This window comes from Chanodichthys erythropterus, chromosome 8 (assembly GCF_024489055.1).
Source record: "Chanodichthys erythropterus isolate Z2021 chromosome 8, ASM2448905v1, whole genome shotgun sequence".
Taxonomy (NCBI): Eukaryota; Metazoa; Chordata; class Actinopteri; order Cypriniformes; family Xenocyprididae; genus Chanodichthys; species Chanodichthys erythropterus.
In genome coordinates this window covers 22,224,844-22,473,268 of record NC_090228.1, presented here as the reverse complement: position 1 = coordinate 22,473,268, position 248,425 = coordinate 22,224,844, and the positions used below count along the sequence as shown (strand labels likewise).

At 37.2% G+C, this 248,425-nt stretch overlaps 2 protein-coding genes across 2 annotated transcripts; one reads left to right on the top strand and one right to left on the bottom strand.

Annotated features, from left to right (window-relative positions):
- Positions 1-8,855: 8,855 nt before the first annotated feature.
- Positions 8,856-34,181, top strand: slc6a1l (solute carrier family 6 member 1, like). The gene is made up of 14 exons (XM_067392347.1): positions 8,856-9,093; positions 10,909-11,040; positions 12,720-12,820; positions 14,686-14,795; positions 15,301-15,433; positions 16,311-16,445; positions 20,547-20,650; positions 20,773-20,897; positions 27,964-28,076; positions 30,299-30,430; positions 30,544-30,646; positions 31,320-31,420; positions 31,816-31,983; positions 34,077-34,181. The coding sequence occupies exons 1-14, from the start codon at positions 8,856-8,858 to the stop codon at positions 34,179-34,181; spliced, it is 1,800 nt and encodes a 599-aa protein (XP_067248448.1).
- Positions 34,182-43,372: 9,191 nt separating this feature from the next.
- On the bottom strand, positions 43,373-225,929 carry iqsec3a (IQ motif and Sec7 domain ArfGEF 3a). The gene is made up of 14 exons (XM_067392344.1): positions 225,427-225,929; positions 186,954-187,031; positions 128,333-128,792; positions 114,845-116,064; positions 97,401-97,562; positions 78,954-79,076; positions 75,951-76,117; positions 68,095-68,234; positions 62,106-62,231; positions 60,566-60,665; positions 57,334-57,495; positions 52,629-52,721; positions 50,216-50,262; positions 43,373-44,430 (listed from the first exon to the last, which is right to left on the bottom strand). The coding sequence occupies exons 1-14, from the start codon at positions 225,927-225,929 to the stop codon at positions 43,963-43,965; spliced, it is 3,849 nt and encodes a 1,282-aa protein (XP_067248445.1). The 3' UTR covers positions 43,373-43,962.
- Between the last annotated feature and the right edge of the window lie 22,496 nt (positions 225,930-248,425).

Below are 248,425 nucleotides of genomic sequence, written 5' to 3'. Positions count from 1 at the left end.
CCCAACATACATACATACATCCCAGTACTGAAGTTGATCCCATGTGACTCTAAATAAGATAAGAATTTTTTTTTTGTTTGAAAAATTAACTTAATTCAAAATACAGTATGGTGTAAATATCTTGTACAGTTTTATTTCTCTAGTAAAATGAGTCTTGTTTTAAAGATGTTCAGATGCTTTTACAACAAAATCCAACAAGGGGGTTTCTATGCTGTGTTCTCCTAGTGATCTGTGTTCTTGGGTATATAATTAAAACTAGAGTATTCCTTGTTCATGCATGTTGCTTTCCACATAGATATAGATATACATAGATGCCTTATTAGTGGCTGTTTCTATGATCAAACGTAAACGGTCTGCCATATTGGAATGGCCAAAGCTGGTCTGTGAACATTTGAGAACTAGTTGACTGAGCGTCTGCAACCATATTGTGAGATGCATGTATGAATATCTATATCTGCAATATGCTTTTGTAAACTAACACAATACAACAAGACAAAGGCATCAGCAAACATGATATTAAAAAGTTACCATAGTAAATGAAAAAATGTTAAAAAGTACCATAGTAAAAACCTGTAATAATACTTACTTACTTACTTACTTTAATACTTATAAAAACACAAACCAACACATTCTTACCTGTGAAAGGTTATCCCATTTCTTTAGGAATTTAAATCTCTGCAGTTTCACAACCAGAAGTGGTGCAATGTTGTGGCATCTTTGATTCTTACTGTGAGTGACGACCGCTGATCGTTTTAAGATGGCGGGTGCTCTGACATGTCCGGAGCAGTTGGATGTGGATTCTACATATACATATCTATGGCTTTCCACACTGCAATGTAACACATGAGTTCTGTGTGGGGGGGAAAAAAAGTTCATCTTTGTACTTCTCAAACCTTTCTTACCAAATAAGTACTTGAACCAAGAGGTCAAGCTGTGATGTTTAGATCCCCTATTTGTCAGAAGTCTTTCTGTACCACAAATCAGAGTCAGAGATCAGCGTTTCTCTCTTTATTCTCACGGTGAACAGAACACAACGAGTTTAAAGTGTGAATGCAATTTAAATATCACAATTGTAACACATAAAGAAGCAAATAGAATAGGCAGTTTCATGCATTACAAGAAATAAACAAGCAAACTGAATGGGTAGTGTACCATATTTGTTAGTAAAGTTTCGTGTTTTGTCGTCACCATGAGCCACACCGGTTCATTGTGGGGTGTAATTAGCCTTTATTGATTTGAGGGCAGCATACAACAAAGTGATGAAAACCAACTCTGACAACTCCAATTCTGTGCCTGTCGCTTAACGATTGCCGGCAATGACAAACCTAATGTGAGTAACCTCTGATTTACTGTTGACATTGTGGTTGCATTTGGATATAAGTCTTTTCATTCCCAAGAAAACTGACAAACAGTGCGTCATCCAAAATATCTATTGCCACTCGCATTTGCTTTATTAAACCGTCTACTGGCAATGAAATTTCCTAAGTCATGCTTGTCTTGGCAGCCATTATAGAAACTACTAAAATATGCCCTTGAAGTAACTCAGTGTCTTGGCTAGCTCTATGATATATGAATATTCAATTACAAATACATTGATGTAACAGTCTTGATAGCTTTTCCCTGTCCTCACATAATGCATAATGCTCCCATTTTTTAAGCCAACCAGAAGAACCTCTTTAACCTGTAAAGATTTTATGTTCATATGTTCAGGCAGTTTGACATAAAATCGTATGGTTAGCAATATTATATATATATATATATATATATATATATATATATATATATATATATATATATATATATATATATATATATATATATATATATATATATATATATATATATATATATATATATATATATATATATATATATATATATATATATATATATTATATAATTTAAACTAATATACTAATAATGCAATAATGGGCTAATAGAAAAAAAATCCACACCAAAAGATTTCAGATTGAGTCATGCAGTTCTTTTAAAGTTCAAAACACACATTACCTTCTCATTTTAATGGTTAATTTGACGAAAAGCACTTGGCCTTTAATCCATCAACGGTATGTGCCTTTTTTTTACTGTCATGACCTAAAAAAATGGAACACATTTTTGCACATTCCAAAATGCCATTTGCCCAGTGAGTGATTGTAGAGGGTTGTGCTTCACACAACATAGACACAAACGAAGTGGCTGGGGTTCATAGCAGTGTTCTTGGTTAGTTTCCCAGTTATTACTCATAGAAGAGGTGCTTTTGTGAAGCTAACTTCTTTTATGAGAGCTGTCCAATTCTGTTAACAGGACACATGGAATTCCGAGGTTACTCACTCAGCATTAGATTGAGACTGGAAAGAGAACAGATTAAATGTTAATGTTAATGTTGCTGTGTCAGGTTATTTGCTCAAACAAACAAATCAATGTTTTGTTGCAAATTGAAATTGCAATTAAAAAATTGCATGTAAAATGAAATATTTGTGAATAAATCACCGTTTTCATCCCATGTGTTCAAGAGAGAGAGAAAAAAGTTGCTTCCTGGGAAACTACCGCAAAGTATCGATAATAAAAATGGAGGTTGCTGCAACCAGGGAAACCACTGTGGCTCTTTATTCCTACATAATAAATTACTTGCGCTTCAGAGCACACAGTTGAAATGCAATATGACAGTGTTTGGAGGCAGATGCCTGATGTTTGGGAATGCAATCGTGTGAAACAGATCTGGGAATAATTATACCAAATGATTTTGATTACAAACTTTGGTTGAGGCATTTCATAATGACTAAAACAACATTTGAGATGGTGTGCAAAAAGATTGATCTGCTGGTTAGTCCAGTTATGCCGTTCCACCATCCCCCAGATCTGGCAGAAAAATGCATTGCACTGTATAAGTTAGCCACATGAGCCAAATGAGTTGTGGGGGAAACATTTGGCGCCAGCAAAACCAGTTTTCTGAGCAGTTTTTCTAAAACAATTATCCAATCACATGATCTGTTGAGGCAGTCACATCCAAATGTTTGTTTCAAACGTAGTTTATGGTCATGTCTGCTTATCAGATAACATAAATTCCCATCAATTGAGTGGATAGGTTTTATATACCAACATTTGCATAAAAATATATGGATGGGAACACAGCTAGTGACTTTTTGGGAGAATATTCACTGTAAAAAATAATTGTTGTTTTAACATAAAAAAGTAAGGTACCTGGTTGCCTTAAAATTTTGAGTTCAATGGATTTCAAAATTTGATTTAATACAAAGGCGATTGGTTTAATCAACAAAAACTCAAAAATATTATGTTATCTGAACCACATTAATTATCTAAGTTGATTTGACAAAAGACAAAATGTTCTGATAACAAATAATGAAAATATTTTTTTTTTACAGTGTATAAATGACATTCCCCGTGTCTCAATCAGCTCCCTAACTTCCTAGGTCGTGAATCAGTATATTGTGTAAATGAATATGGCTGACTCCCTGATCACTGCCCTGACTACTGAACTAAGGAGCTGATTGAGATACACGCAATGTCTGTAGAGATTAAGGCTAAGAATAGTGTCAAGAGTATCAGAACATATTTTAAAATTGTTGAAAATTCTCTGCTGTAAGTTTTGATTAAAAAATTACATAATTCTCTTATACAAAATTCACTAATAGAAAGCAATATTCCCAAAGCATAAAGCTATCATTGCCATACATTACCCCAATGTTCCCATTGAGAGATGCTTTAAGGATGCTTAGCAATTCTTGTTCATCAGACAACACAACAGAATCCACCAGACACGATTGTTAGGTGTCTAACATGGCTTCAGGCAAACTCCAACTAGGATGCAGGATGTTTCTTCTTTCCACCCAGCCAGATTTATGAGGTGTGCATCTCACACACTGTTATATTTCATCTTGGCAGAGTTGCTATATAGGGTATTATGACCTTTCTTGCTAGATATGGATCAGATATGGACTGACAGTTCTGGACAGAGTCACAGCTTCCCCAGATTTTCCCACATTTCAAATAAGACTATTGCTCAACAAAACTTTAATCCTAGACTTAAGCTTTGGTGGTAACTCATCTCACCCCCTTTGTGCCATCATGTCTGTGCGATTTATTTATTTATTTTTTTGCCCATCACCCAACATTAGTGCATGACCTCACTGATGCGCTTGTGTCTGAATGGGATCAAATCCCTGCAGCCATGTTCCACCAACTACTGTAGTGGAAAGTCTTCCCAGAAGAGCGTTGGAAGCTGTTGTGGCAGCATAGGGAGGACAACCTTTATATTAATGTCCATGATTTTATAATTAAATGTGCAACAAGCAAATAAAAGTGTGGTGTCTGGGTATCCGCATATTCTTGGCTGTGATTGGGCACTCCTCCTCTGAAACAATCAAATGAAACAATGCCACAACAGGGATTGTGCATCACAAGGATGTGGAGGAAAACTCAGGGCACAATAAGTGCCACTCATTGTCATTCGACCAAGAGCAAAGCACTCTGACTTGGGCATCTGTTGATCAATGAGAATTTCAGACATGGTGGCAGTTATCATTTAGAAAATCCAATTTCTCCTTGATTTCAAACTGACATGGCACTTTCCAAACCCTCGAAATGCATTGTACATATTTCTTATAACACTCTTTCAGACTATTCTCTACTGTTTAAGTGTCCTATAAAAAGAGACTAATTGGGACAGATGTGTTGCTACTGCAAATTATACTTTTACACCTTACTCAAAAGATTTATCATCTTACTTTAAAATAAAAGAGTTAATTATCAGTATTATTGTTTGATAATGTGAGACCTAGTAGATGTAGATGCATATTACTTACTTATTACTTAATGTATTGCTATGTAATTACTATGTTATTACTACAACAGTACATATCTTGGCAACAGAATTTTACATTATTGTCTTTATTTAAAATATTTAAGCAAATGTATCCTCATCTAATAAGTGTTTGTAAACCACACATGATATGGTCATGCAGTTTAACTGTTGCATTACAAACATTTATTGATTTTCAAATCTATTTTATTCACCTTAATATCTTTTACAAGACAACTATAAATGTATCAGTCATATATCAGCCTTAACTGATAAAGTCATGCCTTTGAGGTCATTTTTTTGTGAGACATCATGCTGTCTGTATTTTAGGCACTATGCCTGCTTCATTTTCAAATCCTTACAAGCTCTTTCAATGTTAGAACGGAGCACTTTTCTAAGAGGATATCCCATGGCAACCAAACTGGCACAAGAATCGTTGCACACAAAAAAGCACACACTGACACACAACTAATACACACACACACATGCACAAAATACTGGAACACGGCAATCAACTCTTATTTGGAAGCCTCGGGCTCTCAGGGTGGTAAAGCGATAATCCTATCAAACAACAGGTCGAAGTTTATTATCTGCAGTTCAATACCAGCCACAGGAACACCAGGGCATAGAAGGCCCCTCCAGATACATAGAGAGAGAGAGAGAGAAAGGGAAACTTTTTGCCCTAGCCGGGACATTGGGTCAGTTTCTTTTGGTTCTGTTGTCAATGAAGGCACTGGATAGTTGGCATAGTCTAACAGTTAAGACTTGTGGATACGTTTGAGTTTACCTCTAGCTGGTGGCATCTCCACTCACCTGACGGCAGAATAAAGACGTCTCAGAGGTACAGTTTTTTCCCTTCTGTTATAGTGTGGTACAAATTTAATGAGCTGGGAACTCTGTTGTCTATTGATGCAAACCTTGTGCAATAAGTCTGTGTTCAATTTCCTATGTAGCTTGTAGCCACTTAAAAGCTGCTGAAGGATGCAGAGGAAATGTTGGAGATATTTCAAATACTCTGAGAGCCTGAAGCAAACTTGACTCACATTGAATTGCTTACTGTGAATTACCACGGTTTAATGATACTGTTTCCAAATGCATGATGACTTTTCTTTAAACGAAAACAATGAGGCATCTGAGGGTGGTTTTGTTATGCATTGGCATGCAGGTTGGAGACTTTCAAGGCAGTTAATCACAAATAAAGTTGATGAATTCAACACATTAGTAGGACATGGATAAGAATTAGTATCTCCATTAAGTCAATCTGATAATCAGCACGTCTGTCAGGAAAGTTAATGATTCTCTTGAACTGCCCTTTCTCTGTAGAAGGAATGTGGTTTAATTGGCTTTAAAGTGAAATTACAAGGCTGACTAGAACAAGGGCATTTTATACAGTGGCTATATATGCAAAAAAACATGTAGTTTTTAATTCTATATCTTGTATTGATCACAAAGAAGTTGTGTTGCCAGTATATGAAATTGTAAATATAAACCTAATCAACCTATTCACTCCTATGTAATCCTTGTACAAAACTATGAGCCTTTATTTTACTTTGTACATGAAAACATACATAGACTATTATTCTGCACTATAAAAATTGTGAATTTACAATATATTTGTAAGTAATATTTCTTATACTTTTACAATTGTAATTTTTGATAACTGTCATCACAGTGAAGAATAGCAAGACATGATTGATGTAGCATCACTGTGCTGTGGAATCACAATGATTATCCATGTCTTCATCGCAATTATCTAATATATTTACACATTATCTTTAATAGTGTGATAGCATAATTATGTTATAACCCCATTTTTTATATATAGAAAACATATAATATTTCTGAACTATAATGTACTACAACATTACCACTTGCATTTCTGATCAATGGTTTACTGCAGGAAAAAAAATATCTATTCTGCTTTGATTTCACAGTAAAATTCTGAATGCAGTACACCGTGTGCAGAATTATTAGGCAAGTTGATTTTCTGATCATATTTTATTTCCAAGCACAATTTACCAATTCCAAACCACATCAATCTTAATAACTTATATTAATTTTGTATTTAATCATTTATAAGTGATATATAATTTTACATGCAGGCTGTAAATGAAAAACGCCTTATATTCAGGTGTGCAGAATTATTAGGCAGTTTTTGTATTACAGGCAAAATGAGAATGATTCTATTACTAATGCAATACTAGAAATTGCAAAGTTAAGGCATGACCAATGGACAGCAAAATGCTCATTGGGTCAACAAGGTCAGACAAAAACAGGTGGAGAGGAAAAGATACATGTTAACTGTGAAAGAATTAAGAATTAAGGCGAAGAATTAAACGTGAAACCATCAGGAACCCTTTATTCTCCAGTGCCACCATTTTTCAGAACAGCAACCTGGAGTCTCCAGAAGTACAAGGTATCAGGATCTCAGAGACTTAAGTTGGGTAAAGAATCCTAAAAAATGACCCCACAAGCTGAAGAATCGAGCCTGGTCTCATTAGAAAAACATACCTGTGGGAACATTTTCACGACTTGCAAAATACGTACATATCACAGCAGTTTCAATGTGAAATGTCCACTGAGTGGCGCTATATGGTACGTTTTTATGACGTTGGTTTTATACGTATCACCACAGTTCTGATTTGAAATTTGTCTGGTGAGTGATGTTAAAAGTGTAACGCTCCAATACGTTTTAAAATAACGTACCACCAACACTACACCTGAACCTACTCGATAGTGTTAACAAAAGCAAATGTGACATAAAAAGCATCCGTAATCATGTCGTTTTAGCTCATTTTTCACCGGATTTGTACCCAAGGCTTCCTCGTTCTAAGTTAAACTCCGTACCAGCTGAGCTACCGAGCATGCTTATTATGTCAGAAAAGCGAAACATATGGAGCTGGTTAAGCAATGCAAAGTCAAAAATATATACGTTTACAAATCATGCAAAAAGCGTTTTGAAGTCATAACATAATATTGTATATAAGTTTTTATTAATCCATAATCTGACCTGTAATCATAACTGTAGCCTATATGGAAACGATTAAAAGTGCTTGCTGTTTTACTGCCTCTAGTGTTCATTTCTGTTGGAAACTGCAGTGATATGTACACATTGGTACGGATTTTTGTGACTCATGAAAACGTTCCCACATGTATGTCTTTCCATGAGACCAGGTTTGAGGCGGTTGGAAGAATCACAAGCTGAAGTTGTAAAATACATGAATACTTGTTTCTTATAGGCTTTATAGGCAGACAGATTGAGAGTGACTCTTGAAGGACCAGCACCACATCTTCTTGTACCACTGTTAGAAGAATTTATCTTCCAGAATCTGGCAGTAAGGTGTGGGAGTTCATTTTTAGTCCATCTCCTACCCTGAAAAGTCTGTCTTGCAGATATAGAATAAAAATTATCTTCCGAAACTTACTGCCACACTTAATTCTTCACCTTAATTCTTAATTCTTTTGGAGTTAACATGTGTTTTTGTCTGACCTGGCTGACTCAATGAGAGTTTTGCTGTCCATTGGTCATACCTTAACTTTGCAATTCCTAGTATTGATTAGTATTGCATTCTTCTCATTGGCATTTAATAATTTTTGACTTTTCAGTCTGAGTCAAATCTCTTTTTTGGCTCATTTTGCCTGTAAAAAAAAAACCTGCCTAATAATTATGCACACCTGAATACAAGGCGTTTTCCATTTCCAGTGTTCATGAACAATTATATATCACTTGAATGATAAATGATTAAATAAAAAATTAATAGTAATTATTAAGATTGATGTGGTTTAGAATTGGCAAAATGTGCTTAGAAAAAAAATATGATCAGAAAATCAACTTGCCTAATAATTATGCACACTTTGTATTTACTACACAATATTACAGTTAAATATTTTAAAATCTTGACTTTTTTTTTTTTTTTTTACAGTGTAACAATTTTTCCCAGAAATCCCATTTGAAGTGTTGTGTCTGGACAAGCAAACGTTCAGAGTCAATAGCCCTGCACTCAACAATTGATTGTGGTGTGACGGTGTTCCTGTGATGGGGAAGACTGGCCAGAGCACGGTGGACCTCAACTCACCCTCAGATGTGAAGCAGGCAGTCCCATTTGAGGACCTTCCTCACAACAGTGTTCCCGTAGAAGAGGAAAAGGAGAATAAAGTACCAGACAGAGGAACGTGGAAGGGAAAATTTGACTTTCTGCTGTCCTGTGTTGGATACGCCATTGGGCTGGGAAATGTGTGGAGGTTCCCATATCTTTGCGGAAAGAATGGTGGAGGTAAGAGAAGACTGACAAAGATATTACTGTTAGGCTGCTGAGAAGATATGCCTGGTTAGATCAATACGCTTTCCACATTTTTGCCATGAAGGAAATAATCCTGGCAACATTCCTTTCAATCAATCAAATTTTAGGAGTAGGTTTAGGACTGGGGTTGGTTTGAACAACATTCTTGCCAATTAATCAATCATTTGCCTCTGATGTACATAATGGTTAGTTTAAGTGTAGGATAGGAATAAGACTAAGTTTGACAAGAATATTGTGCCAGGACCAAGATATGTTGTTCATAGAGAAACATGTCCTACTTGGTAAATAAAAGCTCAAGATGCCATGACCCAGAAGCAGTTTGAGTGAGAGTTGCAGAAACTAGATGGTGAGAATTTACATTGTAGAATATCCACTCAGTCATCACTACTGAAAAGACCATGCAGTGTGTTTCCCAAAAGCAAGAAATGTTGTTCATAGAGAAAATGTTGTTCATAATGTTGTTCAATATGGCTGCAAGTTTCATTGTTAGTTCCTATGTGTTTACTGAAATCATAGTTCCAACAAACAAATTGGTTATAAACATAGTTTCTTGTTGACGAGGAGATTATGCTCTTGAGCAAAGTAAGCAAGCTAATATGCAGTTCAAATTGTACCTTTCATTCCGTATATACAATTTTTTCATTCTACATATTTTATTTGTCAAATGAAGGTAGTGTTTTTGAAGAGTACACATTCGCTTTAGTACCCTAGGGGAAATCTGCAGTAAGAATAAGCCCACAATTGAATCAAACATCTGGAAATTAAACAAAACAACTGAGAACAAAAATAGAAAAATTTTATTGTAGGAACAGTCCCCAGATGCCAAGTTTGATATTTACAGCAATAATTTAACATTAACTCGATTTCAAAAAGATAAAGTTGTAGAAGTTATTACTTCACCGCTTGTGTGACATTGTCATTAATGCCAATTCTATATTGTTAAACCAGTGTGGTTTGAAAAATGGCTTGTTGTGTCACAGTTGTGACAGGCTAGTTATTTTCTCAATGGATCATGATAGCTAACAGTGTTATTTTGTTGTATGGGAAAAGCATCTCTGCAGAGATGATCACTAGCATATGTTACATTTATGTCCTTACATTGGAATGTTAGTGTGCCTTGGTTCTCACCAGATTTGTTACTAGCTTGGCCAGCAAGTCAACTAGCTTTAAGGTCCTGACATTCTAGTACATATAATTAAGAGAACTGATTTCAAACTGTAGAGGATTATGACTACTGTACCAACACCAAAATACATTTCAGTATACAAAAGATGATTGGCACATAGAATTGTCCTCCAGAATTTGTTATTTTCTTCTAGATGCTAATCTAGAAACTCTATTGAGGATATATTTGATGCGATTAAGAGATTTGCAGCATTAGGATTCTAGGCGCTATGTTTTAAAAGGGAAATATAGATCAATCCAAAATGAATGTTTAATGGCAAATATGTTGAAGATTATACAGACAGACAGTCGATTCAGTAAGTGATATGCTGTTTCCTCTCAAAAGCAGTTTATACAGCATACAGAAACCTCTCCTCTGTTCTTTTCCATTAAAAAATGTGCTTTGCCTTGGAGGCTCTGATGAGACTGTTCATATGTCTAATGTGAGCAATCTCAGAATTCAGTAGAAGAGGTGGTGGGAGACCATATCAAATTTTGCTTAGATCTTAATGCAGATGTTTTGCAATTTCAAGACTACAGAGAAGTCAAGTCTGAGAAAAAAAAAAAAAAAAAAAAAAAAAAAAAGTGAATTTGAAAGTGAATTTTGTATTACTTTGTCTTTAGGAGCTTTTCTCATCCCCTACTTTACTACTCTGGTGTTTGCTGGTATCCCGCTGTTTCTGCTAGAGACGGCATTAGGACAATACACATCAGTAGGGGGGCTGGGAGTATGGAAATTAATACCCATGATGAAAGGTGAGAAATATTTACATACACACTAGCTATTTGGGGAGTTGTTACTGAGTAATATTGCCTCACTGTAAGTTTTGTACTGTCATCAAATTACAATCTGTTTGAGCAGCCTAACTGTGTTTTAAATAATAACATTAAACTAATGACCAGTGAGTTTAAGGTGGAACCACCTGTTTGTTCAACCAATGGCAGATGGGGTGTGTTTGAAACTTTTTTTAGTCACTAAATTTGTAGTTCTATTTGGTGTCTCTAAAAACACAGAGGGGACCTATTATGAACTTTTTCAAAGTCTTGATTTAGTTTTTTGGGGCTGCTAGAATAGGTTTTCATGCTTTAATATTCAAAAAACATTATTTTTAACATATTTTACATCATTGCAGCACCTCTCTTTCCAGTCTGTCTGTAATGCTCTGTTTAGTTCTGGTCTCTAGGAAGCCCCTCCTTCCAAAAAAGTTGTCTATTGTTGCCAAAACTGTTATCAATTCTAGGAATGCATGAACTTGTAGGATTTACAAGAACGCATATTGAGGAATTGCATACTAATTGCATACTAATCTTACTATTTCTGCAAACAGCAGTGTTATTTAATTTAAAAGCCACGTTTCCACTGCAGGAACTTTCCCCGGGAACTAGGAATTTGGTGTGTTTCGACCGCAGGAACCAAGGTCTAAATGAAGTTCTGGGTAAAAAATTCCCCCTCTGAAAGTACTTGCTTGCTAGGTAGTTCTTTTTTTTAAAGTTCCGGAACTTTCGGGGGTGGGACTAGGACGCTGAACATACTGATTGGTTGAGTTCACGAAGCATTTTTAATGGTTAACTTCATGCAGTATTTCATTCCAACCATTGTTTTTTTAAAGTCTGTTGTGGTACATGCAGAGTTGTTTGCTATTCGAATCAACAATGGAGTTTAAAACATACAACCGATGGACTGGGAAAAAAGTTCCTGGGACAAATTGTTCCAGGTAATTTCGGTGGAAACGCGACTAAAGATAGTGGCTGCTGTTGTTGGTTGTGTCTAGATGACGTGTCTATGTTTCTCCGAAAGTCACACGCAACATTCATAGGCCTATTACAGAAGAGGATTAGGGCCAAGCAATAATAAAAAAAATAAAACCATGTAGAGATTAAAGTTGTTAAATTTCGAGAAAAAACTCGTTAAATTTCGAGAAAAAAGTTGAGATAAAATGTTGAGAATAAACTTGTTAAATTACGAGAAAAAACGTGTTAAATTTCGAGAATAATTCAAGATAAAATATTGAGAATAAAGTCATTAAATTACGAGAAAAAAGTCGTTAAATTACGAGAACAAATTCGTTAAATTATGAGAAAAATGTCGTTAAATTTCGAGAAAAAAGTTGAGATAAAATGTTGAGAATAAAGGCATTAAATTATGAGAAAAAAAGTCGTTAAATTACGAGAACAAATTAGTTAAATTACGAATCCTATCCTTCAAATGCTTATGCAAAAAGGTCAGCCGCAAAAATAACCCTGTCCACACCTTTTCAGCACTATTTTTTTACTGTGTGGCTTTAGTAAATCTTCACAGTAATTTTGCAATGCCAAAAGAGGGTTTGTGCTGGTGTAAACTGTAAGTAAATCTGACCCAATGTGTCATGAATTTTTTTTTTTGGTATTTGTGATTTATTATCTGAGGTTTCACTAATAAGCTCATCTTGTGTCAGGTGTGGGTCTGGCTGCTGTGGTTTTGTCTTTTTGGCTCAACATCTATTACATCATCATCATTGCCTGGGCTCTCTACTACCTCTTCAGCTCTTTCAAAGCAGTGAGTGACTATCAAAAAGCACAAATACACCAATATGCATTCTCATACGCTCTCTCTCTCTCTCTGTTCTTTAAAAACCATTCAAAATGCTCCAACAACATGTTCAGTAAGTTCATACATTGCATCGGAACGTATTAAAAAAAAAAAAGAATAATAAAAAGTTAGTAATAACATTTTGTCAAATTATTTCATTAGTGATTCATATTATGAATATGTGCCATGCTTAATATTGTGTGGTGTTTACAGAATGACTGACTGTAATTTGTATTGTCCTACAATAACTCAGCCTTAAAAATGGTTCATCAACAATTTGTATCATCACAAGAATCATATTTGTTTTATGATTTCCTTTGATCTCTAAATTATAACTTCATCACTTAATGAAATAGGCTATCACAAAGATTTATTCATTGCATTCATTGGATTAAAAGGTTTTGTGGTGTTAATTTTCACCATCTGTTTCTTTATCTGCCCCTGTGAATTCAGCTACACTTGTCTTGAATTTTCACAGACTTCTCAGAATTGTTCCTTCTTTCAAGTTCTCTCTTCCTCCCTTTTCTCTGTATCTCTCTCCGCCTCCTTGACCCCCTTAAGCTCTCAGTAGCTCTGTCTTTGCTCTAGAGAGTGTTTTAAAGGCTCCACAGAAATAATAACTGCCTGTGTTTTGTGGAAATCGAAGTGCAGTTTCTGCCATGGGAATAAGAGCTTGTCTCTAAAGCAGTGCGAATGGGGAAAAAACAGGCCTTTGTTTTCTGAATGCATTGTGCTATTTTTTTCATTTGTCATTTATTGCTTTACTCGTTTTGCTTTATTCTTTAAGTGGTATAGTAATGTTTGCCAAAGCTACTACTGCTCATACTTGGATACTTGAAAAAACCTCAAATACAAATAGTAATAATAATAATAATAATGTCTGGTGGACTGAAATGGGTGGAAAAAATCCAGTAGATTTACATAGGAGGAGTGACCCATAACCACATTGAAATTCACCTAGCAACAACCAAGAACACATAAGAGACCAAAATGGCATGTGGCGTTAATAAACTACTCTGGAGTGCGTTTCCCGATAGCATCGTTAGTCAACTATGGTTGCTAGTCCCATTAAACTCTACTGGTAACGATGGAACTTGCGACCATAGTTTGCTTTGGGAAACACACCCCTGAGCAATAGCATAACAACGCCCTGGTAACCACCTTAAACCCTAGCAACCCCATAGTAACCAAATGAAAAACAACTTATTAGCAAATACATAACAACATATACCATTCAGATTACCATAGCAACATACTATAGCAATGGTTTGGTAACCACCAAGAAAACCTTAGTATTGTGAAAGAGTTTTGCACAGGCAAAGACCAGTCACATTTTCTTACGAAACTGTAAAATTCTATTTTCTATTACCACTGTGAAAAAGAAGAACGCTTACTTAGCATACTTTTAAAAAGAGTACTATCTTATTGGAACTTATTCTTATCTTATTAAATAATATAGGCTACTTTAAAAGATTATACTTAAGTGCAAACTCAATGTAATGTTTTCAGACATTTATTTTCATGTTAACTGCAACTAAATAAAAATTTATTATTGTTTATTTATCGTTTCATATTAAATACAGTTAGCTGAACCACTTAAGTTAACTAAGTACATTTTTAAATGTAATTTCTTAATTCTATTGTCTTTGAAATACAGTAATATCAAATGTACTGACAAGCATTTATGGTATACTTTTAGTATGACATTATTAGTGTACATTTTAAAAATTAAGTATGTTTAAGTGGTCATTTATTTAATTAATATTATATTTTTAATACTCTCTTAATACCCATGGGTTCTTAATAACCATTTTAATACTCTCTCTCTTTAGGAGTTACCATGGCAAACTTGTGATAACCCTTGGAACACTGATCGCTGCTTTTCCAACTACAGTCTGTTGGACACCACAAACCTGACCAGTGCCGTCACTGAGTTCTGGGAGTGAGTCAACACAGTAGTGATATTAACACGTTTGTAAAAAGTTTAATGAAGTTGTATTGTAAGTTAACTGATCAAATAATTATTTTCCTGTCGAGCTGTACTTAGTGGTTAGCACATGTGCTTGGGTGTGCGGAGAGTTTGTATCAGACTTTTTCTGATCGAGAATAATTTACTTGTTTTGGTATCATTTACTTGACCTAAACCTATATGACTTTCATCTGTGGAACACAATAAGTAGATTAATATTCACTGATCTTTTCTTGATCTCCTCCACAGTACTTATAATCTCATGTTTGGTCTTGTACAAGTAGGCCTATACACAAATTTGATTGGTTACTATATGTCAAGAATGAGTTGAAGTTTGGAATCATTGACATTAAACCCTGACGTGTATGTTTGAATGTGCACAAATTTTAAACTGTTTCTTTAACTACTTATTTATTTTCTGCTCAAGACATTGACCAACAAAAGCATAATCAAACTAACTAACAGATATTTGTTATAGGAGGAACATGCACCAGTTAACAAATGGTTTGGAGGAACCAGGGGAATTGCGCTGGCCGTTGGTTGGAACTTTGGCGTTGTCTTGGATTCTTGTCTATTTCTCAATCTGGAAAGGCGTGGAGTGGACGGGGAAGGTGTGATATACTTTCTATTCCTCATACAACAACCCAGAATGTTGTATTTCTTGCCTCTTACCTATCCCCTAACCCCCTCTGCGCATACTTGCCTTTTCTTTCATCCCATTTATTCACATGTTTGCCTTTGGTTTCTTCTTTTTCTTCTATTTCAGGGCAATCTCATATGAAAGCTTAATTGATCAAAGGTTTTTTCTCAAAGCCCAGTAGACTTCATGGAGTTTTACATTTGTTTTATGTCATTTTGTTATTTACTTCTACAGATCTATAGGAGAACTAAAAAAAAAAGTCTTGGAAGCATTTGATGAGAAATCTTTGAGTTCAGATCTCTGACTATTAATTGCAGGCTTTCCTCAGGAAAAAGAAGCAGGAATCTCCAATGAGGAAGCTTAGATTGATCTCATTACTTTCTAGATATAAAATATGTCTTTATTTTGCATATTATACATTCTTGTTGCAAGTCCATTTTGTAACATAAGTGTAGCAGAAATTGCACAATTTAAGCACTATGATGAGTAGCCAACGGACATGTCTTGACATCAAATTGTAAGCAATTTTAATTATTATTATTTATTTTTTCCTGGAGAGAAGGGAAAATTGCTTTCTTTATCTCCCCTTTTCTGAGGATAATTGAATTTTAATGTGATCTCTGCTCTGGGGAAGAAGAAATACATTTTCCGGCATGCTGTAACCTTGATGGACATCACTAATTAAGGACAATCATTATCCTACACAGCAAAAACTTGTTCTTTACCAATCATCAAACAGAAGCCAGCGAAAGCATTACACTAATAAGTTAATAATGTTGTCCTCTACACCTACTTTAAATTATTCACTCTACAACACTCTCTCTCTCTCTATCTCTCGTCCTCCTTAGGTGGTGTATTTCTCAGCCACATATCCCTACTTCATGCTCTTTATTCTGTTTTTCCGTGGAGTCACTCTCCCTGGGGCGATAGATGGTGTTCGCTTTTATGTCACCCCGGACTTCAACAAGCTTTTAAAATCTGAGGTAAAATCCTGAAATGTATTTTATATTTGAAATGATATTTGATATATTAAATGATGAAATCTTGAATTTGAGTACTTAAAACATATGTACATCATTTCAGAACATTCATGTTTAAAAGTGCTGGGGAATAATGTTTTTTTCAGCAGCTTGACAGTAGCTGATTTCACAAGACCATGTTCATATTCATATATTCACATTTTTCAATAATGATAGATACTAAATTGAACAATACTGACAAATTATGGTGATCTAAGACATAAACCCCTTTATGTTATAACACCCTTGTGAAAGAGACTTGGGGTTATTACTATAATAAAATGAATTGTTATGGAAATTATATGAAATAACAGAGAAGAGAATTACATTTAAAAGAACTGAAAGTAGTGTTTTCGGGTACACTTCACTTAATTATATGTTCATTGTAATTTAATGAAAATATATTGTATTTTAATTTTATATTAAATGCAATTAGGTGAACTTTAGAGTGCATTTTGACCCAATTAAATAGGGCTTAATAAGTAGGACTTATTATATGGAATTTCATAGTTATGTCCATAGTCTTTGAAATATAGTTAAACAGTGTTCTGCCAAATGTACTGACAAGCATTTATGGAATTATAAATTAAAAAGTATAATGTTATTACTGTTGAACTTCTGTATAACTTGTCCCAATAAGAGGTGTACGTTGCAGGCTGACAAACAGATGGAGATTTAGATGGATAAAAATCCAATACAAAATTTAATCCAAGCAGGCAATAATCCAAAACAGGGCAGAGAAACACGTGAACTTGACAGAGAATGTATGTGAAAGTACAACTTAAAGGGTTAGTTCACCCAAAAATCATGTAAGTAATAACTCACCCTTATGCCGTTCCACATCCGTAAGACCTTTGTTCATCTTCGGAACGCAAATTAAGATATTTTTGTTGAAATCCGATGGCTCAGTGAGGCCTGCATAGTCAGCAATGACATTTCCTCTCTCAAGATCCATAAAGGTACTAAAAACATATTTAAATCAGTTCATGTGAGTATAGTGGTTCAATATTAATATTATAAAGTGACAAGAATATTTTTGGTGTGCCAAAAAAACAAAATAACAACTTATATAGTGATGGCTGATTTCAAAACACTGCTTCAGGAAGCTTTGGAGCGTTATGAATCAGCGGTTTGGAGCGCCAAAGTCATGTGATTTCAGCAGTTTGGCGGTTTGACACGTGATCCGAATCATGATTCGACATGCTGATTCATAAAGCTCCGAAGCACAGTCTCAAGAGCATGGAAGAGATTCCAGTGTCATGAGCCAGGTTTGATTACTCGTGTTTTTTGTTGTTCTCTTCCCTTCTATCGTTCATGTCTTATTGATTTCAGCTGTCCTCTGTTACCTCTGGCGTTCTTGCTCTCATGCACGCACCTGTTCTGTGTCTTTGCGCTGATTTCGCTGCCTACTTCTCCCTGCTCTTTGTTTTAGTCTGTGTCTGGGAATTGTCGCCACTGGTTCCTTGTGCTTTTCACAGATGAGAGCAGGTTCACCCTGAGCAAGTGACAGACATGAAAGGGTCTGGAGAAGCCGTGAAGAATGTTATGCTGCCTGTAACATCATTCAGCATGACCGGTTTGGTGGTGGGTCAGTGGGCATATCCATGGAGGGATGCACAGACCTCTACAGGCTAGACAATGGCACCCTGACTGCCATTAGGTATCGGGATGAAACCCATTGTCAGACCTACGCTGGTGCAGTGGGTCCTGGGATCCTCCTGGTGCATGGCAATGCTCGGCTTCATGTGGTGAGAGTATGCAGGCAGTTCCTGGAGGATTAAGGAATTGATACCATTAAATGGCCCAACTCTCGCCTGACCTAAATCCAAAAGAGCACCACTGGGACATTATGTTTCGGTCCATCCGACGCCACCAGGTTGCACCTTAGATTGTCCAGGAGCTCAGTGATGCCCTGGTCCAGATCTGAAATACCCCAGAAATACCCCAGGACACCATCCGTCATCTCATTAGGAGCATGCCCCGACGTTGTCAGGCATGCATACAAGCACGTGGGGGCCATACAAACTACTGAGTACCATTTTGAGTTGCTGCAGTGAAATTTCAGCAAAATGGACTAGTCTGCTGCATATTTTTTTCACTTTGATTTTCAGGGTGTCTTTGAATTCAGTCCTCTTTGTAGATTAATCATTTTAATTTCCATCAAACGATGTGGAATCCTTTCGTTCCAAACACATTACCCAGTCCATATGAGTATAGCATGATCATGATATCCAGCATATTTTTCCCCATTGAGATCTGATGTGTTTTCAAAGTGTTCCTTTAATTTTTTTGAGCAGTGTATATAGTTTCCTCATGGATGGAGCTTTAGAATTGAGAATGGTCTCTACCACCTCGGTGGAGATTTGCTGCATTTTGGAACTGATCCCCTTCAGAGGCCAGCTTCCACATCTCTGTCCAGGGGTGAAATATTGTGCCCCCGGCCTGTGTTAGAAGGTCCCTACTGACTGGAATTTCCCAAGGGAGACCATCTAATAGGCCTGACAAGTCTGAATACCATAGCTGGCCAGAACAGGGCTACCAAAAGAAGTTACACTCATCCTGGTGCGCTCTTTCTAGAACTCCCAGGAGCAGAGCGATTGGGGGAAAAGCGTACAGATGTAGCCTCGGCCATGTCAGTACCATAGCATCCAGCCCCAGAGGAGCAGGATAAGTAAGGGAGAACCACAACAGACAGTCGTCTCTCGAGATGCGAACAGATCCACTTCGCTTCTCCGAACCTCCTCCAAATTAACTCCACCATCTGGGGGTGGAGTCTCCATTCACACAGTACGTCTGCTCCCAAATTCAGGTGCCCAGGAATGTACAGTGCTCTGAAAGACAACAGTTTTTCCTGATGCGCCAGCTTGCATAGAGGGTGAGACCTCAGACCCCCTTGATGGTTGATATAAGAGATCACCGACGTAAGGTCAGCCTGGAATGCTTGTAAAATGCATTGGTGTGTAAACAACCATGACCTGCTGCCATGTACGCCTTGCTAACCAGTGAAGAAGTCATGCGACAAGGCTTGATGGGCAATGTTGTGTCTTCATGGGCCGATGCAGCATCAGGGGAGAGGTAAGCAGCAAGTGACTCTTCAACCATTGGCATTGTCCCATAGCCATTCTCCTTAAGCCCATTGATCAAAGAATAATGATGGACCGTGGGACCGTGGGCAGGAGGAGAATGGCTTCTTCCATGATCTCCACACCTCAGTGTGGAGATCAGGAAAAAATGGTAAACGCTGACATGGAGGTTGTGGCTGTGACTGCAGGAAGTGCTCATACAGCTTACTTTTCCTAAACATTTCCTGCTTCTCGGCTTGCCATTCAATATTTAATTTGGACACAGCATGAGAAACAACCTCCATGAGCTCCGCATACCACAGGGATATTGCTGGCGAATCACCAATATCACTCACATCAATGCTTAGAACGTCTAGTTCCTCAGAACTAGACAATCCCAACATAATGCTCCCACTTGGGGCAGAAGAAGCTGAGGGCTGAGAAGGGGCTGCAGCCATTTCAAACCCCTCCACTAGATCCATCTGCAAACCCATCGAAGGAAGCTGCCGCTCTGCCTCGGCAGAAGCGGGATCGATCCACGGGGAATGCAAGCCTGGCTACTCTCTTCAAACACAGCCAGGCGAGAGTGGAGCATTCTGAGAGGGACAGACAACATCAAATAAGATAGGCATTCACAAAGAGGGCTTCACTGAAGACAGAAATCTGAGGCTGTTGTGTTGCTGTCTGTAAATTTCACAGACAAACTTTTGCTTTTTTCTATGCCCAAGGAGTATGCAATTTTAGAGAAAGTTTATTGAAAGCTAGTAGTATTTTACAGAAATGATTCAAAAATATATCCTCAATTATTCCTGTTCTCTCATATCTTGTTACTTGACAAGCTACACTTTAACTGTATTTGCAGAAATAAGTGTATTTAAGTGCAGTTTACAGAAATCTGCTGTTTTGCTAAATCATTAGAAAATGCATGTTACTAACAAAAATAGTAATATGCATTAACAGTACTGATACTATTAATATTTTCTCAATTTTCATTTCTTCACAGGTGTGGTTAGATGCTGCCACTCAGATCTTCTTCTCTTATGGTCTGGGTTTAGGTTCTCTCATTGCTCTGGGCAGTTACAACTCCTTCAACAATAATGTCTACAAGTAAGAACTATTAGTCTCTGTCCAAATGTACAGAAATTATGTACATACTGAATGGTGTGCACTCACAATCTGATGTGCAGAATTGCCTTTTCTTTTTTACCTGATTTTTGTTCCTTCTATAGAGATTCTATCATTGTGTGCTGTATAAACTCCTGCACCAGTATGTTTGCGGGGATCGTCATATTTTCCATTGTGGGCTTTATGTCACACATCACAAAGAGACCCATTGAAGAACTGGCTGCTTCAGGTCATTATGTCTCTTATACATTTTCAATTAAATTATTGCAAACCTCTGTGAAAAAGACGTACACTTTAGCATATTTTTAAAAAGAGTTATTACAGAAAAAATCATTAAAATGAAAGTGAAACTGTAAAAAAATACACTTAAGTGGGAATTGAATGTAATTTTTTCAGGTAACATAATTATATGTTGATTGCAATTAAATTAAAAGTATGTAGTTAAAATGTATAATTAATGCAATTAGCTAAACTTTACAGTGATTTATTTTTTTATTTTTATCATTTAAGTACATATTTACAGTATATGTAATTTCCAAATTCCAAATTCTATTGTATTTAAAATAGGATGACAAACATTTCTGGTACATTAAAATATACTTGTCATTTCTGTCAACACTTGTATGTCATGCATTTACATATATTTGTAATTACACATTTGTAATTATGAAGCTGCAAGTTGAAGTTAGGGTTAGGATTATATTTAAAATATATTAACTTTAAATGTAATGTCAAAATAAAACTGCAGTTAAAATTATAATCAAGTAAACATTTACATGTAGTTTAGTATGTTAGTCAAATCAATTTAAGTATTGTTACGACCGCTAGGGGTCAGCCGTAACAGAAAGAAGAAAGCGAGTCTCAATACCAGATTGACCTCCAGGGTTTAGCATCAGGGGCAGACCAGGCCAAAACAACAAACAAAACAATCTTTTATAAACTAAATTATCTCAACAAAAATAAAGAAAACAAAATACAGCTTAACTTACTTAACTCCCTTAACCATAATGTCACAATGAAGAAAGGACCCAGAAGCGAAAGCTGGTTCTTGTTATTTATTAAACAGCAGTAAAAGGACAAAATAGGCTGTCTGCCGGTCACCGGCCGTCTAGGCGGACGCAGATCAGGAGAAGGAAACTTAAAGGAACCAGACATCAAACAGGCGGGATGCCTGGTACAGGAAGCTGCTGTCAGAGGATGCACACTGGAAACGCCAAACACACAGTCCACTTGGCAGACACGGCGGTGCTGGAGAGCAGACTTGAAGGCAGAAGCTAACAGGGTGAAATCCTCGTCCGCCACACACACACTGCGATACAGGACTAGATGAGCAAACAATGACAAGGCGTAAGTTGCTGACATGAATGAACAAACAATAACCCGACAAAGACGAGAGAAGAGCATGAGAACTAAATAGCAAGGTAATCAGGGCAAAGGAGGAACAGGTGAGAGACTGTGCAGAGCGCAACCGCTGATTAAGATAGCGAACAGCTGTGAGAGAGTAAATGCAGTTAGGAGAGAAAGGAAAAGAGGAATCAAACCAAACTCCTGACAGTACCCCCTCCCTGATGGGCGCCCCCTGGCGCCCCCCAGGAAGACTGACGGGAGCGGAGGAAGTCCTCGATAAGCGAGCGGTCCAGCACATCCCTTCCTGGTACCCAGCTTCTCTCCTCCGGACCGTATCCCTCCCAATCGACAAGGTACTGATGGCCCCGACCCCGGGGTCGGACATCAAGCAGCCTCTTAACCCTAAAGACGGGGGAGTTAGCGAGAACAGCAGGGGGAGGAGAAGGAGGAGAACGAGAGCGAACCGCAGGCTTAATGCATGAGACATGGAAAACGGGGTGGACGCGCTTAAGGGAATGGGGCAACCTGAGCCGTACTGCCACAGGACTGATAACTTTAGTGACGGCATAGGGACCAATGAAACGGGGAGCCAATTTCCGAGCGGGCGTCTGAAGGGGTAAGTTACGTGTGGAGAGCCAAACCCTCTGACCACACACATACCTAGGTGCTTTAGACCGACGACGGTTAGCGGCACGACGGGTGCGTTCCCCTGTCCGGCAAAGAACCGATCTCACTCTTCTCCAAGTGCGACGACAGCGCTGTATGAAAGCCTGGACCGAGGGAACAGCGGCCTCGGTCTCCTGAGAAGGAAACAGAGGCGGCTGGTAACCCAAGCAGCACGGAAATGGGGACAGGCCAGTGGACGACGACGGCAACGAATTATGAGCGTATTCCGCCCAAGTCAATTGCTCGCACCAGGAGGAGGGGTTATGAGCTGCCAAACAACGAATCATCCGACTAAGGTCCTGATTAGCGCGCTCGGCCTGGCCATTGGTCTGAGGGTGGAACCCTGACGACAGACTGGCAGTAGCCCCAATCTGTCGGCAGAATTCCCTCCAAAAATTAGAGACAAACTGGGGTCCCCTGTCCGAAACCACATTAGTAGGAAGCCCGTGAATCCTAAAGACATGGTCTACGACCGCACGTGCAGTTTCTTTAGCGGACGGAAGCTTAGGGAGAGGGACGAAATGAACTGCCTTAGAAAAGCGGTCAACGACAGTAAGAATCACCGTATTGCCACTGGAGGGAGGGAGCCCCGAGACAAAGTCCAGGGCAATATGGGACCAAGGACGGGACGGAATAGAGAGGGGACGAAGCAGACCATCGGGAGGCGAATTACCGGACTTTTGCTGAGCACAGACCGAACATGACGCAACAAAGCGACGTATCTCACGTTCCATGGCAGGCCACCAAAATCGCTGGCGGACGACTGCCAGTGTGCGTCCCACCCCCGGATGCGCTACAAATTTAGAGGCGTGACTCCAACGAAGAACAGCTGGACGAACCGACTTGACGACAAAAAGCCTACCCTCAGGACACCCCTGGGGGACGACAGTGTGAGCTAGCGCCCTTCTCACCAACCGTTCCACACCCCATGTGACGGACCCCACCACGCATCCTTCTGGTAGGATGGTCTCTGTGGAGGAATCGCCCTCAGAGGAAGAGAACTGGCGAGAAAGAGCGTCAGGCTTAACGTTTTTGGACCCAGGTCTAAAAGAGATTGAGAAATTGAAACGCCCGAAAAAGAGAGCCCAACGAGCCTGTCTAGAGTTAAGTCTCTTAGCAGAGCGGATGTACTCTAGATTACGATGATCAGTCCAGACAATAAATGGAGTGGAGGCTCCCTCCAGCCAATGGCGCCATTCCTCCAGGGCTAGCCGAATGGCTAGGAGTTCCCGATTACCCACGTCATAGTTGCGTTCAGCAGGTGAGAGCCGGCGTGAAAAAAAAAGCGCACGGGTGAACCTTTTGATCAAGAGCGGAGCGCTGCGAAAGCACAGCTCCCACCCCGACATCCGACGCGTCAACCTCAATAATAAACTGTCTCTCCGGATCAGGCGAAATCAGAATGGGAGCGGATGTAAACAATCCTTTAAGATGTTCAAAAGCGCATTGAGCCTCCTCAGACCAGACAAAAATGGGACTTAGCAGACGTAAGAGCAGTCAGGGGAGCGGCAACCTGACTGAAATTACGTATGAAGCGGCGATAAAAGTTCGCGAACCCCAAAAACCGCTGAAGTGCCGAGCGAGACTCAGGAACGGGCCAATCAGTGACTGCCTGAACCTTGGAGGGGTCCATGCTAATGCCCTTTGCAGACACGACCGAACCAAGGAAGGTAACCGACTGGACATGGAACGCGCATTTCTCCGCTTTGACATAGAGACGATTCTCTAATAATCGCTGTAATACGCGACGTACGTGTTGGGTGTGTACCTGGAGAGATGGGGAGAAAATGAGGATGTCATCCAGATACACAAAGACAAATATGTTGAGCAAATCTCTCAACACATCGTTTACGAGCGCTTGAAAAACGGCTGGGGCGTTTACCAGCCCGAACGGTAGAACCCGGTATTCAAAATGTCCTAATGGGGTATTAAACGCCGTCTTCCACTCGTCCCCCTCTTTAATGCGCACCAAGTGGTATGCGTTACGGAGATCTAACTTCGTGAAAATTCTTGCCCCCTGCAGGATCTCGAAGGCTGATGACATCAGAGGTAAAGGATACCGGTTCTTAATGGTGATGTCATTCAGCCCACGATAATCAATGCAGGGGCGCAAGGAGCCGTCCTTCTTTTTAACGAAGAAAAATCCCGCACCAGCGGGGGAGGAGGAAGGGACAATGGTACCAGCCGTGAGTGATTCGTCTAGATATCTCTCAAGCGCCTTGCGTTCGGGAGCGGACAAGGAATACAAACGCCCACGGGGAGGAGAGGTACCAGGAAGAAGATCGATACTACAATCATACGGACGATGTGGGGGGAGAGAAGCAGCCCGGGAACGACTAAACACCGCTCGCAGATCGTGGTACTCCTCCGGGACTCCAGATAAATCAATAGACTCCTCTTGAAAAATAGAAAAAGATGAAACAGAGGGAACAGCAGAGACAAGACAATCAGTGTGACAAGACAAGCTCCATGATACAATAGAACTATCAGACCAGTTGATTTGGGGATTGTGCTGTATTAACCATGGATGTCCTAGGACAATAGGGGCCATAGGTGAATGAAACACTAGAAAAGAAATTGTCTCTTGGTGGTTGCCCGATGTGGTGAGACTCACCGGGGCAGTGGCCAACCGAATGTTAGAAAGAACACGACCGTCCAGGGCAAAAGCTGTGGGAGTCTCCTTTAATTCATGAAGGGGAAGACCGTGTTCAACAGCCCAGGTTTCATCAAGAAAATTTCCCTCCGCCCCAGAGTCAATCAGGGCAGAGCAGATGACTGAAGAGGTGCCCCAGCGAAGAATGGTCGAAATCATGGTGCGAGACTTGAAGGATGGGGATAGAGGAGTTGCGCTCGCCAATACTCCCCGATCTACTGGCGAGCTCTCTCTTTTGCTGGACATGTGGCAGCAAAATGTCCAGTGCCACCACAGTAAAGACACAACCTCTCCCGGATGCGGCGTTGACGTTCAGCGGACGAAAGGTGTATTCTACCCAGCTGCATGGGCTCAGGCTCTGGGTGAGCCTCAGATGGTGCCGATGATGTGAAAGGGGATTCCCGGAATCCCGTGACGTCAGCACGAGCGCGTCGGCGCAGATCAAAACGTTTGTCTAAACGAATGGCTAATTCCACCAACTCATCCAGGTGTGAGGGAAACTCGCGGGCAAAAATTTCATCCTTCAGCTCATCATTTAATCCCTCCAAAAAGCGAGCCGTGAGTGCAGCCTCATTCCATTCACAGGTGGCGGATAAAGTTTTAAAGTCAATCGCATAATCAGCTGCGGAACGCCTTCCTTGACGAAGAGCCGCCAGCTGGCGAGAAGCCTCGCGACCAAAAACAGAACAATCAAATACTTTCAACATCTCTTCCTTAAATGAAATGTACCGATTACAGCAATCAGCCTTAGCCTCCCAGACAGCCGCACCCCAATCCCGAGCCCGGCTCGTGAGAAGGGACACGACATACGCAACCTTGGCGCGGTCTGCTGCATACGTGACGGGCTGAAGGGAAAACACCACCTCACACTGGGTGAGAAATGCCCGGCACTCGGTCGGCTCACCGGAATAACAGGGAGGATTGTTAATACGAGGCTCGGCCGCTTGTCACGTCCCCGGAGATGAGGACTGGTCTTGACGTAAGTGATGTAGCTGGCTGGTCAAATCTGTCACCTGGGCCGTAAGTGCATCCACGGCGTGTTTGGCGGCTGACAACTCCTAGGCATGTCTTCCCAGCATAGCTCCCTGGAGCTCGACCGCTGAGCGGATGGCCGTCTCATTCGCTGGGTCCATAATGGTCGGGTTATTCTGTCACAATGAAGAAAGGACCCAGAATCGAAAGCTGGTTCTTGTTATTTATTAAACAGCAGTAAAAGGACAAAATAGGCTGTCTGCCGGTCACCGGCCGTCTAGGCGGACGCAGATCAGGAGAAGGAAACTTAAAGGAACCAGATATCAAACAGGCGGGATGCCTGGTACAGGAAGCTGCTGTCAGAGGGTGCACACTGGAAACGCCGAACACACAGTCCACTTGGCAGACACGGCGGTGCTGGAGAGCAGACTTGAAGGCAGAAGCTAACAGGGTGAAATCCTCGTCCGCCACACACACACTGCGATACAGGACTAGATGAGCAAACAATGACAAGGCGTAAGTTGCTGACATGAATGAACAAACAATAACCCGACAAAGACGAGAGAAGAGCATGAGAACTAAATAGCAAGGTAATCAGGGCAAAGGAGGAACAGGTGAGAGACTGTGCAGAGCGCAACCGCTGATTAAGATAGCGAACAGCTGTGAGAGAGTAAATGCAGTTAGGAGAGAAAGGAAAAGAGGAATCAAACCAAACTCCTGACACATAAACAAAGTGAAAACAAGATACAAATAAATTGGCGTCAAAAACCCTACATCCCTTATTTTGGCAAGAAATATTTAGAGGAATATTTACAGATGTATTTACAGAGTCTAACGGCAAATCGTTCCTCTGTATATTTAAGCTTTCAGTCTTCTTCAGTTTATGTTCTTGTGTTAACGTTTATGAATTGTGTTTTATTAGAGTTCTCTTCATGTTTATTAAAAGTAGTATATCTTTGTTCATTCTGCATCGTGCAACTTCTTTTGTATCTTTATACAAGCAAACCCTGACAATTATACAATATTTCATTAATATATTATCTACAAGTACATTTTTGTAAAATATGAATTTTTTATTTTTACTTTTTTAATTTTTTTTACAAAATGAGCAACTGCAGTAACATGACTTCTGTCAGGACCACTATCATCTAAATATGATTGATAATTGCATAGAGTTTGTATTGGCGGTTCTGTTCTGGGCAAGAACTGTGCACCCATGCAGCCTAGCATGGCTAAGAGCAGCAATAACCCCCCTAGGGTAAATAGAACAGAAACAACATATGCAGATGTAATTGTTATCAGTAATTTAACACATATTTCAAGAATTAGTTTGATTCAGGGGAATCATAAGGCCAATCCTGACTGAAGAGAGGAGGAGCTGGTGATGGAGGAGGGTATTTAGCTCCTGAGAATGCAATAGTTGCTGATAATACTGAGGAGCTTATTATGTGGATGCTGTGATATAAGCGTCGTATACCTATAGGTAGACATGAGTCACCTGGGAGTCAGCTGATGTGAGCTTGACTGAAGTGACCTGCCAGAACTGATGCTAATGCTTGATTTTTGGATTTTTTGTTTTTGTTAAGTTTGAAATGGTGAAATTGGGCTCATCTTTACACTTATGCTGTTTGATGCATGGTTTGTGGTTCAACATCAGGTCCTGGTTTGGCATTTCTGGCCTATCCACAAGCCGTCACACAGCTTCCCATGTCTTCACTCTGGGCTATTCTCTTCTTCTCAATGCTCATGATGCTGGGATTGGACAGTCAGGTACCACACACACACACACACACACACACACACACACACACACACACACACACACACACACACACACACACACACACACACACACACACACACACACACACACACACACACACACACACACACACACACACACACACACACACAGATATACAGTACAGTCCAAAAGTTTGGAACCACTAAGATTTTTTATGTTTTTAAAAGAAGTTTCGTCTGCTCACCAAGGCTACATTTATTTAATTAAAAATACAGTAAAAAACAGTACTATTGTGAAATATTATTACAATTTAAAATAACTGTGTACTATTTAAATATATTTGACAAAGTAATTTATTCCTGTGATGCAAAGCTGTATTTTCAGCATCGTTACTCCAGTCTTCAGTGTCACATTGATCCTTCAGAAATTATTCTAATATGCTGATTTGCTGCTCAATAAACATTTATGATTATTTTCAATGTTGAAAACAGTTGTGTACTTTTTTTTTCAGGATTCCTTGATGAATAGAAAATTCAAAAGAACAGCATTTATCTGAAATACAAAGCTTCTGTAGCATTATACACTACCGTTCAAAAGTTTGGGGTCAGTAAGAATTTTTATTTTTATTTTTTTGAAAAGAAATTAAAGAAATGAATACTTTTATTCAGCAAGGATGCATTAAATCAATCAAAAGTGGCAGTAAAGATATTTATAATGTTACAAAAGATTAGATTTCAGATAAACACTGTTCTTTTGAACTTTCTATTCATCAAATAATCCTGAAAAAAAATATTGTACACAAATATTTTGTACAATTGTACACATTAAATGTTTCTTGAGCAGCAGATCAGCATATTAGAATGATTTCTGAAGGATCATGTGACACTGAAGACTGGAGTAATGATGCTGAAAATTCAGCTTTGCCATCACAGGAATAAATTACTTTGTGAAATATATTCAAATAGAAAACAGTTATTTTAAATTGTAATAATATTTCACAAACTTTTGGACTGTACTGTAGGTGATTCTTATTTGAGAAATGCGATTTGAGTTATTATTATTTTACAATCTATTTGATGAATTTAAATAATTTATTATTTGTAGTAGTTGACATTATGCCACAGACACTGTCGCTGGAGCTTAAGGTGTATTAAACCCACAATACTACATTTAGCAGCATTGCACCATTATTCTTCCATAGATTTCAGAGCTTAAAGGATTAGTTCACTTTCAAATTAAATTTTCCTGATAATTTACTCACCCCCATGTCATCCAAGATGTTCATGTCTTTCTTTCTTCAGTCGAAAAGAAATTAAGGTTTTTAATGAAAACATTACAGGATTATTCTCCTTATAGTAGACTTCGATGGCCTCCAAATGGCTGAAGGTCAAAATTACAGTTTCAGTGCAGCTTCAAAGGGCTTTAAACCATACCAGATGAGGAATAAGGGTCTTATCTAGTGAAATGATCGGTCAAAAAATATACATGATAACAAATGATTGCCTTCCAAGTGGTTCCGCCAAAACCACACTTTCGTATTCTTCAAAAAGCTTACGCCTTCCCTATTCTACTTATGGAACGAACGCAGCGCCAGTTCCATTTTTTCCTTAATTTAAAAAAATGATAAAAAATAAAATAAAACCATAATTTCTTTTCGACTGAAGAACGAAGGACATGGACATCTTTGATGACATGGGGGTGCGTAAATTATCAGGAAAATTTTATTCGAAAGTAAACTAATCCTTTAATGATTTTTTTAATGATCAAAACTAAACAATTTATAAATTATTCATGTGGTGTTACTTTAGTTTTGTTGTGTTAGGTGTGTGAAAGTGATGCCAAAGAAGATCACAAGAGAATTCAGCACATGAAAATGAGTCTCTTCACATAGCCATTTTTGCTACATTGTTAGATAACATAAAGAAACATAAAATATAGCAACAATGTTTACTTTCTATTAAGTAAATAAAGTTATAAGTGAGTTTAAAGTTACTCTAAAAGCTTTGCTGCAGAAATTCAGTCCATAAGATATACATGTTTTTATTTCCAAGTTCTGAAATAACTTTTTACTAAAAAATACTAATAATTTAATTTATAATGTTGATGTATAATATGTAATTTATGAAGTGAAACTGCTCAAACATGGTTTTCAATACTTCTTATAATCAGCTGTCAACCATCATTAAAGCACTGTTTCAGTGCATGACGTGAGTGAAATAATGTGTACATGCACACTTGTCTGTGATAGTTTTGTACAGTGGAAGGCTTCATAACAGCTCTAATGGATGAATATCCCACAGTCCTGAGGAAGAGAAAGAAACTCTTCATCCTCATTGTCTGCATTGTATCCTTCATCATCGGCTTCTCCAACATCACCCAGGTATAGATGAACGCCTGAAAACTTCTGTTTTATTACTGTTTTATAACTGACTGTTCTCTTCAGCACCCAACTGTAAGTTTGGCTCTTATAGTAATGAGTGTGTTCTTTTTTAGGGTGGCTTATACGTGTTCAAATTGTTTGACTACTATTCGGCCAGTGGAATGTGTCTTCTGTTCTTGGTCTTCTTTGAGACAATCTCCATTTCTTGGTTTTACGGTACATCTCCTATAAACAGGCTACACAGGATTGAGACAGTTTTAGACAAATATAAGTGATGGAAAGTTTCTTAAAAATGCATAGTTCAAGCTAACCTCTGTACAAAGGGATATTCTGGGTTAAATAGAGTCTAAGCTCAAGGTGCGGTCACATTTATCATTGTTTGGTGAATTTTCATGGGCATTTCAATTGCGATTGGGAATTTCACATGAGGGCGAGAGATTTCCCAAAGTAGATTTTGCAATGGATTCAAGTTGATCATGCAGATTTGCCACACTGACTACCAGAAAGCTGCTTGATTTGAAAGTGGCTTCTGTGTAAGCAGTGCTTCATATATCATAGCACTATTGATTGACCCTTTTTGCTCATAAATTTTCACCAAAATTCTGCTAATACTACACCTTCAGTTTGGAATAAAAAGGTATGAGCAGTCTTTACAGATATGTGGTCAATAATTGTTAAAATTTTCTGTATGAAGTTATATCTTTTGATTTCCATTGCAAAAGCATTATTGCAAATACTGTTTAAATTTATAAACTTAAGATACAAGCCAAAATGACTTGAGAATCCTTGACAGTACCTGGGAACAGGAGGGAGTCATATATGAAAGTTTATAGGCTATAGGTCCCTGAACCCTTATACATACATATATGCATCTCTTCTCTCTCTTTAGGTGCAGAGAAATTTTATAAAAATATTGAAGAAATGATTGGTTATCGGCCTTGCGGCTTTTGGAAACAATGCTGGATTTATTTTACTCCAATAATTTGTTTGGTAAGTACTTCACTTGCAACATGTCTGATATGATTTCAAAGTTGAACTACTTTAAACTAGACAGGGTTGCAACTGAAAGATGGGTGTGTTCACACTTGTTATTCAGTTCTCTTGGTTCTTTTGGTCTGGACCAAAAAAAAAAAAAAAGAATTTAGTCCTGGTTTGCTTAGCGTTCACACTGTTATTTTTAACACCAAGCTTAAAGATACCAAAAAAACAAACAAAAAAACGTTTTTATGTTTTCGAACCAAACATGCCAAGAGTGAACACACCCTATGATTTAAATGACTTTTATCTTTTCATTAAACTTTATGAGGAATTGAGTAACTTTATTATCAAGTTAAATGCCTTAATTAACTGAGGAGTAATTTGACTTCTGTGTTTCGTGATTGTAGGGTGTTTTCACATTTAGTGCCATAGAAATGACTCCTTTGACATTAGGGAAGTATGTGTACCCGGCCTGGGGACAGGGCATCGGCTGGCTAATGTCCCTTTCCTCCATGATTCTGGTACCTGGATATATCATCTATATGTTCTTCACAACCAAAGGCAGCATCCGACAGGCAAGAACTCTGATGGATTTAGTGCACTCTCAGATAAAAATTTACAAAACTTGTATGTTTTGGAGTACACCAGCCTGTCACTGGGGCAGTACAGTTTAGTAGGGAAAACTTTGTACATTATTTGTACCTTATTTAGCCATAAAAGTTCATTGTAGTGCCTCTTAGCATTTCCGTAAAATTTGCCCAAAGTAAGTTGCATGCTGTCCTTGAACCATTTTGCCTATGCGTACTGTAGTTGGTACAGTGGAAAGCTAACAAGTTAAGGCTACATACAGTATTACTACTTAGAGGTACTAAATCACCTTTTAGGGGTTGATAAGGTACAAAGTTGTCACCCAGTGAGAATATGTTGTACCCTAAAGGTACATTATTTATTTATTTATTAGTGTTCAATTTGTAGTGGCCTTCTTTGCCAACAGCTTCCAAATGTACTTCCTTCCTCTTCCTTTCCTGCTTCCTTCTGAATTCAAAACTTCCTTCCAAACAGGCAAACAACTTCTGAACTTCCAAATGTATTTTCTTTCTTATCGACCCCCTTCCCTACTTCCTTCAAAACGTCCTTACTTCCAAGCAAACAAACTTCAGCATAATTAAAAAGACATCCTTCTTCCTAAACTTCCTTCCTTCTGTTCCTCCTTCCTTCAGAATAAACTTGCAGTCAAACCTTTCCTTTCAAACTCGTAGAGTTCCTGTCTTTTTTCCTTCTGATCTTCCAAACAAACTTCAGAACTTCCAAATATACTCCCAAATGAACTTCCTTTCAACTAATCTTCTTTCCTCCGTTCTTTCCTGTGTTCCCAAACAAACTTGCGGTCACACTTAAAGTTTAAGGTGAAATTCTCACCATTAACTACAACTTTTGCCTAAATAAACTCCTAATTACTGCTTATTAATAGTTAGTAAGGTAGTTGTTAAGTTTAGGCATTAGGTAGGATTAAGGAATGTAGAATATGGTCATGCAGAATAAGACATTAATTATATGTGCATTATAAGTATTAATAAAGAGCCAATATCCTAGTAATATGCATGCTAATAAGCAACTACTTAATAGTGAGAACTGGGACCGGTTGCACCAGCTGTGCGCAAGTTACAACGTAGACTAGTTTTGACATAAATGGGCACTAAGTTACAACTTACGCACTACTAAATATTTTTGTGTTGCACCATAAAACTTAGTTGAAGCGTAACTCTACGTATACACTAAATATTTACAGAAGCCTCCTATCAGGAGTAATGGTTGGAATAAAATAGCAGACTGACTGAACTGCATCAATAAGCTCATGCTTTACCTGACAGACTTCATTCTTTACACATATATGATGCTGCTGACATTTACACTCTCTTACATTGTAAGAGAGAGAACATCATGTGAAAAGATTACTTTGTTAGCCACTCTTCAACACGAACCCGCTAAACAGCGCGCCGCTGTGTGCATCGGTCCTATCACTCCGTGTTGTGCATGTCAAATAAAATCAGTCATAATCAATAAATGTCATTTCTTATATTTTTGTTGTTGTTGTTGTTTCAGTATTTATTTATTTATCATTATTAATTTAGTTTCAAATACAGTTTCTGAATGTTATTTACATATAAAAACATTTATGATTAAGTAGTAGGCTATTATATTTAATGGGAACTTATTTTTACTGTTAGCTACGTGAGGCAAAATAAGTCAGAATGAAGGATAAACTGAAATTCACAGAATTTCAACAACTTCTGCTCCTGTATTTGAAGGATCACTGACGGTAAACGTCATATTTTGCGACTACGCATTACTTTACGGAGACCTTATGAGCTACTAGCTACGTTCTGCCTAAAGAACAAATGGTGTAACTAGTTATCCACTAGTGTGGACTTTACGTTCCAATTTAAGAAAGAGCTTACCAACGGCTGGTGCAACCCTTAACTGGACCCTAACTTGCTAACTAACTTACTTCACTCTGAACTTTCATATCTTTTTTCTGAACCTCAAAAAAAAAAAAAAAAAAAAAAAAAAAAAAAAAAAAAAAAAAAATCCTTCCTTTCTACAAATTCAACTATTTTTTTTTCTTTAGCAATGCACAATAATAATTATTACTATTTTTCCTTCTCAGCGCTGGCACAAGATGACTAAACCAACAGAGCTTACAATCTCGGACACAAATGATCTCACACAACAATCCTCACAGACAGGAAGTATGGATGAAGCTTCAGTCTGACATCATTTCGTCTTTCCTGTACAATGGTCATTAAACCTATGGCAAAATAACTATTCCTCCATTCCATTCCATTTTTTTTTTTTTTTTTTTTTTTTCTGTTGGAGAAACTACAACAAATTGAAACGGACTACACACATGTTCATCTGTTTTTCTTCTATTTTTTTCTCTACATCCCTCTTTTGTATCAAGTAATATGAGGAGGCTGCAGTCTGTCTTCAGTGGAGAAAGCAATTTCAGTGACTATCAGTATAAAGCTAGAAATAATCCAGGCAGTTGATAGGCCATTGAAAAGGCCTACTGTACATAACCATTGCATTCTTGTTATTTACAGTTCAATTTCTCACAGTATTTACCTCAAGTTGATGAGTGAATGCAAGTGTTTAGTGTTCTGTTTCTCTTGGTTTCAGCATATATTGTAATATTACACTCATTTTGAAGGCTATGTATGATTATTCTTGTCACAATGTATTGAACTATATTAACTACAGGAAATCCATTTGTATTTTTGAAAGAACTGGAATAACAATGAAAATGATACAAGGTAGTTGAAACGTAACAAATATACACTAACTTTTTATCAACATTAAGATTTTAGGTTCAAATTTATATGAATGTATAAGGGAGAGTGTATATCTCAGGCCCCGTATTTTTTCACCATTTTGATAACCTCTTACCTTTACAAGCTCATTTTAAACGGTGTTGCTATGTGGCAAATTTTGCAGTAAACCTAGTCCCTCAGTTAATATCAGGTGATAAAGGCTGCATGCATAATAATTAGAAAAGTATTAGCTTCTGTTTAAAATGGATTCAGATGGAGAGTTGTATGTCATACTGCAAGATATGTCAACTTTACAAAACTATTTAAGGTTAAGGTCTAATGAAACTTATTTGAGATATAAAATAGACTGAAAATGTATTAATTGACAGCTAATTAAATTAGTTTGAAAAACTTAACTCAAAAATAAGTTGTGTAAATTAGTTTTGTTCGCAACATTATGATTTGTTCGTGTAAAAGGTAATTTTCTCATCTGATTCATTATTAAAACCGCTCCTTCAACAGGTTTTACATTATACAATGTCTTTTGTGAGAACCTTGAAGATTTTCTGGGTTTTGTGCATCAGTTGTGAGATGGCATTATTGCTTTAATCAAATGGCATGGCTTGCACAATCTTTTTGTTACATTAAAGGGATAGTTCACCCAAAAATGAAAATTCAATGTTTATCTGCTTACCCCCAGTGCATCCAAGATGTAGGTGACTTTTTTTCTTCAGTCGAACGCAAATTATGATTTTTAACTGCAACCGCTGCCGTCTGTCAGTCAAATAATAGCAGTAGATGGGAGCTTCAACTATAACAGTAAATAAAACTTGCTTAGACAAATCAAAATTAAAACCTGCGGCTCGTGACGACACATTAATGTTCTAAGACACGAAACGATCGGTTTGTGCGGGAAACCGAACATTATTTATATAATTTTTACCTCTAATACACCACTATGTCCAACTTCGTTCAGCTTCCTGTTAGTGAGGTCAAAAAACGCGTTGTGATGACGGAAGTGATGTCTCGCCCATATACTTCAATGAGCGCGAGACATCACTTCCGTTGTCAGAGTGCGATCAGACCTCACTAACCGGAAGCTGAACGGAGTTGGACATAGTGGTGTATTAGAGGTAAAAAATTATGTAAATACTGTTCGGTTTCTCGCACAAACCGATCGTTTCGTGTCTTAGGACATCAATGTGCCGTCACGAGCCGCAGGGTTTAATTTGGATTTGTCTATGGAAGTTTTTTCGACTCTTATTGTTCAAGTTCCCAATCACTGCTATTATTTGACTGACAGACAGCAGCGGTTGCAGTTAAAAATCATAATTTGAGTTCGACTGAAGAAAAAAAGTACTCTACATCTTAGATGCACTGGGGGTAAGCAGATAAACATCAAATTTTCATTTTTGGGTGAACTATCCCTTTAAAGCTAAGTTCACCATTTCCATTACAGCATTCATGTTACAGTGTAGAAAGTACTAAGTGATGCTAATGAACATACTTAATATAACATTTTTTGAGCATGCTTGTAAATACATGTTGTTAGTATTATTACTACCGTAATTAATTGTATTTACATATAATATGTGTAGCATACACTGTAATAGACAATATGTTGGAGTAGAAAACATATTTAATTTGAAAAAATGAAAACAAGGCTATGAGAAATAGAACAATCTGTACAATCCATTCAACTGTCAATCATTTAGGGTACGTTTACACGACAGCGATGTACTAAAAACAGAAATGTTTTTCCTTTGCATTTTTCATGTACAGGGAACAATGTCAAAATGATCCCCGTTAACACAGATCCATGAAAACAAGTAAAATCGTTGTATAATGCATGTGTAACAGAAGTAAGCTAGTAATAGCTGTGTGGGTAAACCTCACTCCCCTGGCCACATGAGGCACACTAGCAAATGACACTAAAGACTGCAGTCTTTAACATCCTTGTTAGCGCACCCGGCTCCCATGTTGGAGACACCGGCTCAAATCCTGCTCAGAGTGGGTGGAGTTGGACCGGTTCCTTTGGTGCCGTGACCCGGACTGGAGTGAGGTTTTAGGGGGGTGAGTGTAACAGAAGCATGACCTTAAAGCATCCATGAAATGGCTTGATGTTTTTCCTGTTGAAACACGGGCGGGACATATCGAAGGGCTCATAGCTTTCATAGACATGAATAAAACACTGATTTCATTAAGTCTTTAACACTGTACAGGATATTGAATTTATTCAATACTGTCTCTTTTCATTTTTTGTCAAATTAAATATACCATCTGCTCTGATCAAGGTCTATGTGAAGTGTTACCAAAGGTACAAAGAAAACTTTTATTGTGATGATTGTATTTGTTTTTATCGTCATTTGCTGATTAATTTCAAATTCAATAAAGGCAAAAACAGAACTGAAGTTAGTGATTAAAAAAAAAAAGCACACACACAAAAAAAAAACAATGTCAGTAATTAAACAATAAGAATTTCTTGAGAGGGAACTATTGTCTTACTTTATTCTCGCATACATATATTAACAATCCAGTAGAGCACAGCAGCAGTATAAATGCCAAAAGCAATATGCACAGTGATATTTTATTACTGCATTCCATTTTAGCAGCAGCTCTGACAGAAAACATAAACATTATTAGTTAGCTGACCTCTGTTAGTAACCTTTGACCTGTGTTGATCCATGGCTCTGCAATACAGTTGCAAAAAGGCGCCATCATTTGCTTATACGACAAACCACTCATGTCAGTCTGAAAAGGACAGTAAAGAAATAACCAGACCAGACATGTAGGCCTGGAATAGACAGAAAGCATATTTAATAGAATGTAAATCTATCATATGGACAGAGTAAAACACACAATTGTATAATGGGACACCTTTCAAACACACTCTTAAATAATTTGCTAACACACAATAACTTGCTGTCAAAATTAGTGCTAATAAACATTTATGCTATGCTGCCTTCAAGTTCCCCTGGGATGTTTTAATGAGTTGTAAAATCATCAGTACAACATGATGCGCGTTCAAGTGATTTTGTTTGGAATAAAATGTGTGCTTTAAGCAATTTTTTCTTCCTGTCTTCACTTCCGAACAAAGACAGTAAGCTTTTGAGCTCTACCGCTACAAAACAAAGGAGAAAGGATGCACATTAGTGTATAATTAATATAAAGTCTATGTATTTTATAATTCTTGTGCTGACACCAAGAATGATGAGAAACATGGTTTTATCACACAAGAGTGTCATCTCAAAAAAACAGCTAAATGAGAGGAATTTCATCTAGCAATATGCTAAATAGTTTAACATACAAGCTAATGATGATTACGACATTATGGTGTTGCTCATGTGCATTCATCTCATAAATACTCTCATTCTGATATGACTTGAAGGCTGCATAGCACACCAGTGCAATAGCCCTTCTGCAGGCAAAACCAAGGTTAGCATTAGCATCATAGCCTTTGGTTGTGTGAAGGATTTAATTCAACACTCATCTGTTGGGTTAGATCACATCTTATTTGCTAGCCAGGGCACATTCACTCAAGCATAATAAACTCCTCAAAACCAGGGTCATGCACAATTCATTTGGCTCCCCATTTCCATCACCTCCACGCCAACTCCCTCAGGGGCCAAATGCAAGGCTACGAAAAGAGAAAGACAAAAAGTGAACTCCTGTCACTCAGTATTTCTTAGAAATTAAACTAGGACTGACACTTTCTCCATTTTTCAAGCAGGTTGTGCAATTCTCCTATAAACTTATTTTCCAGACTAAGCTGCTGTTGAAATGTTTGATCAACTCTTGGAGAATGCTGTCTGTTACTCTAAGGCTGGGATGTAAAGTATTCTGTCATTATTTACATACCCTCATGTTTTTCCAAACTTGTATGTGATTATTTTGTATGCAGTGAATATTTTGAAGAATATTCACACTGCTTTTTTTTTTTTTTTTTTTTTTTTTTTGATACAATAGTGACATCTATGAATCCAACACTCTAAAAAATGCTGAGTTAACACCAACCCAAGTTGGGTTGAAAATGGACAAACCCAGCTATTTGGGTTGTTTTGACCCAGTGCTTGAGTTAAATGTTTGTTTTATTTAACCCAACTATTGTTTACAAATTACTATATGGTTTGCTTAAAATAACCCCAATATAGGTTGTAAATTAAAAATCAGACACATGATTACAAGAGGCAACAATAATAATCAAAAGGTGAACCATTTATTAATAAGCAATTTAATAAATATTTGTTTAATTATTCATTAAATATGAATAAATGTTAATTTATTAAACATATTAATAAAAGTCCATTTCCAACATACTTTGGGTTAATTTTAAGCAAGCAATACAGTAATTTTAAACAATAGTGCTGAGTTAAAACAACCCAATTTTCAACCCAAATTGGGTTGTTTTTAACCCAGCATTTTTTTAGCGTGAACAAAGGCTCATTGGAAAAATATGCATCTACCTACAATTTAACAAAACTCCAAAAACATAACTAAACATAAAATGCACTGCAGTTTCTAGCTGAAATTACCACTAGCGGCAATAAAACACCAATAACTTTTATTCCTTTTCTCAAAAACTTGCTTGGTTGCTCAGCAGGTACAGAATTGCACTTGCGATGTGTGAAACACAAGTCATGACACTCAATAAAAGAGCTCAAGGAATTGTAGGAGCAAGATAAAATGGCAATGGATTCTTTCAGGGAATGCATTTTTATCTCACTTTTGCTTCTATTAACACAATCGGTTAGGTTTAGGGTATGATTTAATGTAGGTGGTACATTATTTTCAAATTCAATAGAGCATTAACATTTTATTGACACTCACATTTCATTTCCAAACTGCAGAAATATGTGCAACAACCAACGTAATAAAATTTTGCCACATTCATGTACATTGATTTCAGAAAAAAATGGTAATGAGCTTTTAGTGCCACCCACTGAACATTTCATTTTCATAGTGCCTCAATGTGCAAGAAGCAACATGATATAATTTTGCAGAAATGTCACCCCATGCATGTTTTTCCAATGAGTCTGAGTTGATGAAAGCAGTGATAAAGTCACAATTATTGCAGTTGTGAGATAAGAAGTCATAATTCTGTGACATAAAGTCACAATTACCATTTTATTTTATTTATTTATCTTTTAAAACTCTGACACAACAACAGGCTTTGATATGAAGAAGATTAAATAATGACAGAATTTCTATTATTTAAATGTGTGAAAAACAAAGGATGCAGCGTTCATTAATGAAGGTTAAGAAGAGAGGGATAGACAATTTGCTGATGTCCAGGTTATACAAAAAAACTCATGTGTTGAGTTTCTCACCAATATATACTGTATGAAGCACCTGGTGTTCATCATCAAAAATCATCACTGTACATGGAAATAAAGACACAATGAGAAGAGGAAACAAAGATACTATTGGGAGCTCCAAACAGCAGCAATATAATTATGAAACAAATGCCCAATCATATAAGAAAACAGAGAAAAAAGGACACACAGCTACCTATGACACATCAATGGTGTTACGATTACGAATACTAAAGCTTAAAGTCAACATGAAATCAAATGAATACACATTCCTGGCTTTTATGCCTCTGATCTGAAACAACTTTTTTTCGTTGGTGATATTGCAAATAGCCAAATAGCTATTTAGGCAATATTTACAGTATATTAGGCCGTGTGTACACCAAAGCATTTTTTTTTTTCCCCAGCGGCTGGCATACTTTTCCAATTGTTTTCAACGGGAGTGCCACATTTTTTAAACGGCAGGAGCGTAACGAGGCACTGAGCGTCTTTTTCACACTCAAGTGCTGAGCGCTCAGTGTTTTTTACTGGTTGCCTCGAGTTGAAGAATGTTAAACTTTCATTTTTTACTGCGCTGGTTCATCAGTCACTTTTTAGCCAGCCGTCCAATCAGAGTGGAGGAGGGGCGAGAAAAATACAACACGGCCTACTGTCACAACTTTCTTGCTGTACAACGACATCAACAAGCAGAGAACAAAACAAAATGGATGAGAAATTAACATTGCAGGTCTCCGAACTCAAAGCTCTCAAGCACTCACAGCTAGGTGTTTTCAGCAGAGCATCTAACGTCAAATTTGAAAAAAAAAAAAAAAAAGATTCACCAACAGGAGCTATCGAGCATGAATTTCTCCTTTAAGGTCTTTTTGCACACTGAGTCCGAAATTTGCGTCTGAAATGTACGCACGTTAAACAATAAATACGACCTCACGTTGTGTCAATCACGTTTACACACTGCCCCCGAAACTTTCATCAGTCATAAAAAAAAATTCAGATCAGGTTCCATTTTCTGCGTTTTTCGCATCCGTGGCATGCATTTTGAGAGACGTTTGGACAATTCAGAGCCACCGTACAAGTGAACGCCAAAATCCTGAATGCCATCTGACAAGTTGATCCACGTCGTCTACAGCACAAAGCAGTAGCACTGTATGACAAAGTGCGGAATACAAAGAGACAGAATATAAAGACTGTGCCAGTATCGCTAGCAAAGCATCAAACTGAGCCACTGACATCCTGAAGTAAACTTTGAAATGCTCAGGATAATCATGCTGCTCCTTGATGAGGTGGAACTCTCCTTCCTCTCTACACAATCTCTGGATTGGATGGACCCAATATTTCCTCTTTCTTTTTCTCTTTTTAAGAAGAGAGAGGACAACTAAATCACGCTCACTGCTTGGAGACTCCATTTTGTATTGTTTTGCGAATTTTTTCGCAACAGATTCATTAATATGCATCTGGCTCAGCGTCCAAGGTCTCTGTGGATCATGAATACGAAAAAACGCATTCAAAAATTTCGTACTCAGTGTGCAAAGGCCTTTAGCCTCCACGTTCCTTAACATAAATTTATGTCTGGCTCTATTATGGAAACACCCACTTTTCATGGTCCAATCAAAATTTTATCTAAATATCACGTATCACTTCACACATCATTAACACATTAAACTGTGGAAGCAAAAAAGGTGGTGCATTCAGTTTCATGTTGACTTTATGTTATAATGACAGCTTTTATCAGAAATGGTTGGACTGTGGGTAGTTAACATTTATCATAGCTAATTCTTTGCTGCTTTATATGCTGATATATGATAGCTACATACAAGCAAAACAAAAATAAACCATTGGACTGTTTTCCATTTAGCTGATAAAATCAGATCAAACCAGACAAACATTTAGGTTAAAGTGTTCTGTGCCAACAATGTGCATCTCATTTGATGTTTCAAGTGTCACTTGGCTCTCGAAAATCTTCAAACAAGAGTTTTAGGAGTCAAACAGCAGATATAGATAGTGCTGATGGTGTGTCTCTTGGGCGTTTTATGTAGTTGTGAGTACTGATGAAGGAATATCACAATGAAACCACATTGTCTGAGTCATGTGACAACAGTGATGCAGAATTCTGTCATCTTTTCACAGAATGTTAGCCAAACATACAACGTGTCCAAAGATGGTTGCTGGGATTGAATGGCCTTTTCACAAGGGCCGTATACGTTCCAAGTTGCTACATAAAGTTCAAGTACAAGCATTAAAAGATCTCAGTCTTCTTTCAGGTACTCTCTGAAATTCCTGAGCGTGAGAACTATAGCCATTGCAAACAGGGTTCGCTGGCTGTGATTGGCTCTTTTTTTTTTTCCATCTTTGAGCCGGGATACATTGCCATACACCAAAAGCCCTTTCACATGACTCGGGCTTTAACACAGCCCTCTGCATGCTTTGACGTTCACAAAGGCAATTTTATGAAGTTGCTAGGTAGTAAACGGTGAACATAGTGAAAGCCAATGGAAGAGGTAACATGTATTTGAGCTTAAAACAGGAAAAAAGTCCAACACTAATATTTCAGCCTAAAAACCTGCATCTTATTCACTAACTATACACAATCCAGTTTAAATTTTAAATGAATTCAGTGTAGTTATTTTTGTCTCTATTTTTTTTTTTTTTTTATCCAAATACGACTGAAGTAACTAAAGGTTCATGCTATTTGCTTGCAATTGTACATATTTTTAGAGACCATGGTGGCTATAACTCATCAAATGATGATCAAACAATGGGAGACAAGTGTCATAAATGTCCATAAATACTTGTTCAGTCCACTGGAGCAATGCTGTACTGTCCTAGTAAAGCATATCAGATTGTGGTAGTTCGCTGGGTTTGTGACATGAAATTGTGTTTAATATTATTTTTGGCAATGTTTGTGCCAAGATTTGCATATCAGGTGCTAAAACAAGAACATGCAAATTAATGGTATACAACTTACTTAGCGTACAACTTCTCTGATCTCATCTTGTTTGTTCACATGATAATAAGTCATGGAAATTGTCTGGTAATTGTTGGTTATATTTCAAAAGATCAGAAGAAAATGAGATCAAAGTTGAAATTGTCTTCGTTTTGAGTCGTGTACGCCAACACATTGGGGAACAATGGTGCGAGTCATGTGAAAGAGCCTTAATACTTCCTACATTCTTAATTTACACACATATATCAGTTAAAAAGAGTGACATAAAATAAATTTCAAAGACAGGTGATAAGGAAGTAAATCACATTTTACAGGAATATAACACGGCCACATAACTGGGGAAAGAAACAGTTTGTGGTTACCACTTAAAAGTAAAAAAAAAAAAAAGAAGTGTACCTGGAGGGAATCTAAATGATCAATATAAGCACAAATGTTTACTCTAGCCCTAAGCGTTCAAGAGTGCAAAAAGTCCACGGTGGAGGGTGTCCTCATTTTGGCACGTTTATCATTTTCCATTCAAAAACATACACGCACAATAAATAGACACATCAGTAGGATAATAAAAGCCAAAAGGGTGATTTTACACGTAAAACCAGCTCCCACACAAAAGCAAGTGTCAGTGGAATTGAAACAAATATTGTTGGGTATCACATTTTTTCGTGAAATCATTTTGTCTATAACAAAATGCACCAGAGAAATCCTGTCAAGGACAAGTACTCAACAATATAATCTCAGAGAGTGTCCAGAAAGACGAAAACCGTTAAGAAATTTGTTAAAACTACATAACGTTTCAAAATACACAGCAATTAAGTAAATCATATTTTCTTATTAGTTGTTTCACATATCTGCAAAGTCAATAAAGTCTTCATATCATCATGTCTGTTACCTTAAATATATGTATATAGATAGCTTTTTTCATTATATTTCTTTCATGTATATACATATGTAGATAAATACTGTAAAAGTGTGCCTGCAGTTTTGTTGGTTTGAACTCTACATTAGACTATGAGAGCCACTTGGGGTCCTCTGCAGTGCAAGGCGGGGATCTGGGGGTATATATTGGTGAGGGTGGTTATATGGTGGTGGTGGTGGAGGCAATGGAGGTTGTGAGCCATCGTTCCCCCCCTGGTTGCCTCCGCTGTCGGGTGAACGCACTGGTGTGGAGACCACAGACTGGATGAGCTGGTGATGAGTGGGGCTCTGGCTGAGGAACGCCTCCATGCGGCCGTGTGCGCCTTTGTCCAAGACGATGACCTTGACGATTTGCTGGCACTGGATGAGCGTGTCGGGTCGTATCTCGGTCATGGCCACGGGCTGGTAGGAGTGCGAAGGTGTGGGGCTGGCGCGTTGCAATGGAGGCTGCTGGAAGAGCTCCCTCTGGTGGTTGAGAAGGGCAGCGCTCTCAGGGCTCGGCGGTGCCGCGTTGAGCTGGTACGTCTGAAGCCTGTTGTGAATTGACACCTAGTTTAGAAAACAGTCAGAGATAGCATCATATGTTATAAGACTGTTCTCCTACTGCCATCAGCCCTCCGGTGAACACACATCACAAAAGACATGCGTAAAGTGTTGCGGGCACAAGGGGTTTGCTCGGTGTCTTGCAACTCGGACAGAGGGTGGGAAGCTGGAATTGGGGATGCAGATGTGGAGGGTTTTGGGGGCCGTGTGTTTGTGTCTCTAAGGTGCATGGTGGTTATTAAGAGGACACTGAGGGCCCCGGTGTCTCCCTTGGAAACCACTTGAGCATTTTAGGAAAAGAGAATGAAGAACGATTCAGGGAAGAAGGGGGACACGAAAGAGTGGGACAGGTTAAACAATGGGAAGGGTGTAATTGGACAACTACAGACGACACACATCTGAACGCATGCCATCACTATTTCTTACACTTAAGGTTCAGGACTTAAACAAAAGTTTGCCCAGACTTGTAAGCAACTCTCTCTCTCTCACTCTTTCTAATGATCTCCTGTACTCTAATAATGACATGTCTCCACAATTGTCTGTGGGATACAGACATGCCTGTGGGATTGATGACTTTGAGGAGTTTAAAAAGTGAGTTTGTCTAGCTTGGTCTCATCTTGTGAATCAGTCTTCTTGACTGTTGGAGTTAAGGCACCAACTGGCTGACAGTGCACCACTTTGTCTGAGAACAGAGAGTGTGGGGGATTTCAGTTTAGGTAAAAACCGTGTCGGTGAACAGACGATTCTAGTATGATGATTAGTAGGTTTTAGCTAGTTTTAGGTATTTTAGAATTAGTATGTTAAGGCTGCCAAAGGTCTGCACTAAAATATTACAAATGTTTGATGGCATTTTAGTACTATTATTTTAGTTAAATGGATTTGAATTTTATTTCAAATCTGCATATTCCAAAATGACTTTGAAGTGCAAAAAGATGTCATGCTGCAAACTGCTGTTAAATTATGAAATATTAATGCAGTCTGTATAAATGTGACTTTGCTGAATCTCAGCAACCCTCCAACACACTTCAGCTTCCATTTTTGCCTCTCTTCTCAAATGTTTGTGTCCATCTTAGCACACTTTTCAGGTCATGTCCATCTTGGCCTTACATACCTGTCCAGCTATCATGTGTCAATCACTGCCATCCATAACAACTAGAGAATGTTTTAAAATGTATTATGGCAGTACTGCCATATCTAAATTGGCAGATGGCTCAACTAGTCTATAGTGGTTGGACACCTTGTTTCTCTCTTTTTCTTTTTCCCTCTCTCCTCCAGGACATGGCTGGCGTTTCCTCTGACCCCTCTGCTGCCTGCGATGTGTTCTGACAGCCGGTGCCCTTCAGAGGTTCGCGGGGTGCTGACATTTACATGTGGCATGATTAAGGCGAGGGTTTTCAGTGCCAGACAGGAAGTCGCTGCCACTCTGATCATGTTCAGGCTAATAGCAGCCCACTAATATGCTACATCTAATGGTAGCAGAAATGGAAACATGACTGCTAAACAAAACATGCAGAGTTTGTCTGCCACAGTGTCTTTAATAACCCTGCAGAGAGTTCAGGATGCTACATCAGATCAATGTTAGTGTTAACTGGGGCTTGTTTGTAAGGTTGCCACAGTGGAAATGTTGAACCTCTGCTACCTGGTTTGCATTGAGTACGAGTTTGCGATTAAAAACTGAATCTCTTTACTTAAAGGCCTTGACATACTAAGCCGATGGTCGACTGTTGATGAGTGTCAGCCAGCACAGTTTTGGTGGTGTGTTCCACACCATCGGCAGCAGTCGAACCCCGTTGGATGATTGAGCATGTTAAATCGTCGTCCACCGGCACCGTTGGTGTGAGCAAGAACTCTGATTGGCTGTTTAGCTTAGAGTGCATGACCATAAAAGCGAGCAAAGAAGCCAAGATGGCAGACAGAAGGTTGTTCTAATTTTATGTCATCTTATCTGAGCATTCCAATGCGTGAATATTTTTATAACAACTGGAGCTGCCTGGAATGAAGAAAGTACTTTATAGTGCATTTTAAATAATGTAAATCTGTTTCACTCTGAAATACTTCAGATTATGTCAGCAAAATGAGGTATGGATACTATATTTAAATAAATAAATCTAAAAATTAGTATGATTTTAGTAGTACCACTGTAGTGTTTTAGAATATTTGGTCCCACTTTATATTAGGTGGCCTTAACTACTAAGTACTTACATCAAAAAAATAAGTACAATGAGCTTTTTGTGTTCATATTGTATTGCATAACACATTTGCTGCTGTTGAGGTGGGATACGGGTAAAGTTAGAGACAGGTTTGGTAGTATGGGTAGGTTTAAGGGTGGGGTAAGGTGTAAGGGATGGGTCAACAGTGTAATTATAAATGTTATTACAGAAAATAATTGCAGATGTAATTACATGCAGGTATTTTTTTTTAAATATCAGTACAATGTAAAAACATGCATGTAAACAATGTGCATTGTATCAAACTAATTGAAATGTAAGAATATAGTAGTTAAGGCCACCTAATATAAAGTTGGACAGAATATTTTATTTTATATAATGCAGGTGTCAAAAAAATGAGGATGAAGGACTGAAGACAGGATCAAAATATCAATGTGGTTTATTTAAACAAAAGGTAGATAGGTGTAACAGTGTGCAGCAAAACACTAGAATACACAAACATCGACTGACAAACACTGAGTGAACAGGGAGGAACTATATACATGGTGGTGATGAACTAAATGATGAGCAGTGTCTATGATGATGATTAGTGTCTATGGTTACTGATAAGTGGCAGGAAAAAAACAAAGGAACATTCATGTGGTGAATGAAAACAAACTGAAAGTCTATGAAAACAAAACTAGCGAAAAAAATATTCGTGACAGAATGCCCCCTCCTGGAAGGTGCGACCTCGTGAGGTGAAGGAGGCTTAGGAGGAGGGCGTGGAGATGGCGACAGAAGATGGTGAAGGGATGATGACAGGAGCAGGCGGATGGTGATAGCGCACGGGCGGATGTGACAGACGGACGATGAGACCCCAGTGGAGATGATGGTGTATATCAGATGGCACAGAAATGACAGCCCATGGTGGAGACGAGAGAGGGAGGAGCTAAGGTGGCGTGGAGGCTGATGTCAACTGGGGGACGAGACAGACATAGAGCCGATGCAGATGACAGACATCGCTGGCACAGGAGGCCTGGATGATGCCGCAGTGATGAGCATCTGAGAAGAAGCCAGATTATCCGAGGACTGAGGCGATGCCAGTGTGATGGAGGACCGAGGCATAGCCGAGGTGAAGGAGGAGCCGGATGCTGCCATAAGAGTGGAGGAACAGAGCGTAGCGGAACATCCCCAAATCTGTGGCGGAGGTGGTGTGATGACTGACCAAAGGGGTGCCAATGGGTTGAAGGAACCCGGTAGAGTCGAAAGGAACTGAAGGTGGGAGGAGCCAAGGTGGAGCAGACAGGTCGACGGGCTGAGACATAGAGAGACGATCAGAGACTGAATGCGGAGCCACAAGATCCACTTTCTCAGGCGCTGATGGTTGTTGCTTGACCTGTGGCTCGACGTCACAGCATGTTATTGCAGGAGATGGTGAGGGGCTTCAAACTTCCAGCAGAGAAGGGGCTGGAGGACTGGCTGAGAAGGCCGGTGACAGAGGCAGATGGAGATTGAAAGGATTAAAAGTAATGGTACATAGTCCATGCAGGTCACGCAGAGGAAACAGGAAGAGAGTTCATACAGTTTATGGTGCTGTCTAGGAACAGCGAGGAAAAAGGACAGGGTGATCTGTCACAAGATGAATAGGATCAAAATATCAACGTGGTTTATTTCAACATAAGGTAGATAGGCGTAACAGTGTGCAGCAAAACACTATCATACACAAACATCGACCGACAAACACTGAGTGAACAGTGATGAACTGAATGATGAGCAGCTGTGATGATGATTAGTGTCCATGGTTACTGATGAGTGGCAGGAAAATCAAAAAAAGGAACACATGTGCTGAATGAAAAACTGAAAGTCCATGAAAACAACACTAGGGAAAAACAACTGAATATTCGTGACAGAGGGAGTTTCAAGACATTGTTTTTAGCTACTTTAAACTTAATATGGTGACTTAAAATCATGCCAGTCACAGCACAGCAAGCATACCCTACTGAAAAAAACAAAAACAAAAAAAAAAAACACATATACTAAAATGTATTTGAAATTCAACTAAAGATATACTTAAAGGGTTAGTTCACCCAAAAATGAAAATTCGGTCATTAATTACTCACCCTCATGTTGTTCTACACCCGTAAGACCTTTGTTCATCTTCGGAACACAAATTAAGATATTTTTGATAAAATCTGATGGCTCAGTGAGGCCTGCATTGCCAGCAATAACACTTCCTTTTTCAATGCCCAGAAAGCTACTAAAGACATATTTAAAACAGTTCATGTAACTATGGTTCAACTTTAATATTATAAAGCGACGAGAACTTTTTGTGTGCCAAAAATAACAAAAAATCTACTTTATTCCACAATATCTAATGATGGGTGATTTCAAAACACTGCTTCATGAAGCTTCGAAGCTTTATGAATCATTTGTTTAAAATCAGTGATTCAGAGCGGCAAAATCACATGATTTCACTAAACGAGGCTTTGTCATGTCGTAAGTGTTTTGAAGCTCATGTGACTTTGGCAGTTTGATACATGCTCCGAACCACTGATTCGAAGCAAAAGATTTTTAAATATGTTTTTAGTAGCTTTCTGGGCATTGAAAAGGAAAGTGTTATTGCTGGTGATGCAGGCCTTACTGAGTCATCGGATTTATCAAAAATAACTTACCGAAGATGAACGAAGGTCTTACGGGTGTAGAACGACATAAGGGTGAGTAATAAATGAAATAATGAAAAGTGGAACTTTTAGAAGTATACTTTAAGTACACTTTAAATATCTTGAATTTAAAGACTGATATTATACAAAGATCATATAATCCTTATATTAGTGATTTTAAAACACCTTTTAGGCATAATATTAAGAAATTTGCATTGTGCAAAAAAGAAACACACCAAATAAAGTTTAATTAAAATTTTATATCAGTAAGTCTTAAGTGATATGTCAATAAATATGTTAATGTTTTTAAGTATACATGCATTTTAAATAGATTTTTGTATAGTTTTATTTATTTTTTTACTATTGTATGTACATAGACTAACAGTTGTCACAAATTGATTTTATCAAACAATAACATTTTAACTTAAAGTAACTCATTTTTTACATTCATTCACACAGACATACAGTTATGTTTGAGTGAGAGTTTAGTTAGCTGTTTGCGTAGTTTTACTTCATTCAAATAACAGTCCCTTTCTAAGCACTACCACAATGATGGAAACTTGTATAACGTGCATTGAAACACTCTCTTCTATCCATTTTCTTCAGAACAGTTTGGTTCTGCTGAACTATTTTCTTCATACGTGTATAAAGCTGTGACTCTGTTGGAAATGCTCTTGAAATTCTCCTCCACACTGCAGTGTTAATTTAACAGGAGGGGGCAGCAGTGCACAGATGAGTTTTACCTCCAGGGGGCTGCTGTTGACTTTGGGTTTGGCGGCGATAACATTTAAAATGGCTTGAGGGGAAGTGGAAGGTCGTCTGGTTGAGGACACTGCATTTTCACTCCAGCAGGAACATATGGCTGTTGTAGCTTGTTAATTCCTGTCCACTAATGTGTTCTATGCACTGTAAGCTACTGACGTTGTTTGACGGATGCTTCTAGAGGTCTGTAGGGACTTACCTGCGAGAACACTGAGCTCTTACCTCTACTGCATTGTGTCCACTCTGTGATGTGTTCATTTCCTGTTTGCCTATAAGAAAAGGATCCAAATCAGACTAAATATTAAAGAATGGTTGAATATACACTGTACAGGATGATAATTTGTGTAAATATGCTTGAAATTAGGTTTAATCGCTATTTTACTTATTCTAAAATGTGATTCTAATCTGATTCCAATTACTGTAATACAATTGTAAAAATGGATAAAATTAATATTTAAAATACAATTATTTAAATCAGCAAAAATTAAACAAATAATTCTAGTATGTATAAGTATAAAAAATATAAAGTATAAATAGAAGTTTAAATCATAATACAGTATTTTGCATGACAGTAATTATATATATATATATATATATAAAATGATTCATAAAACATAAGTTGACCATATGTTTACTTTCAATTTCATTTTTCCATATTGATAAAAACAAAATCAATTAAAAAAGTTGTAATGTCTATTTGATGCTTTACACAATAATTACTTCAAATTCTTATCTGTTGGGGATACTTTATATTATATTATATTATATTATATTATATTATATTATATTATATTATATTATATTATATTATATTATATTATATTATATTATATTATATTATATTATATTATAGAATTTTAGCACTGTATTTTATGCCACTTAAGTACATATTACACCCCAAAATGTCTGGACATTTTACTTTACAAAAATACAATTAGTTAAACATAAATTAAACAAATGCTACTCGTCACATTTTCAGTTTGTTTATTGCTTGTTTAATCAGTTCCTGCGTTCCTTTGTTCAGTTTCCCGCCACTCATTTATTCCTATGATTATGGCTGCATTCCAGTTCGGTTCTTAAATGCCCTTCCCTTGTTAACTTCCCTCGGTCTCGTTGACTCGGATGTACGTCATTGCTTACGTTGCACGAGTGCCCACTTCTGGCGGAACCTTTGCAATGGGCTGAACTGGAACGTCCTAAGCCCTTGATCACTTGGAATCTGCAATGGAGCTGATTTATTATTTATTTTTTCCCCTTACAAATTTGTTTAATACAGCATTCTATATATATATATATATATATGTGTGTGTGTGTGTGTTTTAAATGTTAAAAAAAATAATTAATATATCATATAATTGTTTGTGGTAGGGTAAATTAAACGCAATATGCGGTGACGTCATAATCGTGTTGCATTGTGGGTTATGGAGCTGCCTGAAGTGTACATGTGAAGTAGACTGTCCATGTAGGGTCTGTCCATGTAAACTTCCCTCGTCCACTTCACGAAGTGGAACGCACTTCAAAATGGCGGCAGGGATTCCCCCGAGGGGAAGTGTGTAGGGAAGTTTACGAGTGCGTGTCTAAAACTGAAGTGGAACACAGCCTATGTCATTAGTTTCAGCTGTGTTTAATCTATTATATTGTTTCTGTTTCCTATTTAAGTTGCACCCTTGCTTGCACTCTTTTTCTAGTCACTGTTATGTTAAGATGTGTTTGTACGACCTGTTTGCCTCCTATTTAAGTTGGAATTGAACCTTTTTGAGTTTTTGTAACCTGATTTTTCTGTCTATCTATCTATCTATCTATCTATCTATCTATCTATCTATCTATCTATCTATCTATCTATCTATCTATCTATCTATCTATCTATCTATCTATCTATCTATCTATCTATCTATCTATCTATCTATCTATCTATCTATCTATCTATCTATCTATAAGTCAAGTCACCTTTATTAATGTAGAACTTTAAACAATACAGGTTGTTTTAAAGCAGCTTTACAGTGATAACAGAAATGATTCATTGATGCAAATGGTTCATTTCGGCTATACAGCAGCTCTAAAAGTGTCACTGTGTCATTGTGCTTCATAATTCTTGAGGGGTCATCGCGTACTGGGGAAATTGAAACTGAGGGGCCACAAATCAGATCTGAGGGGGCAATGCCCTTCATTTGGTCCCTTGTGGTGCCGGGCCTGTGTCTAGGTAATCTAGGTAAGCTAGCTAGTTATACTGCTAAAGCAGTATGCCAACCAATGGAACTTTTTAAGTGACTAATCTGAAACACTGTAGACAGACAGCAACTTTGTACAGCAAACAAATAGTGTGTGCACAAGAAAAGTTTGGTGTCAGCAAGTTGCTAGGCTAATGAAGCACAAAAATGTTTTGTAAAATATTCAACGTCTGAGCTATTTTATGTTCATGCTTTTTAGTTTGGGATGAAATGCAAGTATATTAATTTAATCCTTCATGCATATTTAATGATTTTATCGGCTATCTTATCACAGTGGTTTCTGGGATTGCTTTATCCACAGAGAATACATATGATTTTGTTCTCTTTGATTTTTGGGGGAATATGATTTCAAGCAACTTTACTCAAATTCTCTATTGTCAGGTACTGAACTTATTTTTTTTTAGTACCTGGAGGAGAACCTTGTCTACCCCTCAACTCAAGCTGAGTCCCGTTGTTCTTGATGGAGTGAGTTTTGGCTCCCTGTTGTTTCTCCAACTCCCCTAAAAAGACAGTAAATAAGAAAAAAGGAGAGATGTAGGTCTGTGCCACAAACACATAAATACACAGGCTCTCTATACGGACCAACAAATCTGCACAAAACAGCTACACACATACAACCTCATGCTCACATGCTCTAAACCTCATCCAGCCCTGAACAGCAGAGCTCCAATTCACCATACTTACACCCAGGGCTTCATGATAATTGGCTGTCATTTCTAATCAGGCAACAAAAGAGATTTTCCTTTCTCCGACAGAACTGTAAGAAAGCTCTGGCTCTACATTAGGACTTTTTTAGGGGAAATTTGCCTTCTGATTTAATGAAGCCATTAGAAAGGAATAAGCCTTGATAAAACCTGCACAAAGAATAGCTGACAACCAATCATCTGGATACTAAAACAGAGTATGCTACCTAATTAAACATATTTATTACAGTAAGTTGAAGGATAAAAGGAGAATAGAGAAATAACTGAGAATAGAGAAGGTATGCAGACAACAACTGAAAGAAAATACTGTATATGACATAATAATAATAATAATAATAATAATAAAATCTAAATCTAGTTTTAGTTGTGTTTTCATATTGGTTTATTTGTTTTTGAAAAAAGAGCATTAGACCATTTTCAGCTAAGTCAAATGTAATTATATCAGGTCTGTCAATTTAACTGTCAGGGGTTTTGTTCTCGTCTCATTCGGTGGCCTGTTGCACAAAGCCGGTTTCAGTTGCTACCCAGGTAAGTTCAAGATTAGTTCCAGAGCAAACTCTGTTTTTTCTGGCTCATGAAGGTGGATTGGTTTTTAGTGGGGTTCATTGCTATGGTGACTAACCTGGGGCCTGTACCATGATGGTAGTTGAACAAACTCAGGGTTATAGGATACGTTTTGAGTTGACAAAATCAAACCACTCCAATCCAGCTTTGTTGATTCCATGATGCTGATCATCAACTTTCTGTCAACTCAGGCTTTGATCCTGAGTTTGTGGAGCACGTGCACATTATTGAGTGACATCAGTGGCAAACAGCCAATCACATGCCTTGCAACAGAGATAAACAATGATTCACTTCTCACAGGAGAGCCAACATGATTCAAAACTCTTTTGCTGAACATTAAGAGATTGAAGAAAATGAAGAATTTAAAATAATTTACACTGAAGAAAATAAAATAACTTATCTTGCTCTATCAGTGCAAGTGAAACTTGTGAAGTCAGTTTATTTAGTCAATAATATATAGTGATAAAGACATGTAAGGTCACATGTAGTCATATTTAAAGTTTATATACAGCTGATTTATATTACATATTATTGCATATATTAATATTAATTTAAACTATATGCTTAATAATAATAACTGTTAAACTAAAATTGCTTGTGTGTAATGGATTAATAATAGTATAGATCATATACTAATTATATGAATCATAAAATAATTCTAATTATCATCAAAGCCAAACAATTTCATCTTTAAATATTTGTTTTTACTATATAGTGACCTTTAATTTGGAGGAAGTGAAACTGGGAGAGTGACTTTACTGCGTTGGATGTGTCATTATCACTTTGCTCTCATTTGATTGGTCTAATTTCGGTTTGAGATCTTATCCAGAACATAACCTGCAGGTTTTATCCTGAGTTAGAGATCACAAACCCAAACTCGACCAATCAGCTGTGAGTAAAGTGATATGTATCTAATGCAATAAAGCCACTCCCCCTGTATCTCTCACTCCAAATTAAATCAGTTATAGTGAAAACATTTTAGAGACAAAATTGCTCAACATTTCCTGCTAATTATTCATTACATTTATATTAAACAAATTAAAATTATGAATAATTCATGACATTAATATAATTAGGCCTATTATATTAATTGACAATATTAAACTTTGCTTTTAAATTAAAATAAATATAACAGAGAAAACAGTTGACAGAGAAAGTTTATACCACGTATTGTGCAACAGTTGATCTTGATCTAAACCAGGTTGGATTTATCTGGATTTGTCAACCCCAAACCTACTCTGAAACTCTATCATTAGAGTTATGTAATAGAGTTACATTACCTACTCTGAAACTCTAATGATAATGCAATCATTTTCAAAAACTTGCACTTTGAAAGCCGTTTTCAAGAGTTCCGAAAGTTTACGTTCTCAGGCCGCCAAAACACTGTTTTTGTGTGAAAAACGAACAGCCAAAACACATAAAATGTTTCCCATTTTTAGTTGAAAAAGAGTATCAAGTAAACCATGGTTTGTGTGGTTTATCTCCAAGTTATTTATTAAAAGCTATTTATTCCCTTACAATTCTTTGAAATATTCTCCTTGAAACCTCAGTCTATTTTTCTGTCATTTCATAATAGTAAGATTGAGAGAAGCTATTGTATAGCAAGAGCTCTAGGATGAAGCCCCTTTGAATAACAGGACAGTAGATTATCTGCCTCAATTCACCACAAATTAACTGCAAATAAAGGTTGTCTTTATTGCTATGCTAAAATAAACACAAAGACATGAAATGCAAGTAAAAGTATCAATTCACAAGTGCATTTATTCATGCTTAGGTTGTAAAGAGAAGTTTCTTTATGTAGAAAAGAAAAGATGTTTAGCTGTGTAGATGACAGCTTTCAGTTCAACTACAGCTATATTCCTGAAAGAGAGTAAAGGTGCTTATCTCTCTGTTCCCAGTGAAACTGCTGACACAGATACACAAACAGCACAAGACTTCCCATGGACCCTTGCTCTCACTGGCACAGGGATGTAATGAAAACCAACCGGCCTCAGCAGAATACATGCTTTGATGTCCACTAGCACTCAACCCTTTCTCTTTCTCACTCTCTTTTTGTCTCTTTCCCTCATGGAAACCAAAAGACATTTTCTCTGTTCCTGCTTCCCTATCTTTCCTTCTCAATTCCTTCTGAGGATAATTTGAAAGCCTGACTGCGCTATACAAATGAAACATTTCATTTATAATAGAACATCAAAACAGCTCGGTGAGAGTCCTAAAGGACAAATGCAAAGGGAAAGCACATTTACACACCATATTTACAAAAATGTAGTGTAAATAAACAGTAGAAGAGCTAAGACTGCAAAATGAAGAAAAAATATATACAAATAAACACACTTGCTGAAGATGATATCACACAGAAATTTAGTCCAATTAGCAGCCTTCACATTTGTACACAGAAATATTTATATAAATATTTATTAAATTAAATAATAAGTACACTACTGTTCAAGCGTACTTTTTTAAGTTTCTTATGCTCACCAAGACTGCATTTATTTGGTCAGAAATACAGTAAAATGGTAATATTGAGAAATATTATCAACATTTTAAATATTTTAAGTTTTTCATTTTGATATATGTTTAAATGTACTTTAGTCTTTAGTGTCACATGATCCTTCAGAAATCATTCTAATATGCTGATTTGGAGCTTAATAATTATTTTATTATTATCAATGTTGAAAACAGTTGTGCTACTCAGTATTTTTGTGGAAACTGAAAAACGTTTTTCAGGATTCTTTAATGAATTGAAAGTTCAAAAATAACTTTTTTAAATAGATTTTGTTTGGTAACGGTGTAAATGTCTTTACTACCACTTTTGATCAATTTAATGTATTCTTGTTGAATAAAAGTATTGATTTATTAAAAAAAATAATAAAATAAAATACTGACCTCAGACTTTGAATGGCAGTATGTAAATATTTATATTATGTAAAATGAATAAAGAATAGTATTTATAAAAGAAAATAATTAACACTAAAATAATTTTTTTGTGTTTTTCCTGTTGTGCTGTATAATTTTCTCTTAAAATTTAAACGAGTATATAAACATCATTTTGAAGTATATGTTTAAATGACTAAAGTTTGTAAGGTAAAAATAAGCTCCTTAATGTAATATTTAGTTCATTTCAAGTTTCAGTTTCATAAGTGCATAAATTGTGACTTAGTGTCCATTGATGTTGCACTCTTAGCAACTTTCCTGTAGCTAGCTAAAAGTAGTGCATGGCATTAGCATCATGAATGTCATGGGTTCGATTACAAAGGAATGCATGAACTGTATGCCTTAAATGCATTGCAAGTTGCTGTAGATAAAAGCGTATGTCAAATGTATAAAAATGAATGTAAATTCCATGCAAATGCACTGACATGTGGTGGTGAGATTTGTAAGAGCAACTCACATTTTCTTCAGGATATATGAAAATTTTGTTTTATTAATCATAAGTTTCTCAGCATCTATTTCAATGCTACTGCAAACAACTGGGTTACTTCTATAAACCCAGTAAATGGATAGCATTATCCAGTGTTACCATGGAAACACTGTCCAGCATTCAAGAGAAGACTGCTGATTCACATCACGAAGCAAGAAAAAATGAAAAAAGTATCCATTCACTTGACTGATTAATAGCCCAGTCAAAAGAACCCACCCGCAAGTTTATGATACTCTAGTCCCTATATGGCTCAGGTCCTTCCTTCAAGGTAAATCTTTCTATAAAGAAAAGGGTTTTGTCAGTCAGACGGAAACCATTTGCTTAGAAACTTTTCCTAAACAAGCACAAATGATGTGAAATGCGGTACACACTAAAAATCTCTCACACACATGCACTCGATATTTTGACACACAGCCCACTCACATTCAATACGTATCTGTTCCATTTCTAAGACCTCGGCGATGGACTCCTTCAGGTCCTCTACGAACTTGAGGAGCTCCTCTGCGCTCTGAGCACAGAAATTCAACACCTGCTTCTTATCAGAGCCCGAACATGGAGACACAATACTGATGGCGTGAGGATAATCTGAAACAAAGGAAAAAAGAAAAAAAATAGACAAAATAGAGGCATTATATTAGCAAAAATGTAGGTTGTTATTCATTGACAATTTTATTATCTGCTAATGGTAGAACACACTAACCTACTGTATATTACTTTTTAATGTGACATTTTTCCCCAAGTAAAACAGGATATTCAGTGAGAAAAATAATGTACATGATTGACCTTATTCAGGACTTGAGGATGTTCATGTTTACCCTTAACTCAACATATTCCAGGGGTAATGCTTCTCTTTAAAGTCAGTTGTTATTGGTTATTATAATAATTTCCATAACCTTCATCATAAAATTGACAAGATTTTAGAAAGAATTACCCACAACAGTAACCTAAAATTCAGTTATCTGGCTGTTAGATAATATTGACCAATCGCCCATACAGCCTAAGTGATGTTAACGTAACCATCAGTTAATTAAAGATGCCAGGATGATGTTTTATTAAACACCAACTATGTTCTGACTGGCTTGGAAACATCTTATATTATTATAGTTTAAGAAATACCTTTATAGTGCATTTATAATACCTTTATAACACATTTATAATACAATTTCTCATTTCTTGCACTATTACCATTTATAAACCTTAAACTCCATAACTACAGTGACTGGCCACTCAGCAATCATTCCGTGTCTTTTATTGTCTGGTTGTGGCTGGAAACATGTTTGTTTATTTGTTGATTTTCTAATTTGTGTCTCTCCTATCGTGTCCAGTCTGTTCAGTCAATCATTACAGATTCGAGAGGGGCGAAATATGAGCGTGAGCCTTAACACTCTCATCTCATTTAATTATAGGCCAGCTGCCATGAATGTTTGAGTGTGTGTGAAAGCGAAAGAGTGGGAGGAAGAGAGAAATGCTTGTGGCCACCTTAATTGGAAAATGAGAGGGTGCCTGTCATCCTCATTTATCATGTGGCATTCTTTTTGTTGGAAGTAAATCAGTGAAGTAGGCATTTGAAAGGCACATAATTGTCTGGATCTCGCATTAAGCTATTCTTCACTCCATAGTGACCAGGTTACTTACACTGGTAAAACACAGTACTACACAATTCTAAAACTGAGAAAAATTGCTTTTAAATATTTACAATTTTGATCTTATAACAATCACAGTCAATTTTCTCTGAATCTGAATATAGTTGAGTCAAACCTAAATGCAAGGAGACTACGAGTTACTGCAATTGCATGACAGTACGATGGGGTACAAAAGTCATTATCCTATTTTGCATGTTTTTCATTTATTTTGATTAACTTACTATATATTACATAATATAATACATTGTGTTATTAGTGTAACACTTTGAGTGACAGTTGAATTAAAATAATTTGACTGAATTACATTTTTAGAATTTCTTCTATATTGTAATATTTTTGTATTTTTCTTTCTTTCTTTTTTTCTTTAATGACAGCAGAACTTGAGTTTTTGAGATTTTTCACAAGTTTATGCTAAACCCAACAATCCATGTTATTCAGTATGATGAAAAAGAAACATTTACAATTCTGCAAGAATTCTAGGTCACTAATGAAAGACAAATTTGCAACAATTATTTTCTACAAAAGGTCATTTATCCTTACTGACGCACACAAGATGCTCTTTTAAACATTCTAAAATCATTCTGAATAACATGGATAATCAGGTTCACAAACATTTGCAACATCAGAAGTGTGTGGCAGTGTATCTATGAATCTTATAGAGAATACTGGCTCTCAGAACTTTGGACCCTACTTTACATGATATACAGGTGAGTTACTCTCTCTGTGATTTACCCAACCCAGGCTCATTGGAAAAACATGCAACATAGCAACATTTTCACAAAATAATTTTACTCTGCTTCTTTCAAGTTTCACAACATTTTGAAAAGGAAATGTCCAATGAGTGGCACTAAAGGCACCTTTAGCTTTATCCGAAACAGAAGAATGTTAATCTGGCAATGTGTTATTATGTTGGTTGCTATACATATCATGGCAGTTCGGAAATGAAATGTATAAGTGACACTAAAAGATTAATGCTCTATAGCATTTGAAATGAGCGTACCACGTACATTAAACCCTACCCTCAACCTAACCGTTAGTGTTACCAAGAGCAAATGTTGAACAAACCCATTTTCTGAAGCAACAATGGCTTTTTAGCATGTCTTTGAGCTGTTTTATTGTGAGCAATGCTGTACCAGGTAAGCTATCGAGTAAGTTTACTACATCAGAAAAGTCATACATACTGTGTGGAGCTGGTTATGTGATGCAAATGTCAGAATATATTCATTTACAAATCATGCAAAAGTGTAAAAGTGTTTAGAAGTCATAACATAGTATTGTGGGAACCACATGAAAATAAGTCTTAATTAATAAATAATCTGCCCTGTAATCACAATTTCAGTAAAAGGAATAAAAATTGGAGTTTTACTGTCACTAGTTTTCATTTCAGCTGGAAACTGTGGTGAATTGACCCTTCGCAAAGACCCGCCCCTCTTAGTTACCGTTGCTTTGTCTGACAAGACATGGCGCTGTGACGCCACACACAGTGAAAAATACATCGCGGAGCAAAGAGGACACTGACAACACGTTGACAGACAAGAGCAGGTTACTTATGATATTAAACAAAGTCCCAGCTGTCAAATTGTATAATTTTGTAAGAAATTCGAACAATAAAAACTGTTTTGTGGCTCTTTAATGTGTCGTGACAGATCGCTGTAGCGCCTCAGCTCAAGCGGCTCGTGAACCAATCATCTCTTCTTACTAGTTAATTAATAGCATCAAATAAACATGAACGAACATGAAAAGGAATGTTGTTTCAAACGCGGAAAGACATCAGTACACACCATTTTTCAAGTTCAAGTCCACCGAGGATAATCTTCTAACTCCTGATTGCTTTGTTGGAAAAAAATGGTGGATTCGGCGTTATGAGTGGTTAGATCGTTTGTCAATCAAACTCCCAGCGAAGGGTCAATTGTATGTATAGGCATGTTTTTGGAGTTTTGCAAAAGTGCAGGTAGAGGCACGTTTTACCAATGAGCCTGGCTGGATTTACCACATGAGTTGCAGGATCTTACATTCATTCTCAAACAGGTGGAACTGCATGCCCAGTAGCCCCATGGCCTTACAGAAGGTATAGGCAGCAGAACTCTTCTTCTTTGGACACAATTTCAAAATCTGTGAAGGAAAGAGGTAGAGATGTTAATTAGGTTAACTATCACAAACTACCAAAAGAGTAAGAATGGTAAATACAAGCTTTGTTCCAAAACCTAGTGAGCTGCCTTGCTACTATCGACATATATACCTTCTAAGGCAGTTTGTTAACTGAAATGTACCTCATAAGTGCTTTAGAATGAACTATATAGGCAAAATGCCACACAAATAGCGCTCCTCAAGTCAAACACATCTATCTGTCTAGTTAAAATTAGTTATATGAATTTTCAGCTCATTTTATTTCTACTTCATTACATTAAAATTGCAATTAATCTTAATTCAAATAAAATTCAAATCCAGGAATTAAATCCAATTAAATTCTAAATAGTCAATAACTCTGCTATCTATCTGTCTGTCAGTGTTAGATTGTAAGTGTTTGAGTGTACGTGAGAAATAAAAGGCCACACAGATTAGTGTTGAGAGTCTACTTACCAGACTCCCTACTGGTTTACTCACAATAACACAATATTGAACCTATATTTCATTCTGCCACAAATCTACGGGTGACAGGAGACCCTCTTGAATTAGAATAATAATCACTGAGCCAACTCACATCTCAACACAATTAATGCCAAAACTTCTGAGTGAAGTTAGAAAAGCAGTTATGAAAATCAATATTGCCACAAAAGCTTAATAATGTGTGATGGCCTGATATTGACTGGATATTTGGATTTTATAAATCTCCTTTTATATTTCTCAATTTTCCATTTCAAATACAATGTATAGAGCTCACAAGTGTCATCTGTATTTTAGAAAATTTCTGATTTCACCCAGTTTCACCTATGATTGTTATGGGAAAAATGTGTTTTGTGGTTTTCTCTTCCCTTTTTTTATGGCCAGATTAAAATGAGCTTTTGTAATTATGAGAACAGTTTAATACATTGCTGTGACATCCTTTCCGTCAGTCTAATGCCCTCCATTAATTATAACAGCCATTTAATCTTTGATTAATTTCAAGGGCTGTACTTTGTGGCTTTGACCAAATTATTTGAGCAGTTGTGAGAGAGAGGACTTTTTTTTTATTATTATTAGATTTGCTAATAATAATAATTATTATAATATCTATAATTATCTAAATAATTATTAGATTATTTGATTTTTACACAAATCTGTAGTGCAAAATTGAAAATGGAAGATCAAGTTGAGTGCATTGCATATAGCTGGATACAGAATTCCACTGTAATTGTGAATGCAAATGTAGTAGACTGTAAAGATATGGAAAATTCATATGGAAAATTAATAGTTTGTCAGTATGTTTTATTTGTCCATATATTTCTGTTTTTTGACTGAAATGCCTTGAACTTGTCATCTCTTTTTCCTTGTCATCATTAACAACAATCAATATCAGTAAAGAACAAGAAATGACAAAATGAAAAATTCTACATAATTAAATGTATCTTTTACCACAAGTAGGTCGTTGAAGAGGAAGACCTCTCTCTGGTGAGCAGCTTGCTTCTGGGCTTTGTTGATGTCAGTCACTTCAAACAGCCGACTGCAGCACACCAGCCTCCTGTGAGGCACTGACAGGACCTGAGGGTGGACACATGTAAAATGACTTCACTAAAAGAAAATATACACCTTGAGTGACATTTCTTTATTTGTTATATCAAATTACATCTGAAACTGTGGTTCTTAATCTCAGCCTTTTTTTATCAAAGACTATCTTTTTAAAATAATTAATAATAATGTATTAATTCAAATACTCCTAAATCATTCTAAAGCCCCCCTAGTGTTTCCCTCATTGACAATGATATTAAATAATGCTGAAATCTATTTCTTAGCAGACGATATTTTAATGATGTTTTATGAACAGTCATAGTACATTCTTTAGTTAATTGTATGACAACTCTCGAAGTGTTTGGCATGGTAATGGATATGACAATGTTGATATGTGTTGGTATTGGCTGAATAGATCTATTACGCTGCTGCTGTAGAGCAAATACGAGACTTGCTAATGCCAATACATACACAACACATTGCTGTGAGCAAGTAAGACATGCTGCTGCTGTACAATATAACTGGTGTGTGGTGAGCACACTGGCAACTTCTTCAGCAAATGCTGAACAAGTATTTGAAGGCTGAGCAGCAAGCTCATTGGCTACTGATACAGCAGGAACCAATCAGTTGTGCCCTATAGAGAAGGATGTGATTGCAAGCAGATCGAGTTAAGGACCTAGCCTGCACCATCTAGTGTTTCATGACAGAACTTTGTATTTTAGCAAACATGTATAGTAGCTGTTTTCCAATAACTCTGTTCCAATGAGTTGCCTTACTATCTTGCTACATGGCAGCACCCTCATTATTTTTAAGTGGGAGGCTCGGTTTTCAAGAGGAGTTTGCATGTTGCTAAGCTAATCAATGGAAAAGAGAAAAATGATTAGAACCAGTCTGCATTAAAAAAAAAAAAAAAATGTTGCATTAACAGCATGCAAAAATTTGCACTGATCTCAACAGATGCATTAAATATTATTGATTCAAATTTTTAAAACTTAAAAAAAATAAAAATAAAATAAAAATATATTGGTTTGTCATTATGCTCTGCTAATGATAGAATAGGCTGCTATAATAAACATAAAATGAAATATCAAATAGACACTGGGTAAAATAAATAATAATAATAATAATAATAATAATAAAAAAATAGAATATCTTAGAGAAAAAAAAAAAAAAACATAATTTAGTTTTTTGCAACTTTTTGGAATAGTGGGGAATGTGCCAGTGATGCTTTTGTAGGCAGGGTTTTTTGAACAGAGTTTGTTATTCTGTGGAAATGTGGACCACATTAATCATGAATATTATATAAATGTTATTAAGGACCTTCTGATGAAAACAGTCACATTGCATTTGATGCATTTTCACACCCTAACAAGCAAAAAAGTTCTGGGACAACATCAGAATCAGCAGGTATGCCTCACATTTGCCCTTCTGCAAACTTGGGACATGACCTGCAAAAACCCCAATGGCAGCAAAACCAAAAAAGCCCAACCATGGAGAAGTTGGGAAAAGAAGAGAGAGGTGATGAATACGATGTGAGGGGAGAAGAGACCCCAGAGAGTGTTAGCAACATCTTTATCAACTCAACGAGTTAGTATTTAGGGTATGATTACAGACAGAACTCGATTTCCACACTTAATTTGGTTCAGTTGAATCCTGCGCAAACCACGCAGAAATCAAATTAGCTATGACAATACAATAAAAAAATCTAGCGAAGTATAAAAAAATACGACATATTAGAAGTTTATGAAAAACTATTTGATACAGAAATCACACTTGTAAGAACATGATACTGCAAAGTTAATAGAAAGTGTGAGGAGACTTTTATTACATTTACCAAGGTGTGGGCCGCAAGTTTAATGAAAATGCAAAGTTTTCATATTCAAGACATTGAAATTTTATTAAGAATACATTTTCTTGTACTTTATATGAATACTTCATGGATACTGATACTTTCACTTCAGATCCCATATTATAAATTAAATAATAATAATAACAACAACATTATTTTGTTAAATGCTACAAATTATTACCTAGAGTTGATTATAAATAGTAATAAAAGCTGATGGTGGCAATTTAATTATTCCCAATTTCTTGGAGAGCTGCATGATTACTACCAAAAATGATACTACCAAATTTATTCTTTGAATACATTTATGTCTAGGAAATAAAAATGTCCTATTTAAATCAGTTTTGTTTTATGTTTGCTTTTCAGTGTAAGGTAAATAAATATGACTGCAAGATATGAGAGACTAAAACATTTTTTGTAAGCCAGGTAAGTTGTGTTGGAGGTGAATGTGAAAAGATTTCAATAAATCAAAGTCCTTGATTTCTATGATTGCTAAGTTGCTAAGCACTAGAAAAAAAGACTGCATTGCAGCAAATAGAGACCATCTTCAGCAGCAGAACCTTGAAGGAGACTGACTAAAAACAGCATTGACTTTTTTTATATACTACAGGAATATGTTTGCCAGAAAAAATAATGTATCTAGTAAAAAGGTTTCAAATGATCAGTTGCCGTACAATAACTACAATTATGAGCAGAGCATGATTTGCAATCGATTTCAATACAGTTTGTAAAACAGAGCATAGTTTAAAAGTATTTTATAGTCAACATTTCTCTCAAGCAGCCACCATGTTGATTTTTTTTTTTTGTCACAATGACACGCATGATGCCTAAAATAGACATTCAGGGTACGTTTACATGACAACGATATGCTTAAAACAAAAAAAGTTTTTCCTTTGAGTTTTCTGCTTACAGACGATACCACTGTCAAAACGATCCCCATTCATACGAATCTGTGAAAACGACTAAAAACGCTGTATTCTGCTACCAGGCCATTAGATGGCGATGAAACACTATAGACTGAGCATGTAATACACATGTGCATGACGTCATCGTTTCCACAGATTCGTGTTTTTGTTGTTTACACAGAGACCGTTTTTAAAACCTTGCACTTTGAAACCCTTTTTCAAAAGTTTGCATTTTCAGGCACCAAAAACGGTGTTGTCGTGAACGGTCAAAACACATTAAAAGTATTACGTTTTTTGTTGAAAACAGTGTTGTGTAAATGACCCCCTAGTAAGCTGCTCACTGCATTTTGGAAAACCAATGGTCCAGAACTTATGGTCTTTACAATGTACTTAGGCTTACAATGCTTTTGGGAACCACAGTATCAGCAGCAAACCCAGTAAATATTTAAACATCTTTAAAACACACATGTGGTTAAGGGCTGTACATGTAACTGAAATACATAACCTGATTCAAAACAAAGAGAAAGATCTACAGTTACAGCATTTTGAAGTTTTCTGAGAACAAAATCCTCATTTTAGTTGATCACTTAATCTTACTGCACACACGGGGACTCTCCATAGCCGTAATGGTTTTTATACTGTACAAACAGTATATTTTACCCCCTACACTAGCCCTACCCCTAAACCTAACCTACCCATCACAGAAAACATACTAAACACCATTTAGTATGTTTTTTTTTTTTTTTTTTAAGCCATTTGGTTTATGAGGACACAGGAAGTGTGTCCTCATAACACACCCACACATACACAAAATGCATTACTGCACCAATTTCTGGATTAAACCATTGTCCTCTACCAGACATTATGAGAACAAAACAATAAAGACATTAAAATGCTTTTTAATGACAGCGGCAGGTGTTCTCATAAATCTGTGAGAGAAAAAAAAAAAAGAAAAAGAAAAAAAAGAAAGATAAATCTGAACAGAGGCATAGAGTGATTTTTCGTGTCATGAATCAGGATTCAATGTATTGTCCCAGCCCTATTGTCCACAATGATGAAACCTGTCTCTGCGTGTTTTTCTGGACATGTTTGAATCCACAGACTAAAGCATGCCTGGGAGATGGCCCTCGAGGGACATTCATGGAGTAAGCAGACAGTGTGCTCCTGTTTCATTGCAGATCCTCCTTTACCATAGATGAGATAGAGGAGGATCACAAAGCTACAATCTACACTGCACCCATCGCGCCTTCAACCATGCCCCAGTGGAATTTAAGCCTGAGCCCACCACAGACACAGAGCCTGAGCTGGTCATGATGCCAGTGCCAGTGGCGATGCCAGTGCCAGTGGTGATGCCTGAGCCCGAAAACCTGTCTGACCAGGTGCGTGTGCCAGCATCAATATTCACTGCAGTGGGCATGTTGGCAGAATATGAGGGAATGTTGGTAAAATACAAGTGGAGCCCATCCCCTTCTTGCCTTGTCTGACACGAGTGTGCTGACTCAGAACCCTTTTAGTAAGAAGTTTGCAAGGATAAACATCATGCCTGTTTTGTCGCCAAGCATCATGCCTGTTTTATCACCTGTCTGTGATGTCCCCACCCTGCCTCCCACTCCCACCTCCTCTACCTGTTCCATGTCAGACAAGGAGGTCGTTTTGGAACACTCCGCCTGCTCTGTATTGGCCAAGGATGTTGTTTTATAAACCCCTGCCTGTGCTTCCCAATTCTTTAGCCCTGTCTTTGCTTGCTCCTTCCAGCACCTTTGGCTGCTCCTAAGCTGTCTGTACCTAATGTCCAGGATCCGCCTGGGGCTTCCAGCTTGGCCCTGGAGTGTCGACCCTCTGGCTCTGCTTAGAACCTCTGAACCTGTCAATCCACATTGTCTTGTTGACCACTTGGCTCCACCTTCGCTCATCGCCTCCTTGGATCTGCCTGAGACTGTCATCCCTGTGGCTCTGATGGGCTCATCCTTCGCTCTGGCTTCACCTCAGTCCTTGGTTATTCTGGCTCCACATCAGTCCTCCAGCACCCTGGCTCCACCTTGGCTGCTTGTTGCTACGGCTCTGCCCTGCTTTCCAGATTCTTCGATGTTGCCTGGTCTCTCCGGCTCCAACAACACCAGCTCCATCTCAGTCAGGTATCCCCCTGGTCCCGCCTGGTCCCACCATGGCTCCTCCCTCCCTAGACTCCGGGATACTCCCTGGCTCCTCCTGCCTTTGTCTCTGCCCTGGTTACTCCTGCCTATGTCTCCGTCCTGGCTACTCTAACCTTCGTCTCCACCCTGGCTCCTCCCTCCCCTGGGAGGTTCTGTCCTGTTTACCCTGTGATTATTATGTTGGGGGGAGGGGGGAGGGGGATTGCAATGAAAAAAAGCAATGATCTAAATCATCCTTAAACAACTTACATAAACTTGAGGGGCAACGTTCTATGAGGTATTAAGTGTTTTCTGAGAATAGTTAATTTTTAGTTCTTACCCCACTGGCAAATAATGTATTCTTATAAATTCATGTTTTTAAGCATGAATCTAACACGTTTTAGAAAAAAAGTAAAAACTGGCAAATTATATACTCTTAAATATAGAAATATGCTGTAAAATCTTAATAGGAAATTTCCATTCGCAAATAAACTTAGCATAAGATAATTTACTGGCAAAAAAAAAAAAAAAGAGAGAGATAAAATTAGTGTAGCATAGTTATGGTGTTGGGAAACAGTTTACAGCGAAGGGTAAATCTGAAGTAAGGTAATGAAAAAATCTGGGAGGTTATTCAATGCCACAGTTCTTCTGTTGCAGTAATGAGGAATGGCAGCAATGCTACAGGCATGAGCTGCAATGAATCACCAACTGCCCAATGAATTATTATATTATGCCACTCCATGCACGCAGCATTTAGAGATGGTAGAGGTGAAACGGCAGGACACCTATGGTATAAAGATAAATTTGTATTTTAAAATGGTCCTAGAGTGATATACTGTGTGCGTATTAAAATAATAGCTTGTAATATTCAGTTATGACAGAGGAATGATGAAAAATTTCCACAACTGTGACTGTTTAGCTAATTGTGAAAATTCAAGAGTCATGTAGAATATATTTGGATGCAGTCTGATATGGATATTACCTGCAAAGAAAATCCCAAACTGAAAACTTACCGTTTTCATTCCCACAATGCTTTGCTCAACTTTGGTGACATAAGTGACATGGTCTTCATTCGATCGTAATTCCCTCAGCTGAATACGCTCATATATTCCCACTACCATGTCCCGTGGAATATCTGCACCATCATCAACCCCTGGGTAAAAACACACAAATTATATAAAATAAGATTATAAAATGCAAAAAATATGGAATAGTATAAATTCGGAATAGTATAGATAGATTTTTTTTTTTTTACATTATATAATATATACTACCATTAGGCAACAACCTTTAACACTACAAAATGAACATATTTTAGGGATATTTCATTGTATTTCTATTTGATATACCATTTCCACAAACAAGCAAGAAGACAAACAAACAAACAAACAAATATAATTCCACAGTTCTTTGTCCACAACATTTCTGTGTTTTCAATTTGTCTGCATTATGTGCTGCATGTTCTGTCAATAAAGATTAAGTTCTATTAAACTTCAACAAGATATGCTTTTATAAATAAGTATTGATTTGTTTACACTGAGTCTAGAAGAATAGTCAAGGTTTTTATATACTGTGTAAAACTGTGTTGCTATTTTCCATTGTATGAATTTGTCTGAAGAGAAAGTGGTTTATCTAACTACTAGGCTATCTGCATTATGGACATGATATACAGCAAAACAGATTACGCCTAATGAAATAATAGGGAGACTCGAGCAGTCACGAAACCATCAGGGGATGTTATGCAAAATCAGATGATGAAGAAGTTGAATTTGAAATGTACATTTTTTCCCTTACCCTACGGGAGAAGGCAGCAGAGCAGAGCAAGTGGTAATAGTGTCAAAAATTTGAAACCTGCGTGACTTTATGCAAATGAAAGACAAAATATGCAGAGCTGCAGCCAGAAAATTAAGTTTAGAAGGTATCAAAATGTTGTAATATTGGTTGCACTTTTCAATAAGGTCCCTTTAGTTAACATTAGTTAATGCATTAACTACCATAAACTAACAATGAACAATGCATCTGTTAGAGTATAACATTAGTAAATAAAAATATAACTACTGTTAGCCATGTAAGCTCAGGTCCATTAAGAACAGATACACTTTGGAACAATGTATTAGTAAATGTTGAAATTAATATTAACTAAGATAAATAAGATAAGATAAATAGTTCAGAAGTACTTTTTCATTGTTAGTTCATGTTAAATAATGTAGCTAACCATTGTTAACAAACAGAACATTATTGTAAAGTGTTAGCATAATACTGTTTATTTTATGTTTTTGTATATAGCATGTTACTTTTCTCCTGTCGGTGCTCATTTTTACAGTAGAGGAAAAAAAGTGAGATCTGCTAATGTAGAGAGTTTTTGTGTCACAGAGTAATGGAAAATTAAAGTTTACGCTACAAGATTAACATACTGCTGATGTCACTGGGCTATTTTTATTAAATTAATGTGCCGTGGGGCACTTTCAATAGCATTATATTTTGATGCTTAATTAGGTTTCGCCCACTCATTTAGTCATGTGAAATGATCCGGACCCAACTTATCATCTGGAAGAGGAAGTGGAAGCATATGTGCTTTATACCAATTGGAAAACTATATTTGCATTTACTAAACATAATGAAAAAAATAAAGATTAGTGACTTTTTTTATTTAGTTTTTAGGTTTGCAATGCAAAGCATGAGAAAATGACACTTGTGAAAAATTACACTTTAGCATACTTTAAAAAAAAATAATTGTTGTGGAATTAATATAGGACTACTTTAAAAGAATATACTTAAGTGTCACTGTTATGGTGCAATCCAACAGGAACGACTCAGAATGACACTATATATAGTCTTTAATCCTCAAAACCAAAATAACTCCTTGGAGAAAACATATACATGCATCTAACACTGACGAGAACTGTCAAAAGACTGAACTAAACAGAGTATATGTGAAAACCTATGGTTATAGCACCACTTAGCAGTCAAAACCAGAAATGAATTTCCAGCCACAACACAGAACATAAATCTGACAGTATTCCCCATTCCCACAAGGCGTGTCCTCACAGTCTAAAAGTGGAGGGAGGGGGTTTAGGAGGATGGTGAGAGCGATGGACAGGGAACTGGAAGAGGTTTCAGAGGGGAACACCAGGGCAGAACCAATGGAGCAAGGAGCCAAGGCGGATCCCAGATGGACCTCCCAGATGGACCAGATGGACCTCCCAGATGCAGCCTGGGAGCCGACAGACTGAGGCAGAGCTGGACAGGAGAACCCAGTGAAACCATGAGGATGATGGCCACGGGCAACATCGCAGGCCAGGAAGTCCAAGGTGGAGCTGACAGCTGGAGGAAGGCGAAGACTGAGGTCTGGCAGAACAGGGCAAGTGAGGACATTGGAGGAGCTGGAGCAAAAGGGCTGACAGTCCAAGGTGGAGACATGGGCCTGAGTGACCAAGGTGTAGCCAAAAGATCAGCCTCATAGAGCATGCTAGTGGTGAAGGGGCCCAAGGCAGAGTTGGAGAGCTGGAGAGCTGGAGGGAGTCAGCAGAGGGAGCTGAGGAGCTGCAAGGCACCCACAGGGCAGGTGAGTCCAGATGAATGGAAGTAGCCAGCGAGGAGAATGGGAACAAAAGGGTGGAGAAGTTACAGGGTGGGACAAGGTCATGCACAAAATTATTAGGGGAAGGCTGAGGAATATCGAGTTTAGGAGTGGGGTTAGGGGTGGGAGCTGGCTCTGTCTCAAAGTCAATAACCACTGGCTCAGGTGTGGATTGTCCCAATGCCGCGGACTCTGGGCTGGACCTAACAGTGGCCTCCAGCCTCGGGAAGGATGTGGCCCTGGGCTCTGGGATGGATGCAGTGGCTGGCTCTGTGACTCAAGCTTGTGATCCATGGCGGATGCTGGCTCAGTCTCTGGTTCCATGGCAGGCTCAGGTGTTGCCACTGGATCCTTGGCGGAAGATCTTCCGTTTGTTTCAGGGCTCTCTGGGCTGGGAAGATGAGGCTTCTGGTCTGGACCAGGCAGGGAGATGGCTGCTGGCAATGCTAGACGGTCTTGGGGGTTGAAGTTGTTGAAGGTTGAAGGTGTCTTCCTCAACGACTCCCATTGAAGTTGACGGTGGTCCTCCTCCACAAGCAGCATCTGGCCTAAGATGTCGTCCATCCCACTCCAAAACCTGTACTTGAGAGCCTGGTCATCCCAGCAAGCCTCATGAAGTCTAGGATCTCCTCTGCATACTCCTGCAGAGTTCATCCTTTCTGAAATGGGCAATCCATTTTATAATACTCTTTGTGAGGGTGGGTTCTCCTATCACCATTATGGTGCAATCCAACACAGATGAATCAGAACAAGTTATGAAGTAAAATATCTAGCTTCCGCCAGACCACCTTCCATATTCTAAATATTCTAGAAAGTTTAAAACTCTCACAGTTCAAAACACTTCCACGTCCTATGCCTTCCCTATTCAACTTACGGAAAAAGCTTAACTGACGTGACGCCAGTTTACACTTTCTTAATAACCTGAATATGGAAAGTGGTCTGGCGGAAGCTAGATATTTTACTCCATAACTTGTTAAATATGGATATTTTTTTACACAAATGCATTGCTTCGCTTTGCTTGTTAACCCCCCTGAGCCATGTGAAGTATGTTTATGATAGATGGATGTGGATGGAGACACTTTCTTCAACTCATACTTGTTGATCCTCACTCACTGCTATTATAAAGCTCTGATGTGTCACGATATTTATACATATTTCTCTGATTGTGTTCATCAAAAAGAAGAAAGTCATATACACCTAGAATAGCTTTAGGGTGAGTAAAGCTTGGCGTAATTTTCATTTGAAAGTGAACTAATCCTTTAAGTGGCCTTTATTAAAGTGGTGGTTGATTATGATTTTACTTTTTTAACTTTAGTTAGAGTGTAATGTTGCTGTTACAGCATGAACAACATTTGCAAAGTTATGACGCTCAAAAGTTTAATGCAAAGGGAGATATTTTCTTTTAAAGAATTTGCTGACTATTGACTACAATAAACAGCTGATAAGGACTACAACAAGCTTCTTCCTAGGTTAGTGACATCACTAACCCTAAAATTTACATAAACCCTGCCCCAGAGAACAGGCAACAAACATGGTGAGGCCATGTTGGGCTACTTTAACACTCTAGAGTCTGAGATATCGCCGGCGATACCACCTCAGTTTTTTCTTACAAGTGTGAAAGAGACTCAAAATACTTTGTCAATGTTGCACATACAATTAAGAGTTATACACCATTTTAAGCTGTTGAATATCTTCTTTTATTTTTGTACACTCAGAGTAAAAACAAAATGTTGTGCTTTTAGCAAAATAATGAAAACTAACATGATGCGTGATCTCTCGTCTCCCTCTGAACGAACTCCAATCTGATAGTTCTCAGAAAATGAACTGTAACTTAGTGAATACTAATGAAAAAAAGAAAAAAGAGACTTATGTCTAAAAAAAAACATTGGAATGTCAGGTTTTAAATCGTGTAAAACAGATCGAAAACAAATATTCTCTGTTTATGTAATCTGTATGAAAAGAGAGCCATGTCAGAAGTCCGTGATTCAGCTCATTATCCACTAATACGGCCACGCCCACGGAGCCAGCGCTATTCAGACGTAAATTCTGAGGCAATACATGTATACATCCTCTCAATCATGTATTTATTGTCTTGAAAAGTGTTTTGCATAACCATAGTTAACAATCTCTGGAAGCCTCTGTTAGTTCGGTTTGTTCCTGGATTGTCACATGCCCTATTCTTCTTTAGGAGGCATTTGTGGACTAAATGTGTACAGAGCGCCCCCCGGCTGCAAGTATGAATTGAAAACACAGTATCCAGTGCTCACAGTAATGACAATAAATATTGAAAAAATATTACTCCTCTGTATAAAAAATTGACATAAACATATGAGAATCCATCGATATTTCTCCAAATGTGCATGTTTTTAAGCTAAAAGCCTGTATGAAATTCCATAGAGGTAACATAATTGTTCAGACACTTGGCATCACAGAAATACATTATATTTTAAAGTATATAATAAAATACCATTATTTTAAATTGTAATAATATTTCACAGTATTGGTGTTTTTTCTGTATGTTTGATATACACCATAATGAGCATGAGACATGATCACAGAGGTTTTTTTCACAGCCTACCTGACTGAAAGGCCTCATTAATATGCAGGTCATTACAGCTCATTATGCGATTCTTTTGTCTTCTCAAGTGTGAATTACAGGATTATTCACAATGATTCATGCCTCCACGCATACTGTTTCTTGACAAAAAGTGTGTCTTATAAAATTTAAATCTCTCTATTGTTTTATATGAATGAGTAGGCAGGATAATTTTTACATCATTTTGAAGCAAAAACTCTACTCTACAATCTCCAATACCCAGAAGTCTTGTGAACACATATATAAAATTATTTTTTTGGGCTTTATTTCAGTGACTTAAGTTTTTTGTTTTTTTTCAAAAACCATGCATAAACGTTATTCCTTCAGAAATACAAACATGTACATACATGTTCCTCACATATTATGGTAGCCTAGTTTATGCTGAATACAGTGTAATGACACTTTTTCCATTAATATGTTTATGTACAACTGAAAAAAGCACAAATGTCAGGGCATGTCAAAACTTCTCCAGGCCCCAAATCAGCCTCAGACTCCAGAGGGTTAATGAAGAGGAATAGTTGTCGTAGTAAAGTGTTGTTGCCATGCCATCATTTTACATCAGACTGCTTCACAAACGAGGGTCAATTCAAAGCTGGATTTGCACACAAGATTGCACATGCTAGTCAATGAGTTGAATCAACTCCACAGCAACTACAAAAATGTATCCACTATCCATTCAGAAACGTCCAGTTGCATTCTAAAAGTTGTAACTAATTTCTGAGTCTCTCAATCAGTGTCTGACTCCGGTTTGAACAATGTATGGCTAAACACTGTAACATCATTTTGGCTGCATGAGAATCTCTAGCTTTGCTGTTGTTGAGCAACCAAAGAGCAAGTTGTTAAAGCTCCGCCCTCTTTTGGAAAGCAGGCTGGAAGTGGCAGCTCATTTGCATTTAAAGGCACACACACAAAAATGGCGTGTTCTTGCTCACACCCATACAGGGGCAAATTTGACAAGCTATAATAAATGATCTGTGGTGCATTTCGATCTGAAACTTCACAGACACATTCTGGGGACACCAGAGACTTTTATTGCATCTAGTTTACATCAGTATTACATCAAAATTGCAAACATATTTGCCTTCCCTCACAAAACTTTCGCACTCTCTCGCAAATATATTTGCATTCCCTTGGAAAAAAATTTGCATTTTCTCGCAAAAAAAAAACAAAAAAAACAACAACAACAAAAATCTGTTATGTTCTCTCACTTAATAGGGCTATGTGTTCTTGGGATAGATTTTAGCTCCATGCATCGTGCTAGCATTTGCACAGTATTTGCTCTTTCATCGGAGTATTCATATCTTAAAGTTCATGTGGTCATACGTTTTGTGTACTTTTTTGATATATATGTATATGTATGTATGTATGTTTGTGTGTAAGACTATATATACCACAATAGTAAATTTCTCATATTTGTCATAATATCATGAAATTATATTCTATGGATTTAGTAGTGACTTGTAACTGTCACTGTTATAGAGGAGAGTGCCATTAAATATAGCTAATAAAAAGTGGGTTTTCATGAAAAAATAAAAAAAATAAATTACATAAAATCTGACTAAAATCAGAACTGGAAATGAATGCTGAATAAAAACACTCCCAATAAATGTCCAAATAACGAATAGTGCATCTTGTTCATATCAGTCAATAAGGCAGAAATCAGTATTGTTATTTCTGTTGCAAATATCAAATAGTAACAAAAGTGTGGGGATAAAGTTTATAGTTCGGATTAGGGCTGGGCGATATATCTAATGCTTTTGTCATGCGCATTTCGTCAGTAAAGCAGGTTCCCTGATTACCGCTAAATCGCCATCACCTGCTTTCAAATAAAGTGGCATTTAATAGACAGAGCCGTAGTTCACTGATAAGCCACGCAATATCGCGTTCAATATCGACGGCGATACATATCGATATTGAACGCGATATTGCATGGCTTATCAGTGATCTACGGCTCTGTCTATTAAATGCCGCTTCATTTGAAAGCAGGTGATGGCGATTTAGCGGCAATCAGGGAACTGGCTTTACTGACGAAATGCACGTGACAAAAGCATTCGATATAATCGCCCAGCCCTAGTTCGGATATAACCACTGATGTTGCGGCAGCCACAATCAAAATGAGTAAATAACATTTGAAACTAACGTTACGCTTCAAAAAAAAAATTGTATCTATTACATTATATTACACCAGTAGGTGGGACCAGAGGCTGTTAAAATGTATTTGATTAATTATTTTCAACAGTTAATTTCTTTAACATAATGAATTCATTTAAATGTATATACTTTTTAAAATATAGACGCATTTATAACCATTTAGATATTTTTAAAATGACATTTTGACAGAACCCTCAAGTAAATTATATGTTATTTTGTTTTATAATTTTTAGTTTTTCAGAAATGTGGAAGAACAGTGATCTCAATTTTAAAGCATTTCTTTATATTTGAGTCCAAGTTCAAAATAAAATGAACTGCTGCATTGTGAACGCAAGCTGTCTGAATGACTGCCAGCGGGGAATTAAACAGGAAGTGTTTGTCAGGTCTTACAACAGGTTTTGTGAGAGACCGGAAATAGCTTTACAAGAGAATGCAAAAGTTTCGCAAGGGAACACAATCTGTTTGGTCGACTTTTTTATCAATTTTTTATGAATTTGCTCTTGTTTTATGTCATCTTCCTTTTCTATATCGTCCTGTCTCACCTCGTAGATTGCGGATGAAGTCTTCCAGCATCATCTTACGGTCAGGTTTGATGTTGGGACTGTACATGTCCGTGTTCAGGAGGATGATGGCAAATGCAAGGATGAAGATCGTGTCAGGATTGTGGAACTGCTGCACCACGTCTGGGTTACACATACAGTAACGCTGACTGAGAACAACATAAAACAATAAAGAGACAAACAACAGCTAAGTTTATTGTAAACACTTTTGTAAATCGACCCTTCTGCTGCTTAGCTTTCATAGTCATGAATCATTTGTATCTGTGATTGTCCTTGTGTAACAACAGGTTATTAAAAGTGCTGTATTGTATGCTATTTTTATTTATTTATTTATTCATTTTTTGAATATCATATACACTGTAATTTTGTGCTTCAGTAAACAACTTAATTTACTGTGTTTATCCAAATGATTTGTTCAATGTATTTTAACATACAAAATTTAAAAAAGTAAAACTAAAAAAGTAACTAAAACTTGAAAAAGCCCATGCAAAAAAGAGACAAAATGTAATGAGTTGAGCTTTAAAAGATCCTACCACCTAAAAGATAATACTGAAATAGATGTTGTAAAGAAATCACACATGGCTCTGCAGCAAAAAAAAAAAAAAAAAGTGTAATTAAAAAAAAAATGTAATTAAAATGGTCAAATACACAGTCATTAAATGAATAGAAAGTTCAAAAGAATAGCATTTAATTTTAAATAGAAGGCTTTTTCTAACATTATACACTACTGTTCAAAAGTTTGGGGTCAGTATGTTTTTGTTCTTGTTATTTTTTAAGAAATTGAAGAAATCAATACTTTTATTTAGCAAGCATGCATTAAATTAATAAAAAGTGACAGTAAAGACATTTATAATGTTACTAAAGATTCTATTTTAAATAAATGCTGTTATTTTGAACATTCTATTCATTAATGAATCCTGAAAAAAAAAGTACACAGCTGTTTTCAACATTGATAATAATATTAAATGTTTCTTGAGAAGCAAATCAGTTTATTAGAATGATTTCTGAAGGATCTTGTGCCACTGAAGACAGTAGTAATGATGCTGAAAATTCAGCTTTTCCATCACAGGAATAAATTCCATTTTAAAATATATTCACACAAAACAGTTTAGGTACAGTGTAGGCACATTTGTTCAATGTTTCCAATAAGTGTTAGCAATAGTTATAGTGATACTTAAGTAGTACTTAATAGTGAACTATAGTAATGAGGGAATTCCTTTTTTATTCATTAAAAAGTGGTATTAATCTTTCTAAATAAATGTTATATTTCACATCCATTCACTCTCATTCTTCTTTTAGATTTGGGAAATATCAAAGGCAATGTAGGAGAGACAGCCGGGAACAGGCTGGATTGTGTTATGCAACCACAGTTATTTATAAACCAGTGTCTCGCAGACAGATGCAGACGTTTGCAACACTCTCGCACACACATAAGCATAAGGATCATCAGCAGACTTGTTATTTCCAGTGCTGAAAACAAAAGCATATTTGGCTATCACCCCTGAAGCGTTGATAGCTGCAACAGCAATATGATTCAAAATTGCAATAAGAGCCTCTGCTGCATATGAATGGAAAGTAATTGTTCTAGCAAGATGATTATTTGGATTATCAGATCATCATTGTGAAGGAAACTCGTGCTACCATCTGTGGTAAAGGAGAAACATTCTGCACTTGCACAAATCAGAGTGATATCACTTATTTATCACTTGTTATTGTTAACTACAACTAAAACTATTAAAAGTTGTTTTAATTGAAATAAAATATATTTATTAGATGAAAAATGAAAATTTAAAATGTTGCCATGGCAACTTGAAAACTAGTAAAAATGGCAAAAGCACATAATGCAAAATGACTAAAACTAAAGTAAAATTAAACTAAAATTAAAATGAAAGCTAATTTGAAATATGGGTTAAGGTGAATTATATTATATTCATATTAAGTGTTGTAACCTTAATACTTTTAGAATTAGCAAAATGTTATTTGTTAAACTGACTGCATATAAAAATTCCCAAATATGTTTAATATCAACTACTCAATCTTTTTCAAATCTAAACAGAAAGTAACTATTGCAGCAGTACAAAGTTTTTACTTTAAAGCAGCATTCTGTAACTTTTTTGGGTAAAAAATGTTTCAATTTTTGAGCAAGTACATAACCAGCCAATGTTCAAAACTATCTCCTTACCTTTGCCCGATTCACAACGGTAAGCTTGTAATAATGTGTTCTAATTCAAATGGTACTGGTGGGTTTCAACAGGAAATTTGAGCATGCAGCCATTCACCTTAACGTCATTACGTCACGTCTGTTTACATAAAAGAATGAGTCCCAGCTAGAAGGCTATATGGCATGTGGATGATGCTGTGACGGATCATTTATTGCCTTTTCTCACAGCAGCTGGAATAATGAAACTTATTATTTTGCTGGCGCATTGTAATCTAGAATGGCTCAAATGACAATCATCAGTGACAACTGGAGATTCATCCGTAGACAAAAACAAAAGTCTTCAGACTGCGGACTGGCTACAGAAATTTAAATCTACAGTTAACGCTAATACACACTAAATACACAGTCACGCAATGCTGATGTTGTTAACATTAAAAATTTAAGAACAAAGTATAACAAAAACTATAATTTGCATGGTTTGATGTGATCCGAGCTAAGTGATTGCTAGATAATCACCAATGTGTCGATGCACAGCCCACATAAAGTCAATAATTCCGCAAATAACTGCAATTGCAGGTTTCAAACAGAGATGCCGACAAAGAGGCAAAACTTACGGACTGCAGCTTGAATGTAACAGTGCCATATTCCTTGAGAATGCGACTGATTTATTGAGAGCATTCAGCTTGCATTTTTATTCTTCAGTACTACAGCGATTAAAAAAATTAATAAGCACAGGTATCCCATCACCCTCTGCTCTTATCTTCCCCTCACACATGAAGGTGGCTAGAGCGGTTATGTGTGTGTAACAGTGTCTGGAGACTCACCTGAATGCCTCTATCAGTCTCTCCACTTTCTGTGCTTCACCCTGGACACGGATATGAGCCTGAAACTTCCTCAGAGCCTCATCCAACTCCATCCCAGAGAAATCCATCTCATCCACCACACAACTATCAAAAATGAAAGAACAGGCAGAAATTGTGTGTGAGAGAGATAAGATAATAGAGTGTAAGTAAAAACAAGGTATTAAGCAGACATATGAAAGCTTACTTGGACCTTAGACAAGGGGCGACTCTACGGCCAGAGGCTTAGCCCAGACCTCTTAGTATGTCTATGGGGTGAATACATGACATACTAAAATTATTATTTTTTTAAAATTAGGGCTGTCAATCGATTAAAATTTTTTATCTAATTAATTACATACTCTGTGATTAATTAATCTAAATTAATCGCATACATCATTTTTGCTGTGAAAGTATTAAATATTTCAATTCAAATAAATCAATGCAGGGTTTTTCAAGAGTCAAAAATGGTCTTCGGTGGTGACAGACATGGTCATCCACACAAACTGTAAAAAGTGCCCTATTTTATAGCTTTGTAAGAGAAGTTTTTTTGCTAAACCTGAAAAGTATTAAAAAGTAGCATTTAGAAGTTATAATAACTAATAATATAATTTTCTACCATATACAATTGAATGCACCTAGCTAACAACAACTTGCTTTGTTCTGGTTTCACCTCACTCAGTCTAAACTAACTGATTTTGTAGGTAGGCCTAATTTACTACACATTGACATTTAAATAACCTGAAAATATTGTAGATTATTACGGCTAATTTTACTAACCACTCTTGCTAAATGGGGTAAGCACACTTATGTTCTCATTTCAGAGTTGTTCGAGTAAATGATTCATTATAGACTGTGTGGAAGAATCAGTTGTTGTCATGATTCATTCAAATGAATCTGTTCAAATGAGTCATTAGGTCGAGAATTGGACATTAGCGGACGTTGACGTGTTGCGTGCGAATCGCGACTGTTATTAGGATATCGCAAAAGATTTGTCAACACAGAAAACACTTCACCACTGGATAGGATTTTCTTTTTGTTTACTTAAAGTGTGGTTTATGTGACAGCTGCATGTGCAGGGCACCTATCAGAGAAGATGAGGTGACGTTCTTAAAAAACATTCTCCGAATGCGCCTCGTGAAACATGGATTCGGTCTTACAAACTTTTAGCATTGTGTCAGTTGATTTAGATGATTATGTGTGAGGTAGGGAGAGTGCAAAGACGGTGCTTACTTTGAGAGAGCTTGCGCGCACGAGGGATGAGCTCTCTGCTCGTTCTGTCTTTCAGCGCAGCAGTCGTCTCCCTCCTTCATTTTACAGTCGAATGGTGGCTAGAACTGCTCCAGGTTCAAAGGTCAATACGGAATGAATTAATTATGAATAATGAGTTATTTTTTCTCAGATTAATTAATCGAAATTAACGCGTTATTTTGACAGCCCTAAAAAATGTTTTAATTTTTTAAAATAATAATAATAATCGTTCTAATTTGTTTGGTGCTCAAGTAACATTTCTCACTATCAGTGTTTTCTATCGTTTTTTTTTGGCGGGGTTCCCCTGGCAAAATTCGGATTCCAGGGGCTAAATGTAAGGGATGTAAACTTATTTGGAGTCGCTTCAACCCACGGACAAGAAAAACAACCCACGGCAACAGTGTAAAATTAGCCCAAGTCTGCGGTTTTCATGATATACCAACACTGGTAAAAGTGCGCACTCATTTCAAATGTCAATATACTCAAACACAGTATGTCAGAATTTGTGACGAAGCAGGTGAGAGCCAATGAGCATTTGATATCATGCCATAAACCATGTCGTAATGCTTCTCGAAGGAAGAAATTTCAAATTTGTATCATAGCGAGCGCAGGCTTTGACCGTGACGGTCACTGTTGAGAATGAAGATCAAGATCGCCGGATTAAGGGCTTAATTTGGATAATTTCCTTGCAAACATATGGATTCTGAAGATTTGGAGTACAGCGAAGAAATAAAATTAATGTGATTTGTGAATTTATGTTGTGCTTTGTGCTTTGGCAATATCCTTGTATTGTCAGTCGCTGCCAACGAGAAAACACCTTTTTTATTATTTTTTTTTACAGCAAACAAATTAAAAATTATAAAATAGTTAAACTATTACAGAAATGTTATTCATTTTGAGGTTTTAAAGTGTAGTCTTGTTTAACATTATGCAATTCTCAGAAACGAGTGTGCAGCACAAGTTACGAACAGAAATGTTATTTCATATTATGTAGATGAGTAAACTGCATTAAATAAATGTGACTAAAAACATGACTAAATTATTAAATGGATGCTGCCTTTTGGGAAGAATAAAAACCCTCCCTACACCTTCCCCTAACCCTACCGATTATTTTCATTTTTATTGAAAATAAATGCGAGCTCGGCAAAAGGCAGATTTAAACCCACGTCAATCGCGTTAAAAGCCAGGTCTGCTTTTGGTATTGGTATTTCTGTTTCATACAGGTTTGCAATAACATTAAATGATAGTAAATTATGACAAAATAAACATTTATTTTGGCTTTTAACGCAATTGACGTGGGTTTAAACAGCCGTTTCTCTGTCATTCTGTACAGTACATAGAGCAGGTGCACAGGGGGAGAGAGAGAGAGAGAGAGACAGAGAGTATGACATTTCTACAGGGAAATAAATATCCAAAAACAGTGAGACAATCTGTTCCTCTCTCTCTTTTGGTAATGTTGCTGAAAAGCATCCTTTCCAAATGAGAAACAAAGCTGAATAATGGAATGGACAATAGTGTACAATTTACATACACAAAGATCACACAACATACAAGCATAAACATTTTACACAGGTACATGTCATTATTTGCCTACTTGTATTTCTACTATAGTCCATAATTTGTGCATGTAGTCAAAAGATCATTTGTGCATTTGTGGAAAAGTCACTTTTTATATATATATATATATATATATATATATATATATATATATATATATATATATATATATATATATATATATATATATATATATATATATATATATATATATACTTTAGTCCACTCTACTTTGTGAAAAAAAGAAAAAAAAAAAAAAAACACACTGGGGCAAATCCAAACCCAATACAAACCATGGGTTTGTATCACAGTTATACTATTATCAATAATTTTTTTTGTGAGAACACCTCCAGAGATAAAAAATGTAAAATTATGTCTCATGAAGAGCAAATACAATTCAAACATAAGAAAGCATAATGCTGTTTAACAAGAACATACACACACAGACACACACACACACAAAGAAAAAAAAAGCTTTTTAATTGTTTTCCACTCAAAGGCCAGGTGTTCCTTATATTTCCCCTCAGAGAGTGATGGAAAAACTAAGAACAGGAAAGAAAAGCTTAAAAGTGATGTCCTTCCCATCTGACCTGTTATCTTTCCACTGATGGGACTCAGATCATAAAAGAATCAGAAAATCTTCCCATGGACTACCTTAATTGATTTAAAAAAAAATAAATAAATAAAAAAAAATCACTGAAAAGTAGTTCTCCACTACAGCGAAATCTGCCAGTGAAAAACCTATTGGGAAAAATATATTGTTCCCATTCAGTCTAGTGATAGAGGCAGTCAGCTTCATTGGTTTGTTCAAGTGCTTGGCCTCACTTGAGCTGGTGTTGTTGCTCTAGCAGTCCCAAGAGTAGAAAAAAAATCATGAAAAATTACTAGCAGAAACACACTGGAAAATCTCTAAAAGCCTTTTTACAATGATGCTTTGAATAATAAAAACTGCACTGAACATTAATACTAATTTGATCTTCTCCCATGTGTCTGAGCATTGTAGAAATTGAAACCAGAATCTACTGTTTCTGCATCAAAAGCAGAACACTCCTTAAAGCGTATTTTCAGGAAGACAAGCTTACAGATACTTACTTTCAGGGCAAAGAGGAAAAAAAAATATATAGTGCATTTTTGCTAATCTCATTTTTTCCCCTTCTTTTCAGCATGCAGCTTTAGAATGGTCAAAATGTACTTGGATATCACACTGTAGAAGTATAAATATACAGACATATTATTATTATTGTACAGAGATCAGACATCCATCCATTTTCCAAACTGCTGTCCTATGTAGGGTTGTGGGGATAATGGAGCCTATCCCAGTGTCTTAGGAAACACCATGGATGGATGGCGAGTTCATTACAGGGCTAACACACAAATTCATCGTTTTTTTTTTTTTTTTTTCGTTTTTTCTAAAGCCATTGAACGATAAAACACTAGCAGTGTAACGTAGTTCGTATATACGGGAAGAAGGAGGCGGGAACCGGCGAACGTTCAACAAAACTTTAATTCAAAATAAACAAAGAACAAAACGAAAGTAATGCCGGCAGACCCTCGTGGACATCTGCCGGCCACACAAACATAATAAAACATAAAATAAAGTCCAGGCCTGGTCCTCTCTCGTCCTTCAGAGACTCAAGGCCGGTGCGCCTCCCAGGTGTAGCTCGTTAACTCTCACGCCACCGGCCTCGCGCCGTTCCCTCACGGCTCTCACCCGCCCTGGTCGCCACAGGCAGCCAATCAGAATCCAGTATAATTTAAGGGCTTGTGCATTTAAAATGGCAGACAACACTGCAGTGAAGTAATTCGCCAAGGTCCAGAAAAAGTCACCACTGTTTGACAAGTCAAACACCCTTTACAAGGATACTTTAAAGAAGATGGATATATGGAAAACAATCAGTCATACCCTCGGAATAAATGGTGAGACGTATTAATGATGAGATCCTTATGACAGACTAGCAAACAGTGTAATATAAAATTACCTCAGAAATCCAGCGCTAGTTTCGACAACATTGTCTAGCTTCCTTTGAAGTTGCAGTGAAAAAGATTAGGCGTTGTTTTTATTCCACTATATTGACTTCCGTCACCTATATTCACTGTTAGATTTAGATAGCTATTGCACTAGCTATTCACTCAAAACATATCATGCTAAGGACTGCTGGTTAAAGCTGTGTACATGCAACAAGAATAGCAAAAACATGCTGTACACATTTGAAACAGCAGCTCTTGAGCTTAAAATAAACAGACTGTTATCATTTGTTGGTTTGGATGCAAATATAGTTTTTGTTATAGTTATCATTATAGTTATCATTCTTGGTGTGAACAGGCCTTAACACAGTGTTTTCAAACACTGGTCCTAGAGCTCCCCAACACTGTGTATGGCTGTGCCCAAAATAGCCTCCTAAACCCTTATATAGTGCACTATTTGATGGGACTACCAGTTGTAGTGGTGTCCAAAACCATAGTGGACGACGATCAAATTTATGAGTTTACAACCAATGTACATTCAGCTAGAGAATATCCAAGCACTGTGAGGGTCACTCAAAATTAATTCCCATATCTTAGCAGAAGATGGAATCTGTCTGAAATTCTCTCATTAATTTTCAGACACTCATTCAAGTGGACTATATAAGTAGACTAATGCAGAGAATAGTGAATGACTAGAGTTCTTACTAGAACCAGAAAGTATGACCATATTAGCCCAGTTCTGTCAACATTACATTGGCTCCCTATTAAACATCGTATAGATTTTAAAATCTTGCTACTTGCTTTTAAGCTCTAAATGGTTTAGGTCCCCAGTACCAAAGTGAGCTCTTAATGCATTATAGTCCTCCACATTTATTGCGATCTCAGAATTCAGGCCAGTTGATAATACCCAGAATATCAAAATCAACTGAAGGCGGCAGATCCTTTTCCTATTTAGCACCTAAACTCTGGAACAATCTTCCTAGCATTGTTCGGGAAGCAGACACACTCTGTCAGTTTAAATCTCGACTAAAAACACATCTCTTTGCTCTTGCATACACATAACCCATTATCAATACATTAACATTTTTCAAATCCGTTAAAGGATTGTTACGCTGCAATAATTAGGTCGGCCGGAACCGAGAACATTTCCTATAACACTAGATATACCTGTACATCAGAATAAGAATGGCATCTACGCTAATATCTGTCTCTCTGCTTATCCTGAGGTTTGCCGGGTGCTGGATCCAGGCCGTATCCAGATCAGATGGAGAACCTGTGTCTGGACCTGACTACAACGTAGCCCAGGAGACAATGGGCCTACAGATCCAGTTCTGGCTGCATCTATAATTCAGATTTTTAATCCCCGTATCCGCTTACATATATTTATATATAATCTATTTTTAATCTCAATAATAAAAATGTATATATTTCAGATTTTGATCTCCATATCCATTTACATATATTATATATATCTTCCAAGGGGTTTTTTCCCTCCTAGGACTTTTTTCCCAGTGTTAGCACGCTGGGTTTTTCTCCTAGGGGGTTTTTTCCACCCCTGGGAGTCAGCCAACATTGGCTTAATGTAGCACCATCTTGTATATGTTACACATTACCACGCTGGCTTGTACAGCTTATTTTTAACCACTTCTCTTTTTTTCTGTGCTTCCAATATGTAAAGCTGCTTTGAAACAATTACCAATTGTAAAAAGCGCTATATAAATAAATTTGACTTGACTTGACTGATTCAACTCTTGAGCTAGTTAGTAGAGATTTCAATACCTGAAATGGGTATGTCTGATAAGGGAAACACTGCACTGTTGGGGGTACTCTAAGATCAAGGTTGGGAAACACTTGTCTAATTGATAAGGAACAACTTCCCAAAGGTCTTCATTAAGTGAGAAACTGTTTTATGGTCCTTACGGGTGCTGTGCTGCCCTTTCTTTGTTACAACAACTGCAACAGATTTAGCAGAGCTAATGGATCATCAGGCTTGGTGAGAGAGAGAAGAGGTGGTGAACATCCCCAAAGAGCTGGTTAGCACAATTTCTGAGCTCCCTATGGCCGCTTACAAAAGACTCTGGAGCCATGCCTGCAGCATGCACTTATTAGAGAGACAATACAATTGGAGCAACCTTGGGTTAAATGCCTTGTTCAAGGGTACTAAGGGAATACTGCAAATCATGGCTAGCTCCTTACAGACTCGTTCCTGAGTTTTAGCCCCTGTGCCACACCATTTAAAGTGGAAGCGGATTTGAGCAGCAAGAGAAATTCCTTTCCAGCACACTAAACCTTATGGTGATAGGGGAATATGTCACCTCATTATGCTTGTTTCCCTGTACCGCATTACTATAATGTGGTACTACCAATGCGCATCTCCTGCATGATATTCTGCTGAATTTTACATCACAGCATGTTACTTAGAATGCATTATGGCCTGGGCCAATGGGACCACTTCCTGAAGCTTACAGGCACTTTAGAAACTTTAGTATGCAGCATACATATCTTGGTATTTAGTGTTTTCTAGTGTTACATTATGATCACAGTATCAATATTAACCATCCACAAATTACATCTTAAGGCCAGCCACAACAGACTTCAGTCAACAATCATAAATTGTCTTGCTGCTCTTCTTTTTGGACAGGTATATGAAATCTGTCAACTGCTTCAGGTGTATATATATATATATATATATATATATATATATAACACTTATTTTTTAGATATACCCTTTCTTGCTTTTTCTGGACTTTGGAATAATTGTTTTGACAATGGACTGCAAGGCCTGCAGGAAAGGATTTCCCTCTAATTTGCTTACACACCCGCTAACTTATTGACCTTAAACTTATTGAGTATACAGGAAGGTGAACTGTAATTAAGTACAGTACAAATAGAAAGATACAGACCTACTTTAACATAACTGTTGGTAAGGTCAATAGCTTAATGTGTGTTTTAAGTAGGTTTTAAGTAGGTTTTAAGTAATATTGTGTACTTCCTAGAAAGATAGTTCCCAGAAATATTATATATATATATATATATATATATATATATATATATATATATATATATATATATATATATATATATATATATATATAAAAACACAACAATATACTTGTAAAAAAACAAAAAAACAAAAAAAAAAAACACTTGGGGAGCTTTTGCAGAAGGAAATCACATTGCTGCTAAGGCAAACTTATAATCAGTAGAGAATAATTTCTAACTCTTTTCCTTCTCTCAATTCCCAATTAGCTCTGACTTTTTTTTTTTTTGGTCTCTTTATCTTTTTTCTTGAATATTTAGTTCTATAGACTACTTTCGTGATACTTGGTACTTTTTGCCATTTTTGTAGATTCAGCCCCTGATCACCATACACTATACACTTTTTTGCAGAATGTGCAATTAAGTAATTACAGAATACTTTCACAGGAATGCATAATATAAGGAGGTACTTGGACAATATGTTTTAAGGTTAAGTTTAGGGTTAGGTTCAGGGTTAATACTGTGAGTCCTAGTTATTATAGTAAGTATATAGCACATAACATGTAGAACAGGACTACATACAAGAGCACTGTGAAAATCATGCCTGTTCCATTTTATTTTAAGTGTCTTTAACTATTATGTACTAAAATTTAAATTAATCATTTGATAATGATTGACTTATTGTGTACATCAGTGTGTCCAATTTTCATTTATTTATTTTTTCAAAAGGGGGCCAGATTTGATGTTGTGGATACATTTGGGGGCCAGATCCTTCTCCTGTATTATATAAATATTTATATATTATATATTTCATTACTCCTTTAATACATGTATACATTATAATATAATATAATTCTATATATTTATCGATCTGATTATCCCACATTTCTGCCACAATACCAACGTTACAGCTACAGTAAATCCATGGTAAATGTTGGTGATTTGTGGATTGAAAAGTAACAGGACTGTTGTCACACAAAGTTTCTCCTGTTTTCCAGTGGTGTTGTTACAGGGCTGTTTCATCTGACTTCAAACTAGTTTAAATCTCACACCTGGCATACACATGGTTTATATTGGAGACCTCTGCACAAACCTCTGCACAAAACTCAAATGCTTCTCAATTTTTCAAAGCTCAAAGTTTCAATTTTCAAAAGAAATCTTTTTTTTTTTTTTCTCCCTTGTCTTTTCATGAATGACTTACTGTAGTAATAAAAGGAATTTCATGCCTTGCTTTGGATGACCTTGTCAAGGAACTACAGCATCTACCCTTAATATTGTTTCTCTCCATCTGGAGAGAAGTTCATACAAGCATGGAGTGATTGCTCTGTTTCAATGTGGGGATATTGTGAATAATTGCTCTGCCTGTCCAAATAAAGGGAGAGCCACTGAAGAACAAAGCTTGTCTGATGAAAAACGGTAGGGGTTAAAGGACAGGTCAGTCAGGAGATCCCAAGAAGGAATCTAAATTGATGGTTTATTTCATGCTTTTTTCATGCTCAAGCATTAGGTGTTTTTCTTTCTTTCCCTTTTATATGTGTTCTGGAGCAATTTTAATAGCAATGGCATTTGTTTTAATATGCAACGGAAGCCTGCCTTCAACATAAACAAGCACCACAACAGCTTCTGTGCAGAACTTTCAATAAGCTCCCATGAAATCACATGAACTTTAGGGAAATGAAAATATGAAAGTCCATTCATTATATCAGCACAAAATATTCATCATATTCTGTTTGGCTACAGCAGAAGTCTTTAATTTGTTGTGCTGCATGTCATATCTCATATTTTAAAGCAGCATAGCAGGTCTGTAATTAAAATGAGCTAAACCATTACTTTTTAAGTGCCTAACTTAACATTAATGTTTGGTTGAAATGGCTTATTAAAGATACTAATGTTGTCCAGCCAAGGGCAGTGCATGTTTTATTAGTTTTATTGGTAGTATTGTTGTTAATACTTCCTAATTACCAATTTTACATGTATATATAAAGCTCTCTGGTGAGTGAGAATTAGTAAATATCAAATGCTCCCTTTTGTTTTACTCAATATTAGTTAGTAAAACAGCACAAGTTTGATTTTAGACTAAACTCCAGAAAAGTGGTTGTTGTGCATGAAAGTTATAATTAGCCTGCACTTTTGTCAATTTTTATTGCAGCCTACTGAAGGTGATAAATGCATTTTTAGATGAAACAAAGTGAAAGACTCCTGGAGAATTAGGGAGTTTGTATAAAACACACATAAGGAAAGCAGCCTGAAACTGCTGTCACAGCAAAAACATAGGTTAAAGAAATATATAACGGCAATTATATAAGGAACAAAAACTGTCAAGATAAAACACTAGACTGCAAGAGACAATTTAAAATAAGTGCTGACGTGGATCTGGCTTTTTCTCTGCTGTTTTGAAACCCCAAAACACTTTTTTTTTGAGATGTAAACAGATATGTATAGGCTGCACCTCATTGAAAACACTAAAGGTACTCATTAATGTTATTCATAAGTGAAAAATAGTTATTTTTGCATTTTTCAGAGCGATTTCTGTCTTCCGGTTTGAAAAGAGTCAGAGCAACATCACAAATTCTGACGTCAACGTGTACTTTCGGCCCAAGTATGGGCATGGTCAAACATGCTGATGTAGACCGTTTCGAGTGATATTCTCAACATATATTCATGACATAAAGCTCATTTAATCCAATCACTGCGCTGTAGTATGTATACGATTATGATTGCGGTATTATGCATGAGGAAGTATCACTTCTCTTGCCTCGGTCTGTTGTCATTCAGAGACATTTAGTTGGTGCTCGTTTCCTCAGTGCTACAACACAATGTGTTTTCCTGCGACGCGACCAGAGGTTTGTGTGCATGTGGATTGTTTTGCTGTAATCTACCAGCACAAATGGAAAATATGTTCACATGAGATCGCATTACAGCAGAGAATTCAAATGTCACAAAAGTGCTGTTCATTCACCTCTGCCTGCTCTAGCTGCATTCAAACACACGAGCTGTGTGTATGTTTCCCCCGGCAGCACATGAGTGGTGTTTGTATTTTGCTCGCGATGCGGTCAGAACTGGAGTTTGAATACGAACACATGAAAAATACAACTGTTGATACAACCATATGATTGGTTTCTGTGCGGAGCTCCGCGATGAGTTTAATAACGGTAGACACGTGGCACATAGCTCATACAGAATAAAGTATACGTGTTTAAAGTTTTTATTTCACATATTCTCCTGCACCAAACATTAACCAGCACGGTGTATTTATGCACACATATTTCATCAAGTCTTCTTCAAATGAATTATATGTGCAAACTGGACAATGATACAGCCGTGTAGCCTATCTGAACGCGATGACACGATTATTCTAATAGACAAAAGACTGATTTTGAGACTGCAGTGATTGTAAACGTAATCAAAGTAGCCTATTATTAGCCCTATTAAATACTGTTTCGCATTTCTCCCTTGTGCTTGGGAGTTTGTTGTCATTTTCTCCGTGCTCATATATTAATATTCATTATTGTGTATAATGAGTGTGTTTTATGTCTGTGCTTCATTGGTTGTTCTCTCCCCTCTTCCCCCCCTTTACACTCCCACTTTTCCAGAGCTTTACACGCCCATTTTCACATCGAGTTTTTCCAGCTCAGAGGTGAGAACGACCAGGGTAAAACAGGGGGGTTTCATGACCCTTTAACACCGGTTTATTTTTCTTACACCCTGTTTTTCTACGTATATGTCCTGGGGTACTTACAGTATGTCTAAATGGAGATTGAGTTGGAATGTATTACACGTAACCCCTTTACGTTCGCCAGCGGCCCCAAATTATTGTTGCTCAACATTCACTGCATGTTAAAACATCACACTCTTACTTGATCTGGACAAACTAAGTATCATTATAAAGATTAAAGACTCCAGCTTCAATATTTGACCACTGTTTATGATAAAACTAAGTTCCAGTGACATTTTTTTAATTTATGTCAGGAGTGCAAAGTAATCAATCTGTATTAATAATCAATCTGTATCAATTTTTGCTATTTTGAATAGAATAATTTAGTTCATTCATATTCTCTTACGTCTACTCTGGTTTATTTGTGTTTACATAGCTTCACTGAACAGTGTCTGTTAGGGCTCTTAGTCCAAAAGTGTGCATATTTAGAGAAATATTGATTAATTCTTACATGGTTGCAAAATATTTCATCATACAGAATACCATTTCTATTAATTTCTCACTGAATTATGCTATCTGAAGAGCTGAAAGAGCTAAAAGAGCATTCAAAGTGCACTTCGTGTCTCCTGTTTCTGGTTTGCATCAGCTATTATCTCTCTCATTCGGCGTACAGCTATCAATCATCTTATGTGAGTCAACGTGACCATAAGTCCTGCCTTTCTGGATGATGCTGTCCTGTACACTTCCTCATTCTGAGCACCGTGAAAATCAAAGCCAAAGAAACGTTTCTAAACATCAAAAATGAAGAGAATAAACACAAGATTATGATAGTGAATGGTTTGTCTGTGATTTTCATGCAATGTGGGGTATATTCATATGAATAAGCAATGTTTACAGTATACATGCTAAGCAGGTGTAGCGCTTTCAAAAACATATGACAAAAATCCATATTAGATCACAACAGGAGTTATTCTATGTGATAATTCCCAACACATAGAAACTCTTTCACCTAGATATTATCACATAGAGACTGTGTCTGAACCCCGAATTAGTAAAAACAAAAAACTTCCAAACCCATTTAAGGGTAAAAATTTAATTGATGTTCAACAAATAAAAAATAGATAAAATAGTTAAATATTAGATCCCTTTCTTCAAAAGCACTTATTGTAAATTATATTATCACAGACAATAATCTAGATTTGCTGTGTTTGACAGAAACTTGGCTAAAACCGGACGATTACATTACTTTAAATGAGTCTAGCCCTCAAGGTTATGATTAGACACAATCCTCGTCAGAAAGGCAAAAGGGGAGGTGTTGCTGTAATTTATAGTAATATTTACAGTATTAGTCAAAAGTATTTTAAATATAATTCCTTCAAAGTGATGGTACTTTATGTAACATTATGTAAGTTGACATTTGTGCTGGCTACTGTATACAGGCCACCAGGACACCATACAGACTTTATCAAAGAATTTGATGATTTTCTATTGGAGTAGGTACTAGCTGCAAATTAAGTCCTTGTTGTTGGTGATTTTAATATCCCTGTAGATAATGAAAAAGATGCATTGGGATTGGCATTTAAAGACATTCTAAACTCTACTGGAGTTAGACAACACGTGTCAGGACCTACTCATTGTCGTAATCATACTCTAGATCTAATATTGTCACAAGGAATCGATATTGATGCCATTGAAATTCTGCAGCAGAGTGACGACATCTCAGATCACTATCTAGTCTCGTGTATACAACATTTAGTCAAAGCTCCAAAACTGCCTCCCTGCCATAAATATGGTAGAACCATCATTTCTACCACTAAAGATTGCTTTATAAATAATCTTTCTGATTAGTTTCATCTCCTTCATCACAGCTTTGAAGACCTCGAAGTTGCAACAGAAACTATTGCTTCTGTCTTTTCCAGCACATTAGACTCAGTTGCTCCTTTGCGATTAAAAAAGATTACGAAAACTAATTAAATGCCGTGGTACAACGAGCGCACTCTGGCCCTAAAGGGAGCTGCCAGAAAAATGGAGCGCAGATGGAAGAAAACAAAACTAGAAGTTTTTCGCATTTCGTGGAGAGAGGGAATGATTGAGTACAGAAAGGCCTTAAAAACTGCTAGATCTGCCTATTTTTCAAATCTTTTAGAAGAAAATAAACACAACTCTTGGTATTTATTTGATACAGTGGCTAAATTAAAAAGAAATAAAGCTTCAAGTTCTGATGTTTCCAAACAGCACAGCAGTAATGACTTTATGAACTTCTTTACTTGCAAGATTGACAATATTAGAGAGAAAATTATAACCATGCAACCGTCTACTACAGTATCGCGTCAGATAGTGCATTGTAGTGTCCCTGAGGAAAAATTCAATTCATTCACTGCTTTAGGAGAGGAAGAATTGTCTAAACTTGTTAAATCATCAAAATCAACAACATGTTTGTTAGACCCTATACCTGTTACGTGTGCTAGCGTATGGATGAGGCAGTACACGGATATCCACAATCACGAGTCTTTAATATACACGTAAGAGAAATAACACGTACACACATCTAAGATTAACATTCAGGACAGACAAGGAGTGCAGGGAGTGAGTGCATTATAAAGGGTGTGCTAATGAGAGAGTCCAGGTGCAGGTGATCCGTGAAGATGGGGAGATGACGAGGAAGTGGGTGCAGGTGTGGAGAACAGGAGGATATTGGGAAATGGAGTCCAGGGGAACACTGGATCTGTAACAGTACCTCCCCCTCCCGGTAGGCGCGTCCTCGCGCCATAGATGTAACAACCGGGAGGGGGGCGGGCGCCCTGGAGACCTCAAACCGGAGCAGGGGGAGGAGTAGACTGGAGTGGAGGTCTCCAGGGCAGGCTCAAAAGCCATGGCGGGTCAGGAGCCGTGGGCAGCCATGGCGGGTCAGGAGCCGTGGGCAGCCATGGCGGGTCAGGAGCCGTGGGCAGCCATGGCGGGTCAGGAGCCGTGGGCAGCCATGGCGGGTCAGGAGCCGTGGGCAGCCATGGCGGGTCAGGAGCCGTGGGCAGCCATGGCGGGTCAGGAGCCGTGGGCAGCCATGGCGGGTCAGGAGCCGTGGGCAGCCATGGCGGGTCAGGGGCCGTGGGCAGCCATGGCGGGTCAGGGGCCGAGGGCAGCCATGGCGGGTCAGGGGCCGAGGGCAGCCATGGCGGGTCAGGGGCCGAGGGCAGCCATGGAGGGTCAGGGGCCGAGGGCAGCCATGGAGGGTCAGGGGCCGAGGGCAGCCATGGAGGGTCAGGGGCCGAGGGCAGCCATGGAGGGTCAGGGGCCGAAGGCAGCCATGGAGGGTCAGGGGCCGTAGACTTCGAGGCGTTGAGCCCAGGCGGCGGTGAGGGACCGGCGGGTGATGGCTGAACTGTAGGCTCCGCCGACCGAAGCGCAGCCGGGGCTCCAGAAGGCCGCAGTGGAAGCAGGAGGACAGCCAACAAAACGAACTGGCTCGGCGGCGGCGGCTGGAGCGGCTGGCTCGGCGGAGGCGGCTGGAGCTGAGGGCTCGTAGGCGGCGGCTGGAGCTGAGGGCTCGTAGGCGGCGGCTGGAGCTGAGGGCTCGTAGGCGGCGGCTGGCTCGGCGGCTGGAGCGGCTGGCTCGGCGGCGGCGGCTGGAGCGGATGGAGCGGCTGGCTCGTAGGCGGCGGCTGGAGCTGAGGGCTCGTAGGCGGCGGCTGGAGCTGAGGGCTCGTAGGCGGCGGCTGGCTCGGCGGCTGGAGCGGCTGGCTCGGCGGAGGCGGCTGGAGCTGAGGGCTCGTAGGCGGCGGCTGGAGCTGAGGGCTCGTAGGCGGCGGCTGGCTCGGCGGCTGGAGCGGCTGGCTCGGCGGAGGCGGCTGGAGCTGAGGGCTCGTAGGCGGCGGCTGGAGCTGAGGGCTCGTAGGCGGCGGCTGGCTCGGCGGCTGGAGCGGCTGGCTCGGTGGCGGCGGCTGGAGCGGCTGGCTCGGCGGAGGCGGCTGGAGCTGAGGGCTCGTAGGCGGCGGCTGGAGCTGAGGGCTCGTAGGCGGCGGCTGGAGCTGAGGGCTCGTAGGCGGCGGCTGGAGCTGAGGGCTCGTAGGCGGCGGCTGGCTCGGCGGCTGGAGCGGCTGGCTCGGCGGCGGCGGCTGGCTCGGCGGAGGCGGCTGGAGCTGAGGGCTCGTAGGCGGCGGCTGGAGCTGAGGGCTCGTAGGCGGCGGCTGGAGCTGAGGGCTCGTAGGCGGCGGCTGGAGCGGCTGGCTCGGCGGCGGCGGCTGGAGCGGATGGAGCGGCTGGCTCGTAGGCGGCGGCTGGAGCTGAGGGCTCGTAGGCGGCGGCTGGAGCTGAGGGCTCGTAGGCGGCGGCTGGCTCGGCGGCTGGAGCGGCTGGCTCGGCGGCGGCGGCTGGAGCGGATGGCTCGTAGGCGGCGGCTGGAGCTGAGGGCTCGTAGGCGGCGGCTGGAGCTGAGGGCTCGTAGGCGGCGGCTGGAGCTGAGGGCTCGTAGGCGGCGGCTGGAGCTGAGGGCTCGTAGGCGGCGGCTGGAGCTGAGGGCTCGTAGGCGGCGGCTGGAGCTGAGGGCTCGTAATTGTCCTTCAAAAATATAAACGTAGGCAGACTGCCAAGTGTGGAGACACACACACACTCGCAGCTGGTATCAAAAATAAACAGTCAATAACAAAAATCAAGGGGAGCCGCCGAGCCGTCACAGACCAGGGTAACTTCAGGCTGGAGATGGGAAAACCCATGGCCGGCAGATGGAGAGACCAGGCAGAGGGAACCTAAGTTACTGATGGTGAGATCCAAAGAAGGCGTCTGTGACAGGGACTGGGGCTAAGGCTGAGGCACACAATATAAAAGGTCAGAAAGGTTTCTTTAAGAAAGCGAGGAGCAAACACCAGCGTGGGAAGGGAATAATCCGACACTGAAGCGCGGCTAGCAGCAGAGCAAAGAAGGAGAAACAATCAGAGAAGAAACGCAACAGGTGCGTGAACAATCAGCATGAACACTGAGAAGAAATGAGCTGAAGGTGAAATTAACTAAAGAAACGATAGGAAGAAGGGAGAAAATAAGGAACAATTAAACCTGATTCGTGACAATAAGGTCCTAAGAATATATTTTTAGACTTCAGGTAATAGGTAGATTAATGAAAGAATAAAGGCTAATAATGGCTGAATAAAAACAAAAGAATAATGATAAAAGAATAATGAAGATTAATTCTCATAACAGCAGAGGTGCTAACATTCGTTGAAGGAAGACAATAGGATCGTGAATGGACAGTTCTCCACTTCAGACATTAGAGTGCATGGGAGTTACAGGGGCCATAAATAATTTAATTAGCATTTTTATTAGCCTTCTCTAAAAACACACACATGTCATGATCTCAGGAAATGATTAATAAAATGCATAGTTTTAGAGATATAATCCTCAGATTTGAAATTAAGTGTGGCTACACTTTAATTGTGGTTATAAGTTGTTATACCACATTTATATAATATTTTTGTACATTTAAAATTATATTCTTTGTTTTTATGTTTGAGCTTATATATTTCCATATTAATAACAGTCTGAGTAATTCTGAGTCTTAAACTGTAAACTCTCAAGTGTCAGCTTTCAAAATATGTTGTTTAGGCGTCTATCCAGAATGACTTATGAGAAACAACCTTTTTATTTTGGGTATGTCATTTATGCCCCACTTGCCAAAATGAGGGTTTGCAGTAAGGGGTAAGGAAATTCATTAAAAATATGTAATTAGTGTAGGTTTTTGGTGGAGTATGCACTATATGCACTAAAAATAATAAGCAATATAGTGTAACTCTTTTTCCCCCTCTCTCTCTCTGATCATCACTGCACAAATAACTTTAAAAACTCTTTTCTTCTGACATTTTACTACTAAGCCTACACCTTGACCTTTGCAAAAAAAAAAAAAAAATGCAAGCTTTTGTGCAGATGTTGGGCGCAGCAGAAAAAAAAAAAAAGAAAAGAAAAAAAAAGATAAGCACCAGGGACTGATGGATTACCAGAGCATTGCAAAGCTTTCTGGGGAGTATTTGAAAAAGACCTTTCCAGGGTTCTACGGGAAAATAATAAAGCTCCCAAATGTTCCAAAAAATCTATCAATGTGAAGTTCATTCCTCACTTCCAAAGATGGAAGACCTTTGCATGCTTTTGGTCTCTCTCTCTCTCTCTTTCTTTCTTTTTTTCCCCTTTTTCTCTGAACTGCAAACATTCTTCTTGACTTCTTGTATTCAACAGAAAATGATAATCTAGTATTTTTCATTATAAGTCTTTCAATGGTCAGTGATTTAGTATTATTTATATATTAAAATAGTATTTATTAATCATTTATTAATTATTTTATGTATGTATTTTAGTATTCATTTAAATTTTCTCTATAATATTTCTTTTTAGCTATATCTTATATTTATTTTCGTTTTAGTTTGTCATTTTAGTACTTCAACAAACTTTATAAGTTTAAGTTTTTTTCATCTAATACTCATATTTAATTTTATTTCAAATGACGAAAACTCATTTATAATTGTTAACAATAACAACAATGCATGCATATGTACCAAAAGAAATCATATATTAGTAATAGTCTGTGATTAAATTAAGTTTGTTTCTTTGTTTTTTTGTCCAGACTTTAAAAGCCAACACTTTAAAGACTTACCTTTAAGATTTCCTTAGTTACCTTAAAGTTTACACAGGGTAGATACATTTACTCACACAGAGTAGATACATTTACTCATTTAGGGTTAGAAGATGAATCACTTCAGAAACTTCACATGTACTACACACAGAGAGAGAGAGAGAGAGAGAGACTGAATCTGCTAAGAGGTCTCAAGAGTGCACATTTTCCAAGTGCAAAGCTCTGCAGTTTGACTGAGGAGCTCAGCAGCCAAGGGAGATCTCATTAAAAATTGCCACAACTCTCCAAATCCACAGAGAAAAAAACAAATGCTTCCATTTAAAAGTGTAAATATTCTCTCTTATATGATATTTCTGAAGATTCTCATTTATCTTTTTTTGAGCTATGGATTATGATAGGATTTTCATATACTCACTCTAACACATCTCTGTTAAATGGCTTCTTGCTGTTGCCAAGAAACTCTCCAATCATCTGTCGGCTCAGCCCCTTCCTCTGGAGCAGGAAGTGTGCCACACCTATAGGCGTATCCGGAATGAAACCACGAGAGATGAGAAACTGGAGGCCCTTGTCTGGATTTCTGTTTGATTCACAGATAAAGATGTAGATAGTGGAAGGGAGTTAAGGGGACAAAGAGAGAGAGAGAGAGAGAGAGAGAGAGAGAGAGAGAGAAAACATTAGGACCGTTTTCATAACCATCATAGTGAAATGAAAGGACATCCAATGACTTAACTTCCAACATTAATAGTACACAATTACAACGTTGCTTTTCTAAGTGGACCAAAAAATGGAAACCACTTCACAACCACCCAAAATACCATAGAAACCATAAGCAACTACATAGCAGCCACTCAGAATACCTTAGCAGCCAGAAATGCTTTCGCAACCACCTAGAACTCCAAGTATTGTGACCAGAGGTCAGAGGTTATACATCTAGCTTATTTTTATAATTTTTAAACAATTTGTAAAATTTGGTAAAACTTTGTATTCGTTTTATTTTTTTGTGAACAATTCCATAAATAAATATAAAATGTTTGTTATTTTTATGTAGATGTAGATATATGTACATGTCATGATAAAGCAGGTTTGTGAAGCACTCTTGAAAGGACTTACAATCTCATGCAATTCCTCAGACACCTTCCCATTCAACAGAAGCCAAGTGAGCATTAATAACCTCTATTTTTTCATTCAGTGGCTTATCAATAACCAGAATGTCAACGCTTCCCTGCCTTCAGACAGTAAAAGTGACAACGAGGAACAGAAAGAAGCTTCTCGGCTGTACTTTATTGAGTTGCTTTATTCCTTTGGTCAGCATTCTCATTGCTAAGTCTTTGCCCTGGGAAAAAAAAAACAGTACATGGATTTATAGAGGGTCCAGAAAACTTTCATTCATCCACACTGCATTCTACAATCTCCCTATTTCCCTCTTCTTCCTTATTCATTATAATGATTTACTTCTCATAATAAATGTACGACCCTTTCCGACAGTCTAGCTTTACTGAGGGGAACATGATGTAGTTTATGAACAGCCTGTTTGTCAGTTACAATAAAAAGCCTGTCAGTGTTTTATTTTAAGGGCATTGAAATGATATGCAATTGAATAATATGTGATTCTGGAAGGAGTTTGCTGTATTTATTTGTCTGTTTATTGTGATGGAAAAACCAGTGAAAAAAAAAAGAGCTCTGGTGATTCATTAAACAAGTTTAATGGCCCATACATCTCTAGTGTGTGTCTGTTTATCTCAGCTTTCTATTAAGTAAAAATGGTGGTAATAGAAAACTATTATACAAATGCTACAGCAAAAACGTAATTAGTTAACTGCGTGTTAAAATTATATTTGATTAGATGCATGTACATTTTATTTAGAAAGTTTAGCTCCTTCCATTGAGAAGTAGTGTCCTGTGTTTTTTTTTTCATTCTTTTAATAAAGTGTCAGTGGCGATAGCAACATATTTTGAGTAACAATTATTATCACCTGACGTCTGTGATTTCATATACCAATTCAGATGGGACTAACATCTACATATTTATTACAGAAGTGGGAACGTGTGTTTTCTAGACATGGTCATTACAGAAGGTCAAAGTACAGTATATGTTTTTATTAATTTATTTATTTATTTTTTTACTATATTGTTTATTTATATAGTAAAAACAACTTTGGCAACAGATAAGCATGAACAGGAAAACTGAACTGAGAATAGTACAAAAGTATCTCAAAGTCAAACTGAAGCAAAACACAGACCAGACGTGAAATAATTTAATAATTTAATGTCACTTTAATTTACAATTTCATTGACTTGATTAACCTGACCTTTGTTATACGGTGCTATTAATATTAACATTCATCCCTTTTTCACTTCTGGCTTCTAGCGGGTGAGGAAAGTTTCCTTATGGGCAGCAGAAATCAAAGGGAAGTGCAGTGCAAGGAGCTACGCAGAAAAAGTTACAGGACTCTAGGACAACATTATTTTTCAAGAAGCGGTGCAATACCATAAAACTGTTGCAAATGAGTGACAGAATAATGAAGAGCACATCTGAGAACATTATGTTGAAGTTGCCCATACCAGGATCCTCCACTGCTTTCAACAAAACATCCTGTCACGGTTTGAGTTGTTTTGTTCTGTTTAGTTCATGTTTAGAGTGATTTTCTTTGGTCACATGTTCCCCTTTGTTCTCAGTTTCCCGCCACTTGTTTGTTGTCATGGTTCCTGATTTGATTAGTGTTTGATTTCAGCTGTGTCTTGTTAGTCTGGAGTCCGTTAATGCGCCGGCGCGTTTTGCAGGATTTTTTTTCACATTGCAGCAAAACAGACTTAAAATACTCTGTCATTTCTTGTCATAGAGACACAAGTAATATATCAATTGAAACTATAGAATATCTTCTTTTATTTGTGTACACTCTGAGTAAAAACACAATGTTGTGCTTTTTGTAAAATAAAGAAAACTAACATCTCTCGTCTCCTTCTGAACGAAGTCCAATCTGATAGTTCTCAGAAAAATTAACTGTAACTTATGAATACTAATGACCAAAAAAAAAGACACTTATGTCTAAAGAAACGTTGAAATGTCAGGTTTTAAATCACGCAAGTCAAATCGAAAAACAAACATTCTGTGTTTATGTAATCTGTATGAAGTCTGTGATTCAGCTCATTATCCGCTAATGCGGCCACGCCCACGGAGCCAGCGCTATTCAGAGGCAAATTCAGAGGCAAATTCAGAGGCAATACTTGTATGTATTGTCTCAATCGTGTATTTATTGTCCTGAAAAGTGTTTATCTGGATGTTAAAGCCATGGTTAGCGATCTCTAGAAGACATGCCGTTAGTTCCTGGTTCCTTTTCTTCTTTATATGAATTTGTGGCCTGAAGGTGAACATAGCGCCCTCCAGCTGCAAGTATGAATTGAAAACACAGTATCCAGCACTCATAGTGATGACTATAAATATTGAATAAATATTACTCCTCTGTATAGAAAATTGACATAAACAATATTTCTCCAAATGTGCATGCTTTTAAGCTAAAAGCCTATATGAAATGCCATAGAGGTAACATAATTGTTCAGATACTTTGCATCACAGAAATACATGATATTTTAAAGAATTTAAATTATTATTATTATCATTATTATGCGATTATTTTGTCTTCTCATGTGTAAACGACCCATTATTCATGATGATTCACACCTCCACGCATACTGTGTTTCTTGACAAAAATTGTCTTACAAAAACTAAATCAATATATTGTTTTATATGAAGGAGTAGGCAGCATAATTTTTACATAATTCTTTAGCAAAAACTCTAGTCTACAACCTCCAATACCCAGAAGTCTTGTCAATACAGATTTAATATACTTTTTTTGGCCTTATTTCAGTGACTTAAGTTTTTTGTTTTTTCAATAACCACGCATAAACATTCCTTCAAAAACAAAAATATGTACATACATGTTCCTCACATATTATGGTAGCCTAGTTTGTGCTGAATACAGTGTAATGACACTTTTTCCATTAATATGTTTATGAACAACTGAAAAAAATAACAAATGTCAGGGCATGTCAAAACGTCTCCAGGCCCCAAATCAGCCTCAGACTCCAGAGGGTTAAGCCCTGTGTTTGATCAGTTTCTTTGTTAGTTCTCTGTTGTTAGTACCTGGTGGTTCTGTTCAGTTTGTTTTGTAAGGAGAGCGTTTTTGTTTAAAGTCCTTTTCAATAAATCTGATACTGCTTGCGATTAGATCCTACACCTCATCATTTGCTGCATCTAGCGGTTACAGAAGAACTGTCCCAACATTGGATCTAGCAGCAGAAGGCAGGGATAACCCAGGCTGAGGACCAGCTTTGGGGGCTGAGGCAGAGGGGTCGTCCTTTGGAGAGGTATGTAGAGGAGTTTCTTGAGGTCTCTTATCAGGTGGGCTGGCCTGATGTTTCCCTCTGTGTGTGTTTTCTGATGTGTCTGGATGAAAATACTATTTGGTATAGTGAACCTGCTTGTTATCTCACTCTAGTTGAGTCTGTTAATCTCATTCTCGATTTGAATGGTTCTAATTTTGAAGTAGTAGTTAAGGAAAAGAAGTATCTTACTCATTCTGCCCCATCAGAAACGCACGTGGCCTGGTCAGCTCACCCCACACCGGTTCCCTCCACATACCCCTCCAATAGAGCCACCCATTTCTGTCCCCCTGTGTCTCCCTGTGCACGGAAGTGGGTATCCAACAGCGCTGACCTTGGAGCCAAAGTTGCTGACCCACCACTTACATCTGTCAGGTCAGCGTTGAAGTCCACCTCCATTCTCCCAGCCTGCAAGCCTGGATGGCCATCCATCCTACAAGACTGCCATCCCAGTCTCTGCCCCGAGCCCAGAGGGGGCTCCAGTGTCCACCCACGAGCCCGCTCCAGCCCACTACCTCTTGCCCTGGAGGCATTTCCTTTCAAGGGAACTCACGCTGTGTAATACTACAGATGTTAATACCCACTTTGCCGTACTGGCAAGTGCCTGTCTAGTGTGTATCCACAAGCACAACTAAGACATAAGCACCTGGGAACCTGTTGCAGAGCCCAAGTTCACATCAAACCTTAAAAATGTGAGTGGAGAAAACCAACCCGCCGCATCGCACACATCTTGAAAGGAACCGTGGAACATTAGTTGGCACCTTCGGCATATAACCCGGTCTTGGGTGTAAGAATGCTTTCACCATTCCTGGTGCAATTTCTAAGCACAACGGGGCAACCGTTAGGTGGGCTTTCTCTGAGTGGGATAGCCCTTTGGAGAACTTCCTACAGGAAATCTAGCACTGTACCAACCTGGCAGTTAACTGAGTCCAGCCAACGATTCCGGCACCACAAAGTGAATACTCTCCACTTCAGATCATAAAGTTTCCTCGTGTAGGGAGCTCTAGAGTGAAGTATGGTCTCCACAACCTCAGTTGAGAAATGTGAGTCTATAAGTTGTGCCCCCTGATAGGCCAAACCCACAGCGTTCACAACTCTGGGTGGGGGTGAAAGACATTCTGTCCCCCAACCCCCCACCCCCGGGATAGAAGGTCCCTCCTGATCAGAATTTCCCAAAAATATCAAGGAGGGACATAAGGTCCGAGAACCAAACTCGGCCGGCCAGAACAGGGATACTAGCAACAAACGGGCCCCAGGCCCCGTCTGCACCATGGCATTGAGCCCCAGAGGAGTTGGATGTGTGAGGGAGAACCAGGGCGGACAGTGTGTCATTTCTTGGGATGCAAATAGGTCCACCTCTGCCTAGCCAAACTCCCTCCATATCTGCTCCACCACCTCAGGGTGGAGCCTCCATCTCTTGGGATGGGGTCTCCCAGGATGTCCCAGGTTTTGGTGTCCAGGGATGTAGAGTGCTCTCATCTTTCCCTGAGCCCACAGGAGGATCTGGTGCGCCAGTTTGTAAAGTGGGTGTGACCACAGATGATTTATAGAGGATTTATGTACAAGACCACCGATATGTTGTCTGTACGGACAAGCACATGACGGCCTCGTAGGTCTGGGAGGAAGTGTTTCAAAGCTATAAAACAAACAGCCATCAACAAGTTTAAGTGCCACAAAATATGATAGTCCCTCCATAGACTTTGTGCAAAGCGACCACTCGTGATCGCTCGCCAGCTGTGAGAGATGCATCTGTCAAAAGCGTCACATGAACTGCATCCTGTTCCACCCCCTTGCCTTCATCCAGGTCTCAAAGCAGGTTGGCCTAGTATGCCTGCTGCTGCAAAAAAGCAGCATGTGTCTCCAACACCTCCACTAGATCCACTTGCGATTCCCACGATCTGAGCTGCCACTGTGCCTCAGCAACAGCAGACCCCAAACCACGGGGGCCACAAGCATAGACAGCGACAGCTGCTCACAAACAAACAATGCACATATATATATAATAAATATCATATAATAAATAAATATAATTAATATATATATATATAAACAATATCTCAATGAACAAAAACAATTTCCAAAATGTTGACAAGACTAAGTTTAATATAACATCTGTTTAACTTATAACATGAAAGTAAGGTTAATAATATAACTTAGATTACACATTTTTTAGTTTTACTCAAATTAGGGTGATGCAAAAATTAGTACACCCTACAACAAAAACTACTACATCTAGTACTTTGTATGGCCTCCATGTTTTTAATGACAGAACCAAGTCTTCTAGGCATGGAATCACCAAGTTGGCGACATTTTGCAACATCTATCTTTTTCCATTCTTCAAGAATGACCTCTTTTAGAGACTGGATGGAGAGTGATGCTCAACTTGTCTCTTCAGAATTCCCCATAGGTGTTCGATTGGGTTCAGATCAGGAGCCACTGAATCACTTTCGCCCTGTTCTTCTTCAGAAATCCAACAGTGGCCTTAGATGTGTGTTTAGGATCATTGTCATGTTGGAAAAGTGCATGACGACCAAGGGCACAGAGTGATGGTAGCATCTTCTCTTTTAGTATACATCTGTGATGCCATCAATGAAATGCAGCTCCCTGACACCAGCAGCACTCATGTAGCCCCACATAAGGACACTGTCACCACCATGTTTCACTGTAGGCACCATGCATTTCTCTTTGTATTCCTCACCTTTGCGACGCCATACACTTTTGAAGCCATCAGTATCAAAAACATTATCTTGGTCTCATCACTCCAGAGTATAGAGTCCCAGTAGTCTTCATCTTTGTCAGCATGGGCCCTGGCAAACTCTAGGCGGGCTTTTTTGTGCCTGGGCTTCTTTCATGGATGGCACCCATGCATGCCATTCCTCTGCAGTGTATGTAGTATTGGGAAATAGTCACCCCAGTTTCGCTTTCTATTTCTTTAGATAACTCCAGTGAACTTGCATGCCAATTTTCTTCAACCCTTCTCATCAGAAGATGCTCCTATCAAGGTGTTAACATCCGTGGATGACCTGGACGTCTGTGTGATGGTTGCAGGTCCATCTTTTTAACATCTTAGTATTTTTGCTACAGTATTCTGACTGATAAGTAAAGCTTTGTAGCCTTCACCTTTCTGGAAAAAAAGGAATTATTGTAAAGAAATTATTTTCTTTCTCAGGTCTTGTGACATTTCTCTTTCATGTGGTGCCATTGCTGACAGCATGAAATGGGAAGGGGTTTTAACACCCTTTTAAAGTCAAATGTTTGCTGGACACATGTGCAATGAATAATTAGACTCACCTGTGGTTGAATTCTTGTTAAATTAGACATTTGTAGTTAAATTTAGCTTTGCTTCAGAGACTTTCAGTGGGGTGTACTCATTTTTGCATCACCCTAATTTGAGTAAAACTGAAAATTTTGCTCTCTAAGTTATATTATTAACCTTACTTTGATGTTAGAAGTTAAAACTTAGTCTTGTCAACATTTTGGAAATTGTTTTTGTGTTTATTGAGTATTGAGATATTGTTTAAAATGTTACTTTTCAAAGGGGGTGTACTCATTTACACTGAGCACTGTATAATATATATATATATATATATATATATATATATATATATATATATATATATATATATATATATATATATATATATATATATATATATATTATCATAAACGGAAACTCTTCATACATGCACAGTTACAAGGCAAGAAAGAGCACAGCTTTTTGAGTTGATCATGGCCAGTCTCCTTTCTTTAGACACAAACACATATAAACAGAATCAAACATCTGTTTAAACTCACACACTCGTAATTTTCCTTTCTCTTCTCTCCTGCTGTTTTCCTCTCTTTTGAGGAATAGAAACGTTCCCATTCTGTCCATGAGGCAAGTGAAAACTCATTTTAGATCAGTATACACTGCTTACTAACATCCCTTGTTCACACTTAAACGTCCTCTATATGCCCTTTATATGTTCTTTCCAACATATACACAACTTATAATCCTTCTGCTTTCTTAATTATCTGTTTAAGGAAAGCACATTCCAGTCCCCAAATCTCTCTGTTAATCCAAACTCAGATTTCAGCATCTCCTCCCAGAGCACACACACCTACCTGCTTTAGATTCAGTCTGAGCTGTCACAGGTATTAGGCTACCCTGCAGAAAATGAACTGCTGGAACTAATGACAACCCCTCTCTATTTTCACTCTCTTGGAGCAAAACCTCCATTTGATTAAAAATTGGCTTATCCTTATCTGTCAGGGTGTTTGAAGTGATGACGTGTGGGTAAGGGAGAGACTGGTTTATTTTTATTTTTGTTTTCTTTGATATGTTTGATATCTCTGAGTGTTAAAAGTAGCGCTGTCAAACAGATTTAATCAAATTAATTGCATAAACTGGAAATTAATCAAATAAATCACATTTATCAGTATTTGCTGAGTATTGTATTGTGCACATCTCAGAAATCCAAAGTAGAATAATTTTAAACTTAGATACTATATCATATACATATAAAATGTCTATATTAATGTTGTAAAGCTTCTGAGCAAGATATACTGTATGATACCGTTTCTACAGGCTGCATGCAGTAATAGTGTCTTGTTTTTGAACTAAACTTTTTTGTTTGTTTGTTTGTTTTTTGCAGGATGCTTAAACACTTTATTTGGAGTCTCTGAGTAGATTTGTATATACACAAATTTTATTAAATTGTATAACTTGGTTTGGTCATGAATTAAGTTTTTTTTTTTTTTTTTTTTTTTTTTGGTTAAGTGAATAATTCAAATGACTACTGGCCTAAAGATGTAACCTGGTGAAATGGTCAGTGGACAAATCTGAACAGATTCAAAAGTAAAGCTTCATTTTAGGGGCTGTTTACACAACACCATTTTCAATTTAAAACTACATTTTTTTAATGAGTTTTGGTCTGTCATTTACATGACAGCAGCGTTTTGGGGGCCTGAAAGAGCAAACTTTTGAAAACGAGTTTTTGAAAAACAATATTACAATGTTAAACAATGTTATCGTCTCCGTGTAAGCTACAAAAATGTGAATTTATGAAAACTGTGACATCATGCACATGCATATAATGTGTTCAGTCAATAGGAGCGCAGTGTTTCTTTACAAAGTGACACCTGGCGTGAATATTGCAGTGTTTTTATTCGTTTTTTTTTGCAAGATCCATGTGAATGGGGATTGTTTTGACAACACTGACGTCTGTATGCTTAACTTTTCAAAACTTTTTTGTTTTTAGTACATCGTTGTTGTGTAAATGTACCCTCAAATACACACTTTTTTTCCCCAACAAAATATTATTCAAAATTGATTAAAAAAATAACTGAAAACATAAATGTATTATTCATTGACAAAACTGTTCCAAAGAAATTATATGGGTTTTCACGAACAGAAGGGTAGATAAATGACAACATGAGAGTAAATGATGACACATTTTTTTTTTGTTTTTTTTTTTGGGCGAACTAATCCTTGAATGACAGATGAAGCTGAATTATTTTAGGGATTTAGCCATATGTTCAAAATTATCATTGTACTTTCCTTTATTTAAAAGAAACCTGATGAGCGGGTGGAAAATAAACAGCCTCCCACTCAACTTGGCAGTATATTGCCCTCCCAGCTGATTCATAATCAAGTGCACACATACATACACTCACCCATAAAGCAGATGAATCCCTTCTGTTACTTTCTACCGTGAATATTGTCACCATCAATGCAGGGCAAAGAAGGTTTCACGTGGTGAAGGTAGATAATAAATAGTAGATTATGCACCTTTCCTTTCACAAGATGGATACAGAGCCACTGTGCATATATGCAAGCCTATTTGTCGGTTATGTAAGTTACCACATCAGGAACACACTGTTAGATGCTGTCTGGAAATGTCATTTTAAAGATTTTTTTTTTTTTCAAACATTCACTCATTAACCTCATCACTCAAGAGATTCTTGTATGTACTTCTTTATTTGCCTGTGCTATTACATGCACACAATTACTTTCAGTACAAAATGCATTCATGAAAAGGTTGGAACAATACATTTCACCTTGGACGCTGAGGCAGCAATGAAAGGGAAAACACAGAGATCGTGGATGGTTTAATGTACTACAGAAAGGCACTGCTTCATCTGAATAAGATTTTAACTTTTAAAAGCCACATTCCCCAAGTGACTTTAAAGCTGATGAAGAACTTTTAATTAGGCCCTCTATCTTCAGATTATGGCTATGCTTTAAAGGAACTACAATTGACACTGAAGTGCCACTGCAAGGTCATGGGGTAATAAATGCTGAAGTAAGGGTAAAAGTCATCCATTTCTTCAGTTATTGGAGAGGGACCTTCAATTTTCTTTTAAAATAGATGGTAAAACAGAAATGAGGAGGCAGAACAATGAACCCACTTTATATTAAGTGCCAACATGTAAATTAATCTAAAGAATGCAATTTATATCAAGAGTTAGCGTCAGTTCTGGCAGGTCACGTCAGTCAAGCTCGCATCAGCTGTCTCCCAGGTGACTCAAGTCTACCTATGGGAATACGACGCCTATCAGAGCATCCATATATAAGCTCCTCAGTATCATCAGCAGCTATTGGATTCTCAGGAGCTAATTACCCTCCCTCCATCCCCAGCTCCTCCTCACTTCAGTTAGGATTGGCCTTATGATTCCCCTGAATCAAACTAATTCTTGAAATGTGTACGTTAAATTATTGACAATTTTATCTGCATATCGTTGCTGTCCGATGAAAACCATGTCCATTTTGCCGATTTTGAGATTTTTCGACGGATTGAATTTCCAGGTTCATTTCCGTGTACAGTATGCTTCACATATCTAAATGGCCAATGAAAAGTTGTGTGTCAAACTTTTGGTGTCAAAGCTGTCAATCACGCCGCGTATTCCGCCCTGTGGCAGCATCTCGCCGGTCTCGTGAAGTTTCATCGAAGCTCAGCACTGAATAGCCGAATAACACTGTGAGGTTACATTGCCAAATAAACATAGCCTGGTGAGACAATGACTTTCCTTTATCGAGGTAAACGTTTCCCCCCTGACGCCAGACGTACGTCTAGGAGTGACACAATTACGGTAGGACTGTGCAAACAAAGTATCTGTCTAGCATTACCATGTCAGTGTATTGATTCATTGTCCCTTCATAGTTTGCAAGAGACATTTAATACATTTATAATTAATATTAAATAAACTAAGCGTATTTAATATACTAAGACGTAGGCTATTTAATAAACTGAGCGTATTCATCTGTCAATATGAAACGCGACTAGGCCATTCTAATTAATGATCGGAAGAACGTGTATCGACCACCGTTATTGTAAAATATGCACGTATGTCCATTTAAACTCAATTTTGGTCAAATGTGGATTATATCATTACACTGGCAAGAATATGGTTCATGTAAAGATGCTGTACCAAGTATGACAATGCTACATTCAACTGCTTTTTAAATACAGTGTTTTTTTCACTTCCTGAAAAGTAACCGTTTTGGACATACGTGAGTTTCATCGGGCAGCGACGATATGCTGGTTCTGTTCTGTTTACCCTAGGGGGGTTATTGCTGCTCTCCCTGTTCTTATCCATGCTAGGCTGCATGGATGCGCAGGGAGTTCTTGCCCAGAACAGAACCATACCACCAATACAATCTCTATACAATTATCAATCATATTTGATTGATAATTGTCCTGACAGAAACAATAAAAACGACTGCAGCTTTCAGACATGACGCTGTTTTCATTTTTATAGTTCACTTGAAGCAGCTACTATGGCGTTTTTTAATGATGCATGTCGAGTGGGCATCAATGTAAAACATTAACGCAATCGATGTAATCTGCAGCACGAATGTCTCCACAAAACTCGCGCACTCTCAAATATAGTGTCCTCATGGCTCTACTTTGGCTCAGATATTACGTGTGCATGCTCGGTTATGGAGTGTGGGCACCAACTGACAGAAACATAAATCGGCACCTATTGTCAAATACTGTTTTGTCATTTGAATCATGTTAATTGATCTATAATATGTGATGGGTGCTGTCACTGCAGTTCAGAGAATCGTATCTGTCCTGAATGAAACGTCCCCATCTGACTAACAGGGTACTGTATGGGAACGTTCTATTAACGTCCCAAGCTTCCTCTTTGTAACGTTGCTATGTGACCATAGAATAACCAGTATGGAACGTCCCCCTAAAGTGATATCGGGAATGTTATTATATGACCAACAGAGGACCATGTGGGAATGTTCTGTTGACGTCCTAAATGTCCTCTTTGTAACGTTGCTAATGTGACCACAGAATAACCAGTATGGAACGTCCCCCTAAAGTGATATCAGCAACGTTATTATATGACTAAAAGAGGACCATGTGGGAATGTTCTGTTAACATCTCAAATGTCCTCTTTGTAATGTTCTTCTGTGAACTTTTAGGGAACATGCAAGATCGTGAGAATTCAATTCAACAATTCAACATTTTGCATTCTCAGCATCGCCACAATGGGTGCTATTTTGTGAAATAGTCAGTTTTATCTTTCAGGGAATTATTATCATAATGGAGCAACAGAGAATAACCTGAATCACATTCCTATAAAATGTCAACATGTTTAGCTGTAGCTATGTGTGAACACAGACACTTGAAAGTACCTCTATGAACCCTTGAGTGATGAGGTTTGCTGCCACCAACTATGTAAAAAATGGACCAGATGCTTACAGCATTCACATCTGCATTTGCATAGAATACGTTTCTGACCTTAAAGGTGCTAAAGAGGATCTTTTCGTCGACTGAGAAACCAAAGACTGTTACAGAGTTTTTGAAATGAGCATATGCGTAAGAACAACCCCCCCTCCTTCGAAGGAACGCCTCCCAAAACTCGTAAACACTCGTATGGAACACGAGTGTTTACCACCGGCAATCGCTGTGTTGTGTTAGTGGATTCATTATGTGGGTCCCACCGCAGATAACTCATAATCTGCAGTTGTTACTCCGGACAAAAACATTGCATGCGGCGCCTGTGGAGTGTGGAAAGTTACTGGAGCGTGCAGCCGCGCTCGTCTCTCACAAGGAACGTCATGGCAGTGATTGACAAGCCAGAGGGCCAATCCGCACACGTCTCTCACAAGGAACGTCACGGCAGTGATTGACAAGCCAGAGGGCCAATCGTTTACGCAATGATCGCGTAAATGATTGGCTGATGTTTTTAAGGCCCTACCTCGTGCACAGATGATGTATATTAATATTATTCCTTTCAGTGCACCTAATAAATAGTCTTTTATCAGTTAGTAAAGACAGTTTTAAGTAATATTGCAAAAATAATAAAAATAATAAAACAAAACATTCTCTTTAGCACCTTTAATGTTTTACATTTATAGCACACAGTCCAGCACAGTCCTGATTCAACCTTTCCCATCATACACCTCTGTGATGTTTTGCGTACAGAGAACTCTTATCAAACTCTGCCTCAGTCACTCTTGGCTGAACATAGAGAATACACATGCGGGAGCAGAATTTTAATTGGCAGCGATATGACACTGCAGAAATAAAGCCAATAGGATTTGTAAAGTGGAGCTGCATTTCTCCAGCTTTAAATAAAAGATTGTTGGAAAGGTGTATGTGGATGATATGACAGTTACAATAGCGGACAGTTCCTCGGCATGTTAACATAACTGAAATTAATATAAGAGGTAAATAGAAAAAAGCTATAAAACTAATCAAAAACTCAACAATTAAATACACATTAAATTAATTTATATTGTTGTGAAAATATTTAAAAATATATATTTGTGTTTACATATCACATTCATCTATAAACTGTGCCATTTTATTTTAATTTAATCTATACTTAAGTTACACAAGCTTTATAATTTCTAATCAGAAAATACTTATTGTAGCATCTGATTTCTGGGACTGCAGCAAAATAACATTTGAATGCCTTCAGGGAGATTGCCATATTGCAGTCATGCGTGATTTTCAGAAATTATGTTCCTTGCTAGTAAACCAACATAATCTTGATGTTATCTAAGCCTTATAAAATCCATTATGTATGAATAAAAGAACAAACTGGTCCTGTATTAAAAAATAAAATCTGAACAAAATATGTTCAAATTAGGTTTTGGTGAAATGAGCTTGAGGAAATTAGCCAGAAGTTATTTGGATCAAAAAATACATACACAGTGGAGAGAATTCATATACACTATATATCACTGAATTCAGGTGTTCAAATCACTTCCAAGGCCACAGGTGTATAAAATCAAGCACCTAGGCATGCAGACTGCTATTCATGAAATTTCCTCACTACTAAATATTTCACGGTCAACTGTTAGTGGTATCATAACAAAGTGAAAGCAATTGAGAACAACAGCAACACAGCCACGAAGTGGTAGGCCACATAAAATCACAGAGCGGGGTCAGGGCATGCTGAGCTCACAGTGAGCAGAAGTCGCCAACTTTCTGCAGAGTCAGTAGCTACAGACCTCCAAACTTTGTGTGGCCTTCAGATTAGCTCAACCAGATATAACACCTTTGGGATGAACTAGAGCAGAGACTGCGAGCCAGGCCTTCTCGCCAACATCAGTGCCTGACCTCACAAAGGCACTTCTAGAAGAATGGTCAAAACTTCCCATAAACACACTCCTAAACCTTGTGGAAAGCCTTCCCAGAAGAGTTGAAGCTATAATGGCTGCAAAGGGTGGGCCAACTCCATATTAAACCCTAAGAATTAAGAATGGGAAGTTCATGTGCACGTAAAAGCAGGCGTCCCAAAACTTTTGGCAATATAGTGTATATTATTAGGTATAACAGTTAGGAATGCAGGAAACAGACGCGACTGGTATCCGATATCTGTGTTTACATTACTTCCCGCCCCAAAATGATTGTCATTGATAGTTTTACATGCACATGGTAGACCCTCTGGTTTTGAATGGCCGTGCTATTAAAGCATGAAATCTGACTGAACGGATATAGACTGGAAAATAAAAGTAATTTGCGTTTGTATTTTATCTACAGTCGTTAGTTTTAGAATTTTGCTGCGAAATAAAGTAGCAGGTAAGATTACATTTATTTCAATGAATTTGAGTGAGTATGGGGGAGAGAGAGAGAGAGAGAGAGAGAGAGAGAGAGATAGAGAGAGATATTAGCCTACCCAGTAAAGCTTTTGGCTTATAAAAAAAAAAAAAAAAAAAAAAAAAAAATGGTGGTCTCTTGATATTCAGGTTGATATTCAGCTGCTGAATGTGTGTGTGTGCACAATTTCTTTCTAGGAAAAATAGATTGACAAAGTTTCCACCTCAATAATAAAGCTGTGAATTTTTAGTGCGAGTGCATACAGACACGTCTGCTTCATAATACAACATAAAAAGCTACCTTTTAGTGAGCAAACATGTCGCCCTCGCATTGTGGTGGCTTGGAATTCAAATGGGAATCGGATATGCATGTTTAAACGTAGGTCGAATGTCCAGAGATCAAATATGTATCGGATTTAAAACCACATTTGGAATTGGCTCAGATTGGATTTGAAAAAATCAGATCTTGTGTGTATTTTTGTGTTTACACGTGTGCAACAAATTCTGATCTGTGTCAGATGTGAGCAAAAAATCTGATTTTTTTGTGCCAGTGTAAACGTAGCCTAAGTGCTTCACACCCTTACTGCTTTTGTATTTGAGAGGGTAAGTAGCAGTCAGGTTCTGCTAATCAAATTCCTTTGATTAACTGACCATCAGCAAGCATGACCAACTCTATAAAAGCAGAAGTTTTTGCAGTTTGCTGGTATGGAGCATTCAGGTGTGTGTTAACACAATGTCAAGGAGGAAAAAACTATTTGAAGTCAATCATTCAACAGTGAGGAAGATTATTGACAAGTGGAAAACAAGACAGTTGACAATCTTCCCAGGAGTGGACGTCCCAGAAAATTTGCCCCAAGGTTAGGCCGTGCACTGCTCACAGAAACTGCAGAAAACCCAAGAGCTACATCTCAGACTCTACAGGCCTCAGTTAGCGTGTTAAATGTTAAAGTTCATGACAATTAAAAAACACTGAACAAGCATGGCTTGTTTGGAAGGGTTGCCAGGAGAAAACCTCTTCTCTCTAAAAAGATAATGGCAGCACAGCTTAAGTTTGATAAAGTTGCATCTGAACAAACCACTAAACTTCTGTTTGGCCAAAATGCATAGTGCCACGTTTGGTGAAAACCTAACACAGCATATCAGCACAAACACCCCATACCAACTGTTAAGCACAATGGTAGAGGGGTGATGATTTGGGCTTGTTTTACAGCCACAGGACCTGGGAACCTTGCAGTAATTGAGTCAGCCATGAACTCCTTTGTATACCAAAGTATTCTAGAGTCAAATGTGAGGCTATTTGTCCAAAAGCTAAAGCTTGGCCAAAATTGGGTCATGCAACAGGACAATGATCCCAACCACACAAGCAAATCTACAAGAGAATGGCTGAAAAAGAATATAATCACTGGCCCAGTCAAAGTCCAGACCTCAACCAGATGTACTTTCTTTTTCACATGACTGTATGTGGTATTCTTGTACTGGAAGACCCCAAACACTATACATTTTTGTCCCCCTCTTCTGACACACCTGATTCAACTCATCAGCTCATTAGAAAAGAGTACAAGACCTAAACGGAGTTAATCTGAAAAGGATGACACCCAAATCGGGGCCTCCAGGAAAGGTTTGGAAGGCACTGCTATAAAGTTTAGTGTCAGTATGCTAAAACATTTTTGAGATGGTGTTTACGCCTATGACTTCATTAAGGTATATCTTAAGAGTGATGTTGAACACCAAAAGGCAAAATATTTCTTGCCCAGAACAGAACCATACCACCAATGTATGGTAATTGTCAATCATCTTTGATGATAGTGGTCCTGACAGAAGTGGTCCTGACAGAACTTACAGATACAATATATGTGCCTACACCTACAGTGCTTGGCCACTAATTTTTTTTTTTCCTTCACATTTGCTCTTCATTTTCCTTATATATCTCTTGCTTTCTTGTGCACAAAAAAAAAAAAACAACTCAGATAAACAAAGTCCCATTATTCTATTGTGCTATAAAATGATTAGACAAAGTCTAACTTTTAAAATGTCTTCATGTTTTCAATGGAGCGAGATGAGATTAGGGTAAAGGGAGTGAGACAGCACTTTGAATAAATGGGGTGCTATTAATAGGGTCAGACAAACCCAAGGTGACAGGCATCAGGGAGGGGGTGTTAGCCACAGCTGGAGACAGAACTGGATGACAGGAGTGAGGCAAGGAAGTGAGACAGAGAGAGACTGGGATGTAGTGATGTTTTGAAGAGCAGCTATATTAGTGACAGAAGAGGACAGCTTGATATATTGAGATAGAAAATGGTTTTACAGCCTAAAGTATCTGGCATTAGTCACTTTAAGCAAGTGTGATGTAAAAGTTCTGTCACCATAACAATCAACTCTTACCCAACACTCAAGGGCCCTTATGATTGGAGATAAAAGGTTTTCAGGGTACTCACATGTTGAAGAGGTTGAGACCAATACGATATAGGCGTTTACGCATGACGTCAGTAGAGAGGGTAGGAGATTTGCAACTTGTTGGGTTTTCGCAGTGGTATCGGGGCAAGCTAAGAATAATGGCCTGTAAAGCTTCTTTGGACGAGACCTCTGAAGTTGACCGAGCCGATGTGGATGTACTGCTGCTACTCATCTGCTCTGAGCTGTTGTCCGCTGTATCTGACTCAATACGTTTAGCTTCCAAAACTTCTACAACTGGGGTGACTGGTGTCTCTGCAACCTCTGGTGGAGACAAGGTTTCAGAGGTTATTGCTGTCTGTGCTGGAATTGCTGGTTCTGGAACTTCCTGTTTGTCCAGCACCAGAGGTGGTAGATCCTCCCCAAGTTCCTCCTCACTTGGTGGAGGGGCTGGGAAGTCGCCATCTGGTATTTCCTCAGTATCCAGTTCTAAGGGTGGAGGAGCTGGATCCTGGGGAGATGGTGGTGGCTGTCCTTGTTGAGGTTGTTCATTTGCATCATTAACTGGAGGTTGCTGTGGGCTCTCAGTAACTATGGCCCCCTGCTGGACACAATTACCAAGAGAAACAGAAGTGGAGGACTCCATAACGGAAGAGGACATGCGGAAGTTCTGGCTATCAATTTGAACAGTCACATCCCGGAAAGCCATCATCAGCTTGCTGGCACTCCGGGCCACATTCTCAGAGTTGTCTACTTGTCCGGTTCCGCTATGGAATGTGGCAGGGTCCATGGGGCCACCTTCTCTGACTGTCCCTGCCAATCCAGATTTGTCACCAGCTGTACTAAATGCCTCTGAGCTAAACTGGTAGGTGCCACTTTCTTGGAGTGAACACATGGTCTTCATGCTCCAGTTGCTAAGTGCATCATCAATGGATTTGGCAAGAGACTGGACTTGTTCATTGAAAGAATCTTCAAGGTCAGTGAGGGTGCCACCTACTGTGGTGGGAAGGGACGGGGACCGGACGAGGGGGATACTTGCTAGATTGCAGCCTTCAGCCAGCGCCCGTTCAGCTGAGATACCCTCTGTATTTTGCACTCGCACTTTTCGCAGGGAGATACGGCGTGGCAAACGACTTTCAAGGAGGGAGTTTCGGATCTTTTCAAAGTTTTTGCTGAGCTGATACTGGCGAAAGGCCGTCTGAATCTTGCAAGCGGCACGCCGTGAGATGAGGTGGCCCCCATATTTGTGCTCTAACATTTCGATCTGAAAAGAAATAGATGATAAATTATGTCAGATAAGACAATGTTATGACAATCACAGAAAAATATCTACAGTAAGAGATAACAGCATGAAATGAAATCAATAACAAGACTTGCTACAGATTGCTGAATATCATGTCATACTGAGACAAACCAATTTTCCAGTCTACTACTTGCCTTTCATGCAAAAACTCTTAAAATTTGCCAATATATGCCAACACACTATATACAACAAACAAAGCAATTTCCTCACCATGAATTAAGATCTTGAAGCTGTGCATTTCCAGTTGGATTAATTCGACTATGTTATATGGTTTGGGCATTACAAACTGCTTCACTCACTCTAAACATTAATTTTTAACTAAACTATTGAGTAAATAATTTATGAAGGTGAAAAGGTAGTCAAGACAGTCAAACTGTGATTACAAACACCATAGGCAGTGGCCAGTCCATCACAGAGATTATTAAGCTTAAATGACAAAGTGTGGCATGCAATGTTGTCTATAATAGACTGTGGTATCTAAAGCATATTTCAGTTACAAATAAGATGATACATTAAATTAAATGATCCCCCCCACACACACACACACACACACATATAATATATATATATATTAGATTGACAGACTTTAATTGATTTCAATTTAAATGTTTCAGAAGGGGAGTAATATATTGTGACAAGATGAAAAGTGAAATTGAGTTTGGAACTTTAGATCTGCTAAAGTAGATACAAATTTCACATTTGTTCATTATAGCAAGATTAGGGCATTACTGTATAACCAGACTTCATAACTCTGACTTGATAGGATTCCTTTTGTAGCCCCAACATTACTTTCCAAGCTGAAGTTAAGAGTATTCATTTGTTCCAGTAATCATAAATTCAAGACCCTAACTGATTTCTAAAGCTGCATTTCACCCGCTAGTCTCCTTTTGTGCTTCCATCAGCTGTCAGTGGTCTTGTCCTTTCCTGGGTGAGCTCAGATTAGAGGTCATTCAAGTCCTGCCATTTCAAAACGGTCTGATAAGACAGAGTGAGCTGATGCAATCAGTCATTGTTACAGATTCAAACTCCCTGAGAGTTTGAATAACACCAGAAAGCCATCTTATCTTAGCAATCTACATTTGTCTTAGACTAGGTTAGAAAGGAGACATATGTCTGGGGAATATTAAGTTCTGAATAGGGCCTGGGCTCTGAGCTACAGAGTTTCTTATCTATTAAAAGCTATGAACTGGGAATGCTACTGCCTTCGAGTACTCCCCACTACCCCCACCCCTCCCCCCCTCCCCAGGTAGTTCATAATGCAAATGTACAACAATGGACTCTCTCTTTATGAGTAAATTTCAACCTTAAAACAAAGACTTGCAGCAACAAATCAGGCTGTACCTGAGCACAAAGCCTCACATCTGGAACTTTGGAGATTAAATAGCAGTTGTGGCCTTGGACACAAGATGGGTTTTCAAAAAGAATGCCACCATTGCTCTTTTATTTTCATATGCTGCATGTGCTTTGAAATATGATGGTGAATAAATCAAGGATGGCACCAGTTTTTCACAGAGCAGATATCTCTGACATTCAATGCTATTAATGTTTTAGAACTCTTGGAAAGGAAAGTGAAAGAGATGACAGAATTGTTGAAATACAATGAGATGACAAAGAGAGAGAGAGAGAGAGAGAGAGAGAGACAAATTCGGTTGCTGGGATCAAAAAAAAAAAAAAAAAAAAAAAAGATCCCCAAAACCCTAAGGTGTGGTAAGAATACCATGGAAAAACAAGTCTGTAACAGAGCAGGGGCATGAAAGAGGGTGTGAGCAAAAGACAAAGAGACAAGAAGGCGTGTAACGAATGCAGCCCTGCTGCAAATCCACCCATTAGCCAGCTGTCAGGTCCGTTACCAATCACTTCACTAAGCGGCGCCGGGGAGAGAGATCATTCCGGAACCACTGTGGCCGTAATGGAAGGGGGTATAGCAATGACACTGCTCCCTATCAACTCAGCCCAGGCAAATCAGACTTGACAGCTGGATCAGCACTCTGTCCAAGCTCACTTCTTCACCATCCCAGCAGAAAATGACATATCATACATATCCAAACAAAACAGGCCATAAACTACACAAGAAAGGTGATAGAGGCGGGTGTTAAACAGAAATCCTACGATAACATTAAAATCCTACCCCAACTAGACCCCTATGCGATCCCCCTGGTTGAAAGAACTTTTGGGGGTATTCAATTTGTTTTCTAATTAGAAATCCCAGAAATATACCAATAATTCGTAAATGCTACAAAATGTGTGAAATTAAACATTTTGTCAATTTGTTTTGATTATAGCTTACAATTAGTAAGCCGGCTAAGTTAGCAAGATAAGCTAGCATACACTATGCAAGATCTTGATAATATAATATTAAAGGGAAACCGCTGAAAAGGATCAATTGGTCTTAGCTGTTTTCTGTCACATATCTGTTCATATTTTGGTGCTTGACATTAGTCTCTCATTTGCATTGATTTGTGTCTCAAGGATACATGTATATTTATGAGGCCATCAGCATAAGACAGGATAATCAAAGGTCTCATTGGGAGGTTAGGCATACCTTCATTAGCATAAAGAGGCAATCACACAGAAGAGGTGCTGTAGTAGTTATCTATGGAATCATCAGCCTCTGAGAGATCGTGTCTAGAGTCACTAAAGCCAGATTATCAGCACTCAGACATCCTCTGAAGGAGCTGACTTTGCTGACAGTGGATCATGGCTCAAAGCATTTAACTCAGCACATTTCAGCCTTGTCAGTCAGGATAGTTCTTAAAAGATAGAAAGCCATTATAAAATAGCTATATATGCACACCTGTGACAGCACATCATTAGAATTCCTAATAGATGTTCCTACATAGGTTGTTAGCATTACCATACAGTAATTACAGGTTTTTTGTTTTTTATAAGCATCCATGTCCAGTTTTAGGGGTAACGCATTACAAGCAACTTGAGTTATGTTTTCAGGTTACTTTTTCAGGTAACTAGTAAAGTAATGCATTACTTTTTTCAATTTACAACAAAATAGCTAAGTTACTTTTTAAAGTAAGTAACGCAAGTTACTTTTTTCACATTTATTGCTTGACAGCTCTCCTGTCCCCATGCATGTTGAGAGAAACCTTTATTTATATAAAGAGGTGTTGTGTGTGCTGTGTGAACATGATGATTATTGTAGTTCTAGACTAAATGTGAACATATATTTACTCATCTCACTTGCACAAAACCATTCAGTATTCCTCAAAATGAATAAAAACAGTGAAATGCAATCTCATGAATTGAACGCAAACCTGTAATAATTAAATATATTAAATTACACAAATATACTTTATGTATTTAATCTCACTTTATTAACCAATGTCTTTGCTGCTGACCTTCAATTATCCAATTCAGCCATACTAATAAGCAAAAATGACTTTAGATTAGATTTAGAAATAAGAGTGTTGAACTTCTTTCTCCTGTATCCTATTCTTCTTTAATCCAGAATGGCAGCATATCTGAAAGGTTTGTTTGAGCTGTGCCTTCTACTGTACAGCCGTAAAGATGTGTGAAAGGGCCCTAACATTTGCCAATGATAGAGCTTTTTTGTTGTTTGTAAAAAAAACAATCAAGCAAGCCCAGTCCAGGTGAGAAAAAGTAATGCCAAAGTAATGTAACACATTAATTTTCATAAAAAAATAAACTAACACAATAAGTTACTTTTTTAGGGAGTAATGCAATATTGTAATGCATTACTTTTAAAAGTAACTTTCCCCAACACTGACCATGTTTTCGCAGAATTTGTAAGCACAATTTGTAAACTTCAAATTTTCGGAGAGTCATCATGTCATAAAAATAATCCTGGCATGAGTTGAATAAGGCTATTGAACAGAATTCTTTTATTCAGATAATTACAAATTATTTTTATTAAGTAATAATTATTTTATATTGTGTTAAATGTGCTGTTACCACCTTTTTATAAAAGCAATAAGGATGACAACTCTCAAATCATTGTGAGAGATGACAAAAATGTGACTACATATATACAAGTGCTGGTCATATAATTAGAATATCATCAAAAAGTTGATTTATTTCACTAATTCCATTCAAAAAGTGAAACTTGTATATTATATTCATTCACACAGACTGATATTTTTCAAATGTTTATTTCTTTTAATTTTGATGATTATAAAATCCCAAATTCAGTATCTCAGAAAATTAGAATATTAATAAAGACCAATACAAAGGAAGGATTTTTAGAAATCTTGGCCAACTGAAAAGTATGAACATGAAAAGTATGAGCATGTATAGCACTCAATACTTAGTTGGGGCTCCTTTTGCCTGAAATACTGCAGCAATGTGGCATGGCATGGAGTCGATCAGTCTGTGGCACTGCCCAGGTGTTATGAGAGCGCAGGTTGCTCTGATAGTGGCCTTCAGCTCTTCTGCATTGTTGGGTCTGGCATATTGCATCTTCCTCTTCACAATACCCCATAGATTTTCTATGGGGTTAAGGTCAGGCGAGTTTGCTGGCCAATTAAGAACAGGGATACCATGGCCCTTAAACCAGGTACTGGTAGCTTTGGCACTGTGTGCAGGTGCCAAGTCCTGTTGGAAAATGAAATCTGCATCTCCATAAGTTGGTCAGCAGCAGGAAGCATGAAGTGCTCTAAAACTTCCTGGTATACAGCTGCGTTGACCTTGGACCTCAGAAAACACAGTGGACCAACACCAGCAGATGACATGGCACCCCAAACCATCACTAACTGTGAAAACTTTACACTGGACCTCAAGCAACGTGGATTGTGTGCCTTTCCTCTCTTCCTCCAGACTCTGGGACCCTGATTTCCAAAGGAAATGCAAAATTTACTTTCATCAGAAAACATAACTTTGGACCACTCAGCAGCAGTCCAGTCCTTTTTGTCTTTAGCCCAGGCAAGATGCTTCTGACGTGAGAGAGGCTTTACACAAGGAATGCAACAGCTGAAACCCATGTCTTGCATACGTCTGTGCGTAGTGGTTCTTGAAGCACTGACTCCAGCTGCAGTCCACTCTTTGTGAATCTCCCCCATATTTTTGAATGGGTTTTGTTTCACAATCCTCTCCAGGGTGCGGTTATCTCTATTGCTTGTACACTTTTTTCTACCACATCTTTTCCTTCCCTTTGCCTCTTTATTAATGTGCTTGGACACAGAGCTCTGTGAACAGCCAGCCTCTTTTGCAATGACCTTTTGTGTCTTACCCTCCTTGTGCAATGTGTCAATGGTCGTCTTTTGGACAACTGTCAAGTCAGCAGTCTTCCCCATGATTGTGTAGCCTACAGAACTAGACTGAGAGACCATTTAAAGGCCTTTGCAGGTGCTTTGAGTTAATTAGCTGATTAGAGTGTGGCACCAGGTGTCTTCAATATTGAACCTTTTCACAATATTCTAATTTACTGAGATACTGAATTTGGGATTTTCCTTAGTTATCAGTTATAATCATCAAAATTAAAAGAAATAAACATTTGAAATATATCAGTCTGTGTGTAATGAATTAATATAATATACAAGTTTCACTTTTTGAATGGAATTAGTGAAATAAATCAACTTTTTGAAGATATTCTAATTATATGACCAGCACCTGTACATATATATCAGGCCAGTCAACATTAACACGTTAACACATGTGATCAATTCAAAATCTTTAACGCATTAAAATAATTTAACGCATTTAACGCAAAAAAAAAAAAAAATTACGGAAGCATGTGAAATTGGATCATAACGTAATTTACGTCACGCAGTTAGATGATCTTAAAAGTTTGTGCTGATTATATCAGAGATGGCAGAGAGAATTATTCATTCCAGTGTCTGTTTCGCTTTAAAACACGAACTCTCTGTCATATTGTGTCATTGTATCTGAAGAATGCATCGCGCTGTTCCTGTCTGAATGGAACATCGAAACATCCCACTGCTACATGGCCAGATGATATGAAAACTATGTTTCTCGGCTGGATAAAGCAAACCAGCGTCTCGCTATAGAAGTTTTAAGCATGTGAGTCCGTTATATTGATGTGCAGACAAATCATGTATGAGCGCACTCGAAGCACTGATCGCACATTGTATTTATGCACAGACACATTTCAGTACATTTACGTTGTTTTCACACACATTCAAGATGTTTGGAGTTGTCCTGTGTACAGTATGTTGCTGTGTACTTTAGTATATATGCAGGTCAAGGAGGTTGGTTTAGGTTTTTTTTTTTTTTGCCATCTCCATGTGGTGCTGTTCAGTATCGCAACTTGACTTGTTTAAAATGTAAACAAGCTCTTTGCTGTTGCACATAATATACACTGTGAATTCTGAAACGTATTTTGCTGTTAATTTTTTTTATGGGTGCTTTGGTGTACATATATATATATATATATATATATATATATATATATATATAAACTGCAGAATTACTTATTTTATTGTTTTTGTTTTGTATTGTTAATTATTGTTTTTTATTATTATTATTTTTTTTTTTCAGAAATAAAGGTTGAAATTTTCATCTAATAACAGACTTCATCTATTTCATCTTCATATTTATTTTTTCTATTTATGTTTTGTGTGTAGACCTGAGGGGACAAAATGTAATAGCTTTAGATGGCATGAAAATTCTACTTGAATGTGAAAATTATAAACATACCAAAAATTAATAAAGAGCTTTACTGTGCCCCCTTCTCAAAATATTAACCTCAGACTGGTTAAAAAAAAAAGTCAGAAAACACTGTAACCAGGAGAGGGAACACAGGAACAATATCTATTTTCACTGTTCTCAGCACCAATGTCATCAAATTTGCTAATCCACCTTTTTATTTTTTTCAAACATCAGCAGTTCAGCAACAAGACTGCAAGTAAACACCTCAATCTTTTCTGTGTGTCGCTGCTTTGAAAGTCTGTCAGAGAGTTGTGCAGAGGGGATTCAGATTAGTTCTATTTATAAAACAGTAGGCTGAGATATGGACCTATTTCTCATGAATACCCATTTTTCATTAGCCTAGGTTTCTCTGAGTGATTATAGTAAGAGGAAGTTCAATCTAATGCATCACATGCTAACGATTATCTGCAATAGTGTGTGTGTCTGTGTGTGTGTTTGTGTGTGTGTGTGTGTGTGTGAGGGGGTGATGCCCTGGCTTTCATGGAAGTTTCTGGAGCACTTGTGAAAAATAATTACTCTAAGAGAACACAGGAATTCTCCAGAAGTAATGTCCTAATCCTGAGTGGCACTGGACATGAAATGAAGTTCAAGCTGATTAATGTGTGTCAATAAACACCTGGAGTAAAGCACTCAACTGACTAAATTTGTTCAACAGCCAGTTGATTGTATTTGTAAATGACATTTGATGGTAATACATATAATCACTAACTAAACAATACTACATTCAGTCATTTTTTTTTTTTTTCAGACTTTTTCTGTATATATCTGTACAAGCATATGCGTCAAAATGCCAGCAGCCTCAGCTCTGATAATTTGTCTGTGCTGGGAGTTGGGAATTTTATGTGTGAACAAAGCTATAACAGTAACACTTTGAGCATTTTCAAGCATAGGACACTCTGATACACGTCTAATGTCAAAAAGATTGAGAATATCCAAGCTGATTCTGCTGGTTAGGTAATTTCTCCCAAATGACATATTGGTGAAGGAGAAGTGTGAATAGCAATGTATTAAGCACAGCTGTAGCTTTCTGACTCCAATTTTCACAATATGGTTTAAAATTCACTGGTAACACTTTATTTGATAGTCCACTTTAGATATTCTACTAACTATAACTTTGCAACTACATGTCAACTTTGCAACTACATGTCAAAAAGCAGCTAGAGTATTAGTAGACTGTCTGCCTAATATCTGCTAACACTTTATTTTGATGCTCCCCCTGCAGACATTCTACTGACTATAAGTAACTTTGCAAGTACTGTATGTCAACTTATTCTACAAACCCGAACCCTAAACGAACACTCTACTAATACTCTGAGAGTTAGTTGATATGTAGTTGCAAATGAATGAGAGTTAGCTGACATGTAGTTGCAAAGTTACTTATAGTTAGTAGAGTGTTTAAAGTGTAAATGTTACTCAAGCTTTGTCAACGTTAGAATTGTGTAATGTCAGTCTTTTTAATATGCCGGTAAAAATACTGTAGGCTTTCTTCAGGTCTTTATTAAAATTAAGCAAAATAAAACGGCAAATGTTTACTTTCGCAATCCATCACATATTTGTGAGCTTGCAGTGGGATTCTCTTAAGTGAGAATGAGAAGTTTAAAGCTTACAGGCTTCCGTACATCTTCCTCCCGCAGCGTCTTCTGGGATTTCAAATAGTTCGATTCTGTAAGTCTGAATTCGATGCATCCTCGATATCAAGAACACATCTGAGTACTTTCACGCATCCTATGTACTTGATTCTTGATATTGGCATTGGACTTCGACGGTTGATGATAACGTAGTGTGAGAACACAAGAATGCATGATCGCTTAAGAATGCATATCGAGAAACGGCCATTGTTTTATTTTCATTTTCATAGACTTTTAGTTTGTTTATTCCTGTTTTTCCTTTCCGTTTCTTAGGTTGTCATAGTTTCGACGTATGTTTCATTTGTTGTCATTGTTACTCATTGTTTGGTTGATTAGCCCCACCTCTTGTTTCCTTCCTTAGTTATCCTGTGTATATATGGTCCTCAGTTTCAGTTGTTCATCTATTCTAATTAGTTGTTTAGTGTTTTGATTTTTGTTATTAAAAGTTACTGCTGTGCTTAGGTCCTGCCTCAACTCTTCATTCCTGCAAGCAATGCTGACAATAAGCAAGATAAAGGTGCATTTAAGTTACAGATAAATCTGTGTTGTATGTGTGTGTGTGTGTGTGTGTGTCTCAGAGTGTGAGAGACATACTAGTATCCTCTAGTACTAATCCGCAGTGTCAGACTCTGCACTGTTATCTGCCTTCAAGAGAGATTTCACACCTCTACAGACAGAAGATCAATGCAGACACACAAAGAGCCATACAAGTGAATGCATATACTCAACTTCTCAAGCACAAATGCTGGTACACACACGTCTGTACATAACACTGCAGACACATTCATATCAACACATTGATTTCAGTACATCACATGCCACTCATTATGACTATACTGCCAAGCCCTCTATGCTATTATATGAAATTGTATAATCATTTTTCTTATAATCAGCTTACTTTACTTATAATTATGATCAGCTTACTGCCATGACAAAGAATTGCATCATTGCATTACCATGGCTACTGATACACAACTGTAGACTGTTGTGGTTTGTGATTGGCTCACTCAACAGACAAAGCCAGCTGTGTATCTGTGATGTTTTACCTGATCTTGATCTTACATGATTCAGATTTGAACCTATGACTTACCATGTATAATATAATGATGTGTACAATGCCCAAATTTTAACTATACATCAATAACATGTTGATACACATTAAATAATGCATCAGTGAGATACTCAGAATCCAAATAATTTAATTTAATAACATACATTGCAGTGTACACTTTTGACATTGTATACTAAAAGAAGACATTCACTAGCTTCTAGGTTATAACAACAACAACTTGAAAATATATAAGCATAAGCTAATTTGTGTTGCTTATTGAGGGTTCAGAAAGCAGTGGATGTTGTGTGGATTGTGCTAACCAATTTTATATTGGATATTGCTATGTTTCAACACAGTGTCTGAGCACTTCATCAAATTAAAAAAAGAGGCAAATTGAATTTTCAGGTAGGCTGAGGTGTCACGGAACAGGAACAAATCTTTCTGCTGGAAAGTAGATAAATAAAACCTACCCAATTATAAAACAGTTTTTGCATCCATTAGCTGGGAATGTTGTCACACTGCATGGGTTAACCCTGCCATTACACAACATTTAAAAAAAAAAAAAAATAATAAAATAAACGTGTAATGTTTCATACAATTAATAATAATAAAACACTTTTGACAAATTATTTGAATTAAAACATGACAATTTCAACCTGGAATTTTATTAATTTGTATATATTTTATTTTTTATTTTTTTATCAACAGCTATTATAAAAATACATGTTTGTATATTAGAAATGATTCTAATTTAAGATTATTTTGAAACTTGGTGTTTCGGCATACTAGAACAACAGCTGAAGAAAATAAGCGCTTCATTGTGAAAGGACTTCTGCCTCAGAACCTTAGCAATACTGAGATATAGCTCTTGTGACTTCTAGTGTGACAAATTAGCCCCAGCATCAGCTATATGTAATCAAGTTTATTGTTATGCTCAATTAACTGTAACACTACCCTTTTATAATTTATTTTTATTTAAATATGATTTGATTTTGTACTGATATTAAAATCAGAATGAATCACTGTCAGTCATTTTTTTAATGCAAACATAATTCGATTAGATTATTCTCTGCAAAAACAATGGGGGATGGGGAATGCAATTCGTAATATGAACACTCAGCAAGAAAATGACAACAAATGAGGGATGGGGTTTTTAAGGGCACCTCTGTGTTACCATGACAACACAACCTTCTCAGCCTCTCCTCCCATCCATCTCCCTTGCTGTCGCTTTTGCTCTCTCTATCTCTGTCATCTCAATCTACTTCTCTCCCATGAACCATTCCAGGAACCTCTGATAGTCCCTGAATGAGGCTGCCTTGGTGTTTTCTGTTCAGTCAAAGTACTGTAAAGAAACATGTCTGTGCTCTAATTAAGCCACAGTATAGGTATAACTCTGTTCCAAAACATAGTGAGCTGCTATGCAGTCTACTGTCTACATAGGATGTATCCTAACCATCCTGGAACATCACAAGTGTGTAATTTGGAACATTGTACATAGGCAGCAATTTCACACATCTATTCCTATGTAATCACATAGGAGACTCAACTCAACTCGCAATTGATTCCAATAAAGTTTAACATTAGCATGCCGCTAAGCTAACAATTTGATACTCTAATAAGCATTAAAAAAAAACATAAAAACTGGGAAAAATAGTAAATATTTTATTGGATCAAACTATTTTTGATTACTGAATTTTTGATTTGTAATCAACATTTTACTCGACTCATCCACCATCTTGAAATGGAAATTTCACTGAGCTTTTTGCAATGAATTTTTGGTATTCAGCCAAATGAGGTTATCATAATATGAGCATAATAATGCTGCCTATCTTGTGGAACAGCTGTTGCATCTTGTGTGCACCTATGATTTCTTAAAATACTGTGTAGGCAGGCAGTTCACTGGGTTTTGGAACAGAACTAGAGATGGTGCGTCTACTCTTTCCCCAAACAATACAATAAGAATGACAGGTAGGTTTGCACAGAATCTGTGAATCTTGCAGAAAGCCCCACAGAAGTCTCTTGTCACTTGCATTTATAAAATATTGTTAGCTAATTTGAAGTGTATGGGGCCATTTACAAAGAATGTGTTCTTGCATTGCATCTGTGTTGTTTTTTTTGTTTCTCTTCTTTTTCATTGTTGAATAAGTTTACATGCGCTAAATGTAATTTTTTGATCATGAGTATTGTGCTTCTAAATAGCTCTGTCAAATTAAAAGCAGTTTAAATACTTAATAGTTTCAATAACCTTTTGGCCTGTTTTCACAGAGAAGTCTTCGATTAAACCAGAATTACGCCTTAGTTTAATTAGGACATGTAAGCAGCTTTTATAAATGTGCCTTAAAAAAAAACATTACTGGTGTGCATCTTGAGACAAAACAATGGCACTGTCATATTTTAAGATATGCCAGTGCAAGTTACTTTCAGTTAAGACAGTTCAAACAAGCATTTTAGTCTGAGACTAGGCTTGAGACTTGTCTGTGAAACCGGGCACAAATGTACTGGATTATTTTAAAGGTGTATGGTAGTTAATGTGTCTATATACCTTCTGTTCAATTTCGTTTATCAGTTTATAATGCAAGAACACATATTGAGTGAATGGCCTCCAATACTCTTCAGTTCCGTTTAACACATTTTACCATACAACTACATAATTCAATGCAGATTCCATGTGGGCTTTGAGATAAGTTAGAAAGCTGATGGAGATAGTAATGGATGTGTATGAGATGAGGATGGATGATCAACCTGTAAACATCCAACTCCAATAAGGCCTGGCACCCTGTACCAACTTCAACACACTCCAACACACTCAGCCACTAAAAGCAACCATCGGATACACAACAGCCAATCCTCAAGAGCCTGAAGCATACATTCACACGTCCTCAAGACTGAAATCCCACAGTGCCTTGCTCCCTACCTGCTTGTTTTTGAGGTCGAGTGAGAGTTCATAGTCGGAGGTGGTGGAGTGGCTGCATGCTCCATTCCTCTGTACTCTGATTGGGGAAGCAGTGTGATGCAAGCTTGGCCTCCTTCCTGTGCCTCCCGTACTTGCTGCTTCCCTCTCCTGCTCCTCTGTCTCCTTTTTCAGCTCCTCCTGTATTGGTTGTTGGGGTTGCGCCTGGGGTTTTTCTTCCTCCTGCTCTATCTCTTGTGCCCTCACCTCTTCCTTCTCCACTTCTGCACTCCCTCTCTCTTGTGGTTCACCTCCATCTCGATCCCCATCTCCCCCTCCTTCATCGACAGATGTCACAGTGCTCCCTGCAACCTGAGGTGCCACCTGGACCTCGGGCTGGGAGGCACTGGTGATGGTCACCCCGGGTGATGGTGATGTGGCAGGTGATGGTGTTGCAGTGGGAGAAGGGGAGGGTGGCTCTTCACTGCGGAAAGGAGGAGAAAACGAAGAGTCAGCCTGCAGCCCAGGCACCATTTGACCTTGTCCTCCAGCTCAGGGGGGCGTGGCCTGGATGGGTCAATGTCAATCTCTCCCTCCCTTTTCTCTCATCAACTGTGCCCTTTGGGGCAAAGAGAAAGAGAGATGAAGCGATTGTCTCGGGGCTGTAGCCCCTACTGTCCATTCCAGGATGGACACGAGAGTTACCAGACAACCAGAGGGGGAGGATGGGACACACAGTGACTTTGCAACACCCAACATGACACACACAGACATGACAGACACAGTCATGCAGCTATCAGTGCTGTACATTTACTGCTCTTCTGTGGTGTTGTTCTGTGACCTGTTGTAGCTATGGAATTTTTCAGGCTAACTCAGTGGCACCCCACAAACCTTCTGGACTCCCATTGAGTGGGAGCCCCACCCACAAACTAGAGTCAATTTAGTGTCAACTTTACAATGACAGTGAGAAGCTTTTGAGTCATCTGAATGGTCCTGTCAGTGAAAACAACAGTCAGCTGACTACAGATGTTAGGAATCTCAGCATGACACCTCATAATTGTCGCATTTGCCTTTCTAGCATATCTAAAAAAAAATATGCCAAGAAAGCTTTCAAATTATTAGGTTGCATGTTATTGTAGATACTGTAAATGCATTAAAAAGTCTAAGTGCCCCTTTGTGTGGTGTCAAGCTAGCTAAGATGTAGCTTCCTTTGCAGTGTAAAGATGACCAATTTTTCCAGAATTTAATGGGCTCGTTCTCCCATTAAGTGTTGTGAGATTGTCTCTACAAGCCATTTGGTTGAATCTATGAGGATGTAGATGAGAGTAGGGGCTTTTATTTTGCTTTTGAAGTGGGACCGTGGATCTCTCGCCTTTCATCGCCCTCTCTGTTTTAACTCCCCCCTTTCTCCATGTCACATTAGATCACTCTCTCCATTTATGTTCAACCCTGTTTTTCTTTCTGAGTTCTACCCTTTCAGTCCCTGGCGCCCTCACATGGTTCTTTCTTTTAGCATGAGTGAGTGTGACTGCGTATGTGTGGTGTGTGAAGCACAGAGAGGCATTAGGAGCACTCAGGGCCTGTATGCATTTGTCTAAGCACAGTCTAATATCACAGAGTGCTAGTGGTCCAGGACAGGTCATAGTCAGAGTTCTGCACACAAACAGGCTTTTAAAAGGCTCCGCTGGCATCAATGTATGCATGAAGCAGCAAAACTCAATTATCTTTCCATCCATGACACGGCAATGGGGGCGACAATGCAAAAAAGCTGCTGATTGTAAATGGAATTGAATTAGATGTTTGATAGGCAATACTTTCCTAAAGAACAGCAAGCAAGAATGGCACACAGATTTAAAGGGGGGAATATGTGCCCCCCACAAAGTTTGGAAGGGAGAGAAACTGAAAAGAATTTAGTATGAGTTAGTGGACAAAGAAAAATGAAAATAACTCCAAAACCTAGCGAGATGCCTGCATACCTAGACAACATTTTAAGGCATCATGAACCTGCACCTAACATAAAGGCCAAATGGTAGGTTCTTCTAAGATACTTCTGTTTGGCCAACATCTAAGGCAGCACTGCATGTGTGATAGGCCAATCCCAGAATACATTGCAATGAGCACTGGGGGGTTGTTCCAAATTGGCGTAAACTTGAGAGAAATTTACCCTTGAGAGATAACTTACCCTTTGCCATTTGATACCAAACAAATATTTATTAAACAAAAAATGACTATTTTAACCAATATTTGTGGGTAGCATGCATTTTTAAGCTTATTACAGTGTTGTTATTAGAGTCAAGATGCTAGCATGTCTCCCATGCTTGTTCTTCAAATCACTCCTCATTTGAAGCACAAAGCATTGGAGACATGGTGTTATCTTGACTATTTGTCTGATGCCCAGTAGAGTGTTTGAAAACTTATTAGGTTCCATTGACTTCAAAAGTAGCTGCCTATGTAGGCAGTACTGTAGATACCAAGGCAGTTAACTAGGATTTAGAGCAGAGATGGGTTTCGAAAACAGAACTGAGTTGTCACTATTTCAAAATATGATATATTTTCTTTCTTGCATTTTCAATATAAGGGAATCCAAATTAAAACTTCCTTCTAACTAATAAACCAACATATTTAAACATGACAGGAGTTTAAAAGCTTTTATCCAGGAATCAACCTAAATATACTTTGAAAAAAAGACTCACAAGATATATGTCTGCGGACCATAATGGTTTGAGGAGTATAGTGCCTGTATCTTATTTCAACATGCGTTTGCGGCATCGCTGGCGGGATTGAAAGGAGCGATAAAGATCAAATCCTTCCAGAAATGGCTAAGGCGATAAGACTGGAGTCAGTGAGCACGAAATCAGAACATTACAGGCAGCGTATGCAGCGTGGCACACACACACACAGGATATCCCCAAGGGGGAAAAGGATTGGAGGAATAAAAGTGAAAAGCGGAGAGCTTGTTCAGGGGGAAAATACTGCTAATCCATTCATCCTCTGAATATGGGAAAAAAAACACTTGTTCAGGCTAAGCATTGGATAATTCTTCATATAAGTTACATAGAAGACATAGGCTTATAACACAGCACAAATGTTTCTCCATTTTTTCAACTATAAAGAAGATAGACAACAACAAGAGGCACTGTTGGATGATTGGTTGCCCAATGCAGAAAATTTGTGTTCCATCCTTTTAGATCCCTTTTACAACAAATGAAAGAGCAGTTCAGCTACTTTTGAATGGCAATCAATGAACATGTTTCTTGCTCACATAATTGTACGATTTTGTAATGCAGGTGGGGATACTTCGTGCAACAGAAATACAAACGTGACCAAAAATTATCTGTAGAGTGCTGCTTCTCGTTATCTTATTTAGGACAAAATCTTAGACTGACATGGAGGACACAGGATTTTTTGCTTGTCATTTTATTGGGTTAGTAAAAAGTGTAAAACATATACTCAGACATTTATTAAGAAAAAAATAGGTTAATTTAATGTAATTTGTGAACTGTGGAAAGCAGAACTATGTAGTTTTCTATCTTATCCAAGATTCATTTGCAGAGACTATAAGTATGCTATTTGTACGTTGAGTTCTGCAAAAAGTATAAACACTGTGGTATTTTTTAAAACATTGTTCTGTTTGTTTGAGCATCCCAACCAGCCAAACACACCAATGATATCTCAATTAATGCCATAAATTTGAGGCAGGGCAACATGATTTCCAACCAATGACATTTCTGCAATTCTGTTTCGTTCCACAAGAGGCACAGAAAAACACTTAGGGTGTTCACACTTGTAGTTCTGTTCTCTTGGTTCTTTTGGTTCTGACCAAAAAACGAAAAAGATAAATTTAGCCCTGGTTCAGTTAGTGTTCACACTGTCATTTTTAACACAGAACCTAAAGACACACACACACACACACACACACACACACACACACACACACACACACACACACACAAAAGGCTTTTATGATGTATATTTTGTGACGAAACTTAACAAACATACAAAACCATGCTCTGAACTGGGCAAAATGTGCTCGTTGTATGTGCGTACATATGGTACCAGCTGAGAACACATAAATAGTTTTAAAATGTGCAAAAGAGTCAAAACAGTGCCATGAATTCCTCCGTCACACAGATGCAGATCTGCTGCAAGGAAACGGCAATTTGGACACCTGTACCAATCTTTAATGGGCAATGTAACTCCAATGACGAGAAAAACAGGGTATGCCTGAGCATACCCTGATCTATTTAGGGTGATATCTTGTGACATCACGTCCTGTTGTTGGTTCGTTTAGATGTCATTGTTCCATTGTATATTAAAATTTTAGTCAAACTGCACCAGAGTTCATTTGGAAGTGGGTTCCAAACCTTTTCGGGAGTCTCGATCTTCTTATTTGGTGCGCACCAGGATTTGGATGGCAGTGTTCACACTTATTCAATTGAACTACACTAACAGAGCAATCACACCAGAATTCATTTTAATCGAACCAAACCTGCCAAGTGTGAACACACCCTTAATGTTTAAAGAGAAAGTGCTCCATATTTCACGATTCATAGGCACTTAGAGTCAGTCCAGTGGACTGAAGAAGAATTACATAAGTTGAATCTATTCTATCTGAAAGTTTCTAAGAAGTGGAAGCTGTGAATAATAGATGTTGAAATAAAGCTTCCTCTCAGCAGGTGGCACAGCTAGGGAACAAAAATAGATAGTGCTAAAAACACGGAGTGCTCATTGTCTGATAAGAATGTCTGTTTTTCTTTTCCTTTTTCCTTGATGGTTTTATGTTTGCAACTTGTAAATAGATAAGCCTGAGTAACTGGTTAATAATCTTTCTTTCTTTCTTTCATTATTCATTCATTCATTGAATGTAGCCACATTGTTCTCTTGAGGACAGACTGAGAGCAAACAAAATGAAGGGGTGAGAAGATGTAAAAGCAGGTATACAGAGGTGAGGAGTCATAGGGACATCAAAACACAAAGTGTGTAAACTACATAACACACAAACATACATTCCAAGTGAGACCATACAGAAAGGCTGGTGCCATGCCAAACATCCACGAACACACATACAATGCTATAGACAATGTGTATGTGAGTTTGTGTGTACAATGGTAGTAAAAGCAAGTGAAGTAATGTCTATTTATATTTATAAAACAGTTCAGCTTTGTTGAGCCATAAACCACGGCTTCTTGGGGCTTATTGCTTTAATAAGTTGAAGCTTTGAAGCTTTGGGTAACCTTAGATGAACTCTCTCTCTATATATTTTTATGTCTTTTTTCTGTCATCAATATTTTATTTATTCAATACAAAACAAAAGAAGAAACACTGAGACAAAAGATTTTTTTCCTTTTTTTTTTTGCCGCTGATAGCTGGTATTTTGATCCTTAGGAGAGGAAATATGATTTCATGAAAGTTAAGTAACCATTTTCAAAATGAATAATAAATGATTAAAAATAAATAATAAAATATAATTATAAAAGTATACAAATAAAAATAGGTACAATAATTTTAAGTATTAAAAAAAAATTGTCAAAGCACCCAGAATTTCCTCTGTTTGCTCGGAACACGGCAGAGGCTAGAGCAGCGACTCACCACTCTGATAGATATGAATTGTGCATACTGCACCAACTACTGCTGGTTTTACTACTGCGACAGTGCAAGCATTAGTGAGCATGTGGGGGATGAATCCGTGCTCCTGTAGTTCTGAGGGGTGAGCGTGTGTTTTGCTTGTGTGTGTGTTTCTGCGCGTATATGACTCCCTGCTGCTCCTGCCCCCGCACAGAATCAGCTCAAGTGCCTGCGGAGAGAAAGATCCCTTTTTTTTTTTTTTTTTTTAACAATCCCCTATCCACCCACAATATGTATGACTCCAACTACATCTGCACTCTTGGCAGCCTTAAAATAAAATATTATGAGACTTAGGGTGCTGTTTTTATCATCCTAAATAGGCACCAACTCATCTTGTTTGTAATTCCTTACAAATCCACACAAAAGAGTTCAGGTGTAATTTTGGGAGACAATTTGTAACATGTAAATGACACAGTTTATTCCTAAAAACAGTTATAGGCCCCATATGTTTCCAAAAATGTTGCAATTTATGGCCCATGGCTTGGGGCCCAGAATTCCCAGGGCCCCGAAGTACTTCCAGAATGGAGGGCCCTATCTCTTAGTTTAGAACAACATTAGGGTGAGTAAATTATCATACATTATTTTTTTAAATTATTACGTTAAGTTAACTATATATTTAAGGTTTTTGTTGCAGTTGTCAGCGGGTGTTTTGTTCCTGAAGGAGGGAAATATTATTTCTCTTTCAACAGCTTTAAATTTATACTAAAAACTGCTCAACACAGCTATCAGCCTCCAATATTTCGGAAAATGTTGCAATTTGTGGCACATGGCTTGAAACCACCCTCTATTTATTTTGTCTGGAGCAGAAGCGTTGTTAAGGAGGGAAAGGTAGGATTGATTTCTGGGGGCCCTTGAGGCCCAGAATGGAGGGTCCTATCTTTGAGTTACAACCTTCACTTCTGGAACAGCACATAAAACAGCAATTGGTTTTTCATGATCACATATGAATCAAATAGAATCTCTCATCCTTTTTTTTTTTTTTTGTCTCAACAATATGTATGGAGGGGCCTATACTCCAGGGTGCCAATAACAAGGGCCTTTGAACATCAACTGTTTTTAACAGAGATGTAAATTCTATGAAGGCCTAAATAATTGCACAAAGGTTACATGTTTGCACTGCATTGCAAAATTGTGATACGGCCTTGTGTGATTATTAAACTGCAAAAGAGACTCTTGTGGTAAGAAATAATAGTGGCTTTTCAAAGTGCGCTGCCACTTATAGTTAAATTGAATTAATGACAAACTGACTATTTATTTATTTATTTATTTACTTATTTATTGTGCTTTTATTGTTTGTTTGGGATATTCCAAAATCATTTTTCTCATATTATTTCCCCTAATTCCATATCATTACTATAACTTATTTCTCTCCAAACGTGCATGACCTTGTGCATCTTTCTCATCTTTCTCTCTAGTCATCCTCATTGATTAGCAGCCAAAAGTCTGCAGTTTATTTGGGCCAAGAACTGCTACTATGTGAAATGTAGTCAAACTATTTTAGGATGCACTACCACAAGTTTGGGTTTGCTGAATGAGTGCCAATAAGCACCCTAAAACTGCTGGTGCAATTTGCTAGCACATATTTCTGCACCAAATTGAGTAACAAATGTTCTCCACATTATTTGTTTTAGTTCTTGTGATAAAGTCAATTGCAATCATTCAATCAATCAATCAAGTATTGGTAATAGGGACAATGGCAAATAAGTAATAAAAACTAACAAAAAAACTAGTGTATATGAATGTCAAATTCTCTTTATATTCATGTTGGTTTCAAATTGTTTTGAAAAACTTTTATACCAATAATAATAACAAATAAACTTTTTGTAATTATCATTTCAATATTATTTCCTGTTTGTTTTGTAATATGCTGCATGTTGGTCTCATAGTATACCTTTAAGATTGTAGACAAATGTTTGGTAACACTTTACTTAAAGCCTTTATGTATAATGCATAATAAAAGTATTTTTAATGTGTTAATTATGCTTTGTAATGCACCTTATGCATTGTATGGTCTCATTAATAATTGTAACCTAAGTTATAATACATTATAATACTTGTTCAATCATTGAACACACCTTTAGAAAGTACAATGCATTAAAACACAAGGACAGACAACCAATTTCTGAATCTGCAAATAGTATAATGCATTTTAACTTTAAACAATTATTTACTGTTCTTTAGGTAAAGTGTTACCAATTTTTTTTTTCTTCTAAAATTAATAAAATTAAGCAGTTTGTTATTTTTTCCTCTAAGATTATGCCAAACGACTTAAGAATAAATATAATATAATATAATATAATATAATATAATATAATATAATTTTTTATAAATAAAAAAAAATAACAATAAAAATAAAAAGCATTGTAGGTGCATTCAAGTCACTGCATGTTTGAATGTCATTTTTAATGTTTATTTTTAATTGTTAGATAAAACCAAGTATTGAGTGTCACATTGACTCGCATTATGTAATCCTGCATACATCCTTTAGTTACTATAGTCTATATATTTAAAGTGACATTGGTAGTGGTGTGGTGTCACAAATTCACAATATAATTTCTATAACCTTAAAACATAAATAAACAAAAAAATGGCCAGAGGTCATGAGACTGCAAAAGGATTAACATGTTGACATTCTTCCTCCAGAAGTGGCATTCATTTCAGTTTCTCAGTGCTGTTGTTAGAGAAAAGGGTTGACGTCATCAGCAATTTATCTTTTACATACATTACCTTTGAACATCATTAATTACATGTAGGCAATAGATACATTTTTTAAAGCCATGATCCAATGGGATGAATATTGACTAGGCGATAACACGGCTCAAAGTGAATTCATTCACCATCCCTGAGGGAAATCTGTTGAAATGTGAATGTGGAATGTGTTTTTTTAAGTGTTTATTCTTTATTATGCAACACATTGGCAAACTATCACAATATTTGTAATTCTCTGTAATTCCCTAATTCTTTGAACAACAAGTCGACATGACTGAAGATCTGACATCTCTGTTATAATACCTCTGCAGTCGCTCATGTTTGATAATTCCATCAACAAAGTGAATTCTGTCTATGTGATAAAATATAAAATAACCAGACTTTTGTCTAGACTGCAAATTCTGGTACATACTGGAGCTTATTCTGACCCACAAAGACAGGAAGAGTCATCTGATGAAAAGCAATCAGTCACAGTTTGTATAGCTCTTATATGTGTCGCTTTTTCTGAGACATACTAGTCCTCATTAAAATTGAAAAACTAATTTAAATAATGCTGTGTGATTCTTAAACAAAACCCTGAAAAATCTTTCAAATATTTGATGTTGCTAACCTTGCCAACTCAAATTCAGTGATTATTTCATCCTCAATAGTACTTATCGTATCATCCCGCCTGCTAGTAAATCCAATTTAATTTCCAGACAGACTGAATATAAGTGTTTTTACTCCTCAAAGTTGTGAAAAGTCAGCTAAATATATGAGAGTTTACTGATTTCTAAGTCACCATGTCAAGTATAATATTTGATAATATACAACCCGATCTCATAAGAAAATGTAATTATTTTAAGAGGTGTACAATAATATTTCTACGAAAACTTACAATTAAAAAAAGAAATAAAATAAAAAAGTGAACATGAAGGTCTTCCACTAAAACCACCCCTAAAACTAACCTTCAGTGGGATGTAAGCAAAAATGTATGTATGAAATGTATGAATTTCATCAAAATGTTAAATGGTTATGAACTGCCATGAGATTGTGTGGTAAAATATATTTGTAGTGTACATGCTCTGCTTTAAAATATTTCATGGTTTAGATGTTGCTGAAAGTGCTTGTGTACAGTGAAACGTGCCATTGAACAATTGAACCATTAAATTCAGTTTAGATGTGGATGATATATTAAAAATAATTGTTCGGTTTGATGTCCATTGTGGTGATCAGTGTTTGATTTAGTTGGGCAGTTTGACTCCTGAATTTTTAATGTTAGTTTTTTCTCTGGCTGCTGTAACTGCTTTTTATGCCAAGAAAAAAAATTATGTTGGCTACATAATGAAAATAAAGATGTAACCATCAAGTAGTGGTCTGATCAATTGATCTCATCCAGAGTTTATGTTATTAATAATTTCATATAATTGATTATACTAATGTGTTTCTACAGCATGAAATCCAGCAGTGTTTTAATCAGTGGGATTTTCAACTACTGGATCCTAAGGCACACACAGACATCAAGAATCAATGTTTGACTTGAATCAACAATGGTGACATTATTCATGCCGCAATGCATTCTGGGAGCCATGGATGAGTTTTGTATGATGCACATATGCACGAATGCGTGTCACCATTGTTGAGATTCATATGCTGATCCTTGATGTTTGTGTGTGTCTTAATGGCGGTGGAGTTTAAAACTTTATGTGCATAGTGTTATTTTAATTATTCAGATGATCTGATTAAAGGTACAATATGTAATAATTTTGTCCGCTAGAGGTCACTAGAAGCCTATTCAAAACAAAGGCATAGCTTGATGACGCCAAGTTTTAGAGCGGAATCTTGGGAAATGTGGTCTCCATCTCAACAGACGATGCAAAAGAATAGGGATTGGAGTTGGGAAGAACTCATGTTCATGGATGAGATTATTAACGTTACTGTAGTATGAAGCAGAGCAGGACCGAGTGTTGTGGGAGCTGAACGAGGCCGCTGGAGCGATTACGCAACACGCCTCACGAGCAGCGGAACTTTTTATTATGACACAGTCGCCAGCCCTGCTTCCGCTTTTTCAGTTATGAGTATGAGGTAACGCAGCTCTGGTTATTATTAGATACATTTGAGTGTTGAAAATGTTATAACGTTACTCTGTGCGTTCGCTCAGCGGCTGCTGTGAGACACTTGTTAGATAGATCGATTTTAGAATATCATATTAAATATTGGATGTCTTGTGTTAATGAATGACATGCAATTAATTTTAAAACGTATTGTATGATGGCGAAAATTATGTATTACTGTTAATAAAAATAAAGCTGCATCTGATTATGCTATGTTAGCTTCTTCACAAAATAGTGTTTTTCTCTGAGGCATGGTAAAGCATGGTACTCGCAAAAAATCAAGAAAATTAGATTTAAACAATAAGACTAAACGTGTTGAGTTATATAACAACAATTCATTTTCTATCTATAAATATATCAAAACAGATGTTCTCTTGTCTATTAAAACGTGTAATATTTTAAAGCGTCTTTGGTGTTTCCATGGTATCTACAAAATAAAACCATAAGGGTAACGCGGGTATGACGCAATTGACAGGCGACTCCTCACACTTCCCGGAGCCTTGGTTAAAACTGCAGTTTTCTCTTGATTTAAAAATAGTTGGAAACAATTGGGATATTGTAACTACTCAAGTGAACAAAATATATAACACTGACCTAGTGATTTTTGGATATTTTACTGCAAAAATATTACATATTACACCTTTAAAACAATGCTGGATCTCATGCTGTAGAATCACAGGGTTGTTATAATCAGTAATATGAAATTAATAAAATAGATTAGAATGTGGATGAAATCAGATAATCAGACCACTACATGATGATAATATCTTTATCATCAACGAGTAGCCAACATCACATCACATTTACTCTTGTTGTTCTTGCCATAACAAACAGTTACAGTAGACAGAGAAAAACTAACGTTAAAAAGTCAAGAGTCAAACTGGCCAACTAAAGAAAACACAGATCACCATAATAGTGATTTAAACCAAACTATTATTTTAAATAAAACATCAACATCTAAACCTCTGTAATTCTCAAAAAGAACTTTCATACATATATGAATAAATAAATAAAGCTGGTTTATAATAAGTGACGCTGGTAATGCTGTTTTTGGAGTTGTTTAATGACTTTAGAGCTTGATGTCAAACAAACGTTGGAAATCAACAAATCGATTTTCATTTTCGATCTAAATTTGACATCTGAGCAACGTTGGAGTCAACTTCCAGTGCCCACTGAAACTTCCTGCTAAAAACTTCAAGAATGTTAGGGGGTAATGTTCTAACAATGGTATCACTAAACATTTTTAGAATATTTTTAGAGAATGTTATCCTACATTTTAGGAGAACATTCTGGGAACAAAAATAAAACCTGCCACTGAAAACATTACCTGAACATAGCGTAATGTTCTCAGAACATTCTTGGAGCAATACAATTTCTGGCTAGGCTGCCTGAACTTTCTCTAAAGTGTAAAAAAAAAAAATAAAACTTTATGTTTAAGGTTTTTCAATATTTCATCACACATTTCCACTTTTATAAAAGTTATAAAGCACAAAACTGTTAAACTCTCAATGTGATGCTAATAGTCAAAGACAAGACAAATGCTTTCACCTTTATATAGCATGAGATAGCATAATGTCCCATATGTGTAAAAGAGAAATAAAAAAAAGTAACAGCATTGATGGATGGGGATCAAGCCCTTGACCTGACTGATGTGAAGAAGTGCATCAGTAATGAGCATGCTGAAGTGTGGGTATCAGCACTATGGTAATGGATAGGTACGGCAGGCTGCCAGGGCCAAAAAGAGCAAATAAAGGACTGCAGAGAAGAAAATAAATAACCTCTCTTCATAAAAGCAAGACCAGGACCCTGTTATTTACAGACTAGTGACATTTCACTGGAGTACATTACACGTTATTTATGTTCCACACACACATACATAGATAAGTAACTATTTGCAGACACATTACATACAGTATATTCATATAAAAATACACGTTTTCTTGAAGTGACAAAGTATAATTAAGCTCATACAATACTTCACATCAGCGCTCTCATCCAAAAGCATTGGGCTCCACAATTTTTGACACAAATGGAGCAATGCTGCAAGTCTATTTTTTTCTTCTTTTTATAGCCATTCCGCTCTCTTATAAATATAGCACTGCTTTTTTCACATCAATAGTCTGTATCCAGTACTCCTGAAAAGCCCAGTTTTAATATAAGGCATATACGATTAATTTATTTATACAATAATTTATTTTTTATGGGTGAATTGGTGGCAAAGCATTCAAAGCAACCACAAATGAGGAAAAACATGAGCAATATATAATACAGACAATATTTTACATTCAGATTTTACGTTTACGTTTACATTTATGCAGTTGGCAGATGCTTTTATCCAAAGCGACTTACACTGCATTTAAGGTACATTTAACTTTCAATAGAATTTTCTTTCATACAATGTTTAAAATATCAATCAATCAGTCAATCAAGAAATACTTTTCAGGTCCCATATTAAAGGAATATACATTTTTCCAAATCGCAGCATTTGGGGTTGAAGCCAGGGAAATACCCTAAAAAGTAATTCAGGGGACCTGTTGCCACAACTTAAATAAGTGCATGGTTGCAAGTTAAAAAGTTTAATTTATTGTTTTAATTAAACCTTTTAAGTTGCAAAGATTGTTGTGTAGAGTTATGTTGACATAATAATTTTGATCATTACATCAATTTAATATCATGTGTAATTTAAACTCAAAATTCTGCGTTAATAAATCAGGTTGTAGTAAATTAATGAAATTGTCTTGATAAATTCAGAAATTAGGCAGTGGATTTCTAGTTTCCAGCATGCTTTGCATAGGACTAGAAAAGGAGAATAAATGTTAAAAATAAATGTTAATATATTTGTTTTTAGTGAAGGAAAAGACCTGTAAGTGTTTAATGCTGTTATGTTTGGCATTTAAAAGAGTGTCTGTAATGGTGAAGTTTTTGTGGATACCATTACTGAAGAGTAGATACATGAAGGTAAACACTGACTCATTGACTTTTTAAGCAATGACTGCGCAAATGCCAGTGACAAGTAAGATCTTACTTGTTCATTAAAAATACATGTTAAAAAAGTTATTTTAGCATGTGCTAGCTGTTGATTTGAACTGAAATAGATAAGATTAATTGATTCCAGGGCTACAACTCTGGTAGTTGGAGCAACTTAATTTATTGAGTAATCAACTGAAAAAATTTGTGTAATGCTACAAATGATTAAGTTTCTCTAACTCAATGTAGCTTATTGCTTGAAAGCAAATTCACTCAAAGTTGTCATAACTCGAAAAAATTGATGCAAATTTCATGGGTTTTTGTTGTTGTTGTTTTGTTGTTGTTTTGTTGAGCCAGCACATTATTTTTTAGAGTGATGGACAAATGTCCAGTCCAAAAATGAAAATTCTGTCAATTTACTCACCCTAATGTTACTCCAAACCATACGGAGTATGTTTTTATTTGATAAAATACAACAGGAATGATGCCATGTGTGATGATGGTGACCATGCCTTTCAAGACTCAATAGCAACCAGCCCACTGGTTAAAAAATAAATAAATAAAAAAGAAAGAAAGAATTTAAGTAGTTTGGTTGAGCCAGTGTTGCTTTGTCAGGCGGGGTGCATTTAGCAAAAGCAATGTTAGCCAACTATGGTCGCAAGTTCTGTCGTTATCATCATAGTTCAATGAGTTTGTGTTTCCCGAACACAACAAACATTCGCAAACAGCATCACAAAGTTGTGTGGATGGAACGACAGCTCTCAAGTTAGGACACTGTATGAGAGGTGCACCCCTTTTCGGGATGCTCAAACAATCAGTAATGTTTCAACAGCACTATGAATGGCTTATTTAGATGTACTTACAATCTGCATTTAAAGATGGGATAAAAGAAAATATTTTAATAGAAAAAAATACACCCAACACATTTAAACAACACATTAAGCCAACATAAGCCATAACTGTTTGGTTTTTGGACAGATTTGTCCAGTCTTGGCACAATGGAGGTTGAGTTGAGCCAAAGCAGGTGCAGTCCAGGCTCAATGGAACAGCGGGGACTTATTACTTTATAATTTACATGTGAGCCCATTTGTAAATAACACAAGATGTGCATGTAGCTAAAGGGGCTATTTCTGGGTTGTGAGCTAAAATATAATAAATGACCAAAAAAAAAAAAAAAGGTGCAACCTCTACTATTGAGTTTACTGAGAACTGAAAGCCATCAATACTTGATTGAGTAAACTGCGAGTAAATTATGACAAAATTTTCATATTTGGGTGAACGATTACTAATCGTTCCCCAAATCGTTACCCAAAGCTCATTCATTCAGAGATTGAGCTTTGTTTTGAAACTATCAGTACTCAAGAAGAGACATTATTAATCAGCCTTTGTTAATTCAAATCTCAGTAAACACAACTGCACTTGGCTATTTTTTTATTTCATGCTTTTCCACACACTAAGGGAGGGAATTGGCTGCTTCTGCGGGGGAGAGCAAAAGACAGCAATTGTGATTTGACAGTCTGATTATAAGTCAGGAAGAAAGGATGGAGGAAAAGCATCAGTACACACCTCAGATATATTTAACATGTGCTCATTGGAAAAACGTGCCTCTACCTACATTTTAGCAATCTCCAAAAATGTACAGAAAATTGTGGGGAAAAAAATAGTGTAACAATTTTCACTCGGAATGGGTTAGCAAATTTCACAAAATTAAAATGAAACGGCAAGGAACACACTGAATTAAAAAGTGGCATTTTAAAGTAGAAAGACTGAAATAGTATTTTCCCGTAAAACAATCCAATTCTAAAAATCATTTTATCTACAGTTTACCACCACACAAAATTCACTGTACTGTCAAGCTAAAATGAACACTAGTAGGAATGAAATACTAACTTTTATCATTTTTCACATAAATTATCTTTAAAGGATTAGTCCACTTTCAAATAAAATTTTCCTGATAATTTACTCACCTTATCTAAGATGTTCATGTCTTTCTTTCTTCAGTCGAAAAGAAATCAAGGTTTTTGATGAAAACATTCCAGGATTATTCTCCTTATAGTGAACTTCAACGGCCTCCAAACGGTTGAAGGTCAAAATTACAGTTTCAGTGCAGCTTCAAAGGGCTTTAAACAATACCAGACGAGAAATAAGGGTCTTATATAGCGAAACGATAGGTCATTTTCGAAAAAAAAAGCTCCAATCGATTTTTTTTTATTGGTTACAATCAATGGAGAATATCTCAGCGCCTATGCTTTTGTCAACGAGAATTATGACTAAATACCGTCATCAATTAACCTTTATCATGTGACGAAAATGAGATGAGACACAATGTAAATGATGGTCATGTGATGATGACTATAATTAAATGTATAACGCAATATTGTTGACGAATAAAAACGAGACTAAATGTGGTTTACAAACTATGCTAAAATGTCTCTTCATTTTCGTTAACCAAAACGAGACGAGACAAAATGTTATAATGTTATTTTGTCTTGTTTAGTCATGTTATTATTTTTATTTTGCAATTATTATTTTGTCTCACTTTAGGGGCTGCATCAGGTCGCACTGAGCAGACGCAGGCGACGTCACTTCCTCTGACACAGAGAATATGATGTGTAGGGAAATATGTAGATTTCACATGCTCATAACTTCCTGACAAAATCCACTGATCATAGAAAATGCACATCATAAAGCTGATTCTCACGATTAAAATGAATCCAAAATCAACATAATATATTGCGTTGATCGCAAGATATTACTCAGAGAATTATTTAACATACGTCTCTCATCTTTCCGGGATGCAGTGTGTATCCAATGTTCCCGGACACATCCATGTTCGTTTTCCAACGTGGAATAACAAAAAAGTATCATCTTAAAGCTTAGAATCTCATCTTTTTAATGCATTGAACCATTTTAAAAAACTAACCTAACGAGTGCTGAGAAGTGCCTCTAAACCGGAGTTTACCACCCGTGGGCGCCACCTGGCTGCGTAAAAATGAATAACACTTTATCACCACAAAATTTGTAAAAGATGCAGCTCACATGTAGGAGAGCATCACCAAAAAAGAACTTTTCTCTGATCTTATTGCCTTCCTGAGTTATTCCATGTCAAATAAAAAAAATTAATAAAAAAATTAAACATTAAAAAGTGTTCTATCAAATGATACCTTGACTCTTTGACTCTACTTGCTACAGTTTTGGAGTTATGAGTCTTTACTTTTGTGTTTGTCGCTCAGGAAAAAAAAAAAAAAAAAAAAAAGCCTTTAGGTATTAAAGGGTTAAGAGACATCTCAAGGCATTATAAGGTATTTTCTATAAGGTAACAATATAACCTTGTTTGAAATGGGTTTGGCTAAAAGAACATTTTGGTTTCGTCTATACTAGGTACTTATACTATATTGACTGGGTTAAATAGAATTGCATTACTAAAAAGAGACAAAAATAAAATTTTCATAGACTAAAATTAGACTAAATGTCATCAGTTTTCGTCGACTAAAACTAGACTAAAATAGTCATGGATAATTCTGACTTAAATAAGACTAAAATGCTCAGACTTTTAGTCGACTCAAACTTGACTAGACTTAAAAAATAGTATGAACGTGACTAAAATTTATAAAAACTAAAATGACAGCTTGACACAAAGACTAGACCAGTGGTCTCAAACTGCCGGCCCGCGGGCCATTTACGGCCCGCCCTCCCCCTCTACCCGGCCCGCAACTGATCTCAAAAATAAAACATAATCCGGCCCGCTAAATTATTATTTTTATTATTCTCTAGTTGCTACCTGTCTGATATGCAAAGAAAAAGTCGCCGTTCTAAGGGGCATTCACATATCGCGTCACATAAGCGGCCGAGCCGCATTCTCCTTCTTTCCAAAGCGCTTTCGCTCCAGTTGCGTCTGTCGTTGCTATGCAACCATGAGCTCTCAACCGCGTAGCTTCTATTATGAGCGCTCTTACCCAAATTACAGTAAAAGCACTCGACTTTGAGTCACGAGCGCCGATTTAAATCACCAAAACGCGTCCGATGCAGCCATTAAGCGTTACCGATGATCAAACGGTATCTTGGACAAATGCGCTGCCAGGTGTCTGTCAAGAAACAGAAGAGTGTACAAATGTATTCAGGGATTGTATTTGTTCAGTAGGCTACAGTGTTGGTCAGTGCAAAATTTTAATGTTATTTAAGCCAACATAAAGTAAGGGAAAATACTTCCACTAAATATAAAAAATTAATAATGTATGTAACAATGAGAGATTTTTATTTTTGGGCAAAATAAAGTTGATATATATATAGCTCCAGTTTTTTGTTTATTTCTGACCCCACCACACCACAAGTGTTGATGGTTTTGTTCCTAAATTACTGTATTTTTTTTTTTTTTTATTCCATGCACCTCGTTGGATGTGAGAAGTTGCATTGCATTTAATAGTATATTAGTAGTATTATATTTTTAATAGTATTATATAATTATATTACACTCTGTAACAATGAGAGAGACACTGCTGTTTACATTTAGTATGGTAAATAAAATATTAGTATAGGTATAAAGATATTTTAGTAGGCAAATTTGATGTAAATGAGAAATAAAAGTACATTTTCTAAAATGTTGCACTTTTTTGCGCTTGAATGTAAATATGGCCCTTCTATGAGGTGTCAATCACAGAAACGGCCCCCGGCCAATTTGAGTTTGAGACCCCTGAACGAGACTAAAACTAAAATTAAAACAGGCCGCCAAAAACAACACTACTGTCACAGACATGAAGATGTTTAATTTCACCAAGCTGATTTCTTACAAAAAAAACATAGAACAATCATCATGTTTTGAGGTCTTTTCAAGTTTGATTTTGACGTGACATAAAGCGGTGATATCTAAGTGGCTGAGCTGTTCACTTACTTTTCAATTAGTCTTCCCAATGACACCATCATTTTGTTCATTCAGACTGCAGCACGGAATGCCCACGTAAACCAGAGGTGGGATTTATTGCACAAACCAATCATATCCAATCATAACGTGATGGAGACATTGCCTCCTCTCACGTGGCATTCTCAATTACCCCCCACAAAACCCACCGTATGCTTTAGGGGGTCTGTTGATTATCTATGAAGAGGAGGCCTGCCTCCTGCTCTAACTTTATCTGCAGGAGTTGCAAGTATTCCCTTGTTGAAGAGAAGAGCTTGTTGAATTTTATGGATTTTTGACATTTTCATGCATGGAAAAGGGTGTATTCAACACCATTTATTCTCAGTGTTTATTTATTTATTTATTTGTAGTTTCAAGGTCCAATTATTGCTTTTTACATCACAATTTCAGTTTGTACTGTCTGCTGTCATAGTAAATACACTGGCAGGTAGCACGATCCACTGACACACAGGTCGTACACTCAACTGAGAGCACATAAAACACAATCCAATCAGCTTGGACTCTATCGCTGCAAACCACAAATCACGGTGAGATCAGTCATGTGGGGTCAGCGGGAAATGGAGAAAGAAACCACAAGAGATGATGTTATACTGAGTAAAAAAATAAAAAGCCATAGCGAGTGCAAAAAGCTGGGAATTAGGGAAGCTACAAACAGTGCATTAGAAAAAAATGGTCCTGATAAACCCTACATTATGGGGACAAAATGTCCCCACAAAGATGGCAATATCCGAAATCCTTGTCCTTGTGAGGACATTTTTGGTCTCCATGAAGAAAACAGCTTATAAATAAACATAAAATTATGTATTTTGAAAATATAAAAATGCAGAATGTTTATCTGTGATGGATAGATTTAGGGGTAAGGTAAGGGTTATGGTTAGAGGATAGAATATACAGTTTGTACAGTATAAAATCATTATGTCTATGGAATATCCCAGTAAAACATGGAAACCAAAAACAGCATTTTCCACTTGCAATAATCTCACAAGAACAAAATAATGGGCACGCGGCCCCCCGTTCTGCATGAGAATACAAACAGACTACACATTTATCTAAGTAATAAAATTTTGCTGGAACAAAAACTTTGTCACAGATGATTTTCTGCATTTTCCTATTTACTGTTTTTGGGGTTTTTTTAAAGGCAAAAAAAAAAAAAAGAAAAAAGAAAGAAAGAAAAGAAAATAATTACATGCATACTTAGCCAGAATGTGTTTTAAAAACCAAAGAACCCAAGTGAAATGAAATCCCTAGCTAGTGAAAAACATCTTGAAAAACTAAATTTCAAATTACTAAGTAAATTACTTAATTCAGTCTTCCTACTAACAGGCATTCAGAGCTATTTTCTGAACAAACACTCCTACAATATAAAAACACATTTCAAGTCTCTCAGCTGCCGTATTCAGTCTAGTAACATCTTGTCACATCTTGACAACCATCTCCTTGTGACAGGACAGGAAGTGACATGTTTAAACAACTGACATGAATATCCAACAAAGGCATGGCCCAGTGAGAAAGTGACATCACATCAGCACATGTTGGAACATCTTTGATGAAGACTGAATCATGATTTAGTTGACAATCAGCTGCTCTCTGTGTCTAGTGAAGCAGATGCATTTGGCAGACTGTGACTCAACAATTTATTAGTGGGTTTCAAATGCAACTGGTGTGTCATACTGGGGAAAAAAAAGGCACGCAAAATCTGTGAGAGCTGAGCGACCATAAAAAGCAGTACAGTGACTCACAGTATCATAGCTTAGCATAGCCTTTGTCTCTATCTAAATTATATTTGAATGTACAGTATAGAGATGATATACCCTAGCCTGGCACTGTCAAATTCAACTGTGCATCTTTGCAACCAAGGAGGTACCTGGAAAGAGCTGTCAGTAAGCATTCCCATTTATTCATTTCAATGGCAGTTGCTTAATTTTGGATATATCATATTAACCCAAAAATAAGCAGTTATAATAGAATTTGATGAGATGGTGAAATTGCACTAGACAAAAGTGTTGAATACACATGACCTTTTTAGACATAATTACTGCAAAACAATTGGTTGTATAAAAGTGCGACTCCCAAGACTGCCAACGTAAAACAGATTTTTGAATGTATAGATGAACTCTTTTTCTATTTTCTCAATACACAATTTTTTTTGTGTGTGTGTGCATGAAAAACATGACAAGAAAAAAAGTTGTTTTTGTAGTCTTTTAGTGAAATATAGTAACTGATTAATAAGCTGATATCAGCTATGGTGGGAAAGGTAAAATAGAGTTAACTACAAGCCAAATACCTATTAACGAATATGTTTGGCTATACCGTTGTAGCTAATGCAGCATTTCCTTTTAGCGGGACTCACAAAACAGTTCATTTATGGACTGCTGCGATACATAGAACTACCAACATGTGATGCCATGCTCATCTGTTTCAGAGAAAACTGAATGTGCTTTTAGCACAACTTACTAGACATTTCACTTTGAAAGTGATGTGATGTGAAATGTGTAAAAAGCAATGTAATGTCATTTTGCAGAAATTATACAATTTTTTTCTTGTGAGCCTGATTGGTTTTCTGTCTCTGTCCATGTTCTTGTGGAGCTAACAGTCAGTTAATGCTGTTATAGCCCCTCCAGTTCGCACCGCCCTCTCCAAGCGAGACGCGAACCTGGGCCCATCCGCATGGAAGGTGGGCACTCTAACAAGGAAGCTAAGAACTGCAGTCTCTAGAGCACCTCTTGAGATCAGGGCAGTGAGGTTTACACGCATAGCTCTTACCGGCCTGCGTCCATTACACTCACCCCCCTAAATCTCACTCCCATCCGGGTCACGGCACCAATGTTAACCCTCCAGTTCGCACCGCCCGCTCCAAGCGGGACGCAAACCCGGGCCTTTCCGCATGGAAGGTGGGTGCTCTAACAAGGAGGCTAAAGACCACAGTCTCTAGCATCATTCACGCCTCTTGAGATCAGGGGAGTGAGGTTTACACGCACAGCTCTTACCGGCCTACATCCGTTACATTGTCATGTCATAATTTTTCTGTGACTCCAGAAAGATTAGTCACATGGCTTTTACTGGATTAAAACCATCCATGTCCAGAAGGAATTTGTGCCCATAAGCAGGCAGATCACATACAGAGATTCCTGCATCAACCAAGCAACTCACATTGAAATTAATGGGAATAGCTCTCTACTAATATAGCTCCTTGGTTGACTCTGTCAGAACATGAAAATAAAGAGTTACATGAAGCAGACTGCAGCCATGCAGAACACTTTTTCAATTGTACTCCAGTGTGGTGAAGTGTATCTTATGCCATTTCCCCTTCTCTTTTTGATTGATGGTACCATAGCAGCTCTTGACTGACACATTTACACACTATCCATGTCAGCTATACTTCCTTGTCTATCAGTTTTTCCTCTGAGGATACTTTCTCATTTCTTTTTAAATTTGAATTTGCATAGGGTTCCACAATACTTGCTGCTGGATTATAGACGTCTGTTGTTTGCAGAGACTTTGAGGATTTCAATTATCATTCACTGCCTGTTTCTGGATCCCGTCCTAACAGGAAATGTGCAGACAAGACCAAGTGAATCCATCTCTCATGTATTAGCATGGCACAATCTGGCTTGAGTTGGCAAACACAAGGGCAAGGACCACTGCACTACTCCAAAGAGCTTGCAAATGTGCCACACATTCTGTGGGGCAGGTGGCAAACATGCCTGACAAATTGTGATTAACATATGCCATTCGCAGTTGAGCAACAAGCAATAGCCTATAATGCAGCAATATAAAACACCCAAATCAGGCTCACATATGCTTGTAGTCACGTTTCTGCAAATATATTATATTACATTTCTTCTTGCATGTTTTGTGACACTTTCAAAATGAAATGTCCATTGTGTGGCGCTAAAAGCATGTTCATTTTTATCCAAAACAGATTAATGTGAATCTGGCAACATTTTATTTTATTGTGTTTTTATTGCAGCAGTTAAGAATGTTACACTAACAAGTGTAAGTGTTAACAAAAGCTGATATAAAGAAGGTGATACAAAAACTAATTTGCTGGAGCAACCAGCAAATCTTTTGATCATCTTAAAGGGTTAGTAAAGCAATTTAATGACGACTTTCAAGGTCCAGAAAGGTACTAAAGACATTGTTAAAATAGTCCATGTGACTGCAGTTGTTCAAACTTAAATGATTAGTTCACTTTCAAATTAAAATTTCCTGATGATTTACTAACCCCCACGTCATCCAAGATGTTCATGTCTTTTTCAGTCGAAAATAAATTAAGGTTTTTGAGGAAAACATCCAATGATTTTTGTCCATATGGTGGACTTCAACAGTTACCACCAGGTTGAAGATCCAAACTGCAGTTTCAATGCAGCTTCAAATGGCTCTACATGATCTCAGATGAGGAATAAGGGTCTTATCTAGCGAAATGATTGGTCATTTTCAAAAAAAAAATAAATATATATATATATATATATATATATATATATATATATATATATATATATATATATATATATATATATATATATATATATTTTTTTTTTTACCACAACTTCTAGTCTTGCACTAGCTCTCTTCTTCTTGTAGAATTCAGTGTAGATGCTGCTAAGTGTATTACTGCCCTCCACAGGTCAAAGTCTGAACTAAATTATTATACTATATGCTAGTGCAAGTATATAAGAATTAGTTCAAACTTTAATTTATTTTTGAAAGACTGAAGAAAGAAAGACATGAACATATTGTATGATATGGGGGTAAATTAAATGGGGAGTAAATTATCAGGAAATTTTAATTTAAAGGTGAACTGATCCTTTAATTCTATGACACGACTAGAAATGTATTAAATTGCTGTCTATGGAGGAGTCAGATACCAATCAGATTTCATCAAAAATATCTTAATTTGTGTTCTGAAGATGAACAAAGGTCTTTGGGTTTGGAATGACATGACGGTGAGAAATTAATGACAAAATTTTCATTTTTGGGTGAACTCACCCTTTAAAGGAACTGCAAAACGACAACCTCTGTCCAATACTTTTTTCCTCTGGGCAGTTACATTCAGCTCTACTACCACTTGCGAAAACAGCTTCATCCAAATCGGCGACCAAATCAGTCTTCATTAAGTTCATATTGATACAGTCTTGGTGAGGCGCTTGGTCACCGAGGGTCGAATACACCACTGCTCTCTTCAGTGTTCAACATTAACCATTAGACTCAGCAGTGGGATGGTTTATCGACTCACAGCTTCCTCTCTTCTCTTTTAGCCATGAGCTATCTCACAACAGGCCATTAGTAGGAAAGAAGGAAGTGTAACAGATAAAGTGTAAACCTGGAGTTGAATCAAGCAGCTTGGTGACTGGGGAGATTGAGCTTTATTTGGAGGACACTTCACTGCAGTAAAAGTGCCCTGCTCATTATCTTCACTTTCCCTCATGAGAATTCTCAGGGGCCCAATTTGAGACAGAGAAATGGCAAGATTTTAGGACACCTCTCTTTTTTAAATATTTCTTTTTCTGTCTGCCTCGTTCTTTCTCATTTCTCACCACTATTTATCAGCTATCTGGACTTGTTACAAAGTACCGCTTAAATACCACAGTAATTTAGCTAAAAATAGCTCAGTGTTAAAATAGCCCAGCCAGGCAGTATCCAGGGTGAAGAAATGGAGAGGGGTTACATGCTACTTATTGTAAATATTGACAGATACAATTTTCACCTCAGGGTGTTGTAGTACATTATAAAACAGTGTGCAATAATAACAACTAATTCACTGTATATATTAAAATCATGAATGGATGCTGCCTTATTGGAACCCAATCTTATGGGAAATGTTACCAGATGGCGAAAACAGTCACTGAAGTGTAAACAGAAATGTACAAATACGATCATACAAATTCATACAAATTACCCACCAATTCACCAAAACCTAACCAGTTACGAATTGCCACGAGATTGTTATTTTTGGATATATTCTTCATTTTTATTTAAAGCTGCTGTCTGTAACTTTTTTTGGTTAAAAATGAATCAAAATCAATTTTTGAGCCAGTGTTTAAAACTATCGCCTTAGCCCATTTCACAACGGTAAGCTTGAAATAATGTTTTATAATAAAATTAGTACTGGTTGGTTTCCGCGAGAAATTCAAGCATGTAGCCATTCGTCTTTGTGTCATTACGTCATGTCTGTAAACAGAAAGAACGAGTCCCAGCTAGTAGGTTATATGGTAGCAGATCATTTATAGCATTTTCTCACAGTATCTGGAATAATTATACATATTATTTTGATGGTGGATTGTAATCCAGAAAGGTCCAAATGACAATCATCAATGACAGGATTCACCCATAGTCAAAAGCAAAAGACTTTGGACTGTGGTGTGGTTACTGAAATTGAAATCTACAGGTAATGCTAATACACAGTCACGCAATGCTGATGTTGTTAACATTAACAATTTGAGAACAAAGTATAACAATAATAAACATTTGCACAGTTTGACATGATCCGAGCTAAACGATCATTAGATTTAATCACCATTGTCAGCGCTAATTATGCTTTTTCCTCAGTTGGTCAGAACAAAAGTGGCAGATTTGTTACACCTACAAATTACATTTTCTGGTGAAAATTCTTATTTTGGTCATACTTCCAAGACATACAATCTGTGATTCTGAAGTACAGTATCCAAACCGATGTCGTGACTGACAGCAAACATTAGATTCATGCGTGCTGAGGAGCCGTGCCGACCCACGTAAAAACGATAATTCCGCAAATAACTGCAATTGCAGGTTTCAAACAGAGATGGTGAAAAAGAGGCAAAACTTACGGACTGCAGATTTAAAAGAATCAATTCTCTGAGCTGATATGTGATGAGAAAAGGGAGAAAAAAAAAAAGGGACTGACAAAAGGATGGATTCGAACTCAGGTCAGTTGCATCAAAAAGTAAATCCAGTGTTTTTATTCTCTACACAGTGTTCCAACTATTAGCTTGATTTATTTTGTAACTTTGTCTGGCTCAACAATATATTTTTTTTATTTAACCATTACTCCAAACTACAAAAAAATGTTTCTTTTGAAAAAATGGATCTATGAATTAAAAAAAGTAATATAATTATATATAATGATATCATCATAATTTAATTATATACATTTTTGATTATGATTTCAGGTCAGTCTTTATTTTGTAATTATTTTATCTTCATTTGTTTATTTTGTTTTTATTTTATGTAAAACCTGAGCCAGATCTAGAAATTTGGAGGTGAGCCAGTAAGTGATCTTGAATGTGCCGCATTAGCTGCAATAAACACTTATACTTTTGTACACAACATCTGCATCAAAAAGGCAGTTGAAGCGATTCCAAACACTGCACTGCATTGCAGGTGAGCATCTGCCCTCTCTCTATTTAACAGTCATTCACTTTTCAATTGGCTTCCAAATCTCTAGACACTATGTGAATGAAAGATTTATTCAGTAGAAATGGCTATTGCTTCCTAGGTGCATTCTTCCATCAGTGAAAGCTTATGAATAGCATTAATATGGATTGGTTCACCACATCAGACAAGTATGTTGGCAAACTAACTTCCTTTTTCATACAACCTGGCCCATATGTGTGTTTCAAGGAGTCATCTAACAACACATCAAAGTAATATGACAGCATGATGAGAAACTACAAAAGACAACATTTTTGAGTGGATCTCATTTTCAAGCTGCATCTACTAAACTTTGCATAGTACACTTGTACTATAAGGCAATTTTTAGGGTTATTTCAGTGCTTTGAGTGCTTTCATACCAATCCACCAAAACCTAAAATAGTTTTCATGGGAGTGTGTTCTCATGAAATGTACTTACCCTCATGTCATTCCAAACCTGTATGACTTTATTTATCCTGCTGAATACAATAAATATATTTTATATTTTTATTTTCACCCATATAATGAGAGTCAGTGAAGTTGCACAAACATATGCATTTTTTTTTTTTTCAAAATTAGATAGATTATGTTCTAGCATGTTCTCAAATTCAAGATGATAATTGTTTACCTGCATACACTCTTTGGGCCCTATTTTAACGATATAAGCGCATGGTCGCATTTTACTAATGCGCTCTTTAAAAAACAAAAAAAATATTACGTCATTGACTTTAGACCAGGTTTCAGTTGGTCAGTGGCGCAATCTATTTCAGTTGCTTCAAAATAGTAACACGCCAACAATGCGCCTGAACACACTGCTTCATGAAGCCTCGAAGCTTTACAAATATTTTATTTCGAATTAGTGGTTCGGAGCACTGCCAAAATCACGTGAACCATTGACAATCAACTGATTCGTGGTTCAGAGCTTCGAAACTTCATGAATCAGTGTTTTGAAATCGCTCATCACTATATACTCCTCTAAACTAAGTAAGTTGAATAAAGTCGTTATTTTTTTTTATTTTTTTTTGGCACACAAAAAGTATTCTCGTCACTTCATAACATTAAAGGAACACTCCACTTTTTTTTGAAAATAGCTCCCCAAGAGTTAAACAGTTGAGTTTTACCGTTTTCGAATCCATTCAGCTGACCTCCGGGTCTGGCGGTACCACTTTTAGCATAGCTTAGCATAGTTATTTGAATCTGATGAGACCAAAAGCATCTCGCTCAAAAAAATGACCACATAGTTTCGATATTTTTCCTATTTAAAACTTGACTCTTCTGTAGTTACATCATGTACTAAGATTGACGGAAAATGAAAAGTTGCGATTTTCTAGGCCGATATGGCTAGGAACTATACTCCCATTCCGGCGTAATAATCAAGGAACTTTGCTGCCGTACCATAGGTGCAGCAGGCGCAATGATATTACACAGCGGCTGTGACCCTGTTTGCACAGGGTGCTTGCCTAGAAACCATGGAGGCATTTGTGAGAGGCGCTGCAAAACTCTTTATTGAAAGTCTTTGGTCATTTTTTTGAGCAAGATGCTATTGGTCTCATCAGATTCAATGAACTATGCTAAGCTATACTAAAAGTGGTACCGCCAGACCCGGAGATCGGCGGAATGGATTCGAAAACAGTAAAACTAAACTGTTGAACTCTAGGGGAGTTGGAAAATGAAAAAAGTTTCCTTTCTAAAAAAAAGTTTCCTTTAAGGTTGAACCACTGTACTCACATGAACTGTTTTAAATATGTCTTTAGTAGCTTTCTGGGCATTTGAAAGTCTAATTAACTTGCTCTCAATGCAGGCCTCATGAGCCATCAGATTTCATCAAAAATATCTTAATTTGTGTTCCAAAGATGAACGAAGGTCTTACAGGTGTAGAATGACATGAGGATGAGTAATTAATGACAGAAATTTCATTTTTGGGTGAACTAACCCTTTAAGATCAGATTTATATTTCGGATTTGTACTTCCTGTTTAACAGATTAAGATCTACACCACCCCTTTCACCTTTCAATCAGAATTAAATTTAATTTGGATCAAGCTCAGTTGGATCTGATTTTAAACAGATTATAAACTCCTCACTAGCCAGCTCAAAATAACTCAATTTTGGCTGCTGGCTGTTTTGACTGAAATCTCACCCTTGAATTCTGTATTGTATATATTTAAATGAATCTTTGTGCATATATATGTGTGTGTGTGTGTGTGTGTATGCGTTTTTGTGACATATCAGGACACAAATTTGTATAATTACATAGGTATGACATAGGTATTACAAGGAGAGGGTGACTTATGAGGACATTTCTCCATGTCCCAATTTTTCAAAAAGGCTTATAAATCATACAGAATTAGTTTTTTTGAGAAAGTAAAAATGTGCAGTTTTCTGTGATGGGTAGATTTAGGGGTAGAGTTGGTGTAGGGGGATAGAAAATACGGCTTGTACAGTATAAAAACCATTACGCCTATGAAATGTCCCCACAATTCACAATTGTGTGTGTGTGTGTGTGTGTGTGTGTGTGTGTGTGTGTGTGTGTGTGTGTGTGTGTGTGTGTGTGTGTGTGTGTGTGTGTGTGTGTGTGTGTGTGTGTGTGTGTGTGTGTGTGTCTGTGTGTGTGTCTGTGTTGGTTTTTGTGGTTTACGAGGACTTTTGACCTGAATACGCACCGGCATTACGGGGACATTTGGGTTTATGAGGACACAGGCCATGTCCTTGTAATTCCGGCAATGTAGATGCCTTTCTCTATGTCCCAGAAGCACCCTCTCCAATTTTCGCGGCATGTCCTTATATACCACAAAAACCTGATTTTATACCATACACTGTGTATCCTCTGTGTACGAGAGTGCGCCCCTGCAGCCGGGTCCTGGTACTGTACCGGCGTCATCGAAAATTTGCATTTTTCACACAAGTGTAAGTATTGAGGCCTGTGACTGGTCAGATCGGTACTGGTAGGCGGGAAATCACGAAAACAAGATGGCGCCGACGGGCGGAGCCTAATTCTGCAGCTCCTATTGGTTGCATACGCAATGAACAACAGCGAGACAAGATGGCGCCGGTGGGCGGAGCTTCATTCAGCTTCAGCTTCAGCATAGGTCTGTATAACAAGCGAGTTAATGCAAAATACTAATTATTTAAGTGTTATTGCCTATAATTTTTTATTTGTGAATTAAATATATGAATAAATAGTGATCCTCGATTAAAAATATCCCTTAAATGCCATGTAATAAAGTATAAAAATAACTTGAATGCTGTTTACTCAGTATTTATACAGTTTATTTAGCTCGTTAGCATATGCTATTCATGTAAACACAACCACACATTAACTCGTGCGCTCACATCACATATATTTATTATTATTATTTTAATCCCGCGTATATTATATTAAGTATGGTTTATAATAAGAGTCTTCGCGTTCATTTCCTGTTTGGGCCGGATAGAAGCTGCACCTGAGAAGACATCTGAGCACCTGATGGAGGCTACTATTATTTTAAAGGTAAGTTGTTCTGCTTTTTAAATGCTTGTGGGTCCGTTTGGCTTGTTTGTTCATGTTTTGTAAGCTCTTTGCAGCTCGTTTTACAGTTATAAAACAGCTAGCTCGCGATGCTAACGGCGCTAGCGAGATTGTGATTGTGTTTAAAGACTGTCAGGAGGGAATCAGCGATGCTTGTCATTTAAATCTGGTTTTCGATTAAACTATAATTGTAACTGCATCATTTTCTGATCGCATGCAATAACCTAGCCAAGCCATCATAATAAGGCGTTGTCATGACTACAGTCTGAAGGGGACGGCATTTCACCCAGTACAGTATCCTCACATACCAGCCTACTGTAAATATTACTACAGTTCTGCTTGATTTAAAGACATTAAGAAACAAAGATTTACTGGCTATGATAAGATGTATCAGAACTGTCAGTCTTATTCAGTCAAATTAATGCTGTCAGTATTATTGTCTATAATTTATCAATTGTGAAAATTTATGAAGGAATATTGATCCTCAATTATACATAATTCTTAAATATCATACAATAAAGTATGAAAATAACTTGCTGTTTACTATAATTTATCTTTTGACGTTTATACTAAAAACAGAAGATGACAGAAGACACATCAGATCATGCTGAAGTGAAACAGTGATGGAGAAAGCCCAATCTCAGGAGGAAGACATACAGTATTCACAAAGATTCATCAGTGATTTCACCTGTGTCAGGTATATTATATGTTATTTACAGTCATGATTTTACTTGCTTTATTATTAAAGGTTAAATGTTACTCAGGGAAATAGGGCTACACAATATTGCAGAAAAACTGACATTGCAATATTTAGTTTTTCTGCAATTTATATATTGCGATATGAAAACAATTCCACCAGATGAATTGAATAGCACTATTTGAAAATAATTAATCATTCTAGGATGATTGGGATCATTTTGTAGGGTAGTGCATCTGCTTAGAGAATAATAAACGAATTACAAGCTTAGATAAACACAATAAAAATAAGATACAAATTAAAATAAGCAGTGCTTTATGTTTTTCAGGTTAATCTAACTGTATTGAGGTACACACATTGAGGAAAGCATGTATGGGTCCAATATTATATGCATCCGTTTTCTTAATTGTTTACAATACAGAACCAACTGTTTTCGCTGAGAGTGTTTGTTCAAGCTCAAAGATAAGAGAAAGAGAACTGAACTCTGTGTTCACGTGCTATCTGTCTGTCAGAAAACAGCGCGAGTTCCAGTCATAGTGCGTTTGATGTTTAAATTGACAGGACTTAAAAACACAAGCAAATGACATTTGTAAAAGTCACATGCGCTCTTAACCGGGGGGCAGCTGGACCGTTCGGATCAACTACGATCCCTACACTTGACATTGCACATCCTGTGATGTGACTTTTGTGGATGCACACATCGGGATACAATGCTAAAACCATACATCGTGAAGCCGTAGTCCGTATGGATCGCAGATCAACTATGATCCCTATAGCCTACTTGACTTCATTTGTACTGCAATGTCACACCCACAGATAGGTATCAGTGACAAAACTATATATTGTGCAGCCCTACATGGCTTTATATATGCATTAGGGCTGCACGATATATCGCATGCTTTTGTCACGCGCATTTCTTCAGTAAAGCCGGTTCCCTGATTACTGCTAAATCACCATCACCTGCTTTCAAATGGAGCGCCATTTAATAGACAGAGCCGTAGATCACTGAAAAGCCACGCAATATCGCGTTCATTATCGAAGGCGATTCATCTGCGATATGAACGCGATATTGCGTAGCTTGTCAGTGATCTACGGCTCTGTCTATTAAATTTGAAAGCAGGTGATGGCGATTTAGCGGCAATCAGGGAACCGGCTTTACTGACGAAATGCGCGTGACAATCACATGCGATATATCGCCCAGCCCTAATATGCATCACATTACATGCATGTTCATGGCAGTATGTGAGGTGGTGTGTAGCTTTACACCTGTTTTATGAGGACACGTGTTTTATGAGGACTTCATGCGAACATGTTCTTCATGTTTGACTTGACTGAAGAATCTCTGTGTGTTGTTAGATTGACACAAGCCTGGTCTATGAGGACACTCGTTTTACCGGGACTCTGGGGTGCACCCATATGGAAGATTGGGATTGATACTGATAACCCATAATTCACAGCTCACTGTAGCAAATGTCAATATTGAAAACTCATTATTGTGTTTGTTAGATTAGATATAATCATTTTAGAAGTAGGTAAAAAGAAGCACCCTCAGTTGAAATTGACTTTCAATGAGTAATACTGCAATGAATAATTGTTTTTTTTTTTATTTTGATTTGATTTTTATTTGCTTTTCTTTCTTATTTTCAGATGGTAACTGAGAAGAATCAGATTCAGAAGAATAAGATACAGCAACAATAAAGGTATCAAATAAAAGTAAAGTAATAATTGAGTTAGTCCTTAAAGGTGGTAAAGAGGATGTTTTGTTTTATACATTTTTGCAATATTACTTGAAACTGTGTTTACTAACTGATAAAAGACTATTTATTAGGTGCACTGAAAGTAATAATATTAATATACATAATCTGTGCACGAGGTAGGGCCTTAAAAACATCAGCCAATCGCGTAAACGGTTGGCCCTCTGGCTTGTCAATCACTGCCGTGACGTTCCTTGTGAGAGACGAGCGCGGCTGCGCTCCAGTAACTTTCCAAACTCCACAGGCGCCGCATGCAATGTTTTTGTCAGGAGACAGGAGTAACAGCTGCAGATTATGAGTTACCTGCGGTGAGTCCGACATAATGAATCCACTAACACGACACAGCGAATGCCGGTGGTAAACACTCGTGATCTAATACTTGTGCAGGAGTTTTGGGAGGCGTTCCCGTGAAATGAGCTGTGAAGGAGGGGGCTGTTCTTACGCATGCGCTCATTTCAAAAACTCAGTAACAGTCTTTGGTTTCTCAGTCGACGAAAAGATCCTCTTTAGCACCTTTTAAAGAATAGAACAGATTTCAGTGTTTCTAAGAAGCAGATTGTTTGCCACAGTTATCAGTCACTGAATTATGATTGTGTGTGTGAAAAGTGAGTCATGATCACTTACTGTACAACTAGCACACCTCGTTTCACCACTATCACTCTCATACATACCCCTAACCTAACCCTAACCCTAACCCTAACCCTGAACTCAGGGCGCCATCCAAATGTATCTAGTTATCAGTGTCCCGTTAAAACTAGTGTCCTCATAGACCAGGCTTCTGTCAATCTAACAACACACTGAGATTCTTCAGTCAAGTCAAACATGAAGAACATGTTCTCATGATGTCCTCATAAAACACGTGTCCTCATAAAACAGGTGTAAAGCTACACACAACCTGACATACTGTGATGAACACACACACATAATGTAATGCATATATAAAGCCATGAACATTACCATGGGTTTTTAAATATTGAAATATTGATTTGAAATGGATCTATTATGTGATCTTGTATATGATCTTAAATCAATATTTCATGTGCACATATTTATTGATCGGAAGCTGTGAATGGTTGACACTGATCATCCTGTCCATGTTTAATTTGCATTAATTACTGTCTAACTGTACATTACCCCTTTGATATATTTCATATATACTGAAGGTTTGCAACTCTTAGTTGAAGTGATTGTATATAAAGCTTTATTTCTTATTTTCAGATAAGCCGTGAGACCCCGCTGTCATCAGTGACGATTGTGGTGCTCTTACTGTGGGCCTACACCAGGTAAGTGAGAGTTGTGCTGTAAGAGAATGAGCAAATGTAGCAGAGACTCTTGTGAGATCTAGGCTGTTAACATATTCAGACCAGTGTTTATGTCTAATTTGATGTTTGCAGACTCTCCGTGAGGTTGGACCCTCTGCTCTCAAAATGAACACTCTGTCCCAGTCAGAAGTCAGAGATGTACAGAAGGTATTGTTTTTCTTTTTGGAAATCAAATTAGGCATGTGCTGACAGGAAAATTTGGGCCAATTTTGATAACCAATAATTTTTTATATTTGAAAGGTGATAAATGATACATTGGCAGATAAATCTAAATCCAAATTCTAATATACTTTGAGAGCCTGATTACAAAAACAATAGACCGTGTCCCAAACACTTCAGCATAAATCAAACATATACAGTACAGCAGTCTAGTTTGATCCAGTATAAGATTCCTTTACTTTTACAATTATTTTGACACTACCATTCAAAAGTTTGGGGTCAGTAAGAATTTTTAATGTTTTAAAAGAAGTATCTTCTGCTCACCAAGTCTGCATTTATTTGATTAAAAATACAAACAAAAACAGTAATATTGTGAAATATTATTCCAATTTAAAACGGCTGTTTTCTTTGTCAGTATACAGTAAAGTGTAATTTATTCCTGTGATCAAAGCTGCATTTTCAGCATCATTACTCCAGTCTTCAATGTCACATGATCCTTCAGAAATCAATCTAATATGATGATGCGATGCTCAAGAAACATTTATTATTATTATCAATGTTGAAAACGGTTGTGTACAATTTTTTTCAAAATTCTTCGATGAATAGAAAGTTCAAAAGAACAGCATTTATTTAAAATAGAATATTTTCTAACATTATAATTGTCTTTACTGCCACTTTTGATCAGTTTAACTTATCCTTGATGAATAAAAGTATTGATTAATTTTATTTCTATCCCCCAAAAATAAAATTAAAATTCTTACTGACCCCAAACTTTTGAACGGTAGTGTTTAATGTTACAAAAGATGTAGATTTCAGACAAATGCTGTTCTTTTGGACTTTCTATTCACCACAGCATCATAAAAAAATGTAAATAACTGTTTTCAACATTAATAATAATCATAAATGTTTCTTGAGCAGCAAATCATCATATTAGAATGATTTCTGAAGGATCATGTGACACTGAAGACTGGAGTAACGATGCTGAAAATTCAGCTTTGATCACAGAAATAAATTACACTTTACTGTATATTGACATAGAAAACAACTGTTTTAATTTGGAATAATATTTCATAATATTGCTGTTTTGTTTGTATTTTTAATCAAATAAATGCAGGCTAGGTGAGCAGAAGATACTTCTTTTAAAACATTAAAAAAAATCATACTGACCCCAAACTTTTGAACGGTGGTGTACATTCATATGGCCAATTTTCTTTATTTAAAAAAAGTGTCAACACTTTACAGTAAAGTTTATTGTTAGTATTAGTTAACATGAGCTAACAATGAATGGACAAATCCTGTCGAAGTTTTATTAATCTTAGCTAAGGTTAATCTCAACATTTCCCAAGGCATTTTAGGATCCAGTGTTTTATCTGTTAACCTAAAATATGCGTGTTCATGTTAGTTCACAGTGCATTATTAACTCACATTTACAAGGGTTTTGCTCAGTTGATTCACGTTAGTTAATACAATAACAAATGAGACCTTATTGTAAAGTTGCAAAAAATATATATATTGCCTCACTACTACTACTACTAATAATAAATAAAATTAAATAAAAATGCAAACAAGTTATTGGTCAACATTACTTAGGCTACATAAAAAGAAACACAATACATGTGCTATGGATGAATAAAATGAAAGCCTGTTGGGAAATGATTTACTCAAACCATATTGTTGATGAAAATAAGAACAATACAAGTTGTAATGTTTTTGAAAAAAAAAAAGTGTATATAAACATCTTTATTAAACATCTTTAGCATTACTGTTTCAAATAAAACTGTTTTAGCATGAACCTGAAGAGCTGAATGAACACCCATAAACCAAAGCGCTTTGTTAGATGGTTTTCGCTCAACGGGATGCAACTTATATATGATAAAGTAGATATTTATACAAAAAAATTACAACTTATACCTGCACAAACTCATGCACAGATGTACATGAATTAAGTCACAAAGTGTTCTGGATACGCTCCCCACAACAACACACTAAAAAACGGCAACTAATCCAAAATAATTCACAGCGTTTTATTACAGTCGTGTTCTCATTATAATGTTATGTATATATGACAGTCCCAGCTATAGTTATTAATGTTATCCATTGCTGTTTGAGTGCGCATGCTGAAGAGATGATCACCGGTAGGCCTACAATGAAGCGCTTTCCTGCCGCGTTCATTAACTCAACCAAATGCATCCTATATGAGTTTAATCAGATATATACACAAAATAAAAAAATTCAACTTATAATTCCACAAAAGGCTGCGAATGCACAAGCAAACTGACTGTGCTAGTCATAAAGGTGTAACTCCGCAGATGTGCTCTTCGTGTAACAACGCTCTGATTTCACAGATTTGTGATTCACCGTAACTGTATCTTCCTTCAAGCAGTTCAATACTATCATGGAGAACAACGCACATCATATAATCCATTATTTATCAGTGTTAAAATATCGGCCTAGTTCGGACTGAGAATGATAACATTAAAATGAGCATTTATCGGCCAGTAAGATATGGTGGCTGATATATCATGAATCCCTGATTGGTTATGGCAGTATATTTATAGAGTTTTAACTATATGCATGATTTTAATGTTAACTTGTCACTGTTTTAAATGTGTAGGTCACTACTATAACGCATTAGTTTGATCACTATTAAAACGGAGTGGTTTAAAATGTACCATCATACCTGAAGACATTTGTGTTGAGCATGTGAACACAATAGCCAATCGGATGCGTTTGTTAGTCTGAGTTTTTGCTTAGCGCGAGTGCTGCATGTTGAATCCTTTCATTATAACCAACAAAGTATTGACACAATGCCAATAAAAGATGCACAACGTAGACAGACACACACACACAACTTCATTTATTATAACGGACGTTTCTGCAGAAGTACAGCTTTGTGTTTCTCGTGTTGTAATCGATAGCTTCAGTGGCTAATATGGCAGCGATCTTTGATTTCTGTAGGCCTATATAACACATTTGTTTATGCTGCTAACTACACATTGCATAGTTTCTGGATTGACAAATGTATTTATATGTGCAATTAAATCCAATTGATGCTGATAACCATAGCAATGGGTGGAACAAAATAATCTTGATGCTGTGTGTCAAATGATCTTTTTATTAAGTATTGGAGTGTAAATGTAAAAAAATAATAGACCTCCCACTTTTGCAATGTAATGTATTATTTTGTTCATTTGTTCAAACTGGCCACTCAGTGACTTTTTACTTTTAAATGTACAGATATTTAAATATAAAATTGTTCTAAGCTCTTTCTTTTGTCATCTGTCCTGACAGAATTAATTATTTCATTTGTGAATGAATAGGATATGTTAAATTCCAAACTTTTTCTTCGCATTTATTGTGGAAAACCCTGTAATGTAAAATAGTTTTCATTGTATGTTTTCAGTTGACAGTGATCAGTCAGTGTTAATCAGTGTTAAGTTTCTGTACTGCTTCATTTGGATCATCTCTGAATCCTTTGTCTGTAGTAGAATGTTTATTTTTCTTTCTTTACCTTGCTTTCAGGTGAGCCCTGAGAAGGACCAGTTATCAATGGACAATCAAGATGGTGTTAGACGGAGAAGGTAATAAAAAGAGCATTGCATCCTTTTAGAAAATGGTAGTCTAGTGAGAACTTTTTCACATAATCTTTGGGCCTGTTAACACCTGGTCATTTTATGTGTTTTTTTACTGATTTGTTCAAACAATTTCATTTACGATTGGCCACATAAATGTGTCTGTACAGAATCAGGGGCCATATTCACAAAACATCTTACGGCTAAAAGTAGCTCCTGACATGCCGATTTATGAGAAACTCTATAATCGGCGTGTCAGTCCTAATTTTTGCTCTTAAGAGTATTTCACAAAACATTTTAGTGCTAAAACTAGCTCCCAAATCTGTAAAAGGTTAGGAGTAGTCAAGAGGACTCCTAAATCACTAAGACCAAATCACAAACAATCCTAATGGCCGTTGATGCCAATCCGCCCAAAGACACTGAACACTATTGAGACAATAGCGATAGAGCCTTGGGTGCTGAACCTTTTCTTCATACATGTAATAAATATTTGGATTTATAGATTTGAATTTATGAAAAAATGCCAAAAATCTATAATAAATAAATAAATAAATAAAGTCCAATTACCTGTAGCAGTTGTTTTCACAAATTCACACTTACAAATAATTGAATAGAGTAAAAAACCAAGTGTAATAAGTGTATTTGGCGTCCTGTTCAAGGCGGTCGAGGGATCAGAGTTTGAAAATTTAGCCCAAATCCATATTACTTCCTCATATCTCCACTGAGAGTAAGGAACGGGGTGGCGACGGGATGCAGAAAACGGTCGAGGAAACTATAGGTGAGATCGGCTCTAGTCAGTGTATATATACCTCCTCTCGAGCCAATTAGACTGCTTGAACACGCTCCTCCCAAATTTTGTTTATAAAACATCATTTGACGCTTGAATTCTGCAATCTCTCGAGACGCAGACATGTAAGAGGCTGACAATTAGCTGAACGTATACTAGTTTAATTGACCCTTCACCAGGAGTTTGATTGACAAACAATCTAACCAATTATAACGCTAAATCCACCATCCAACCAAAGCTGTCAGGAGTTTAAGATTAACCTCGGTGGACTTGGAAAAATGGTGTACTGATGTCTTTCTGTGTTTTAAACAACATTCCTTCTGATGTTCATTCATGTTTATTTGATGCTATAAATGAACTAGTAGGAAGAGATGATCGATTCACGAGCCGCTTGAGCGGAGGCGCTACAGCGATCTGTCTTCAATTCCCTTACTATACGCAGATTTAACAGTATTCACATCATTAAAAGCTACCGCTATGAGCTCCATTTTATTGATCATGAGCAGCATCAGCACTGGTCAAATCATTTATTCTCACATTTTTTTAATGAAGATGATTGTGTGTTGAGCGTTTTCGACTTTTTAAGTTTCATTTGAGGTATTTTGCACGTCAGCTTACTGAAGAGATACTCATCTGTTCATCTGCGCCAACGCATGCTGCAGTAATGCTGTCATATCTTTCTATAACATGCCTATAACACATTCTCACATGTTTATTATTTAGTATTTTTGGGAGGAGTAAAATGTATTATTGTATAAATGTATATACAGCTATGGAAAAAATTAAGAGACCACTTAACATTGATTTCTGAACTTGGAGTGGTCTCTTAATTTTTTCCATAGCTGTATTGTTTTAGACAACGTCCAAAGTGATTTGAGCGATCGGATTTAAATCCGTCTCGAATGCGTTTTGGAGGGCATTTACACCTGGTCTTTCTATTATTGCATAGCAATCCATTCAGAGAAAATGCATGAAGTGAACAGGTGTAAACAGGTTTAAAAAAAACGTTTAAACCAAATGAGCTGAAAATATTTTTATATGCCTCATAATAGTGCTGGGCGGTATGACCAAAAATTTATATCACAGTATTTTTCAAAATTATATCGGTTTCACAGTATATGACGGTGTGTGTGTGTGTATATATATATATATATATATATATATATATATATATATATATATATATATATATATATATATATATATATATATATATATATATATATATATGACTGGGCGTTAACCACATTTTCTACTGATTGAGAGAGGAAATACTGCAGTAGATTGACTAGAATGCCCTGTTTTACTGTCATGATGAGTGAATATTGTAGAAAAATTCTACACTAGAGTTAATACAGGTTTACAAAACCCCACAAAATGATGCTGTGGGGAGACAACAACCAATAAAACTCAGACCTGCAACACATTCATTACAGACACATGAATATTAAAATATGACCATGGAGATAGAAAAAAAAAAGAGTTGAGGGCACCTTAAGCATTTTAAAAATCTAACGCTATATAAAAACAAACTGCCAAAAATAGGGAGAAACGCGGAAGAACATTTAAACTAAGGATATTTTCAGTACATTTAAGAGCACTACAGTCTCTGAACAAATGACACACGTAAGTTTAACACAGAAAGCAGTTAAATAAAGCAGTTACATTTTTTACCATTCTTCTTTGAATTGTCAGTCTATTTCTGTGTTGCAGAATAACCCATCGTGTCATCGCGGTGGTGATCAGACGTACAGTTCAGTGTCCTTTGCATAACGTTACATTTCATTTGAAGAAGACGTGATGAAATATGTGCGAATACACGCTGCTGGCTCATGTTTAGAGCACTAGAGTATATGAAATAGGTCCATAAAAAACGTAAACAGGCTCGCTCCGGTCTATATAATATGATCCATGTGGAGAAAGTTGTTAATCTCATCACGGCGCTCCGCGCAGAAACCGCTCTATCTCGCGCGCTGGTTGAATTCTCAGCTGTAATCAAGGGCTGAATCCGAAATCGCCCCCTATAACCTCAAATAGGGCATTATTTGAGGCGACAGCCATTTGTAGTGGCGTCCGAAACCATAGTGGACGTTATTGAGTGCACTCGTTCAATCCCACAATGCACCACAATGAGTGTACAGCCGATGCACACACAACGGCTGTCCGAATTCACTCATTCGTTTTCATTCATTCTTTCAAGTGAAACGGGACGCTCTCAAACAGTGACGGGCTGCGCCGCGTTCTGAACGTTGGTTAAGCGACACATACCGGTATTGCGGTATCATCAAAATTCATATCATAACAAAAATAAATACCGGTATTCGGTATGAACCGGTATACCACCCAGCACTACCTCAAAATAAGATAAATTTTGGTCTTTGTGTTTTGTTTCATTGCTTTGGCAAAGCATTTCAAACAAACTAAAATCAACAGCACAATGTGGCTTTGTGCCCTTATCAAATTGCAAAAGCTGATAATTTATTAAGACTGTAGTCCGTTGCGCTCCCCGTTTCAAAGTGGAGATCACACTTTGTTCACTCGATCATCTTGTGATTCGGTGTTTTCCATGTCTCAGTTCACAGGGAATGAATGTAGTGAACTCTATCTCAGCAGTTTAACATGCATTTGGGAACGCAACGAGCACCAGTTACACATTTCACATTCGCATTATTTACAAAATTTGTGTGGCCAGTTGTTTCAAGTATTTCACCTGATTTGTAATAAGATGCATTTATAAACCTGTTTTCACTGAAACAGCTTAAGCGAAGAAATGAAGATAGAAGTATTGTAATGTCGTATTGTAAAATAGTTTTTCATTTACAGTAGTAGTATATTTCTGTCTTGGCAATAATTCTAATAATAGTCATCTAAAAGTATTAGTTATTATTTTTATTTTTATTTTTATTTATTATTAAACAGCATAAAGTTTCATAAATTACTTTTGAAAACAGGTTAAACTGAAGATGTTCTTGTGTTTTAAAATTCTGTTTTTCTTCAAGATGAGATCAGTATGATGGATCCTAATGCCAGTGATCCTGATGAAAGCGTTTCTCAGGATGTTGTTCCTGCTGGAGCTGCGCAGGCGTCTCCAGTAATGCTGGTATGTGTTAACTAACAGGTTTATGTTTATTATTATTTTAACCCATTATTATTTTAGATTATTGTCATAAATACAATGCATAGATACAATTATATATTTATAGTTCAACTTAACATTTGTATTTTCACAAAAGAAAAATGGTTTTAAGCCAGTTATTTTTATCTATTGCTGTAGTGTGTCAGTAGGAAATATCAGTTTATATTTCCAAACATTCCTTTTGCCATTAATTGTAATAATTAATGAGCAATAATCAGTTATTATATACAGAGATTTTTGCACTTATATAGTGCAACTTTTCTATAAGAATATTATTGGAATCAGGGTTGCACCAACATTGTAAATCTGGTTGATACAAATGAGTTTATCATTTTTGTGTTGGTAAAAGACTTGGAGATTTTTAAAGGGTAGTTCACCCAAAAATGAAAATTTGATGTTTATCTGCTTACCCCCAGCACATCCAAGATGTAGGTGACTTTGTTTCTTCAGTCGAACACAAATGATGATTTTTAACTCCAACCATTGCCATCTGACAGCTGTATAATTGGTGTCAATGGGAGCACAATTTATGAGTCAAAAAACATGCACAGACAAATCCATATTAAACCCTGCGGCTCGTGACGACACATTGATGTCCTAAGACACGAAACTATCGGTTTGTGTGAGAAACCAAACAGTATTTATATCATTTCTTACCTCTAATACACCATGTCCAACTGCGTTCAGCACTCGGTTAGTGAGGTCTGATCGCGCTCTGACAGCGGCAGTGATGTCTCGAGCATATACTTCAATGAGTGCTAGACATTACTTCCACTGTTAGACCGCAATCAGACATCACTGGTGTATTAGAGGTAAAAAATGATATAAATACTGTTTGGTTTCTCGCACAAACCGATCTTTTCGTGTCTTAGGACATAAATGTGCCGTCACAAGCCACAGGGTTTCATTTGAATTTGTCTATGTATATGTTTTGACTCTTATGAATTGTTTCCATTGACACCCATTATACAGCTGACAGACGGCAACGGTTGGAGTTAAAAATCATCATTTGTGTTCGACTGAAGAAACAAAGTCACCTACATCTTGGATGCGCTGGGGGTAAGCAGATAAACATCACATTTTCATTTTGGGGTGAATTATCCCTTTAACAGGCTAATAACATTTAATCTCCAGAATAATATTTTGTGTCACTTGAAATTTTATTTTTAGATATCAGGTGTATAACCAGTTTTAAGTTCTAGGTATTTGAGAGTTAAATCTTAGTTTCCTGATCAGTATGTAACTGATTTCTTGCAGATGTTCAGAAGATGCCCATTTGGAAAACTGCTGAGTTTGTCAAGGTACCTGAGGTTTAAATTAGAGTACGACCATCATTGTAAGTACATGAGCTTTGATAGAGTAGGAGCTTAATAAAGTATGTATCTGTACAGAGAATGAGAGTTCGGCAGAAATTAAAAAACGGAAAGGAAAAGGACAAGACGGAAAGGACAAAAGGTTTGCTGGTCAGATGCTGAAGTTACAGCTGTAATTGATCATTTTAAGGCACATATGACCAAAGGAAAATTGTGGACAAAACACAAGAGATTTTGTAAGAAATCAAGGAATTAGCTTGAAAAAAAAAGCACAAAATAAGTGATGTTGCATTGTGTCTCATTTGATGCTGTTGTATAAGGATTATTATTTTAGTTGTTGGTTATGTTAGTTTCATTCTAGAGCATGAATATACTAAGACTTCACTCTGTAAATCTCTAAAGTTTAACTGTTCTTTAAAGCAGTAGTTTGTCACAAAAACATGACAATTTAATATTCAACATTATTATTGATCTGACTGCATTGACACTATTGTATGAGAACTGAACTGAGCTGGACGATGACATGACTGTTGTCTCCAGAGCTGCTGCTGCTGCTGTATAGATGAAGTGAACTAAATTAATAACTGATGAGTTTTACAACGTAATTGAATCAACACTGAACTGACTCTGGCTGAACAATGACACAATACTCTTCTGCTGTACAGCCCAAACAATCTTTGTTGAACAATGTTCCTGTTATGAGGGCTGCTTTGAAACAATATGTAGTTTAAAAAGCGCTTTATAAATAAAGGTGACTTGACTTGACTCAACAATTCTGTTCACATTTTTTCAAAGTTTTGAATGGTTGCCATTTCAATATGTCAAAACATTAATATTGCTGTATGCTTTCTGATTACACAGATTACACAGTTGTCCATGTGTTATTGACCTAGTTTTTTAGTTGTGGATTTCATTTTCCCCTTAAAATGCCATTCCATGATGGTATTACATGGTTAAAACCGGAAAAACTCAATGTTTATGTTGTTATTTTAAGTCATAATTAAAGTACTTCTAATACACACTGGTCCCTGTAATGTTGGAGTGTGTCAGGTGTGTATTGTGTTTAAGATCAGGTACTCATTAATCACCTCAGTCTTGCTAATACACCATATCGTCAGGTTTGTGTGTTGTGTGTGGTCATGTACCATTAAACACACTGGTCCCTGTAATGTTGGAGTGTGTCAGGTGTGTATTGTATTGAGGAACCGGTACTCATTAATCACCTCAGTCTTGCTAATACACCTTATCGTCAGGTTTGTGTGTTGTGTGTGGTCATGTACCATTAAACACACTGGTCCCTGTAATGTTGGAGTGTGTCAGGTGTGTATTGTATTGAGGAACCGGTACTCATTAATCACCTCAGTCTTGCTAATACACCATATCGTCAGGTTTGTGTGTTGTGTGTGGTCATGTACCATTAAACACACTGGTCCCTGTAATGTTGGAGTGTGTCAGTTGTGTATTGTGTTTAAGATCAGGTACTCATTAATCACCTCAGTCTTGCTAATACACCATATCGTCAGGTTTGTGTGTGTGTGTGGTCATGTACCTGTAAAACACACTAGTCCTTGTAATCCAGAGAAATGACATGTTTTGTGTATTGTACAATAGGTGTCCTCATAAATCAGGTTGTACCCAAAAATCACAATTATGTCATAGGCGGGAACATTTTTGGATGGGCGGGAATGTCCTTGTATACCACTGATATGTCATGTTGTCATATTTTCCGTTCTGTTGTGTGTAAAGAAACTTTAAAGCCAGATGTGTGATCTGCAGATCAAAACAAAATTTTTGATAGTTTTATCATCACTGTAGGGCATCGGGAAAGGTGTGTCCCCCTAAACCACAATCCTACTGGTTTGAGCATCAAAGTCCTCGTAAACCACAAAAACCAGTATGTCTGTGTGTGTGTGTGTGTGTGTGTGTGTGTGTGTGTGTGTGTGTGTGTGTGTGTGTGTGTGTGTGTGTGTGTGTGTGTGTGTGTGTGTGTTTTCAATACACGAGAACAAGGTGGAAAGACAAATCATTTATAAAGAGGTTGTGGTGACTCTTGAACCAGGAATAAGTGGGCAGATGTTTTCACATTTCGAAGCATGACTCAGGAAGTCTTTTTCTCACTTTCTAAACACATTTAGCCACACACACACACCTGAGATTGTCTTTTCTTTTTAATGTCTGCACATCTTCCTGCTGTGGCCTCTGTTCCCATGACAACAGCACGACAAGCCAGCAAGGTCACAGGTAGCGGCAACAAATGAAATCATTTTGAGACTATGTGTCAAATGAAAAGAAGGTCGATAGAGAAATTAAAGTTTAAAATATAACAGTGATTAAGAAAAAATAACATGTGGGGTTCTAATTACTAGTGCATTTGTGTGTTCATTAACCTCTATGTCTTGAGTGGGCATTTCACAGCACCTGAAAGATGACCTTTAACTCTGTGTAATTGCTTTGTTTCAGTCGAACACCTGACCATATCATTACGAAAGACAAACTGTTTTCATTTTAGATGGTCTTGTCGGAATGCATTAGCAACTGAATGGTTAGATGTCTGTATAAATGTATTATTACTATGGACTGCATTGGCCCATTGGTCCAACAATCTGCACAATTATTAAATCTACATGACATTATTAATTTGCGTTTTAATTTTGCATGTTTCTTTTATGTTCCACATTTTTTTTAATGAAGTGAAGAAAGTTAAAGGTGCCCTAGAACTTTTTAGCCTGACTTCGTCATACTCATATTCTAGGCAGAATGTGAGTCTGATACTGCTCCATTGCACTTGAATTATGGGGCGTGTCTTAACCGAACCAGTAAAAAAAACAACAACTCTGCACTCAATTGGATAGACCTACAACCAATCAGAGCAACGCAGTAAGTGACGTATGTTGAACTTGTACTTTTGCCGAATCCCGTTGGAAGGACGGCAAACACATCTTTCCCATCGACAAATGCCATGATTGCGGTTCTTTGTTCGTCTTTTAAAATTAATGCGCTGTCGATTTCTTTTATTACAGACGTGATAGCGGAATATAAACATCTTACTTCTCCAGCTGCAGTCATCGTTGGTGAAAACCAATTCAACCCAAGCGCTCTTTGATGACGTGGATGGTTACGTAACCGCAGATAGCCTGTCCATCATCGATTAAAGCCCGCCCTGGCAATTTGATTGGCTCGGCCTTCTGGGAGCCGAGCATAATTACTCCACAATGGATCGAGTCCAGACCGAACTTCCCGTCCAAAAAATGTTGTGGGCGGGGTTCGGGCTGGCACCCAGGCTAAGAACTTTTTTTTAAAAGATGTAATATAAGTCTAAGGTGTCCCCTGAATTTGTCTGAAGTTTCAGCTCAAAATACCCCATAGATTTTTTTTTAATTCATTTTTTTAGCTGCCTATTTTGGGGCATAATTATAAATGAGCCGATTCAGGGTGTGTGGCCCTTTAAATCCCATGCTCCACGCCCCAAGAGCTCGCGCTTTAAACCTTAAACAACATAAAAAAAGTTCAAACAGCTAATATATCCCTCAAAATGGATCTTTACAAAGTGTTCGTCATGCGGCATGTCTAATCGCATAAGTACAGTGTTTATTTTGATGTTTACATTGATTCTGAATGAGTTTGAGGCTATGCTCCGTGGCTAAAGGCTAATGCTACACTGTTGGAGAGATTTATAAAGAATGAAGTTGTGTTTATGCATTATACAGACTGCAAGTGTTTAAAAATGAAAATAACGACGACTCTTGTCTCTGTGAATACAGTAAGAAACAATGGTAACTTTAACCACATTTAACAGTACATTAGCAACATGCTAACGAAACATTTAGAAAGATAATTTACAAATATCACTAAAAATATCATGTTATCATGAATCATGTCAGTTATTATTGCTCCATCTGCCATTTTTTGCTATTGTCCTTGCTTGCTTACCTAGTCAGTTCATCCAGACGTTAATACTGGCTGCCCTTGTGTAATGCCTCAATCATGGGCTGGCATATGCAAATATTGGGGGCGTACACCCCGACTGTTACGTATGTTGAGATTCACCTGTTCTTCTGAGGTTTTTTTTAAACAAATGAGATTTATATATGAAGGAGGAAACAATGAAGTTTGAGACTCACTGTATGTCTTTTCCATGTACTGAACTCTTGTTATTTAACTATGCCGAGGTAAATTACATTTTTGAATCTAGGGCACCTTTAAGAAAATTCTTAATATGAATTCTAAGAAGTGCAATTATTGAAAAATTTATAAGAAGTTCTCAAACATTTTCTTAAGAGCTTAAGATCTTTTTTCTTCCTAAGAAAAAAAAAATCTTAACAGGCTTTGATGTTTTCTGATTGTATGATCTTTTCAGGAACCAGGAACTCAGTTTCTTAAGAAAGTCAGTCTTAAGAAGTGTTTTTGCAAACACAAAGTATTATTCAGTTAGAAAATAAAAAAGAAAACAACAGTTACAAAGAAATTTACTCTCAAGAATGTTCTTGAACAGTCACAATTAACAACAATTAACTTAACTCTTAATTGTTTTACGGGCAGCATAAATACAGTATAAGAACTAGACATATCTGTATATTAAATAAAAATGCTTTTTTAAAAAAAAAGTGGCAACACATTTCATTCATTTATTCATTTAACCAGTTCATAAGAGTTATTTGTTTGGAATCATATATGCTAGTAGTGTCATATTTTGTTTTGTTTGTTTGTTTTTTTTCCAAAAGATTAATTTGTCAAATTTGTAAATAAGAACCATTTCTCAGTTCCCAAACATAGGCCCTGCTTACATCTTATTAAGATGCATTTTGTTCGATCGGATCACAAGTGGACAATGCTAATACTGTTTTAAAGGGATAGTTCACCCAGAAATGAAAATTTGATGTTTATCTGCTTACCCCCAGGGCATCCAAGATGTAGGTGACTTTGTTTCTTCAGTAGAACACAAATGATGATTTTTAACTCCGAACATTGCAGTCTGTCAGTCGTATAATGCAGTCAGTAATGTCAGTCGTATAAAAAAGGTAACAAAATCTATGAGAGTAAAAAATGTAGTCAGTCAATAATGTCAGTCGTATAAAAACGGTAACAAAATCTATGAGAGTAAAAAAAAAAAAAAACATGCACAGACAAATCCAAATTAAACCCTGTGGCTCGTGACGACACACTGATGTCCTAAGATACAAAACGATCACTTTTTGCAAGAAACCAAACAGTATTTGTATCATTTTTTTCCACTAATACACCACTATGTCCAACTGCCTTGAGCGCACACACAGCATCTGGTGTGTGGGGTGTGTACTCGCTCTGGCGCAGTTTAAACATGGTGCCTGTAGTACAACAGTTGTTATACAAATGGAAGTAAACCACTAAAAAACATGGATTTGTTACATCAAAACATTTTATTTTGTTACTTTTCATAAGGGCAGCTTTACAAATATTAAGGACACATACAAAGATCGTGTTCACATACCTCAGTTGGATGTGGAAAAACCATAGGCACAGCTGGTGGTTTCGTACGTGATCCTCTCCTGGGTATGTATAATCATCAAGGGAAAAATGATCACTGCAGATCCTCTTTAACTTTAGTAAATTAATGGGTGTGTTGATATCCAGCCGAAGAGCAATCAACCATAACTTCAGGCGAGCAGGCTCAGAAGTTGGGAATACGTGGAAAGTCACCACTCCCGAATGCTCTCACGTGAGAGAATGTAATCTTTTAGTTTTAAGTCTGTTTGAACAATCTGGATAAGCGCAAGTAAGTACCATTTTGATTAGCCGTCGTATCTACAATGTTTGTGCACTGTGTAAACAATGACTGACGTATACATGCGAGAGATCACTTCTGGTGCTTGCGTAAACTACGCCAGAGCGTAAACTACACCTCACGCACCAGATGCCGTGCACGCGCTCCAGGCGGTTGGACATAGTGGTGTATTAGAGGTAAAAAATTATATAAATACTGCTTCTTGCACAAACCGATCGTTTCATGTCTTGGGACATCAATTTGTCGTCACAAGCCGCAGGGTTTAATTTGGATTTGTCTGTGCATGTTTTTTTTTTACTCTCACAGATTTTGTTACCATTGACATGCATCATACGACTGACAGACTGCAACGGTTGGAGTTAAAAATCATCATTTGTATTCTACTGAAGAAACAAAGTCACCTACATCTTTGATGCCCTGGGGATAAGCAGATAAACATCACATTTTTGGGTGAACTAACTTTTAAACTGGGTCTAAAAAAGTTTTGACCTTGTCCACTTTTCAAGCACTTAATCTTAAAAAAGGTCATCGAAAATCCATTAGACCAAATTGCTTTTGTAGAGTAGACACTCGTGTGGTCGAATGCATTTGAACAGCCACAAAAGACAGTATACTCTCCACCTACTAACCTGATGCATAAACATTATGGGAAGCAAGCTAGCCAGAATTTAAACTGTGTCGGCAGAAGCCACAAGTTTCAAAAAAAAAAAAGACAAAAAAACATACCAAGCACAATGTTCTCACACCATTCCTGATTTCTAACATGCACTCACCACATTTGGAGGGGTCCTGTCTCGTGGCTATGAGAGCATAAATAAAAGCTGCTGTATGTTTTTTTACTCCGGTCGCATTCATAATATGTAAATTGCGTGAACTTATTTTGTCCTTTAGATTGAAAGATCTGAAAAAGCCCAAATGTTTACCTGCCCATAGACCCTCACTTATCAGGACAGAAGTGGTTGAAAGTGGACAAAAGAGAAGGATTAAAAACACTAGGTGTAAACGGGTATATGTCTACCTCGTCTACTTATGAGTCGATTGACCTAAACACATCTTAATACTAGGTGAAAACAGGACCTTAGTCACAAACCACCAATTAACCACTGATTTATATGCTAAATGTTGACAAATACTCTCTTTAACACAGTATGTACCTCCTCAACTGTTTCAACAGGAAGTACATTAACACAGGAAAGAAAACAGCACTTGTCAAAGCATTTCATGGGAACTTAAATACACTTCTTCCTGGTATAATTTTGTCTACGTAGTATAGGTGTTAAATATCTGTGTTGCAAACACATGACTTTTGTAACCAAAATAGTTTAAATTCTGTGCAAAGTAGTTTAATTTTTTAGCACCCAGCATGGTTATACTAATTAATGAGTTGTTAATTTCATTAATTAATAACACACTGCAAACCCAGCACATTAAGTGAACCAACTGTCATAGACAGCAGGAACAAATGTTTTGGGATTATAATCAGTCTGTGCTAAAACCAGGAGCATTTGACGATGTGAATCACTAATTCTAATGAGTTTCTTCTGCCGTTAATGGTGCTAAAACAGAGGCACACTGGCAAAGGAAAAGATCTGTTGAAATGTGTGATTCTGACTTATTTTTTTAAATAGACTAAATCAGATGAATCCATGAGAACAATAAACAAGAGCTTAGCGGTGTCTTCCTACTTTTTTTTCATTGTGAATGATTTTTGCAATTGTTTATTTGTATAAATTTGTATTATTTTTAGATAAAATTGAAACATATTGCATTTTATTTTTATAATCAATGACTATATTCAATAGTCTTATTTTGTATTGTTGTTGTCACCTGTTCTTAATATTCACTGATGTTAGTGAGAGTTGAATGACTGATTATCTGTTCAGTTACTTGGATCATTATGCTAGAATGTGCAAACTAATTAGCATACTACATCTCATTAAAGCGTGCATAAGTGCCGAGAGGAAGTGGTTTTCAATTGAGAAAGTCAAGAATATGAATACAGTCATGCTTTACAACAGTAATGAAGTTCCATAAAGAACTTGTACCTAATTTACAAATTGAAAAGCAATACATTTAAAATTTTAAACATGATCTTATGAATAGGCCTACCTAATATTTATAGGTAGTTCCAGTCCTTTAAATAAAGTTTATTCTAGCACACAAACTGTCCCTGTGCATAATTTTATTCTTTGTGGCACAATATTTAGTGAAATGCTGTTGTTTGTTAAAATTAAACTTGAATTATGCTGTTTTGAGGTTTATTTGTTGTTTTTAGTGTAAATTGCTCAGAGGTTTAATGATTCCATCATAACTGAGATCCTCACTGTACACATTCCTTCAGTTTGTTTGGCTAATTTTCTGATGCATTTAGTTACTTTTAAAGGGGACCAATTATGCCCTATTTAACAAGATGTAAAATTAGTCTCTGATGTTCCCAGAGTGTGTATGTGAAGTTTTAGCTCAAAATACCCCACAGATCATTTTTATAGCATGTTAAAATTGCTACTTTTAGTGGTTTAGCAAAAACAAGCCGTTTCAGTGTGATCCCTTTAAATGCAAATGAGCTGCTGCGCTCGGCCTAAGAGGGCGGAGCTTTACAAACTGATTCTACCCTGTCAGGATTCAGTCAGGACACACAATAATGTCAGAAACTGTGAATATATGCTGCATGGAGATAGAACAGGTATAGTTTAGCTCATTTACGGTTATAACTTATATTGCCTTCTTGTTTTTAATCTACTTTATTAGTACAGGCCTGTTATACCGTCCGAATGATGGCCAAAACTATACAGATGAGTTTTATGACGTTTATTGTACTTCACACAAAAGAAAAAGCGTCTAATTTCACTCTACAAAATCACTGCAAGAGCTTAATAAAACACTGCAAGTGTGCATTAAAATATTATCCATAAACTCTCTCTCTTTCTCCCTTATATTATCACCAACAAACATTGCGAATTACACAGAAACACTCATTACAACTAACAGTAAACAAATATATAAAGACCTTATGCCTTTCGGGTGGTGCTTAATAAACTTAATACCCATAAATAAACTCAGATGAACTGTAATAAAGTTGCCCTCACCTTCATTACTGCTGTATTTAGTATCATTCTGGAGACTGTAAGCTGGATCACAAACAGTTTTTACTTGTATATCCTCCTTGAGTAACACATTTTTAGCACAGTCTCTGTTTAGTATTGTCTCTTTGTATTGATATTCGTTTACGAAGCAGTCCGGTGTGAAATGATTCGCACAGATATATACAAATTTTGACAGAACTGAGGGAGCATTTTTCTGGAAAACCAAGTTAATCCACCTCGCCTTCAGCAGCTCAGATTTAGGGAGTAAATGGAGAAAGCTATGTGGATTAATCCATCCAGCTACAGAACACCTAAAACACTTGGGAGACATTCTCGTCAGTGCAGCAATGGTGGACTCGCTGTGAACGCGCTCAGGTCGGTTCTATGTGTTCAAACTTAAGTGTCAGTCAACACTGTGGGCAGGGCATGTGGCTTTTGTGACGTCACACTGTCAGGGATCTGGAAACGGCTTGTGATTTATGGGGATTCAAAAAAAGGAATGGGTGGATTTTTTATCACTATAGGGTGGCTGTGTACACACACTGCCAACACACATTTATGTCCAAACACCAGGCAAAAGTGAATTTTGTATAATAGGTCCCCTTTGGTTTTTGTATATACATTTGACCATGTTTGAATCTTTCACCCAAATATAGAGAAAAAAAATCTGCACATTCCTTCTGGGACTGTTAATGAGATTACATTGTTGTTTTAGATCAAGGCCTGCTTGGGTTAATGCTTTGTTTGCAAGTGGGGTATTAACCCTCTGGAGTCTGAGGCTGATTTGGGGCCTGGAGAACTTTTGACATGCCCTGACATTTGTGCTTTTTTCAGTTGTTCATAAACATATTAATGGAAAAAGTGTCATTACACTGTATTCAGCACAAACTAGGCTACAATAATATGTGAGGAACATGTATGTACATGTTTGTGTTTTTGAAGGAATAACATTTATGCGTGGTTGTTGAAAAAACAAAAAACTTAAGTCACTGAAATAAGGCCAAAAAAAGTATAATAAATCTGTGTTCATAAGACTTTAGGGTATTGGAGGTTGTAGACTAGAGTTTTTGCTTCAAAATTATGTAAAAATTATGCTGCCTACTCCTTCATATTTAACAATATATTGATTTAGTTTTTGTAAGACACTTTTTGCCAAGAAACACAGTATGCAAGGAGGCGTGAATCACCACTGAAAATGGGCCATTCTCACCTGAGAAGACAAAAGAATTGGATAGTAATGAGCTGAAATGACTTGCATATTAATGAGGCATTTCAGTCAGGTAGGCTGTGAAAAAAAACCTTCTGTGATGTCTCAAGCTCATTATGATATATGAAACATACAGAAAAATATTATTACAATATAAAGTAATGGTTTTATATTATACTTTAAAATATAATGTATTTCTGTGATGCAAAGAGTCTGAATATAGGCTTTTAGTTTAAAAGCATGCACATTTGGAGAAATATTGGATTCTCATATGCTTATGTCAATTTTCTATACAGAGGAGTTATTTTTATTTAATATTCACTGTCATTACTATGAGCGCTGGTGTTTTCAATTCATCCTTGAAGTCGGAGGGCGCTCTGTGCATTTTAGTCCACAAATTCATCTAAAAGAAGAAGAGGCTATTCCATGAATGGAGTTTCCAATACATACAGCAGCAGGAGGGCGCTAAAGAAACAAAAACTCATCTAAACTTCATCTGTAGAAGACAAGTAAACAGGAAGTAACTGCATGTCTTCTAGAGATCGCTAACCATGACTTTTACATCCAGATAAACACTTTTCAAGACAATAAATACACGATTGAGATAATAAATGCATGTATTGACTGAATTAGCGTCTGAATAGCGCTGGCTCCGTGGGCGTGGCCGCATTAGCAGATAATGAGCTGAATCACGGATTTCTGACATGGCTCTCTTTTCATACAGATTACATTAACAAAGAAGGTTTGTTTTCGATTTGACTTACATGATTTAAAACCTGACATCTTAACGTTTTTTTAGACATAAGTGTAATTTTTTTGTCATTAGTATTCACTAAGTTACAGTTCATTTTCTGAGAACTATCAGATTGGAGTTCGTTCAGAGGGAGAGGAGAAATCACGCATCATGTTAGTTTTCTTTATTTTACAAAAAGCACAAAATTCTGTTTTTACTCTGAGTGTACACAAATGAAAGAAGATATTCCACAGATTAAAATGGTGTATAACTCTTAATTGTATGTGCAACATTGACGGAGTATTTTGAGTCTCTTTCACACTGATAAGAAAAAAACCACGGTGGTATCGCCGGCGATACCGTCAGACCTCAGAGTGTTAAAGGGATAGTTCACCCAAAAATGAAAATGTTATGTTTATCTGCTTACCCCCAGTGCATCCAAGATGTAGGTGACTTTGTTTCTTCAGTAGAACACAAATGATGATTTTTAACTACCCACCGCTACCGTCTGTCAGTCAAATAATGGGAGTGAATGGGAACTTGGATCAATAAGTGTCGAAATACCTTGCAAAGACACATCCAAATTAAACCCCGTGGCTCGTGATGACACATTGATCATGTCCTAAGACAATAAACGATCGGTTTGTGCGAGAAACCGAACAGTATTTATATCATTTTTTACCTCTAAAACACCACTATGTCTAACTGCGTTCAGCATTCGCTTAGTGAGGTCTGATCGCGCTCTGACAACAACAGTGATGTCTCGCGCATATACTTCAATGAGAGCGAGACATCACTGCCGTTGTCAGAGCGCAATCAGACCTCACTAAGCAAGTGCTGAACGCAGTTGGACATAGTGGTGTTTTAGAGGTAAAAAATGATATAAATACTGTTCAGTTTCTCGCACAAACTTATCATTTCGTGTCTTAGGACATCAGTGTGTCGTCACGAGCCGCAGGGTTTAATTTGGATTTGTCTATACAAGGTTTTTTGACTCTTATTGATCCAAGTTCCCATTCACTCCCATTATTCGGCTGACAGACGGCAACGGTTGGAGTTAAAAATAATCATTTGTGTTCTACTGAAGAATAAAAGTAACCTACATCTTGGATGCGCTGGGGGTAAGCAGATAAACATCAAATTTTCATTTTTGGGTGAACTATCCCTTTAATTAGAGATGCACCGATACTAAACTACTGATAGCCGATTATTCAAAATTATATCAGCGGATACCGATGCTGATATTTTGGTTTTTCTAAAGGAAAAAAAAAATCTCTCCCAAATAATGTTGCAAACTATACAGGGAACCCTCTCATTTGGTACGCTACAATATTAGAGGTTACAATTAACAACAGAGGTATTCTATTCAGCTGCTGTTTATTTTCAGATATAATAATTACACTCAAATAAAAACTGAAATGTATAAAACTTAGTATCACATAAGATAGTTTTCATAAGCACTTGTTGTCTTCATGGCAAATTTACACAAACAAATAATTAACAGTAAATAAGCTCATCTCTAGTGTTTTTTATATATAACGTTAGATAGCTAAGGAACTTTGAACATTGGAAAACATTTCTGAGGTAAATGTTACATAATGTGACATGATGTGACATTTTGTTCACAAGCTGTTTTATTGAAGTCTTTCCGCGTTGAAACACAAATAAAGTGATCACATGAGGCATGATACATTCCAGTAAGTTGTACTATATCTTTCAACATACATTTGATGTTCATTCATGTTTTTCAAGATATAACTTGTGTTAAAAAGGAAGAAAAGCCTCACGCTCCGCGCTGCCGCCTGAACTGAGGCATTACAGTGATCTGACACGTCACATTTAAGAGCGTCAAAACCATTTATTGTTTGAGTTTCATTTTAAAATGGACAGAATTTGAAAACTGCAACTTTTATTCTTATCAGAAGTAACAAAGCACAAAGCTTTTTGCGATTAGTGGATGGGAGGTGATACAAATAATTTTTGATGTAGGAAAAAAACCTGGCAAGCCTGGCTTGAACTACAGGTGATTCATAGGGTCAAAAAGAGCCTGCTTTAACGTCACTATTTGTTAACTGTTAATGGGTTAAAATTCAGCACAAGAGTGAATTTCTTCACACACAGTATGTATGAGTTGCAGTCTGAACACGTCTTTCCGCACCTTTTTGATTGACAGGATATAATCGGCCCTGATCATATGCAGTTTTTAAACAATCGGCCGTTGGACGATAGAGATAATAGCTGTTATCGGCTGATACCCATTGTTGGCCGATACATTGGTGCATCTCTAGTATTTATACATCAGATTGTTAAATAGTGTTAACATCTCCCTCTCTTTAAGATTTGTCATCTTAAAGACAAAAGCCACTAGTGACTCTAAATAAAATGGCTGTGTATTTATAGGAGGGCCGCAGCTGCTGCTTATCGTGGTGCATTTTCTTGAAGCAGTTTTCTATTTGTGATTCCCTTCTTCCTGGTCCTGGCAGATATTAAACTAAAAAACTAACAATACATCTCCCAGCAATCCCAGGCCAAAGGGAAAAGCTACAGACAGTATCTCAGATGCAGCAGTGAGAAGAACATTATATACACACACAAAACAGTTTTACATAGAGTGCAAAGCAGAAGATTTTGTAACACAAAAATGATTCGTCCTTGATTTACACTTTAAAGATAAAATAACACTGTTGCAATACACATCCCAAATAAAGATTGCAATGAGATTTAAAAAAAATAAAAAAGTAAGGTACCATAATGAGGTCTTTTAAGACAAATGAGAAGCACGTTTTCAACATTATGATTACCGTATAAACACAACCTCCCCACCAAGCAAGTCCCAAATTCACTTTAATGAGACATTCCTTTCTTCTTCATGTTAAATAAAATGCACAATTGTTGGTAGGGCTGCACAATTAATCATATTTTAATCATGATAATCATGGTTTCTGCTTCTCTCGATTAGTTAAAAATAATCGTCGCAATATTTGCCCCACTAATTATTTGTCTTAAAAACGTTTATTTTTGTTGTTGTTGTTGTTGTTGTTGTTTTTTTTTAGACATTTCTGTTATCTTGCATTGGTAACAAGCCTCTACTATCTTTCCTGCATTGGGTTTGCCAGATGTCAAGAAAATAAATCCCCAAAACTGAGCTTTTCTCTTAAAAGGATACATTTTCTGTGTCAGTGTTTTACATAATCTTCTCAATCTGGCAACCATGCGCACACGCTGTCTCTCTCTCTGCACTGTAAAAAAGCATCGATGATCTGACAACATGACAAACATGTATGTTGGAGGGAGTTTAGCAATGTTCATTGTGAAATTCTGGCCGAATGAAATTGTCACACAGCCAGTCTGCTTCTTTACAAAGCCATGTGTGTGATTTGCTGCTACTAAATCTGTGTGTGAAACTTCTCTCTGACAAACTGTCATAAATCCAAAAATGATTCTTGACCATATTATTTGCCATTATGGTTGGTCAATAAATTCAGTCCATGCATCTTCTGTTGTACAATACAAAGTAAAAATTGAACAATTTGGAATTATTGGAATATTAGGAATTTCACTGTTTCACGGTTTAGCTTTTGAGAGAAGGTTTTTCTTACTAGTTTTCATAATGTAAAGCAGTTGAAAACTACATAGCCACTGTCTGTTTGCTCATTATTGTAGTCTTTCTGTATGAATTTGCATTTGTGGAGCAATCTGAATCTGTGGTTTGTCTCATTTGCAACTCAATTGCTTCTCATAAAATATCTAATGTGAAGACAAATTACACAGCACTCACCAAAACCATGCATTACCAGAACTCATATTAATGGTAAGTATTATTCAGTTTACTCCTATCAATACAATTCTAATCAATATTAATAATAAAAAATGTATTGATTTCCCATGTGATGAAGCTATCATAGTTGGTTAAATGAAGTCCATGTGCCACCTACAGGCACACCTATAGTTTTTGAGCAAAATAATCGTGATTATCAGTTCGTTTAACCATTATCGTGCAGCCCTGTTTGTTGGTGATTATTTGCTAGAATGTGTAGCAAATTACAATTTCAAGAGTGTGTATAAAAAGCAGACACACAAACACAACAAGGAGCCGCTATTCTACACCATTAACATGCAGCAACACCATAGCTGGTTTCCCCTCAAAGCTGACTATGAATGATGTATGATGATATTGTGATGTGTAAAATGACTTCAATGGAAATCAATGATCTTTTATGCCAATATGCTATTATTGTAACATTTCAGGGGTTTTTTTTGTTTTTGTTTTTTTTTACGTATTCCAGATTGTTCTAACTTGTCTATCTATCTATCTATCTATCTATCTATCTATCTATCTATCTATCTATCTATCTATCTATCTATCTATCTATCTATCTATCTATCTATCTATCTATCTATCTATCTATCTATCTATCACCCTTGATGTTTAACAAACTGTATCAGAATGAGCCTTGGGAGAGAGTTCTGAGTTATTCTGTTTTATATCATACATTAGTGCTGTTATTACTTTGTAATAACAACATGGTGGATCGGTGAACTATGAGTAAGCAGAACATGACATGAATGATTTGGTGCTTGACGATGCAGCGGTGTGATGAGGAGAGAAACATGAACACTGACTCACTGACAAACAGTCAAAAGTGACAGACAACAGAAAACAAGAACTAATTTTCTCTCAAAGCAACCAGCAACTCAAGGTCTGCAGTCAGTGCCCTGTCTGAAGTGGTTTGCTTATACCTGCAAGCTCTTGTTTTTGGACATTCAGCATTCTTATATTGCAAAAACATTTTTTTTATTATTATTATTATTTTGAAATGTAATATTAACATTCAGTAATTGGGGCTAGCTACAATTTTATTATTATTATTTCCAGAATGCTATGTTTTTTTCTAACTCTGCAGTACAAACTGTAAAGACAAACCTAAGGGAGATGTGCAATTGCATTTTTCTTCTGTCCTCCATTCTGGCCATCTTTCTAGTTCTAATTCAATAACTTGTGCCCTCTGTGGCATTTACAGTGTGATTTACAGGCGTCTCAGTGGGCGACTGCTCTGTTCCAACCAAACTAACAATGGCCAGTGCTACAGGAGAGAAAGGTCGTCATCAATACCAGTTTGCTTTAGTTGCTGTGCTCATCCCTTTTTTGATCCTTCCCTTTCTAAAGAAGCTTTCCTAACACTCGAGATCTACAGAATATGGAGTGCTTTCCTTAATGACTATTAATGCCTTTCCACCAATTCAAGACAATTTGCAAAGCTACACAACAACAGGAAACCAAAAAAACAGAATGGGCTATATTACAAGATAATGAGATAATGTTGATTAATCTGACAATGGTTTTAATACTTAAACCTGTTGTAGAGAATGCATAATAATGTTTCATACCAGACAACACCAATACTTGTTTTACTATACTTGTTTTTGTCCTAAATATCATGTTTTGTGTGTTGCCTAAAACACTTTAAATGACTAAAGGGGCCAGAGATGGGATCTTCAGTTGATTGATTTAGGCAATCATCACAAAGCAAGATACTTATCGTGATACTTGTGTAAACGCGGATATGCTAACAGAATGGGGAAATTACACTGACCAAGTTTTTTTTTAGCCTCTAGCTAAGCCATCTGAGCGGAACTTATGCCTCCTGACAAACATGGCAGTTATATATATGAGATACACATGTTTTTCTTTTGGCCTGATTTAGAGGGAAATCATATCTGTGTTGCTCTGTCAAGGTCACAGCTAACTGTGATGATAGGGGCTGAATTTACTGTAGGGAGACAAGGCATGAAAAGACTCACAACCACTTCAGGACGGGTATAACTAGGGCAGATGTGTTGCCTAGCACCATCAGAAACACAGTCTTTACTGTGGCAATGGAGTTTTTGGTTAGGAGGCACCAACAAACCCACCTACCTGGGTACACAGGCCTGAGAGTCAGACTCAGAGGCTTCCGGAGCAGGACAGCAGAACTGGTGCAGAACTGTCTGGTTCCTGAAAGAAAAGAGATAGGAAAATGGTCACGCTAAAGAGTAAAGGCTTTTTCCCAAACTAGCTCTTGTTCATTATAAAGTAGAATGAAAGTGGGTCATTACAGAAGCAGTGAGGAACTGAACTGCCAGAACTTTTGCCAATACCTCAATCCACAACAAGAAAACAATGTGAAAATCCTGTCAAACATGGAAAATGTGATATATTGTCAAGGCGCTGAAAGTTATAAGCAATAAATAACATACTTTAGCTGTTATGCTAATTCAAGTGGGCCAACATAACATTTGAACCAACATAGGCTTGCTCCTATGTCTATACTTTTTTTTTTTTTTTTTTGCAAGACTCCAAAAACTTACAATTCGCTGCACTTTCCAGATGAATAAAACACTAGTGGCAGAAAAAACACCAACAACTTTTATTCCATTTCACACACTTTGATTACATAGGCAGATTATTAATTATTAAAGACTTATTTTGGCTTATTTGTTCCTTGCACAATGCTATGTTATGACATTTAAACACTTTTATCATAGTGGTTGTGTAAACTAATGCATTTTCACATTTGCATCACATGATCAGCTCCATATGTATGGATCATTTGGGACAGCATTGCAATTGTGGTGCAGAGGGATTGGAAATGAGTCACAATAAAAGAGATAAAAGACTAAAAGATAAAAGAAGCAAGCTAAAATGGCATAGTTGCTTCAACCAATTCTCACTTTTGCTTTTGTTAACACTATAAGTTATGTTTAGGGCAGGGCTTTGCAAAAATTATAATGTCATTGTCTAGTTTGTGTCACTTTGTCCCAAGATGCACATAACTGATACACATGATCGGAGGCTCTAGTTAATTTTAAAATAATTTGAATTACTTAAGCAAAATACTTAATGCAATATGATCATATTCCAAAGTTTTAGAAAATGAAACACAATGCAATCATCTGATTACAGACTGTACATAGTGGTCTGCTACTGTGACACAAATAGGCTTGAAGCTGACCTAGAAGAGCTTTCCACACATGAATACATGTGCATCTGGCTTCACACTGTCACAGTTGACTATCCTGTTTACTGCGTAATGTTAAATAAAAGCTAATGTTTAAGGCAACATATTTGGCTTCATAGAAGACATCATAATAGGCCTTTTATAAGATTTTATTGTGCTATATTAAATTAGCCTGTAAATGTGTAGTAATTATTATTATTATCATTGTTATTATTATTATGTGTTGCTCTGCCCAAAATGACAGTCTTCAACTTATGTCTGGTTCTCCAATAATGTATTAACTGTTCGACTAATCTTCCTGAATTACTCACACAAGAGAATCTTTACAATAAAACATCATGGGCAAAAATGAAGTTTAATGAGCAAACACAGATGCAATAATGCAGCAAAATAATAGTGGAGAGGGTCTATAAAATCACAATAGCAAAGAGGTGATTTTGAAACCTGACTGAAATTACTATTTAAACTTGTCTATGAACTAATTGACTATTCAAAACAAACATTCTTTACCAGTTTTTTAACTCTTTAATTTTGCAATGTCATAGTTTAAACAAATATTGCAGCCATAACAAGTATAAGTTGCATTACTGTAGTTAAAATAGGAGTTTACAGTTTTGATGGTGGGTGAATATGGGTATTTGATAAACTGTGTGTTCACTCTATGCTTATTATTTTGATTATTGATTTCTTAATGATGGTATCTGAGATCATTGTAGAGAAGTTTCTTTTAAAAAAGTAAGGAAAAGTCATGTTTCAAAAAATGGACTTTTAAAAGAAAATTGTCAAGATCATTTTGAAATAATTTGAGATTAATAACACAAGTCAGGTCTCAAGTCGAAGTATTTTCATGGTCTTGGCCTCATCATGGACTCAACTCAGGTCTCGGCCTGGGGTGCGTTTCCCAAAGCGAACTATGGTCGCAAGTTCAATGGGACTTACGACCATGATTCACCAACGATGCTCTCGGGAAACTCACCCCTGAACTCAGGTGAGCTGGTCTCGACCATAACACTGAGCCAAAAGTACTATATGAGTAGTAAAGTAGTATTCAAGGTGTAAGAGTTTGGCTGGTCTTGAAATTAGAAGGTAGATGTAATTTCACGATTATGTGTGCAAAAATCACAGTGTCATATTTGATGTGTAAATTAGAGATTATAATTTTTATTTTTACATTTTTATTTGCTTACAAGCAATGTTCCCTCAAATTTTTTTTCTCGATGAGCAAAACTTTTCTCTGTTGAGCGCACATTTTGGTCACCTGAGCAAAAACGTACTTTATATCAGACCTGTACAATGAACGTAAACACACACAAAAAAATGGTTTTATCATGCAACTGTAACATTTAACTTTAATTTGCCTTTTCTATTTTATTTGACCCTTGATGTAAATTAGTGATATATTAAATAATATGTTTGAAAACAAGCAGTTCAGTCACTAAAGTTAAGCATTTAGGTTAATTTTAGGTTACTTGAGATTTTTTCACATTGCTGTATTAACTGTACCAGTCTTTACCAAGAAATTCTATTAAAAAATTATTTCTGTCCTCCTGCAGGACATTTCAATTCTTTATAATAATATAATATGAGCAGTTACAATGATGGTTTGGAACAACCATAATGTGTTTTTGTACAGTCAATTATTAGCAACAGACAGTGTTAAACCATCAAAATTACATGTTTATTGCTTATGAATTTCCCATATTTTATATACCAGGAGGTTTCAAGATTTTTCGTGGCAAGGAGCCCTAAACAATCTGTGAGATCATTTTTTTTATTAGGCTTACATTATAATATAATAAAATATAATATTTAAGTATTTAAACTGATCTGATAGCTAAATATTTTTAAGAAAAGTGAACGTTAACTCTTTTAAACATCCCTGAAACCCACACCACCACCACACACAAAAAAACTATTTAAACGGAGGTAAGTTATATCACTGATGTATTTTGAGTTTGCAAGCTAACGTTACACCTGTGGTGGGTGTGTGATTGTAAATGTCTCAAGAGTTTTGTTACCATTCTGTGCCCATCAGTCGTTATTTCCACCACTTTTCATTAAAACATGGCGTTGTATTTCACATTTCTTTTCGTTTCGCGTTGCCTCTCGTATTGATGTATTTAGTCCGCAAACATTACAGTATTCTTACCGCGACTGATTTGGCTCAGGGACAGCCAGCTCACACGCGCTCAGTCGTTCTCTTTCTATGGAACCTGTAAACCGCATTCACCGGTTCTAACTCTATAGCGACAATAACTCTATAGCGGTTGTCCAGAGCACTGCAATTATTTCTCATTTAAAATACTACAATCAAATGGATTTCCCCACACATGATTTTCATGTCTGTTCACTGCGCGGCAATTATTTTTTTCTGCGCGGCAGCGGCAGCTTAGAGGGAACATTGCTTACAAGTCTTCTTGTGAATGAATGATCCACTCACAGGACAAAAGCTGTTCACCCTACAATGCAAAATGGTACATGAAGTCATGCAGATGGACAGCAGAAAGGAAAATTTGCTACTAGAGAGAGAGAGAGAGAGAGAATTTAGGCACAGTCATTCTGAGCGATGTTACCTTTGCAACTCCCATCTCAAAACCGTCTAAGCAGGACACCAGACCAGCTGACCCTCTCACGAAGGACAATTGGCCATGTCAATTTAAGCACCACCTCATGCCCCTCTTTTCTCTTCCTAATACAAAACACAAAGCGTCTGCCACTCAGACTGCTTACTGCTTTCATCTCCAGATAAGAGGAAGCCATCATAAACAACATGTCCATAAACACCACCTCATCCACTGCCCCCCTTCAACGCTGCTGGTCTTCCAGTCAGTCAGAGCAGATAAAAGAGGATTTGGCACAAAGAGGGTAAGCAGTATTACTCAAAATGTCATATGGCTGAGTTAATAAAAGTTATGCTGTTATTTTAGCTCTACGGACTTTAGACATGTACGGAGCAGAAATCCCATTTGCTAAGACAGATCATCTCTCTTTCTCCTTCAACCTCTATTTCAACCCTTTAACTCTTCTCTGCAATTACTTGAAGAGTAATTCAGAGTGATTCATTCTTGTCCCTGTTGGAGAAGTACTACTGGATTTAGTGTCAACTCAAGGACATAGCAGCAGGAGGTCATCAGGGAATTAAACTATCTACCTACTAGACTAGAGGCCAGAAACCATTTTGGAATTAAGTGCCTTTTTTAAATTTCTCATGTTAATCACTGTGTGATTATCAATTCAGTTCCATTTAATTATAGGTTACACTTTGTATTTTATTTAACTACATGTACTTACTATGGGATTAAGGATGGGATTAGGGTTAGAATTAGGGTTTGCTTTAGGGTTATCTGCATGTAATTCTGCATAATTTATAGTTAATACTATAGTAACTACATGTAACATGTAACAAGCATACTGTAAAATTGTAACACTGACCCAAACATGATGAAGATGAAGGCAGGTTACAAGAATAATAGGATTTATTTAACAAGAAACTCCAACAATAAGAAACAGTGTGCTGTGCACTAATAACAACCGACAATTAACTGAGGAGCCAACGTAATGAGACACAGCTGAACTAAGAGAACTAATCACATCAGTAACCATGACAACTCATATGTGGTGGGAAATTAGACAAAGGAAACACATGTGACTGAAAATAACAAACTAAAAGTCCATGAAAAAGAAACAAACTAAACAGAACTGTGACATAACGCCCCCTACCGGAAGGTGCAACCTCGCACCATAACTGAAGAGATGAAGGAGGGATGGTGGGGGCTTGGGAGGCGAACAAGGAGTTGGCGAAGGGCTAGTGAGAAGGGTAGGGGAAGGGCTGGTAAGAGCACCATAACTGAAGAGATGAAGGAGGGATGGTGGGGGCTTGGGAGGCGAACAAGGAGTTGGCGAAGGGCTAGTGAGAAGGGTAGGGGAAGGGCTGGTAAGAGCAGGCAGCAGACACCAGGAAGGAGCAGATGGAGGAAGCAGCCAAGGTAGAAATGATGGGTGAAGTGGCCAGGTGGTGTTAACCCAAAGATTAGCAGGCATGACAGCCCACGGCAGAGTCAAAGGATGATATTGTAGCTGATGACATCTGGGGGACAACTGACGGAGGCAAGATCAATGGATCCAAGGGTGCAGATGGAGAGCTGATGGAGCTGAGCAACATTACTGGCACAGGAGGCCTAGGCGATGCCGTGGCGATGAGTGTCTGAGGTGGAGACAGCCCAAATAATGATGCGGAGCCAGAGCCGGTGTGACGGAGGACAGAGGTGAAGCTGAAGGGAAGAAGGAACTCGCTGCAGCCATATGGGTGGAGAGATGGAGCATAGCAGACGGCTCACAAAATCCATGGCGGAAACAGAGAGACGACTGACCAAGGGGGAGCCAGTGGGATGAGGTAACCTGGTGGAGCCACAAGGCTGAGGGTGTCTGGTAGAGCTGAAGGTGGGAGGAGCCAAGGTGGAGCCGACAAAGTGAGGTGATCAGAGGGTGGAGGCAGAGCCACACGATCCAGTCGCTCAGGCGCTGATGGTGGTTGCTCGACCTGAGGCAACCCGAGGCTCAACGTCACAGCAAGGCATTCCTCGATAGAGTGAAGGGCAGCAAGCATCCAGCAGAGACAGAGTTGGAAGACTGACTAAGATCTGCAATGATGGTGACTGAGGTAAGTTTGACGAGAGAAAATGCCGGTAAATCCAATTCCCAACAGGTTAGTAAAACAGTCTCAGTGTTGTCTAGAAACAGCGATGTTTCAGAATAAACTGATAGATCACAGTCCATACGGTGTTTAGTGCTGTGTTGAAACAGTGATGACTGGGAACAGACAGATAATACCGGGTGGGAGGCAGACCCTCCATGTCAAAATTCATCAGCCAGTCCTCCGAGTCTACTTCCACCAGTATGCCCTCTGTTGCTGCTATTGCAGGCTCACACCCCGGGTCAGACACACCCTGGGACATCGGCTCCAGGGCGACGGTCAGCACTGTCCCTTCCTCTTTGGGTGCTGGATCATGCATCACAGCAGGTGGTCGCTCTGCATCTCACGAAGTCTCAGTGGTAGAGGGTGGTAGTGAGCTGGGATCTGGGGCCAGACGCTCTCCAGACACCTGATGATGGCTTCCCTACAGTTAAGTCCTGAGGTGTCTAAGAGGTCTACATGGTAGTGGTAGTTTGCCCTGATCCAGAACAGCGATTTGAGGGTCTCAACCTCATTGAGGCATGTTACTGCAAAACAACAGAATCCTTCGGTGAAGCTAAACAAATCCAGGCTCTCATGAGCAATAGTAGCAAATTTAGCTGCATATTCCATCTCTTTGGTCAGGTTGTTCTGTAATACTGATCCAGAGCTGACAAGAGATGAAGGAAGGTTACAAGAATAAACAAAGAAATAAACAAACAGAAACAGTGTACTGTCCACAAATAACAACCGACAATAAACTTAGGAACCAAAGGAACTTAAGTAGTGGTACATACAAGGCTATTTAATGAGACACTGCTGAACTAACAGATCTAGTCATATCAGTAACCATGACAACTCATAAGTGGTGGGAAACTAGACAAAGTAAACACACATGACTGAAAATAACAAAATAAAAGTCCATGAAAATGAAACAAACTAAACAGAACCGTGACAGAAATAAAGTGTTACCTTATTATCCCAAAGGGAAATATTTGGAACAAGTCAAATTTTCCAGTTTCTGTTGAAATGTATGTTTAATATCTCAATGTTCTTTGAAATAAGAGCAAAGAACAAATAAGCAACAGGCAAAATTCAAGGAATCAGGCAATCACTGTTCAACAAAACGTAATCCAATTTCTTTAAATCAAACTTACTTCTATTCAGAAGTTCTCATATTCGTTGCTATACAAAAAACTAATCGCATTGTTGGAACATAATCTTTCTCAGCGGCGCAGGAGACATTTTCAAAGTAGGGGGGACCAAACTGCACGGTGGGGTTTTTTTTCAGAAACGTGAAAATGGTCTCATTTGAAAGAAAATATCCTAAGCTAAAAGATGATATATTGTGACTGACTGAATTTATTTTATTTATTTACTTTATTATGAATGGCAATGCAAAAAAACAGGACATCTTGTTCCAGCCACCTGGGTTTATAACAATCAAATTTCATTACCCAGCACTAACATTGGATAATGAGTTTGTAGCTTGAGAAGTAACCTTCCCTTACAGAGAAACATTCCCCTATACAGTGCCTTACATGTTGGTACATTATAAGGTTATGGGTACAAAGAAAAAGCATAATGTAAATAAGGCTGTCAATTTAATCTGTTAATTACGCATGATTATTACAATAACTTTAGCACAGTTGTTACCAAGTGGCGTTGGAGATGAAAATGTGGTAGCTAATTAATTAATATTGTTAATGGTCCCACTAATTGTGTTTTGGTTAACGGGTGTGACACTGGATTGTTAATTGGTTATGCACTATAGGCCTCAAAAGGGAGCAGATTACTAGAGAAAGACTTACTGCTGTTGACACGGATAATGACTTTTTGAATAGAGGTGACATAAAATGTGGATTTGGTCAATATGCTCAGTGAATTAACAGCTATGCAAATGACCCTTAGGCAAGTATTAAAATCAATGACCTTGAAAAACACACCTGGCTGTTATTTAACAATCCAAAGTAAATATTAAAATTCAAAAGGATAGCTAAGGTATGCTTGAAAGAAATAAACATTAACTTTTGACAGGATGATTCTGGATGAAAAAAAAAAAAAAAAAAAAAAGATATGCTTGAATTGATCAAGAGCGCTGTAATCTGATTCAGAATAAAATTATATATTTCAAAAGACCCTCTACTCATAGGCTGCCCAAGGGCTTTTGAAAAGATGAAAGTCATGTTTCTGACAGCAGAGGAAGAAATGTATCACTTTAAAATGTATAAACACAACATTAGATCCAAGTTTGCACAGTTGAGGTTTTATCACTTTAAAGTTTAAATTGCGTTTTTGAGCAAAGTGCAATACGTTTTCATATTTCAAAAACACTGAACCCCCCCCACCCCACCCACCCCACACACACACACACACACACACACACACACACTTTTAAATAAAGTGTTCATTTGGGTAAATCATTTGGGTTAATAGTTTGAAGACAGGGTGCCCATTAAATTATTGTTTTGATGATAGTGTGTCAATTAAAATAATGGTCTGAATGACTAACTACAAAATAAAATTTAAAAAAATATACACAACAAAAGGCATTGTGGTCTGTGGACCATGTAAACATCAAATGTAACTGTACCATGAATTCACATTGGACTAAAAATCCCAAATACAGAATATAGGCTTTTCTTCCTAATTTCAGAAATTCACCACACAGCACTAGATAGCAAGTATATTTGGTCTATAATTATACTTATTCTTGTGATTGAGATACTTAAGAAAAGTATAATTTAGTATTCTAAGTATTCTTGGCTTTTAATTGTGTTTGCTCTTGATAGAGAGTATCATGTGATAGAGTAGCCTACTATATACTTTTTCACATATTGGCCTCTTTAAGGGAGTTTGCATATGTTTTTAAACACTTTCTGATAAACTTTCATGTTTAATTTTGGGTAAAAAGTCAGTTTTGGGGTGGAATAGCTTAAAGTAAACAATACATGGGTGGAAATTAACTTTGTCTAAGCTACTGTAGCTAGTAAATTAGTAGTATACCAGTATAGGTGCAATAGAAAAGAAAAAAAATAGAAGTAAACTAGTTGCATACTCAAGGTCTACTACTGAGTGTACAATTAAAGTACACTTAGAAAGTAGCCTACTTTTATAAAACTAAAAAAGTAGAGCAATGTAGTCACAAGAAATTCTGTATACTACTAGTACATTGATTTTAGTATACTTGCTGTATAAGTATTGGATAATATACTTGGGGACAGATTTGCTAAACAGGGCAAATTAGCGTGAGAGAGCAATCCCATAAAAGCGCCAATGGAAGTGTAAAGTTCTGTGGGTGATCTAGCGATGACACACAATTGAAAGAACACAGACGCAGCTGGATCATTTCCATAATGACCAACGCAATCTACCAAAAGCAGTGCAAATTAGCGTCTAGTTTAAGACATGCTTTTTTGGGGGGTGGTAAATAATGCCGCAAATCTTAACCTTATTAAAGGTGCAAACCTTATTAAATCACCTTGCATGATTTATTTAAATACTCTCCTCCTATAAATTTTGCGTCTGAAAGGGAAACTCCTACAAATGCATATGAAGGTCAGCCACAAAAATAACCATTCATGCCTTTTCAGATCTAATTTTTCACTGCATGTCTTGCGTGTAAATCCTGACAGCAGTTTTTTTAACGCAAAAGAGGGACGCAAAAGAGCTGTTAGTAATTCTGGCCCTTGAACTTTAAGTATAATTCTTTTTTGTAAGGGAAATGCTAAGCAATGCCCAGAACACCAGGAACTACCACACTGCAACATGCTAAAAATACTGAATACCTTAGCAACTGCATTGCAATGCTCTGACAATACCCTCCCAGTTTTGCACTAGCAATCTAAAAATATAAAAGTGCATTAATATACAGCTCATTATTAGTCATTTGGTGAGGTCATACACTAAAAGCACCCAAATTACTTCTATAATATATTCTCTTATATCTGTTTTAAAGGCTTTCACTCTAAAAGCTTCTTTTCGACATATGTCTGTGATGAGGTCATTGCCCTGTGAGCTCATCAGAATACAGCAGACCTAATGACCATGCAGGCAAGCATTATTATTCCAGGTTAAACCAAGATAGTACACAGAGAGCACAATATCTGATCTCCAAAACGATCTGCCCCGCCTTCCAAGGTTAAACATCTAATTCCTCACATAATAAATGTATAAAGCTCCAGCTGGTTAATACAAATTCTTCAGAGCCTTAATCTTTCCACAGCTCCATATGGCATGTCTTCGTGTATACATTCTTTATTGACGAATCATTCTTTTGAGTTGGTTCTTTTCAATGAACCAGGTGAACTAGGGTATAAAGTGGACTTTGTGGAATTTGTTCACAAATCAGACTGATGCAGTGAGATTGGTTCTCGACGTCCAGCTCAAAATTATCCCAAAACCATTCATTAATATACAGATGATTTAGCCAATGTTATATTGGCAGCTATTTGTCTCTGTAAATGATAATTAAAAATCTTAACAACATGTGAAATGTCTCAGAATGTCTTGTAATTACATTGTAATAACATAATTGTAACATTGTAATAACATAATTGTGTAACTAATTATCTCTTTTGTTAGGCTAGTTAAAACAAAATTTTCAAAAAGATCCAATGCAGCAATGATTTAGTCTTTCCAATACTAGTAAACAACCAGTTGTTGCGATTTTATTTACAAAAGACGCCCATTTTGAATAATGTGGCCAAAACAAAGAGGTCCATAATACCTAGACAAAGCTATCCATTAGCTATCCTTGTAGAGACCTACAAAAATTGTCAATTGGAACAGCATCATAAAATATCATTATATTTAAATATGTCCTGTTTGGAACCGATCGTTTTGAATGAATTGTCAATGGAGAAAAATGCTGTTAAAAGGTTAACTAGACCAATGGGTCAATATGAAGTTAACAGATAGGTTGCAAAACCTAAATAAAATGGAAAGGAATGATTGTCCCCATTGAATCATATGTAATTAATGTATTTGAAATAAAACAAAGTGAGAGAGAGTCAGATTGTGTTGAATTAGCTTTGGCCTTTATCTCTTGTTCCTGCTAACGATGGTAGTTTATTATGCATTTGCTCTTACAAACTGGTTGAGTATTTTACATAGTGACTACAGGGCAAGTATCGAAAATCACAGAGTCATCTTGTAAAGGCCACTTGTATCAAATCAAGCTCCACTGTTGTAGAAAAATCTCTTTCTTTGCATCACTTTTGACTGTAATAGGAATCCAATTATTAAACTATGCCATAAGTTTCTTCAGAACAACAAAGAAGCCAGACCTATCAAGATGACATTTAAATTGTGTCCTAACCAGACACAATGCGACAAGTAATTTGTCTCTCCACAATGAAAACGGAACAGCTGTGCGGCTAGACACATTGACAAGCCAATAAGAATATATGTAACACAAAGGATTTTGGACCAATGAGATTTTGAAGACAAAAACTTGGATAATGACTTCAAAACAAACTCTGCCGAATAATAGGAAAAAAAAGATAACAAGCACAAGGATAAAGCAATACTTTTAATTAACTTATCTAAAATTACAGCACAACTCAAAGGGAAATCTCTGAAGCCAATATGACTAAAGTGTGAACTTCATAAATGAAAATGTTAAGAGTTTACATTAAGAGTAGTCTTAATGTTAAGAGTAGTCTCGTGTACCCAGACCTTCAGTCTAATGGCGGAAGGTCTGGACTCTATTGCAGCTTTCATTGGCCAAGGACCACCCAAGAGAACGTTTGACTGACATGTAACGCAACCAATCCACAGTTCGTTTTGTTCCGCGTCAGATTTTGGTGCGTAAAAATGTAAAGATGATGTCCCTACAATAACAGACTATGTCCACTATTTGTGCACCTAACACATTATTAATTCAAGAAAGTTGTGCAAGTTTACTGCAACAATGGAGCTGTGAACTTTGAAAATCCAGCATTAATTTGATCCTGGTAAGCACTCGTCACAGATGTAAACATGATGGCATTCTTATTCTATGAGGGGGACACATCCGGACATCCTGTAGAATTCAACCAACCAGATGACGACTTCAAACCTCCTGAAGTGTTTCCAGATAATGTGCCATATGCATCAGATGTTCAGCCAATGGTCCGTGGGTGTGACGTCTGAGGCTGAGACTATGTTAAGTGTAACATTAAACAAAGATATTACAGTGTAACCTAAATATTTTCTATTTAATTTTTACTTTTTCAAATGTCTATGCTAGCAAGATATACAATAGGGATGGGACAGTTCGCTGTAAAAAAAAATGAACCGTTCGGTTCTCCACCCACGGTTCGGCACGTGCTCGCATCGCGGTTCATCATAAATCTGACGACGCATCTATAATATGGTTTGCAACAATGTGTAAAACAAACAGACGGATTCGGCTAATGTATGTTTCAGTGGATAGATTTGCATACTAGTTTCCCAATACGTTACAACAGCGATGATCAAAAGAACCTGGACAAAACAGTCACTCGTTGTAAACGATTGTTCAATGACGTGCCGAAAACTCTATGACCAGTCATTTACACTGTCATCACCCGGGTGCTGTAGCGTGCGAACTGAACTGAACATTTTGCGTTGCTTTCTGTGTTTAAACTAAAGACATTTAAACCTTGCCAATTTAAACATTCATCCATAAGACGCGAAAGAGAACTCGCACGCGTTGTGAGAAGATTTCCGTGTATGTGTGTTTGCGTGTGTGTGTGCTCATCCGAAGCACATACAAGAGAGCCACGTCACAGCGCGCAAAGTCTTGCACCTAAACTGACAAATTCACACAAAAATTATGTCAACATGCCCATCTTAATGAGTATCCATAGTAAGTTATGTCTTAAGAGAAAAATGAGACAGACAACGCATGTGTGTCAGTATCAGTGTACTGGGTCTTTGAATTATGTCTTAAAGGGACAACAGTCTAATATTCCTGCTCTATGTGTTTTAATGTTAATCGAACGGCAAAGCAAGAAGGAATAGCTTTTGTTACTTCAATAATGTTTCATCTTTATTTAAATGTGCCCTAGAACGTTCTTTCACAAGATGTAATATATGTCTAAAGTGTCCCCTGAATGTGTTTGTGAAGTTTCAGCTCAAAATACCCCACAATTTTTTTTTTTTATTCATTTTTTAACTGCCTATTTTGGGGCACCATTAACTATGCACCGATTCAGGCTGCGGCCCCTTTAAATCTTGCACTCTCAGTCTCCGTGAATACAGTAAGAAACGATGATAACTTTAACCACATTTAACAGTACATTAGCAACATACTAACGAAACATTTAGAAAGACAATTTACAAATATCACTAAAAATATCATGTAATCATGGATCATGTCAGTTATTATTGCTCCATCTGCCATATGTTTGCTATTGTTCTTTCTTGCTTACCTAGTTCGATGATTCAGCTGTGCACAGATCCAGACGTTAATACTGGCTGCCTTGTCTAATGCCTTGAACATGAGCTGGCATATGCAAATATTGGGGGCGTACATATTAATGATCCCGACTGTTACGTAACAGTCAGTGTTATGTTGAGATTCGCCTGTTTTCCGGACGTCTTTTAAACAAATGAGATTTACATAAGAAGGAGGAAGCAATGGCATTTGAAACTCAATGTATGTCTTTTCCATGTACTGAACTCTTGTTATTCAACTATGCCAAGGTAAATTAAAGTTTTGATTCTAGGGCACCTTTAACTATTCAAAGAAGTTGCAGTGTTCTTTTATATCTGATTATTTTATTCAGTTTCTGTACCTGAAAGCTGTTAAGATACCTGAAAGACCTGTAAATCATTTATTTTATTTGTATCTTAGCTCTCATGTATTTATTTGTGCTGTTTCTTGTAGTTAGATTATTTGTTTTTATTTCCTAACCCTTATTTGACAATTATCCTATTTTCACTGACCATAGCACATACCGAACTGTACCGAAACCGTGACACTAAAACTGTGATACAAACCGAACCATGAAAAATCTGAACTGTCCCATCCCTAATATACAGTAATATGTTTTGGGATCTCACTCACTCAAGTTATTACTAAAACAGAGCAAACACAGTAACTTGTAAAGAAAAAGCACAGCTTGTTGTGCTGCTGTCATTATATTTTATACTATTTTATATATTATATTATATTATATTATATTATATTATATTATATTATATTATATTATATTATATTATATTATATTATATTATATTATATTATATTATATTATATTATATTATATTATACTTTTTTCGATTTTTATCCACTTTTTACATAAGGAAATAAAAAACTGAGAATAAATTGAACAAATTATACAAGACAAATTTGCTATATGGAACCTATAAATAAAATAGAGTTATAATTATCAGTTAGTTTTAGTGAGCATCTGGTTTATCCAAATACAGATAAAGATCATTTTTCACTGTAACAGATAAAGATACATTTACAGATGGCTTCACTGCACAGATCAGTTTTGGCTAATGTTCTGTAACATTCTGTAAAAAAAAATAAAAAAATAACAATAGTCAATTTTAATGCCATGGTGACTTTGATGAGAATGTTAGCAAAGTGTTCTTATAACATACTCTATAGTCTATTTGTTAGATGCATACTTGTGACCCACTGGATTTCACACGAAAAACAGCCCAACTAAACAAACAACCGAACTAGAACAAATAGACGTCAGAATCTAGCATGAAAGCGTTCTTAAAGTACCATCTGCCGCGGCTCACATTCTCAGCTGAATTTGTCCTGTTGAACAGAATATGATGCATAAATCATGTTACCCTGTCCATAAGGTGGATTAATCGTTAAAAATAGACAAGAATAGCATGTGGATAGTCCTGTGGGGATCAGCTTTTAAAAATAGACTTAGTCCCATCTCTCAAATTCACAAACGTACAAATACATACACTCATTCAGTATTAAAGCACTAAGCCTCCTTGAAAGGTTTGCATCAGCAGGAAGGCAAGAGCAGTCTCACAAGGTTCTGCATTCTCTCCACAACACAAGCAAAACAGGGCAGGAGTGAGAAAGGAACGGAAAGAGTTGGGACGTTAATACCTTAAGAATTCAGGAGATGGTTTAAGTAGCAAACCAAAAGTTTGCGCCTTTACACCACTGTGCCGTGACGTACGTTTTCTAAGCGGAAACATCTTCTTAAGGTGACCACATAAACACTTCCTGGATGTTTCTAGATCATATTTTGTTGCTTTTAAAACAGCATTCCTGTCAACTAAACATAGGCCCTAACTCTAAACCCAACTCTACCACTAAAATCAGAAGGTAAATAAGACCTTGCTCACACACTCCAAAGTTGACTGCTGATTATCGTGCAAGAATAAGCACCGACTGACAAAGTTTGGGATTGTTTGTAAATATTCAATACTTTTTAAGAATGTTTGTTTGAGCTTCATCCCTAAAACTAAGCTGATCGGTTGATAGGCGTGTTGTGCCAGGACACACAAAGATGTTGATCCATGCACATGTCCTACTTGGCAAAATAACTGTAAGCTCTAAGCACTACATTCACAAAAGACCAGAACACCCACATAGACTGAGACCAACCACACGCAATATCAACACAAGGCAAATTATGATGTTATGGTTGTAGATGCGTGGGTTTCCTATTGATGCCACTGGTTCACCCTTCTCTCAAGCATGCGGGATGCACACAGCTCATTACATTTGTCTGTCGCTTCTATTTTTTCCTGCTAACAGCTGTGAGACAGCAGAATTCAACCTTTTCTGGTGCAAAACGACAACAACTTTCAGCCAAGAGAGGTTGGAGATGGAACATTGTGTTAACAAAATAAACGCTAATGAAAATTGTTGTTGACAAAGGGTTTTTGTCTGTTTGTTTTTTCATCAACAACTTTGTAAATATAAAATTGTACAACACAATAAAAAAGAATTATTGTGATGAAAAATTAATATATTTTTTAATTAACCCATATTAAAGGGTTAGTTCACCCAACAATGAAAATTATATCATTAATTACTCACCTTCATGTTGTTCCACATAAGACCTTCGCTCATCTTTGTAACACAAATTAAGATATTTTTTATAAAATCCGATGGCTCAGTGAGGCCTCCATTGCCAGAAAGATAATTAACACGTTCAGATGCCCAGAAAGCTACTAAAGACATATTTAAAACAGTTCATGTGACTACAGTGGTTCAATCTTAATGTTATAAAGCGACGAGAATACTTTTTGTGCGGCAAAAACAAAATACCGACTTTATTCAACAATATCAAGTGATATGCAATTTCAAAACACTGCTTCATGAAGCTTCGAAGCTTTACGAATCTTTTGTTTCGAATCAGTAGTTCGGAGCATGTATCAAAAGTCACGTAATTTCAGTAAACAAGGCTTCGTTACATCATAAGTGTTTAAAAATTTCAATGGTTCACCACTGGGGGGCATGACTTTGGCAGTTTGATACACGCTTCAAACCACTGATTCGAAACAAAAGATTTGTAAAGCTTCAAAGCTTCATGAAGCAGTGTTTTGAAATCGCCCATCACTAGTCGTTATTTTGTTTTTTGGCGCACAAAAAGCATTCTCGTCGCTTCATAACATTAAGGTTGAACCACTGTAGTCACATGAACTGTTTTAAATATAACTTAAGTAGCTTTCTGGGCATTGAAAGTGTAAATTAACTTGCTGTCAATGGAGGTCAACTGAGCCATTGGATTTTATCAAAAATATCTTAATTTGTGTTCCGAAGATGAACGACGGTCTTACGGGTGTGGAACAACATGAGGGTGAGTAATTATTGACAGAATTTTCATTTTTGGATGAACTAACCCTTTAAGTTGAATAATTCCACCAACAATGTTTTAGAAAAAGAAAAATGTACAAAGAATTGATTAACAACACTGTCAAGCTGATAAGTTACATTTAAATTATTTGATTTATAACTTTTTCACAATCATGATCTCAAGATTATACCTGCCAACAATTTGGAGAAGATTTGATGAACACTGTAGGACAAGTGTGAAAAAGCATGTTTCAGCAAAAAAAAAAAAAAACAATAAATAAATAATAATAATAATAATAAAAAGATAAAAATAAATAAAAAAAATTGAAAAATGGTGGAAAAATCTATAACATGAAGTTGACCAAATTCAAAAAGGTGGAATAATGTCGAAATTTAAAGGGAATATTAATAAATAGGGATTTAAAACAACAAAAGGAATCAGGAAGAAAAATGGGGAAATGTTTTGCTTCAACGCCACACAGTTCAAAAGTTATAAGCTAAAACACACGTGAAATTTGAACTATATGGCTTCAAATAAAGAGCCCAAGTACCATAATATAAGGTTAGCCTTTCCCCTATGAGTGTGTCAAATTATATAACTAACAGATCCAGTAGGCACCTTCATAATAATAAGTTGTAATTCTGAGAACTGCTAATTTCTTCAAATGACTGCAGGCTCGTTAAAACAACATTCCAATAAAGCAAATTATTTGTGTTTTACAGAAAGGACATGTTCAGACATGCACCATTGCAGTTTAAGTCCTGAGTCATCACCACATGAACTGATGATGTAACAAAAAAAGAGTTCTGTAAGGTCAGTGCGCTGAGAGCGATTAGCACTGCACAACTGCACTGCAGCACTGACCGCATGTGCATGCAGTCCACAGCTGCAGTTGCTCTCAAACATCAACAGAGATGTTTTGCTTTAATGAAGAGATTTTTTTCTCGAAACTAATTTCCATTCTAATATGATAAAATTATAGGAGTTAATGTTACGAAATTATATTTTTCTCAAAGAAAACACAACCAATTAATATTTTTTGAAAGGCAGTCAAGTGTCTTATTATAATAAAGCAAAGACTATAGAATAACACAAGAAGTGTCGCAAGTGTTTAGAATGGGAGAAAGTGCAACATGCAATATGGTGGAATAAGTCCCACCTTCTAAATAAGAGCTAATCGACGATTGGTAAAGTCATCGCGTCACTGCAGCAGGCGTTAGAAGCTCCGGTTCCTATTGAAACATTTATAGAGCCGCACACTTAGGACTGCACATGCGCATTAGCTTGATCCAGCCTGAAAAATATTTTTTTTTGTCAAGATTTGAGTGTTTAGAATCAAAATTTAAGTTGTCAGATTTCATTGGTGATTTCAAATATGAAATTTAATCGAAAGCTTGGCAAACAGCTTTGGAGAATTTGAAGGTGCCCTAGAACCAGTTTTTACAAGATGTAATTTAAGTCTAAGGTGTCCCCTGTATGTGTCTGTGAAGTTTCAGCTCAAAATACCCCACAGATGTTTTTTAATACATTTTTTAACTGCCTATTTTGGGGCATCATTAACTATGCATCGATTCAGGCTGCGGCCCCTTTAAATCCTCTCGCTCCCTGGCCCCCCCGAGCTCTCGGCTATAATACATTGCATTTACAAAGTTCACACAGCTAATATAACCCTCAAATGGATCTTTACAAGATGTTCATCATGCATACTACATGCATGTGTCGGATCATGTGAGTATAGTATTTATTTGGATGTTTACATTTGATTCTGAATGAGTTAGAGGCTGTGCTTCGTGGCTAAAGCTAACATTACACACTGTTGGAGATATTTATGAGAGATTTATAAAGAATGAAGTTGTGTTTATGCATTATACAGACTGCAAGTGTTTAAAAATGAAAATAGCGACGGCTCTCTTGTCTCCATGAATACAGTAAGAAACTATGGTAACTTTAACGACATTTAACAGTAGATTAGCAACATGCTAACGAAACATTTATAAAGACAATTTAAAAATATCACTACCATTGACAGAGTGAAAAAAAGAGAAATGCTGGCAAACGATAGCAGAGGTGCTTCAGCAACCCAGTGAGAAATGGAATTAGCATTAAGCTAACATGCCACTTCAGTAACTTATTTACGCTCTTGTTTCCCAGTGCCCAAGGAAGTCGACCGGAAGTTGAAGTCGGCCGGGTGCCGCCATCTTGTAGCAGAACTTCACTTGCGTTAGCATCCCCATTGACTCCCATTCATTTTGGCGTCACTTTGACAGTGAATAACTTTACATCTGAGGCATTTAAAGACTCCATTTGTCCATTATTTTCTTTCCAAAGATACACGACAATGTATAAAGGGCTCCATTACCTTCTATGTTACATTATGGCCCCGTAGAAACAGGGCTTTTTTTTTGTAAAAGTAAGCTAACGATTGCGTCATAACCACTCGACTCTCTGTCGCACAGTAGAGAAATAACCGTACAGACAGGAAGAGAAGCTTGCAGGCAATCGGGGAGATTATCTTAATATGGCGTACTGGCGTTACATTTTAAAATACTATACAAAATAATTAATCAGAATACTTACTCCTGCTCACTCACGCCAAAGAACTCCCTACTCAAGCTCGCCGTCTCTGCAAGATTAACGATGGCAGTTTTCACGCACAGCTACTAGAAGATTTACATCTGTCAGACAGGTTGCGGACGTCATCAAGCTTAGTGTGAGTCTGCGCGTCAGAAAGGCCTAAAGTGCTAAAAATCGCTAAAAATGGGCTTCACTTGACTCAATTGAGTTCCAATGGGGTCGCTGTGTCCATTTCTTTTACTGTCTATGTTGTTTCCAGATGTCATTCGCTAGTTCCGCCTTCTCTATGACATCACGCACGTCATTAAAAACAGCAAGTGATGATTGGTCAGGAAGTATGACATGTTTCTTGTCCACATTACGACAAGAATTTAGGAGTCAAAATTGCATAATCTGATGCAGTGGGCCCTATCATACACCCGGCGCAATGCAGCGTCAGGCGCAACGCATGTGTATTTTGCTAGGTTCACCCCGACGCAGTTATAGTTTTCACGTCCTGCGCCACGTTGTTTAAATAGCAAATGTACATTGGGGCCTAGGCTGTAGCTGTCAGTAGCGTTATGGTCAGTGGCATTGCTGTCAGTTGTATTGGGTTACTGTTTCCTTAGTATTGGTGTCAATACTGTTATTCTACTGTCAGTAGTGTAGCTTGAAGCTGCTGTCAGTAGCCACATTTCCATTACAGATTTGCGCAAAAATTTGTGATATTTTCTAAATATCGATTAAAAACTATTGCGAAATGACGGCGTTTCCATTAACCGATATTATGTGACTAAAGCGTCTTTTTTCCTCTATACTATAAATAAGTCATTCAAAAAATCCTGGAGGCAGATATTGGTAGGTTTACGTATATATCCCAGCCACTGCACTAGCCATTATTTTTAATCAAAAGAGATGTAGGCATGTTTTCCAAGCATTTATGGCAAGGATAGACCCCTTATACTTGGGAGCGGCCATGTATGAGGTGTTTCTGGGTGTTTTTCCCTCCTATCTGCTTTGAGTTCTTGATAAATTCAAATTGTGGCATTTCTTTGTTATTTAGAATCCGTTCCCGTAATACTTTTGTCTTTGATTGGTGTCAGTGGTGTAGCTGTCAGTAACGTTAATGTCATATAAATTGCTGTTTCTCACTAAGATATAATTCTATGTAGGACCACTGACAACAAAGAAATAACATCCAAAGAGTAAATTATTACTATTGCATGGTAGGTTTAACGTGGGATTATTTGATTTAAAAAAAAAAATAAAAAATCAAATGGAAGAAGCACAAAATGTAACATGAGCCTTCTTATGTGTGAGTGAGAGAGTGTTGTCACTATGTACAAACATCTGACCTCACTGCTTTTTAGAATTCCAATGCTGTGCGACCTTTTGCAATCGCCATCTCTCTCTGTCCATAGGGTGCAGCAGGGAGTGCTGCACGTTTGAAAGTCACCTTTGCATAGTCACCTTTTCACACCCTTCCCCCTACATTCCCGTCTCTGAGCACGTACGGCTCTGACTAATGATGTGCAAGGCTTTTTTCAGATGCTGCTGATGCTGACTGCACAGACACAGAAAAAAAGGAAAAAGAAAAATGAAGCAATCTAAAAGCACTCAATAGAAAATGTGATATTCATGATTTGGGTTTCTGCCATGCAAAAAGGCAGAGGCAGTCACCCTGTCATAACCACACAGACGTGCCTAGCATCCACACTAAGAAAATTCTAGAACCATGGCCAAGGTTGAGATTTGAGAAAAAAAATCATTTTTATTCAGAACCATTTTGAGGTAAAAATACTGATACCTAATGATTTTCATGACATTTGGTTCTTGAGCGTCTGTGTTTTTTTTCCGCTGGTGTTAACACAACACTATACTAAAACACTCTGACAGTGTTTTCTATACCACCTACACCATTACTGACTACTGACATCCATCACCTTGGCAAAATGAATCATGTTTTAGCTTAGTGAACTTGCAGTCTGAATTACAGGTGATGAGAGAGAAACAATACAACAACAACAGAAAAACACTAAATCTTCCTATTGCAATGTGTCACAAACAAAGCAGTCAATAAGAATAACAAATTAATCACTCACTGAATCAGTCTGAGCAGTTACTGAATTACCATGTGACTCACTCAGTGAAGTCTTACTTCTGACCATATGTGAGTCAAAATAATCCAAAAACTGTAAAAATTTGTGAGAGATTTAATAACTGTTTGGTTGTTCAGAAAATTAAGGTTTTTGATGAAAACTTCCCAGGATTATCCTCCTTATAGTGGACTTCAGTTGGCCCCAAATGGTTGAAGGTCAAAATCACAGTTTCAGTGCAGCTTCAAATGGCTTTAAACAATACCAGACGAGGAATAAGGGCCTTATCTAGTGAAACGATATGCTATTTTAAAAAAAAATAAATAAAAATGATATACATTTTAAAGCTGCAGTAACTTTTTTTGGTAAAAAATTATCCTAACTCAATTTTTGTACATAACCAGCCAGTGTTCAAAACTCATCTTAGCCCGATTCACAAAGGTAAGCTTGTAATAATGTTTTAAAATAAGAACGCAGGGATAGTCACGCAATGCTGATGTCGTTAACATTAACAATTTGATAACAAAGTATAACAGTAATAATAATTTGCATGGTTTGGCGTGATCCGAGCTAAGCAATCATTAGATTTAATCATCATTAGCAGCGCGATTTATCGAAGGCCTAATGCTTTTTTCCTCAGTTGGTCAGAACAACTGAACGAAGTTGGACATAGTGGTGTATTAGAGGTAAAAAAAATATATAAATACTGTTCGGTTTCTCGCACAAACCGATTGTTTCGTGTCTTAGGACATCAATGTGTCGTCACAAGCCGCAGGGTTTAATTTGGATTTGTCTATGGAAGTTTTTTCGACTCTTATTGTTCAAGTTCCCAATCACTGCTATTATTTGACTGACAGACGGCAGCGGTTGCAGTTAAAAATCATAATTTGCGTTCGACTGAAGAAAAAAAGTCACCTACATCTTGGATGCACAGGGGGTAAGCAGATAAACATCAAATTTTCATTTTTGGGTGAACTATCCCTTTAACCATAGACACTCGTCTTGAACTAGCTCTCTTCTTCTTCTTCTCTATTAGAATTCTGGCAGTGTAGACGCTGCTAAGTGTATTATTGCCCTCCACAGGTCAAAGTTTGAACTAAATTGTCATATACAATATGCTAGTGCAAGTATATAATAATTAGTTCAAACTTTGACCTTTCAACCGAAGAAAGAAGGACATGGACATCTTGGATGACATGGGGGTAAATTATCAGGAAATTTTTATTTGAAACTGGACTAATCCTTTAAATAAATATTTAAAGCTAACACTTTATTTTACAGTGTCCTTGTTACACATGTTGCATGTATTTACTATAGTAATAACTATAAAGTTAGCATAATTACATGCAACAAGCCCTAAACCAAACCCAAATCCTATACTAAGTACATGTAGTTCATCAATATTACTCAGTACTTAAATGTATAATTACACTGTAAAAAGGACACCTTAAAATAAAGTGCATCCATACTGAATGTATAAAATATTTAATAATGTAAACATTGAAATGTTACAAAAATAATAGTTCTTTTGTTTAGTATTAATGTTTATAATAAACATATTTAATATAGTACTGTCACGCTTCCAGTCATTCCCGGACTACATTTCCCATAATCCTCCCTGGCCATCACCTGCACTCACTCCACCAATCAGTAATCACCACACCCAGCTGCAGCACATTATCTGGACTATTTAAGCCATTCACATCCTCACATACATTGCGAGGTCTTGTTTACTACGGTTACATTTCTGAGCGTCTGTTATCTTGTTTGCCTGCCTGTTGTGGACGTTGCATATTGTTCAGACTGTGTGCTGATAGACATTTTCTGTGAGGGCATTAATCAGCCACTTAAATCACAATTGATTCGTGAGGGACCCCGTTCCTCCCTTAGTCATTTTCGGGAGTTTGCATTATGGACTGTGGGCTCTCCATTTACTGTGGGTGTCGCGGAGGAATGTGACACTTCATCAATTCACGTACTGGCTGCCGCACCACAGGACACTCACAAGATGGCGGCTACCACAACAACACCACGTCACGTCCCCACTGATCTTCCAGAACAACGTCACGTCTCCGCTGATCCTCCAGAGCCATGTCACGTCTCCGCTGATCTTCCAGAGCAAAGTCTTGTCTCCTCTGATCTTTCAGACCCACGCCATGTCTCCGCTGATCTTCTAGAGTCACGTCACGTCACGTCTCTGGACCTGTCCGAGAGCGGAGAGGGTTGTTGTCCACCGTTGAATTCAGCACGAGCAGCTGGCATTCCGATGCCTCTGCCGGCCGCTTCTCACTCAGGCCGGACAAGATGGCCGCTTCGCCAGCGTCTACGGACAAGATGGCTGCCCCACCGGCACCACCCAAGCTCCTTGCCCTGTCGGCGCCACCCAAGCTCCTTGCCCTGTCAGCGCTACCAAAGCTCCTTGCCCTGCCGGCGCCCTCCACGAGCCAGCTCCAGCCCACCAACACATTCCAGCCAACAAATCCCATGGTTGCCCCATGCTCCTGACCCGCCTTGGCGTTCCAGTCATTCCCGGACTTAATTTCCCATAATCCTCCCTGCACCAATCAGTAATCACCACACCCAGCTGCAGCACATTATCTGGACTATTTAAGCCATTCACATCCTCACATACATTGCAAGGCCTTGTTTACTACGGTTACATTTCTGAGCGTCTGTTATCTTGTTTGCCTGCCTGTTGTTGACCCCGTTTGTTCCCCGTATACGATTCTCTGCTGCCTGCCCTTTGGATTATTTGCTCAATCTTGAACTTACGATTGTTACCTGCCCGCCCTGACCTATTGCCTTTTCTCCGACAACGATTCTGCCTGCTCTCTGCCATACCTGTCTGCTGTTGCTCTACCATTGCCTGTCTACTACAAACACTATTTAATAAAATATTGCAAATAGATCCTACCCTGAGTCCCGCTTCGTTACAAGTACATAGTATAATGTAGTTAAAATCAATTATCTGGTATTTCCTCAAAAGTACTATGTACTAAATAATGTATGCGATATTTAAAAAAATATATATATATAATATTATATAAAATACAAGTGTTTTTTGTATAGTAATAAACAAATTAAATTGAGTACATTGTAAAATATAGCTGGGAACAATTATCTGATGCTTCCTCAAAAGTACTAAAATAAGTGCTTTCATGAAAGTACTATGTAATCATATATATGATATTTAATAAATCTATAATAATGTATAAAATATTTGTTACAAAACAATGGTGTTTTTGTTTAGTATTATTGTTTATAATGAACATTAATTCAGTATAGTGCATACATGGTATAACACTCTAAAAAACAACCCAAGTTGGGTTAAATATGGACAAACCCAGCAGCTTGGGTTAAAGGACACCTATTATGCCCTCTTTCACAAGATGTAATATAATTCTCTGGTCTGGTCAAGTTTCAGCTTAAAATACCCCACAAATTTTCCCCTATTTGGGGGTGAGCAAAAACATGCCATTTACTATATTACTATATTGCTGGCTAAAAAAATAAATCCAAAATTGGTTGAAAAAAAAATGGCTGGGTGAAAACAACCCAATCCTTGGGTTTGTCCATATTTAACCCAGCATTTTTTAGAGAGAATATGGTTAGGATCAATTATCTGGTGCTTCCTCAAAAGTACTTAAAGAATTGTTACTGGAATTGTTAAGTTGAACCTGAATCACGAAGCTACATCTTTTCTTTACATGTACATATAGCCTCACAGGCCACAGCACACACTGCTATCCTGTAGCTCCTCAGCTGCGGACAAATATGGAGAGAAACGGGGAGCCACATAGGAGCCAAGGAGCAGACAGGGAGTTAGTGTATGCCAGGCAGAATACATGAATATGTGTGTGTGTTTGCAGTAGATGTCAATGTGTGTGCTCATAAGTGTAAGTCAGATCACTTGGGCGAACACCTGCGTGTTCTAATTGAAGATCTGCCTCAGGTGCGGCCCACAACTTCACCAACTCTCACCTCAGAGCCAGAGGGATGCCCAAAAGCAAGCTGTCCCACAAGAGCCAACTCCACACACACACATACACAATCAAACGGTAATTAGAATGGGAAGCAGTGACAGAAATGGCAAATTGCAACTGCTGAACTTCATAAATTTACAAAATTCACAAACCTACAAATGTATATCTACAAAATGGAATAGCCCAAGTCAAGTCAAGTCACCTTTTATATAGCGCTTTTTACAATGAAGATTGTGTAAAAGCAGCTTTACAGTGATAACCGGCAAATAATTTTAGCTGTACAGCAGCTCTAAAAGAAAATAGTGTCATTGTCCAGCTTAAGTAAATTCAGTATTGATTCATTCCTTTGTAAAAATCAATAGTTATTCATTTCATCTATACATCGGCTCTGGAGAAAACAGTGATGTCATCGTCCAGCTCAGTTCAGTTCGCATACAATGGTGTCAATGCAGGCAAATCAAAAACATTGTTGAATATCAAGTGTCCCCAACTAAGCAAGCCAAAAGGCAAAAGCGGCAAGGAACCCAAACTCCAACAGGTGACAAAAAGGGAGAAATAAAACCTTGGGAGAAACCAGGCTGAGTCGGGGGGGCAGTTCTCCTCTGGTCAGGACAAGCTAATATTTTACCACAAAATGAATTATATTATTATTTTGTAAAAAGAAAATTACGTTTATTTTTTTGATTATTAAGATATTTTGCATTACCACATTTTTTTTATTATATCATATCATAAGCTTGTTTTTTCACACAATTGCAAGATATAAAGTCACAATTCTGAGAAAAAGTCTGAATTGCAAGATATAAACTCGGAATTCTGAGAAAAAAAGTAAAAATTGCAAATTTATATCTCACAATTCTGACTTTATAATATGCAATTGCAACTTTATGTCATGCAATTCTGACTTTATAACTTTATAATAGTGAGAAAAAAGTCAGAATTATGAGATAAAATGTTGCAATTACCTTTTTTATTTTTTTATTCAGTGGCGGAAACAAGCTTCCATAATAATATACTAAAAATGTGATATAAATAATATATGTCATGTCTGTTGATGGTTTTGTTCATGCTTTCATGTCTTTTATTTTGAAATTTCCCATTCATGTGTTCATGTTCATTTGTAGCTCTGTCCATGGCCTTTGTAGTTCTTTTGCTCTTTGTAATTAGCTCCAGGTGTTCCTTGTTATCTTTGTTTCAGTTAGCTATTTAACCTTGTGTCTATCCTTGGCCTGGGTAGATTATTGCATGTATGTTTGCTTGCCTCCTTCTTCGGAGGGTCATGGTTTATGTAACTATTTCCAAGGACTATGTTTCATGTGATGATGACCATTGTCAAGTCGTGGATTGTTCTGCGTTGGAGTCACGTCTTTTATTTGCATTTAGATCCAGTATTGTTTTCTTGACTTAATAGGCTATGTTACAACATATAAATATGTATAAAAAATAATATGTTGTAACATAGCCTATTAAGTCAAGAAAACAATATTCAGTATATACAGTATATATATATATATACATATATATTTTTTATTATTCATCTTTGTTAATGTTAGTTATTAAAATTACAGCTGTTGATTGTTGTACAACAGCTCATGTTGGCTCAGGTACATTAAATCATTTGATTACTCCTCTCTGGAATGCTTGATTCTGATTGGTCAGATAGACATTACTAGATGTGTTATTCCCCGATAACAACCGTTGTCTGTTGCAACACTGAATAACATACTGCCTATCCAGTCATATTTATTAATTAAATTGAAAATGAAATTGGATGACTTTAGTATTAATAGCACTGTAATATTTTTGCTGTGTTCATCTTCTTGCCAGGATGATTGTTTTGTATTATAAGATAATAAACAGGTAAGATTTCTCTTGTCCCCATAATTATTTATGTGGAGAAAAGCCATGTAATAACTGTACTTTATCCCTTAAATGTTCATAACCAATGTTATATGTTTAAAAAACAGTAACTGTTCATGTGGACGATGAAGGTTTGATCCTGACCCATACCATGTTTTTATCCAATTCTTTCTTCCCAATAGTTTTGCATTAAAAAATGGGGTAAAATGAAATGAGTCCCATAAAATGAAATTACCACACCAATAATTAAATTAAGCCAAATTAGTACAAACTTTCATATCCTGGCTGTCATCACTGGTCAGGAACATTTCTGAAAACCAGGCATCCTCCACCTTCCCTCATGCCATCACATCAATCCCATTTCAAGAAGAAACCTTTCCTCCCTCCCTGCAGGGACATGTGTTCTGAGCAGCACAGCCAAATTAGACGAACAACTTGTCCTTCTTTGAGGCAAACTTAAAAGTGGACTTGTGACCCCGTGTCCCTGGAAGAAAGCAAAGACAAGTTCCTGTCTGGAGTTGATTCAAATGCAGCTTTCAAAGCTTGTACCCTCCGATGCCACTCGTAAAGAGAAAGGAACAAACTTTGAGGACATCTTTAAATATTCAGTGAGGAGAATCTGGAACTGAATGTGCTTTTTTTTAAAAAACCCATATAAACATTTAGGTGAAGAGTAATTCCTGCACCACTAGTGACACCAAACAAAATGGCAAAAATAATGACTATAAGACCATAAGTTTAAGAAATAATGACAAAAAGGTTTTCTGAATGTTATGAACTGGCAGCCTCTGTCACTATTTATTTTCACTGCATCTTTTTTTTTCCATGAAAAAAAATCATGAAAATGAATGTGGAAGGTGACTAGGGCTATCAATCTGATAACCTTGTGAAACAGAAGTGCATTTAATTGTATTTCATGTGCATCTGTAGTGTACTGCAAATCCAAGTATATTTTCAAAAAACTGTACTTGAAGATATTAATGAAATAAAATGCCACTTAAAGGTGCAATATAATTTTGCAGTAAAATATCCGAAAACCACTCGGCCAGTGTTATATATTTTGTTCACTTGAGTACTTACAATGTCCCAAATGCACAATATCCTGTGAGAAAATTGCAATTTTAACCAAGGCTCAGGGACGTGTGAGGAGTCGCCTGTCAATTGCATCATACCCGCGTTATCCTCGGTTTCCGGTTTTATTTTGTAGAAACCATGGAAACACCAAGGACGCTTTTATATTTACATGTTTTAATAGACAAGGGAACAACTGTTTTGATATATATTAATAGACAGAAAACTAATTATTGTTATATATCTCAACACATTTAGTCTTATTGTTTAAATCTAATTTTTTTGTTTTTTTGCGAGTACCATGTTTTACCATGCCTCAGAGAAAAACACTATTTTGTGAAGTAGCTAACATAGCATAATCAGATGCAGCTTTATTTTTAGTAACAGTAATACAGCATTTTCTCCATCATACAATACGTTTTAAAATTAATTGCATGCTTATCAACACAAACAATCCACCATTTATTAATATATTCAAATATCGATCTAGCTTACTGCAGTGTGCAACAGTGTCTCACAGCAGCCACCGAGCGAACGCAAAGAGTAACATTATAACATCATGTTCAACACACTCAAATGTATCTAATATGATAAACAGAGCTGTGTTACCTCATACTCATGACTGGAAAAACGGAAGCGGCGCCGGCGCTGTGGCAAAATAAATGTTCCGCTGCTTGTGAGGCATGTGTTGTGCAATCGCTCAGCTCCTCGTTCAGCTTCCACAACACTCCATTCTGCTCTGCTTCATACTACAGTAACGTTAATAATCGCATCCATGAACATGATTTTGTTCCTGAGTCCTATCCCAATTCTTTTCCACCGGCCGTTGAGGTGAAGACCATATGTCCCAAGTTTCCGCGCTCAAACTTGGCATCATTAAGTTACACCTTTGTTTTGAATAGGCCTTTAGAAAATATTACATATTGCACCTTTAAGTGTATTTTCATGCCTATATGGCTTAAATTCACTTTTGAAAAGTTCACTTTGTAATAAAACACTGCTTATTTAAGCTTCGAATCTTTTGCTTCGAATCAGTGGTTCGGAGCGTGTATCAAACTCCCAAAGTCACATGATTTCAGTAAACAAGGCTTCGTTATGTTATAAGTGTTTCGAAATTTCAATGGTTCACGTGACTTTGGCAGTTTGATATATGCTTCGAACCACTGATTCGAAACAAAAGATTCATAAAGCTTCGAAGCTTCATGAAGCAGTGTTTTGAAATCGTCCATTACTAGATATTGTTAAATAAAGTCTTTTTTTTTTTGGCACACAAAGTATTCTCATCACTTCATAACATTAAGGTTGAACCATTATAGTCACATGAGCTGTTTTAAATATGTCTTTAGTACCTTTCTGGGCGTTTAAAAGTGTAAATTAACGTGCTGTCAATAGAGGCTTCACTGAGCCATCAGATTTTATCAAAAATATCTTAATTTGTGTTCCGAAGATGAACGAAGGTCTTATGGGTATGGAACAACAGAGGGTGAGTGATAAATTACAGAATTTTCATTTTTGGGTGAACTAACCCTTTAAAGTGCAATTCACTGTAAATGCTTGTCAGAACATTCAGCAGTACACTTTAATCATATTTCAAAGACAACAGAAGTAATTATGAAATTACATATTAAGATGTCAGAATCAGCTAATTGAATCAGCTAATTGCATTTAATATCGATTTAAAACTATAATACATATTAATTTAATTACAATTAACATGCAAGTAAGTGTCTGAAAACATTCAGTTCACACTTATGTAAATTCTTTTAAAGTACATTATTTCCATAATAAGTACGTTTTTTTTTTTAAATATGCTATGTGATCTTTTTCCCAAGGGTAACATATTTTCTATTTCGCAGAAGAAAGAAAGCCATGTGGGTTTGGAACAACAATCTCAAATCACCAGTTTAATAACAGGAAATTACAGTGTCTTCTCTGGTTGCATAGATGCATAAATGATACATTTGTGGTGCTTATTTTGGACAACAGATGTTTCAAGAAAATGCGTTATAGCCACAGAAGTTGTCTGTTTAAAACAGTTACTGATTTTAGGTTCAATTTCATGGTATTCAATGGCAAAAATCTTAGCAGCATATTCTTAGCATTCCAATCATTCTGTGTTTCTGGATATTTCAGCAAGCACAGATGCCAAATACAACAGATGGCGTTCAAACCTGAGCGTGTGTGTGCTTCGAGGTCTGTGACATCAGCTGAGAAATACATTAAGCCGCTGAGCTGAAAATATTGGCCTACAGATATGTAGGCCTCAAATTGTTTTGTTTTTTAACAATTAACATATGCATTATTCAAATTAAGTATTCATCTAATCCAAGTCCTCTAAACACCTCTATTACAATCAATATGATAAAAAAATAAAAAGAACACTGTCGTATAAAAAGGTACTATGGCCAAGATATGTAAAACAACATATGGATATTAGTTTTTTTGGACATGTATTCAGAAAAATCACATCCTTCTGAAGTATGCCATCTGTCATTTACTGTGTAGTGCATGGAAATCACATCTGCCCAGCAGTTACGCCAGACTCTCAATGAGATCTTAAACAGTTTTGGCCTTCAATAGGTCTAACTTGTCATGAAAAAAGCTGGTGATGCCAAAAATTATGGTAGAAATTGAGGAGTAGTTTGGCCATCTCACTAAAACTGATTTCATGTTGACGATGGATGCCAAAATGCAAGTAAATCTTGACAAGCAAGTTTCTTGAAGATTTTCTAATCAAAACAAAGAAAAGGAAAATATATGTAAGGGTACACATCTTAATTTTTACTTAAACAGGGAATTATTTAAATAAATAATTTCTTTTTAAATATCATAAATGATTAATTCATATACTGTATGTCATTATGTTCTTGAGGAGTCGCACAAAATTACCTAAACTAACCATGCCTTGTCATAAAAAGGTCAAATGATCTGGGGTCTCATTTATAAAGCAGTTCCGACGCATAAGTTGTGATTTATAAAAACAAACTTGACGGGAAAATTTGCGTACTTCCACGTAAACTCTGACCCATGCCATGCGTACAAACATTTTGGAGACAGAGCAGTTTGGCGACACTGATGGTGAGCTGAGGGACTGACGGCAGATGAAGGAAAACCACTTTAAATCCTCATTATGAGTCATAATCATAAATACAGTGCATGTTCACAATAACTAAATTAAAGAATGATTTAAACTCGTGTGGAAACAAGTTTTCATTTGATAAACATTTACATTAATATTACACTTTCACTATTGCCGAAAAGCACTGAAATTACATTACGCAGAAGTTAAACAAAAGTAATATGAATTCAGATAGTAGATGTGCTACTTTCGATCACTTTTCCAGTGACAGGCTGTTTTAAAAGGTGCTCTAGAATTAAATATTGAATTTACCTTGGCATAGTTGAATAACAAGAGTTCAGTACATGGAAAAGACATACACTGAGTTTCAAACTCCATTGTTTCCTCCTTCTTATATAAATCTCATTTGTGTAAAAGACCTCCAGAAAACAGGCGAATCTCAACATAATACTGACTGTTACGTAACAGTCGGGGTGTACGCCCCCAATATTTGCATATGCAAGCCCATGATCAAGCCATTAGACAAGGGCAGAACATCTGGATGTGCACAGCAGAATCATCAGACTAGGTAAGCAAGCAAGAACAATAGTGAAAAATGGCAGATGGAAATGTCTTTCTAAATGTTTTGTTAGCATGTTGCTAATGTACTGTTAAATGTGGTTAAAGTTACCATTGTTTATTACTGTATTCACAGAGACAAGAGCCGTCGCTATTTTCATTTTTAAACACTTGCAGTCTGTAAAATTCATAAACACAACTTCATTCCATTTTGTAAAGATCCATTTTGAGGGTTATATTAGCTGTGTGAACTGTGTTTATGCTGTTCCAGGCAAGCTCCGGGGGCAGGGGAGCACGAGAATTTAAGGGGCCGCAACCTATATATCGGTGCCCCAAAATAGGCAGTTAAAAAAATGAATTAAAAAAAATCTATGGGGTATTTTGAGCTGAAACTTCACAGACACATTCAGGGGACACCTTAGACTTATATTACATCTTTCAAAAAGAAGTTCTAGGGCACCTTTAATGACAGCGAGGAGCACTGGGAGCACAATAATTCCTCTTTAAACTACACTGCAGATGTTCTGACAAAATATTTTAGCGAGAATGATGATCAGTGATGCACACTTAACTTCAATAATATGGAAGACACTGCTGGATTCGGTGGTCGAATGGTCCATTGTTCAGTTTGAATAGGTCCAATGATAATAGCTTACTGTATAACCACAGCTGCAGTGTTGATGTCATGTGAAGGATCTTCAAACAATTACCATTTGAAGGATATAATATGAGGAAAACGTTAAAATTTGCATGTTTTCTTTTTAAATTACAGACAATACGCCGAGACAGACAATTACAATGCAATAAATAAGTAGGCCTATCTGTTTCCACTAAAAATAGCCTATAAACATCCAAAAAGATATGTTCACCTTATCAGCAAAACTGTATAAATTTGATTTGAATTGTTTAAAACTATTAAAATACTATTTGGCCAGTGGACATGAATGAATCAGCTTTATTCTAAAACCTTTATCTTAAGTGTTTTACATAATTTTGTTTTTATGGATATTTTGATATATTTATTCTAAAACATAAAGAGGATATTGAATGATCTTTATCAATATAATATGTGGCACAAATGGCATTTATAGTCCATTACTAATATTTTCCAATGTCTTGTACCTTTGATGGCGTTAACCATGGTGTCACGTGAATGGGAATATGTATGGAAATGATATGCAGATGAGGTTATGCATAGTAAAACTAGGCGTCGTACGGTTTGGGGAGGAGACAGGGTGGAGATGCACGTACGCACAATCTTCCGTTGACTGGGATTTATCAAAGGATTTGTGCGCAGGTTCTGGCGTACGCATAGCTTTTGCGCGTACGTACACTTTTAGGATGAAATCTACGCAAAGTTCTATAAATGTGGCCCCTGATGTTTTAAGAGATTTGTTGACCTTGACACCATTTTGTATATATCATTTTCTCAACAAGGTTTACATTTCAAACATGTAATTATTTTAATACGATTTTTTCTTTATTACGACGCATAAAATGAACAATTCCATATAGTAGTACTTTCCATTAGTGAAACTGTATAATTAAGGCCCCGTTTACACTAGTGAGTTTTCGTTTTAAATTGCATAAGTTTTGCTACGGATACGCCTGCCGTTTACACTACGTCTGCGTTTTCGAACCTTGAAAATGGAGACTTTCAGAGACTGCAGAGCCCGTTTTAGTTTGTTGCGTTTCAGTATAAACGGACCAAAATGGAGACGATGGCGTGACTGCCCACATTCGCTCTGCGTATCCTTGACGGCCGTGTAAATATAACAATAACATGGAGACTGAACTGCAGTCTTTGCTGGCTCTGTTGTCATTTTTAGCAGCCATTGTGCAGTTAAACTGCATTTTTTTTAATACTGCAACTATCTACATGCACAAGAAGCAACTGTTTACACTTTTTACGCACATGCCCAGTGTGCATGAATGGTCATGTGACACCCGTTTTCGGCCGTGTAGTGTAGATGGAGATCGTTTCTGAAATACTGTGGAAACGTCAGTGTAGACGAGCATCATTTTCATTTTAAAACGTGTTTTTTAAAACAAAAACGCACTAGTGTAAACAGGGCCTAAGATGTATATATAAACAGGTTGTGCAAAAGTCCGTTCCCTGGAAACCAATATTCTAACCAACATTCTAGTGAATTATTTATTTAATCCTTCCATTTTAACCTTCAAGTGTGATTTATGACTGCCATTAATCTTAGCCTGCACATTAATTCCACAGCATGCAGGTTCATCTGACCTGTGCCCTTTCAGATCCCAGCTGTGGTGACTCACTGTGTCATCTGGTATATGCAAATTTATTCCATATCCTTCTTAAGTGGATGGTTTTTAAGGAGATAAAGGCTCAAATGAGAGATAGAGCCTAACTCAAATAAACTCAAATGTGTCAGTCAAACCACAAATCATAATGCAGTGCAAGTATGTGTTGCATTCTCCCTGCTGCTGAAAGAGCAAAATTGTGTTTGTCAGCATACACTGCATCAGAAGTCACAAATAAGCGATATATTCCAAAAGACATAACACAAATGCAAATCATCTTAGAGCAATATTCCTTAAAAAACAACAACAACAAGCATGTTAGTGGTGATGGACAACCCTCATTGGTAAAACTTGCCTGTGGCGACATTTCTTGGACATTTTGCAACAATTTCGATGTAGAATGTCCAGTGAATGGCACTAAAAGTGAGTTCAATTTCATCCGAAATAGATGAACATGAATCTGTCATGGTTTTATTACACAGGTCGGGGTACATGTACAGGGTAAAATGCCTGTGAGCGGTGCTTAAATGTTAATGCTCCATTGTGTTTGAAAATAACATACCCCCTACACTAAACTTAACCAATAAGCAAATGTGAAGATAAAAAAGCATTTGCTGAAGCAACCATGGCATTTAAGCTTGCTTTTACAAGTCTTTGAACTCTTTTATTGTGACTCTAAGTTTGTATTCATCCTGTAAACATAATTTGTGTGAAAAGAAATAAAAGTTGTTGGTGTTTTATTGCCACTAATGGTCATTTTAGCTGGAAACTGGGGTGAATTTTATTTATGTGCTTTTTGGAGTTCTGTCATGACAACTCTTGGAGTGTTTGGCATGGAAATGGATATGACAGTGTTGATACTGTATGTTTGGTCTTGGTGGAATAAATCTGCTACACTGCTGCTGTTGGTTATTGCTGCTACTGCTGCAGATCAAGTACAAGACTTGCTACTGCCAATATACATACACAACACACTGCTTTGAGCAAGTAAGTCATGCTGCTGCTGTACAATTTAGCATACATGAATTACCTGTAGCAGATCTATACAGGTGGAGCTGGGGAAGGTCAAGGGTTTCTGAAAGCGCGCTGCAACTGCTAAAGCAGGTTGAGCAGTGAGCTAATTGGTTACTGATGCAACAGGAACAAATCAACTGTTGGGCCCAAATTGAGTTAAGGACCCATCAGCCTGCACCATCTAGAGATTCATGACAGAACTTTGTATTTTTGCAAACAACAACAAAAAAAAAGTCCAATGAGCCTATTTTGAATAGAAGGGGACAATTTTCTGAGGGTAAAAAAACAGCAAAAATGTGAATCTTATAATTTTATAAAAGCTCTTATGTTTCGTACTACAAATCCCCACATGTGATTTGTGGGGAAAAAATGGATATTGTGGCCACAAAATAAGAATTTGTTTCCACGATTTTTGATTTAACTAAAACAAGAGAATGAATAAGTACAAGATGGCCATGATTTAGTAAATTGAGGAAACACATTTTCTCACAAGATTTAATTAAATTGAGGGAAGGAATTAGTAAAAGTATTGACAAAGTAGTAAGCAGTAAAATTGTAGTAAGGAGTAAAATTGTTAATTCATGGCCAGGATAAACATATTTTTATTCTAGCATTTCACGTACAGGGCTCCATAGTTTGTAATAATTTTACGATATTTTATGGTTTTAGTATTATGTTGTCATGGCAACAAAGTTGTAATGGATATAACATGGAATAAATTAGTAAGCGATTTTGTTGCATGTTGCGATGCATATTGTTTAAATCTTGTGGCTATACTATTGAAACTAAGTATTTTACAGTTTATGGACTGGCCTCATTCACTCTCTAAGCCAGATTTGTGCTTGGATATTTTTAAAGGTGACCTATTATGCCCCTTATGACAAGATGTAATATAATTCTCTGGTGTCCCCTGAATGTGTCTGTGAAGTTTCAGCTCAAAATATCCCACAGATCATTTATTATAGCTTGTCAAATTTGCCCCGATTTGGGTGTGAGCAAAGTGAATGAATTGAATTCTGAATGAATTGATAGTGTGTTGCATGGCTAACGTGGCTAAACCTACACACTGTAGGAGAGACTCAATAAGAACTATGCATTTATGAATTATTATACAGACTACATGCGTTTTTTTGGTTAAAAACGAAAATAATGACATGGCTCTGGTCTCCGTGAATAGAAACATTGTTAACTTTAGCCACATTTAACAGTACATTAGCAACTTGCTAACTTAACACATTTGCAAACATTACGAAATAAATATATATGAAATTGGATCAGAAATAGATCCTGTGTTTTACTGATGATCGTGTGAAGCATTCTAGTGTTAATGACTTACACATACTCGTATATGAATTTATTTGGACACATTCACTTCATAAATAAAATGACACCACTGCGTCCTTAGTGGTTCAGATGCCAGGAGTTTATGGAGATTTGTATGTTTTCTATTATAGCCGTTAACAGATCAGTGATAATGTTTACATGGCTGAGAAATATCACAAGCTCAGGCACGGTCGTTCTTGTGTGCTGCTCTCCTTCAGAGTTTTCCTTCAACTCACCTTCCTTCACGTAGCTTTAGTAATCCTGAAGACATTTAAGTGTGTCTGATCAGGGTTGTAGCTAAATTGTGAGACAGCTGCTGCTGTTGCACTCCAGGACCGGTGTTACTCGTATCTTGCAAAAACAATGGCAGTGCCGTGGGTGGAAACATACAGATTCAGGGGGCGGTAATATTATAATAAGATCCCCTTCCTACGTCACAAGGGGAGTGAAATCAGAATGGCTCGATTTTTCACATGCTTCTAGAAAAAGGCTTACCAAAACAAAGTTACTAGGTTGTCCTTTTTCACATTTTCCATGCTGGTATAGATGCACTAGAGACCCGATTATAGCACTTAAACATGGGAAAAGTCAGATTTTCATTATATGACCCCTTTAAGAAAAGGAGCTACAAGTTCAAATTAATTATTGTGGTAATTAAAATTATGCAGCAACAAGTGCTGTAAGCTTATACTGAACTCCCTTTAATATCTTTTATTACTCAACTGATTTGGTTTAATAACTTTTTACAGTATTTACTTTCGTCCTAGATTTTATCTTAATCAAGTTGCGCATTAATACCTAAAGACAATTATTTTACTGTCTCACTTTCAGATTTTAAGTGTCATCAGTCCAGTTACACCACAACACCACAGCAGGATAAAGCCGGATATTATTTGTTCGGCAGATTTCGAAGAAAGAGTCCAAAATAAGCCTTTGATATTAAAGAGGATTTGCTGAGGCAATCAGCATGAGTTGGTTTTCTGTGAGCTGGGTTGACAACAGCCAGTCAGTGTGTTCAAAGATCCAGAAAATCTATACACTCGCGTCCAGTTGATTATCTGTGTATCATTAATATTAATCATTCTGCAGAAGCTTATAAAGCAATCAAATCAAATGAAAGATTTCAAGGTCTTTGTTCTAGGGTACATTAAAGTGTCCCTCTGACTGTGTAATTGCACATAAATACCGAATAATAATGAGCACAATGTACTTAAAATTTGATTATTTTGTAGAAGGGTTTATAATGACACATTGTTACTGTTATGTCATCTATATAAATCCTGCAGGAATTTAGGAGTAATCTTTAAAACCCTACTAGTATTAGAAAGTTGCTACAGGAAATTACAGGTATGTTTTAGTATGTAAGTTTTAAATATTAAGATGAAAAAATTTAAGATTAAAATTTCATTTGATGTTCTGCAAAATGTTTGTGATCATAATCGTCATATTAGTTCTAAAAATTGTAGTTTTGCCTGGCGGTATGTTAAATTCCTATAAATTCATCATAATAGTGATTGAAAGAATGTTCTGATGGATTCTATTCCTATTCTGTATATTTTGCTAACATTTCCACACTACAAATGTTTGTCAGGTAGGCCTATAGCTGATGCTAATGCTTCATATGGTAATATCTATATATTTTGCTTATTGAATTAGCATGTTCAACAAAAAGACAGAACAGGTAAATAAAAAAAATACCTCCTGACAACTGACCTTTTTTTCAATACATGTATTCTGTATATAATGCTTTATAAAGGTATTTATGATGTTATTCTTAATAGTAGCCTATTGTAATTAGTTTTTTTATTAAAACAGTTTTTAATTCTTAATGTTTATTCTTTTTATTTTCTAATAGCTGCATTAGATATTTAAAAAAAGGATAAAAATTAAATGAAATTATTATTATTTATTAAATACTTTTTCTAGCGTGTATCCATGAAACTGTGGTTATAGTTATATTATAATGAGACTGTGTTGTTATTATTATTAATACTAATAAGTCATTGTTAATCTTTATAGCCTATATACACATAGGCTACTTTTCAAAGGGATATCGTCTCATTCCCTTTTTGGCGTAGGCACTGAAAGCTTACAAATGCCGCATAATCACAGGGTAATAGAGTGTGTGATGTACTGTGTGATTTTTACTCACTCCGGTTTCCTGGCGAGTCCAACGGACCGGCACAGTGTCGAAGGTGTCTGCGGAACAAGAGACTTGCAGGACGGGCTTCTCTTCTCGTCCTCCGCGGACTCCGGGCTAGACTGGGTTGCTTTGAGAGTCGGTGGGGAGGTTGGAACCAGCTGCAAATGCTGCGGGTGATGGATGGGAGCTGCCGGAGGATGCTGCGGCTGTTTGGACGGATGCTGCTGCGGCTGGGCTTGACCGAGAGTCGCCGAATGCTGGTGCGGGTGAGCGGCCGGCTGAGGGCTGCTGGTCCGCGGGGGTGGGTGGTGGTGGTGGTGCGGATGATGGTGGTGGTATTGATGCGGATCTCTCAGCTGACGATTCTCGCCGATCAGATCCTCAACCTTCCTCTCCAGCTCGTCGATCCGCTGCCGCTGGGTTTGAATCAGACTCTGCTGGTTTTGTACAATAGTGGTCAGTTCTTTGAGATAAAGCACGGCTTTCATTGGGTTATCCAGCAAGCTCTCCATTACTGTAATGTCAAAGCTTCAAGCTTCTGCTGTATCAGGATGGAGCTGGAGTCTTCTGGATGCAGAGAATGTGCTGTGGCGTGCTGACGCTCTAAGGATGCGAGTGATGGTCCTGAAGCAGGAGAGACTGGGGGAGGAGCTGCGGAGGATGATGAGGTCAGCGCTTCGACCAATCACGGAGATGCGTGTTTGCATGCAGTACACATTTGCCAATAGTGACATTAATTCACTAAGAAAGTTTTTCCACCTTAAAAGTTTTATACCTGGGCCTTGGCTGTTATGCAGTGCATTTTCATGCCCCATTATATTTACCTTAAAGGTGCGATATGTAAGAATTTTGCAGTAAAATATCCAAAAACCACTAGGTCAGTGTTATATATTTTGTTCTCTTGAGTACTTACAATATCCTAAATGTTTGCAACTATTTGTAAATCGTGAGAAAATTGCAGTTTTAACCAAGGCTCCAGGACGTGTGAGGAGTCGCCTGTCAATTGCGTCATACCCGCGATATCCTCGGTTTCCGGTTTTGTAGAAACCATGGAAACACCAAAGACGCTTTAATATTTACATGTTTTAATAGGCAAGGGGACAACTGTTTTGATATATTTATAGACAGAAAACGTATTATTGTTATATATCTCAACACGTTTACTCTTATTGTTTAAATCTAATTTTCTTGATTTTTTGCGAGTACCATGCCTCAGAAAAAAACACTATTTTGTGAAGTAGCTAACATAGTATAATCAGATACAGCTTTATTTTTAGTAACAGTAATACCGTATTTTCTCCATCATACGTTTTAAAATTAATTGCATGCTTATCAACACAAGACATCCAGGATTTATTAATATGATATTCTAATATCTATCTAGCTTACTGCAGTGTGCAACAGTGTCTCACAGCAGCCACCGAGCGAACGCACAGAGTAACGTTATAACATAATTTTCAACACACTCAAATGTATCTATGATAAACAGAGCTGTGTTACCACTCATGACCGGAAAAACTGAAGCGGCACCGGGGCTGTGGCATAATAAATATTTCGCTGCTCGTGAGGTGTGTGTTGCCTAATCGCTCCAGCGGACTCGTTCAGCTCCCACAACACTCCCTCCTGCTCTGCTTCATACTACAGTAATGTTAATAATCACATCCATGAACATGATTTCTTCCCGAGTCCTATCTCAATTCTTTTCCTTTGAGGTGAAGACCACGTCAAACTTGCCATCATCAAGCTACGCCTTTGTTTTGAATAGGCCTCTAGTGACCTCTAGCGGACAGAAAATATTACATATTGCACCTTTAATTTACCCTTGTGAAAAAGTAACATACTTTTTTTCACATAACAGACTAGTTTTTACGGAAATAATATACTTTAAAAGAATATACTTATGTGCAAACTGAATGTAATAATTTCGGACCCTTGCATATTATTTTCAATTTACTGAAAATATATTTAAATTTATATTAAATGCAATTAGCTTAAAGGGTTAGTTCACCCAAAAAGGAAAATTCTGTCATTAATTACTCATCCTCATGTTGTTCCACACCTGTAAGACCTTCATTCATCTTCAGAACACAAATTAAGATATTTCTGATAAAAAGCCGATGACTCAGTGAGGCCTGCATTGACAGCAGGATAATTAACACTTTCAAACTTCAAAGCTTTACGAATCTTTTGTTTTAAATTAGTGGTTCGGAGTGTGTATCAACTGCCAAAGTCACGTGATTTCATTAAACGAGGCTTCGTTACATCATACTGTAAATGTTTCGAGATTTCAATGGTTCACGTGACTTTGTCAGTTTGATACACGCTCCGAACCACTGATTCGAAACAAAAGATTCATAAAGCTTCGAAGCTTCATGAAGCAGTGTTTTGAAATTGCCCATCACTAGATATTGTTGAATAAAGTCATTATTTTGTTTTGGTTTTTTGGCACACAAAAAGTATTCTCGTTGTATTCTCACACTTTTACAGTGTGCATTTTTTAAAGTGTACTTAAAGGTGCTAAAGAGAATGTTTTGTTTTTGCAATATTACTTGAAACTGTCTTTACTAACTGATAAAAGCCTATTTATTAGGTGCACTGAAAGGAATAATATTAATATACATCATCTGTGCACGAGGTAGGGCCTTAAAAACATCAGCCAATTGTTTACGCGATCATCGATTGGCCCTCCGGCTTGTAAGTCAGTGGAGCCCATCAACTGTTTGGTTACTGACATTCTTTAAAATATATTCTTTTGTGTTCAGCAGAAGAAAGAAATTCATAGGTGTGGAACAACCTGAGGGTGAGTAAATAGGCCTAGTGACAGAATTTTCATTTTTGGGTGAACTATCCCTTTAAGTGGCATTTTATTTCATTAATATATTATTTGCAAGTAGTTTCTTTAAAATATAATTTTAAGGTTTGAAGTACACTAAAGGTAAGTATTCAATGCAATTACGCACACTTCTTTTTTTTTTTACAAGGGTAACTTTTAAAATGAAAACCTGAAAAAAAATGAATGTATTGTTTTTTCTAATTTTTATCTTGCCTATTTTTTTGGTCTCAGACTCGACAAGTGGACTCGGACCCAAGACTATGATTATCTTCCCTCTCCTTCCCTCTCAGTTTAAATATATGAATCAGGCTGTCCGCCACATTTCTGTTTTCTTCCAGAGCTTAGATGTGAGTCACTGACTCTACCAGCTGCTGTTTGATTATGAGGCCCAGCATTATGAATCATATTATTAGTGTGAATGACATTGCATGCATTATTACTATAACATATGTCCTTATATTACATGGCTCTGAATACATAATTCTGGTTGGCCAGTTGCACCATTGAGTGGTTGATTATTTTTATAATGAGTACTAGATATTTCACTGTTGCCATTAAGTTCAATTGATAAGTATTAGACATCTAATGCATATTACAGTCTCTAAGAAGAGTTACAGTAGAAGTTAGCTAACTGGCTGTATTACAATTCAAAATAGTTGCTATGACTACTGACAGAAAGAATTCATTTTAATATTATAATTTGATAGATAGCAGGCAGCTACATCTATCAGACCTTGAAGAAGAAGTTGTGTGTGTGTGTGCGTGTGTGTGTGTGTGTCAGTCAGTATCCATAGTTACAGGTGTGTCAGTATCCATAGTTACAGGTCCTGACTTTGTGAACAACTGGCATCCAGGCGAGATGAAATGATTTAGACAAACTGGAGCCTAGAAATGCTGATACATGACCTTGGTGGGTCACTTCCTAAGCCAGGATCCTTGTGTGATCTGGATAATCTGTGGAGATATGCTTATGTGTATCAGTCCATATGTGATTTTTTTTTTTTCTTAATTTATTTCTTAACCAATCAGAATCATTCAACCTGAAATAATGACATAGCTTAGTGACCTGTTTAAAGTATAATTGCTGTGGTTTTGTGAGTGTACGCAGAGCAGCCTACGAACTCCATGTGAGTGTTGAAGCTGACTTCTGCTGATGAAACTGAAAAATATTGTCTTCAGTAAATATTTCTTCAATTCATTTTTTTAACTCTGACTCCAGGACTTCATTCATCATATCCGGTCCTTGGGTTTTTAACTGTAAATTCCCATACTGAAACATAAAATACTGAGCAAGAAAATTCATTATTTACAGAGTATTCACAGAGTTATTTGGTCAAAAAATGCAACTCAATATAACATGTCATGATGGTCTAACAAATGAGGCACAACTGAGAGAGAGAGAGAGAGAGAGAGAGAGAAAGAGAGAAAGAGAAAGAGAGAAAGACACTTAACTAATTAAAAGGTTCTTAACAGAAATATTTGCATTGTACTATAGGGAACTGATACCTGCAAAAACAACAGGCAAACAGTAGGAACCACAATGTAGCACCTGAATTTTTTTTGTTTTTGTTTTTTTTTTGTGAAAGAGTAGCAATTTGGTCTGATAATCATATATATATTTATTTATATATATATATATTTATTTATATATATATATATTTATTTATATATATATATATTTATTTATATATATATATATTTATATATATATATATATATATATATATTTATATATATTTATTTATATATATTTATTTATATATTTATTTATATATATATATATATATATATATATATATATATAGTCATATATATATATATATATATATATATATATAGTCATATATATATATATATATATATATATAGTCATATATATATATATATATATATATATAGTCATATATATATTAAAAAATTAGCAGACATATATTTTCTTTATTTTTTTTAAGAAATAGAAGTTAGTAGATGCAAACAAACATTTGGTCCCTGAACTAGTCTCAGCCTCAGACGTCACACCCACAGACCATAGGCTGAACGTCTGCTGCATATGGAACAATTAACTGGAAACACTTCAGGATTTTCAAAGTCGTCATCTGGTTGGTTGAATTCTACAGGATGTCCGGGTGATGTGTGTGTTGCGTTCTTTAACGGTCCGCCTGGAAACAAATGCCGTGACGCCAAACCCCCTCGTGAAAGAACTCCATTGTGTTTACAACTGTGACAAAGAGCGCTTTCCAGGATCACCTAAACGCTGGATTTTCAAAAGTATGTGATGTTCATGGCTCCATTGTTGCAGTAAACTTGCGCAACGTTTTTTGAATGAATGCATGCGGGTCTGTTATTGTATGGACATCGACATACAATACACGTTACATGTTCACTCTCCTAAACATGACGGGAACAAAACAAACTGTGATTGGTTGCATTACATGTCAGTCAAACATACTCTTGGGCGGTCCTTGGCCAATAAAAGCTGTGATAGAGTCCAGACCTTCTGCCGTCAGTCTGAAGGTCTGGCTACACTAGCCCCGAATTAGCTGTAGCCTTTACTAAGTACTAGCTTGATTTTGGCTATATTTTCAACCTTGTTACTTAATCTGACTTATTTTAATGGTCTATTTGATATTGATGTTAATGTCCCAAGTTTTGGTAACAGGATTGCAAAAATTGCAAACCACAAGGACACTAAAACAGCTCATAATATTTAGATTGATCTCCCAATGTGCCTCACACTCTTTTATGCGTCCTATGGAACTGTACAAATACTTAAGAAATACCCTGAAATTCCCTCTTTTAATAGAACACTTGGTTTTGTTTTCCATGTCAGATCTCTGGAAATAATGGTAAACTGACTGACATCCAATAGAGTTGAATCATAGATGCTCGCCGACCTTGAAACTCAGCAAATGAAAGATTAGCCAGGCCTGTTTCTCTTTGATCATCGCTGCAGACTCATAAAGAGATATTACAGAGTTGTCCAGCCAAAAGGCTATCATTTTTGGGCATATTGGGCCAAAAATGCTTTTTGCAGTCCCACTGGAGAATAGGGCATTTAACTGGACATGACAAATTTTATCTAAATTGAGTTGTGATTAAGTTATGTCTACTCTCAGGCAATGACCATTTAAAATACACTTTGGCTTCAGTCACTGATGTTGCTTAAAGAAAACACTGTGAGCCAAGAGTAAACTACTGAAAAGAATACTAATGACTTAGCGCAGTGCTAATTTAGAGCACTTGGTTAAACCGGGGTGCGAGTGCTTAATAAATAAGATGCATTTTCATCAGGAATACTTTGTGCACATGTCTTACAACTTACTAGAAATTTTGGTTCTTTTTAGTTTGTGATATCACTAGAATATGGAATGTTTAGATGAGCATAGGGTCTGTATCTCTTACCATTGGAGAAAGCGTAACGGCTAACTTATAGTGATGGCCGATTTCGAAACACATTCTTCATGAAGCTCCGAAGCTTCATGAATCATTTGTTTCGAATCAGTGATTCGGAACATGTATCAAACTGCCAAAGTCACGTGATTTTAGTAAACGAGGCTTCATTACGTCCTCACTGTTTCGAAACATTTCAAAACAGTTCGAAATTTCAGTGGTTCACCGGTAGAGGGCGATGATAAAGTGAACCCATGAATCATGCAGATTCACTAAGAACTGTTGAAAAAGTGTCTATGGGTTTTACCTGATCTCAGTTTTATAAATTTGTAGATGTTTTAATTAGACATTAGAATAATTAAAACGAATAATGGTAGTTATTAATCTCTTATTGGCCTGTTTACAAAGAAACTCATGGAACAGAGAAACAAGCCTTGAAAATTAATAAAAGAACAGATATACAGTCATATATGTAGATATGTAGCCTAATCCTATTAGAGAATTAGTTAATTGCATTTAATAGATTTTACTTTCAATAAAACATTTGCAATAGATTTGTAAAAGGTGTTTTTACTGCATGTTTAGTTTGAGTTTTGTTGCATTTACACTCTTTTGACCACCGTGGAGTCAAGTGTCAGATTGTTTCGAAGCCTCAAATCATCACGGCACATTTGATTCAACTGCTTCAGTGTTTCACAAAGCCTCGCTCTGCCCATCACTACTAACTTAATCACATGCTCACATCTCAGCCTAATGTGTAATGGCCTCTGGTTTCCTTTCCTGCATACTGGTAGTCTTTACCGCAGCTACGGCATTAGCATTAGCTGTTACGCTTTTTTGGCTAATGGTTGCAGGCTTGTGATCTAGTGGCTTTGTTTAAACCTGTAGTGATTAAAAGTCATAGCACAGGAAGTGGACAAGGTTCACTGATCAGTACACAGTGCCCTCTGGCGGTTGGGAGTGAATTCAATAAACAGACATGTGACAAGTATTTTTTAACAAATGATAGGGGAGGATTCAGCTTGATATAACATTAGAGGTCAGGAATAGGACAAGTCAGCAAACATAACTACAGAATAACACAATTTTCTTAACATTATAATTTTTAATATGATAAAGGTCTAATTTTAAATGCTGGTTTCTTGCATGGTGCACTTAATTGTATTGAAATATGCACTTGTAGTGTACTTCAAATCTTAAAAGTATATTATAAAACGGATAGTTTTGGCCCTTGATTCTGATTGGTTGAGCCGTTGTAAAATTCATGAAAACATACAGCTGACCGCATTACATAAGTATCACTGTGCCACTGAAATGTGTATGTTGCTGCTTCTGTCTTAGCAACCACTCTTAGCAATGTAAACATGTTTGTTCTCTATTGATTTTGTTCATTGAAGCTTACAGCATTAGTCTGTGTAGAAGAGAATTGTGAGAGAGATATCGAGTGACCGAGTGTATTACCTGCATTCAGATTTAGCATTTTCCTTCAGGTCAATCCTTTGTTTATAATAAAAAATCCTTTTAAATGTCCGATGCGATCTTGTCCTTTTAACATTTAATGGATTTTCCCGTGCCCTGCTAACACTGACAGCGCTAGTCAAAGCATTTGTCATTTGCGTCTTGTTCCGTGTTCAGTGTCAATATTAAAGTCTTTGCAACTGAGTGACTCACTCATAAAGACAATCTTTGCTGCCATCTAATGGCATAATAATGTAACTTCTGTTGCTGTTCACGGTCAGGGACTTTTTTTTTTTCAGCGGAAGGAAGCCTTTTAATGATTCTACTACATGAAAGTTGCATTGATACATATTTTTTAGCTTTAATATTTGTATTGTGTGGTAACCTATTTATAAAAGCAAAAAGCCCTGTAAAGGCATAGTTTACAGTGAATTTAGAACAGCTAAGTTTACAAGGGTGCGTTCACACTTGTTTGGTTTGATTAAAACGAACCCTGGTGCGATTGCTCGGTTAATGAGGTTCATTTGAACATATGTGCCAACACTGCCATCCGAACCCTGGTGCGCACCAAACAAGCGGACCGAGACCGCTGAAAAGATGGGTCTCGGTCCGCTTCCAAACGAACTCTGGTGGGGTTCGAATGATATATGAATGCAACACAGACAAAAGACATGTAAACGAACCAAAAACAGGAAGACGAGACCCTAAAATGGACAGAATCCTCACGCGTGTCGGTTTTTCTCATCATAGACGCGAGATTGCCCATGACAGGCATCAGACGCACGTCTCCACACAGCAGATCATTTATGTGTATGACGGATGGATTCCCGCCGCTGTTTTGACTACTTTGCACATTTTATAAGCTCTTCACGAGATCAGGAGTTTCCAGCTGGCCAAAATACCATCACATCCAGGCTACGCACCGCTACACACACACAATGAGTGCATTTACCTCAGAAAACAGCATTGTTTTAGATGTTCGGTAAGTTCCATCTCAAAATAGGCAATACATTGGTCATAAAATCCGACCAATCACATTGTGAATGTATCCCTATGCCTGAAGGTTCGGTATCTTTTGGTTCAGTGATAAAATTGCCAATCTGAACGCTAATTGGACCAGGACTAAATGTTTTTTTTTTTTCTTATTTCGTCCAGACCAAATGAACCAAACAAACCGAACTACAAGTGTGAACGCACCCTAACACTCTGCTCCGCTGTACCATGGCTTCTTGGAGCTTATTGCTTTATTTTACACTCAGAGTTAATATATTTTAAATGTATACTAATGGTGCGTTCAAGTCATGTCGGAAAGATCGTATTTACGAGTAGAACCGACATGAACGCCACCACAATGTCGTAAATACCAGTGGGAAGCTCGTAATTTTCTTTAAGCTCCGATCTGTACGAGTTGAGGCCATGTCGGTCAGAAACCTGAAATACCACAATACTTACAGGTACTTAGCAGTGACATTGTCAGGCTTTTCTATTTACACCGAAATAAGCTGATTCCCAGCAAAAAAAATACGATAGCATCACAATATAAAAATGTAATACCTAACAAAAAAAGTTTACAATGGCTTCATAAATTAAAAACAAAGCAACATACAACTAATGCACATTCTTTGCTCTACATTTTCTAGAAGCAGAAGTGTTGTTATTTTGTGTAATTAATTTAGAGAAGGCACCACCATCATACTTAGATAAAAGTGACTTGAACGCACCTACCGTCGTACACACGACTTCCCACCTCGTTAATACGAACTTCCCAGGAGGACTTGAACGCACCTTAAATTGCAGTTTGTTATGGACAGAAGCAGGAGACAACAGGTTTGTATAGGTGAATGAGTTTATTAACAAACAGCGTGGAAGTGACAGATGATCAGGTGAGTAACGGGGATATAGATAATTGTGATGGTAAACCGAATTGGTCAAGTCAAGTCACCTTTATTTATATAGCGCTTTTTACAATGCAGATTGTGTCAAAGCAGCTTTACATTGATAGCTGGTATATAATTTTGGCTGCACAGCAGCTCTTAAAGAAGTGTCAACGCAGGCAGTTCAAAGCACTGTTGAATATCAAATGTCAAGTCAAATGTCAAGTGTTCATAACTAAGCAAGCCAAAGGCGACAGCAGCAAGGAATCCAAACTCCAACAGGTGGCAAATATGTGTGAAAATGGAGAAAAAAACCTTGGGAGAAACCAGGCTTAGTCGGGGGGCCAGTTCTCCTCTGGCGAACAGTGCTTTGTTACGATTCAGGTTGCTATCATAAGTCCTTAAAATTGGTAAAACTGTCCTTTTCTTGCAGGTGGATGACTCATGGATAACGGCTGGTGCAGAGATGGATGGGACACACAGGAACAGTAGGGATACACACACGCTGACACTTAGCACAAAGACTAGGAAGATCGCTGGAGTTGAGTAGGTAAGTATTCTCATGATGCAGGAGCATTGGAGTAGAAGTCCTTGTATCAAACGAGACCGGACAGTGAACTGAGGTGAGTGCTGTGCTTAAGTATCTGGTGGTGATTGCGTGATGATAGGGATCAGGTGTGTGGGGTTAGAACGCTGGTGAGGGAGTGCGCTGTGATTGGCTGATGGATGAGCCTGGCGGGTCTGTGACAGTTTCATCATAACAAATGTGTAAAAAAAAATTAATAATGACAGAAGTTTCAATACAAATGCCATTGAAGTATATTTTTTTATTTACCATAATTTCTTGTCAGTACATTTGGCAGTAAACTTTAACCATATTTCAAAGACAGAAATAATTAGGAAATTACATATAAATATGTACTTAAGTGGGTTGAAAAAAAAACACACCCTAAAGTTCAACTAACGGCATTAAATATAAATTCAAACTATAATACATTTTCATTTAATTGCAAATTAAATACAATTAAGTGTATGAAAACATTATATTAAGTTCACACTTCAGTATATTCTTTTAAAGTATATTATTTTCATAATAAGTACTTTTTTAAAGTATAGTAAAGTTTACTTTGTTTTCACAATGGAAAATTGAGTTATACGGTCCTTGAGGGACTTTTTGTGAATACGTGGAGTGGGCACACCTATTATGTGAATCCCCTTCACAGTCGGTGAACTGAAGAAGAATTCAGACCCAGAGCCAGAGCCCGTGTCTGGCACGGACACTGAGCCATCACCCAAGCCTACCTTGGACCCTTAACCTGAGGCCATGCACACCTGGTCCCAAAGCCAGAGCCTGCTACCATGTCTGTCCAGGAGCCAGAGCCAGCCACCATGTCCTCCCCTGAGCCACTGATTAGTGAACTATTGAAACTGGAGTTACCCCCTCACCCTGCTGCAATATTATTATTTTGGTTTATAATATGAGCTATAAGTAAGCTATAAGTACTGTATAATATAAGCATAAGTAATGTATTCTAACATAGGAGATGCTTCACATCAGGAGATGCTTCACATAGGGATCATTTTGGGGTTTATTTTGTGATAGGCTGACTTTGCATTATCTTTTACATATTTGATCACTGAATGCTACAATTAACCAGAATTAAGTATTACAAAGAGTGTAATAAAGTATGATTTAATATGGTCCTAAATGAAATACACTGCCCTCCAAAAGTTTGGAAACGCCCTAGACATGTTGCCAGCTGACTGTTTCCTCTCCAAATAAGATTTGCACAGCTTGGTAGTGTGCTTGGGGTCATTGTCTTGTTGGAAGGTGAAGCTGTGACCAATAAGGTGCTGACCAGAAGGAACAGCATGTCGTTGCAAAATGCTGTGGTATCCATGCTGGTTTAATATTCCTTGGACATGATACAGGTCACCAACTTTTCCTGGTCCAAAACAGCCCCAGAGCATCACACTGCCACCTCCATGCTTCGCAATGGGTGTGATACAGGAATCTAACATCTTTTTAGCAATACTGCGTCTCACTTAAAACCGTGTCTTTGAGCCAAAAACTTCCAATTTTGGATTCATCCATCCAGAGCATCTTCATCCAATCATCTGCTGTCCAGTTTCTGTGCTTCTTTGCCCACTGCAGTCTCTTTTTCTTGTTGTTTGATCTTAGCAGCGGTTTCTTAGCTGATATTCGGCCATGTAGACCTGCTTGTTGTCTCCGATGGACAGTAGTACATGACACTGGTACATCACGTCCACTGTTGAGATCAGCTGTCAGCTCTGGACAAGTTAGTTGTCTGTTGCGAAGGCTGGACACTCTTACATATTTGTCCTCACTAGAAGAGGTACTTCTTGGTCTTCCACTCCTCTTTCTGTCTTTATTGGAACCAGACGTTGCCTTTCGTTCCAAGTAATAGTGGACTCATTTCAGTGAAATTTTAAACTTTTTTGCTATATCTCGCATTGAATAGCCTTCATTCCTTCGAACTATTACAGACTGACGTGTTTCCAGAGAAGGCTGCTTGCACCTGACCATGTTGTCAAGAAACACATGGAAACTCTCTATAAAATGGACCAAACAAGTCATTTGATTGGCAAGAGCTATTTGGAAACTGTCTGACCTAAATTGGGTTCTAATTGGTTCATTGTATTCAAAACTTAATTGGCAATCAATTGTTGAAGCTATTAAGGTGTGCTGACCCAAAAATCTTTTACAAACCTGGGCCAAGTTTAAACTAGTAACCAGGCATCACAGCTGGCAGAAGGGCATGTCTGACTTTGACATGTATATATTGTCATTATTATGTCATCAAATTGAAAATTATTATTGCTGGTCTTTAATGATAATGTCAAGTTACTTTAATGTATTTGCACCAAAAAAATTCTGATATCGTCCAAAAACACACTTTGCCAGGGGTGTTTCCAAACTTTTGGAGGGCAGTGTAGGAACTACTGTAGGATGAAATATAGAGTGTGTAGAACATGACTAACATCTCAGTTGCTCAGTTGAATTTTCATCCTAATTCATACACACAGAATTTACGTAAATTTGTTGTTACTTAAATTTTTGGTAATGGTTGCAGTTATAGAGTATGTAAACAAAGGAAGGTTGGAAAAGAGGACTGACATTCTTTTTGACATTCAGTTCCATTGTTCCTGTTTTCTCGTTTCCTGTGTTTAGTTCCTGTTTCCTTTGCCTTGGTTTCTGATCATAAGTTTCACAACATATTGGAATTACTGTACTTACAGAAAAGCATTCAAGTCCTCATAGAACTCATAATTGCAACTTGTAAACTTTTTCAGATTTTCACAAAATTTCCAGATTTTCACAAAATTTCCAGAGTTGTCATCTCATAATTACAGTAATGATGACATGACGTGAACACAGCATATTTCATGATTTGTTTCTGTAGCAACGAACCTTTAAAATGGATATAGTAGCAGTGCAAATCCTCCTCCTCACCCAAGGAGATCACTGAGCTCTCTGAGCCCATGACTCTTCCTCAGCCCTCCTGATCCTGTTGCTCCAACGTCACCAATGTCATTCTCTCGGCTCCACCATGGTCCTTACTCCCATTGGCTCCACCTCTTCCCTCTGACCCTCCAGCTCCGCCTTGGTCCTTTAAGCATGTGATGTTGCCCAAATCCTCCATCTCCACCTCCTACCTCAGTCTTCTGGTCCATTGGCTCTGTCCAGCAAGCTCCGCCATAGTTTTTCATCTGGCTCACTATGGTCTTTTCCTTCACCGGCTCGTCCATGGAGGTCTCCAGACAAACACTTTATATAGACAGTGCACTCATATTACTATGAATGAGAGAAAGTGCAGCTTTATTTTAGGGCTGGGACAATACATCGATTCGTGATTCGCAATACAAAGAATCTGAAGCGATACTGATATTTTCAGATGAGTCGCGATTCTCTCTCGAATCGATTCTGGGCTTAATTTTTAACAGCAGATGGCACTATGTGCTTTAGAAACACCTGTACTCTGCATGCTTCCAGTTCCTTTACACACACCACTTAAACCTAAAATAATCATTCATAAAGTTGGTTGAGGTTCAGAAGGTTGAAGCGAATTACAAGGGTGTTTGCAGTGGGCTGTGTGTACATTAATCTTGCGTCATAAAAGCATTCTGGGCCAAGGTCCATGTATATTTAACCACCTACATGAATCAGCCGTACACAGGATCACTGTGCTGTACGCTTTTTCGTGAGCATTTAAGTGTGCGGTTAAAAACTAGCCTAGAGCGCCATCTGCTGTTAAAACTAAGCTCAGAATCGATTTGAGAGAGAAAATATCAGAATCATTGTATCGCAAATCGAGAATCGATGTATTGTCCCAGCCCTATTTTATTTAAAATTTTCCATAATTATTTTATTTACACATTACTTTATTTACACATTACAAAATACCTTCTCTGGTCTCCTTTAATTGAAGTATTTTATTAAAAATGAGCATGAAATAAAAATCTCAAATGATATCTCAAATATCTTTTCAGCTTCCTGGTAGATAGAATAACCCTAGTTACTTCAATATCTTAAGCAAGTGTAAATAAGTGCACACACACATATGCGCGCAAACACACATACACACACAGGTTTGTTTTTGTGAATTGTGGGGACATTCCATAGACGTAATTGTTTTATACTGTACAAACCGTATTTTTATCGCCCTACACCAACCCTACACCTAAATCTACCCATCACAGGAAACTGTGCACATTTTTACTTTCTCAAAAAAACTCTGTATGATTTATAAGCTTTTTGAAAAATTGGGACATGGGGTAATGTCCTCATAAGTCACCCTCTCCTTGTAATACCTATGTCATACCCATGTCATTATACAAATTTGTCTTGATATGTCACAAAAACGCACACACACACACACACACACACACATCATAATGTTATGATGCATGCATGCATGAATGAATGAATGAATGAATGAATGATATATAAGATAAAAGCTTCTGTCCTCACACACTCATCAATTTACGTCATTAATATCCATTTGCATGACAAGCTCAGATTCTACAAGCTCAGAGTCTATAGCCAACAAAGTAAGGTAGATGAGTAAATGCTGCCCCATTGTGGTCCTGAGTATATAGCCATCTGTGAAAAGTCCTATGAGCAACAAAGACATTTGGAAATATTGATTGGAGGCTGTCTCTGATCTCAGACCTCCAGTAAAGCCTTGTGATCATTCATTTATTTACAACGTATGCAAATAATGAATATAAATGAGTCAAAATCAAAGTCATTGCATCTCACTTCAGCCAAGCAGTTTGTTTACAATGTAGTCAGCATTTTTGTTCTGCAAGGATGTATTAAATTGTTCAAAAGTGACCATAAAGACATCTATAATGTTACAAATGTTATAATCTATAATGTTACAAATTCAAATAAATGTTTTTGTTTGTTTGTTTGTTTTTTTACTTTTAACTCAGATTTGTATTATTGGATATTTTTTAAATTATTTATAATCAGCAATTTTCCTCACATCATTCTCACCTTAATTTTTTTTTTCACTGAGCTTATCGCAGAGAATTATGAGAAAACAAGTAGAAAAAAAAATCTTGGATGTCGGGGTGTATATTTACATCACAAAGCATATGCACCATTTTAGGCTGCTCGTTTTGTAACATAGCTTCTTTCACATCCTATACCATCCCTTTTTGAAACAATTACTAAAGCCACACCCGTCTACGTTACCATATCTATTTTATGCATGACATATAAACACAAAACTCCAATCCAAAGATATGTTTTACTGTTTTGTTTACTGTGCAAGATGATACATTAATCCCACTCCCAGCACAAACCAGTTTGGTTTGCTTTGAATTTGACAAAAAAATAGGAAATATGATGTGTTTGTCATGATAATGGAGCATTGTTTTGTAACATTTTAAAATAAGCTGTTTCATATGTACATAGAGTTTGTTTGCTTTTCTGTTCCTTTTTGCTGCTATACTTGGATGACTTGAAAAAAAAGTACACAGAATTGTAGTAATTTAACTTGAAATACACTTTTATGACTATGTAAACACGCCGTAACCCTAAAATGTAAACTGTAACCCTTAAGTTTTCTACCCTTAAATGCAAATTTATGCTGCTTATACATTTAAGTGTCTATTTAGGTAGTGATTTAGTATAAATGTATATATGATTTGAACAAAACATATTTTTTTATAAATGTACACCTAACCATCAATCGGATTCATGTGAATTAGCCACCAATTCAACAAAACATAAGACACAGATTCCTTGTCTGAGATTGTGTTGTCTGTACTTTTGATGCACAAATATCTACGAATATGTATGAGATCACTCTGTCGTTATACCAGTCAAATCTCTTTTCCCAGCATTTCATCATATAATTTCAGATTCTGTGTATTGATTAGAGTCATAAGAAAGCCTGGTACGTGGGTACACAAATGCATTTGTATTTGAAGTGTGGCGGCTGCCTGGAGATGCAAGGGAAGTACTAAGCACCCAAATGACATGACTCTCCCAATCCTATAATCAAGGCTCAGCAGCTTCCTGTGAATCTATCCATCTTAATGAGAACCCCAACCCACACACACAAGCGTTCCCCTACAACCTCTTATGCTGCTTCACTTCAAAGCACACTCAGACACAACCTCGTCTTCGCCATAACATCACAGAAGCTTCTGAACCATGGTTATAGAAGAACAACCGTCTTGCCTAACCCTCCTCTCCGAGATAACAAGATAGATATTCTTCATTTTTTGATCTTAAGCTCTTTTTTCAGGGAATTGCAACACTTTTACCTTTGGTTTCTGAGTGAATAACATTGAGCTGTTGAATTAGACATGACGTGAAAGCCAAGTCCTCTGCATTTAACCCTTCCAAGTTAGTGCACACACATTAGGAGCAGCGAGTAGTGAATCGAGCCGGCAACTTTCCGGTTACTAGTCTGACTCTCTAACCATTAGGACACAACTGCCCCTGTGTAAAGCTTCAGCTATTTGAATGAAAATTTCCTGATAATTTACTCACCCCTGTGTCATCCAAGATGTTCATGTCTTTATTTCTTCAGTCAAAAAAAATTAAGGTTTTTGAGGAAAACATTCCAGGATTCTTCTCCATATAGTGGACTTCAGTGGGGTTCACTGGGTTGAAGGTCCAAATTGCAGTTTCAGTGCAACTTCAAAGGGTTCTACATGATCCCAGGCGAGGAATAAGGGTCTTGTCTAGCAAAACCTTCTGACCTTTTTGTTATTATTATTTATATACTTTTATTATATATATATATATATATATTTCTGTCATGACAACTCTCGGAGTGTTTGGTATGGTAATGTATATGACAATATAGATATTTTTGGTCTTGGCGGAATAGATCTGCTACACTGCTGCTGCTGCTTAATTGCTGCTGCTGCTGTTGATTATTGCTGCTGCTGCTGCTGCTGCAGAGCAAGTACGGGACTTGCTACTGCCAATACATACACGACCCGCTGCTGTGAGCAAGTAAGACATGCTGCTGCTGTACGATATAGCGTACATGAATAACCCCCCAACAAAGCAGGTGACATGATATTGGACAATACAAGCCGTTGTATTGTATGTCAGAGATCCCCCATCAAAGCAGAAGGCAAGATGATGATTCACCCTGACCCCCCAGCAGATCTACCGCCAAAACATATGTACTGCTGCTGCTCCGAAGAGCCATAGGAACCGTGTATATATTCTATGTGTGCCCGGCCCATTTTTGCCACGACAGTGGGCTGTAAGGCTTGGCTCTAGTGGTCTATTAGACTATGTGTGCCTGGGCTACCACGCCGATTGGCTTAACTCTAGTGGTCTATTAGACTATGTGTGCCTGGGCTACCACGCCAAATGGCTTAGCTCTAGTGGCCTATGTCTATGTGTGTCTGAGCCAAAGCTCAAACATACCAATTAGAACACGCATTATGTGTGGCTTTAACAAATGGTAAAACGTTGCAGGTTGATGCAATTTGACAGTGAATCCTATAACATCATTTCTCAGCGTGCAACCGGCTGTCGGTCCTCACATAACACAAATGAAACGTATGTCTGCGAGCGTGTAAAACGCCTAATGTTATCCAGAGCGCAACACGTTTATACTATACAGATTATAACACAAAATACACATTAAGCATACTGAGGCGCTCTTGCCTCGTTGGAGAACTGCCTTGGCACGCTCTAGAGTAAGCAGAAATGATAAATATCATTATACGTGAAATCCATTAATTAAATGACTTACCGACCTTGCAAAATCGCTGTTCGTCCTGTAGTATGAAAGTATATGCCCAATAAAATCCGAATACGCTGCTCATGTACTTAGTATGTAAATAAGATGAAAACATTGTTTGCATTTTAATCATGATATATTCACATTGCATGATCACTCATTAGCCGACACAAACTCATCTCAAACTCATAGCAACAGGTTACTTTAGCCCTGCACGCACCGCAACGTCTGCTGCGTTCTATGTTATGTTGTTGATATCCGCTCCATTGCTATCTGAATTGTTATCCATACTACTGCTGCTGCTGCTGCTGTACAAAATACTTGCTGTAGTTTCGTTAGAATGTGATACAAGGCGAAACCTGTTTCTGTTTAAGTTCAGCAAGCTTGTCTCTGTATCATTATACACATGCATATTCGCTAGCTGCTAAATGCTTAGTAATTCTCTCAAAGCATTAACAGACTGTTGATATGACATAGAATTGGTAAAGCAGACTACACAACATGCAGTGATATAGTGTAAAACCTATGTACTTATCTTAGATGATTCTGAAGCACGCTGCGCTACTAAGCAATGCTAACTCATGTATTTAAAGATTAAGCACGCAGCTCATTGGCTACTAAAACAGGAGGAACCAATCATCTGTGACCTATAGATAATGATGTGATGATTAGCAGGTGTGTTAAAGGACCTATTAGCCTGCGCCATCTAGAGTTTCATGCCAGAACTTTGTATATACACAAGTCCCCTTGAAATCAAAATTTAAGTTTTTTAGCTTTTAATATGAATATGTTAGCCTTAGGCCGTGTGTCCACCAGAGCGTTTTTAGCCAGCTGAAAACGCTAGGCGCTCTGCTTAAAATGCCCTTCTGTGAGCGCTTGAGAGCGCTCACGCAGCGTAGCGTTTTTTTCCGTTGAGACGCTTTGTTGCTATGATACGGAATATCCGCGTCACTGTTACTTAGAACTTATTTTGCAGGTAATTTGTTTCAGGCTAAAAATGTTCACACAATGCGGAATTACTTGCTATGTATGTTCGGAGACCAGCAATATTAATTTCTCATCCATTTTTTTTCTGTTTGTTGATGTCGCTGTACAGCAAGAATGTGACAGTTGGTCGGAGTTGTATTTGTCCCGCCCCTCCTCCACTCTGATTGGACGGCTGGCTAAAAAGTGACAGTGATGAGTGCAGCGTTTTACTCAAAGTTGAACATTCTTCAACTCGAGGCGACCAGTAAAAAACGCCCAGCTCTCAGCGCTTGAGCATGAAAAAGACGCTCAGCGCCTCGTTACGCTCCTGGCGTTTAAAAAACGCAGCGTTCCCATTGAAAACAATTGAAAAAATACGCTAGCGGCTGGAAAAAAATCTTAGGTGGACACACGGCCTTAAGGTTATGAATAAGCTGGTGTGTTCCAAAACAAAATGGTTCACGGATTTTCATGACATCCCATCAAACTTCAGCTTCTCATCAAATCATCTGTCCAATCAAATCCTCTCTAGAATCTGAAGTCCCGGCCCCTACTACACTATAAACAGACACTGAAGCTGCAGCTGAAATCGGTCCTTTGTTCAAACATTTAATAGTTTCTACATGGTAAATAGCAAATAATGCACTACATAGAGGATAGGGAACGATTCAGACAGATTCAGTTTAAATATGCTTTACAAATGAAGTCTGTTTTTGCGTTAGTGTCATGTGAACCACTGCAGCACAAACACATTCTGCTCTGGCCCAGGGACACGAGAACACAGAGCTGATCATATCTGTGGACCATGAGTTGGCTCAGACCACGAAAGGTATCTGACCCATTTAAATTCTGCACAGAATGCAGAGATATAGAGGAGATTAAGAGGATAAACGGTTAGAGATTAGAAGGAAACAGAGGTTTTACTGAGTTTAACGGCTCTGGCCGAGTTGTGGAATAAACAAAACACTATTGACTATTTTAAAAAAGGGCGGAGCTGTTCGATGTGTCCCTCCCTGTCTTCTGGTTTCAGTTGAAGTTACGTCAACACATTGAATAATGCTGCACATTCCATGGCAATTCACTAGTCCTTTAACCACAAATGCTTGTCTTGCACTGCTCTGCGATGCACCATGCATTACGTTGAAAGGTCGTGCGTGACGTATGCACTATGAGGCGGAAATATGACGTATGAGGCGGAAATACTGCAGTAGGGCGAAAAACTTTATCTAATTTTCTCCTCCAACAAAATTGTCAGATAACATTGTGTTACCTTTTTTTTTTTTTTTTTTTTGTAAAGGGCATTTGGCTTAAACTTTGCACGGTCGCTTTGTAGACACTGGATCGGTACTTCCGCCTTCCGCCTAACTGCAATTTGGACCTTCAACCCAGTGAACCCTACTGAAGTCCACTATAAGGAGAATAATCCTGGAATGTTTTCCTCAAAAACCTTAATTTCTTTTCGACTGAAGAAAGAAAGACATGAACATCTTGGATAACATGGGGGGTGAAAAAATTATCAGGAAATTTTTATTCAGAAGTGAACTGATCCTTTAATGGCTCTCTCTGTCTATATATGTGTTTAAATATGCCTCTCTCCAAGGGCAATATTTGATTTAAAAAAATTTGTGTTGTTGTTTGTAAACTTTTTCAGATTTTCAGAAAATTTCCAGATTTTCAGAAAATTTTCAGAGTTGTCATTACAATACAGTGCATATACATGTGGGATGACAGATACCGGTGAAAAATTCCTTGTACGTTATGCATACTTGGCCAATAAAAGCTGATTTGATATATATATATATATATATATATATATATATATATATATATATATATATATATATATATATATTGTCTGGGACAAGGACACAATGATAAAGACAATACATAATATGCATTAGGGGTTTATTTGTTAATATGACCTTCATATAAAGAAAAGAAGTTGACATTGCTCTGATCCACTCTTATATTATTCTGAGAGCCCGGTTTCTCATTGTCATTCCATGACAGTCTTTCTTGAATGACAGTCTCTCTACATGCCCAAACCCAGGCACACACAGAAGAACGATGATGTGGCTGTCATCCTGCTGTGTAAACCTCTCATTTTTCATTACATGCTGGTGATTCCAAGGGTGAAATGCACTGAGGCCACACAAAGAGATGCTACTGTCAGGCCGCTCTTCCTCCCTTCATAGACCTCAGATGAAATTTACGTTTTCCAGGCTGTCTCAGGAACACCATAGAAAAATGACTGCCTTATCACTTGCAGCCCCTCTGAAGTGTTGTAGTTACAGATCAGGCCTTCATCTTTTTATTATTATTATTATTACTATTTATTAATTGTTAATTCAGTCAGGCTCATTTGTAACGAGGGTCCAGATCACAAAAATGAAAAGGATGCTCTGAAGCAGGCTTTCCCACACCATCTATCTTGTTTCCATGGAGATAGCTTGGCAAATGGCAACATCCTTTTGTTTAGCAGTGTGATTGGAGGAAAAAGAAAACCGTGATTAGATAGGGATGATGAGAAGTGTTGAGCTGGCAATATCTCTCTCTGCTCAAGACAAAAACACAAAAAAGACGTGTTTCTTGTCTTTAGAACTTGAATTAGCTATTCAAACAACTGAATAAAAATGAATTTATCTGATTATAAACAACAATTCAATGACAATAAAAAGGATGCTGTGCATAGAATAAGCAGATTCACCTTGCTTCTCAAATTTTGAATATATGTTGTAGTAAACTGTTATAAGGTTTACTGCCCCCTAGATGGGCCCAGTAGGAAATCTAACTAGCATCTACAGTAGTGGTTTATATACTTTTTAAGTAGTCCTGTATTTCTTATCAAAACACAAGCCCCCCAATATGTTAATCTCCTTGCAAAAGACCCCTTTTCTAAAATATACAGGCATCTATACATTTTCATGTTATGTATTGAGATTTATACTGTAAAAAATAAATAAAATAATCATAATAATAAAATAAAATAAAATTGGGAATTATTATCATGATTTCTGATGTCTTTTTAAAAAATTAAAAAAATAAACAGTGACTTTTTTATCTCTTATCTGAACTTTTTAACAATTCAGAATTTCTGAATTTAATTAACTGTTTTCCAGTTCATGGGTTGAGTTGTTCAGAATGTAGAGCTGAAAATTGAATGGGAGTGACAGGAAGATGAATTTACTGAATTCCCATTCAAATTACTAAGGGATTGTTACCTTGCTTGTTGTGACCTCATTCACTGTTTAAAGGCCTACAAAGCCTGTATAATTTTTCTTTGTGATCACTTACCTCATATAGTATGACAACACTGTCCTCGTTTTTTTGTCACAAAAGGTAACCAAGTTCACTCGATCTGTATCTTGTTTCCTGGCTTTGAACTGTATCTTGTTGGAAATGTCTAAAGATTTTAAGGTATGTCTATAGTGAAAATAGTGAAAATGAAAATTGGGAAATCAATTGCTCATAATTAATTTATATAACAAACTATTCTCTCTCTGATACTTGTTCAAACAAATGCAGGCCCTGCATAGTTTTTAATTTAAACAACTATTTTGAGTCCCTCAGTTCTCCAAAGGTCAAATATCACAGTGTGGTTTTCTTTTCAAAGAAGAACACATTTGCACAAATGTGACTATGGGCAATCTACTTCCATTTTATGAAGATACAGAAAATCAAGCAGCATAGTGCTATTGTCATGATTCTGTTTAGATTCAGTTTCATCGGACTTTCAGTTTGTTTTCATCTTTCACATGTTCTTTTGTCAGGTGTGTGTCATTATCCTCATTATGTCCACTACTTAAAGGATTTGTCCACTTTCAAATAAAATTTCCTGATAATTTACTCACCCCCATGTCAACCAAGATGTTCATGTCTTTCTTTCTTAATTCAAAAAGAAATGAATTTTTGATGAAAACATTCCAAGATTATTTTCCATAGTGGACTTTAATGGCCTCCAAACAAACGAAACCAGACGAGGAATAAGGGTCTTATCTGGCGAAAGGATCGGTCATTTTCGAAAACAATGTAAATGTATATGCTTTATATAAACAAATGATTGCCTTCTAAGTGCTTCCGCCAAAACCGCATTTCCGTATTCTTCAAAACGTTTACGCTACGCCTTCCCTATTGTACTTACGGAATGAACGCTGCACCAGTAAAATTTTTTCCATAAGTAGAAATTGTTTATATAAACGTTGACGTTTCAACCATTTGGAGACCATAGAAGTCCATTA

Excerpts from the sequence above, each read along its gene's own strand:
- slc6a1l (XM_067392347.1), top strand. The coding sequence starts at position 8,856 with ATGGGGAAGACTGGCCAGAGCACGGTGGACCTCAACTCACCCTCAGAT. Across the intron at positions 9,094-10,908 it reads TTGCGGAAAGAATGGTGGAG|GAGCTTTTCTCATCCCCTAC; the intron begins GTAAGAGAAGAC and ends CTTTGTCTTTAG. Across the intron at positions 30,431-30,543 it reads GCTTCTCCAACATCACCCAG|GGTGGCTTATACGTGTTCAA; the intron begins GTATAGATGAAC and ends GTTCTTTTTTAG.
- iqsec3a (XM_067392344.1), bottom strand. The coding sequence starts at position 225,929 with ATGGAGAGCTTGCTGGATAACCCAATGAAAGCCGTGCTTTATCTCAAA. Across the intron at positions 128,793-186,953 it reads TCTCAGGCCTGTGTACCCAG|TGAAGAGCCACCCTCCCCTT; the intron begins GTAGGTGGGTTT and ends TCCTTTCCGCAG. Across the intron at positions 50,263-52,628 it reads TAGACAAGGTTCTCCTCCAG|GCAAACAGGAAATGAACACA; the intron begins GTACTAAAAAAA and ends CTTTTCTTATAG.